The sequence below is a fragment of the Oreochromis niloticus genome, linkage group LG19, assembly GCF_001858045.2.
Source record: "Oreochromis niloticus isolate F11D_XX linkage group LG19, O_niloticus_UMD_NMBU, whole genome shotgun sequence".
Lineage (NCBI taxonomy): Eukaryota > Metazoa > Chordata > Actinopteri > Cichliformes > Cichlidae > Oreochromis > Oreochromis niloticus.
This window is the reverse complement of record NC_031983.2, coordinates 4,816,794-5,105,151: the sequence shown is the minus strand read 5'-3', so window position 1 is coordinate 5,105,151 and position 288,358 is coordinate 4,816,794. Positions and strand designations below refer to the sequence as shown.

Sequence of the window (288,358 nt, the reverse complement as noted above, 5' to 3'; positions counted from 1 at the left end):
GTTTTGTAGGAATGGGGTCTAAAAGACACGTTGATGGTTTGGAGGAAGTAATTAATGAAGTTAACTCAGAAAGATCAATTGGAGAAAAAGAGTCTAACTTAACATCAATGGTACTAAGAGTAGTTGTAGATAATATTACATCTGTGGGATGATTATTGGTAATTTTTTCTCTAATGATAAGAATTTTATTTGTGAAGAAGTTCATGAAGTCATTACTAATTAGCGTTAAAGGGATGGTTGGCTCAATAGAGCTCTGACTTTTTGTCAGCCTGGCTACAGTGCTAAAGAGAAACCTGGGTTTGTTCTTATTTTCTTCAATCAGTGACAAATAGTAAGTAATTTCTCCATGACACACCTGGTTCTCAACTGTCTGTTTTTGGCCAGTAGCTTTGGATCAGCTTCAGTTTGGTCTATAGAATCTATGCCAGATTGTCCTTAGAGTGGTAATCGGGCTTCTTCATGACTCCCCTGTGTTTTGTGGGTTTTCAAGTCAAATATCTGTGTTTCCTGTTTCTTAGCACTCCCTGTACAGCAGAGAAGCAGCCCCATACTCATCGTGATCTCGCTGTTTCTGTTGACCTGGTCCATTCCCTCTGGAACCTTCTGTCAAAGAACTTTCCACATCAGCTCACCTGTCTGCCCACTCTCCCATGGCTCAGTTCACCCACGCAAAACAAATAATCTCTCAGTTGAAGTAAACAGCCCGACTAACCTAATGCATAACCCTCTGGAACATTTCTGTGGAGCGCACATCTGATTTAGCTGGGCTAACCTAGCTCTCCTCTCTCACAGTGGCTCTGGTCCCTGTAACTTCAACAGTTCCCAGAATTCCCTTTAGCTGACATCTCCAGCTGTGTTTGCTTGCCACTATTCAATAAACCTTTTGAACTTTCAATTTGTCAGCGTTCAGTCCTCCTCAACACTCCACTTGGTTTTGTTGCCATTTTGGCTTATGACTTTATTATGAAAAGTTGTTTTGGGTTTTTTTTTGCTAATTTATTTGGATTTTGATTATCATAGGTCATAGTTCATTCAAATCAGAAAACCAGTACCTTGAATTATTAAAATATCTCCAAAGATCAGTAAAAAGGTATTTACAACTGAACCGAAATGTCAAACTTCTAGAAAATATGCTCATTTCTACCTTCAACACTTACTTGATGCTCCATCAGTGTGGTGTGTCATGGAGGCGATTAGCTTATGGGACTTCTAAAGTGTTATTGAAGCCCAGGTTGCTTTGATAGCCATCAGTTCATCTCTATTATTGGGTTGGGTGTTTTCAACCCAGTAATACCCTCCACATATTGTATGGGGTTCAGGCCAGGTGAGTTGACTCAAGCATAGTAATAACATGGTCAGCAAAACATTTTGGTAGTTTAGGCACCAAGTCCTCCTCGAAATGTGTTAGTATGTCCATAAATCTTGTCAACAGACAGACGTATGAAGTGCTCTGGTAGAAGTCTTCAATGACTGAATGACCAACCACCAACACCAGCAGATCACATGATGCTCCAAATCATCCAGTCACACTGTAAGTGCCTTGGCTTCTGTGGCGCTCCACTCTTCCTCAGATTCGTGGACCTTTATTTCCAAATGTATGCAAAATTGTCTTTTATATGAAAAGACTCTGGACCGCAGAGCTGCAGTCCAGTTCTGTTTCTCTTCAGCCCGTGCATGCTATTGATATTGTGTCTTAAACAAGAGACAAGGAGTGGCTCAATATTAGGAATACAACAGTTGCAGAAGCTTTCCTGAAGACATCTGTGGGTGGTGACTCTTGATGCACTGACACCAGCCTTAATCCACTCCTCGTGAATCACTTCTAGGTCCTTCAATCAACTTTTCTCAACAATCCTCTCAACAGGTCATCCCTGTTGCTTTTTTCTTCCACTCATTTTCCATTATTATGCTTAGATACAGCACTGTGTAAGCAGCCAGCCTTTTCCACATTGACCATCTGTGGCTTGCCACAGATGGTCAAAGCCACCATTTACCACTGTGCTTAAATAAGTGAAGGCCAGCAATAACGTTGCTGTGAGGCTGGGGAAACATTGCAGTTTTTTTTCACTAAACTACAATACAATAAGTGACTACTGGAAGGAACTGTCAGAAAGGCTGAATGGTAGCGATGTATATTCTTTCAGAGACTTGCAATTTTGTCCATCTTTATATACAGTCTATAGGTTGTGACCTCAGTAAATGTCGACTCTTGCTGGACTAATTCCAGCAGAAGGAAATATTAGAACTGTAATAAAACTGGTGTATGAAATTGCTGCTCCAAAACATTAAACTGTACTAGATTAATCAATATCGCTATAAATAAGACCCCCCCCCCAAAAGCTTATATAAGGATATTTCTCATATTACATCTACATTCATACTACAAATTATAGACCAGTAAAAGCGTGTCATCACTACACTTTGATTTCAGAGAATGAAACTGTCTTATGAAGGGAAAGGCAGCGGTGCTGCTGTATCACTATGTAATTTACAGTTCTGCTGTGTCGAGATGAAACTCACTGGCAGACTTTGACCTCTGAAAATGAAACACAGTCTACTCCACTCTTTGCTTTATAGGAGCAATTGCTCCCAGCCTGGCGGCATCTTCCTAACCTTTTTTGCATATTACTGCAGGGTTTGACATCAAAGAGAGGAAGTCATGAGGCAGGCAGAGGCAGGCTGTGTCTGATGAATTGCTCGTTGGCGCTACCACAAGCCCTGGGAGAGGTTTTACTGTACAGCTTGCACCCTTTGCATTTACACTTGAGACACCCAATAATGCACTGGTTAAAGGCTGGTAACGCAGGTGGGCGGGGTCGCTGTATTGCTCAAGGACTCGTTGATAGAAGTGGAGGGAGCTGATGAACTTACGCTGGTTCCAACCGGTGACCTTTCAGCCTGAGGAAAGGCACTTTAAAGCTGCAGTATGACACTGAATCAACTATCGCTTTGTTCACATCAATAAAAGACTTCATTCATTTTATCTCACAGACTTTGAGATAGAAAAGAGTGAATATTTTGCCTGTTTGGATCTCCTCAATTCAAATGTTCAGATCATTCTGTTTTGTGTACTATTTTTGGGCACCATACCCAAATTTAGAAAGACCTTTAACTGCTCAGATCTGTGGATTATAAAAGGACTCTATCAAATAAAATGTTTATTTAATAATTCGAGTGAGTAAGCAGGTGGATATACAGTTTTACATGTGTACGTCCCCCTGGTCCCACCAAGTTTTGAACAAGTCAAGATCATTTTCAAAAATAACTAATGAATGACTGAGTAATGAAAATAAGAGTTACATGCAGCCCTGCTCTGTCCATTCAGACACCAAATTTATGTGGAAGTTCCATCTAACTTTTACAATAAGAAGCAATATAAAACCATAATAAAGATAAAATCTTCTTGCTGGGATGGTTTTGGGGTGACTCAGTGCGAAATCCTGCTGGACTTGGCTCGTTCACAGCTTTGTATTGTTGGAGAAGAGGGAGATATAAATACTCAGACAGCTTCCTGCTTCTCCCTGCTGGGTTTCAGCATTACAGCTGTCCCAGCTGAGCACACACCCAGACACAATAGGCCAGCCCAGACCTTCATAAAGGATTATCAAACAAGTCTCCTTCATAGTTCTATTCAGAGCGTGACAGAACAGGCACAAAGACAGAGAGAGAGAGTGTTTTCAAGGTTTTAAAACGACTTCATGTGAGTCATGTGAAAATGTGTCGAGAAACAGAAAGTCATGTGAATATTTTTCTTTTTTTTTAACTTAAAATTAAGCCTAATGCACTTGTAATGAAACAGTGCTGCCACTTCTTACACTACAATAAGTAAATCATCAGTAACAAACAATAACTGCTACTTACTACTATTATAAGACTACTACTACTTATAAATAATAATGTTTGTTAATAGAATCTTGTACTAGATTATCGTTATTTGGAGACAAAGTTTCAAGGCCCTGACTGAACAGCCATGCTATATACACCAGTCAGTCACAGCATTATGATCACCTGGGTAAATTTATGTTGGTCCCCCTTTTCCTGCCAAAATAGTCCTGACCCATCAAGGTATGGACTCCTCCCCTGAAAGCGTGCTGTGGTATCTGGCATCAAGATGTTAGCAACAGATCCTTTACGTCATGTACAGTAACCTGCGAGGTGGGGCCTCCATTTATTGGACTTGTTGGTCCAGCATACCTGATGTGACATTTAAAAAAACCCTCATTTGTCAAACAAATGCTTGCAGGTAAAATTGCTGTGACTAGTCTTAGCTAACTTAGCTAAAACTAAAAGCAGCTACTGAATTCTCCATGTTTTTCTCTTTAATTATGGTTTCCATAATGATACAACGAAGTATTAGGGCCACAGAAGAAGAAAAAAGAGAATAAATTCCACATTTTGAGATTAAAGTTGAAAATGTATTTTGAGAAAAAAAAGTTGAAACATAATTTTTAGAAAACGTATTTCAACTTTTTTCTCTGAAAAATAGTTGTTGTTAAAAAACAAACTTAAACGAGTTGATTTGTACAAAATGACATGGCTGGTAAAGGACAGATGCAAAGATTACTCCAAACAGAATTACAACTTTCTTTTCAAAATTTCATTTCAACTTATTAGGTTTCAACTTATTCTTAATGTGGCCCTAATACTCATTCGTATAATGATGAGGTGACATTAGTGATGACGATTTTACAGTTTGTTGCACACCAGCAGCCAACAGCAGCTAAAACTGCTGGTGACAAACAAAACAAGCAGATAACTCCAGCTAAAAATAGCTAGCTTAGTTAACGCCAGTAAGACTTCGCTGCTGAAACTAAACTAAAGTTAAATTTAGCTGAATACCTGCAGATTACAGCACTACAGCAGCCAACCACTGCTTGCATAGTTATAGCCTTTTTTCTTACACAGTCCTTTTTGTGAGGAGGGTTATATTTATAATAGTGCTGTCAGCGTTAATCGCCTTAAAATGACGTTAACGCCGCATTAATGCAGCAAATCTCCGTTAACAAGCTAACCACACTAACGCGTTGATGCAGTGCAGCCCCATGCACGGGGCGATCTCTGATAACTCGCTAATGGAGATTTGCCGGGTTAATGTGGTTATGGTGTTAACGTCGTTTTAACAAGATTAACGCTGACAGCACTAATTTATAGGCATATGGAAATCAAAAATAATGAAAACATTTTAATATTCTAGCAAAAATGCAAGCATAGAAAATAACAAACTTAAAAATACATGTCTGATAATACCTTAAGAAAAAGGTATTATATTTTAGGTTAGATGTGTGCATTTGTACTTTACACAATATAATGCTACGAAGTACGCAAGAAATATGTTCACAGTTTACGAGTCGACCTGCTTAGCACCAGAGCTGCTGCACTGAGCTGTAGTGGAGGAGAGGGCGTCCTCTCAGCCGATCTGATGTCTCTTTCGCAGCTCTCACACCCTTGGGGCTTTACTTTCTGACTGGGTTTTAAGGAGATTTTCCCAAGGAAAAAAACAGTTTCATAAGCCCATGAGTGCTGCTTTTGAATGATGTGTGTGAGAGCAAGAAAGTTAGTCTGACTCTGAGCGAGCTGTGCTGTTTTATAATCTTTAAAGTGCTCTGAGCTCTAGTAAGAGAGATGCTGCAAAGTTCAGGGTGAGGATCAGGGCAGGATATCGGCTGATAAACCTTGCGTTTAAAAATACTGAGTATTTTTGTCAACATTAACTTTCCATTTTTGGTCATCTTTAAATATTTTAGCAGCATAAAGTAAAGTATTTAAAGTATCAAACTGTCATCGTGACTGACTGTGATTTTTCTTGTTATCATGAGGTCGATATTTTCTGACTGTGAAAGTTATCAACAACTAAACAGTGAATGTCCAGTGAATTTGACTCAGATAGTGATGTGAATTAATTGTGATAGCTTTGGTTACCTTATGTACAAAGAAATGTAAGGGCAGAAGGTCTTTCTTATGTAAAATGATCAAAATTTGCTGAATTTTGTAATAACTTTCAAGCTAACTAAACATGTTGTGGAATAAACTCCTGCGGGTTAACTGTCCTCCATATCATAAATTACAACAAAGACCCGCACTCATCCACCGACACCAACCACGAACCCAGACCTGCAACACTTCAGAGCAATTGTTGCACCAAACCTGCTGCTGACACCACAGCCGAGGAGCTCTTCACTAACAAGGATGAGTCACAGTGAGATTTGAAGCGGCACAGCTCCACATCTGATGTAAGGGTAACAATCTCTCGAAAAGTCAGCAAGCAACAGGAGACGGCTCTTGACTTGAGAAGGACCTCTTTATATCAGTGGTGGCACCGCTCGACCTCCAGTTCTTCCATTCAGAGTAGTGGCACCAGAGACACCGCATGCATTGTGAGCGCACATCACACAGTGACACACAAGCATCTCTGTTTCCCAGAGACTGTAAGCGGGCGAGCTGTGATTGCTCTTCCTGACCAGCTGTTACAGTTGTGATTCAGAGAGCATGACTTGCCAAGACAAGATTATGAGATAGAATGTAAATAATCTAATATATATATAATACTTAAAGCAGAACTTGCTCAGTGAAAATTATGAGAATTACAATTTTAAAAGATGTGAGATAAGGCAGTGCTCTGTCTGACTTAGTGATTTGCAGTGCAGGGACTGTGCTGTCTCCTCTTTATCTTGTGAACCTTAGACTTTCAGTACAATTTGAGGTCATGCCACTTAAAGAAATCCTCTGACAATCCTGCAGCAGTTGGAAGTGCTGGAGGAGTAGTACAAAGCACAAGTGAATGATTTGTATAGCAGTCTGGGTGAAACCATCTGTGAATAAGATCAGAGAGATGGTGATGATCAACTGCAGAAGGAAGAGGACAGCTATACGCTCCGTCTATCCTGGGACAAGATACTGATGTGGTGGAAGAGTACAAGTAGCCGGGCATCCACACTGACAACCGGCTGAGATGGAAGACCTACACAGAGGCAATATACAAGAGGGGGATGAGCAGGCTCGGTTTCCTAAGACAGCTGAAATCCTTCAATGTGTGGAGCAAAATCCTGGAGATTTTCTTTTACCCCAGTTATGTTGTGATGTACTTTGGGATCAACAAAGTGGATAAACTGATAAGCAAGGCTGGCTTTGTAATTGGCTGGACACTAAGTTGTGGTGGAGAGGAGGTCACTGATCAACCCAATGATCCATCCTGACCACTTACTGGACTGACTGACACCATGAAAAAATGGCTCAATTTTTTTCACCAGGGCAAAAATATAAACATTATGAAAAAAAAGTCCAGAATTACAGTTTTAACGTACACCTTTGCTGACTTTTTTTGGACTGTTTATCGTATTATTTTGATATAAGTTATGACTTAACATGAATAGCTAACTTGTCTTTTTATATTTGAAAAATTATATGTCCATGCACGAATGCCTTTATTTATTATTTAAAGGTCGGAACACGGGCTTCCATAAATGCCAGTTGTTGACAAAATGACATTTGGAGGGTACTTGTTATGTGTGAGAGGAAGGACTGCAAGATCTGAGGATATTCCTGAACCCTTTAACAATCAGCCATCAACAAAGTGCATATGAATTATTATATTTAATCATATATCATATCATATCCTAAAATCTGTGGACACCAAAAAAATAATCTTTATAAAAAGGTTTGAAATCCCATTTTAAACACAGCTAATATTCAAATCAGTTATTTCCCATAACTAATCATAATGATAAGGTTTAATGCAGATGTACCTCAGCTTCATTTATGAATCACCATGACTCTTTTGCTCCACACCCAGCAGATAGTTTTGCAATGCTAACGACTTCTACAGTATAAGATAGGAATCATTGCGAGTGTTGGACTGAAGATGCTTTACATTCTTGTCACTAGTAGAGGAAAATCACAAGCTCTGCAGCTGAAGAACTAAAAACACTGCAAGAAATCATCATATAATTTTTGAAACTTTAATGATACATTGAGATAATGTTTGCGTTTGAAAAGCTTGTATCAGCGGGCCAATTCGCTCACAAAAGTAGATGTTATCACTAATGTATTTGAACTACCAATTAAAACAAAACAACAACATCAACAAAAAAACAGGACAGAAAATATTTTTGATTAGGTTTTAAATTAAACATTGCAAACAGCTAAAAATCAACCTGAGAAAACTTGCTGTGGCTGTTACGATTGTACAATTGCCAAAATGATCGTGACCGCTTTAAGGACAGAGGTGACTTCTCCAGGCTTGGAAGTGATGATGTTGTGTTATGAAATAAAAAAGTGAAAAGGTTTGCAACAGTGAGGCTTCACATCATCTGGGCTCAAACTTAATTTAATTCTTGAAATATTTACACAAAGTCAATATTTCTATCAATAGGATGCTCTTTAGGCAGTTGTCCAGTGGTGATGTTGTGTGCAGTGAGAATCCAAATCCTCCAAGAAGCTGATAAACTGGAGAAACAACCCCGGTACAAACTGATATGTTCTTGCGCTGCCTTGTTAGAAATAATTCAGAACCATTTCCCCCCCAAAGAGCAGATGTATCTGCGGTCTCTTTTATGTGTAATGGTTGTGAAATTCAAAATGTTTACTCTTGTTGCAGGGGCAATCGATATTTTTATATTTTTTTCAGTTACTATGTAGCTACAATATAGAAGTTTTTGGATCAAATGTTTTGGATTTGAGTAATACAATATATAAAAAGCTATAGGATAATTGGACATGACATCACTACTCCCATAGACAGTAGATTACACTTAAAATTGAATATGTGAAGCAGCAAAATAACGCTGAGCTAAAAATCACAACTTGGAGTTAATGTTGTAAGTTGTATTTCCCCCCACTGTACAAGGAATGATATGTTAACCCATCAGCTCACACGCAGATCTCAGAAGGGATTTTGCTCCACTCCTTTTTACAGAAACTCTTTCTTCTGTTTCTTGGCTGCTATCTGGCAACTCAAAGCTTCAGTTCCCTCCACAGATTTTCTACAAGACTGAGGTCTGCAGACTGGTACATGCCCCCGTCAATTGGCCCCCTTAATGTGGTAAAGTTGTGATTTTCCCCTAGCAGAAAACCAACCCCAAAGCAAAATGTTTCCATCTCCGTACTTCACTGTGTGGATGGTGTTTGGGGTCATACTTAGCATTTCTCTTCCCCCAAACACAGCAGGCTAAGTTGTTGCCAAAGAGCTCAATTTTGGTTTCATCTGACTACAACACTTTCTCCCAAGCCTTCCCTGAATAATTTAGATGTCCCCTGGCAAACTTGAGATGGGCCTGTGCATGTGCCTTTTTGAGCAGGGGGACCTTGCAGGTGCTGCGAGATTTCAGTCCATTTCAGCGTAGTGTGTTACCAATGATGATCTCATTGACTGTGGTCCCCCCAACCTTCAGATCATTAACAAACTCCTCCTGTGTAGTTTTGGACTGCTCCTCCACTTTTCTCAGACCAGATCTTGCATAGACTGAGGGCGATTGATGGTCATTTTATATTTTGTCCATTTCTGATAATCACACCAACCATTGTCACCATCTCACAATGCTTCTTGACGATGGTCTTGCAGCCCATTCCAGCTTTTTGCATGTCTACAAACCTGTCCCTGATGTTATTTGACAGCTCTCTGGTCTTTCTCCTGGTGGTGGAGAAATTCATTCTGTGGACAGGTGCGTTTTACGCACATAACAACTTACGCTCACGGGTGCCTGTAATTGATTGATTGATTGAGCCACATGTGCACACTGCCAGTCTGTGATGCCAGAATTGGGTTGTAGGGGTTTAAATACTTACTTCATTCAATAACGTGCAAATAAATCTAGAACTCTGATGTAATGTGTTTTACTCAATTAAAATAAAACTACCATAAAAATCAGAGACTGTTCATTTCTTTGTAAGTGAGAAAACTTACAAATTCAGAAGGGGATCAGATAATTATTTCCCCACTTTAATGGTGAATCGGTAATGTTCCTTTTGAGCAGGAGTTGGTGGGTTTAAATGACAGGCACTCCAAGATATTCCTGATTACTGACCATACAAGAAGTTAGATTATTTAATAAATGAAGAGTTTGTGAGAACATGAGTAAATCAGAGTAGTTATGTTAGAATTTAATTTTATAATGCACTTTTATTGAATTTCTTTCTTAATCTGGCACATCATTCACTCTTCTTTTTTGTGGAACAGTGTGGTTTGCTGCTGTTTTACTTATTGTGTGTTGTCTTGTGCAGTCTCTTCCTCATAAAGTGGCTAGAGCAGTGGTTCTTAACCTTGTTGGAGGTACCGAACCCCACCAGTTTCATATGCGCTTTCACTGAACCCCTCTTTAGTGAAAAATAAAATATGATTTTTTTCAAATTCAAGACATAGATATGTTTTTTACTGGTGCACAAAATGAGCCATGCATGTCACGGCGGAGGCTCTGTCGAACCCCTGAGACCAACTCACCGAACCCCTAGGGTTCGATTGAACCCAGGTTAAGAACCACTGGGCTAGAGTAACTGCATTGTGAATAATGCTGCTGTAATATAAAAAATGAAAAACCTGCCTCTTTATATGCCGCTATATCCTGCCTGGATTACCCAAACCTCATCAGCAGGAGTCAAAAAGGAAGTACTTGTTCTTGTGTCCCACCCTCCCCCGACCCCCACCCCCAACACAGCCAATTACAGGCCTCTGTTGCTGAAGTCGAAACCTCATGCCAAGTTTGATGCTGTGTTATAGCAACACAAACTTTGCGACTGAAAGAAATGAAGGACAGTGATGCATGCTGAGGAAAAAAATGCCCTGTGAGGAGTTTTAAAAAAAACAGAAAAGTGTGAAACATGAAAGGCTCACAGAAAGTGTAAGAAAGTGAAAAAGCTGCACATTCTGTGTGAAGGTGCTGATCGAGCATCAGCACCTACAGCAGGGGTCGCCTGTGGGCAGCCACTGCAAACTTCTCAGAAAACACACACAAGTCAAATTTGCTTAGAAATTTGACTTTTCCTTATAATAAAACTACATTAAACTACATTCGTAGCGTACTCCCCCCCCAAAATTATTTCAGGGTGTATCACACTGCTTGCAGTTGTCCATGACAACCATAACCTAAAAGAACTTGGTGATTATATCCTATTTGTCATTAAAAGGGTGCAGAAATGTCTTGTTTATGTTCTGTTAAGTATGTAAGTGGAATAAACAGTGAAAGGGGACAGATAGCAATGAAAATAGGTGCACTGAAGTTTCCATCATATTTACATGAACATAAAATGCTTGTTTGCACACTGGTGGAGATTACAGGGCTCTCCAGCAGTGAAAATATTGTTTACTCAGTATTTTGTTTGTCATAATGGAAAAAAAAGGTCTTCCCCTTTGCGCGATCATAATTGCTACTAGAAGGTGCTTGAGCACAAATACAGTATTTTGGGGCTGAAATAAAGGCTAAAGGTTGTTTAACAATATAATATAACTATATTTTTGTAATAAGCTGCTGCACAAACAATATAGTATGTTTTTTCTTTATGCGAGGATGACCTCCATCCCCAAAGCTGAGCGTTCCACGTGTTGATGACTACTTTGTTAAGTTCTTGAAGTGGAAAAAAGATAATATATTTACAAGCCTGAGCTTGCAAAACATGGCCTACAATAAAAAATAATAAATACAGCCACAGAGCCTGCATAATGCCTTGCAGGTTGTCTATAACCGTAGACACTTAAAGCAAACCTTTCCACTGTAGCCACGTTTCACTCTGGCCTCTGGTGTCCCTTGGGTTTACAAATTGCTTTCAGTGTTTCTTCTTCTCTGATGGATTTGTCCCTGTGGCATTGTTACATCACTGGTGTGAAATGGGAACTCTGGAAAGGAAGCTTTCAAAATGGTGATGGACTGAACTCAAAACCAAGAGTGTTTGAGACAGAAACACTTTGAGTGGAAGATGAACAAACACCTGAACTGAATGCAGGCCACGATCAATGGCATTTTTTCCCTTTCAGGACAAAGGACAGCTTTCCCTGTATTGGTTATAATAAATTGAAATAACTTTGACGTCTGCTAGGCTTTTCTGACCCATCCCTGCTTAGTGTTCACTCCTGTCAGAGGGAGTGTAGTCTTTCTGAGCTCTGGGGCTCATTAACACACCATTTCACTCAAGGGAATTCACTGGAACCACAGCAGTCCATATTGATCCCAGTCCAGAACAACTGAAATATAAATGAAGGATTTTCATTGTGTGGACTCCTTTGTGCAACCGTGGCTCACCACTATCCAACAGTGTGAGCAGAGTTTCCTTTACTTACTGTCAGTATTTACACAGTAACACCACAGAAAGGACCTTTGAATTTACTTTGTTGTTTTAAGCACCTAGAGAGAAAACAGTGCTTAATTCATTGACTAACCTCAACTGCTTCCTGAGGACACGCTGCATCCACTCACTGTCTGAACCTGTATTCCCTGTTGGAATAATCCACAGGCACATTATACATGATTAAACAATTTTCACTGGAAAAAACAATCCCTAATTACATCACAGAGAGAGTGAGAGCCAGAGTGAAATTTGAATTTGTGTTGTTAGATGATTTGGCAACATTTATGCCAATAAAGAGGATTATTGAAATGAATCAGGGACGAGACAGAGGCACAAAGACAGAAGGTAAAAAATGGACAGGGTGAAAAAATCACAAAGAAGGGAGAATATATCTATGGATATTCTGTAACTACAGCTGCATGCGAGTCGTATAAACACTGCAGTTTTATGGGTTTGTCTAACATTCACTGCTCATAGCTTGTTTTTTTCCCCACTTAAGTGAAATTTAATTCATTGTCTTATTTTTTATTCTGCCAGCACACACGCTTTTATCTGCCAGCTGTGTGGAAACAATTATTTGATAAGTCCGACTGAACTTTTTCATTCATCTGAAAGCCAAATCACAATGAAAAAAGTAAACTCTAAAAACTCAGAAAAATAACTATAACATTACAGCAAATGTGTGGTAGATATTAATCATTTGGTTGTTTTGTACATTTGTAAATGCAAATTTGTCAACTTTCATTAGTACCAAACACCATGTAATGTCATAGAGTAGGTAGAGTAGGTACCCTATGCTAGATAGCCTTCAAAAACTTATATTCTAAGGTAAATAAGTACAATAGCAGGTTATATAAATAGATAATGTTTATACTGAATGAAAATTACATTGATGTAATCATGCAATCAAAATTAAAGTTTGCAATTTAGCTGCTTTGCTCTCAGTGTCCTGGTATTACTTATGTTGGTTCAAGCAGCAGCTGGTTGTTAAAGATTTTACATTGTTTGATCAGTTGCACTTGGGTCCGACTGATCGAACAATGTAATATATTTTACAGGGAAGGAAAAAACAAAACAAATCTAAAATCAGCACAAAAACTTTATGATTGAGTCTTTGATTCTAGACAGAATGTGGTGATTTCCTGTCACTTCTTCATTGTGCTTTTTTCTGCCAATTCGATAGCCTATATCCAGCTGTTCTACTATGCTAAGGCTGCCAAAAAGCTTTCATGCTATTGTCCAAGTGGCTGCAGCTACTCTTGTGTCTTTCACACTTTTCTTTCAAGTGCTTTAAGTACCATAAACCCATAGTGGTTGACACAGCAAACACAGAAAGCAAAGGATGCATTGTTTAGAAATTTAAAGATACTTTTTGTAATCACCCCCTATAGGTTTGAGCTACAACAATTACCACCAGGGGGCAGCATTTTACCAGTGGGTGTGTTAAAATATATTTTTGGATTGGTACTGCTGTTCTTATTTCTTTTTAGCCTTGTCACCTTTTCCTCAAGAAGATTAACCACCAATGTTAACACAAAGACTTACTGACTAGCCTGGTCGACCCATCTCATGGGACAATTTGGTACTAATAATATTATTATGGTATTATAATGTCATTTGATAAAATCCTAAACATTTATATAAATTAATTGTTAACACGAGATCATGGTGGTTGTTTCTTAAAATTCTGTTCATAATAATATAAAACTTAATGAATTAGAAATTCCAGTTTCCAATGGGTAGCTTTAACTTACTCTGTGCTCTTTTGCATGCCAGTGAAATTGATTTTACACCTTATGTTACATATTATTAATATGACATAAGAGAGAGAGAGAGAGAGAGAGTCAGGTGGATCAGTGGAGAGAGCAAGAGAGAGAATGGCAAGGTAGAGCGACATAGAGTCAGCAGAGGGAGTGGAAGAGAGAGAGAAAGTCGCCATTACTGCCTGGCTGTGCTGCTGAGAGGGGAGGGAGCATACAGAGCCAGGTTTCGGCTTTCAACGCATACCACACTAACAGCACCAAAATACACTAAAATACGGGCTAACCGGGCTTGTAGGACTACAGTGGACTACACCTTCAACTAAACCTGACTTCGGATTTTGGGGAAGCCGCCAGTGACCACGGATTGTGGATTGTGAAAAGAGTTTTGATTGCCTTTTAATGTGGGAATGCTTTCTCCTCTTCTCCGTGGTATGTGGATCTGGGAGCGACCATGTTATTAGGTGGGTAGGGGAATGTATTTGGACTGGGATTGGTACTTCATTAGCTAAACTAGCACTCCTTTTTTGTGGGTGAAGGGTGCCCGTACCACTGCGCCATCCCGAGTCAAAAGAACCTGGGATGGGGACGTGAGTCGGGCTTGTTAAATCAGCCAAGGTTGTAATTTTAACAAGTCTTCCCAATGAGGCTGTTGCTAACATTAGCCACTAGCTAACTCATCCTCCTGGCATGCTAGGCTAACAGTGTTCGGCTAATGCTAGCTTGTAGGATTGGGAAAGGTGGGTTTTTCCTCTCCTGGAGGAGTATCAGGGCCAAGGCAGGCCGAGCCGGGTATCGCCTTTTCTCTCTAGGGTAGATTCATAACCGCCCTATCAGTTCCCGGGGCTCCCAGCATTAGCCTCGAAGGATTGACGCATTAACTTAATATAAAGGTCTGCTGGTTTTAATTCCAGCATAACTAATTCACGTTAACTCCTCTAACTCACTCTCACTCCTCTTTTCTAGACTACTTTGATGTTTTATGTGATACCCACCCGTTTTCAGTTGGCTTTATAACACTGTTACACATATGTTAAAGCAGAAAATTTGAAGTAATCACGGAATAGGAAAAAAAATCGCAGCTGTCGTCTGAGTTTATAGCCTTCACGCCCGCCTCGCATTAATAGGTCGTTTAATTGTTTTTGAGTGCTTTTGGAAGTTGCTGGATTTTCTGCGTTAATATCCTGCTAACGTTAGCTCGGGGGGACGGAGGGCTGAGTGGAGGGTCACATCCAGGAGTGCCGCTGGGCAGATTATTGAATTTTCCCGACATTAACGAGGGTGTGTTTACACATACACACCCTTAACGTCTCAGCGGTGCTGAAGAGTTGTAACCACATATGTCATTAGGTGCTTTTTAACGCCTTTCCCCCCCTTCGGTGCCTCACAATACGCAGGCAGGTCAGTGGGTTTGTCCTGCTGCAGCAGCTCTGCATGCCATTTGCATCGACTCAGGCTGCTGCTGCTCCCTTTGCCCCTTTCCCAAACTCTCATTAAAGGGGTAGTCCGGCTTTTATCCAAGACCCCACCATAATGCTTCCTCCCGCGACCTTTTGCAGACCTCGCTGCAAAAAAACTGCCCTAATGCTGAGTTACAGAGATTTTTTTTTTTTAAAAAAAAGCATCAGTTATTAGTGGGACCCATTTGTGTTGAAAATGGCAATTAGGTTCTTTGTTGTTTCCACTTAGAATGTGCTATAAAACCATAAGGGTTCACTAAATGATGTGATGGGGCTCTTATGTCCATCATTGTCATCAGTGTTTAGGGCTTTTCTCTTCAGCTTTTTCTCCTAAATGGCCTGTTTGGAGAAAAGCTAACGATCCGGTTATTAACAATGGTCTGAAAAGTCGAATAAATCCTAGTCTTTCCTTATAGGATATCAAAATAATATATGCATTGTGTCATAGTGTAAAACCTGTAGGGATTTGGTAGAAAGAATGGTAAGGTGGAGTTCCCATCTTTATCATTTTAACATTTCTTTTTCTGTTAGAATTGATATTCATGGATAGGCAAGTCTGGAAGGGTTTGCAGTTTTGTCTGCATTGCTCCCAGAAAAAATGGATATTAGTATTGGCATTATGCTAATATACTGGCAAATATTCATAGCTAGCATTGGCTTCTACAGACTGCATAAAGGCACTGGCACTGACAAGCCCTGCGAGTGATGACGGGGGTGATTGTGTCAGTTGGCCTATAAACTGTTGTTCTTACATCATTCATACCCCCAGGGAGGGGGAAGTCAGATAAGTGACGCCCAGTTTCAGGTCTGGACCTGACTTTGGAAGAGGGTGACACAGTTTTTAAAAAATGAGTGTCTTACAAGGAAGGCACTTTACGGGAAACACCACTGCAAACTCTGACACTTGGAGTCAAATTTTTAAATTTTGATCAGTGTCACAGTAACGAGTTTCCTTTTGATAGTGATTATTTCTGGACGTGGTAGATCATTTGTAGCATTCTGTGGTGGATGTTATGCGCCTAATAAATTGGTGCTTTATATCAACTGTAGTTCTTCTGATGATGGCAGATGATGAATGGTTTTAAAAAGTTGAAATTCAGAAATTCTGGGAGTTAGGCCGTAGCAGTAAACTAGTCCTTAGTGTGGAGGACAAGATTTAATACTTGGGGGAGTCTGTTCCTCCTCTAACAGAGAGCTCACGCTACCTTTTAGGAAGTAGTTTCTGTTTTGCTTCTGAGTTCTGATTCTTGTGGGAGGAGAGCTGTCTGTACCCAAGTCAGTAGAAACCAGTTGTGCCTCATTTTAAATGATTGGCACACCCCTCTCTGGTATAGAACCACAGACTTAGGATGAAATAATAATACTAAATAAATAAATAAAGCAATAAAAAGTTTATTTCTACTGACAAATTCCAGCCAGTGTAGCTTGAAAAGGTTTATCATCATTGGCAGTGTGTTCCGCTGTGTTTCAGGGCTTAACAGCATTTAGTCATCTCTAAAACCAGCTTGCCAAGTGATACCTTAATCCCCCCCCTGCAGCCTCACAGTGAATGGACTAATCATGATGCACAAGGCTACTTTTAGCTATTAGTGCAGCATAAATGCAGTTTAGGCTCTAGTGTTGGCTGTTTGCAATAATAAAACCATCACCCGCCCTTCTGGTTGTCTTCAGTGTGAAGCTAATTGCCCATCACTGCCACTGTTCCTCGTGTGTGGCACTTATTCATTCATATTGACCTTGTGGATTGACAACTTTGATATCATCTGAAATTAATGCAAAGCAGATGCTGGAATTTGGGTGACAGATCTCAAACACTGAGGTTTGGATAAATATCGTGCCAGGAATGTAGCATTGCAGTGATTAATTTTCAAAACCATGTGAGTAGATTTTGCAGTTTGTAACTGATTGTTTAAGTTAGTAACCAGGTGAGGATTCCATATGTATTCCTGGGTGGAGTGTCATCAGTGAGTAGAGGGCCTTAGTTTGATGTTTATTGTCATTTCTATATTTAGGCTTGTTTTGGCTGCTGGCTGAAATAGGGAGGCAAACTGGATATAGTCTATTATCAGTCAGTTAATGTGGCACTAAAAGCAGGATCAGCAATCAGTCAGAAAGACAGGACAAAAATACGTATAATGCTTCTGCCTTCAAAATATCTCTAAGCTCATATATACTTCTATCTGACTGCTACTACAGTCAGGTGTGGCACAGTAGCTGTTTTAGCATATAGTACATAGGTTTGTAAACCTGACAGACCAGCTGGGTGGTTTTGAGATATATAGATCATGCAGTTTAAAGCACATTTTCTGTCAGTAAGCCAGTTTCTTCCTGCTTATGCTTAAGTTTGGTTTGTAAGTTAGGTTTGGTTTGTAGTCTATCCAGACAGGTTTCTTGGAAGGTGAGCCTTTTAAAAAAAATTTTATCATTCGACATGAGCCAGTTACAGCCATGTCCCCTCCTTATTTTTAAATCAAGTCCTTCTTTATGTCTTTGTTTCTACTGAGCCCTGTGTACACTCCCATCCCACAGGTGACATCATCACCTTGGTCTCTGTAAAGAGTCAGGGGAAACCTCATCATTTCATGTCAGCGAACCAGATTTCTGCTCTGGTGCAGTTTCTCAGGCTCAGCATGCCGTCGTTCTGCATGTAGAAATTCCAGCACACGCAGGCAGATTCACTGACTGATTGCAACTGTTCTGTAAAAACAACAGTGACTCAAATTGTCTCTGCAGCTATCACTTATCAGCCTCGGGTTAGGTCATGGAAGGTTTCAGCTGTATTTGACCGTGTTAATTTAGATAATATTTACAGAAAGATTGCCCAGTCAATCACATGTAGGCATTTTCTGTTTATTCAATCAGGAATTGCTGATTACCCTGATTGTTGAGAGTGAAATGTTTAGTTTCACTTGCTTGTTAATGCTACTAGTCAAATAGTCAACAGTGATAATCAGGATTAATAGTCAGAACCGGAATGTCAGGCAAAATCTATTATGACAACAGCAAGCAAAGTAATCAGGATTATACATTTACTCTTAATTAGGCAAGGCTGGTTTGTGCTGGTAATGGTAACAAATCTCAGAACTGATTTATTTTCTCTTTCTTTCTCAGAGTAAAGCAAATCATTTCTAGGTCAGTGGCTATCAAAGGGCTGGAGTTGCATGCCATTTTTATTCTGCCTCGACACAAATTGGTTGAAAGCGCTTATTTTTCTCAGCAACGGGAAGAGTGACATTGCTGAGCCCTCCGTGACTGTACTACTCTCCCTCTCTTATATAAATGTTACTGTCACACTTTGGTTGTTGTCTTCCTAGAATGCCGTTTTGATATTGCAGATGTGATAACAAAGTTTTCCCTTTTTCACTTTCAAAATTGTAGTAGGCCTTTGCATCACATTTTTACATTATAAACCTATTGTAGTAGGGTTTTAAAACCAGTGTAGTTTATTATTTATACATGAAAGGGCTGAGTAAAACCTCATCAAACCCACGAGTGAGCTTTTTTTCCCTATTCAGATATGATAAAGTGTATTTTACCTAATTTTTTGTTAACACAATCTAATTTTAGATTAACATGCATGAGTTTCTTTTATTGCGTCACAATTTACATGTGTCCATGTGTGTTCTAGAGCATGATGTAGACAAAAAGAAGCTGATTATATTATTTGTAATAAGTAAAACAAAAAACTGAAAATGTGGATTTGTTTGATTTGCTTGTATCTTTTCCTAATTTTGAATTCCATATCTTGCAGGCAGGTGATAAAAGGAGCCGTGGGCTGCTCTATCCCAGCTTGAATAAGATCCAGGATAGAAACGGAGATATATACGGAGAAGAGCATTCACTGGAACCAGGGAAAATGAAAATGAAGGCATCTCTGTATCACTGACAAGCAGACCTGGGATGATATCATGACCTTTTCTTCCTGAGAGTAACTAGTTTAGCAATGAGTGGGGGGATATAATGGCCAAGAACAAGGATGCACGCCCCCCGACATTCGCCGTCAGCGTCGTTGGCCTCTCGGGGACGGAGAAAGAGAAGGGAAATTGTGGCGTGGGGAAGTCCTGCCTATGCAACCGATATGTGCGTCCAGATGCAGACAACTACTACTCAGAGCACACCTCAGTGCTCAGCACAATAGACTTTGGTGGTCGTGTAGTTAACAATGACCACTTCTTGTACTGGGGAGAGGTGTCGCATCGAGGGGATGAGGGATTGGACTATAAAATCCAAGTCATTGAACAAACGGAGTTCATCGATGACCAGACATTTCTTCCGCATCGGAGTACGAACTTGCAGCCATACACAAAACGGGCAGCAGCAACCAAGCTCCAGTCAGCAGAGAAGCTTATGTACATCTGCACAGACCAGCTGGGCTTGGAGCAGGACTTTGATCAGAAGCAGATGCCTGATGGGAAGCTAAACATCGATGCCTTTGTGTTGTGCATTGATGTTAGTAAGGGTTGCAACAGGAAGTTTGATGACCAAATGAAATTTGTCAATAGCCTTTACTCTCAAATTGTCAAGTCAAAGAAGCCTATTGTTGTTGCTGCCACGAAATGTGATGAGTGTGTAGATCAGTACCTGAGGGACCTGCAGGGCTTTGTTGCCAGTAAGAAGAACTTGATGCTAATTGAAACGTCAGCACGCTCCAATGTCAACATAGAGCTTTGCTTCAACGCCCTAATCCAGCAGCTGGATAAAACAAGAGGGAAGCCAAAAACTGTGGCATACCTGGAGGCCTATAAAATCCAACGTCAGCTTGTTGCCTCAGCAACAGATAGATTTGAGAAATTGATGGTACACTCAGTGAGAGATTATCACACCACGTGGAAAACTGTGATGAATAATCTAAAGGGGCAATCTGACTATCATGAGTTCATTACCTTGGAGGGCACCAAGAAGGCCCGCAACATGTTCACAAAGCACATTGCACAACTGAAACAGGAGCACATTAAGAGGAGAAGGGAGGAGTACCTGACGACGCTACCGAAAACCCTTAACAACATCCTCAATAACCTGGACGAGATTGAACACCTTTCATGGCCCGAGGCACAGAGTGTGATCCGGAACAGGTCTGATTTCCAGTACTGGTTTGTGATACTGGAAAATACACCGTGGGACGAGACAGATCACATTGATAACAGTGACCGTAGGATACCTTTTGACCTTCTCGATACACCGGACGGTGAGAGAATTTACCATAATCACGTCCAGCACCTTCTGTCTGAGAAGAGGAGGGGGGAAATGAAAGAGAGGTTCAAGAAGACTTTGGAGAGGGTTCATTTTATCACTCCGGGGCAGCCTTGGGAGGAAGTCATGTGCTTTGTCATGGAGGATGAGGCCTACAAGTACATCACGGAATCAGATAGGAGGGATGTTTACTGTAGGCACCAGCAGGAAATAGTTGAAAGGGCTAAAGAGGATTTTCAGGAAATGCTTTTTGAGCACGCCGAGTTATTCTATGACTTGGACCTGAATGCAACCCCCAGCTGTGACAAGATGAGTGAAATTCACAGTGTGCTGAATGAGGAGCCCAGATACAGAGCACTGCAGAAACTTGCCCCAGATAGAGAGTCGCTCCTCCTCAAACACATTGGGTTTGTTTATCATCCCACTAAGGAGACATGCCTGAGCGGGCAGAACTGTGTGGATCTGAAAGTAGAACAAGTTTTAGCAAACAGGCTGGTACAGCTCGACCACGGACGCTCTAATCTTTACTATAACAGTGCCAACATCGATAAAATAAACCTCTGCCTCCTGGGAAAGGAGGGTCTCTCACAGGACCTAGCCAATGAGATCCGAGCTCAGTCTACAGACGATGAGTACACTCTAGATGGTAAAATCTATGAACTGGAGCTTCTTCCTGTGGACGTCAACTCCACTTTGCTCTTCAGCCACACTTGGGTCACCACTTTTAAGCCACACGGCTGCTTTTGTGTGTTCAACTCAATAGAGTCGCTTAACTCTATTGGCGATTGCATAGGCAGGATAAGGGCGGAGATAGCACAGAGTCGGCGAGATAGATTTGCTCAGCCACTCCCTTTTATTCTCATCCTGGCAAATCAGAGAGATAGTGTTTGTAAAAACATACCTATCTTAAGGCACCAGGGTCAGCAGCTGGCAAACAAATTGCAGTGCACCTTTGTTGACATCCCCTCCGGAGCCTTTCCTCGCAAATTCACTGAGTTCCAAATTAAGCAGGGTCTCAGAGCAGTGCTGGAGGGGCTAAAGCATAGCTTTGAGGTCTTGGCCCCACTGCCATGTATCAAAGACATGTCAGAGATGGACCTTAGAATAGTCATGTGCGCCATGTGCTGGGATCCCTTCAGCGTTGACCTCATCCTCTCGCCCTTTCTAGACTCACATTGCTGTAGCGCTGGACAGCCTGGTCAGAGCAATACACTGATACTGGATAAGATAATAGGGGACAGCAGGAGGAGGATCCAGGTCACCGTCCTCTCCTACCACTCTGCCATTGGTGTCCGTAAAGATGAACTAGTGCATGGCTACATTTTGGTCTACTCTGCCAAACGCAAAGCTTCTATGGCGACCCTGCGAGCCTTCCTGGCGGAAGTCCAGGATGTAATCCCCGTGCAGATGGTGGCAATCACAGACAGTCAGGCGGATTTCTTTGAGAATGATGCCATCAAGGAGTTGATGACCGAGGGGGAGCACATTGCCACAGAGATTGCTGCCAAGTTTACGGCCCTCTACTCGCTGTCTCAGTATCATCGGCAGACCGAGGTTTTCACCCCTTTTTTCAATGAAGTGCTGGAGAAGAAACCCAACATTGAGAGTTCTTTCCTGTTTGACAGCTCGTCACGTGAGTGCACCACAGGAGCCAGTGAAGATGTCTTCCCCACCTCTCCCCATAGCCACTCCCCAGCTTACAACACTTACTACCCAGAGTCCGACGATGATAATGAGGCCCCCCCACCTTATAGTCCAATAGGCGATGATGTTCAGCTTCTCCCCACACCCAGTGAGCGGGCTAAATACAGGATCGACCTCGAGGGGAATGAGTACCCAGTCCATAGCACACCTGTCGGAGACCATGAACGCAACCACAAAGTGCCTCCACCCGTCCGGCCCAAACCAGTTCTCCCCAGGCCTAATGTTAAAAAGCTGGACCCCAACCTGCTCAAAACCATTGAGGCTGGTATGCGAAGTAATCGAAGAATGCCACGTGCCCCAGTGATGCACGCTGAAGATGTGGAGCCATCAGACAACTATGCAGACCCTGTGGACACCCTGCTCAGACCCAGGGGCTTCCACAATGACGACATATATGCTGTGCCTGAAGACGCACACAACCGCCTGATCAAAATAAAGAACTCTTTTGGTGGGTTACACATTCTCCACGGAGGAGGAGAGGAAGAGAATGGGTTTGATCGGAAATCCCAGGCTGCAAGGCGGCCATCAAAATATAAAGATCGTTCAAAAATCCTTTTCAGCAAGACGAAAGCCTACCAAAGACGATTCCACTCGGACAGTGATGGGGAGGAGACTGGCCCAGCCACTCAGAAAAAGAAAAACAGAAGAGCCCATCGGGGCAGCGAGGAGGACCCGCTGCTCTCTCCCGTCGACCCTTGGAAAGGTGGGATTGATAATCCTGCAATCACCTCCGACCCAGAGCAGGAGGACAAGAAGTTGAAAAAGAAGAAGACGCCCAAGACGCCAAAAGAATCCAAGAAGGTGAGACTTGTTTGTCATGACAGATTGACTTTTGAAGAATCACATTTATTTATTTATGTTTTTAGAAAATAAGATGCTTTGAAAATGCTTTACAGAACAGAAAGGTCAAACAAAAGATTTTTTTTCTGTCTGAGAATGAGTGAAATAGCACTTTATTGCACTAAATATGGGAGCGAGCGAGAGACTGATATAGTGCATGGGTAAATGAGCACAGAAAAGACTGTATATAGTAGGGGGTGAGCAGATGTGTGTGGGTGTGAGCGAATTTTGTTGGCCTGAGACTCATCTGGAGAACAAACTAATTTGATAATTTATTGATTGGCCCCATTGGTAAAGTAGTTTATGAGCCTCTACACCTTGCAGGCCCTAGACAAGCAATAAAGGTGCTTGATAAAAGACACGCTGTTAAAGACAGTTGGTGTCTGTATAATTTCAGAGCAAAGACTGTGTCTTTGACAGCTCTTTAAAGGCTCGTCTGAAGCTTCTGACGACATCCAGACATGGTGTGTTTCATAGAGCCAAGAAGAAAATGCTTTGTGCACATTATTACTGTTAGAGCAACATTTTATTGTGGTGAAAAGCTGAAAAATTAAAAATCACGCATGCACAAATCAAACAGCCGTGTTTAAAATGAAGCTAAAAGCATGCATTAGTATGCAATGCATGCTCACGCCCACACATGAACATACTTCAGTATATAAATTCCTAGCTAATTACTTACAGGTATAGCGCTATTTGTGATATATTACAGACGGGAAATGGAGGTACTTGTTAATGTCATTTTCTGTTCCAAAGTAAATTTTAGGTGCTCAGAGTGGATACTTAATAATTATTCTGCAGACATGTTTGAGAACTGTTAAAACAAACATTGTCATTTAAAAAAAATTCTTAAGCAGGGACATCTGCTTTTGATTGAAGATGTTTGTAGTCTCGAAAAGAAGGCAACTGGACTTGTTTAGGGTTTTTTTGAAGATGTTTCGCCTCTCTTCCCAAGGGACTTCTTCATTTTTAGAACATCTAATGGAGAGTTCCAATAAACCCCTAGTGGGGGCTGTCCTCCACAAGTTAAACAGCATAGTGTATGTGGTGCAGTGCAGTGAGGAGTGCTCAGACAACTACATATGAGAGACCAAACAGCCACTCCACAAACACATAGCACATCATAGGAGAGCCACCTCAACAGAACAGCTGTACACGTGTGCTTAAAGGAGAAAGAACACACTTTTGAGGATGCCAGTGTTCACTTTTTGAATAGAGAAAACAGATGGTTTGAAAGAGGAGCAAAGGTGGAAATCTACACCTACTTTGAGCGACCATCACTGAACAGAGGTGGTGGCTATCAACCATCTACAGTGCAGTCCTGCGATGCCTTCCCCTGTGTTGCAACCCCCATTCACACCTTGCCCAGGTGACCTCAGTGACTCACTTGATTGTGGGGTAGGGCAATGTCTCACAGTGGTTTCACCTGTTGGCTGATAACTTGAATGACCCACACCTTTTTTTTTTACACCTTGGAAACAAAAACGTCTTGAAACATCTTCAAAAAAACCTAAAGAAGTTGAGTTTTTTTTTTTCAAGCTCTCAAGACTATTTGCACAGACAAAACACATAAAAATGCTTCAGAGCAAGTCAGCAACCATGGAAGCACAGATCAGATAATAAAGTGCAAATCAGTAGAGGAAGAGCCACCGGCGCTACATGGGCATCATAAAAGGGCATTGTTGGAATATTCAAACCACCTTAAATAATCAGAGAGGAGAGGGAAAGCCAGACCAGGAAGTACAAAACGGAAGGTGTTTAGTCGCCGTTCTGGCCAATTAGAGTGAATCTCGAACTGCTGTAGGCATGACAACACTTTGAAGAGCAGAAGAGTGTGGGAAATCAAAGCTAACGTTGCACCTTGTTACACATCCCAGCTTCAATCTGAATAACTTGTTTTGTCTGTTGTTTTCATCTTTGGTGTTCTTGTCTTCCTCTACATGCTTTCTCCCACTCGAATGCCCTTCATCCCACTAATTTTCTTTCTGATCTATTCCCCGATTACCCTCCTCCTCCTCCACCTTTTCTCCTGTGATAATGTTCTGCCTCCTCTTCACCCTCTCTCCTCCTCCATCTTTGTTCTCCCTGGTGTCTATTTCTCAATTGCCCCTTCATTCCTTTACTGTTTTTTTTATGTCATTCTCCCGTTTTTCTTCCTACTGTTTATCCATTTTACTCATATATATGTGTGTGTATATATATATATATGTGTTTCCATTTTGTTTTTTACCCCTTGTCTTCAATCTCTTTTTTAAACCTTTTGTTCACTTCTCCATGTTTTCATTTTCCTCTGCTTCCTCTTTTCCTTCCTCTTTTCTTCTGTTGAGTTCCTCCTCTTTTCTCAACTTGCTCTTATTTATTATCCTCTCTTCTCTCCCGTCATTCCTTCCTCACCCACTACTATTTTTTCTTATTTTATTTTTCATTCAATTATCTTCATACACCCTTTGCTCTTTGCCATCTCATGTCTGTTTTTCTTTTATTTGCTATCTTAGCCGAAATCTTCCAAGCCCCCCAAACCACTGTACCCACCAACTCGAAGAACTTGGGAGAGCAACTACTTTGGCATTCCCTTGCAGAACCTAGTAACCCCGGATCGCCCCATCCCACTTTTCATCGATAAATGTGTCGACTACATAGAGCGCACAGGTGAGTCATGCGTTTTCTCCATTTTTTCTTCCCTTATTCTCGCCTATAATTCCCTCTGTTCTTTCATTTTCTACCTCTTTTTTGTCATTTTGCAATCATATATTTTTTGGGGTGTTTTAGAACTCTTGCAAGGCGTGTGTGTGTTTTTCAGGCACTGATTTCAAATGAGTAATTGAGCAGGATGAAGGATGGAGAGAATAGGCAGAGGGGGAGGTGCAGTGATATATGGTGGGAGGTCAGCCAGCCTGCCAGTCAATACAAGTTAACTTAAATTGAATATGCTTTATTGGCGTGGCATTTGATTTCTTGCCAAAGCGCTGCTGGAATGATTACAAATAAGATGGTGAAAGATTACCGAGATCAAAAAACTGATTAGGGAATGGCAGTGGAGAAATGTACACAAGTACGTGCAATCCATTAATCAGCCTTGCTTAAGAAAGGAGAAAAGAAAATGAGATGTTACCGGTAAGAACATGCACGGATAATTGCAGATGTGAAAAATGTTTGATTGCACAGTGACTGGTAGAGTGTGTTTGGGTTATTAAATTTTTGTTGTGTCTCAAATAATTGGTGTAACAAAAACAAGGTTAAGTATTTGCCGCTGCTGTAATGTGCTGCTTTTCATTATATTTACATATCTTCGTTGAGATTAAGTTAGTTGATTAATAGGGAAATGGTTATACTCGTTCATCACTACTTAAAATGGTCATTAGGTTCAACTATAAATAGAAACACTCACTCACTGCAGTCAGTCAGCCTCACGGTCAAAGGTTCATTTTGTTCATTTTGAATCAGTGGAAAAGAACTTTTACAAGCCAACTGCTCTCAAAAGCCCCCTTAAAACCTGTCAACTAGCCAATCCCAAAAGTTTGTTGTTACATATGAAGCAGCAGCTTCTAGTGGTGGGCTGATCGATGCAAATATCAATAGTATCGATACCGAGGCTGATATTGTATTGGATCAATACTAGCAGGATAAAATCGATACTTTGTTTCTATCCTCTAAATTCAGTATGCAGATCACTGAATTGTGTTAAATTAATCATTTTTGGGGAAAAAATAAACCTCAAAACATGTTTTATAAAGAATGTGTAAACATCCTTGTATTTAATGTCACATGCGTCTTATTTGTAGCCTATAGCACATTTAAACAACAGGAGTTTCCCCAAAGTGCTTTAGAGACAGATACATTTCCATTCAAACTCTCCAGAAAACCCAGTTTCAAAATATATGAACAACTGAAAGGTGTGTTTTGTTGTATTAATTATTGTGGATAGAAAAGGTTACAGTGACTTAGTGGTCATTAAAATGTGTTTAGAATTTACAAACTGGTAATTATTTATTTCATAAGTCATGACACATGGCGCTCCCCTCTACAAGCTGCCTTAATAGGTTAAAAGTATTGGTGTCTGTATCAGCAATACTGGCCGTGTATTTAGTTGGTATTGGATTGATAATAGTATTTGAAGTATCGCGGAGCACTAGCAGCCACTCTTGTAGGAATCAGCCTGTATAAATGAAAGTGTAAAATAAGAAAGGCGACCTGTTTGGACATGTGTAGGTTCAGCTGGTGACACCAGCCCCAGTGCATGCTGTGTATGCGCCTGGCTTCCTTCCCAGCTGTCGGGAAGAAAGCCTCTCCCATAGTTTGGGAGATTCCTCTGTGAAGTCATGGACACATATTTATACAGTCCTTTAAACTCTCTGACCATTTTAAAGGTTTGTGTGCGCTGATTGATTACAGCCGGATTGTCCATATTTAGCCTCACAAGGAGTAAGATTTTTCCTGTGCTTTTAAAGCCCTCTTGCAGCTAGCCCAAGTGTGAATCTTCCTTCTGACCACTGAAATTAATATTTCAAACAAGTTTCATATTTTATAGGTTTGTTGCATTATGTATTTACACATGGGCTAGTACTTGTTTAGTGCTTTGAATGAACTCTAAGAAGTGAAAGAGTCTCTTGCTGAATGACCTCAAAAAAACTTTCCCCCAAGTAAAAGTCTCTAAATTACTGGGACATCTTCCCTGAAAATGTTTCATCCTAGTTGTTAACCTCAAGCATTCAAGGTCAGTTCTGTTATCAAACTTTGAAGTGTCCTTATCACTGTTATTTTTTCTAATTGCAACCACTTCAGCTAAATAAATGTGGAAACACTCTAGATGTTGACATTAAAGCGGCTTCAGTACATTAAACTGAGAGAACCTTCTTCCACATTTTTCTCCATCTGCAGTCATATGTGTAGCTAATCTATAGTATGTACATTGAAACGAGGTATTTTCCCGGAGGTATTTAACAGTAATCACTGTGTGTGAAAAAGCCTTTGGTCCTGTTTTGGAGGTAGTGTTTTTATCTGAGCTCTTTTAGGTTCTGCGGCTGTTAATTCCTGTCCTGAAAAATCCCTTCCGAATCTGTTTTGATATTCAGCTGGATCTACATGAGCCTGCCGGTGGATGCCAACCAAATGTAGGATTAATCCAAGGGCTGCTTGTGTGTGCGTGTGAGTGTGTGTGCGTGCAGACTCCTGCCAGCTGACAGTGGTGTGTTGGAGATTTCATGGCCAGTGCTGTGAAACCCTCTAAGTCCAGACGGTCTGTTGGGTGGATTTAACAGCTTTTCCCATCACTCCTTTTTCTGGAATATCGTTTCTTAGCACATACAGCCAGAACATCTTTGTGCCTTTCTTTCTTTCTTTATCTAGACAGTTTAAGAGCAATTTTGCAATTCGATGAGACCTTTCAGGTTCTCTCCTTGTTAGAGAGGAGTTTAGGGATTTAGTATGTAGCCTGTTTGCCTCATTAGATGCCTTGGGGTTAAAACATACTGTGTAACTGTTTAGTTTATAGTTGAGAGGGTGGAGTCGTTTGAGAATGACTGTGGGTGTTGGCGTAATAGTACAGAGTTAAAAAGACCCTCCTTTATTGCAAAAATGTTTTCATACCCCCTTGTCAGCAATGATCCACCCTGTGAATGTCTGCTTAAGTAAGATTCTGAATGTGTGCCAGCTCCAGAGCTGCTGCTCCATCTGACTCCTGACTCCTGAGCTGACAAGCTCCAAGTGGGAATCATTAAAATATCACTGTGATATTGTGTTATTGTTGGTTTTCCACCAGACACCAGCCACTTTTCACATTAATGGGGGTGAAAGTCTAAAAGTACTCCTCCTGTTTATGGTGGTCCTGTTTTAGTAGTGTTTCATCTACTGGAAAGGAACTTTATTAGGATATTCAGAGTACAAACTAAAGCTATCATACTTGTTTCCATTACACATGTCTCCAGTATATCTAAATTGATGTGTAGTCAGATTGGGCATCCTGTGTACATATTTTTTGATTAAATATTTAGTTATTAGTTACTTTCTTTCTTTTGAAGTCTGTCTAGCAAACATTTTAAAATGGTTAAATGGTTTTCAACTAATAGAGACGTTCAACAGTCTATATTAGTATGTTTCTGTTTGGATTAAAAAACAGTACTGTTTTCCCTCTTGTTTTTTCTTTTTCTCTCAAAAAACCCCCGGAAGTTCAGAATTTCAGAAAAAGAAGTATCTAGTTTTAGAACTAGCAATTTAAAGGTCTCACTGGGCTCTTGGATCTCATGATGGTAGTTTTTTTTTCCAGTTGTATTTCTAAATGACTAAATAATGAACCGACCAACCACAAAGTAGCACTGGTAACTATTATATACATTCTCTGTCATTATGCTTTAGTTATCTGAGACTTGGTTTCACGGTCCAAAATTTAAAGATATTTAATTTACCACCTTAGGAGATGTCTGTCATTAAAAAAAAACAAAACAAAATTTACTTTTGCTCATATACAAATGAACTCATGGCCTCTACAGAAAATTACTCAATCAATCAATCTAGACCCAACATGTTCATGGATAACAGTTGCACACCAAGGACAGTCACTTTCTGTTTTTGGGTTCTAGCATGGAGGATGGAGCTGTACTCTCTTTGGGGGTGGGGGGTGACTGCTGGATGGCTGAGTTTAACTACATGTAATAAGCTGCCAGGCAAGAGGCACAGAGGCAGAGAGGTGATGATGGCTATTTGTGGTGCCTGTGGTTTCAGACCAGAACGTGTGAGTGGAAAAGCTGTGACTTTGTGTGTCTGTGAAAGACAAAAAAAAAAAGTGTGTGTGAGACAGAGCGTGGCTGTAAATGTGACTGAAAGTGCGGAGATGTAATTCTGTGGGTGACATTTATTTGGTGGGTTTGTGTAAGCGTTAAGGCTGTATCGCGTGGTTCGTACACGCACTCTATCCGACCTGCTAGATTTAATGCGGATCCTTTTCTGAAGTTTCATGGCATCAGCTCTACATGCTTGTTTTGTAGAAATCATCTAATTAAGTGTGATGTGTCAAAAAGTTTTCTGTGGTAATGTGCAGTGCCAAAGAACTCTTAAAGGAACTCAGATAAAGTGCCTGCATTAAATAAGGATGATGTTTGCTCTGCATTTGCTGCCTCTGTTTCCTGCAAGGAGAGATCTGCTTGTTATCCCTTTTTTGTGTGCTACAGTCACCACATTCTAATAAGAATACAACTGAGAGGCATCCCAAGGGCCCCAGGAACCCATAAAGGTTTTTGGATTCAGAAATAATGAACCAAAGCCTTCAAGGTTTCTGACGCTTCCTGTATCAGTACGCCATAACGCTCTTAAAGTGAGAATTTAAGCGAAAAACCCTGAGAAGTTTTTACTGGCGTCTCATCCATAATATGTGACTTTATACTATCTATTAAAAGGACAATTTTAAGTATCCTTTACATGTAATTAAAAAAATGCCTAAAAAAAGCATTGTCCTTGGCTTAATAAGATCTTAACCAATCTATTGCAACAGATAGTTGACACAATTAGTTCCTGTTTCAGTGACAAATCCTTTTGTTGCTTGTCGCTATCCTATGGTTTTCAAGACTTGAGTTTTTTTACATGATTTTTCTTTAGCTCATAAACTTCAGGGACACATAAGCATGTACTGATGTTCTTCTGTGGGAGGTATGTAATTAAAAAAACAGCATAGAAAGATCTGAAGACAGAATTTATTATAAACATATCAGAACTGGTATATTTTCCTTTGTCTAATAAGAGCTTTATATTGGCACAGTTTGCTCCAGATAGTTAAGGATTTGGTGATTTTCATTGGTCTATTACAGGATTTGAAACTGTCACCACATGATGTCGCACAGCTGTGATGGCAGAGAGTCTAATCTGTCAACATCCTTAAGGTATAAATCTGCGGTGTTACAATTTTGTTGATGTTGAGACAGTTGTGTTAAATGGAAATGTCTAAAGCCCGTTAAAACATCTTTATAATAGATGTATGGGCTACTCTACACCCAATCCTTTGTCAGCTCTTTGTTTTGTTTGCCGTTAGCTGACAACAAGGCTGCATAATAACGGGAAATAATTAGAAGCAAATAGATGAAAAGTGTTAGTTTCCCACTTATAGCTTCACCGTTAACTCAACTGGAAACACTTTGCTGAGATTTTTCTTTATTAGTATTTAATTCATAATCCTTCGTTTTGCAGTTTACCAGCTGTCAGATTTGCCTTCTGAGACCATTCTGGACTCTTCGGCTGTTATCATGCGCATATATTTTTTTGCAAGGCCAACGATCCCAAATTTTGTGTTAGTGAAAATGAAGGAATATTTGTATATGAGAATTTAACTGAAGGCGGGTTTGTTTGTCTGTTTCCAGAAGTGTAAATGTGCTTCTGCCTGGCCGTTCTTTTTTGTGTGCAAGTGTGTGTAGCCTTTGCAGTGCACAAAAAGGTCCTGACCGTACATGTCTCCAAAATGCAGCAGTCAAGGGATCAGGCTTTCAGTTGGCTGCAGTCAGTACGGGGTTTTGCTTATATCTGTAGTCCGTACCCTTTTCAGCATTAAAGCTCTCACTGTTATCCAGAATGACGTACAGTGAGTCTGCAGCCCCCTGAGAAGTTCAGGTCCCGCTAGCATTCAGTAGGGAGGAGGCGTAGGGTCAGAGCTGCAGCGACCTGATAATACACCTGAGAGAAAAGTGCTGTGGAAAAGAAATGAAAGCTAAAACGTTTTAAAGAAGAATGCACAAAATGGGGCTTTTAAAGGAAGGTGAGAATGAATAGTAAGAGGAGAGAGCGTGAGGTACTTCTTAAAAAGTTTACACCCACGCACTCAACAACCCTTCACTGTGGAAGAAGTGAACTCACAGATATTCAGACAGCAGTAGTAGCTTTTGAAAAATGACTGCTTCAGCAACACATGCAGTGCGTCGGGTATCATTCAGCAGAGTCTCAGGCGGCCGAGCGTCTCAGCAGCTTACAGAAGACAGATCTGTTCAAAGAGAGTCACTCGGTCCAGCTGTCCTAGAGGATGACACGAGCACCGCCTTTGAGTTTGACGTCATTCCAGTTAAATTGCACTTTTTAGTGGCATTAAAATGAAGCCATTTTCAAACTTTAAAACAGCTCAATTAAAAGCTACTGCTACCATTTTAACCTCTCTTTTAATAAGCCACCCTGAAACCATTTTACCAATATATACCACAGCGGTCAATAATTAACTCTGAGTACTCGCTGATGCTGGACGCTGATGCAAATCCTTCATATTTTACATGACGACCATGTTGTTTTATAGTGGGCCAGTAAATGTGTAAGCCATACTTTTTTTTCTTCTAATAAACAACATCTCATCATTTGGAAAGTTGTTGTTTATCTACAACTAGAAATCTGTTAAAAGGGTTGGTGAAGGAGATTAAATGAAACACCAGCTTGCATATTTTCTTCTTCCAAAATGCTCTTTGTTCACCTAAAATGCTGACATCTTGGTATTTTAAGATGGCAAAAACACACATGCTCCAGGCTCCAGTGTGCACCAGTTCAAGATGCATGTATTTTCACGTGGTACCAATGAACTGCTGCTTAAATTCTACATTTGGTAAACTTTGCGTTGAATGAAATGGCAGTCAAATGAAATGATCAGGCTTTGTGTGTAGCCCTGAGCTGTTCCTGAAACTTTATATATTTTTTTGGGCTTGAAGCCAAAGCGTAAAAGGCACAATGAGGTCAATTTTTGTTAGGTCTGCTTACATAAAAAACCCCAAAACATCAGTTTGGCCTCGGAGAATAAAACCGTTTGACGAACTGGGTCTCGCAGAAGAAGTCTTTGAGAGATGACAAGCACAAAGTGAGGACACACAGCTCTTTGCCGCTGAACTCGATTAGAGAAGTTTTATTAAATGTTTCCTGCTCCCCAGAGACATGAAATGGTATTTGGCATGAGGGCTGGAGGAAGGAGAGAGAGAGGGAGGCAGAGCAATGATTAAATGGCTTTTTGATGCTGATGCATTTTGAAGTCCCATTGGTTGTTATTTTCCCCAGCACTTAGTATAATGTGAGGAGGGGAAGGATGGAGGAGGGGGCGATGGTTTCTCAGCGCTTCAAAAGAACTTCCATTGGCTATTTGACTTCTTAAAAATGTCACATTTTCTTGCATTTTTTTCGTTTTAGCTTTTCAAAATATATTTTGTTGAATTTTGATGTCATTTATTAAATCAGTCATTCAAATAAACTATTTCTCAATGAGGAACAGTCTTAATTAAGAATATGACATTCATCAACAGCACAATGAATGGGCTAAATTTGCTCTAATAAAAATCTGACAGCTTTTTGCCAATTTGACTTGACTATTATAAAAAATAGGTTTAGAGATCGTTGGCAGCGATTAACTGATAAAAAAGCATTGCTTAAAAAAATGTAACAACACATTGAGTATAATTATACAGCCAGAGCAATTTTGTTTCAACAAAAGAAATCCACAATACTTCCACTATAGCACATTTTTCACTTGGAAAGTACATTTTAATCTAACTTTATAACCTTTAATGGTCAGTTAATGACTGCAGACGTCAGCGTGAGCTTCGGTGCCTCATTTCTCGTTCCAGACATTGTTTTGCACAAGCACGTGTTCCTCAGTTCATTGCAACAATGCCAGTTTTTTTTTGCTAATAGCCAGCTGGAGCGACTCTGGAAGTGGCAGGAAACCCCAGTACACTGGTTCTTAACTTCTACTTTGAGCCCTGCTGGAGAATTATTCAGCAAGCATGTCAACCAGGCTTCACACAAAGCTGATTATTGGCTATTTTCAGCCTTGCTTTGAAGTCAGGTCTCCATTCCTGACTTTGCAGCGGAATGAAGGGATTTTCATTGGAGTGAAATAGATTTTATAAAAATAATTCATAGATTTTTGAGTACCTCCTTTGAGTATGTGCTTGAAAAATATAGTCATTCAAAAGAGCCAGGGGTTGCAGAAAGAGAGTTCAGAATGATATAAGAGGCTAAAAAACACAGCTGACAGGAGATGAAAAATAATTCTAATATAGCGTGTTCTTCTACCCTTTCCTGCCAATCATTCTCTCCACTTCTGTTTATTAGATATGCGCCTCCAGCTTTCTGTGCTCCAGTAGAAGAGTGAGGAAATCGGCCAAAGTGAGAGTTCAAGTTGAAAATTGATTGGCGGGTTGGCTTGCTTCCCATTCCCTGCACTGGGATTCTTTCTGTGGGCTGTGTTGTGTTGTGATCATGCGCGTGTTGTTTTCCTGCTGGCAGCTGGACTTACGTCATGTCCAATGGAAACACACAAAATGAGCTTCCTGTTCAATGGTCAGAGAGCCAGCACTCCCAGCTGCCTGGTCCCCGTTGAGACTAGTCTAACCGTCTGACCTGTGACCTTCTGGTATCACTGTCTGGGAAGAAAAAAGGCTTTCTGTTTAAAAAAAAATAATTTTTATTCTTTTATTTTTGTTTGAAGACTAGAAGAGAAACAATCTGCAGCTACAGACAGACAGAAAACAGCACTTTAAGATTAATCTGCACGGTATTGATTGTAATTTATACCACTTAAAGAAAAACAACAATTGTCCAATCAAAACAGCCAGTCTATTGATTTCTTGTTAATCAGCTGATTGACTCATTGTTCCAGTTCTAGTCTTTACATTCGCTGTACACATCACACCCTCACATTTGCACTTAAATCATGCAGGTAATTTTCTGAATACTGAGCTCTACAAAATTTGAAAGCAGGCTCAACAATAACAACATAAAACCCATAGATTTAATTTGGGATGTTGTTGCCTCAAGGGTCACGTCCTTTTGTACCTCTGCACTGCTTCCAGTGCTGTCGCTATTTTTAGATCGCTCTGGAAGTCCCGTTACGACCATTTGAAAGCAAAACATGAGCATGAAGTGTTCAAACCCGAAATTCAGATTTGGTTTTAGGTTTAACACAGTGGAGAAGCTTAAGTACATATCCCACAGAGCACTCTAAAAACAAGGAGCAAGTTTAAAAAAAAAATGGGTTGAGACATTAACATTTATGATCATACCTCATATGATCAGTGGAAAGCAGCGTAATCCAAACAGATCCTGGCATTTCATGTTTGGACTCCTTCTGCCACACAAACTCCTGAGTGAGAGTTTATGCTGGCTCTTGTCAACTGTCAGGCAACTCAATAGTTCACCATCGGTAATCAGTGAACAAGAGTCGTTTGCACTCATCTATAGATTCTCTTAAGCTTTTGTTAAATTACACCAAACACTTCCTGTTTCCCAGGATACACTGGAAGACTATAATTAGGCCACCAGAGGATGTAGTAGCCGTTCCCAACACAGTAGCTTGTGACGATGGTATTTTTGCCTGTGTCAACAGATAAGGTTTCAATATTGCAATCATAAAACGATCCAGTGACCCAAAGTATCAAAACAGGACCTGTCAGCAAGTTAGATAACAGACTCACACTGCTGGCTTCTGGTATAATTGTGGGATTATTTGTGTCCATTGATGTGTGGCCATTAACAAACTGTTAACCAGGAATAGCTGTAAGGCCACTAAACTATATTATTTTTGTGAGGCTAGGCGTTTAATTGGTTTTTAATTATGATTTTGCCTTACAGCGATTTATAAAAACAAAATAATTAGGATAAAACAAATCCTCTTTTGCATTAATTTCCCTAACAATGCTTTTGTTTTGTTTATCCTGGGTTTCTTTTCAGTTGTATTTTTTTTCTTTCTTCATATCTCTGAAAGCTTAAATTCACTGGCTGATTAATGCAGGTCAGGCCAAGATGATGGAAAAATAGCCTTTGGCCATCAAACCGACTGTTGTCGGGCTATCTGTAGCTTGCCCTGAGGCTGCCATGTAGGGTTCTTCAGGCATGCGAGTCCTCTGCCACCGGGGGCTCTCTTTGCTCCTGTCTGTACCCTCAGACAGCCGGCTGAGAGAGACTGACCCTAACCCTGGTGTCAAAAACTTCCCAGCGGATGAATATAACCCTCCACCACCCTCAACTCTTTTTAAAAAAAATTTATTTATTTAACCATTGTAATTGTTGTTGTGTTGTTCGCTAAAATTGAGCAGGCTTGCTTTTTTCCATGCATCCCAGAGTCAGTAGGAGACACTTGATTTTCCCATTGTATCATTACAAAATTATATTTATAAGTTCTTTGTTTACCAGTAACTACAAAGTCTTGACCTTTTACAGTTACATCTGGGTCGTTGGTTCGCCTTCTCACACGAATGCATTTAGTGAAACTCAGAGGTATGTGATATTTCAACCCCAGCAGCTATTTTCTTCAGTACTGTTCACATGACAACAGTCTGCAGTGACTGACTGATTAGCTTTGTGCTGTTCTGAGGGAAATTATTCTTTCTGATTAATCTACTGCAGTTACCTTTGACCTTCATTTGTTTAATTCATATTCTGCTGTTATAACCGAAGACCAGCGTCTCTTGTTTTTTCCCCTTCTCTGTCTAACTCAAAGCTTTAGCCCTGTTTCCCAAGCTTATGAGTCACTGGCTGGTGTTTGATTCCTTTCCCCAGTTAGAGCGAGGAGCTGTGGCACAGTAGCTTGTGGTTGGATGAGCTCTAACCACATGTAATAAACCACCAGCTGAGAGGCGGAGAGGTGATGGCAGCGATCTAGTGTTTCTGTGGTTTCTGAGTAGATAATGGGTGCGTGAAAAGCAGACGCCACAAAGGCTCGCTGTTCTTGTGACAGGTCGTGTTTGCGGTTACATGTGACTGCGCTCAAGTGAGGCTGGATCAGGCGGCTACAGAGCATTTTATTGCTTATGTTTGATTTGTTTGTGACACTTTACAACACCGTCATTTTAGGTTCTTATAACACAGCCTTACATCCTGCTATGTAGCCTCGAGTCCTAATCTCTTCCCTGTGGAGTTCCTGGTCAGTGACACACCAAGAGACAGGAAAATGTGGGTGTGGACCTGACTGTGGGTGTGTGCGTGCCTGTGGCTGAGTATCTAAGCAGCCGCTCCCTTCTCTCCTATCCACCCAGTTTATGATTTTTTTCAGTGAATAGGTGAAGCAGGGACTCTGACCTCATTCATCCGATCACCTTATCCCTCTGGGCAAGCTCTGCACTTTCTGCCCTTCTTCCTCTCTCTCTGTATATTTCTTCTCATTTATCTATTCTCTGTGTGCTGATCATCTCCAGTGAGAGACAGAGGATAGAGTAAAAAAGGACAGAGTTGTTTTTTGGGGTTTTTTTGGGGTTTTTTTTTTTAGCTTGGCTAATTGTATGTGATTACCTGTTTTGGGCTTCAGGAATGTTCAGACCTTGTCTCTGTCTGACTACGTCTACTGCTAAGAGCTTTTCTCTCTGTTTTGTTCTTTTCTCAACCCCAAATTTAGAGTTAATACTTTTTGTTGTTTTGTTGTCTGTTTAAAGTCAATACAATTTGATTTAGGCCAGGGTATAAACCATTAGTACCTAAGAGGCATGATTAAGTAATCATGCTATTTTTAGTGCTGTCACCGTTAATCTCGTTAAAATGATGTTAACACCATAACCGCATTAACGCGGCATGGGGTTGCATGGCGTCAACGTGTTAGCATGATTAGCTCGTTAACGTGTTAGCGCCATCCAGCTCTACACACTGGGCGATCCGCGCTAACTCACTAACGGAGATTTACCACGTTAATGCGGTTATGGTGTTAACGTCATTTTAACGAGATTAACACTGACAGCACTAACTATTTTACATACAGTTTTCTTTATTTCATTACTTGCTCCCTGGCAGCTAAAATGATGATAAATCGTGTGTCAACAGTTTATTTTCTGGTCAAACTCCATTTTTTTTAACACGGGTTGTAGCCTAATCTGTAGTGAGTTTTGTTATCTCAGGGTTTTGTGTCTTTATTAGACTCTTATATTGAGATAATGATCTAAGAGCTGTCTCTTTTTTGTTGCCATACACATGTTCGCATCCCTGACCTTTAGCTGCTTTTAGAGAAATGTGCTGCTTTCAGCGCTACGTGAAGGACTTGCTGTTTTCCTGGTAATTATAGAAGCAGTAAACTGACTTTCTTTGCATCTTTTTCCCTTCTCTTTGTCAACCAAAGCAAATCATTTGACAGTGTCTCCTCTGGCTCTTGAAAAATGATGAAGCACATGTTTCGGTGTTTTCTGACAGTCAGCTTTCCAGTCGAAAAGGATGGCTGGCCGTAGCAAACATTAAACAAAGTGGGCGTAGTCTTGTTTGAGAAGAAGCTGTGTCAGAAATTTCCCTGTTATTCCCACTTTTATAGTCCATCTGTAAACGACCTAAAGGACGCACAGATTGTCTTATTCAGTTTCTGATCATTTATTGTTGTTTCATCGAGAACAACGAGCTTCTTGCTCTTGTGAAAGTGGTATTTTCCTCTTTGATACACTGATATGGCATCAAAGTGCTTCTGGAAGCAAGTCTTGCAGCCATTTCGGTAACACCTCTAGAGATTTATTTAAAATTGCCAGTCTAAATGAGGGGAGATAAAACCATACTTTTACTGTGGTCACCGTGCTAATTTGCTTTATGGATACATTGAAAAATGCTACGTAAACTAAACTTTGGGATTTTGTCAGCAAAGCAAATCCGTTGGATTGGATTTCTCTTTTCAGATTTTTATTTGGCATTCTGTGATTGACACATTTCTTCCTTATAATGTCTGTAGACTGCATTACTGTTGCACAGCAGTTTATATTTCATTATAAATAAAGCTGCGTGGACATCTGCTTTCTGCACTGGACCCCATGAATTAGCCTCATGGCAGAATATTGGGTGAGGGAGTTCCTGCTTAATAATATTTTGGCTGGAATGAACATTTTTCTTTTTATCTTTTTTCGGGGGGGGGGGTGCTGAAAGAAGAGGATGAGAAGATTTATCGGTTTCCAGCTGTTCAGATCATCTGTGTGGATGTAGGGATTTGTGAAAACAATCTGAAAGACGATTGTGGTTGCAGAGCATTGTCAAATGTAGCTGTATATGATGGGCTCTCTTTCTGTTGCTTAAAGTGAGGCAGGCTATGCGTGGATTAGATTAGGGCGATTGGTTATGGCTCCTAGAATGTGTCTGCAGCACAGTATCAGGGCCCTGTCTAACCTGGAGGCAAGGACAGACGAGGCCAGCCTGAGCCGGGCCGGAGGCTGCTGCGTGTGTGCGGTAAAATAGCATACTGCAAACTGTGTTTTTGTCTTGGGGACAGACTGTGCAGATAGAGGGGAAAAAAGGGTGAGAAAGAGAGAGAGGCTAGTGCTATGCCACCTGGCTCCAAGGCAGTCATCTGGTCTAATGGGGCTTGTGTGCAAGTGTGTGTGTGTTAGAGCGAGAGTGTGTCCTGTGGCTGTAGTTGAGCAGTCCAGTCTTCCATTAGTTTGCCTTGAAAAGCCCTTATGTCGCCCTTCTCTCTCTTTTTGTAAATCTCTCTCGCTCCTCTTTCTTGCCAGGATGCCGCCAGCAAACATGTGAGGGAGCGGGGATGAAAAAACAAAGTGAGTGAGTGAGTGAGAGTAAAGTGAATATTAAACAAATGACAGAGAAAGGGTCAAGCAAGCTGGCATGGTGTCATTTTGAGCAGTTTAGTTTTAGTTTTTTTATTTAGCTCTGGTGGTTTCTTCTTTCCTCAAACTGCTTTGTTTGTCCAGATTCTGCTTCTGCACCCTTGTACAGCTGAACTAAATTTAGTTTTCTTACAGCACAGAGTAATTACATATAAGTCTAATAAGTATTCTGTATCATCCACAGAGCGCACAATGGGTTTATTAGTGCTATTTTCTAGAGAAGTGAGAGTTGCTCAGAAAAAAAACCATGTCCAGTTCTGGTGAGTTGCAGGTTCAGCATTCATAGGACCATATTTTGCTACAGTTTCAATTTACGAAGTAACTTTTAATTTGAAAGAATGACTGTGGCAAAAAACATCAACCGGCAGATCAGGTTTCACATTTAAGCACAGCACCTGTAGACTGTAGACATGAGTGTTAATAATTATGTCCCATAACCTGATGGATCATTGCATACCACTCTGAGTTATTAAATAAGAAGTTATATAACTAATGTAAGGCAAAAACTTTTGACATGTTCAGTCAGTTGTGTGAGCACCAAGACAGTAAACGTATCCGTTTTTGACATTCAGCAGAAATTGAAATATTAAAATAAACTGACGTCCTCGACTTCTCAGTGCTAACAAGGCAGCAGTGAAAATGTCCTAGCTCATTGGTATTGTCATCCTCGTCTGAGCCAATCACAAGTGAAATGTCACCTTGTTGTAGCTGTTACTGCATCCCAGTGTCATTTTGAATGCTTTGAGCGACCGTTTCCCCGAGCTTAGTGGAAATGGGATCAGCAGTTGGTGAGGTCTGCTGTAAGATGTTTTTTCCTTCTTTTTTTGCCTCAGTGTTGCTGGAGTTCCTGCTCATTGCTAATGGTGTTTACAGCTTCTGCTAGGGCTGTTCGATTATGGCAAAAATGATAATCACGATTATTTTCACTGAAATTGAGATCTCGATTATTTGACGATATTTATTTAACAATAACAATGTATTGAATAATGGCTTTAAAGATTGTCAAAAAATAATATAAAATAGCGTGCAAATACTGATTACAGTGCAAATGTTTGCAATATAAAAAATAAATGAAAAATGTAAACATCTGTGTTTAGTGAACTTCAAAATACTGCACAATATTTGATCCACGTCTCACTCCGCGAACCCATAATCTTTCCACACCACTGAAGTCGTTTTACCTCTCTTTTCAACCAACAGCATTCTTTCTTCAGCAGCCGTTATCCTCTCCTCTCCAAATAACTTCTGCTTAGCTTTCCGAGCTTCCCGAGCTTCCCTCGGGTCCTCTTAATTGTCGTGACGGGTGTTCGAATCGCAGAGAGGTGCGCTCGATTTGCCACACGGAGCAGCGCGAGAGTAAAGCACGAGGGAGGTGCTAATAATCGGCTCAGTCATTTTTAATGATCGTTGAAAGCCCAGATCGTAATCTAGATTAAAATTCGATTAATTGAGCAGCCCTAGCTTCTGCCACATCTTCTTTGTATTTCCCATCTCCAGTGAATGGATGATGATTTATGTGATGATTTAGATTCGTGAACAGCGCAGTAGCATCGTGTAAATATCAATTCTGGACATTGTGTCCCTGGAGGGTTCCATCAATACAAAATGCAAAAATACATGAACGGAGGAAGAAATCACGTACTTTCCCTCGTTCTCATTGAAAATTGTATAACTGATCAGCTCATAAATAAGTAATATGTAAAACTGATCAAGTTTGATCATTCTAGAAAATGTGAAAGCAGAAATTGTGAACTGAAAAAGCTGATTTTTGCTATAAAGAAGTGATTTTAATGTCTAGCTGCATCACACATCACAGCTCAACACTGACCTCATGGAGATCCACTGCCTCCTCCTTTATTCTGTCTTCATCCTCTAATCCCTCTCTTTCTCCATCCTCCTTTCCCTCCTTTCCTTCCATCTGAATATTTTTCCTCTCCCTCTTCCATTCCTCCCCTTCCTCCTCCAGTTGCCTTTCCTGTCACACATCCATCTTTTCCCTCTTCATCTATCCCTTCTACACCTACTGACTCCCCTCTTATTTTTCTCCATTTACTTTTTCCTCTACTACAGCTTAATTGTCCTGGATTGATTTCACCTTTTCCTCCCTTTTCTCCTCTTTTCTATTGCAATCTTCCATTTCTCCCATTCTTTTTTCTTTCCATTTCCTCGTCTTCTGTCCATCCATCTCTCGACCTTTATCCCCTTTCCTTTCATCCAGCCCTTGCTCTGCCCCTTCGTTCCTTTTCTCCTATCACTTCACCCTTTACATTCTCTTGACCTCTTTACCCTCCCCCTACCTCTCCCTTCTCCTCTTTTGTCTTCTCTCTGTCATCCATATCTCCTTTTATACCTTCAGCCCGTCTTTTCCACAGTCCCTTATCCTCACCCCATCACACCCTCTCTTTATCCTCTTATCTCTCTTTTTCTCTCCCCTATCTCTCCCTCACCTCTCACCCTCACATCTTTCTCCTCTGATTGCTCCCCCCTCTTCCCCTTATCATCATTATCTGTTCTCTCCATCCTCTCCTCTCCTCTCTGTCATCACTTACCTTCACTAAAAATAAATGCATGCTGTTAGTGTGTGTGTGTGTGTGTGTGTGTGTGTGTGTGTGTGTGTGTGTGAGTGTGTGAGTTTGTTGATATTTGTGTATCTAATAGAACGTGACAGATAAGAAGTGACGCATGTTGTGTTGTTGCGTGACTCATTAATGCTAGCATTGTCAAAGTGCCCCCACCCACAGTTGAAGTAGATGTTTGTATTTGTAGTAAAGCTTTAAATGTTTCTTTGAGCCTTTAAAATTTTAAAGGAATATTGCACAATGTTTCATTACCACTAAGCCCTTATTACCTTTTGTACAATTTCATATTTAAGTATTTTTCAAGGGCTTGAGGTCTTGTGGGCTGTTACTGTACATAATAACATATACATTATCTCTTCATATCCATTTTAACTGGCTACAGAGAAAAACATTCAGAAATTCTGAAGATTAATTGATTTTATTGTTTAATTAAATCTTAATTCAGCACCACAGGTTCATTTTTAATTATAAACCTGCAAATTTAGCCTTTTCAACCTAATGTTTTTCAAAACAGTTTTCTATTTCACATTAAAATTTTTTAGTAGGGCTTGAATGGTTTCTGTTAAAATATAATTTATTAGATGTGGTTATAATTGATCATATTCTTCTGCAAGATGAACAGATATTCAGAAAAAAAAGTATTATAAAAGGACAAACTGAATGTAAGTGTGTGTGTGTATAAACAGAGCAGTAACTACAGCTTGACAGCTCTATTTATAATACTGCCCATCTGTCTCTGTTACATTAGAAAATTAGTGTGCATGCATGTGTATTTGTGTGTGTGCACGCGCTGCTGTCTTGGCTTGCTGAAAGACGGACATCTGCCCTACTGTCACCATACCCAGTGACACACAGTTCAATACACACAAGAGTTCAGATCACGAGGTTGGACTCTGAGGACACTGTAGTAATTAGCGAAACTTTAAAATATCGAGCATAAATAGAGGCGCCTGGGAGACATCTGGTTGTAGATGTAAATTAACTTTATAATAATGTCACACTGGAGTAGTTGACATTCTTAAAGCCCCAAATGACTTTTTGACATCCCATAGTTATTGTTACGACTAATTCAAACCACCAGGCACCACAACCAACTACTTGAAGAGCAGCTCAGTCAGTGATGAAAAACAGCACTGAGGATTTTTACAGTTTCTTATGCCCTGATTCAGCTGTGTGTTCAATGTGAAAACCTACTTTTGACTCAAAAGCAACACTTTATTTACTTAGAAGGAATGCATTTTAATGTCAAGGTAGTTTTATACCTGTATTTTTTGTATTTTTTCCTAAAGTTTATTTAAAATTTAAAACCTTTAACAAATTTAAAGGAATGTTTTACCTCAAGACATTGTACCCAAATACATTGTAAGCGAGACAACAAATAAATCACCTAAAAAGAAAGTATAAGAAAACCTCTGATAAAATCAAGCCGTTTAAAAGTTTCAAGCTAGGCTTGTGCAGCTGGAGGGGAAAACCTGGATCCATTCAGAGGTCTCATGAGTGTTTTTGTTGTAAACGGTCTGCATGGTAGATAATATGGTACACTATTTGTGATTTACATAGATTCAGTTGTTTGCAGCTACTTATTCTGTCACCTTTGCTTTCTTTTCCATTACCTAAAATCTCTTCGATAAATTGTTATGGTGCTCGCTGCAGTGTTACATTTTGGCTACAGATGACTGTTTATTATAGAATCCAATTCCAATAAATCAAAGTGAAGATGATGCTTAACAGCTGAAGTAGCGGCAAGGAGCCAAAGGGGAGATAGGGCCCAAAGAAAGAAAGCATGAACAGAGAGCGACAAAGGAGGAGGAGAAGTTGAAGCCTCACCTCTTCAGTCCAGTACTAGTGAGGTGCAGTGAGAAAATGTGTTGTTGTTTGATTTGAATTGTGTTAGGAGCTGCAGTGTGAATGTGATCATGAATGGATGTCTGTCTCCCTGTGTTAACCCTGCCATAGATGTGCTGTCTGTCCAGGGGATCCATTGCCTCCTGTCCTATGACAGCTGCGATAAGCCCCATGTGACCCTGATCTTGATACATATTTAAGAGGATGGATGGATTTATTAAAATAAAATACTTTACTCTGGAGACTTAGTATTGCACTCCCATAGAGTTGTCATCAAAGGCAATACATCATTTCAAGTGAGATCCTGAATGGTACACTTCTTACGTCTTTAATAGTATGGGTCAAGCTATTAATGCTGAGTACTACAGTTGCCACAGTGTTGGTAGGTTCAGATTTCTGTATCCTCCTTATCTGATAAAGACCCATGGTTTTTAAACCCCATTGCCTCTTTAACAGGGTTTAGGTTATAATTTCATACCCTGTGTAACTGTATAACATTCTAATCTTCCATCCCTCATCTCACACTTTATTGGCTGATCTTGTAGTCTTGAGAATTTCATTCAGTCATTGAACAATAACTGGCTAATTTAAATGTTCCTTTTTTCCAGTGTATGTCTCTGTGTGCCATGTTAGCTTTGCATGTGCCTGTTATGACGAGGAGGGGAAACGGGGACTTAAAACATTGTGTGAACAGTGTTAATTGGGGTGTCTACTGCCAGCTCCCTGATGTTTTCCAAAAGCTAGGGTTTTTTTTTCTTTTTGAACATGAGTCATTTGTTACCCAGATGGACCAGGAGACTGGCGACTTGGAACGCTCATTTTGCTAACAGCCATGGGATATCCATCTGGGACAGAGAGCTGATTTATTTAATCAATCACAGCATTCAGTGTGGTATATTCATTTGTGTACAGCAGTCAGGAATGCCTTGAGGGATTTTCATTATATCTGGCACAAATGACCACTCGGATTCAAGGATGAAGCGATTAAAATTTGGTATTTAAAGGTGAAGGTCACTTTGACCTCATAAAACCACAAGTGAAGAATTCATTCAGTGTTATCACAGCATTTCAGGATAAGCTAAAATGATTAAGTGTTTTGGGAATTTTATATCCAAAAGGTCAAAGGTCAAGTCTGGATAGGCATGGATATGAAATGCGGCTTGAATGGTTGCTGTGGGCGTAAAACTGGGAGGTGGTATTTTTGTTACTATTTGGTCAGAGAAGTCTTGGTGTGTTGATTTGCTCCAGGATGATGGTGTTTATCACAAGTCCCAAAGCTGGGATTATCAGCTTCCATTGAAACATGGTCTGGTATTAGCGGATCCAGTTCTTTTCAGTAAAACACTTCCTTTTCAATCTGCACAGCAAAGCAACTATAAACAATGAAGAGAACATGTGCATGGAAGCAAAGTTGTCATATCATCCTCCAGGCTGATCATTTTTGTGGTTTCTTTCAGCCAGTCTCAAAAATGAACATCAGATTAATTCATGCAAAAATGACTTCAGTGATCATGTTCATCATTCCAGTATAACTATTATCCAGAATCAGTGTAAAGATAAAGAAGATGAACAACAAATGTAGAATTTAAGAAACAATCTTTTAGCTATAGTTACCTTTGTGTGTGTTAATATACTCTGCACTCTTTGATTGAAAGGAGACTACAGCTGTGGTTTTGTTTCCTGTTGAGACCGTGTGCATGTGTGGGGTATGGATCTCGTTACCTAAGGTGCCCAGATATTAAATCATACTCACATACGCGCTCCTCGCAGCCTTCATATTGATTTATATTGACCCATGGTTGTGTGGTGGGCCGGTCGTTAAATTAACACACCGTTGGAGAAACTGATGACTCCACCAGACCACAAACTCAGCTAAGAGTGTGTGTGTGTGTGTGAGAATAAAGGGTGAGGACAAAGAAAGTGCTCACCTGAGGTCATTACTTCCACACATAAAGCCATGCTCCTTTTCTGACACACACACCCTCCACCCTCTCTTTCTGGATGAGTGGATTGCCCACAGAATGACTTCCAGACCAGAAAGCTCAGCTCATTTCTTAGCTGGAGGATTGTGGGAAACGTTCCGGCTCCTCTGGGGAAAACTGAGCACTTTTACCTGCGCATTCATCTTCAGCACATGTTAGCATGCCACGTCCCATTTATACCGAGCAGGATAAGACCTAAGTGTCCTGGATATGAGAAAGTGGAACATGAGGGCTGGGATGTGCTGATAGGAAACAGCGTGTTTGCTGCTTAGTTTAACAAGCGCTCTATGTCTTTCTATAAGTTTAGGATTAGAGAAGCTTGGATGGGCTTGGGATTGGATAAGTAGAAGAACGTGTGTGTAGGATGGATGTTACTTACCTATAAACCTTAAATATGTGAAGCTAAGCAGCTGATTGGGTCTTTGTTTTGCTAAAATATTAAAACTTCCTCTAGATCAGTGTATGCTGACCGACCCCCCACAATTGGATATGAGTCGTCAACATAGAGGAATTTTTCCCATTAATTCTTTTAGATTATTTTATTTAAGCATCCATTCGAGTCCTGAAGAGGTAAAACACAGCAAATATTAGAGAGATGTCAAACTAACATTTTGCTTGCAGAATATTCTTTTTTTGTCCCGTTAATCTTTTCAAAACGCCTCAAATTTCTATTGCCACATCTTGAGGTTTACAACTCGAGGCTAGTAAATGTTAATGTAGAGTGCTGAATAAAACATTAGTGACTTGCAATTTAAAGACACAATCCCCAGAGCTTTATTTATCCCTCTTCTTGAGTGGACGACAGTCTGTGAAGAAAATATTCCTCATTTTCCCCAGCAGCAGACTGATAACGTGTTTAGCGCCTTTAATCTGATTTCCTCGATCCTGCCGATGCCGCCGCATCAGCACCTTAATTATCTTAATGGGAATAACATGTTTAACAGTGAACATTTGTACCAGTTTGGTTGCTTTTCAGGACAAGTGAACGCCCCATTCAGGGGTCTTTTTATTAAACTGCTCAGGCCAAGGATCTCCACACATATTTAGTTGCAGATTGCTGTGAATCAATCCTGAAAGAACAGCAGGAATATTTATTTATTTATTTTTTTGGTTGTGACTTTGGGTGTTTTACTCAGTGCAACAATCCTCATGTGTGTGTTGCACTAAGTGGAGGATTTATTGGGGTTTTTTTTCTTTCTTTCTCAGAGTTATTTATGTGTCTTTGTTCCATTATTGAACACACCAGCTTTGCAGAACTGGAACGCTTAATATTGTTTTTCACTGCAGCTTTTCACAGTAAGAAAATGCTTTTGATTTGGGATGTAGCAAAATAAATCTAAGCTTATGAAAGGGTAAAAAACAAAAAAACAAAAAACAAAATAACAAATCACCTCCATGATAACTGTTTAAATGGCTTTTATTGGATAGAAAAATGACCAAAACGCATTGTTAAACAGGCATGGAACACGAATCGTTCTGCCATTTATCATCGTCAGCTTCGACTTTCACAGGGGGCAGAAAGAAAATAACGCATGTCCCTGACTGGTAAAATAAGAGTTAAAAATAGCCAATGATTGACTTTCACTCATTGAACTAGCTTCCTGTCCCCCTCCCACAGCAGATGGTTATCGTGGCAATAAAATGACTGTGGCAGTTGGCCAGTGAGCAGAGAGACAGGTAGCAGGAGAAACTGTGAAATTGCTGTGATAGATAAGAAAAAGAGAGAGAGAGATCGAAATTGAGCAATGTGAGAGTTGAGCTATAGTAAGTGTGTGTGTGTGTGTGTGTGTGTGTGTGTGTGTGTGTGTGTGTCAGGATATTAGATCATATCACAGCAGGACGAGTCCTGTCTGATCTCAACATGCAAACATGAACTCCACTGTTAACTTCCTTTCCTTCAGGTCCTGTGTGTGTGTGTGTGTGTGTGTGTGTGTGTGTGTGTGTGTGTGTGTGTGTGTGTGTGTGTATTTTGTGTTCCATCCTGTTGAGAATCAAATGTCCTCACAAGGACGCACAGATGTACAGGGTGGTGGCATTTTTGTCAAAGGCCTTTGGGGGTTATTTTAAGGTCAGGTGATGAGAGATTCAGGGCACAGAAAAAAAGAGTAAATATGAGCTGCATCATCATCAGCTAGTAGAGGAGAAAAATGTCAGAATTATTTATTGGATTGGACTTCAAATTACTGTCCTAAAAGTTACAAAGCCCATCACTATGTTCTACATAGATCGATTTGGCAGTTTTACATTGTTACGGATGGCCTTCCTGACACAAACCCAAAGAGGATCTGTGTCTCCAGCTACACTCTGGAGCCATTACATATAAAGATCAAAACTACTTTTTAAAAAATGTATACTGCAAAATACTGGCAAATATCAAAATGTAATGAAAACAACCACATGAATTAAATTTTTACATGCATTTTTTCTATAACACTTTCCCCACTGGACAAATTGCCAGGCTTTTTAATGATATTTACTAATCTTTAAGACCCCTAAAATATTTGGTGTTATGAATATGAACACAGTGAATAGATCAAAAGAAAGGAGAGGATTTCTGCTTTCATACACAAAGTACCCCCCAAATATTTTATTGTATATTCATTCATTTGTTTTTAATCATCGCCTGATTGTTTCTCTTTCATTAAAAAAAGAACAAAACATCAACAGCAACAAAAAAAAAACCGCTTAAAAATGAGAAAAGAGCATTTTTGTCAAAGAAAAGCCAAGCTGCTCAGTGAACTCAGCTTAATTATGCCATTCTTTGAATCCACTGACATCTCTTTAGGTCTCATATTAGAAATAACAGAGAAAAACTACAAAATTCAGCAGTTTGAATCAACTTAAGATATTATATCTGCTTCATTTCTCATGAAATAACAAGGGAACAGGCACACCTGGCCATCAAACTGTTTGCCAATTGTCTGATTAATTGTGAGTCCAATTAAATGTGGGAATGTGTATAAAAATTGCTGTTATTCCTAACCAATTTGTTTAGTAAACTCCTCCTTGAATTAAACTGAAAGTCTGTACTTCAATCACATCTTGATTGTTGGATTTAAAATCCTCAGTGGTGATGTGCAGGTGTTGTTTTACAAGAAAGAACACATCCAGAGTAGAAATGCTTCATGCTGTCAATAAGAGACGTCAGTAATGGTAAATGCTAACAATGCTGATGCTAATTTGCTATTCATGATTAATTTTTTGGATTGCAGAATTTAAGAAGTATAACCCAAAACTTATGCTTCCATATCCAAGAGTGAAGGGAAAAACATGTAAAGTTGCGATCCTGTCAACCTTGACTAAAACCTCATTGACATAAATGGCTTCGGTAAATAGTCACATAGAACTTTGAGAGCTTTTTAGCTCATTTCATGTTCTGAACCATTAAAATTCCACTTCAGAAACCATCATCTTTCCAGTTTTGTGCTTTTTGGTCAGTGTTTCAATGTTCAGTTTTCTGTGAAACATGAAAGTCTGATGTGTCGCTGCCAAGTTAATGTGCGTTAAGTGCAGAGAAGCAGATCAGGAACACCCAGCGTCTGCATAGGAGTTATATGGCTGTGACTCAGAGAAACATTCGGACGAGGCGTTGCTCTACCATGTAATTTATTTCACAACAGTGTGTCATCATGCTGAAGGTCGAAGCTTTGAGTTGTAATGTGGAGGTCTAAGTGAGTCCTCACAAATATAGTAATTGGAGCACATTGAAGGTGCAGCAGCAGAACATATTTGAGCTTTTCCACCCACTCTATTTACTGAGCTTATACATCACGCTGTCTGTGTGAACACACACACACACACACACACACACACACACACACACACACACACACACACACACGTATACACTCATGCATGCACAAATTAGGTCGAGTGGGTTGCTGATTAGGCTGTGGTGATTTGGCACAATCACTACAATTTGTGTTATTAATTTAAGAGTTACCACATGTCACACACCTGAGTCAACACAAGCATGCATACATTTTTAACAAAAACGCTGAAAGGTGCAGATCAATGCATGCGTACAAGCGGACACACGCATGCACATCCACACTTGCTCACAGTTGACACGATTTACTTGAATCCATTAAAGCTGAATTTACATAATACTGTCTCTGCTTAACTGCCTCTGCAGGGACACAGCACACAGCACACACACACACACACGACAGTAGTTTTTGTGTAGTGGCTGCTGCAAGGTCATCCACACTGCAGTATACATGCATGTGTGTGTGTCTGTGTGTGTGTGTGTGTTCGTCCCTGCAGGCAGAACACACATTATTGCTCTAATTAAGACACTCTGTCTCCGTATGTGCTGGTCTGAGATCAGCTGTCAGGTGCCAGCTGGCTGCGATATTTATGGTCTGAGGTTTTAACAAAAGCTGCTCTCAGACCAGCTGAAGTCTGCAAGCAAAATTGTTGATCTAGCTGTTGCTGCTTTGGCTGACTGGTGCTCATGTTGCACTACGATTTTCTGTGATGTTATTCATCTCAAATTGGTCTCACACTGTTGAATTTGTCATTTCTGAAGACTACAGGTCATAATTTATACTTGCACACACATACATATACTTGCAGTATATGTGATGTATATTTTCTGATGCCTAATAATGAATAACATAGTGTGGGTGGGCCACAACTTGTCATATTTTTGACTAAATCTCGCTGTGTGTGTCATGTTCAGCTGACATTTAATGCAAATATCTAATTACCCAATCACATTGCAGCAGCAGTTTTATGTAGTTACACATGGATTGAGGAAGAAAGCTGATTTAATTTACGTCGAACATGGCATGGTTGTTGGTGCCAGACAAACTGGTATGAGTATTTCATAAACTACTGGTCTACTGGGAATTCTCCACACAGCCATCTCTAGGGTTTACAGAGGAAAAGAGAAAATATTCAGGGAGTGTGTTCAAAAATGCCTTTTTGATGTCAGAGGAGAGTAGCCAAACTGCTTCGAGCTGACAGGAAGGTAACAGTAACTCAAATATCCACTTGTTACAACCAGGTTATCAAACCTTGAAGCAGATGGACTACAGGAGCAGATGACCACACCTGGTCCTACTTGTATCAGCTAAGAACAGGAAATCTTGGCTACAGTTCTCACAGCCTCATCAAATCTGGACAACAGAGGATCAGAAAACCTCGCCTGGTTTGATGAATCATTCAGATGTTAAGATCTGCAGCAACTATGTGATGCTATCATGTCAACACAGACCGTAATCTCTGTGGAATGTTCCAGCACGCTGTTGAATGTATGCTGGCTGTAAAGGCAAGATACTAGCAGAGTGTAACTAATGAAGTCACTGGTGAGTGTATGTTTGACAAGAAATGGAGAAAGGTGTAAATGCCGCCTTTAACAAAATGCACTCCAACTAAAGTTTCTTTCCGTTTTCTCACTTTTCTCCTTTGATCTACCTTTTGTGGATTAACTACAGCTGTATAGTATTTGCTGCCTCTGGTTTCAGGAGATTGCGATGGAATATATGTCTCTGGTTGTTTCTGCAGCGCTGTTCTCCCCCATTGTTCAGAGCAAATGTTTCCTATGAAGTGAGACGTCTTTTTGTTTTTCTTTCTGCAGCTTGTGGCCTAATTACATCATAACCAACGTCATAACAAGCATTTACAAGCATTTTAAAAAAGAAATAAAAGAAAAGTTCTAATTAAATGTAACATGTCTAATGTGAATATTATTAGAGGCTTTGAAATCCTAGAAAGAGGACATAGTTTTTAGCTTTAAGTCCAAATACTCTCAGTATGTTTTAATGTGGAAAACCACATTAGATGAAACAGTGCTTCTGTTGGCCCATCTGTTTCAGCTCAGGCACTTTAACAGTTTTTTTGTGTGTTTAATGCTGCTTTAAGTCCACATGAATGAAGTCCATTAGAGCTGTTGCTGAAAATGGCTGTATGTGTTTCCAGGTCTGACGACAGAGGGCCTGTATCGCGTCAGTGGGAACAAGACAGACCAGGACAACATTCAGAAACAGTTCGATCAAGGTAAAACACTCATCTGCACAGACACATGCTTGTAGTAGTAGTAATAGACCTATGAATACATATTTAACTATTAAGAAATCTGAAGAAAGAGCATGCATAGCTGGATTTTCAAAGCATGGACGCAAACAGTCTTTATTAGTTTCACAGAATGTGTTTCAAAATTATTTTCCCATAAACTTAAATCTTGCCGTTTTAAGAACCTGGGAGTTCTTTGGAAAACATTTCCAGAATCAAGCAGCGCACGTGTGATGTGTGCAGTATATTTAACCCAAAGAGAAAACTCCAGAAGACCGATTCCAAACCTGACCACGCAGCAGAAGTGCTTAAAGAGAAACACATGCCCTGTGGAGTACAGTCGAAACTGCTCATGATGGTTGGGGAGCTGCCAAACGGGCTGTTAGTATAAATAAAGTCACCACAGGCAGAAATCACCAGCACATGGTCAGCAGCGTCAGGCATTTTATAGCCAGGTGCTGAAATATGGAGACTTGACTGAGATGAAGCATGCACTGATTATTGAATCATTTCAGCATTTCTTAATTTTTTTCTGCGCTATGTTTCTTCTGGTCCCCTGTTCAGGAGAAGAGCTCGAGCATATCCTTGGTTATTCTATGATTATTTCATATTAAAAAACATTAAAGTAACGTTAAAGTCCAGTGGTAATGTAAATAGTAATTGTATATAGCTGATATCCATTTAAGATGACGTGTATCTACTAGGAGGCTGAGGCTCTGGTGGTTGCCACCATCTTTTTGTTTTGAAATTCCTTCCTTTGCTCACCTCCTTCACTCGACTCCTCCTTTCCCACCCTGTCCTTCCTAAATTCATTTGTGCATTTCCTGTTGTTTATATCCCTCTGTTGCTCAATGCTCTCCATTTCCTTCAAGTGTTTCTAGCTCAACGTGTTTGTCAGCATGCGTTCAGATTCACTGTGACAGCTGTCGCGTTACCTTAGGGCTCTGTCCTTTTTCTCACCGTTTCCCCTCCTTCCAAACGTCATTTGGCTGTTGCTGAGTGTCATAACAGCAAGCAATACGCATTTTTCTTTCTCCACGTATCTCCTTTGAACTGTCATTACAGAGTATTTTTACCCTGGGTTAATGAGAAAGCTGGCATCGGTGTGTGGACCCAAGCCACTTTTTTTTTCTCCTCTGATTTGTGAATGAAACAGAAATTAAAAAGTGATGGAGCTGAAGCATCCATTCTCTCTCATCAGAAATAACAGAGCAAGAAAAAGCTTTCATGAGCTGGCCGTGTATTCTGTTCCAGTCCTGCTGCTCCATCAGAGAAACACTCGGCTCTCTGTGCCTCCAGACACACTCATGATAACCTCTGTTAGCTGTGATCAGAGAGGAGCTCTGTTCTCCTGCTCGGACACAAAAACTGAGCTGTGGGCCTCACTGCTGCATCACCACAACTGACAGGCTCTTTAATATCCTTTCAAACTGAAACATTGACCCAGCAAAATCCTGTTTGACTCGTATGTGAGGACACAAGCGCACGTTATTGGTCCCGGATCCACAAATCTGCTCCGCGCTCAGGCTTAACATGCATATAACAGGCTTAGTTTCAGAGACAGTTTACACATCTGTGTGGCTGAAAGTGTCTCTGGGATGTAATTTTGCCATCTGTTCCCCCTAACCATTGAATATGTAGCCATAGATGTCCAGATCACCTCCCTCCATTTCAAACGATGGTCATCTAGTCCAGAAAAGCAGTTCGTATGGAGTTTGTGTCATCGCTAAGCCCTGAGCTTAAAAGCTGAGTGTTCAAAGGAAGGATACTGTTGGTTAACTAATAACAAGCTGCTAGCACATCTTGTTTTTTAGCATTCTTTAACAGACGACGAAACATGAACCACAGCCAGCTCCTCTGAAATACCCAGATAAATGCCTCTCATTGTCTTCTACCCGCTAAAGCGCTATACAAATACAGGCCATTTTACCCGTTTGTCACATAACATGTTACATATTTATTTTCATGCTTTGCAGTGCAGAAGTGTGCTACATATTAATTTGTATTTGAATTGGCTTACTAAAATGTTATTGCACGAATAGTCTTTTGTTAAAGCAAGAAACACCAACACAGCTTTTTAGGTTCACATACGTACACTGGTAATGTTGTGGTGACCAGAGACTGTGGGATTGATCTTGAGCAGCTTGTAATGATGACAGGTGAAGTATCCGTTAGCAACGTCTGGCAGATGGGTACTAAGGTCAACTAATCTCAGGCGATTGAATCAACAACCAATTCCACTTGAAAAATAAAGTAATAACATTGACTGACAAATGACAGGGTGATAAATACAGGTTATCTAACCATAGTCTTACCTCAGCAATCAGTTGGTCGCTTCTATACATTCCATACAGACGCTACCATGCAGTCCCTAAATTACAATATTCTAATAGGTTATAATGGATTTTTACTCCAGTGATGCCAGATACTGTTGTTGTTTTTGCTTGTAATCATAAACAGTTTCCCTTCCAGAAAAACAACAAGTTGTGCCACACGTGAATAAATTTGAATGAGATTACACTCGAGGGAACTAGATCAGAATATCATAATAAGATAATGTCACACATGCATATTTAAATGACATAGCGTTGTATATGGGGGTGCTTTGCTGTTTCCCTTTATTGTGTAGAAAAGATCAAATGGGAAGGATGTGATTCATACTTTCTAAGAACAGGGCTGGAGAACTGGGTTGGCAGTCTTCTGTGCAGAAAAATGCCATTTGATGCTACAACAGCAAGGAAAAGAACAAATGTGCTGAGCACATCGACAAATGATTTAAGGAGAATGCTTTAAGTGTTTGTAAGGTCCTAAAGGGAGACTTTAGAGGACAGTGAGTTGAACGTATTAACCAGAAGCTGCGTGTGGGTGGAGTTGTTTTGCTGTTTTCCTGTTTGTGATGCAGAGGATGAAACGAATGCTACAGAACAAGCTTCAGAAACAGAGTGACCTTGCGAATGTGCTGTTGAGCCTCTTTTCTCTCTCTCCCTCCCTCTCCCTGTAGATCACAGTATTGACTTTGTGGCGATGGATGTGGCGGTGAATGCCGTTGCTGGAGCGCTGAAGGCTTTCTTTGCTGACCTGCCTGATCCGCTGATCCCCTACAGCCTGCACCCAGAGCTGGTGGAGGCCGCAAGTAAGAATGAACACACGCCCGAGTCATGAACTGTAATGTTGTAAGCCCTGATAGCAAAAACACCCAGACAAACATATTAAAAACTTCAGTTTTGATGCAACTTTTAAGTTAAAGGAATTGTTAAACACTTACGAAATTATGTAATGACGTTAAACAGAGACATCTGAGTTCATGTTTTGCTACAACCAAAAGACTTAAGGAGATGAAACTGTGGTTGTAAAAGTCAAAATAGTGAATGGAGGGTTATCTTCACTGGGCGGCAGCATGCTGGAATATTCCTTTACCCTCTTACAACTCAAATGTGATACGTTAGAGTAAAATGACACCATAGCCTCAAAATAAACAAGAAGCACTCTACCTACACCCCTAAAAAGTTTGATCAGAATTCCTTCAAACGTTTGAGTTATTGTGCTATTGCGAATAACATAAAGTCATACCACGCTAAAGGCACATGCATGCAGTTAAAAAATGAAAAAGTTGAGAGAAGACTGGAGAAACACCCTTTAACCATGTAATGAGTGTTGATGTTGCATAGTTTTCCCACCAGAGGCCTGCCATATTAAATTGCCAAATATCAGTATCGGCCTTAACAGTCCTCAGTCCAATCAGTCAGGCTCTACTTTTAACCTCTTGTCTGCTGTAGCAGCTGGCCTTAATGCTGCAGAAGTTGAGTTGTGTTTCCACATGCTTAGAGCTTTGAGTCACATCATTCACTTTTAAGAGGCTTTTTCAGGCCCAGGATGCTGTCAGACGTCCTGTGTGTGTGTGTGTGTGTGTGTGTGTGTGTGTGTCGCTTGTGTGTCTATAATACTGAAACAGAGTGCTGAAACCATCAGGCTGACTCCAGCAGATTAACGAGCCAAAATTAGACACAAGGAGAACTGTAAAAGTCTCATAGACTGACAGAAGAAGAAAGATGGAGGGTGGTGCTGGTTTTTCTTCTCTAGAAAATGACTGGTATAGAGCAGGAACCAGAGCTTCTGGTCAGCATCTTTAATGGGAAACTTCAGGATTTATATACAAATTATTGACCAGGAAAATAACTGATAGTTGGTAATCGTTTAAATCAGCTCTTCTTCTCTTACTTTCTCTTTCTTTTTTTTTTGCTCCTTACGTGACTAAGGTCTAGTTTGAGGTGCCTCCTTCCTGTCTGTTTCTTTAAACTTGGAGCAGTTAAACACGACAGTATATTTCCATCAGGAGGGTAACTAACTCGTCGAGCAGGTTTGACACCAGTGTACTTATCCTGGAGCCTGAATCAGGCTTTTGTTGTTGCTGGTTTCAGGTCATGTGAATAGGTGTGATAACAGAGTGAATCAAGACACATGGAAAAGTTCCAAACATTGTAATCAGAGAAGGAAATAAAAGACTGTGAACATAAACAATGCCATACAATACATATAACTGTAAATAAACACTTAGCCTTTGAAGCTGATCCAGGCAAAACTGCAAACTGCTGCACTAATTTCTCATGTAATGGAAACTGTGTTAGTTTTTTCTAGTCAGTTCTAAAGTTGATTTTGGCTTTCTGCCTTTTCTGTTCAGCATATTTTTAATAATCCTTTTATTTATTTTCATTCTGTAACAACAATAACAACGACAATAGCTTCCTGTAGCAGCAGGGTCTTTTCCCGATGGGGATCATCAAAGCTTCGGCTAAACACACGTGCACACTGAGCTTTATCGCCTTATTGAACCAAATACATTGTGAGATGCTGTCAGGCTGATATATATTTAATAAAAGCTGGAGTCGGTCGTTATATCGGTCCCGTGGTGTACTGTGTCGAGCTGTGACTGCATTCATTTAACGACCTTTAACCTCTTCCAGCCATTAGAGGGTCAAAGGCTCCCGTTGGCTCCTCGTTAGGATGATTGATGGCGTGCAGGATGAATAAATCTGTGCATTGGTACACGTTGGCCTTTACGTTTGTGTCTACAAATATAAATGGCGTCCTGCTGGTCCTGGAATGTCTGGAATATCCTGGAGAATATTCCAGATAGGAAAGGCAGGGGTTTTGTTGAAGCAGCCTTGTTATGACAATCCAAAGGTAGAAGCTCTTATTTCACATCTGCTCTTTAAATATTTAATAAGTAAGTGGAGCGTTTCAGCTCCATCGAGCATTCGCCGGCAGGAAAGTGATGCATTCCCTGGAGAGGCTGTGGAATACTGAAGAATTTGACAGACAAATTACCTTCTAGGAATATAGCAGGATCTTTCTTGTTACTTGTTAATTTTTAGTTTTTCCCCCAATCAAATTTAACATTTAACTAAACCAGATAAGGGTCTGATGCTAAATGATTGCCTTTTTTTTTGTTTTTAAAGTCACACTTTCCCAGACTGTTCTCTTTTAATGATGCAGTCAAGAATCCAAAGATATGCATCATGTAGTGAACAAACACAGTGTCTTTCCATTTAGGAATTTTGTGGGAAAACGCAAAGAAGCAGGGCATTCTGAAGCCTAATGTTTAAGGCATACAAATGTTCTGTGTAGTTGTGTGTTCCAGCTGAGGACCTGTGCTATACGTCATCCCCTTCTCTCTTCCTTTGTCTCACGTCTACACAAATGATTTATCAACATTTCCTCCTGCTGTGCAGAAAGGAAGTTCATTTGTAACCAGAGTTTCAGGTTCTTCCTTTTTGGCATCCTATCAAAGAGTTTTTAGAAAATCACCATCATCCTAATGAAACATTTTTTCAGCAGTCCCTTTAATTGCAGTTTAATTTACTCAATAATAATAAATACTTTTGTTTGACATATTGTCAGAAAAAAAAGAAGATAAACTTATTGCCTTACACTTTATGGTAATGATGCCTGATGATGAGTACAGTTGTACTCCAAAGGCATGTTGTGATCCAGGGGAAGCCTTACAGCCTCACTAACATACAGGCTTCATCATAGCACCGCCATTGGAGTCTCATCAGTCTCTAAACTGTCATACGTTTTCTCAACTGATTGGTCTCTGTTATACTTGGTTATATAATAGCAATAATAATTTGTCTCTGTTTCATTGAATTGCCATTGTTAATGACATGTCTTTGCAGACGAATCAGTTTGACAGCTCTGTGGCGTGAACTTATCGGGTATCAGACAAATTGCTGATATTTGATTTCCTGATACAAAATGAATCCGTAGATGCCCGTGTAGGTAATCACTCCACAGTGGCTGATCTTTTCAACTTTGCTGAAGTCAGAAAGACAAAATAAAAAATGAGGCGGAATCAAAAGAAGGAATTGATTGATACTGTGGAAAGTTCAGGAAATTCCTTCAAAAAGGAGGCTGTGGTTTGAAATCGCTTAAATTGCACATTGATCTAATAAATAACTGTGTGGTCCCTGCTGCATCTGATGATAAGCTTCTGTGACAGCTATGGTTAGTCATCAAACCTGTCTGGGTAATGAGACATAACATCTTGCAACAAATAATAGCTCAAGCAGGTGACAGTGAAGAATTATTGAACATATGGGAGGGAAACTGCTGCTGCCCAGTGTGTTTTTTGCCCAGCTCTGTGCCTCAATTATGATTACTGGGTCTTTAATCAGATGCTGTTTTTCTTTTTCTCTCTCCTGAAATCTGAACAGTTGAGAACAAATGTTTGTTTTCCTAATCTGCAAAATCTGATCTGTTTTGTCTTAACCAGTGCAGAGTCAGACCTTATACAGGGAAGGCTAGTTTTATTTCTGCCCACAAGGTTTAGTGTTGTTGTGTGTGTGGTTGTGTGTGTATTGTTTGTGCACAGCGTGGGAGCTGCTTTTGGCAGCGTTTCAGCCTTTTGTTTTCCATGGAGTATAATTTCCTTTCCCAAGAGAGACTGTGTGTAAAATGTAAAACGCTCTGTGTCTTTTCTCCCTCTGTGTGCGTGTGTCTGTGTGTGTGCGTGTGTGTGTGTTAGAAATCATGGACTACATGGAGCGTCTGCAGGCACTGCGGGAGATTGTGAAAAAGTTTCCTCCCGTCAACTACCAGGTCTTCAAATACATCATCACACACCTCAACAGGTAAAAATGAAAGGCAACACACACACACACACACGCACACAGAGTACATTCACTCGCGTGTGTGATGTTCTTTATGCATGGTTTTTTTTTTAGAGTTTTTAATGCTTGCAAGCTTCAAAGTCAAAATGCCTGTATACCTGTGGTGACAGTGAACGCATCGCTTAAACTTGAAAAGAGCCGCTTGCAGATATAATTTTGACTTACTTTGAGTTGAGACCACAGCTGTACTTTGTAACTGCTGCAGCGACTGAATGCTAATTATTTCTTAGCAAATGTCTACATACTTTGCAGATGTAGAATGAATATAAATCACTCTGAAACATCAAGCAAAGTTAAAGCCTGGTTTGATTTTGTGCCAAATATCGGCCATGACTGACAGGACATGGTCAGAGATGACATCTAGCGAATGGCAGCGCTACAGTCAACGGATAAAACACACAGGAGTAAAATGTTTGTCTTCTTCTCTGGTTCTGTGTTAGTTTTGTTGACATCCAGTGATCATTACTTAATTTGTTAGCTTTTACTTAAAGAGCAAGCCCTATTAATGTAGACACAGCAGCAACATTTCTCTCAGAGCTTTGAGGTTCATTGGTCGTCATGCAAGAGTATTTTTGTATTTTTAGAGCTTCTTCATGGTTTGGTGTTTGTGGGCAAGACTTAAAAAAATAGAAGCCAAAACACAAGTTTCACAGGGTCAGAGTCATATGAGAGGACCTGAACACATTAGAATTAAACAGCAGTGTTATCCTGTGACATAAATAAAGAGGGAAAATGTCTGACATGAAATGAAATTCTAAACAACACCCATGACTAATATAAGGGGCGGACAAGGTGACCTAACATTAAGCGAGACACGAGATGAGAGACTATTACAGCCTGTAGCTGCAACACAGGATGATGGTGAACAGACACAGACTGCAGAGCAGCTTTAAGAGGGACGGTTTTTCTACCAAGTGCTGAAATGAAGTCACTCTGAAGCTGGGCAACGACATGCAAATCCAAAAAATTAAGTTGGGGAGGACACGAGTTGTGATGAATTGACAGTTTCTGCGACACAGATGGTTGAAAATTAAAAAAGAGAAAATAAAGAGCAAGCAATGCATAACAAAGGATAACAATAAGCCCACAAAATTCATACAACATGAAGCAAAAGCTGGAAATAAGACATTAAAATAGGAATGCATCGATAAGTGCAGATATTCCTCATGCTGATTGATGTCGTCACTCCTTCACAGAATGTGGCTTTTATCCATGTCTCCAGCACCATTCGCTACACTGCACTAGTAAACCAGCAAATAATATCTTGAAGTTTAAAGGAACACTTCAGCTTAATGGAACAGCAGCTGTCAAAGTTTGAAACACAGTAAGAAAGAAGTCGTTCTCTTAATAAGCACCGAACTCCACTGACAAAAACAGTCCCTCAGAAAAGTGGGTTTTTTGCATTCGATGCTGTTCACAGCTGTACATTTCTCTGCTCCTGTGCCATTCGGTGCTCCTGTCAGCTTGGGAGCACGCCTGCTGCCATTTGCTGAAGATAGCACACTGACAGTGAACGTGTACCTCACATAACCCCACTTCAAAGGAACCAGACTATCCCCTAAATGAGTGAAAAGCAGTGAAACGGCATAAATCATGTTAGAATGGTCTTGCTAAATTTACTGAATATTGCAATAGCTCCTCACTAAGTAACTGAATACATTTAAATGTGATATAAGAGTCCCACATTGTTCCCACTTTATAGAGAATATAGCGAAGTATGTGTTAATATCATGGAGTGCTAAAATCCCAATGCATGGTTTTTGGTTCGTTGGTAATTTTGCACAAAGGTACAATGACCAAGCAGAGTATGACAAACCGTTATGCTACCCACTTATTGTTTAAACTTTCTGTTTATGAGCAGCAGTCAGTCGGAAGGAAGTTGGCTTTTTAATTAATAAGGATTATTTTGAACTGTGAATCATGCTAAGCCACTCCAGACTCCACGAATAAAAATATGGAGCCTGAAATGAACATCACGAATCCACTTTAACTGGCAAACTTTTATCTGCTTTCTTATGTTTTTAGCAGTTAAAGAATAAATAAAAGCTCAAGGTATTTTTCATTTCCTTACATGCTGTCACCTTAGACCACCTGTTTTCTGGAGCTGTTGTTTCCAGTGTTGATTTAACTTTGAACCTTTTTCTTCCCCTGCAGAGTGAGCCAGCACAGCAAAACAACCCTGATGACAGCCGACAATCTGTCCATCTGCTTCTGGCCCACGCTCATGCGGCCCGACTTCGAGAACAAGGACACGCTGTCGACCACCAAGCTGAACCAGGCCGTCATCGAGTCCTTCATTGTACAGAGTGACTACTTCTTCCACGGTGGCGAGGTGGCCGAGAGCTCCAGCAGCGAAGGGACACCGCCCCCGCACTGCCACAACATGGTGGAGGCCCTGCTGCCGCTGCAGCTGCCGCCCCCCTGCAGCCACAGCAGATCCAGCACACCCTGCCCCTGACCCACTCATATAAGAGCCAGAGGAGCATGCTGGGAAGTGAAGTGGGGGGTGGTTGTTTGCCCATGCTGCCAGCCGCTTACGGCTGACAATTGCAGGTCATCCTCTGCTCTACAAATAGCTGGCGGGCTCATAAAAATGGAAAATAAAACGACCTAGTCGCTGATTTTCGGGGGATTCATCAGCTGCTGTTTGCCATTGACTTGGAGCTGAATGAGCTTTGGGGGGTTTAGAGGCGCATCGACCATTTGTTGGATCAAACCTAATCTGTGAGACCTGCTCATCCTGTGAGGAAAATCCTGGATTAAAGAATTACAATCGCACGTCACCTTTTGGAACTAATTTTTGCATCTGACTGCCCCCCCTTCATGATACAGAAGCTGAAAACGGCGAATGAACTGCTTTGATTTGGCACATAGTGACAACACTAATCGTTCCGCAGGGTCAGACACAGACTCTCAGGATCCCGGGACACACTCCTACCTTTAACCCCGACGGAATAGCACATTGGGGGCCAGAAGTCCCTATTAAGCACCGCCCTCCTCGTTCCCGCTCCGAGATAAGAGAAAAGGGAAGTTGAATCCCTGCGACTGCAACTCAAATGTGAAACAATCTGATACGGACTGATTGGCGGACTCATTAGCTGACTTGACCGGCTACCTGACTAACACACATGCTGACTGTGAGGATTTCAGTCTTCCTGCAGGTTTCAGCACAGGAAAACATTTCTTCTTCTTTTGTTTGACCCCGTTCATAAGAGGGAAGGAGGGATCAACAAGACACTAAAGGTCAAACACACTCATGGGCGCGAGATGAAGTCAAAGCCTTGTAGAAGAGCTTTTCAGTTTCGGTGAGGTGAGAGATGGGTGCGCTCTCACTTTTAAATCCTGAATGACAAAAAAAAGAAAGAAAAAAGAAAGAACCCCCTTCCCACTACATGAACTTTGACCCTCGTCAAGGACAGCACATGCACGATTTGTGTCAAAGGTCCACATGCCAATTTCATGTCTGTTTGCTTAGCTTTTTTTCTTTCCATTATTTCCTTTTTTTTAAAAAAAATATTTTTTGTAACGTCAGATTTCGACCCAGCTTGTGTGTTTGTGTGTGATGATGCTGATGATGTGTGTGATGGTGCATCTGTGTGAACTGACCTGTGGTTTGTATCGCAGCCACTTTGTACCTTTCCATCATGGGGAAGGAGGGGATTCAGAAGGGAAAAAGAAACGGAGAATGTGGACTTGTGGATTTGTGATGCTCCGTGTGAGCGATTCTTCACACTAACTGTTCCCGAGTGTCTCCATAGAGCCTCAAACTGTTAATGCACCGCCTCTCAATCGGAAGGGACGGCAACCCCTCGACGATGGCACATGAATAAGGAAACCACTACGTTGCGATGCATTCTGTTTGGTTCAAGGAGGCGTCTTCCATGTTGGGCTTACTTCCTGGAGGATGCTTTACATCTTTTCATTTCCATTTTTTTTCATTCTCCCGTTTCTGTTGGTTTGTTGAAATCAAAAGTTTGCATGTCTCTGTTTTTGCCACTTAGTGAAAAAAAAGAGCTTTAACGTTAAAAAAAAGAAAGAAATGAAACTCTAAATGAGCTCCTGTTCAGATTTGCATTGTTTTATCTGAATCTCTTTGGGTTTAAGGGGAACGCTTCAGAAAACATTTTCGGGTTTTTTTTTTTTTTTTGGCATTTGTTCTTTTTCCGCCATGCAAGAAATCAACACTTAATATCATATTTTTGGTTATATAGTTTTCCCTAAATAGAGGAAAGAAGTATATATAAGTATATATAAATATATAAAAAAAAATATCAGCAGCAGAAGTTGCTGATTTAGTGAACTACCACGGGGTACTGGACTATAATCTGTCAGAAGCTATAATCATATTTCTTTGTGGTTTGGGTGGTGTGTGAGTGTGAATGAGAGAGTGAGCGTGTGTGTTTACGGAGGGGATGGGAGTGGGTTTGATAACAGATGGTTAGTTTTGAACTCCTCTTTGACCTGTCCAACACACACACACACACACACACACACAAAAATAAAAATCTCTCATCGCTTTCTTCGTCTGTGGCACACTGAGGGAGACGGAGGCACATAAATGAAGCCTCTCGTGCTGAACATAAAGCCCCGTGGAGGATATCTAACTCCTTATTTCTGGTCTTCTGTCCATCTGGATCCAAGTTCTCCTGTCTGCTGTGTAATAATCATTTTTAAGCTTTTCCATGAGTGGAAACGTACAAGTTGGTAACAATTTGGAAAAAAATTCTCATGAAGTGAACAATTACAATTTAAAGGTATATATTGCACTTTTTGTAATTAAAATATGCCAATAAAATAATGCTACGTACTACATAATAGTTACAGTATTTAATAAATAACTATTTTTGTAGTCGGGGGGATCACTGCTAAATCTGAATACATCCACTACTGTTGATGTGTTAGAGACAATAAAGAAAATAGCCACACTTTTAATCTGCACATGCCATGCCAGCAAAAGTCAAAAATATATGTGTGCAGGTCATTTAAATTTTTATAGAATATAGTTGTGTTTTATAAACAACAACTGAATATTAATTTGGTTTATTTGGAAATGTAATTGGCACCAAAAACAACATCTTTCCAGGTCGTGTCCTAAATCAGCCCCTAAAATGCTTCTGTATTCTGTAATTATAAAGTCTATATTAATGGTACTCTCAATTAGTTTATCTATTTATACACAATAATATGTAAATATTTGTTTTGTGTGTGTTTAAAAAGCTAGCCAGATGTGTTATTTGTGGTCGCTGTCTGTGAGGATGACAGCTACAGGTTTAAGGCAGGTTAAACTTCCTGTTAATGGTGGATTCAGATGGACAGAAACACATTTTAGGCAGCAGAAATAACCTCATTTTAAAAGCAGCAGCCAAAAACTGTCGGTGAGCTTGACGAGCAGGACACAGAGTGAATGTCGGTGTAGGTACTGAACTGAAAATGTCTATTTTTAAAGGGTTTTACTGTGGTGAACCTGAGACTTCCACTAAAATGTCCAACTCACGTGCAGCTGCTGCGCTCCTCGTCATTTTTAATTCACTTTTAATAAACTTTTTCTCTTTTTTTTGCCTTTTTGAAGAACCTTTTAAAAAGTACTTTCATTTATAATTTAACCCACTTTTATGAACTTCCTCTCTGCACTTTCTGCTGCCTTCTCCAGTGCTACAGCCCAGCATTATCCCTCAGTGAATGTCAGCATTGAGAGACGAATCAGTGATATAATGTAGTTTTGTCCCATTTTGGACGCCCGTCTCCTGTGTCCTCGTTGCACTCTTTTCAGACCTCATAATGGCTCACTGCTTTGTAAAGCAATTCTCAGTTGAGTGTGTTTTTTCTTCTTGAAATTCAGCCTTGTTATTTTTCAGTCGGTGCTCAAAAAACTGGTCTGTTAGACATTAAAAATGTCATGTTTTTAATTGTGGACGATTATGCAATTAACTGAACTTAGATGATTGGTTTCACATATGACCTTGAGATAAAACAAGTTTTACTGAGGGGAAAGGAGTGGAGCCAAACGCCTGTCTAACCTCATCACAAGTCTGATTGAGAGGGCACTTTGAAGGAGACCTGCATCTATAATGGGACAAATATTTTCTTTTGAGATGTGAGTGATGAGGTTAAAGGTGTGTTAGAGGAAGAAAATATTCAGAGCGGAAGCCAAACCCTTACTTTACAGATTTTATGATGTTGGACAGAGGAGCATTTTGAAGGGCACATTGAAGCAAGTGAATAAGTGAGGCTGGGAGAGAGTGTGAGAGTGTTTTTCCTGGGGGGCAGGGCTGAGGGAGGGTGGGGTTCAGCTGCTAGATGATATAAGACTAAGTTGTTCGTCTGTAGTTTTCCATCAATCAATCGACTCTTCTTTTAATTTACCTTTTTTTTCCCAATAAGATCTGCCTTTATCCAATCACACCGGTGTACAAACCAACTGACTTTTAACATCCGCTGTATTATAGTAAATAAAAATGATTTTCAGAAATGGAAAAACTCTAAAAGATCTTTTTTTTCTTTGTTTGCTCTCCATAATGTTTCCAAATAAAGATTCTTTTTTTCCAAAGTTGTCAATCTTTGTTTATATTTCTGTATATTTTTATAGTCTTATAATAAAAACCAAAACGTGACATGTAAGTGTTTTAATAAGGTTTCTTATCGTAGAAGCAAGTCCAGAAAGATGCTCCGAGACACTAAAGCAGAAACGAGATGGGTGATGGTAGTAGAAGCAGCATTAGCCGTTAGCAGCGATTGTGGCATTCAGCAAAAGTGTTCGCATTTCCAGCACCTTTTAAAAAATACCTTTTTTTAAAATAAGACAACGGCTTAAATGAAGTACAAGTCAATTAACCCTGTACTTCATAAAGTGTGTTTGTGTATTCACTTGCATCGTGACTGGTCACAACCATGCAGTGATGGTGTTTTGGTGAAGGTGCTTTAAAATTTAGCAAAAATAACAGTTTAATACCTGAAAATTAGCAGCAGTGCAACATAATGAGTAAATTACTCCTCACAATTTAACAGACGGGTTAAATTACAAAACATATCTTATAAAAAAAACTAGATATTTATTCTGTAATTCCATAACAAACTGTAGCTTAGCTTCAGCATGACTTATATGCAGGAAAAAATGATAGTAAAAGAGTTAGCTGATAGCAGTGATAAATGTTGAGCTTTTATCATTAATAATTGATAAAAAAAAAAGTTCTTATGGAATATAGAAATCTAATTATTGAAGTGTAATTTGAGTAGAATACTTTTCTTTCTTTATATTTTTGTTAACGTTTTTTTTTTTCCTTTCGGTCTTCATGCTAAGCTAGGCTAAACCTACACTGACCTAGCTCACAGATGAATATATAAGCTTTGAATAAACCTGTCAACTACAATGAAACTAATCAAGCTCAACTTGTCAGATTAGGATTATATATATAGTAAACGTGATGTCCCTTTAAAGTAAAACAAGCAGTTAAATATTAAACTTGTGGTTCCCAGGTATACAATAAACAAAGCAGATGTGACAAAAGGGGTATCTGTGCTCCAGGTGTTCAGAAAAAAGCAAACAAACAAAGGCCTAAAGAAGTGAATATAATTGTATCAGAATGGTCTAACTAACGACTAACCATTACTGGACCATCAAATAATAATAAAACTAATTAGTGTGTCTGAAGGCTGAGTGCTTTGTGTACTTTAAGTATGTTTTGCTGATATATATTTTTTGTATTTTCAGTAGAAATTTTGAATTCAGGTCCTTGACATGATGTTTTAACATGAATATACTAGTACTTAAGCAAAGAATTATTCTCCAACCTCTTAAGCATTAGTCCAAAACCGTCCCTCCAAACAATGTTCTTATTAGGCTGCAGGGTTACCCTTATTTACTGTTAGATTATCAAACAAAATTTGAACGTTGTACTTGACAAAGTTGGAACTTTTTATGAGACATCCTGGTCTGGAATTGAGTGAAAGAAACTTTCTTGAAATCTAATGGAGTTAAGGTAAAAAGTAGCACAAAATGAAAGCACATATAAAATTGTTACAGTCCTTAAATATGCCTTTAATCATTCCTGGGGTTTTGTTTTGTTTGGTCTTTATTCATTTTTTGTTTTTTTAAATTTTACAACATCAGTGATAAAACTCATGATATTTATTAGGTCACAAAAATGAAATTCGTTTCACTGGTTACAACTCTTGCTTCCGCCAACAGAATGTAAAGTGCTCCATCTGGTGGTATAAACCTTTACACATCAGCATCTTCCCTTACTGAAAACGCATGCATATAAGAAATTCATGTAAAACCTCAATAACTATCAGCATCGTGCATTAAATATCAGCAGCTATGCTTACTGACAAACAGAACGCGACTTAATGTGACTGAAGTGTGTAAATTATCATGACTAATAAATTATGGATCATATTTCTTTCTTCTTTTATATTCAGATTCAGTTCATAGGAAATGGGATTATTTTTTGTCATTAAAAAACAAAATTATATAAATTGTTCCATTAACTCATTACATCAATGTTGAATGCTTGATTTGCTGCAGCTATTAATCATATGATTAATACTGACTTATAATAATTAGCGTTAAGATAAGGGCAAAAAAACATTACTTCAGAAGCCCTTTACAAAGCACTTTGGTTATGCTTAATAAATCATGATTAGCAAAACATTTAAATACAAGGCAGTTTATCTGCCATACTATTAACCACTAAGCTTATTTAGATCTACAGTGTTTCTTTCTTTTACTTTATGATATGTCAGCATGAATCCCCCCACAACCCCATCGCGTCTCTCTATAGGAGGCCCTCTGGTGGCCGCGGGATGTTATGCAGGTGCTAGGGTCGCTTATTAGCTTCATATATAAACTAGCTTACAGGCTGGTAATGCATGGTGGATTAGCTATGATTTTTTTTTTTTTTTTTTTTTTTTTGATAGATTGTGTAAGCACAGGGAAGATACAAGTTTCCAGCACTTTACATTTAATTTCTGTTCAACAAAAAAGACGAAGAAGAGGAAGAAACAGCCATTTGACCAACATCTCCTGAAGTAAATTTAAACATTTTGCATGCAAGTGTCAGAGGCTAGTAATAGTGGACACACGTGCAGTTTATGTAAGATTTCTGACAGGTTAACATTGTTCCCTTTGGAAGTTTCTCCATACGACCACACAGGGTTTTTTTTGTTGATTTCTAGCAGTAAACGAAAAGGTGAAGTAAGAGAAAAAACTGCACATGCAGCCACTGAAAGAAATGAAATGCGGTGTGAATAACTGATGTAAAGCGGCATTTTGTCTCCAGTTTCCTACCTGAACTTACCTTCTTGGCAGCAGATGGTGCTGTAGTCTCAAAGACGGCAGACAAAGTCTGTTGTTGGCTGTTTGGGCATTTTAAATCGCACGTGATTAAAACACAAGACTAAACCTCATGTGAAATAAGTGCAAATTGTGTGGTGCAATGCGCATATGTGCATATGATCTGAATGATATAGCAGTGGGTTGAGTCACAGTGTGTATCAGAGTGACAGCCTGGGGAATAAACTGTCTCTGTGGCAGCAGGTTTTTGTAAACAGCGCTCTGTAGCGCCGACCTGTCTTAAGCAAACTTTCTTTAGTTTCTTTCTCCAGTTCTCCAGGTTTCTTGAAGGACCTTCTAAAGTTCTTCTTTGGATGTTGGATGCCTTTTGTTCTGTTCTCTGTCAACATGACCCCACACTGCTTCAGTAATGTTAAAAAAACAGGGTTTAGAGAGGCCTATCCATAAATGACGTTGTGTTTGGGCTCATTGTCACGCTGAAAAATAAAAGCCGCTGACAATCACACAATTGTCCAGATGTTAGTGCATGGTGGATCAAACTCTGACTGTGCTTTTCTGTTCATGTTTCCATCAGTTTTAGTTGATGGAATCACCAAAATAGAATCAACCAGCCCCCATGGTTTGGAGCTGAGACGAGTAGCTACAGCCATCTGTAAAACACAGTAGCATTGTTTTTCCTGTTTCTGTAGAAGATTACTGTCAGATACTGTTCATCTGCTGTAAATCATTTTCTAGACCGGCTACTTCTTCTTTTGTCCTCTGCTTGTTCAGTCTCTTCAAAACATTGTACACCATGGCAAGACATGTCAAGTCTTTGGAATCACCCTGGTGGTGCAAAAATATTATGCCTGTCAAACAAACAATTATCTAAAAATAGTCAGGTGCAAGAACTAGACTGACAATGAGTGAAAAAGCAGCCAGTGTCCAAAGACAATCTTTGAAAGACCTTCAGTAGCCTGGATGACCACTGACAAGAAAATCTGGCTCTTTGGAAGAAAAATATAAATAAAATACTGTGTTTTGCACATTATAGTGATTTCCTTACAGCAATCGGTAAAAAGTATTTGTCAGCAGATGTAGTGGCTCTCTTTCCATCCTGGCTAACTAAAAATTGCACTATTGATTTGGAAAAAAATGGATTTATCTGAGGTTTTTCAACATGTTTGTTACTATCTGGTGAATTACTTTTGTGATTTTTTAGTGATATGCTATTGCAGTAATATATATTGTGAATATAGTTTGTGATTTTATTAACCAATTTTTCTGCTTTAAATTATGTCCGCAAAGTTAAACTTTGTAAACTTTTGTTTCATCCAATAAGATAAACGGATTTTATCGGATCACTTGAACCTGCAAAAAACGTTGTAATGAGATGGCGTCAGTCTGTCATCAGTCCAATATCAGTCTGATATCAGAGTGATGGCAACATCTTATCAACACCTGCATTTATAAGTTACACAGCAATTATTTGCAAACCTTCAACAATCTCTGAGTGACTGCAGTCGGCCCAGGTCAGACTGTAACTGTTTGCAGAAAGCTGCCTCTGATCAGGAGAGTGTGCAACATCCTCAAGCTCATTTAGTCCCCACAAGTTGCAATAGGTCGCAGAATGTGATCAAAATTTCAGTCACCATGTAATCACCAAGTTTCTGTAAATCAATGACATTGCTGTCTCATTTCCCTCTTCTGACTGAGCCATTAGCTTGCTCTGAATAAGGAGGTAGCTGGTTGGGTGGTTGTTTTTTTGGTTGATCTAATTAAATTTAAATTTCCTCAGCTAAAGTTACCTCAGGATGGTGGTGCATGAGATGAGCCCTCTTGTTCATAGTATTCCCAGAATACTTGCATTTATTTTAAAAAATATTGATATACCGTCCCTGTTTCAATACATTATCACCCCCCAATAACTATAACTAGTGGTTTATATTTATGTATAAATGCTTACATTTAGGATTTGAATGCAGTTTAAAGAGTCTAACGCAAAGACTGCAACCAAAAGAAACACACAAAATACACACAATTTAAGCTTGTTACAATGCTGTATTGTTGGCAGTGTTATCAGACAATGAAACTACACCTCTTCTTTAAACCTGTGCTTTGAGCTGCTATTGCTACTATTTGTATATGCAGTGATGTACTGTGTATTAACCATGCTTTTAGTTAACACACACACACACACACACACACACACACACACACACACACACACAGACATTAAGCCCCTTTTATCTCTCATTCCATGTAAATATACTTTCTATTTATTTCCTCATGTTTTTATAATTGTAATGCATTTCTTGAAACAACCTTTAAAATATACAGCTTTATGTAAAAGAGTTTTTCTTTTGCTTTTTAAATTTCATTAAAAAAGCACTTTATTTATCCCAAAAGTTGGGAAATGTTTATGTTACAGAGATTTTCTGTGTAACATAGAATTTGGTGTTAGGGAATGTGAAGAAAACTAACAGTGTATAAATAAATAGCCAGTACTGTGCAGGCTTCCTTCATCTTCCTCTGCACTTCCAGGATTGTCCAGTGGGGGGCGTTGAGGACTTCCTGTGCTCCCTATGTCCTCTGGCATCAGAAAAAAAGAAAAGAGAGAGAGAGAGAGAGAGAGAGCAGCTGCTTCTCACAACCCAGCCTTTGCGCTGTCATCCTCCCCCCTCCTTTCTCTTCTCCCTCAGGAAGGGGAGCACCACACCCTGTCAGCCAATCAGAACTCAGCTCCACCCTCTCCATCACATCATCTCAGTTTCCAAGGTAACAGGGCGACCCCTCTCTCTCTCTCTTTCACTCCCTCTCTGTTTCCAAACTGAAAGGTGCCGCATCATCATCATCATCCCTCCCATCCGTCCTTTCACCCCACCGTCCCATACTGAGCTGGTGGCTAGTTTAGCTTTAGCCTCTCCTGTGTTAGCATCATCTCTGTCTCTCTCTCGCTCGCTCTCTTTCTGCAGTGGGATTGCCACAACATCACAGGCACCTCCCTTCTCCTCACTCTGCATCCTCTAACGGAAAAGCAGAGAAGAAAGAAATGAGATGGACTAAAGGATGAACAGAGATGTGGTATGTACTGCTAAACCTGCTCTCTGTTGCTCTGAGTATCCTTTCTTCTGTTTTGACTACATGAAAGGGTGTGTGTGTATGTGTGTGTGTGTGTGTGTCACTGTAATCCTTCCTGGAATGCTGATTTAATAAGTTGTGTGACGCTCTCGCTCCCAAACTGATCCAAATGAAAGAAAGAGAGAGAAAAGGAAATGGATAGAGGGAGACAGGAGCAGAGGGAGGTGACTCCCAATCTCTGCTTCTCTCTCTCTATCTTAGCTTTTGTTATGGAGGCCTGTTCTGCAGAAGCTCGCTTTGCCTGCTGCATACAGAAAGAGGGCAACACCTCTCCTTTCTGTTCCCAGGCTGCTCTTACTGCTCTCTTCCACCTCATATCAAAATCTGGTTTGCTACCTTGGCAGTTTTAGGACCTGGTGCCTGCTTTTGATGTTTTTGAACACTCAGAATGTTTTTAGGTTCTTAATGCAAAATGGAGCTCAAAGTTCTCATTCACTTCCACTTAACCCAGTCTAACAAACAAATTTAAGCATGGGGGGTTCCTGTCTCCTGTTTGGTCTGTCTCCCTGTCTGTGTTTGAAAATGAAGAGTTCATTGTTCACATGTTTGATCGCTATAGTTTGCACAGTGTCTCATTGCAAGACAGCAAAGTGCTGTGCATACAAAAGGCTTTAATTCCTGCAACAGAAATGTAACATTGTCCTTTTCAGGGGAAGAATAGCCAGTTTTTGGGGTTTTTTGCTGAAAGGAGCATAATGTAAGCAGATTTTTAGTACTCACAGTTTCTCAAAGTGATGGAAGTACAGTGCTTAAAAAAGTGTTTGTCTCCTTCCTGATGCCGGATCAAAAAAACTTTAGATAACCTGAATAATATAAAATGCAGTTTTAAAATGTTGATTTTATTAATTAAGGGAAAAAGTAATTGCTCCCCTTGTTAAATCAAGGGATGAATTAAGTGTGATTAACCACATTTGTTTTGGAAAGCTGAGGTTAATCTCAGTAGCCACACCCAGGCCTGATTACTGCCATACCTGTTTAATAAAAAAATCACGTAAATAGAAACTTTCTGACAAAGAGAAGGAGGCTAAATGATCTCATAAAGCAAAACATCATTCCACGATCTAAAGAAACTCAACAACAGATTAGAAACAAAGTCTCTGACATCTGTCAGTCTGGAAAGGGTTACAGAGAACCCAGTGAGAGCCATTATTCACAAGAGGAGAACTTTTTCCAAGAGCGTCTCAACATATCACCGAGGAGGTCATAGAAGAATCCAGAACAACATCTAAAGAACTGCAGACCTCACTTGTCTCAGTTATGGTCAGCAGTCATGATTCAACAGGAAAAAAGATACTGAGCCAAATGATATCCATGGGAAAACCAACACAGTCTCAAAGGCTCGTCCCACATTTGCCAAAAAACATCTTGATGATCCCCAAGACTTTTGGAAAATATTGACGAGAAAAGAAAAGTTGAACTGTTTGGAAAGTTCGAATCCCGTTACATCTGGCTTATATCTAATAAAGCATTTCATATAAAGAAGATCATACCAACAGTCAGGCATGGTGGTGGTAGTGTGATAGTGTGAGGCTGCTTTGCTTCTTCAGGACCTGGTTAATGTGTTGTAATTCAGAGAATCATCAATCTTCTCACTAAAACATCAAGTCTTTAGTACATGCTTAGAAGCTCAAGGACACTTGGTTTATGTAGCAGCACACTGAGCTGAAACACTCAAGCAAGGCCTCCTCTGAATGGCTCAAAATGTAATGTTTTTGAGTGGCTTAATCAAAATCTAGACTTAGATCTGATTGAGATGATGATGGTGATAGGTGTGCATTGCTTTTTTCCCTTAATAAATTCACTCATGATTTAAAATATGCTCTTTGCATTTATCGAATTTATCTTTGTCTATTATTACATTTATTTTTCATCATATGAAACATTTAAGTGTGACAAATATGCATTAAATAAGAAATCAGGAAGGACGAAAATACTTTTTTACAGCATTGTTTTATAGAAATTGTTGGATGCAAAACAAAAAGTGTGCCTTTCTTCTTTTTCTTTCTTCTGCTATCAGTTTAACTTGATAGGAGGGACATATGTTCACATTAACCAAATATATAGTGTTTATTTGGAGCATTTATTTGCCATGAGTTCCAGCACAGGGTGAATTCCAGTCCTGTGCTTAGTTTAGATTTCAAACATTATTTTCCATGTATTTAGATTTTATTGTGGATTCTCTGATGAATGGGATTCAGACACATATCCCATATTGGTCTATATTCTGACAAAGAGTGTTGTTCTTTTCCATTTTTCCTCAAATGAGTTCACTTATGCTTAATTGGATGATGTGTCTGCTTTTTTGTCGTTTTTCAACTGTGTTTAAGTCTGAAGTTGTTGTAGCTGTAGACCCAGACCGTAGACCGTAAGATTTCCCATGTGCCTGTCATTAGCATTGTTTTCTATTGGTTAGCTGTACAGTGTTCGTGGTCAGTACAATCCAGATCACCGCCTTTGTTTTCCACTCCACAGGATATGATGTAACTATCTCTTGAGCTGTAAAACTGGACTGAGAGAGAGAAACAGAGATGCACAGAAGCATAGACATCAGAAGAAAGGCGATGAAGGGTGAAGTGGGTGTAGGTCGCTCTTGTTAAAGATGGTTTATAGGATTAACTCCAGGCTTAAACAAAGAAGAGAGGGAAGAGAAGAAATATGCTCCTTTGCTTTCTTAAGGACTAAACTTGAACGAGCTTTAATCTTATGGGGTGATGACACTCAGAAACAGTAACCTTAAGAGTTTATGTTGGTCACCTAGTGACTTAGAGCTGGGTAGAAGGCAAAAGTCTCATTATCATGTTAAACTGTCCTTGAATAATACGTTTATACCCGATAATGTATTTTTACTAAAGGTCAGATTAAGTACTGGGACTTAATTTAAATGAAAATAAATGAATACACTACACTAGTAGATGCAAAGAAAGAGGACAGTTTTATCTTGGTGCAGTGAGTGTTTCAGCCTCTATGTGACTTTGATAATAGCAGTAAAACTCTGAATGTCACTGGAGACATTTTTTATTTTTCACAAACAGCATTAGGCACATTAGAAATACACTGTAGACCAGGTTTGCTTTACCAGTGTCGATAACCAAGATGGATGCAACTCGATTCCTCATTTGGCACATAGAGGTGCCTGTGGATTAGTATAAATTAGTTATTGTTAGTGTTATTATTATTCTGTGTAAAAGTAAAATAGTCTTATTTTGAACAGCAGGGTGGTTAAGACTGACAAAAACAATGATGTTTATACAACCAAACAACAAAGCTATAAAGCAGTGAGACTAATATACTATGCTATAAAATAATCCTGAAAGCAGACAGCCTGAAGATTTCCAAGTTTTGCAAAGTAAAATTTGAATTTGCAGAAATGTTCTATGCAGAAGAAAGCACTTATAGGAACAGATAGAATTGCTGTTTGCACAGTTTTGCTCTGTTTGCTTTGAAGTGCTGCAAGAATATCAGAGTATTGAGACTGCAACAAAGAATATTTTTCAAAAAGCAGCCATTTGCTTGGTGCTTACCAGGATAATTGACTAAAAATACAGACTTGGAGTGGTCCAAGGAGTCATCTGTATCTGTGAACTAATAAACACAATCAAAGCAGTAAAATACAACATGGTACAACAATAATGCATAAAAACATTGATAATTCAAAGTGTTTCATTTCTGCTTCATATAAGAAAGATTATTCTCTTAAAGGTTGTTACTTTACTGTTTGTAGCACATTGCACCAGTACTGAAAACGAAGTAGTTATCGTCACCATCTGGTCTGCTTCTTTCTCCTGGAGGTTGGCTGCTGCTGTTTCAGACAGCATCTGTCTACTCTGATGAAAGCACCTCCCCCATGTTGACTTAGAAACTTGACCGGGTGTTATTTCAGCCAATTAAATAGCATGAAGGCTTGGCTTTGGACACACTAGGAAGCCTGCTGCTCTGTGTCTTACTGTGCTGGTTACGACAGGATGATTGGCATTAATGCAGGAGACTCACTCCACACATCTTTGTTAGCACCAGCTCTCAGACTCCAGACATCAAACTGCAAAGTGTGAGAGCTTTTGCTGCTGTAGACATGTGCAAATGCAGCTGAAAGTCTGCATGATGTGATTTGCTCTGTTATTGTCTTGAGTATATATTAGATATGTATATGTGTACTTGTTTTCTAAGATGGCCATTTTCCTGTTATTTGCTGTTACTAACCTGCTCCCCTTACCTTCAACACCTGGCCTCCTGCCTGCAGTTTTTCTATGGTAACACAGTCACAGTGTAGAGGTGGCTAATGAGTGGATCTTTCACCAGAGGACCAGACTCTCCCGGGGTCATCTCTAATTAGCCAGCAGCCATCGCCTTGACCTGAATTGATTTTTGGTAAAGTTCACTTTCAAGGCATTTAACAAAACACATCTGGACAAAGCTTTAGGGATAACATGCATAAACCTTTAAAGAAGCAGTCTGCGTGTAAAGATAACTTTTCTGCATGAATGTCTGTTCAGATTTTACTTAGTCATGTACAAGGTTTCAAAGACAAATAAAGGTGCTTAAATAGTGTCATAAAGCATTTTCTTTTTAACCAACTTCATGAACCATTTTATCGATCAGGAATGTTTTGTTCATTTGTAGCTTTTGTGTGCCTCGCACTAATCCTGTAATAATGATGTCGTTATCAGGCTGCTATGAGGATAACAGGTCTGTTGCAGAAATCCTTATTCTTCTGTCAAAAGACAGCTGTTTGTGACTGGCTCTGTCTGTTTTATGTGAAATGCTGTTTATGATGGGTTTGTGGTGTGACACTGATTATATGTGAGTATCTATTCTTGAGCAAATGGTCTTATTTACTATATTTTGGAGCAGTTGGCACAAGACTTTATGACCATTATTACCTTATTATGAAAGATCTTTACAGACGGGTTGTGTTAGCAGGTGTGCTGCAGTTTACAGCTGCTAAAACATGTCAGAAACCAGGAGTCATTCTTTAATTGCTGACATGGTGAACTGCATGCTGGTTGGTTTGTCAGCTCCCTTTCCTCACAGTTTCTCTCTGCAGAGCTGATGCACTACAGCACCAGCAGGGAAAGAACAGTAAAGATAGAGGCTGGTGAGCTGCTCTGGCATTACGATGATCTAGCAGGAATCCTTTTTCACTGCATACTGTAATAGTTTAATCAGATGGTCATTCCTACATGTTTTTTGCTTTGTCCTTAGGAGCACCATAGTGCTTCCTTAAAAGTGGCTCTAAGAAGGACGCTTAAACCATTCAAGCTGTGATATGGTAATAAAGCTTTATAAAAGCTCAAAGAGAAAGAGAGAGACCAGAAGGTCTCGCTGCCCTTCTTTATAATACAATAGTGCTGTGTGTGTGTCTGTGGCACACACCACCCCCACATGTTTAACTAGAACAAATCAGCCATAGTGTATGTGTGTCTGAGGTTGGAGTGGCTATCACATGATCTGGGTTAGGGGTAAGGTTTATTCTGCTTCTGTTTCCACAAAAGCAGAATGTAGGAACACTTGAATGTTGGATGTTAGCTCTGTGCTCATATGTACCGCAGGTGAAGCAGTTCAAATATATTAATTTCAAGTGTTATTGGCTCTGAATATAAGATGAACCCATTTAATGTACAATACCCAATTGTTTTTGAGAAAAGAAAAATTCCTGGAGATGAGAAACACATGCTGAAAAAAAGCACTGGGCTACCAACACAGAAGCTGCTCAACCTTGGAAACCCATGCAATGAAGCTCCTGATAAACAGTTTTTGTGCTGATGTTAATGTCAGGGGAGGAGCATTACTTCGTTTATGCTCTGCCTTTTTGTGGGGTTCCAAACACATGTTGCAGAAAGGTTGTATAATGCAGTGTTAACAATCACAGCATGGTTGAAGGGTGTTTCTTCCATCACTTCTTTATGATTATAATTTTTATTTAGGAGCCAATGAATGCATTTGTGGATACAGTGACAAATTGTTATCACTAAGAACGGTTTTCCGAAATTTGAATAAACCTGTACATGAATTACCATTACAGAATTGTATTTGTAGCACATCAGAAATAAACCAAAAAAGAAGGGCCTCACATAGAATGAGTTGCACCTTTTTCATTACGTTATAAAACATCCTCACAGATGTTGAATTTATAACTTGATGTTATGACCAAATCCAAAGTTTTTGCAGTTTTATGCTGACAAAAATTATCCTTAAATTGTACTAATTACTCCACAAAGTGTAGAATTCCTTCCCAACTTTATTTCCAAGACACTTTTTTAACACTCATTTATGCTGCTAAATATCATAATTAGTTGTGAGAGGTGTCTTTTTTAATGCATAAAACATAAAAACCAAGCAGGTTATGGTGATTAAGTACAGACACAAGTACTAATGTACTAACACAGGGGTGCCCAATCCTAGTCCTCGAGAGCTACCGTCCTGCAGCTTTTAGATTCATCCTTGTTCCAACACACCTGAATCAAATGAATGTCTTGTTATCAGGCCTTTGCCAAACTTGATGACATGCTGAAGAGGTCATCAAACCATTTGATTCAGCTGTGTTGGAGTAGGGATGCATCTAAAAGCTGCAGGACAGTAGCTCTCGAGGACTAGGATTGGGCACCCCTGTACTAACAAGTGAAGAGAGTGTGCTGAGAAGGTGGAACAAGTACTATGAGGAGCAGATGAATGAAATGATGAATGAAAATGAGAGAGTGAGAAGAAAGGAGTGAGGGGAAAGTGAGGGCAACTATGAAGAGGATGAAGAGCGGAAACGTGGTTGGTCTACATGACAAACCTGTATAGAGATGTCTACTAGAGCGGGCAGTGGATTTTTTAACCAGACTGTTTAACGTGATCTTGGAGAGTGAGAGGACATCTGAGAAACGGAGAACTGTAGTGGTACTGGTTTTCAGTAACAAGGGAGCTGTAGTAACTACAAAGGGATAAACCTGATGAGACATACCATGTAGAGATGACTTCATGATGAGAAAATGCACTCCAGGTGAGACCTTTCTTTGACAGTGTTGATGGAGAAGCGGGTCAGAGAAGTTCCATATTGTCTTTTTGGATCTAGAGAAGGCAAAGTGGGTACCAAGAGAGGAACTGTGGTAAATACCTAGGTATGAGGAAGTTAGGAGTGGCAGAGAAGTACCAACAACGGTGGTGTATTATGAGGACAGTACGGCATTGGTGAGGTGTTTGAAGTTGGGGGTGGGATGGCATCAGAGATCTGCTCTGAGCCCTTTCTTGTTTGCAGTGGTGATGCTCAGGTTGGCAGATGAGGTCAGACAGGAGTCTCCATGGACTATGATGTTTGCACATGACATTGTTGTAGTGAGAGTGAGAGTACTGAGCAGATGGAAGAGATATTTGAGAGGTGGAGGTATGCTCTGGAGAAAAGAGGAATGAAAGTCAGTGAAAACAGGACAGAGTACATTTGTGAATGAGAGCGAGACAGGTGTAAGGAGAAGATGTAGTGAAGGTATATGAGTACAAATATCTGGAGAGTGCACAAGAGAAGTGAAGAAGATGGTGCAGGTAGGGTGGAGCAGGTGGAGATAAGTGTTATGGTTGATGTTGACAGAACAGAACTAAAGAGTGAAAGGCAAGGTTTACAAGATAGTATGGTATGATGGTATGGCAAAAACAGTGTCAAAGTTGAGGACATGAAGATTTCGATTGAGAGTTATGAGGAGGGGCATGATTAGAAATGAGTCACAGCTCAGGTTGAGCAGTCTGAAGATAAAGTTATAAGGTGCATGGATATAGTGTAGAAGGACATGGAGAGGGTTGGCATGACAGTAGGGGACAATAGGGATAAGGTAAGAGGTTGCTGTGGCAACCCCTCCAAAGGGGGACCATGACCTGGTCCAAATCACACGATGGATGACCTAGCAGCAACCTTCAGCCTCACAGTCTCTAATTCTGTTGAAAGTGCTTTTACTGTAAATAACACAGAAGCTTTTCAGATATTTTATAATGATGCTGTCAAACTATGTAAAATAATACATGCAAAAGCAAAAATGGTCTGAATCACATTTAGCGTCATATTTTCTGCTTCTGCTTGTAAGTCAAACACTTATTAAAAATCTCCTCAAGAAAATAATCATCTTTAATAAGACAATGTCCTTTGATTTGACCTCCCTCTTTTTCTCTGTCTGCCTTTTTACTTTCGATCAGCTCGGCCAGTTTGCAGAGAAAGCCGACTCAGAGTGAAACTGCTATCAGCTCCTGCAGAGAGACGTGGAACATTTATCATCCGTGAATGTATCAGATGATTGGAAGTGTTCTTCACATCGTGTGTGAGGGTCTGATTCCTGTGTGTGTGTGTGTGTGTGTAATATTATCCATAATTACTGGAGGAAAAAAACCTGGCTTGTGCCACTAATGCTTCTGTCCAGTCCCAGAAGGAAGCTGAACTGGAAAGTAAAGGGGGGAATGCATTATAATGTAATGTACAGTTAAACCCGTTCTGTGGAATTAATTTAATAAGACTTACTTAAGTCTTATTAAATCTTAATTAAGTCTTAATTACTTAATTGTATGAAGTGTGGCCTTTATAAAATATGTGGAGTGTCTTGATATTAATAGGTATTATTAGTTAGTCAGTACATGGTAAACATTTTGTGACGGTGCATTAACTTAAAAATGTTAAGATGATTCTAGCTGTTGAACAACTGCTAATATTCATAGCTACAATCCCCGTTGTGAGTGTGACTCCACCTTTGAATGCATAAAGTTTTAATTTTGACTGTTTTCAATTTTCTGTTGTAAGATAAATTTGACTAAAAGCTTTGCACACTTTTGGTCTTATGAGACAAAAATCCTGATTTCCACTGGTTTGTTTTCCGTGTTTCTTGGCTGGATCATTTCTCTCCATCTTAATGGTCACATTTAGTAGTGGCTTAAGTCTCCTCCAAATCACTGATGTTGAGATGTGTTGGAATGCTGGGACTCAGATCTGAGCTTAGTTAATTGGTAATTGTGTGTTATATGATAGTCTGATGTCTTCGGAATTGTTAAATAGAGAAAAAAACACTTTTTATTCATTTGCAAATAAATGATTACAGTTAGGCCTTTAAGTATTTGGCAAATGGCCCAACTGTGATAATTTTGTCTCTATACACCAACACAGCAGATTTAAATCAAACATTCAAGATGTGACTTCCAGCTTTAATTCAAAGGGTTTAACCAAAGTATTGCATGAACTGTTACAACTGTTTATATGTAAGGAAGCAGATATTGCCTGGTTGTAGATTTATTTAACGTCCCTCTGTCCTCATGAACTTAGTTTAGAGCAGCAGTTGAACATATTTGGGTGATACAATTTGATTGGAAAGGTCAGTATCACTCAATTTCAGTTACTTTTTTGGGCTAGCATTTATAGCCTTTAATTATGCTGTAATTAATCCTTAGGCCAAACACTCAGAAGAAATGCTAAACTGCACTTTCCTTTATAACCAGAGCTCATTCCTCGTGTGTTTGAACCTACATGTACTATAATACTTGACAAAAACGGTTTGATAGCTTCTTCGATCTAGCTTTTGAAATGATACTTTTCTGTTTTTAGGGATGTTGTAAATGTTTTCCATCAGTCTTGGTGGTGCAGGGAGGTTTTCTGCTGCCGATGCAGCCTTTCCTGCATTTCTTTGGTCAGAAACACGAGACAGAGAAGGAGGAAAGATTAATGATCAGGGACAGAAGATCCTCTAACACATCTTCTTCCCCTTTCCCCTATTATGCATTATTCATAGGCAGGGCTCGAGTACCTCTGGGACACACACACACACACACACACTCACGCCCTGTAAATATCTTTGTTGCTGCAGTTTGTCTAGTGGCTGGCTTTTCTTTCCATGTGTCCATCTCTGCTCCATATATTGTAAGTTCTGGTGTCACAGCAGCACACCCTCTTACTGCATTTCACAGAAACACACAATGTTTGGTTTAGTTTGAATGATTTATGACACACACACAGATGAGTTCACCCTGAATGCTCTGTCTGTGAGTGTACCACGTGGTCTGGGTGGGGCCAATAGATGGAGACCTAGTTATGTCTAAAGGTGATGCAAGGAAGGGTGGATGTTACACACCAGGAAGCATTGTGAATGATAGATTTTTTCTTCTCAAGACCCCTCAAACAATTTCACACATATTAGTATTTAAGGAATATAGTTCTGTTCATATTAATGATAGCAAAGAGAAACTTTACATTCCAAATATCAGAGAAAATGTTGAAAACATATAGTTATAAAAATATGTAATAATGTGCTCTAGCATAGTGTTTTGTGTTTATGGATTTTGTTCAGTAGTTTTTTTCTTTTAAAGCATTCCTTTCTTTAAATTGATTTATCATCTTTACACAAATCAGGGTTTCCCTGGGAAGAAAACATCAACACATGAAAAAAGATTAGGACTCTATAAAGAAAACTGAAGTCAAGCTTCAGTTTAGGAACATTTGGGGAACACTCAGTCTGTGATTTCAGCTGATAAAACAGCTACTGCCTTACATAAAAACCATTCCCAGCGTTGCTTTAATCTCAACTTTAATCTCACAAAAGACAGATGAGAGGGATCTCATGTAAGCACTCTCCCGTCAGACTGCAAACTGCTGATTCACAAACAGCTGTGGAACTTTGAATCATGAGATGAGCAGAGGGGATGTTTTACTTCCTGAAACATTTGCATGTTGAGAAACTAAAAGTATTTAGAAACCCTCAGCTGAGCTCACTCAGATCAAAGGATTGTGATATAAACACAGGACAGCAGTATAATTCTTAAAAAATGAAGCTATAGGAATTAGTATTGTTTGAATTGTTTTTATTCTAGCACTGATACAGTACATGACTAATGGTTTTTGATCTAAAACTAGTGTCTTTCCAGATCAGTTCATTCTGATGCAGCAAATGTTTGAGTTCCTGAGCAGTCTGAGACATTAGCTTTGTGTCAAAGGATCATTTTCACCCCTAGTTGGATGATATTTGGTCAGTTTTCCAGGATTCGAATTAGGACTTAACTTTATTGTCATTACACATGTATAAATACAGGGTAATGAACTACAGTTTGCATCTAATCAGAAGTGCAAGAGCAGTAAGTGCAGTAGGAGCAGATTGTATACAGATAAGGGGAAAAGGTGGGAATAGTTATGAACAGATTATGTACAAATAAGTTAAGTATACAGATGTTTATATTGCTGTACAGAGAGCAAATATATAGATGTACTATGGATAAATGTTCTGATGTATACATATGTACAGATATACAGATGATCTGTATAGCATACAGATGTTCTATATTGCTGTAGAGATGGGCAGACATACATATGCTACATACGGATTTATCAATGTGTGGTAAACAGATCTACAGTGGTATGCTTTTTTAAATGCTTTCTAACTAACACATTCGCAAACATTCATACTCTGATGGATGCATCGGAGAGCAACTTGGGGTTAATGTCTTGCCCAAGGATATTTGCCATGCAGACTAGGGGGAGCCAGGGATCAAACTACCAACCTTCCGATCAGTAGATGACCTGCTCTACCTCCTGAGCTATCCCAGGCTGGACATGTGTGTGATTCACATGTCCAGCCTGTATTCATATTTGTATATCCGTAAGCAAATGACCTATTTAGTCTATGCTGTCTGATTAGGCCTTTAACACATAGCTCTGGAGTTTCTTTAAAATAGCCCTTATAATTTTTTTTATATGAACAAACTAATAATATATTTTAGATTGACTGTTTTAGTATTGAGAGAATTTAGAGAATTTGGAGTAAGAATGGAGGCGATTTAGAGCAGGAACATGATGAGGAGAATAGCATTGCTATTGGAGATCAGCACAAAAAGTAAGGACATCTGTGTTTGGTCGATTATTCTTTTGTTGTAACAATGCTTCTTGGCAATAAATCGTATACTGTTGGAAAGCCTGTTTATTCCCCTTTAAATGGTGCCAGATTTGTAACAAAAATGCATTTGTGGGTTGAGCAGCAGAGTTGAGTGTGTGGGCTGTGCCCATAAAAAATTGCCAAATCTTCTCTGCCAAGGCCAAACAGCTTATTCTGCTATTATATCTTGTTTGGTGTCGTTTACTGAATTGACCTGAAGGAACAAGAAATACAGGCAAAGAATATATTCATTTAACAAACAGGGACCTCAGTAATCTGGAAGAAACATACACAACCACAACGGTCTGGCACCTCCTCCCCATGCTGATCACACGTTACTGTGGGATGGCATCCCATTCTTCAACTTGGTCACTCTGGCATGACGTGCATGCCTAAGCTGATACCACAAGTTTCCAGTGGGCTTGAAGTCAGAACTGCAGCCAGGACTTTTCATCTTCTCCACTCCCAAATACTGGAGTTATTCTGGAGGTGATAAACCCAGTCTGTGGGGGCGTTGTCATCCTGGAAGACAGAGTTCAGTCCCAGACTGTGGAGATATGGAATTGCCACTGGTTGCAGAATCTCATCTCGATATCTCTCTGCGTTGAGTTTGCTGCCGATTACGACAAACCTTGTTTTTCCAGTGAGGGTGATGCTGCACCGCACCATCACACTACCTCCAACGAAGCTGTTACACTAGCAGTGCAGCAATGCGCATAGCACGCTCCATGTCTTCTCCACACTTTGACCCTACAGTCCAATTGTAGTAGGAACAATCTGGACTCATTGTTCAACATAACGTTCCTCCACATATTCAGGCGCCACGGCACATGTTGCTGACATCAACTGGTCTGACGGTGAAGGGCAGGCATGGCAGACCTCTTGGCAGCCCTGTGAGACCAAAGATTGGCTGTGTTCAGTCTGCTCCAGATCGCCGGTGTAGAGAGGTGTTGGCCATATTGTTCCGCAAACCTTCACTAAAAATCTGTGGAAGAGTTGTAATTGCAGATCTCGTCATAGGTGATAAGATCTGTGTTTTTTTTAGTTGTGTGGTATCGTCCTTTCCTCACCATGACAACTATTAGCATCATTTTTGAGTCATTCTCTTTGTACCTCCCCACTCTGTCTCCATCATTGCAACTTACGTTTCTTCCTCTGTGGTCACTGGACTGATGAGGTCATAGTGACTGACATCATGTCTATTCCTGCCTGCTGAGCCCATCCTGAATCATGTTGGATACAGGAAGTGCTTCACTGGGTTTAATGTTACAAAGAAAGACAGAGGAAAGTGTTTGTACTTCATTCCCAAAGAGCTGCGGTATTTTGAGGGTTTCTAAATCCAAGGAATTGGGGACCCATGAGAAGTCATGAAATTTGATCAGAAATAAATGTAATGTAAAAAATTTGTAAAGAAAATACTGGACACAATGCTCAGGTCATACATGCAATAGTTTGCTTTGTATTAAATAGCTATTTTGAAAAATAGTATTTGGAGTATTTAGAGTATTTATCTTATGTCATGATATAAGATGGAATTAAAAATAATACAATAATGTTTATTTTGATCATTTTTCTCTAATCAATGCAGTTTTTTCTGAGTTACATGTTACTTTGTATTTAGAATGATCACTGCAACACGTCGAGAAAAGATCTCTGATGTCAGAAGTAAACATTTTGGTAAAAAGTTACATTTATATAATAGGAATAGACTGACTTTACATTATAGTGTCATACAGAGACACTGTAAAAATATAAAACCACACACTGCAGTGTGTCTGTAGTGAGATGGGAATTTTTCACCTGACGCAGTGTTATTAGCCAAGCTTCACCAACCTTGTGTGAACAGAGCACCTGTCATTGATATTAATGTTTGAAACCTGGGTGGCCTGAGCATCAATGAGCAGCTGAGCACAGAGTTTATGAACATTAATGATAATGTCTGAACAGTAGAGAATACAACATTCTAGCTCAGTCTGACTACTTACATTGTTGGTGTAACTAAAGGAAGTTGGCTTACTCTCACTTCTTTGATTAACACTTAAACGTTTATTAATCTCTGGTTCTCTTCCACAGCATGTCTTTATCCTGTCTTCCTTCTCTCTCCCCGCCCCTCCCTGAGCCTGGTTCTGCCGGAGGTTTCTTCCTGTTAAAAAGGAGTTTTTCCTTCCCACTGTTGCCAAAGTGCTTGCTCATAGGGGGTCATAATCTGCAGGCAGACATCACAGGTCACAAGTAAATATGTGAGCCCGCTTCCATCGGCGCTCTGCCTTTTTAATATGAGCTGTGCAAACCTGTGGTGTGCCACTCTTAAGTTAAAGCATCATTTTCCAAACAAGGAGAATTGGTTTGATTCATTTGCAAAAACAAGCAACAGCAGTTAAAAAACAGACATATGAGAAAGTCAGAATGAAGTTGCAGTGTCACTCTCAGCCGTGTCCTCACCTATCTAGGTCGCGCTGTATCACCAGCATTAATCATGTCAGGCAGGTTGAGTTTATCATTGACTGGTTTCTCTTCTGCTGCTCCACTGACATTGTTTCTCTGCTTCACTGCTGCCTCTAATCCTGATCAATATAGAGCCTGAATCATCCCAGCACAGCAAGCATGATGACCACTGCTGCTGGTTACTGGGTCACCCTGTGCCTTCACTGTGTGTGTCTATAATGAAAAAAGAAAATGATTTCACAGTTTTCACATTCCAGCATTATTTTTCTTTTAGTATAGTGAACATCTGCTACTTTTTAATCAATAACTTTAAAAGTGTATAAAAGTTTTCCCTGTTAATCCACTTTTGATTAAAGTACGAACTTACAGGTAATGAATTTTTACTGTCTTTAGTAAAACGCTCAGTTAAAATGGATCATTGTGGTGCAGTATTGAAACCACTAGTGCAATCATTCAGTCATTATATATTTGAGCCACTCTTTCTTCATTATTTACACACATGTGCCAGGTTGATCTTCCTGAAATATCAGGACTGAAATGATACAATTGATTAGTCAGTCAGAGAAATCCAGTGAATTCATGTAAAACACTTTTCCCAAATATGAAGATCTTCTGTTTCTCTTGTTGAAGTTTTAGGGGAAATAAAACAATGTACAGAGCTCAAGCTACCTTGATCTCTGAAATTTTCTACTGATAATTCAGTAGATTTATCATTATTAAGATTATTCAGTAAAGATTGGAGATTTGAAGTTGAAACCTGTTTTGCACAATAACTACTTAAATTGATCTTTTTGACATAGAAAATACTAAAAGATGCTTTTACTTTGCTTGCCCTGATATTTTTGCTACAGAAGTGCTTTATTTAAAAAAAAATATATATATATTAAAATCACAGTGAAACATACAGACAAAGTAAACTGGAAGCTGGATGGAAATTTTATTCAAAGAAAGGAGAAAATGAATAAAACATTCTATTTGTTCACTACGTCTGCTGGTGGTTAAAAGGATTTAGAGCTGCAGCTGTGATCAAGGGTAGGGCACACACACACACACACACACACACACACACACAGTCCCTGTCCCGTGCCATGCTGTGACAGGCTGAATGATGGGCAGAAAGAGAGAGTGAGAGACAAACTGTGAGTGGGAGAAAAAGAAAGAAGGGAGAGCTTTTATTTCCTTCAGAGAGACAGAAGGAAGAGTGGAGCAGATGACAGGAAGAGAGTTTGTTGTGACCACATGTCTGACCACATGTTTCATCTTTTGCCTCTGCATATGAAACAGGATTACTCCATCTGCTTTTAAAGAGAAGGGATTATTACGTCTTTAAATTCAGAGCAGACGGAGAGGTATGATGCAATAGTCTGTGTGTGTGTGTGTGTGTGTGTGTGTTTCTCCATTTTCAGGCTGGGATTAGTCATTGCAAATGGTAGTCAACCTGGCAATAAATCTTAAAATTTGACTAAGAATGACTAAGGATCTAATGATCTTTTTTTCTAGAAAAGTTTAACAAGTTTAAATAAGTCTTAAGTTACAGATTTACAGATTTACTACATTTTTTAAGAGATGCTCCTCCTTTGTAGTGTTTCACATGTATTAGCTGCTTGTATCAAATCAGTGGACGGGTTTAAAGTAAAATATAAGGGACTTATTCACCTCTCTTAGTTGCCTTTAACAGCCTATTGATTGGTTTCTATGTAAAAGACCTCTTGAATTTGCAGTGAAAATTCAAATGATGTGACATTAAGCTTGATCATGAGTATATGCATCATCTACATCAGGGATATAAAGCTAATTCTACACCGCAGGCTGAAAACAGCCCACTTCAATCTTAAGATGGTCCGGTGAAACGCCCCTTTCTGTCAGTGTAAAGACACAGACACAATTACACATTTAATACCTGAGATGTCTTAATATAAGAAAAAAAATGCAATTTCACAATTTTACATAAATAAAATAAATGTGTTAAATTACAGAAAAAGCTCCAGTAGCTCATAGCCCAGTGTCCTGTATTTATAATAATGTTTTTTTTTTAGCTTTGTCTCTCCCTCTGTCATTTGTTGTCATTAGTATTATTATTGTTGTTGTTGTTCAGTTGTAACTGAACAACTAAGAAGACTTTGCAGTGCTGAAAAAAAAAAGAAATCAAGTTTGACATAAAACATGTGAATAAAAATGTGAATCGAAATGTTCCCGCTGTTGTTTGCTGTCAGTGCTGCATAAACATTGTAAATCAGTGTGTTTGCAGAGCACACACCCTTTTCTATCACTAGGGTGCTCCAAATACTAGACCAAGAATTTAATGTAAAAGCACGACTGTCCTTCCCCAGCTCTCAGTCTGGACACACCGTCCTCAGCTCTTGCTGTTTCTCAGAGAGCTGATATTCCTTCTCAGTTCCTCACTTTTCTCACAGTCCGTCTAACACCAAACAGCTTCTTTGAGGGCTATGATTTGTTTCCTGTCTTGGGTGTTAATGGGGGAGCGACACATTTTTATTTGAAACAGTACTCAGTAATTACACATGGTGACAATCAAATACATCATCAATTTATTCTTGATTACAACAGGTTACAGAAGCTTTTTTCAAATTCTGCTTGCTTTCACATCTTGTCAGATTTAGTTCCTTTCACACAACACGTCAAAATCTAACACATAAACTTTACAAAAGTGACAACTGTTAATAAATAATTCTTTTCAAAGAAACACTCAATATGCCTCGGGTTGCCTGTTTATTAGTTTCACCCCTCTAAAAGTAAGATAGTCAACCTAATGTACTTTTAGACTTAACTTTACGGTCAGTGTGAGGGCCAACTGGCTGCTTTGAATTGTGCTGCGAGGCTTTGAAGAGGATTTAATTTACCCCACTGCGTAAATTGGGTACAATTTAAAAAACTAGCAAATGACACTGATTTATATATAATGACAAATATCAGAAATTCTAAATTACATCTTAACAAAACATAGCTGTCCTTTACTTTTTTGGCTTTAATATGGTGGGGAATATGAATTTCTTTCCACGCTTACTTTTTTCTTCATTGCACACTGAAGTTGCTGCAGGTCTCAAATCCCAACCTCCTACATTTCCAGGAACGTTACTACTGACGGAAGCCTGAGCAGGCTGCCGTGGGAATAATGGATTTGCGAGTGGTGGTGGGAAGACTTTGTTGTCAAGCATATGACTGAGTTCTCAAGCTTGACTCTCTGGCAGCGCAAGACTCATTGGCCTCGTGGTCTGAACTACTCTGTGGTTATCGTAGTAAGCAGGTGCCTGTAGATAGCCGGGACGGGAGGACTCAGGTTTAAAAGTAGAGAAAATCATATCTTTCATTCTGTCCAGGATGGCAAAAGAGAGGTTGCTCAGGTGTTTATCCGTGTCTATCAGAGCTCCTGGGGTTAGTTCTTCAACACCTGGCAGGGAATGCTGGACTCTTTGAGCTGCAGCGCTATAGTTCCGCAGGAAGGACATATTTTCTGCTTCTAGTGCCTCGTCTGTTTCTCTGATTGTCTCTGAAAGAGTTGCAATCTCTCTGCTCAGAACATTTGTCTTCCTCTTCAGCATTTGACTCTTACGCTGCTTTTCGTCTCTCAGACTACCAATTCTTGCTCTCTCTTCTTTTTGGAGAAATTCATGAAGTATCGAGAACACATCCTTAATCTGCCTCTCTATGTCTTGAGCCTGAACTTCAATATTTTCAGCTGTTTGGTCAAAGTCTTCTTTAATGGTGTTTAAGAGCTCACTTTTCTCTTGTAAAGGCTTTAGGAGTTTCCGGAGTCCCTCTTTCTAATCCTGAGCAACTTCATTGATGGGCTTGAATCTGTGGTTCTTGTGAGTTTCTGAGTGCAAGCACACAACACACACTGGCTCAAGATGGTCCACACAGAAGAGTGTCAGATTTTCCTTGTGCAGTTTGCAGTGAAATCTTCCAGTTCTCTCCAGTAAATATGCCTCACAAAGGTTCCTTAGAGCCAAGTTTTGTGGTGGATCGCCTTGTAAAAATGTTGTCCTGCAAATTGGACATGTAACAGAGGTCTCTGTCCACCATCTCTGAAGACACGCTCTACAGAAACTGTGGCTGCACCACAGGATTACAGGATCTTGAAAGATTTCAAGGCAGATTGGACATTTGAGATTGGCCTCAGGCTGAGATTCCATTTTCTCCTTGCCTCAAACCTCTCAGTCACGTTTCTGCTCCCGAGTCAAGCTTCTGAAAACAGGCCTAAAATACATCCAATACCTCCAAGTAAACAGTAGCAGTTCTCCAAAAACCAAAAGCTCCAGATAAGAAACTCTCAGTAGGGAAAAAATAAAGCACAAGGAATCTCTGGACAGACAGTTCAGTTCCTCCTTTTAAAGTGTCTTTAAAAAGTCTTTTTTAAATCTTCTGTAGTCATCAGATGGCCACAGTTGGAGTTTTCCACTATTAGCCTATTACTGCTGCATCCTCTGGCATGTGCCGTCAAATGAAAAGATACTTTTTTTTGCCTCAAGTGATTCCAGTAAAAGGTTGGCATTGCATACTTCACTCCATAACACGCTCACAACTGATCACAGATAATCGGCTCCTGTGTCACATTTACATGACCTGCGCTTTATTTTTCATGTGCTTCATCTGTATATAGTTAACAATATGAAGCTAACGGCTAGTTTTCTGTAATTTGCACTGCTTTCTCTGTCTTTTTCTTTTATTATCAACCCTACAAAGTATGAAGGAAATTCACCCTGGAGCCAAAGCAGGGCAGTGACAGTAACCAGCTTCCTGCATGTTAGATGACGTGTGCGCTGGAGCTGAACAGGAAATATTTTTCAGCAATCAATTGAAAATGACAGCTGGATTAGTAGTAGCCATTTCTTATATTTTATCAGGTATCTAACTATAGCCAAGGACACAAATGTAGTTGTTGATATAATATAGTCACTGGTACAAGTTTAGCAGTGTTTCATGTGCTCACCTTAAAACTCATCTGCTTTTTAGTCACTTACAGTAAAGCAGAGAGAATTCAGGAATAACAACATTCCCTCCGACTTTTCAAAATGAGCTCCTACTGTTGGAGGGATTATTTTCATTCCTATTAACCAAAACCAAGTTTAGCACTAACCGATATAGCCAGAGTCACTCTAAAGCAGTGGCGTGCGGTGACTTTTACAGAAAGGCAAGCCTTAAAAGCTCCACTAATTATTAATTTAACAAGATAAACTGGACCAGATTAAAATGTACTGCATGTCTGCACTCTACATGGACATCTTCACCTTTCTGCACTCATTCCTGGCTAAATAATTGTGAAATATTACTACTTTAGTTACATAAATGTCTGCTATATTACAAATATCTAATAAAAAATTATTTACTATTAACTGACAATGACAAGAGGTGGAGGAAATTATCAAACCATTTCATTAGGAAAAGAATAATAAAACACCTCAGTACAAATAAAACTGTATTATTGGAAAATGATTGTGCATAAAGAATAAAACCAAAATAACTATTCTGCAGAAAAATGACCCCTTTAGCGTTAAATGGTTTAATATAACTACTGCAAATTTTTAAGATTGAGCTCATTTTAAATAATTATATGTTTCAGGTCTAATGTTGGATTCTATAAACCACGTTTGCAGTGCGGTCCTGTGTCCTGTGTTGTTTTCGATGTGGAAGAGTCGAGAGTCGGGGATCTACTCTGTCTCTGCTGAATGACTGAGCTTCTCACCCTGTCTCTAAGGGTTGGGCCAGCCACCCTGTGAAGAAAGCTCATATCTGTGATCTCACTGATTTGGTCTCTACTCAGAGCTTGTGACCATACAGTAGATGAGGGTAAGGAATGGCAATTTCTTAATTTCACTTTTAATCTCGGCTCTCTCTTCATCACAACAGACTGGTATAGCATCTGCATCACTGCAGCCATGGCACCATTCCAGAGTGGTGGTGTTCCTGTCCCAATAGGTAGTCTCAACATTCAGGGATTGGACTGTCAACGTCTTTGCCACCTGACACACATCACATCCAACCTCAATGGCACCTCCTGTGAGCACATGAGGGTCCATGTGATCTTTTCAGGCTGTGACTTGCTGGGCCACATATAATTTTCTGTCATTAAATGACAATAAATGGCCAAAATGTTGGCTGTGTCTTATATAAAAGGCCTCACACTGGATCTTTACTTCCAAGTTAGTTTTCAGGTGGATTATACACAGAAGATCCTTCCTTATTGACCGGGCACAAAGATTTAATGGCAGAGAAGGCAGTCGAGATTGTCCTCTGACCAATAAGACATTTTCTAGACAGTGGAACAGCTGCACACCTGGGAGAAAGTTTGAAGTATTCAAACTACTCAGTCTTGTCCAGCCCACTGGTTCATCTGGAAAGTTTTCTGAAAGTCTTGTGCAGTTCTGTTAGAAGCTCATGGTCAAGACACAACTTCTTTCACATGAACTTTATGGAGGTGGAGTGTATTTCACTGCAAGACATGAGAACTGTACAGACTGAAAAATACACAATATATAGACTTTGCTCTCTCTTTCCCTTTGGGTCCACAACATTCCTGTACTTGTCGCCTTTTTTGAGATTTTCAGCTATGCAGAGGTGGCAAAAGCACAGACACTCTTTGCTTAAGTAGAAGTATAGATAATAGTGTTGAAAAATACTCCAGTAAAAGTTGAAGTACTGGTTCAACGTCTTTACTCAAGTAAAAGTGAAAATGTACTCAAAGTGAGGAAGTAGAAGTAGCTCCTTGAAGAACATTTCTACCACCTGTGCTACATTAACATAATAATAACATTATTATTAGTCTAATATTAGTCAATAGGAAGGCAAACCTTATTTCAGACTAAATTCTAATTCTGATAAAGGAATCACAACTCACAATAATTTCTATTGAGAGCTCCAGTAGATTTTCTTAGTGTACAGGCTGTGATCAGCTGACCTGCTGCTCTCTGTGGATGTACACAACTGAATTTAACCAGATGTCAGCAGATGTTTTATGAGTTGTCCTGGCAGATTTCCATCCTCTACACTGACAGTACACTGATTATGCTGTCTTTCTACTGTACACAAACAGTAATGACAGTACAGCAAGCTAACCTTTTTATCCTGCACTAATTTGCAGGGTATTTTCATGCAACCTTTAAGTAACACAGTTAGTCTAACTCAGTTTGTTTTGCAGTGCATTTCACAATATGAAAAAACCATAGTGTCACATGTACAGACCCAATATCTGATTTAAAAACACACAAAAACGTAATTGTTTGGGCCTTGCACTCAGCAAAGTCACCAACTAATGGTGCTGAAAGCCAAAGTCCTGGTAGTATACTAGTTTTTCCTTCACACTGTCACCAAGTTCTTGCTTGTGTTATTGCAGTCTTTACCTTACAGTATAAATACCTTCAAGCAACTGTTGTTGTGATTTGGTGCTATATAAATAAAATTGAATAGGATTGAACAGAATTAAAATTTACTCTAAGACTGAGAATATGAGCACCCAGTATAATGCAGAGGAGGGGCCCCTCCTACGTTGAGGTTCGTGGGGAATTGCCCCGGCTGTCTATGAACAGATCTGATAGTATATGGAAATTTAAACAGAAAACTACACAAGATTCGTGTATTTAGTGTTTTGATTGAATACTTTATGTCAGAAGGTGAATAGACTGGAAGTTGATGAAAAGGCTTTGTAGAGTTAAAGATGGAAAGAAGACAGAATAATTGAATAATAAGTGATGATGAAAAGGGAAAAGAGGGAGCACATATGTACTGCATCTTTGCTCAGTGTGTTGAAGCCAATAATTCTCTCCTGTTTATTATTTTATTTTGTAAAAAATAATTTGACATAGCTCTCATTTTTATACTTCTTTATACCTTAGTTTGCTTTGTATTGTTCTTTTCTGTTTATGTACCTTACATGGCTTTCCTAACTGTAACTGTGCAGGTCTGTGAGTGAACAGCTGCTTCATCGTTTTATCTACATGACGTTCGGAGGGCAGTTTATATCGATGTTTGTGTACTTCCACAGCTTGACAACAGAATCACCAGTGAAAAGGTCACTTCTCTAATTGACTCGTCACTCACTCCTGTACACGTCTTATTGGCTGAGACACTTCGACCTTTGATAAAACATTTACTACAATGAATGTTTAATTTTCTGTTAAATTGCTGGCTTTTTCAGTTTAATGATACATCTTGGGACTTTATTATACATAAACAGAGTTCGTCTACATACAGCTGAGACAATATTACTGTGTTGCCTTATTTTACAGAAATCTGTGTTTTCCTGTTACTTCTTGCTTTTGGGGATCAAATGTATAATATAAAGAATTGGTTAAAAAATATTCCATCACAGGCCTGAAGATTTTCCTTTGTGAGAAGGTCAAAACCTGTTTGCTAGACTACAACAGTTTTATATGCAATTTATATGCAAAAACCATTAAAGTGAATGGTAAACTTGGATGTTGCTATATAAAGCAAGAGTGATATTTATTTGATTGTCTGAAGATATTTTTCACTAAAAATGATTTGAAGAAAAAATGATTTGTTTTTAATATATATTCAGTCAAGAAAAGCATTTCTGCCTTTTAAATGTTTTTTCAATATAAATGTCCTATGACCACGGAATTTACTTTCGGTGGTGCACCCCTGTTAATTAACACCTGTCTTATTTGTTTTCAAATTTTTGAGTATTAATTTTCGTGTCCACTGCCATTTTAGTGTTTGTTGTAGATGCAGTGTTTGTATTTAGTTCCTTAGCCTTCATTTTTGTTCTTCCTTTGAATTCTTTGAAAAGTTTTTATTGACCTTCATATACTTTCTGTTCTTCTGTCTCCAGTGTTATTCAGTGAGTCCTGTGAACCCACATTAGGAATCGTGTACCTCCCCTCTCTCCAACACCATGAGTGTCGTAGCTCTCTCACCGGTGGCCCCTGAGCCAGCCTCGCCGATGCTCACCTCTGTCACTCCTGTCACCCCGAACCTGGACCCCAACACCTCGAGCGCACTTGCTGCTATCACTGTTCCCCCTCTCGGCCTGGAGCATCAGTCGAAGGATGGCTCTACCTCACCGGGCCCAGGCCCGAGCCAGGGAAGCCTCACTGACGGACCTCACATGGGACAAGACAACTCCCGGAGGTATAAAACTAGCCATAGTGATGATCATAACAATTAATGTGTTTTCTCTCTTGTTATACACTATTTCTTAAGGTCTAAGTAAGTCTGTGGAAAAGATCACAAGGTAATTCTGTAGCAGTGCTATAAGTCTGTCTTGTTGAGGTCGTTTGTCTTGTGTGGCGTGTGTTTTTCTTCAGGTCAACAAAACCTCCGCCTCTCCACACTGGAGCTGACTGGAAGGTCGTCCTCCACCTGCCAGAGATTGAGAAGTGGCTGAGAGCAACCAGTGACAGAGTGACGCAGCTCACACACTCTGTGGGGCAAGACAGCAACAACCGGCACGTGGACGTCCACTTAGTGCAGCTCAAGGTAGGAAGGGATAGCCTGTTTATTTCTGTTTGATGGAAACAGAAAAGGTTTTGACATCTGTTGAATTTAGAATCGCTCGAAGAGAATCAACATCGCTTTTGAGTCTGTAGCATCTTTTGTGATGCTGGAGATGACAGTTTGTGTGGTATGGGATTAAGATGAAATAAAATCCTTCATTGACTGCTACTTAGTAAGCTGATCTCCAACTAGCTTCAGTTTAAAATAAATGTTTAGATGTTAACTTGCAGCTGTTGTTTCATACATGCTGTCATCTGGACCTCATGCCCTTTCAGCTCCTTGATACTCCCTTTGCAGCTTTTACTGACATTTATATTTTAGTGGTAGGTTCTGATATTAGTGCCTCCACAGTGTACAGTAGTGGTTTACAAGTCTGCCTAACAAGTGAAAGATCTCAGATTTGATCCCGGAAAGAAGGATATATTTCTCACTGTCTTCTTTGGGGTTGTGCCAGGAAGTGCAATTGGCTTAAAGAGTCCAAATCAGACATGTTGAGCTACCTGCTGTGGAGAAACTGTGTGAATAAGTGAGCAGCCAAAAGTAACTTTGGTCCTGCTGCTGAGATGTTCGTACATAGAGTTGAGGCTTAATTTCAGTATAAACTTGAAAGTTCCTGAATATGTTGTTAAACTTTCTGAATGAAATAGAAATGTACATATTTGTGTCAGTGCAGGAACGTTAGAGCCAACATGTACAGTCTCTCTGTGTAACCGTGGTGCATTCAAAGGCAGGAGCATAGCAGTAACATGCATGCGCACGTGTAGAACCTCAGCTGATTCAGCTGTATGACTGCAGGTAGTGAATTTTCCATGATGCCCTTCCTTTCTTCATGGTCTGGATGTTATGTAATAGCTGGCTTTCACTCAGTTACTGACTGTTCATTTATTTATGTTCAGCCACTCCCCAGATTCTTCAGATTCTTCAGCACCAGCCGTCGGTCTTACTCTGTATTATACATCGATATTTATGTACGAAGAAGGAAATATGTTGTTTATCTTTGATTGCTTGAATTAATGACAGGCAGCTTATACTCAGTCTGTGAACATTTTAAATCCTTCCACAGCTTTGACAGAAACTGCACTTTTTGGGAAATGACTGTTGGCACTCTTTTTCTCTTGATTTTGACCAGATATTGCACAGATAGATCAGTGGAGAGGAGCAGCAACTGTAGTCCAAATTCCCTCTAGATGTTTGAGCTCTTGAACCCTGTAACCCTACAGAGGAAACTCATTTTAGCTGCCAGAATGTTTGAAGGTTAGATATAAACTGACTGGTAAATCGAAACCATTGCCTTCAGCCTTGGCTGCTCCTTCATAACAACTCCACACCCATGAGTAAACAATCCCCAGGTACACTAGAGCAGTTTCACTTTTCCCTCACAGTAATTTTTATTTTTTTAAATTTCCATCCATGCATTTTGTTAACCAGTGCTGGAGCCTAATTTCAGCTATCATAAAATGAAAGAATTTTCAATAAATGGAATAAATATTCATCTTTTTACAAAGTTACCAAAAAATCTGCAGGTTTTGAACTTTTGGTTAGGCCAAATTAGACATTTGACACATCAACTTAAGTGGTGGGAATTTTGTAATAATTTTAAAAATCATTTTGTGGTGTCAACAAGCTGAATAGATTGTATTTCCTCTATTTTTAAATAAACTCTTCATCCATCCCAGCACAGTTGAATCTCACTGAACATCTATTTGATAGTTCTGGTATTATGTAAGTGAGAGCCAGACATAGGCTGTTCAAGGAGCTCAACCTTCAAACATAGACACATGTTTGTCAGGGCATCCATTCACATTTATTCATTCATGTAGATGGAGTTTTATTCTGCGTAGATGTAGTTGAGGTGGATTATCTTTTATTGATGAGATTATGTTAAATTTCACTGACTCAGATGCTTCCTCTCCTTTAAGCCGCTGGTACTGCTTGCTCAGTCTTTGGTGTGTTGGCCTCCTGTCCTCTGCATCATTTTTGTTGTATGGGTTCTCTAAATAAAACATAGCAGTAGTGGCAGAAGCAGCGGCGATGTTTCCAGTAACAGCTGCAGGACTCAACCCAGAGTCGCTCTGAGGCTTCAGACTGGATGTGTGAGGGAGGGAGAGAGTGGGATATTTTCTGTTTCCTGCCAGAGAGCTTGGTCTGTAGCTGAGTCACTCCCTGCCATGACTGCACATTCACACACAACTATAGATACATGTTGTCTCTTAACATTTTCAACTGCGCACATTTTTCTGGAAGCTTCCGGATCCTTACTTTTATTGCACCGGAGGAACCAGTTTTTAGAATCCTATTAAACACACACACAGGGATGTTTGAAGCCAGCAATATAAAACAGGGAGTAACTAACACTAGCACTGAGAGATGGCAACAAGACAGAGGAGAGGCAGGATAAAGACACTCGGGGAATTAACTCTCATTTCAAATTACAGAACCAGGACTGACAATAACATCATGAAGAAAAATGAGCTAGAACCCAAAATGTCCAGACCAAAGAACAAACTATATAAATATATGTTTAATTGTGTGGTGTATATTTGTTTAATTTTTAATTTACATACATGAAAAACACTGATCTACATAAACCTCCCTCACCAAACACATGGATGTAATTTTGCTTAAGAAAAGCTCATCAAATAATCAGTTTTTTCTCTCTTCCCCTTTAAATGAATGTATACGTTATTAGTTATATAGCACCAGGCATAGCGGAATTAGCTTGGTTTGTCCCCAGTATACACTTTTTGCTTCTGACCACTACTCGTGCGAGGGCCTTCATGTTGGTAGGAATTTTCTCCAGGACCCAGGTCAGATTGACTACTTTTTCTTTTCAAATATTTATCTATTGCTATTTTTGTGTCACTCACAGCAAGACTATTATGTAATTTCTTCCTGTTCTGTTTTACTGGCAATTGGCAACCCATTTAATTAGAGCAGTGACTTGCACTGCCCTCTAGTGGAGGAGAATGTAATTGTTCTGCCCGTTACTCACACGGTCATTTAGATTTCTAATCAGGTGGAACCGGAAAATCTTCCACGGCACACCCGATCATTTCTCACGGCACACCTATGCACCTATGCACTGGTTGGGAAACACTGATCTAAACAACCCCACCTCAAAAATGCTGCATACATACCTCTGACTTCACACTAAACACACATGAAGCCTTAAACAACCCTCTTAAATAAGCAAGAACCAGAAGTTGTATTCTTTCCTTTTCACTTCTGCTTCTGTTTGTCGCCCTCCAGAAAGATAAAGGACACACAGAAGCACGGCACATCTGACAGCATGAGCCGAGTCTGTTTGTTTTAAAGATTACATCACTGTCAGCGCTGGGAAGTGACTCGGTCAGACCCACAGAGACGACTGTGTGTGTGTGACACAGTTACAAATCTGGCTTTGTTCTGTGGGTAAATGATGTCACTCTGACTGTATGTCATTTATTAGCTACTAATGAGTCTTGATTTCTCAACAGAGCCATAAACAACAAATCCTGCTATTTACATTATTTTAGAGTATCTTAGCATCAGGCTGAAAAGCTCTATTTTTGTTCATCTGTTTATCCCAGCATCACAGTGACGTGATATACCACTGGAGGTCAGCAAAGGCAAGATTTTCAAAGTCGGTCTTTAAAGTGCACACTCTGACTATACAACGACTGCAAAAATGTCTGAGAAATACGTGAGGAAAGTCATAAAGAAAGATAAATAGTAAAAATATTGTAAGTTGTTAGTGTTGCCATGAGTCTTCTGTCTGCAGTTTGTTGAGATTTGGCGTCCTTGTCAGGAGCTGTACTGACAAACAGCAAAGACAATAAAGAACAAAGAAAGCACGGAGAGATTAAAGCGCCGAACAAAAACAGCTGAGATGTTTCTGCGCAGTCAGAGCTGCAAAGGAAAAACAGATGCGGCTCCTTCTGTTTTTGTTGATGGTGTGTGCTTTCTGACGCCTCCGTCAGTTCATGTTTGTGTCAGGTCTGAGCTACAGCCTGCAGAAAAGCTCAGCAGCCTGAATCAGTCAGTGAGCAGCAGCTTTTAGTGAATCAAGTCAAAACAGTGCAGAGAAACACAGAAAACAGAAAACTTTTACCCTTTTCTATTTATTCTACAATGAGTCACCTTAAAGTTTTATTTCCCAAGCCCTCAGTTGTTGTTGATTTATTTTGATTCATTTCATGTTGCAGATGAAGGTAAAAAAAAGGAAATAAAGAGCAGAATTATTAGCATGACAGAGACATTGTACAGGACCTTGAAACTTTCAATCCTTCAGCATAAATTTAAATAAAATGAACATAAAGGAAATCTTTTGTCAAACAATAGCTACTTTTCCAGACACTTTATTTTGTCATCATCACATACTGCTGATCTCTTAGGGTGGCTGCTTTATAGTTCTAACTGCAGCACTGAAGCAGTAAACAGACGGTTGCCACCACCAGGGCTGGACTGGGACAAAAAATTAGCCCGGGCATTTTGACTAGAGACCGGCCCACCAGGTATTATGGGAAAAACTAGAGAGCCTTTGAATGAAAACAAACGTCGTTGTGACAGTGATGTACACTGTCTTGTTGGTATATATGTATCAATCTAGAACTTAAACCTACACCATCCTCCCTATTCTGGTATTCTAAACAGTACTTAGCCGAAACCCAAAGACTGCTTGGTTTACCTCCTGAACTTTCTACAACATATGGTGGAAACTTGAAATTAAGACAGAGAAGCCTAGAGGTGAGACATGACCATTACTGAATATTAAAAATAATAAATGACAGATTTAGTGATATTTTCATAAACTATTTATTTACCACATCAATAAACAGCATGGCAGGGCAAAATATTTTTGTAACATGGCAACCTTTAAAAAGTGAAAGGAGACAGAAAGAAAGGTGAGAAAGAATAAAACTTCCTCACTCAAAACTTACCATCAAAACTTAATTTTGATGGTATTTTACACACAGTACTGGTACAGTATCTAGAAAATGTGGGAAAATACTGGCATCATATACAGTACTTACTTCTGAAGAAATTATGTTGGGACCCTGAAAAAAATTACTATGTACAATAATGGATTTCTATACATTTGACATCAGATGAAAACTTTGGTTGTATGATTCAGATAATTATTTGTTAAAAGCTAGAAATTTCAAATGAGAATAAGAAAGAAACGTATTTTTTGTGCCCCCCTTTCCCTGTTAATGCCCTACCTGCCCCCCTGGCAAAACTTTGCTAGACCCGCCCCTGCACAGTTACCAGCTGTCAGCTAGAAAAGGATCCTGGTGTTATTTGTCTCCCAGAAACAGTTCATAACTTCCCTTCAACCCTTCATCCCTCCAGCAAACATCAGCTGATACTAGAAATTAATATTAAATAAATTCTAACAACAGCTCATCAAGTTTAAAGGTGCTTCTGTTGTTTAACGCGACCTCCGCTGGTTTGCTCTTTCTGACGCAGAGAGAAAAGCCGATCAGCTGATCATTGATCATTGATCAGCTGATCAGGACAAATCGCGTTGCTTTTCACCTCAACTTTAAAGTTCGACCTCCTCGGCTGTAATTGGTCCAGCCCAGAGTCGATCATGACCAACTGGCCAATACACCACTATTCATTTATACCGTTGAAAAAAATAAAAGAAATAAAACCCCATCGGCCCATAAAAACGAAAAATCACGAGCGGCCCACCGGGCAAATGCCCGGTATGCCCGATGGCCAGTCCAGCTATGGCCACCACTGAACAGGTTTACTGGCTCTCATTCCCTGGTTGTCAGCTCCATCTAGTGGTCATTTGTCTTTATTACAGCAAGAGACAGATCCAATCACACTGCTGATTCTGAAAGCATTTTAGTAAAATGGTTTCGTTGGGAAAGAAAGAAATGTATAAAATGCTGCTTAACCATACCTGACTTCAGATACGATTGCAGATGGTATCTAACAGTACAATATAATCAGCAATTACAATAATAATAAAAAAGTCCATACGAGTTATCGTTTTCTTTTTTATCTTATTTTTCTCCCTGATTTGTTCTACAGTCACATGTCCATATATGCTAATGGTCATGGAAACTACTTAGATGACAGGATTAAAGTATTTGGCAAGTTCCATCTAAATAAATAATACATACATGTACTCATCAGTACTTCCAAAACTAGTCACATGCTGTATCTGATTTATTTCATCAAGAGATGTAGATCTGTTTTTTAAGAAGAGTGATAGAAATCTTGAATTTGGACACGTAGCAAATAAACTGCTAGCTGTGTGTTTAAGTTATTATTAAGGCTTAAAAATTGCCTGCAGATGATTGTGTCTAATTTCTTTTGAACCCCTAAACTTTGAGTACTGTTTACAAAAGTTTTAAACAGCTTGTTTTTGTGACATAGTAATTCAATTAATATTGAATGTGCAAAACTCACAAAGAACCTGTTAATCGGTGAGCTTCAGTGGAAATAATTAGAACCAGGCTATGGTTGACCTTCCTTCCAGCTACGTTAGGCTAACTTCATCGTGACTCCTGCTTTTTACACAGGCCCAAATTTGCACACGAGAGTAATATTAATCTTCCTATTTAACTCTTTGAAGTGTAATTCTGAAATTCTCCAAATCTTACAATGCAGCTTGGCCACCGTAGCCTCACTCCAGGTTTGTATTAAGCGGTTTAGCTCACCTGCTAGCTGCTAGCCTGCCTGCAAATAATTGCACTTAAGGCTTTATATGCATATATTATCAGCTGCTGATATCTGTTTTTTGAGAATGAGCTCCTGCATTGTATCCCAATACTGAGCATCAGGCCGGAGTTGGTTGAACTTTGACTTAATTGCAGACATGGCGCTGGTGGGTGTCAGGCTCAGCGACAGAGCGGGAGATGGAGGTGGACAGATCGCCAGACTGCTGTTTGAAATTGTATTCATGCCTCTGGTGTTCTGTCTCCTTCTTCATCGTGTCCTCGCTGCTCTTTTCTCACTTTCTTTCTTTCTTTTATTCTCTCCTTCCTTTGCTCTCGCTCTCTGCCCCCCTCCCCTTGTCATATTTATAATGCGTTTGCCTGCAGGGCATTTTTCTATAACCTGACCTTGCAACAGAGCGACTGTAGGACACGATTATAGTGATGCAACCACTGTGTGTGTGTGTGTGTGTGTGTGTGTGTGGTGGTATGCCAGCCTCTCAGCCATTCTTAGCATCATGCTGCAGGCGCTGTGTAACAGCTGCATGGAGAATGTCCTGGACTGCTCTGAGAGGGAGAGGCTGCTGCACAGTACAACATACACACACCCAAGAATTTTTCATGTGCGCACATACTCAGTCACATGTTTGATTGTTAGAGACAGATGCATCAGTGCTTTTAGTGATTCGGTCATCTTTAGCAGACTATAATGTCCGGCTTTGCAGAGGAAAACTTTTATACAGGTCTTTACATTTTCTTTACATCGTCTTAGAAAAGCATGTTGAAATATGTTAGTTTCACTTACCCACTTCTTTTTCCGGTCAAACACAGTACTTACATTTGGCACTAACTGTTTCAAATTACACAAATCACATGAATATTTAACAGACATTGCAACATTACAGCCAAGTGATTTTAAAAACTGTACCTGCAATATGTGAGGCCTGAATCTGTCAGCAGGCTGTTATGTGTTTTTCTGAAAGTTGTGCAGACTGCTTCTGTGATCTGGTGACAGGTAGAAGGTGATAGAGTGACAAATTTTGCAGTTATCAAGACATATGTTTGTTTTTGCCGCCTGCTGCTTGTCTCACATTTCCTCTCACTTCTTCTGTGGTTTTGTGTTGTTGTTTCCGTCTCCTGCCGGCACTAGTAGCAAGGCTCACTTTGTGTGGGGTCTTACATTTGCTGGGGACGTGCTTGTTGTCTCCTTTATTTTTCTTCTCATTCCTTACCTTGTATTAACTCCACAATGCAGACGTTTTCGAGTTATCTTCACTACAGTGTGCAGATAAGGACAGTGCACAATGTGGGAGGAGTCTGTAATATTTCTGGGACATAATCTTCCTTCAGATACACTGGGGTAATGTTATCTGGTTTGTTTTCATGCACGGAAAACGCCCATGGCCGCTGTTTCATTGTGTGCACTCTTTTCTTAATTCATGTTGTTTACATGCCATTGATTGGCTGATTCACCTACTGTATGGGAGAAAATGTACCTCAAAGCTTGATGAACTATTACCTCTCCCTATTTGCTGTTTTTTTTTATGTTGGATTTGCTGATCATGTCCATATCCTAAATTGATCCTGAATCATAACAGCTCCCACTCTTCTGAGAAGGCTTTCCACATGACTTCACCATTCCCAAATAGTTATCTTCATATTTTTTGGTATGTTGGCTTTGTTGGCTGACCACTCCTGGCGAGGGTAACGTGCTAATGACTAAGCTTTACTCTACACAGTTTGTCTGACCTGGGATTGGTGGGGAGCAGACTCATTAGAAAATAAAAACATGTTGGGAGTTATTTCCGCATTAAACTTTCACTCCTTCTTCAGGAGAAAATACATTTTCTTTGAAAGAACAGCACCCACTTGTTAAAACTGTGCGCACTGTTGTCCAGCTCTGGAACATGATCAGGTTTGCTACAGTAAACGTGATCTGTGTGTCCCACAGAGCTTTATTTGAACACAGCCCAGAGGCAGCAGAGTCCAGCCTGCTGTCTCCCAGCTGTCGTGGTATTTCTGTCTGCTGATGTCACCGTCACAGCTACGCCAGGAATTTTGGAATCTCTTTTCAATATGTGTGGCTATTAAGGCAAAGGAGAAGAGGGAATAAGGAACGAAGAAAGGAGGCAGTAGAGGAATTAAGCCGCTCATCTTTTCTTAACGGCTCAAACTTAAATGTCATTCGTTCTAACCAAGACCTTTATATTTCCAGAATACCAGTTTAATGAGGGTGCATTTAAGATTGCAGTATTCAGAAATTTATCCTCATGCAAAAAACATAAACTTGAAACTTTCACATCCGAGCTTTCGCTGCAAGAAAATTACAGTGTGTTGGGTCAAATGACCTCAGCATCTTGGAGTACATTTACTTTTCTGAGACAAGGACCTCTTGACTTCTACCCCAGGAATCATATTTCACGTGGCTGAACTGTGACCCCTGCCTGTCAGTGGCCAGCTTTCATCACATAACATTACACTTTCAGGCTGGAGTGTGCAGGTAGAAATAATCAGTGGGCCAAATAGGTGGTTGGAAGTCTTGAGGTTGGAGCAATAAATTACAAATGCTGGTTTTCATCCTAAATGATAAACATATTCCCTCAAGAGGAGGTGGGCAGGGGGTAGTTTTAGAAGATATAGGCTGGCCACCAGTCAGAAGTTAAGAATTTTGCTGCTGTTTTGTGTCCTGTGTTCTGTTTTGCTGTGACAGAAAAGGATGGACATTTGGGGGGCTGACCTGACCCACGTCCAATGCCACCAGTCTTTCTGTTGGTTTTATTGAAGCAGATTCAAACAAAATTCATGAAACAGTTCAAAATAAAAGCCTCTGCAGTTGGACATCTATTATTAATTTAATAATGAGACACATTTTTTTTTGAAACAGCAGATCAGTTTAATCTTTACGTCTCCCTCATTCTCCCTCTCTCTGTCACCCTGTCTTTCCCCCTCTTCACAACGCAGGTGAAGAAAGTGTGTACCTGTGTGTGTATGTGTGTGTGTGTGTGTGTGTGTGTGAGAGAGAGAGAGAGAGAGACAAAGTTATGGTTTATGGGCTTTCTTTGTGAAAGGAAAAGCTTATAGAGGATATTGAGTTATGTGTTGCAGACAGCGTGCTATCCAGGAAGAATAGAGCAAAAATACAGTTTATTTAATGTACCAATATTTGCTCTTTACATTAAGATCTTAATTGCCTTCATGTTAAATTACCATTGTTGTATCAGGAGGAACCAGTGTGAATGGTAAGAGGTTTTACTAGCTACCTGGCACAACACTGCTGTCAAGGCTTAAGTGTAAAGTGACTGAGATTTATTGAAGCATGAGAGTGAATATTAAATTACCAATGAAAGGAGTTCATGTCTGAAACAAATGTTATGCTAAGATGGAAACCACTCAGTTGTTATTTACAGTCACACGTCTGCGTGTTTAGAAAGTGCTAAGCTAAAAATGAAGGTTTAGTGTGGAGTGAGAGCAGACAGACGAGGATTTAGAGAATATATAACCAAGAGGTGTGTGTTGGTATCCATGATCATATATGTGTGTCTGTCTGTTGTCTGTATGTTTGTATGTGTGTGTGTGTGTGTGTGTGTGAATGGGGTTAGGCCTAAAATAACCTCTGCAACTGTTGTCACCCCTCCTCTCCTCTCACCAACACTCCCACTCAAGAAGCAGGTCAGCACACAAACACACTCACACTGCTGGAGTGTCATACGCTCACCATTTCACATATTGGTGCTGCGGTGTGTTTTAGTGCTCTGTGCAGTTATATTTTGATTACTCTGCGTGTTTTTGGTATTTTTGGGGAATACCAAGGAATCAGAAAAAAAGAACCTGAAAAAAGACTGTAAGGTAAGGCACGGTGTTAACTGCTTTAAATTTGAAGTCATTCTTGCCCAAATGATAGCCATAAACCGAACGCAGTCTTGGCCTGTAATCCTAGTTTTATCTGATGATTTTTGTATTAAGTAAAACTCAAGTATGTCATTATTGGAAAGCTTCCTGCAGTTGTAGTTAACTTTAAATTCTTACATTATAAATAAGCAGCATTTCAAAAGTATTTATTTCTGCAGTTTGACAGACACAGGCATGTGCTGGTCAGTCCTTATTGACAGATTAGTAAATTGCCAGAATTCCACTCGCCAAAAACTGAAGCATTAAGTTCTTGGACTGTTTGTACAACAGAGCAGGTCATGCTGTTTGTCAGGTAATTCCACTAAACTGGTCCATAAAGGCACCAACAGCTCAAACGTGATGGAGCGGTCCAGTTCAATGACTTGAGTTGATGGTGATGTCAGACATGGCAGATGCCTGGCAGACAGATATTGGCCAAAGCTCTTTAGCGGTCGGTCATTATGCCATTATACCTGTAACTTTAAGCCTGACAAGTATCCATATCAATGAGTTAGAAATAAATGCGCACGCCATGCAGGGATTATGAAGGGACAAACTGTTAAAAGAGGCTAGAACTGTTATACCAGGCTGTAAACCTGCTTTTTAATGCTCTTATGGGAACTGACTCGTATTTGGAGCCAGCCTTAAGTGGCCAGCAGAGGAACCTTTAGTGCTGGCTTTCAGCCCTGTAGCTTGGCTCTTGTCTCTGGGATTACACCAGGGGTGTCAAACTTAAGGCCCGGGGGCCAAAATTGATCTGCCAAAGATTCCAATCTGGCCCCTGTACATCTTCAGGACAGTGAAGAAGGAAACAGACTTTATTTAGACTTTATTTTCATAAGTAAACAACAATAAATAATAAATAGAAATAAATAAGTAATAGATAGATATAGATAGCTAAACAAATACATAACAGAAAGTTCCTTGTTCCTTGATTTTTACAGTGGACTCACAGTAAGAGAAAAAAGAAAAGAATATTCTATCAATTTACAAAAAATTCCATAATAAAGTTAAAGGACAGTAATTTAAAATTATAAAATTTAAAACACGGCTGTTCTGTTGGCCAGTGTGCAACAAGCAAACACATTTTTCTGTAACATTACAGATTTAATTCTTATGATTTAATCCCAAAGCAGCATTTTTTTTAAATTGCGTAAAAAAATTGATAGATATGGTTGAAATTGCATTTCCTTTTCTTGTATTAAAATATCCCAGAGATTAAATGTGTGGTTAAATTTCCTTATACTGACAGAAAGAAGTATTTCACTGGACGTGGCCCGCGATGTAAAAAGACTTTGACATGCTTGAATTTTAAGGTTTTAAGGCAACACTACTTTTTGCCACATCTCACTATAATTATTACATCTTTATCAGTGGTTTTGATAATAAAGTCAGTTTTTGTTTTGTTTTTGCTTAAGTTTAAATCTGTGCTCATTGGAGAAAAGCATCACAGTAATGTCACGTGTACATTTGCTACTGACTGATGTGCCATTTGGCTCCTGTATAAACTTATTACTCACATACTTTGTTCGGTTACATTTTGCTAGTTTTTTTTTTCCTCCTTCACAAGACATTCATGTCAAATGAAGCATTTTTTGCAGAGGACTTTGATTGATGCTCTTCGCCTCCAGCAGAGTTCAAGTTTTTTAAATGTCCAGCAGCAGAGACACCGCTGCAGAGTTCCAGCCTCAGACAAAAAAAAAGGCAGAGTTTGGAGTCTTTCTGCAGAAGCTACCACTTTGAAAAAATTACTGTAACAAGTCTTTGTATCACAGCAGCGGGTCCAGGCCGTCTTTGAAGCGGCTTAATTTGAATACTCCAGGGGGAGAAGGAGCACACGGTATTTGATCTCCAAGGTAAAACATGCTGCGCTGATGGGCTGAAGTGAAGGAGTTGAAGGTTATTAGATCGAATGGGTGCGGATGAGGCCGAGCTGTCGCATGCAGTTTGAACGCGGCCAATCTGAAGCCCTTGATGTCTGTGGTGATGAGGATAAGCAAGGATTAGAGCTGAAGCCCAAGTCGACTTGCTTCAGATTGATTTTAGGCAATTAGAAACCCTGCTGGATGTATGGACTCTGTGATTGACAGGTCATGTCTTGACTCTACGTGACTCGAGTGCATGAAAAACTGTGCAGTGTGTGCGTGTTTCTGTGATCGAATGATTGTCTATTATACTGATGCAGGGGTTCTTTATAAATAAAGATGTTGTAAATGTATACTTTATAGACACGCAGAAAGTTAGCAGGCATACATTAATGTATTACTGTGAATCACACACACTCAAATGAAAGTTTATGTAGGCACTCGCAATGCGCAAACAAGCTGTTCAATGTTAATCACCTGTCAATCAAATGAAAAGTGAAACTTTCATCCAGTTTTCAGTGTTTTTGTACAGTTATGAGTTGTGAATCCTTCTGTTTCCTCTGTGTGGAACAATATGTCACATAACATAGATCTAGCCTAGAGCTGGGAAATGTGGCTAACACATATAATCGGAATCAATTTTCTATTTCTGCAAAACGCAAGGACATTAAAATTTGATTGAAACGCCATTTTTTGTTTAGGACTTGCTGTGCAAAGCTGTCATATGCATAGTTAAAAAAAATACATCTTCCCACTCAGCTATAAACTGTCAAAAAAACAGAGCATGGACATATGATTTCATAATTAGTTTCAGCGCAGGGCAGAAAAGCCTGCACACTAATTCAGCTGCTCCTGCTGTTTGTGCTCCTTTAGCTGTCATGACTTTCACCTCTGGGATTACATCTCATTGGCAGATACAAGCAGACTGTTTTTTTTCTTCCTATACATATGGGGACAGAATGATTAAATTTCATTTTTTTAAAAAGTGTTTCGCAAGTGCTGTTAAACAGAGCAAGGTCAGAATTATTAGCTAACTGATGTTAACAGTCGGTTTTGTGTAGTCATTTGTTGTAGTTTTCCAAGATAACCCCCAAATATTTAGACTCCTTCACCTTATTTTTTCTCTTTGCCATCAACATGGATGTTTGGCAGATCACATTGTGTTTATTCAGAAACAACATGGTGACTCTTTTATAGTAAGAAAATGATTAAGTATAGTTATAATGTTATATGTATATATTAACGTTTGGGACATGCAAGCAGAGAAGTGAATTATGCAAGGACTGATTTTAAAAGTATCCAAAGATGTTTTTTAGATGACCGAATTTGAATCAAAACTTTTACCACCAGGAGACAGTGAAGGTTTTAGTGTAGGACTCCCTGGCAATAAGAAACAAGAAAACGCCCGAACAGCTATCGCTCTAGATAGTTATGAAGCGATAACTGAGCTAATCGCAAACAGTAACTGTATCTATATCAGCAAAAAGTAAACTTAATGTGTGTCATGGCAAACATTAAGTTTACAGCGTCTTAACAATCTATAATAAAAGCTACTTAGTTAAGTGTCACAAGTCACTCTGTGACTCTCGAAGAGCCATCTCCAGCACAAGAAAGCTAATCAGAAGTTTGTTCTTGTTTACTCTTTGTAAGTGAGTGTGTCAGATACCTGTGGTGATAAGGGCCACTTTCCCAATGCTTCGTGCTTGCTTTACCCATGCAAATATTTTTAAACACATGAATTCGCAATAAGTAGCTTTAACCAATTTTCATTTTATTTTTACATTTAGGTTTTCATCCCACTTAATCTAAAAATATTATAAAATTTCAGCATATTTCAGAGATCCATCTGTAAACCTAGTCTTAGGCTGAGGAGACACTACGCAGTTTTTCTAGGCTTTCAATCTAGCTGAGAGTTTTTTGGCCAACGAGAATATCTTGCTTATAAATGTAGATGCATTTAAAAAAAAGAATAAAGTCAAACCATGCTGAGACAATGGCTAATGGTTTGGAAAAGGCATTTCAGAAAATACAGTTCCTCCGTTAGTCTTCGCACAGCTTGTTTGAAAGCATGCAAACAGAAGGTGCTTGGTCAACTCAGACTACAAAACTCCACCTCTATTCAAAATCTTGCATTTTGATATGCAGATTTCTGTTTACAGAGATCATTAAAGGATAGATATTATCATTTATTTATACATTTTTAATGGCAAGAGGTCACAGGACAGAAAAATATAGACTGATGTAGACACGCTGTCATTGTGAATATATCTGCACACCCTTGGCGGGGTCTCATTAGCTGCTAGTACACTGCCTGGACTCAGGATCTTCTAACAAATGACTTCAGATCCTAGTGGCAGACTCTGTGTTAATTTGGTATGATGGGCCCTCTGCTGAGCGCTGTGATGTGTGTGTATGTGTATTAGCATTTGAAAGCTATGGGTGAATTATTGAAGCTAGTGACATTTTCACCAATGTTTTAAAATGACATGACAGCGCTTTGATGACGAAACTTGCTGTGTGTGTGTTAACTAAGGGTTCAAGAACACTGTGTGTGCAGTGAGGGATTGTGGATGTTTTGAGGTTTTACATAGAGAATTAGTGTATACTGTATTGCATTTATGGAGTTTACTGCAGATTTCTTGCATCTGTGTATTTCTTGAACATATTTCAAGGTGGAATACATCTTATGCAGGTGCTGTGGAAATGAGATAGGAGGCTGCAAGGTGGTTGAAGGGGGGAATGTAGCTAGGCAGCATCAGTTGGTAGTCTGTAGGATGATTTTCAAGAATTGGATGTAAGTGAGGGCAGAGACAAGGTGGAAGGTGAAGAAGAACAATGTAATGTAGAGTTCAGGGAGGATAGGAAGAGTTACCAGATGATCGGGAAAGTACAGCTGTAGTGCTGACGGAAACTGCTAAGTAGGTGATTGGTGTAAAGAGAAAGAGGACAAGGAGACAAGGAAACAAGGCCAAGAAGTGATGGAATGAAGAGAAACAAGAAAGTATTCAAAGGAAGTGGCTAGCAAAGAAAAAGGGGAATAGTCAGGGAGATGAAGAAAGGCTAGGCTTACACCAAAGACAGAAGTGGTGAAGAAAAAGACTTGCATTGAGTCACTAGGCAGAGAGATCCAGCAGTAGCGTAGGCTTGGGAGGTTAGAGATGGAACATTTACTAACAAGTGGACGCCGTGTGTTGAGAAGGTGAGAAGGTGAAAAGAATACTATGAGGAGCTCATGGACGAAGAAAAATTGAGAAAACAGGTGAAGGAAGTAAGTGAATCAAAAAGTGCATAGGATTGGTAAGGAGGCGGTGAGGGAAGCTATGAAGAGCGTGAAGAGTGGAATCACAGTTGGTCCAGGAGACATTCCTGTGGAAATATGGAAATGTCTAGGAGAAAATGCAGGAGACAGATTGTTTAATCTTGCAGAATGAGAGGAGGAATGAAGAAGAAGTGTGCTCTTACCAATTTTCAAGAACAAGGATGATTTGCAGAACTGTTGTAACTACAGAGGGATAAAGTTGTTGATGATGATACTGGAAAGAATTGTTGAGGTTAAGAAGAGAGGTGACAACCAGCAAGTAAAGTTTCATGCCCAGAAAGAGCATTGCAGATGCAGTGTTTGCTTTCAGAGTGTTGGTGGAGAAGTACAGTCAAGGTCAGAAGGTGTTGCACTGTGTTTTTATGGAGCTAGAGAAAGCATATTTTAGGGTGCCAAGAGAGGAACTGTGGTATCGTAAGAGGAAGTCAAGAGTGGCAGAGAAGTGTGTGAGGACATACACACATTTGAATTCAGATGTATCTGTTGAGAAGGACGTGATTATCAATAAGATCGTCAGGGATACAGAAATACAGAGAACCGCACCTACATGTGTAAGAAAGCATTTTTTTTTATCTCTCAGCCATAAAAAGCTGATGGAATATTGTCATCACCCCAACCTGCAGGTGGACACCCAAGTTTGTGAATGCGATAAGTTTGAATCCCAGTGACCTCAAATGTCAAGGTCATATGTTGAGTTTTCTGAAAATCACCTAGGAGTTTTAAATCTATACCATAAGTGCATCTACTATGAGGCTGAGGTGCATCACTGGCAGTTGCCAGAATTTTATGTCTGCATTAGAAATCAAGAACCTAAGATCAGAATTGAGTTTTGAACCCCAGCATGCAAATGAACAATCAGCCCCACGGTCAGTAGAAGGCCTAGTTAGTGAAGTTTAGACTTACTGTACTATAAAACTAGTTGGCCAGTAAGATGTTAGATTTTTGTTTTTTTGATCAGTTATCCAAACAGCAACTGCTAACTACAGCCTGACTGGTTTCCAGACTCATGCTGGACTTGAATGATGCAAATGGACTGAAAGCTGGCTCATGTGCCACTCATGTCAGACTAAATCTGACAAACACATGTGGCCCAGAATCAGCTCACATTTGGTCACCTGGAGCCAGAAAACAGACAAGTTCACTAAAACGTCAGCCCTGTTCAACACCTGCATACTAAACTCTGCAACCATACAGGCCACATGAAAGTCTCTGTCCTCCGCACTCTGTGTTTGAGCATTCATGTTCACACTGACCACAAGCTGGAATCCTGATGCAGCGGCACTTCACCCCACATACAGTAGATACAGATTTATTTTGGAACACTGCTAAGCAGGTCACACGGTTAGCCAAACTAGCATGAGCCAAGCTGGCAGCGTGTGTGACCTACATTCTCACATGCCGAGCGGTGTCCTAATCCAGGCTGTAGCCGAGCAGGAGGTGTTGTGTTGTTCAGACAGGTCACCATGGAGCAACACGGTGACTCAGCGGCCAGAGGTGGATGTAAAGTAGCCGCAGTGGGTTCAAAACAAGGTCACCTGCTTTCTAAAAAGGTCATCTAATTTTAGTGTGCACTAGTTTCCTTTCCGCAAAGCAGTAACAACAGAGTTGGATGACAAGAAAATATAAAACATTAATAAAAGTACGAAAAACTGCTTGCACATGCTGTCAGGAGGCAGTTTGGAAAGGTGCTAAAGATAGTCACAGACACAGTTTAAAAGTCATGATACTTAATGTGCATTTAAAACACTAGTGCAGTACAGGCTGAGCTGGCTCATGTGCCAGCTATGAAAGTGCAAACTTTCTCAAGTTCAACAACTGTGAGGAAAGTTTTGCACTTTCAGAAGGGATAAATAGAAACATTTTACAGTTAAAAGTTAAAAAAATAACAAGACTTCACAAGTTGCTGAATCAGTACATCTTTGTATGTAGCTTAATAAAAGGTCTTAAGATCTCTATACAGCGGACATGGATATTTTTCAGACCTGTTCTCACTCACCGATCGTGTAATTTTGCTGGATAAATTTGTGGCAATTCTTTTCTAGAATGAAGCTTGAATTTCTGATTTTTGCATTTGAATAAACAGATCAGACCAGCTCATTTGGCAACAAGGGGATTGTAGTTCAAAACACACACCAGTTCTGAACATATAATGAGATGGAAATAGTAAAATAATAGTATCCTACCTCAGGCACACAGCTAGATGCTGTTCCAGGTCAGTCGGTTCTCTGAAATAAATTCTCTGGCTCCTTAGAAGTTGTCCCAAATCTGCCCACAAGAGCTCAAACTGCCCCACTGACATCCTGACATATGTACTAAAGCAGCCGTGATACAGCTTCAACTCAAGGATCGAACCTTGAAATTCTCCCTGCTGCTATCGTCTCATAAGTTTTGGATGAACCCAAAATCTCCTTTTATTCCTTTTCTTGTTTAGGAATTCATCATTGCTTGATGTCAACTTCATTTTTTCACGGTTTGTTTTGTGAGGATACATTTTCAGAAAAAACGCAACACACTTAGTGTATATAAACGTTACACGACAAGTTTGGAGCTGAAAAATTTGGAATTTCATGCCGCTTTTTCACAACGTGCTCAGTATGTAATGGTCTTAAACAGTGCTTTAATTAGATCAGGTTGTTTTTTGTCATTACAACGATTCTCCCAATGAAACACCACCTCTAACTACAAACACACACATTTTACAAAAACTGAAGTCTTTATGCTTTTGAGGCAGAATTTAGGAAGCACTGCATTGTTGAGATACACGAGTGGGTAATTTGCATGTTCATCACATCACTAAACTTCAGTTATAAAAGTTTGTGACAGCTGATGTTATTTTAGCCCGGAGTCCGTCTGTCTGTCTTTGTGCATCTAAGCGGGTTTACAGCTTCTGAATTTAGTTCACCAATCTCTGTCAACAACAAGTGTGATACAGAGCCAATGTTACTCCCCGAAACACAAGTTTTCCATGTTTTTGCACACAAACATGGAACTGGTCCCTTGTGGAACTGACTCATGGTTAAAAGTGGAAATATGACATCACACATCCTTACCAGTTCTGCTTTTTCAGCTGTAGTACTCAGCAGATTTTTTGTTCTATAGTGCCTCTAGATTTATAGATAGTAGACTAACTGGGGTCAGGTATGGCTTGTATATGTGTTTGTATGCTTATTATTTGATCACTTTTCTGATGTTTCATGATTTTTTCTCTTGTTTGTGTGACTATAGGACATCTGTGAGGACATCTCAGATCATGTGGAGCAGATTCACGCCCTGCTGGAGACGGAGTTCTCCCTGAAACTACTGTCCTACTCTGTTAACATCATTGTTGACATCAGGTTGGTCTCCACAAGATGAGACATACTTTAAATTTCAGCACACAGTATACAGCATAATTGTATGAGTTACACTGAAATAACTATATTATGTAGGTACTGGGTTAAAAAGAGTAGAGTAATGGATATAGCTGTTTTTAACGCCCAGTTGCTCGTTGTGTTCATATATCTAAGACCTACTATTAATTAATAATGGGTGCCTTTTTATTACAACAGCTCACAATCTGCCCACAAATCTAAGCAAAAATCTGAGAAAGATGAAGTGGTGGGAAAGTATTAAATATCTATGTATGTACAGTATACTGTTACTACAAAATGTTACATTGTAACCATGGAGGAATGACATTGTATGTTTTGAGAAATGGTCTAAAACACTAATGATGTGCTTTTTGAACAACGCTTCTCATGTTAAAACGCTTTAATTGTGTTCCGTGTTACATGTATATAATTCTCCCTTCAAAAACAACTCTGAAATATCAATAAATGCTTAAGCTAACAAATTGCAAAGCAGAAATGTAAGAATGTTAAAAACAGCTTCTTTCATAATCATAGGGTTTCATAAGAAATACATAACGATGCACATTAGCTATCGTTAAACGTTGTACCTCGTGTGGTTTAGGACGGTGCAGCTGCTGTGGCACCAGCTGAGAGTCTCGGTTCTGGTCCTGAAGGAACGTCTGTTGCAGAGCCTGCAGGACTCCAACGGAAACTACACCCGCCAGACTGACATCCTGCAGGCCTTCAGCCAGGACCAGCACCAGGTATATCAGACACACAGACGAACAAATCTCATGTTTTAGACGCTCCTCTATTTTTAAATCAAGTATTTCTCAGCTCCAAAAGTCGCCCCTATTACGAGATCTCAGTGAATTCAATCAAACAGACTGACTGTGTTTGGAATCACACTGAGAAGTAATCAAACACTTTCGTTAAATTTCCTTGTTCTTTGACAGTGATAGTGTCTGATACATTAAAGTGATTATTTCTTCATCTAGACCCGTCTGGACGCTCTGACAGAGGTAGACGATTGTGGTCAGCTGACTATCCGCTGCAGCCAAGACTACTTCTCTCTGGACTGTGGTATCACTGCTTTTGAGTTAAGTGACTACAGTCCCAGTGATGAACCTGAGGTCCGGGTAGCAGAGTCTAATAGTGAGGACACCCAAAAGGAGATCAACCAAACCCAAGACCCAAACCAGGAACCAGGATCTGAGGAAAGTGGAGATCCCCAACTGTCAAACCACAAAATCCATAACAGTTTACCGGAGCTCTCTTCTCCCAGTGACTCAACAAACCATAACCCTTCTCCATCTATTTTGCCCACAATGCAATGTGGCATGCCTAACCACAATGAAAGTGCGAAGCGCCCCCTGCAGGGCGAGTTCCACAGCACTGAAGTGTCACCCACACAACCATCACTTCCCAAGAAAGCTGCTATGTTCCCAGATGGAGCAGCCAGAGCGGAGGACTCAGTGGGAGGTTCGGAGAAGGTTAGCCCAGTCTCAGGGATCCAGTTCCAGTCTGAGCTGAGCCGGAGCACCCCGTCTCTCATCTCCGTCTCTCCTCCAGACCGCTCCAAGTTCTGGTTGGAACTAGACTCTGTTTATCCGGAAAATGTTTCACAGTCCTGCGAGAGCCTGCAGGTTTGTCCTTCTTTGTCCTTTGTTTTTTCACTTCAGTAACAACATTTATAAATGAAATGAGCATAAACCCCAAATTGCAACAGAGACATTTTTACCTATTATGAAAATTACATGTACTGAAGATTTACCAAAGAAAACCATTTGTTCAATTTCTGAAAAATAAAAACAAAACAGTAAAAACACATTTATTCGACTTCAGGCAGGACGCTTAACTTTCGTAAGAAAATATTGCACCAATAAGCAATAAATAGTTAATGTAACTAATCTTTACACAGATACAGCTGGATATAGATTTGCATTTAAGGAACACACAACTAATTTAAAACTTATTTATTAGTTGAAGTAATACTGGCTAATAGCAGAACATAAAGAGCATATATTTTAATAACTCAGGAGACGTGTGTGTTTCTTGGGGAACATTGAGAATGTCACAAATATAGTATACCTGCTGCAAAATACAAAAAACCCACCGCCTACACAGCGGTAGGCATCCTTGTTTGCTGCCTCAGCGGTAAACTGTAGGATGTAAGTGAGTTGCAGTGAGCTGATGATGGCTGCATCCACAGATGGGTCTTGTAATAAAACAATGGACTCCAGCTGGTGTCACGACTATCACCGTGATCACGGTGACAATCTGTTTTCTGACACAGAGGTAGCCTCATAACCTGAAGAGACAGAAGGATTGGCAAACTCTTGTTAAACCCACACATTCTTCTGTTTTATCTTGCATTTCTTCCCATTAAGACAGATATGGCTTTTTATTGATGTTAATTCTCTTCCACTATATGTACCCAGTAAACATGAAGAGCTTCAGAAACGTCATCTTTAACTCAAATTTCCATTACCTAAACAGGTGATGAATGGGTGCAACATACGTAGAAACCATGCAAGCTCCAGATACGGAGGGCGCTCAGGTGGGAGTGCACAGAGGCTTCTGCCTGACCAGAGGAACTCATCTGGGGCCAGACCAACCGCTGATGCCCCCCTGCCTTTGCAGGACCTGAAATCTCAGAATGAAACATCAAATCAAATGGAGAGGATGCAGAAGGAGACACATACACATAGTGAGGGGGACTCTGATTCCTCCTTGCCTTCTCCCATGAGGGAGCAAGCTCTCTCTTCAGACTTGGAAGCATCAGGAGAGGAGTCGGACCCCCGACCGCGTCATAGCAAGGCGGCGGTCTGGATTGTAAAGCGCCAGGGTCAGAGGGTGAGAGATTATTTCCTTTGTTTAGGAGAAAAGTTTGTGTTTTGTGCAGACAGAGAAGGACAGAGGCGTATTACAGAGCATTTGTGTGTGTGGTAGCATTTTTCTCAGATTAATTGGAATTATTTGCCATCTGAAGTCAGTCTAAATCGACATCTATTGGTTTTCATTTTTTTCATTTTGATTAATTTATCATGTTTTAAAGTAGTGGAAACTTTTGTAGTTGATGTCTTCTCAAATCACAAGCATGCAGTAGTATACTAATCACAATTTCACAGCTACATCAGAAATACTTGTGTTATGTTTGTAGACTGTAGTAAGTAAGTAAGTATACAAGTATTCAGTTTAAATAAAAGCTGAGATCAGGAACTATGTGGTCAAAAACAGAAGACGAGGTTAGCAAGTACAGAAGTTTGACAATTGCACATACTCGATGTTCCACTGTATGTTTATTTCCTTCTTTCTTGTCTGATAGGGTCCCCAAGTCTCATCCAAAGGCAGCCCAGACAGGGAGCACTGGTATGGGTCAGAAGAGTTCCTGGCTCTCCCTGCTCAGCTCCGCAAAACAGAAATGCTTGCTATGAAACTAGAAAGTCTGACACAGGCCGTCCCCTTGGTTAGTTAACAACTAGGATCCTGAATACTGTGTCTGACTGTCCATCATTGTAATCTAAACTGTAACCACTATTGTTCTTTTTACATCTAACTGCAGAGGCCAGGTGGTTCTACGCAGGATGTGGATGATTGGGATTTGACTGAGCTCAACCCGGACTGGGATGTAGGAGAGAGCGGGGACAATGTGAGCAGTGTAGTGGATAGTGGGGAAGACATTCCTTCTCCTCTGCCATCGCTGGTATGAAATTAGTTTCTTTGTGTGTTTTAACTCCAAAACTCCAAAAAAATACTTGTTGAAGCTGAACGAAAGTTCCAATGATGTCAACTTGTGCATCCTCCTTCAGGTTACTCGCAGGCGAAACCTGCTCGGCCGCTTTAGCCCCAGTTCCTCGAGCGATGTTGCACCCTCCCTGGACGAAAGCATCGAGTCAGGCCCGTTAAGTGATCTGCAGTCCGAAGAGGATGAGGGGCGAAGGTCTGCAGAGCATCAGCTTCCACTGACCGTGCCCCCGTTGATAGGGCGTGAATGCACATCTCTGGTGCAGCAGCTGCTGGAGGACATTCAGAGTCACGACAAAGACCCTGATATCTGGAAGAAGATTGAGGTATTTCTATCTAGTCTTCACGTTATCTGTCTGTGTTCAGGCTTTCATACATATGTAGCTCATTCCCTCTACTGTCATTTACAAGTTTGGGGGCATTTCTCATTCCAAGAAAATGAGCTTTCCTAGAAGCTTCATTTCATTTTTGTTCTACTGCAAACATCCAGCTTCAAACTGAGCACCAGCTTGGTATTTTTTACCTTCCTAAGTATCCTCTGATGCTCAATCCAATACATTTTTACACCTCTGACTGTATTAAAACAGTAATATTCCTTATTAAAAATTACTACCTGTAATTACTTTTAAGCCTGGGGTGGTAATTCATGCCAGCACAGTTACATTGCAGTGGAATTTCTGCTGCTACTTAAGGAGAAATCCTTCTTTGTCTTCATTTTTATGATGACGCCATGCAGTTTTCTATTTTTCCAAAGATACTGTAAGCAAAACAACAACTCTTAGGAATGTTGACTGATTTCTGTTTGAGATCATTTTCTCTATGATTGTGTGGGCACTTTACTCTTTAACATTTCGTCATCATCGCGATTATTGGATCAAATTATTCTGACTTATTAACCAGTCCACACAGACAATGTTTTTAACCTCCATCACTGAACGTACAGAGACTCGCCCACACATTACTTTAAATGTAGTCATATTTTAAGTCATCCACAGCAAACTGTGCAGATGACAAAAATTAACTGTTGATCTTATTACACGCATGAACATTTCTGAACTCAGTTTATCCCTTTAAACCCTAACCCGTCGCCAGCGATGGGTTTGAAGGTCAACTCCAGGCCTCGAGGGCCGGTGTCCTGCAGGTTTTAGATACCACCCTGGGTCAACACACCTGAATCAAATGATTAGTTCATTACCAGGCCTCTGGAGAAGACATGTTGAGGAGGTTTAACCATTTAAATCAGTTGTGTTGGATCAAGGAAACATTTAAAAACCTGCAGGACACCGGCCCTTGAGGCTTGGAGTTGCCCACTCCTGGTTTAAAGGGTAAATTAGGCTAGGGTTTAAAGGGTTAAAAGCTGTGTAAAAGCACCTGTGATAGTAGGAAGGGTATTTGAGCACAAGGCATATGCAACTTGCACATTTGTGAGGGCGCCTTTAATGCTAAACGATATTTACAGATTTTTGCATAACATATGCCAACATCCAGTTAACATGTTTTTTAGGGTCTTGCTTTTTTCAGCAATGCCATAAACAGGCTCAAGGTGTCTGACAGGGAGGCAGCCTGCATAAGATGTTCACTTAAATAAAGTATAATTAAAAAAAAAAAACTAAAATAAATAAAGTTAAAAAGAGTGAACAGGTCATGTGGGCCAGCCTTTACAATCTGAAAGGCCACGGTGAGCTCAGGACCCTACCACTTCAGCCAGTTATCAGTAAGAATAGGCCAGGACCTCCTTGTGATGTGGGCGGGGCATAACACAACAACTCCAAAGTAGATTTTGCCTGTACCTCAATAGAATGTTTTAAGGGTGCTAAACTAACCTGCCAAAAATAAAACTTGGAATGTTTGTGTTTCACTGCTGTAGCTGGTTTTTACTGCCAGTCTGTGAGATGGATCTCTGCACTTTCATTTAGACAAAAGATGACAAGTTGAAACAAAATCAGCCCAACATCCACTTTTGCCCCTCCAATGAAGCTACCTTGATGGATTGGAAGGCTAGTATCGGATTGTCCACTGGCCCTGCTAATTCATCACCTCACTTCAAAAGGTCACGTTTGATTGGCAGGCAGATTATTGATGAGGTTTGCCTGGTGAACTAATCAGTCATATCTGTCATATTGAATATCGTGAAATGCCAATAGCTCTGGGGATAAGTTCCTATCATGGCTGCTTGTTTAATTAGTGCTATAAAGTGGCTCTGTCGCCTTTAATATTTCTTTATTGTTTTATTTTACTCAGGTTTATTTCACTCTCTCACCTTTATTGCCTTAATATTACAATTCTTAATACCCTCGACTCCCCAGGCAACATTTTACTTTGCTGCTGTAACATCTCAGTTTCCCCTCAGGGATCAATGAAGTTCAGCGTGCCCATCTTATCTGGTGTTAGCCGGGTCAGAAGCCCACCTACAGAATTGGACAGCTGTAATAAGATTAACAGTGAGAATGGTCAGGGTCCTTTTGAATCAGTCTGAGAGTTAAAGTGTCAGCTGTGTGAGGGGATGTCCTTGGAAATGGGGATCAGTGACCCGCAGGGTTATAAATTCATTCCCCACATTAAATTCTGTCCTCCATGTTACCAAATTGGCCAGATTGGCCATAATAGTGACTATTAATGATGATTTGACTGTTGAAATGTCAAAGTTGCCCTTTTTTTGCTTTTCCTTTTTTGATGTCAGTCTTTGGTAGAACGCTGGTGATGTAGTGAACCTCCTGGTCTGCAGCGGCCTTTCTGCATCCACTTTGCATGGTCTTTGCATCTGCCACTGTGGGTTTCCTCTGGGTTTGCATGCATGCTATATTAATTGGTGATTCAAAATAGGGTTTTTTTTAATAGACTGGTGAGTCTGTGTCTCACCTTATGACAGCTGGGAGATGCTCCATCCTTTTAATGGCCCTAAGCTGGTCAAGCGATCAAGAAAATGAATGAATGGATGATCAATATCAAGCTCAATCTCATCTGTTAACTTAAAGGAAGACAAATGGGAATCAAGTCATAGTGTCCTGGTAATTATAAAGTGTCCCACGATGGTGTAATGTTCCCCACATCCCTGAGTATGTGAGGATCTGCTTGGGTCTGAAGAATGTAAATTTCATGATCAGAGGGTGAACTATGTTTGATGCCTTGACATTAGAACACATTGTTTTAGCTCGTGATGCATTCAGGCTTTCCATGAATGTTACTAGCAGGAAGGAATAATTAAAAAAACCCAAACCCTTTCCTTTTTGTAAAATCACATTCAGACCACACCCGGTGCAGAGCATTGAGTAAAAAACATGTAACTCCAGAGAGTTACAAAAATAAACACAGATTCATAATTTTGGATTAAAACATAATAAACAAACACAAAAAAATCCTCCCAGAATCAGGAATTATACCCTGCTGTCTTGCAGAACACCTTGTGTTAACCACACACACATAAGCACACACACACACTCCTCATTCCTCTCTGCTCCTGGGTAATTAGCTGATTAGCTGCTTAATTAGCAGCATGTAATCATGGCAATGGATGAGCTGCCTAATTGAGGAAGTGAAGAGAGGAGAAGGAGCGTCTCAGTGTGGAGGGTGACATTCTGTCTCTCTGCAAAGAGTCTCTACTGAATACAACCGAGCAGATTAACATAGAATGAAAAATCATCCGTCCAGGGAAGAGAAACTGTGGAAAGATCACTGTTGGAGCAGAAATGAGTCAAATCCAGGAGCAGAACACGAATATAATACGTCCGGCACCTCTCGTCTTCTCGGGGGAGAAGCTCTTGGTTGTGTTTGCCGGTGGAGTTGAGGAAATCTGATTAGAGCAGAGACGAACTGAGTAGAAACTCTGAAATGTCAGTAAAATATAACAGGAAGGGGTCAGACATCTATCTTTATCCTCATGGATTTGGTTTTTTTAATCATAGAGGAACCATAAAAAACACTTGCAACTGTTGCTCGAAGAAAATTCAAAGTTGATTGTTCTGATAATTGAGTATGATCTGAATACTAGTAGATTAGATCAGTTTAAGTAAGTATATTCATTTTGAAGCTTCCGCCTCAGAGGTTTGGACGTCACTGTGTTGGGTTTCTTGGATGATCAGGACAATGGAGCATTAAGTGATCAGCTAAGGTTAGCATGCTTGATTAACAGCTTTCATTCATTAACTGTGTGGTTGCAACAGATCCCCATCTGATCTGCTACTGACTCAGTGTAATAAAATGCTATAATTTCACTCACAAAAATGAGAAGCATAAAATTCTTTAGAAGGCTGCACATCACAGCGGGCCATTTTACTTTTCTTAGCAATTCTACTAACACTGGTCTAGGAGGCAGCAACAACGGAGACAAGGGGGAGAGATTTCTGACTACTGACCCCTCCACCACCTCCAGTTAGAGGAAAACGTGTATTGCCAAATCTTTTGGCAAGTTGTTGCTGGAGGTTGGTGACTGTCGCTAGGTGAAATTTGTTACAAGAAGGTTGCTCCACCAGAAGCATTACACCTGACCAACTTCTGGAGACACAGCTAGATTTAAATTACGACTATTTTAAAGGTAAAACAAAACAGTAATCATTAATTAACCTGTTTTTGAAAGCTAAGCTGTTGAAGTGTGTATGACCAGGCTGTATTTATTACAGAAGCCCATGTTATGCCTCTGCACACAATGGGTTTTGTACTAGTGAAGTAACATAAAAACTTTGTAAATTATTTGTTTTGACTAGACTGTAAGTCCATTGAGTCAAAATTTTTCCTTTCTCCTCCCCACGTCAGAGCTTCACTCCTTGTTTCTGTTCTCTCCGTACTGTTGGACATGCATATTTTATCCTCCCGCCTTTGACCGTCTAGACATTGTTGTCTCAACCTTGACCTCCTCAACATTTGTAATGTCGGAACCGATCCTCTCATAATTTGTGTCCGCATCACGTAAATGTGCGGCTTGTTTCCTGAAAGTTTATGAGACCAACGCAGGAGAGAAATCCAAAGTTCCTAATTGCGCTATGTGGGACATGACACGTGAAGTGGATTTAAATTCTTTAGAAAAACGAAAAACTATAGAAAAGCTGATGGAGAAACAGCCCATCGGTTAGATAAGTGTCCTATACATCATGTGATCACATCGTGTGCACCGCCTGGGCCAGCGTCAGCGTCCTCAGTGTGAGGTGTCTGTGTGTTTGGAGGCTCTGCGGCACGCCAGCCTATCTGCGAGCAGTGGGAGACAGACAGACAACAGACTCACATCAACAATCGTCTGATTGGCCCAGCAGGGGGGTCAGGGACGCCCACCGACAGCAGAGAGGATAGGAAAATAAGAGAGAGGTGGAGGATGATGAGGCGGAGGGGTGTTATTCTCTTCTTTTGTGCTTCTTTAGATAAACAGGGTAAGGAGGAGGTAAAGGAAAAAGTGGCAGAAGTAAATTTGTTTGCAGCCTGGTAATGTCGATTCTGAACACTTTATCACACGGTCACTGATTAAAAGCTGATAGAAAATACACATTCAGCACATACTAATTAGGGTTGTAGGAGGAACATAAAGATAATTTTGTGTGTAGCTGATCTGTACTGTGACCTTTTCTCGTGTAAAAGCAATCAGTGCAGATTCCTCCGTAAAAGAGTTTATGACACAAGGTAGTAAAATTTGCCACAGAAGCCAGCTTATTGCTAGAAAGCCATGTTCTCATTTTCATTATTGGAGACAATGCAGTATATTACAGGCTGACAGAGTATCCCACGAGCTCTCACTTTTGTTCGATTTAAACCCATGAAATGTGCACAGTGTCATTAATATGAGCAGCAGGGCTGTCGTTGTTGGTCTTGAGTGTTTTTTTCTTGAATGAAAATTAAGTTAAGCCGTATATAATAAAAGTTTTTGTTATGAGAGTTAAAAGTAATTACTCTATGAAGCTGATATGGCAGATGTTTAGCTTTTAGTCAGCAGTGACAGAGTGGAAGATAAATATTAAACATAAATAAGAGCCAATAAATATTTTAGAGATTCAATTCACACATTGGTCAACTACTCCCATGATGTGATTTGTTCCTTATGATTTGTGACAATGCTTTGTAATGCAACCAACAGCACGGTACAGAAAATTATTCCCTCTGATGCAGTTTTCATACTTTATGAATTCATCCAGTGGAGCAGATTGGACACTTTGATGGGCCAGTTTGGTCCTGTAATGCCTCTGCTCTAAAGGAGTGTTTGACTGGTTATAACACATATAACACCACTGTTGACTAGATAACCATTTCCACAGCAGCAGAGAGCTGGATAACTGGCAGTGGCGGAGCTTTAGATATTAGAGATGCAGTCAGGTGTGAGAGTCGTGTTTTTACTCTCTGTTAATTTGGACATCTTTCTTTCTTTCTTTCCTTTCCTTTCCTTTCCTCCTTCCTTCCTTCCTTCCTTCCTTCCTTCCAGGCACACTACAGATAGACAAATTCCTAATAATTAAAACGGCAAAATGAAATTCCACCCTAATGTACCGTGGAGACAGCTGCAGTCCTGTCCTGTCCAAATATTCCTCAGAAATCAGCTGCGCAGGTTCCATGTTTTATATGACAAATAATTTTAATGAAACTCTAATCAAAATTTCCCCCCCTCGAGTTCTTTAATTTCGGCACAGCGGTGGAAAAGCGTTTGGTGTTCGAGTTAGTCAATCTAATAACGTAGCCTGCTGTGGAAATTATCCATCTCACCTCAATCCCCCAAAATGTTTTTGGAACCCTGCTCAGAAAAGTCATCATTTCATATTTTGTTCTGGTTTTTACCTTCACCAGGTGCTGAAATTTTGTTAAGCTAGGGTGCCAGTCATCCAAATTCATTAGCTTATAGCTAAGAGCTACCATGATAACAAGGTTAGCATGTCTGTTTTCTTCAAGTATGTGGTGCAGGACCCAGAAAGCCTTGAGTCCCGGCATTCGTGTGGATTTTAACCAGGTACGTGGATGCACTTGCAAACCGTGCAGCCCAGGGCCATGTAGAGAAGAGAAGTTGAATATGTGTTCAAGTTTCAACAACACCTGGCCTTCAAGACAAATACAAGCAATGCTTGGCTTGTTAAAACGTCAATTATTCAGTTAAGTCATTTGAGCTTAGTCTGTAGTCTTCTAAGCCTAATGACCAGACAGTATACAGTAGGTCATCTGTTTCTATAAGTACAATTCCATTATAGAAAAGTCATAACATTTATAAAATGTGATTGGCATAGATGGTGGGTTTGTTGACCCATCCATCCACCCCAACCTCCACCTTAAGCAGCCATTGTTGTTATGAAGCACTGTCTGAAGTTACTGTTGCTGTTTTACATGACTGCTAGAAGTTGTTTAATATTTCCACAGCAGTAAATCCTTTAACCCTTTAACACAACAACTGAATTGTGTTTCTCTGTTGCTCTAACATTTTGCTTTTGGAGAATGTTTTTTATTTCTCCTTGCTTACTTTAAAGATCATAAAAATTAGAACACTGGTATCGAATCTTAATTTCTGTGGACTAGCATCAGTTGTATCTTGATTTTTGTTTGCTTTGTGCTCCTGGTGGAAAATCAGAGCTATTGCTTCTAACATATTAATCAGCGAAGCCAAATATCATCTGTCGGGAGTTTGAGTCCAAATCTATCAGCGTCGTCCTTCAGAAAGCCTCGTCAGCTGAGCGGTAATTATCCAGCGGTGAAGAGCTGAACCACAGGAGGAAGAGATGAAGCATAATATCAGAGCAGTTATCCAGGCGGCAGAGGATCAGATCAGGCGTTTCAGCTCCCAGCAGGCCTTTCTGCCCCTCAGGAGCCTCACTGGTTTAGAGACATCAAAGAAGCTGTAAGCAGCCCAGTGCATGCTGGTCGATATCCAAACCAGCAATACTCGCTCTGCCGCTGTTCGCGCCTTCCTCCTCTGTCCTTTTCACTCTTTTTCTCTTCAGTTCACCTCATTTCTTCTCATGGTTTACCTCTCTTCGCATCTCATGTTCTCATGCTTCTTTTCTTCTCATCTTTTCCTCTTCTCAATTCTCTCATTGATCTTTACTTCTGTTCTTCTTATCCTCTGATGCCCTCCTTCTTTCTTGCCCTTTTCCTTTTTCTCATTTACCTTTCCATCCCTTTCCTCTAACCTTTGCTTTGTTCTCTTCTTTTAATACTCTTGAATCTTACTTTGCACTCCATGCAACCCCTTTCCTTTCCTTAAACTATCCGCTTCTTCCTACTTCTTCCATTCTTCCTCTCCTCCTCTCCTCTCATCAATACTTTTGATTTCCATATCTCCTCAATAACGAGCGGTGGAGAGATGGACAGAATCATATTGATGTGTGTGCTTTTTTAAAGGGTCACGGTTGTAATTAACATACTGCTGCTCATTCGGTCAAGGTTTGCATCTCATACAGACTCACATGCAGACACGCACTCTCTCACACTAACAAACACACTATACATATCTATAACGGTAAACCAACACACAGACATCACTGTGGAATAGAACATGTTTGCAAATGCACATTTTATCATCACAGTAAGCAGACACACCTATCTCCATATGAGGACACACACATGTATAGATTTGCTACACCGATTTGTAGGCGAGGTGAAAGCGTGGGTGCACAGATGTGGCAGCTCAAGTAATTTCCATCAGATTTACCTTCTCCCCACAGCCTCCTTCACTCTGCCATTAGTTTTCCAGATAGCTCTCAGTGAAAGATATGAAAACAGCGCTCAATGTATAAAATATTAGAATTGTCTTCTTGATGATCCGCAGTCACAATTAAACCTGTTTTTCCAGATGTAATGTTTAAGGTCTGAGTGGAAAGAATGAATTTTCTGGAGTTGCTGTATGTCTTCAGTTTTATGTAAATCACTTTCCAGCTCGCTCTCTCTTTGCTTGATGTAGCTCGCACGCTCTGTGTAGTTCGATTGGATCCAGGCTACATAAAATTCAGGTCGCAGCTCCAGTTTGACCTGTGCGGGGTTGTGTTCGTAGTGGATTTCTCTGTGGAAGCAACTATGCCTGTGGTGGTCGGGCTAAAGCTACAGACTGCTGAAATATAGATACATCAGACATGAATGTCAAATCAGTTACTTACAAATGCGTTCACCCGTTACATGAGGTTATAAGAGCTGGCCGAGTGGTGGAGTTAACACACTTGTGGTTACAGGCAGGTGCAGTGTTCTCCCCCCACGAGCTCACGAGACAAAATAAGGCAGTTCGGGGTGGTCCTTCATCTGAAATAAACTTGATCTAAAGAGTAGAAGAAAACTTAGCGATCAATCATAAAGAAAACCTAGCGTAGCCCCATGGCTAGCACTGATTCCTCCTGAGGGACCGGCTATGCTAAAACTATACACCTGGAGCTCCTACTGGAGGAGTAAACAATACATGTCCATGCTTATTTAAACCACATGCATAACTTGCTGGCTTGATTCTTTAAAATTGTCGAGTTGAATGTGCAGCCTGGTCTTTCTATGTTACTCTTGAAGTATTTTCCCATTCTTTTTGTCGGTCTCCCTTCCAAGCGTCGCAAGTCCTGGACAGCGAGTGTGAGATTTAGCTGGGCAGAATTGTGCGGACGCAAAATTTGTATCAAACACCCTTAATGCTTCCCTTTAGTTTTTGTCTCTAAAAGAGGTTTAAACACTTTCCTTTCTTCTGTCTGATCCTCACTTCGCAACCCAAAGTGTTTACTCCCCCTTTCACCTCCCTTTGAAGACTCTTTCTTCTTCTTTTAAGCTGTCTCTTCTGTTCCTCTTCAGGAGTGAAGTGGATTTAAAGGGAGAAATCGATACTGGATCAGGTGCTATTTCACATGGATTCTGTGGATTTTCCTGCTGATACATTTCACATCATATGGAAGAAAAAATTATGTTTATGCAATTTAAAAAAACAACAGAATTTTTGTGTGTGTCACTTTTTAGTTAGATTAGTACATTTCTGGCGTGGATCATCAAGTTTTAGGCTTCCGCGCATCATAAATCTCCCTGTTGGCCAGTAGATGGCAGTAGCTCTCCACTGAGTAACAAGCTGCTGCCTTCTTTTTTTCCCCCTATCTTCTGTCAGTGTGTACATCTATCTGTGTACTCCCATGAAGGGCAACGTGCCAGTGATGGAGACATACATGTTCAGCTCACTAGAGTCATTCATACCACTTCATCTCTTTTGATCTCTTTTCCTTCTGTTCGTTCTGGCTCTATTCCCCTTTTCTTTCCCTAACGCTCAGCTTTTTGCTTTTGCAGTCTTGTTTCCTCTTGTCTCTTCATCAGTCTCTTCATCACTTATTACTTTTCACCCGTCTGCCGTGCACGTGTCATTTTTTCCTCCCCACACTTTCTTTTAAATTTTCTTTCCTCGCACTTCTTCCTCTATGCCATCTGTGTTTTGATTTCTCTTCTGCCTTTGTATGTGTATTTTTAAAAATCTTTTCTTGTCTTCCTCACCTGCTTCTTTTTGGTCTTCCTCTTTTGTCTCTTTTCTCTTTCCATGCCTTCACTCTCCTCAGTGCATTTTTGCACATCTTTAAGTCCTTTGTTTGTATTTTCCTCCCTATATCTTCCTCTCTCTTTCCATTCTCCTCTCCTCTGTATTTGTCCAAACGTGTGTTTACTTGTTTCATCGTCTCGTTTTTGTTCTCTCTCTGTCCTTGAATTAATTCATCTGGAATCAGTTCTTAAACACCAGCCGGGTGCTCCCTCGCTCCCCCCCTTTTGTTTTTTTTATCCTTCTCTGTACTCTAATCCTGTTTTCTTCCAATCTGTTGCTTTTTCTCCCTTTTCTGCCTTCCTTCTCCCTGTTGCATGCCATTACCTGTTGGACTTCTTCCTTTCTTGGTGTGTTTTGATGTGTTTCTCTGCCATTTTCTGTTCAAACTGTTTGCTGCTTTGTTTTGCTCCTCTCTTCCTTCCTCTTTTCACACATTATCGTTCTGTCATCTCTCAATCCTCTGAAGTGTTTAGTGTGTGTTGTGTTGTTTTGATGCCTTTCCAGCAGGCCCTGGACATCAGCATTTATACATATTATTATTTTTTTTGTTTTTTTGTTTTTAAATCATAAACTGAATTCTCTCTCTCCTCCCTTGTCCCCAGTATTTTGTGCAGCAGTTGGACGGGTTCATCTCGTGGCTTCAGGAGGCGCTGGACAGCACAGAGAACTGGATTCAGCCCAGACAGGACCTGGATAGCCTGAGGGTATACCTCGACACACACCTGGTGAGAGCACAAACACTCACACACTTGCCTTTTTTTCTTTTTTTTTGTTAAACGTATGTGAACCCTCATTAATACAAAGCAACCTCTGCCTCATCCCTTAAAATGAGTCTAAGCCCTCAAATAGAAGTGATAACACCAAAGGGTCCTCATCGGCGTTGAGTCATTGTGTTCCTCGCAAAAATTCAAGCGCACGCACCCGCTGTCAAGGCTCGCACACATTTGAAGAATAAACGTACACGACTGCTACGTGCAAGCACATCTGTGCACACATTCCACACACGCGGTTGCATAAACACATATTTGCATACATGCATATGGATGTGCCCACATGACACGCACGCACACAGACACACACACCTGTCTTATTTTCAGAAACGGTTACTTCTAGCTGCAGCTATTGGAACCCACTACTTCACAATCAAGCAACCAAAGCTGGTAAAGCGATGATAGGACTGTTCTGTACTTTGTCATGTGTTATTTCAGTAGCCCTACTTAAGCTGTCAAAACATATCAGTGACATCAGTGACAGAGATGGGAGTCAGCACAGCAAACAGAGCAAACACATGCTGCTGAGAAAAGAAAAGACAAGACAATGAGCACTGTCCAAGCTGTGTCATCAACACTCAACCATCTCACTTTTTAAAAAAACCTTTGTCTTAAATGGAATGTTTCTAAAAAAAATAGTGCGTTAAATACTTTAGTGTTTCCTTTTTTGTGTCATTTATGAACTGTTACAATAGTGGATTCTCATAAAACATGGTAAACATTAAAATGATGAGGTCAGTATATATAAACCTTCCCAAGTTTCTGTTCAGACCTTTTGTTTGTGAGGGAGAAGAAAGCTAACTTTAAAGCCTCTTCCTTTAACTTGTTTTTGGATACGGGATGAATTAAAGTGCTGCACCAATGCCCAGTAGATCATAAATAAAGTTCATTGTAAAATATTGAACCCCCACACAAAGGTGCTCTAGTAGAATCCAAAAAATAAAAATAGTGAGCATAATAGACTTTAAAACAAAGTGCGGTTTGGGGATTGGCATTCATGTCGTGATTTTACTGTGAGCCTGGGTGCAGCCGCTCAGTTTATTCACTGTCTGCAGACAAGTTTTAAGCTTGTTGCTGAGTGGCTGCCCCTCACAAACCATAGGTAGGCGGGGCTTCTCCAGAAAAAAAATATATTTAGCATATGAATTTATTTATTTTTTTCAATTCATTATTTCATGATAATGTAACAAAAAACAGGAAAAATGAATAACAGATGGGAGATAACGGGATAAACAGACAAATTCAAATCCATTCACCCATTCATCATTATAGGAAAAGCATAGGAAGAAAATTAAACTTGTTACAACTAAGGCAGTGAGTCATCTAAGAAAGGCTGATTTATTTCCTTCAAAACAACTATTCTTGAGCTGATGTTGACCAGTGCTCAGTTCAACAGTTATACTTACTGGCTAAGGGGGTAGAGGTCAAAGCTTAGGATTTTCTGCCACCTGTAAACACACAGAAAAGGTTTTAGAAAGGGATAATTGGAAAATAACAAACCCTGGAATGAATGCAAGCTCTCATTTCATTGTCACAGCTTTTATTCTGGCTTCTTTTTTTGTGCTCCAGTTTGTTTTCATCCACATCTCTTTTTTCTTCCTCCTTCTGGCAAAGCCTTTCCTTTATTCCTCTTCCCACTTTATTGTTTTATTTTCTGATCATCTGCCCCTCCTATTTCTCTCCCATTTTGTCTTTTTTGTCCTTTGTCTCTCTTCTTTTAAAAAACAAAAATCTCTCTCTTTATCTCCTTGTCTTCTTTTGTTTACTCAAACAAATAGGAAACAAAAAGGCTCAAATAACTCTGCCTGTGTTTTGGTAATTTACTCTCACACATGCTCTGAGATAGATCAGTAAGTGCTGCAACGTGTACATGAGCACACTCGCACATACACAGACACACAGATGAGGAGCACTTTGGCAATTACTCACGGTCTTTATGGCAAACATATGGGCTGCACATGCACACACAAACACAGAGGAGCACTCGTTCAAGACTACAAGACATGAACATGCATATCACATCAATGTAAAAATCCCGGTGTTGCTCAGTGCTGAGCATGTGCGCGCACACACACACACACACACACACACACACACACACACCACCTTCACCGGCAGATTGTGTTTGCATTAAGGTATATAAACCTAAATACATATACAAAACAACAGGCATGTGTTTTAGCACACGCACACACATAGAGATACTATTTGCATAGATTTGCATGTTCCTAGACAGATTTCCAAATCAGCATCTCCATATCCGTCCCTGCAGAACAGCATCCTGCACGCAGATCAACACACACAGTATTTTCTTATCTAGATGCACTTATTTGTGCTGTATCTGTGGGTGTGTGCGCGTGTTTATTTGTTGGTTTGTTTACACGTGTCGACTTTGTTGTGGTTGCCAGCAGCGCTAATGTTAGTGGCGGTTAGCTTCAATTAGAATTCCCGGCTCTTAATTGGCGCGTCTTGTTAAATAAAGCAAAAGAGGATGAAAAGGCATCGCTAATAGGACTTTGAAATGCTACACTGTTGATAGCATGTTAGCTAACTGACTCTGTGTTTGTGTGTGCGTGCTGGGGTTGATAGTCACACTTGCACTTTGTAGTTATTCGTGTGTGTTTGGGTGTATAATTGTCTGTGTTTGTGTCTTTTGTTGATTACTGCCGAGTAGAGCCAGGTTCTGTCTCGCTTCCCTTTGTCTTTATATCTCTCCAGTCTTTCTCTGACAAAATGTGTTTACATTTACAAGACCTTTAAGACATTTTAGAGGAAATGGAGCTGCTGACTAGATTAGGATTGATGGCGGCGTTCTACACTCCTTTAAAGTCACAGGCAGAGAGTCTGTAAGAAGACTTAGGTGCTTGAATCCTTTGGCCAATAGTTTTTTTTGTTTTAAAATATATAAAAACTCCATAAAGTCATGAATTAAAATTCCAAAGAGGCAATAAGGAAGGCCCATTCAACAGCACTTCCTCACGAAACTCTACAACAGAGATGTCAAACTTATTTTACATCCTGGGCCATGTACTTCCCACTTTAATCCCAAGTGGGCCAAACCAGTAAAACTGCCCTTTTTCTCAGTCTAAAAATGTATAACTACACATTTAACCCTGTTTAATGTAAGAAAAGACGTTTTATTTCAGTAATATGACAGTTAAAAGTCCAAAATCGATGCCCTCTTTTTCCAAAGCCGTCCAGTGGACCAGATCGAAGTCTTCCCCAGCTCATTCTGGCTCCTGACCTTATGTTTAACACACGTGCTCTAGAAGGACCACGACAAAGTGTGTGAAGTAGCAGCAGAGTTGGTATCTTTACATCTAATTACCCTTATAATGTAAAATTACTACTTAAAAATATTCCATGAATATCCTGGGATGTCTTAAACATCCTTCAGGTGCATCCTACTTAGATTCCTATGACATAATGTGTGACCTGCCTAGCTACTTAACATAGTCACATCCCAAGAAAATTAGAAATTAAAATGCAAACTCAAGAGAACTATAATGACCTTTACAGTATAACTATAAAATAATATTTTTGTGAGTGTGTTTTAATCAGTAGCTTGGAAAGCTGAAACTATGAATAGTTGACTTTTATAGTTTTATCCAAACATGGATAATTTGATGAGCAGTTCATGTTTTTAGTCTTTTTCTAAAGGCTCAATAATTTCTCAAAGCAGCCAGCTGACTGCTGGGGACTACTTTCAGTGGCAGATTATTTCACGTTTGACATTCTAGCGAATATCTGGCCCTGGGGCAGCATGGTGGTACTAAATAAACTGCAGTCTGTGTACCTGTGGCAATAAAGGAACTGCTCATCCAGTGCAACAGTGGAGCTCACTTCATTGGTGTTTTAAAAAAATCATTTTTGCACAAAACAGTTCAATTGCAAAGATGAATAATAAGACATATCAGGCTTTGTATGCAGTATCTTGTTTTTCTTTTTCATGCTATTTTATGACAATCAACAACATCGAATATCTACTTTCATTATGCTTTACTTGACCAAAGTAGGTCATGTGAATATAGCTTTCAGGCGACAGGATTGGTCTTTTTTCTCTTTCTGTTTTTCCATTTCTCTGTCTCACACACATACTCACACACTCTCTCTCTCTTTCACTATATTGCTTTCTGTGCCACACATAAACACACACACAAACACACACAGCTCCAGGGCAGCAGTGGGTGGAGTGGAGTTGCTTTCCCAATTGAATATTTGGTCCAGCTGGCGTGTCTGTGTGTGTGTGTGTGTGTGTGTGTGTGACTATATGTGTGTTTTAGGGCGTGTGGAGCGAATAAGCACAGGTCTTTCCGGAACCCCGGGGAGATCAGTGAGGCAAGAGGACACTAACGCACACTCATGCACATGCACACACACAGACACACACACACAAAAACACACATACGCACACACAGGCTGCTCTTTGTAAGGCGCTAAGAGATGGCGGCCAATGAAAGGCCTATTGATTGGGTCTGATGGGCGATCCAGGCCTTTGAATCCCATTACCAGAAGTAACACACTACTGGTGGCAACATAAGGGGAGGATATATATATATATATGTAGAGAGAGAGAGAGGGAGAGAAAGAGGAGAGTGAGAAATGTCTGAGATTGTGTTCAAGTATAATGTGCGAAATTAACAGACCACCACTTCAGAACATATTCATTTAGCTTGCCATCATCACTGAAGCATTGAAATAACAGCAAAACATCTGAAATCTTTCAGATAACAAACAACAAAAATATCAACTACAGTTGACTTTGAGACTACTAAAATACCCCTATGTCTTCATCCACTTCAGCAGGAAAACGAGGATTAGCTGCTTGTAGTAAATGAAAAAAGAAGCAAACACCAATGAAAAAACGAATCTAAGACCACAGATTTCTTTGGCTGGACTGACATTAGGGTGTTACTAATCATAATCATGGTGGTAAACAAAATAACCTGGAAGTAGTTGCACAGCAAATATGGGGACATGGCTCTGACAATGTCCCCATATGTCTCTCTGACCAACAATCAGAGGACACCCTATGATCAGGCACTTGGTGACCATAGGATGGGAAAACTCCAGCAGAACCAGGATCAGGGAGGCTGAACCATCTTCTGCGACCAGCTGGGGTGAGGGGAGGGAGCTGGGACAAAAACACACTTTGAAGGCAGATCTAAAAAATGTACTGTAGCCATGTAGGCTTTGTATTCTCAGTGTGGGAAGGTACTACAGATGTGTAAACCAACTAGCCATGAATATATCTGTGAAGGTTCTCAGTCATCCAGGTCATCGTAGTCTAAGGAGCTCTTGACCTCTACATTGGAGAAACCAAACAGCCACTTCACAAACGCATGGCACAACATAGAAGAGCCACCTCCAAGGGACAAGAGTCGGTGGTCCATCTGCATCTAAAGGACAAAGGTCACTCTTTCGAGGTTGCCAATGTTCACATTTTGGACAGAGAAGACAGATGGTTTGAAAGAGGAGTGAAAGAAGGAGTTAAAGAAGCCATTTATGTCCACTTAGAATGACCATCTTTGAATGGAGGCGCGGTGGCTTACGACACCAACTGTCTGCCATCTATAATCCAGTCCTGAGATCCTTTCCCAGACGCCTTAACGCCCACTCACAACCTGGGCCTTCTGACCTCAGGAAATCACATGACAGGGTGGGGCTAGGTTTCACAATGAGCTCACCCGAAACCTCGCTGATTGTGACCTAAACCCATTTTCACACCTTGACTTGTATGATTAGGTAGAGGATCATTAGGGGGTCCATCATCCTCTTGGGGGGACATTCCCACAGGGCTTAAATCTGGGACTCGCCATCATTTGACCCTAGAACTGAAGAAGCTTCTCGGATGAGAGGTGAAACGTCTTCAAGCAACTTAAAGAAGTCCAGACGCTTTTCTTTCCAAGCTCCTTAGAGAACTAGCCATAAAATTAACATAAATTCTGTGTTTCCCAATAATCCAGAATACACTCTTTCTGTATTTACTTTTGTTGCTCCTGCTGCAGACACATCTTGCCGCTGACTGGACTGAACATTCTCAGGTGGTTTGTAGGGACGCATTTTGGTTCACTTGGAGTTCAGTTCGATACAGCATATTTCTATATGTATCCAGTATCTTGTAGGTGTAGTATGAGAGTATGAAGAGAGGGAAGTAGAAGAAGGAGAAAGAGAGTTGGTAAAGAAAACCAGTGAGGGGCAAGAGGAGGGTATAGAGTGGGCTCAAGAAGAGACAACGATTGAGGGAGACTGAAGGCGGACAGGAGAGTGAGAAGAAGAGAAGAGAAAAGAGAAAAAGAAATATAGAGATTGAGATGAAGACGGGAAGAGGAAGAAGCCGTATGAGGGAGGTAGGGACAATAAACTAAAGGGAAATAGCAAAGAAAGAAATGTAAGACAGAACTGCATTTCATTGCTTAACATAAAAGAAGTGTGCAAGAAAATTCATATCTACAGAAAACAAAGGAGATTGTAGGCCTGGGTGAAGAAACACACACCCCTAGGGGATCCAGTCATACTGCTATAGTTTCTGTCGGCTCAGTATGAATGGAGACAATTTGATCATCATTATTAAAAAGACTCTTTGATCAGATCTTGTCTCATCAACCCAAGCCTGTCTGCTGTATGTATGTGTGTGTGTGTGTGTGTGTGTGTGTGTCTGATCAGTGCAGCTCAATACACAGTCTCAATGTCAAACCTCAATGTCATCTCAGCATTAGCGCTGCACACCTCTTAGCGCCTCACTAATACGCCAGTGCTAAAAGCTAAATGATATTAGGTAGGCTTCTGAGGCCATCCTACTCTGTGCTTCAGGCTAATATGCTAATGCTAACAGGTAATCTGATCATCCAGGCTTTGAAGCAGCTCACCTCTCAACTGCACAATGTGTATGTTAATCAGAGTGGGGAGTCATAACATATGAGGCCAACAGCCACAGCAGCCGAGAAGTCTCCAGATTCACCTTCTAACTTTTAAATTACGATGCTGCTGATTTTGTATTGGTGTTATTCATTTTCTTATTTATTTTACTCTGTTTTGTTGTCTGTGACACGCACTTTATCAATAAACTTTACTTACTTATTTTCCTCACTCAACATAGATTATCAGATGTTATTAACCAAAGATGCTTTTGTAAAAGCTGAACATGTGTTTGTGTGGTCTAAATATCCTTAAACAAAGAAGAAAGATTTTTAAAGCCATAATATAAAATAATATGTGTGACAAGAAGTTAAATTCAAGTTAAATTGAAGTATTTATCAGCATCTGGGTCCACTTTCTGCACCAGCTTGATATTTTGTTTGTTAGCTTACACTGCTTTATCTCAACCTTCATTGCTGCTGGTGTGCAGTTATTAATTCCTGCTAATTTACTAAAACGACACAAAGAAAAGAGAGAAGTAACAGATGGGAATTTACCATAGACAGTACCATAATATCACCGATTGGTTTCTTAAGTCCCATTTCCAAACCTCAACATTTTCATTGCTACAATCTTGGTTTCAAACAAACTGTGACTAACTGTGAAACTGCTTGATTACTGGCTAATGACTTGTCAATCACCAGTCATTAGCCAAAGAACATCCTATGGATAATTTGTTCTGAGAGAATGACGAAGAATTACAAAACAGATTTAATTTTTTATTCAGTATGATCCAGAGTCAGAGACTGAGGACATTAAATTCTTCAGGAAAATTTTACAGAGGTGAAGACAGAAAGTTTTTTTCCCATAGACTTAGCAGGATACCAAGAGAAGGAAAGTTAAACTCAGTAGAAGGCATAGGTGACGAAACTGCCAAAGTAAAACAGGAAGTAAGTAACAAAAGAACACCTTACACAGAGATGGAGACTTAACGGGGGAAGCAGGATTGAACTGAAGCTCAAAATAATACTACAAACAGGAACAAAACTAAAACTAACATATGAGAATATAAACACAGCAAAACTATTATGAGAATATCAACCCAAAAGAAAACTCAAAGTATTACAAGCAATAAACCCACCAAATATATTCTATACAGGATTCATCAATAAATGTGGATATAACACCACATCTGTTTTTATACTGTATATAGCAGTTACAAAAGTCCCCATCTATAGTAGTTTTTAGTAAAATATCACCGTTTCTTGATGGCTACCTCCTGCTGATAAAAGTTGAGGTTGAGATTTTCTGAGTAGACAATCCTAGACATTGAGGTAGCTTTGATTTCTTTGAGGCTCAACACTCTTATCCCTCCTGACAATACACATTCCTGAAAATAAATAAATAAAATGAAACCTTTGAAAGAGTTATCTCATGAAATTTGTCACAGCTAATGGGTCTTTTATTTTGTAATCCATAACTTTTACACACTGTCTCTTCTTTCTGTCAAAAAAATAAGTCTTTATTTTCTTTACACTACTTCTCTCCTTTTCTCTGTCTGTTCCTCTCTGTCTCTCTCTCTCTCTCTCTCTCTCTCTCTCTCAGACACACACACACACACACACACACACACATAAATACATACACACAGCCTCTTATTAAATCCCGCTGTCTGACATGCATAAAAGCAGAGCTGCTCTGCATGCCTTATCATGGTGTGATTGATGGTTGGCTGTTCTACTCTTATCGATTCTATGCTCTCCATATATTAAACGGAGGAAACTGAGCCGAATCGCTCGTGGAATAAGGCGCTGAAATACGATCGCGCTCTGATAGCCTGGCTAATCTGCACAACCTAATTCATTCCTAACATCAGCCCGGCCCTATCCCAGAGACGCAGACAGTCACGCTGTGTTTTCTGTAGCGCTGATAGATGTATTTTATGTTTATTAGCTGTGAGGTATTTCACCAGCTTATCTGGAAATTAAGTGGGGCAGAGTGGCCGCTGAGTCTGTAAAATTACTCAATCAGCCGTGAGATTTGGAGTAATTTACAACGTTTGCAAGGCAGTAATGATTGCAGAAAGCAGACAGTCATGTTTTGTTTGGATAATGCTGATATATGAATGTGTTTTTGGGAGCACAGTGAGGAGATAGTATAGTTGATGGTTTGGGTTTTCCAAGAGATACTTTATTGTTTATCTGTGAAACGTAATATGTGCAGGACAGCTTCACCGCTATCTGCTCACATCCTTTTAAAGCCGGAGATGTTTGGTTTTTATACGACAGAAAGAACTACACTAGTGTAAACCTGTGGCTAAAGCAAGGAGCTAACACCTCCTGGGTTGAGGGTTCGGTTTTTGGCATATGATGATCCAACATTCACATCAAGATATTTGGGAAACATTTGCATCAATCAAGGAGTTGGTTATTGAAGTGACACTGAATGATTTTATGATGAAGCTAATCCTCTTTTCCACATACATTATTATAATCCTGTGAGAGGGTTAAAACACTTTATCCCATTTGTCTCAACTGTGTATATCCTACTCCATAAATATTGGTGGTGTGGCGGTCTGACCTTGTCATGTGTTGACTGATGCCGTCACCCGCCCATCCCTCATGGCAGGACTGTCACAGGCTGAGTTCGCACTGTCTGCTATTTAGCAGGGTTTGCAATACAGTGTTTCCCACAGAACTAGATAATATTTGTGGCAACAGCGGGGGTTCACTCTTATTTTCTTAAATGAATGTTACCTCTCATACTATAGCTTATTATTTGTGATAATAAATAACTGATCAGATGTATCTTCAGTAAGTCTCCCAGTCTCAGAATGAACTCTGATTCTGGACTGCAGCCCTGCTGAGTGGCACATGAACTCACTGCACATGAGTAGCCTTCCAGTTCGCAGCAGAGCTCTAGAGCAGACTAAGGACCAGTGTTAGCTGCAGTGAAAACTGTTGGAGTCCTCTGGACTGTGAGACCGAACACTTTCTGGAGAAACAGTTGAAGGATAGCAAGTCCCACCAAAGTAACAAATTGCATTGCATATGCAAAAACTGGGTTTTGCTGTCGGTATTTACAAAGAGAGTGCACTGACAAGACTGCCTGTAAGAGGTGGGACGTTTTGCGAGTTTTGGAACCGATCCTGTTATACATTTATTTCTGGGAGTTCCTTTTTCAAGGTGCAAAACAGCCCTCCATCCATTCACTCATGCTTATCTATTGAGGGTTGTGAGGGTTGGAGCCTGTTCAACCTAACACAGAGACACAGAAAACCATTCACATTCACTTCTATGGGCAATTTAGAATCACTTATTAACCAAACCCACTAACTGCATGCCTTTTTGGACTTTGTCAATTAAACATGACACTTAATTGTATCTCAACCAATTACTACTGCCATAACTTTTCTTTAAAGGGTTTTACACTCTTATCCTACAATTTCAGAGGACTGAAAGAAAACACCACACAGTCTGTCAGGCCTCTTTCTCTCACCATCTCTCTTTTTTGCTATGATTTAAAACTTCTGAGATAGATTTGCAAGACCTTTGTCATCTTGTGTCTTTTGTCCCAGTTTTATCCTATTTTAGCAACGCGTCTTTACCACAACCTGGAGAAGCAGCTTTAATGCACTGATCTTTCGGGATTTTTTCCCCCAATATATTGATGAGTATTGTTTCCATTTAATGCACACTACACTTGTTACTGTTATTTTTATGTTGTATGAAAATGGTACTTTCATTTTTGCACAGCATGTGCAGTGTACAAATTTCTCTTGAGATCAGGCTGATCAGACTGCATCACAAACACACACATACAAACATTTACACCGTGGATGTGTGTCTCTTGAAAGCACTGAGTGTGTGTGTGTGTGCAAGAGTATGCACACGCGGCATTTCCCACTGCAGCACAGCAGGATGTCAGAAGTGGTTAAATTGTGAGGCCTCGGCACCTTGAGGCTGTCTCACACACACGCACACATGCACACACACACCATGTTTTCATATCTTTGTGGGGACATCTAATTGACATAATGCTTTCCCTAGCCGCTTACCCTAACCCTAACCCTAACCATCAAAAATGAATGCCTAACCCTAACCATAACCTAGTTGTAACCGTGACACTAAAACCACATTTTGAGTCTGAAAAATGCCTTCAAACTCGTGGGGACCGTGTTTTTGTCCCCATATGGGCGGTTGGTCCCCACAAGCATGGTAAACTTCTAATTTTTGGTCCCCGCAAAGATATGTAAACACACACACACACACAAGCTGGTCTTTATCACTTCAAAAGACATTGACTTGCATCCTCTTCCTAAAAAGACAACTAACCGTCACCTTAGCTTGTACCTCACTGTGTCCTATTATTAAACCAAGATTTCATACAAAAATCTCACAGTTTACCTCATGTCAATGTCTTTCCAACTTCCAAAAATGTGACAGTGTAAACAGATTTATGAGTAACAAAATATGAGTAATACAACAGCACATATCCACACACACACACGCACACACACACACACACACACACACACATCAGATCAAAAAAAGGCTATAATGGTGTTCAGAGACCTGACTGGAGTGTTTCCCAACACCGCCTCAGGCAGCTCTGTGCCTCCATCCATCCATCTATCCATCCATCCTTCTGTCCACCCATATCATAGCTTATTTTTTGCTTCTCTTTTATCCTCCCTTCTCTTTGTGTGTTTCCTGCTTACATTACCACAATTATGCTTTTTTTTCTTGTCTTTGTTAGCCTGCTACCCTTCTCTTGTTTACATAGACCCGTGTAAGTGGACAGAGAGAAAATGATTTTCACCGTCAAGTCTTGTTTTTAAACCATGTTAATAAGAAAATGAAGTTTACTGCACAGTAGTAACCTGTCAATCACAAGGTAGCCACACCCAAAATTCTCTCCTATGTTGTTTGTTTTACTCAAAATAGCATCAGACATTGTAAAATGAACATCATGCCCTATTAGGTGATACTTAAAGCTAGCATTTAGACTACAAACGCAGCAGAAACCTGAGGTGATATATTTAGTGAGGATTAGATCCATTTTGTCTTAAAAACATTAAGCACTTCTTTTTTCAATCAGTGGAGTCGCCGCCCTGCTGGCCTTTATAAAGAATGCAGGTTTGTTTTCATCTTGTCTGATGAACTCTCTGGATTCTGGTGATGATCTGCATCTGTTTCTCTATGTGTGTTTTAGAGTTTCAAACTAAACGTGGACAGTCGCGCCGCTCTGAAGGAAAGCATAATGGAGGAAGGCAAAGCGCTGCTCACCATCATCACCTTCCACCAGTCTGGTATTTTCTTGCACGTATTCATATTCTTTCACATATCAAATATGCACACACACACAATAACAGGATACACATTGAAACACACACACACACAGGTGGCCATAATGGAGCCCCGACCCTATTCCATTCATTATTAATATTTGGATTAACAGAGCGACCTTCAGAGAGGAGACCTCATATGAATGTAGCCGAAAGAGAGACTGGGAGAGATAAAGACAAAGAATGAGATGAGTCGGGAGAAAAGAAGAAGGAAAGAGAAAAAGAAAAACAGCAGGCAGGGGAAAGAAACATTGAGTATACAGTAACAGCATATTTTTTCAGAATCTTTGAAGCTAGAGATGGAAAAGAGAGAATCGAGAAAGAGAGAAAGCTGTGTTGTTTTCAAATATCTGAGCAGTAATAGTGTGTTGGGATTTGGGAATATTTGTTGCTTACCAACTTGATAACATAACAGACTCACTAAGATGAATAATTACAAACTAAACAACTTGAACTACAGATTTCTGAAGCGGTTTTGATGAAAATGGTCCGATGATGGGGATTGTTCTGCCACTCATGCATCAGATTTCTAGAAAATCAAAATGTGCAGAGATAATTGATCTTTAATGAACATCCCAGCAGAACTCAGTTATACAGGGCCAGATTTCCAGTGAAGACAGAGAAGATGGAGGAAGGTGCTGCACCTTCTAAAAGCTCCTAAACCTTTTTAGCTTTTTCACGAAGCAGAAACGCTTTAGAGGCGTATACTCTGTGGAATAACCAGACTACAGTCACCACGAGCACATGGCTGTAATGAGTGATAAATTTGACTGATTATGGTTTGGTCATTCGCATCACTTTTTGATGTTATTATGCAACCGTGTATCTGGAGACTTTCCTGAGGGACTTCTGGTTTGTAGCAAAATTAGAGACTTGAATCATCGTTCAGCCAAGACATTAAAACCCACAATTTGAATGCCATTTGTCGCCTCATTAGCATTCAGCCTATCTGCAGCCTACAACACAGAAAAAAAAGCTTAAAGAATAAGGATACCAACAGGCCTGTGGGTGGAAACTGGGATTTAGCCCAAGGGAAGTGAAACCTATCACTATATACACTAGAAAAATATTCATGACTTCCAGGAATTAAAACTTGTATACGTTTATAAAATGTGAATAATGGTAAAAACCTGCTTTTTCGTCACTTTCCTTGTCACTATGCTTGTTCTTATACTTTCTGAAAAGCGTAAATGAATGTAGTCACTAATGACCTATGTTTTGTAGGGGTGTTTCAAAGGTAACCCATCCATTTAATGGATAATTAGCGTTTATTTCAACCTGGCTTGGTTCCCATTATCATGCACACTTTGCACTCTGCAACTCTGTTGTAGAGATTCGTATCAGAGCAGCTGTTGCAAGCTACCTGCAGCACTCAAAAAATGTCATTTTCTGAGCCACAAAAGCCACATTAAAAGGGAAACGCTCCAGGTCGAAATAAGCCGGAATTATCCTTTAAGGATGAAAATAAAAGTATGACGTTACTTTCACTTAACATAATGTGGATTTAAAACTTTTTAAAAGATATTGTGGTCTTAGAAAAGCTCGTCTGAAACTAGTCAGATAAAGGAATGGAATTATGTGTATCATTTTTCTCACCCTAACTATCGTAAGTCTCTCTTTCTCCCTTTCATTATTATCCTCTCTCTGTTTGTCTTTCTCTGTGTTATCCGTGGCTCTCTCTCATTTTTTCAATTTTATCCCTATGTCTGTCACCCTCCAGGTCTGAAGGATATCCTCCATATGGTTTCCAGCCAATGGGATCAGCTCCAGCGGCAGATCCGGCGCCAGCATAGCTGGATGCTCCGCGCCCTCCGCTGCATCCAGGCCCGCCTCCTCTATACCAACCAGTTACACGAGCCCTTCACAGCCCCAGGGGACCCGTCAGCCAATTGGCTGCCTTCTTGCCCAGCAGACGGCCTCAAGGTAAAAATAGCAGCGGTGGTTTTTATTTTCTGTTTAGCTTCGAAGCTTTCGGTTATTCTGCTCATCTGCTTTTTGTTTGTTTTTTATTCCTTGATTCATATCCCTCCATTTCCTCCCTGGTTGATCCCTATTATCCCTCTGTCTTACTGTCTCTCTCTCTCACACACACACACACACACACACACACACTCTTGGACTCAGTTGCTCAGTGTCTAAATTTCATTTTTATTTCCTGGCAGTCCCAAAATTTGGATCTTAACTGTGCAAAAAAAAGCTGCCTGAAGCCTACATCAGTGTCTTGTCGAATACTGAAAACTTTTTTTTTTTACATTTTACACTTCACACTCTTTATCTGACCTTTAGTACCTTCATTCTTGTCCATCTGTTCAGACTTTAACTTTCTTCTACCTTTTATCACATTTTTCATTGTTTTTCTTTCCTCCTGTACGTGTCTACCTTCAGCTGTTTTATCCCATTTTCTTGCTGTGGTTATAGAAAATATTTTCCTTCATTTTCCTTGATTAAGTTTATTACTCATTTCTGTTCTGGATATATCCTTTTGTAAACAGGTCCTTCCTTTCTTCCCTCTTTCCAACCTGTTGGGCTTTCATTTCCCTTCCTTTGATCCATTTTCATTCTTTCCTCATTCTCATTTAATCACTTTCATCTTGTTTTCTTTTCTGTATTTCTCTTCCGTATTGCTCTGCTCCCCTCCTCCTTCTCCTGCAAACCTGACTCTGGTTGTTTTCAGATTGTTTAGTTGCAATTAGAGCTGCAGCAGGCTGATCACTGTGATCAGTCAACAGTGACAGCCATTAGCCAGCTACCACCTCTGTGTGCGTGCGTGATTTGTGTACATCTTATAGTGAAAGTGTAATTTTGTATGTGTGCGTATCAGTGTTTTCCTGTGTATGTGTGTGTGTCCATTAGCTGCTTGGCCACAGCACATTAACAGTCCATTCATTATCTGTGTGAATCTCTCTCTGCACTTAAAGCTTTGATCCGTAAAACCCCCAAACAACAAACTAAGGTGTGAACCCACTGAATTATTACTGTTCGCTGCTTCAGAGCACAGACACACACAAGGCATGTCAACATCACAGGTTTCCCATACTTCTGTGATATTTTAAATTATTCAGTGCGTGTCTGTTCTGGGCAGGTGAACAATGAACCCAAACTAACCGATGTACAAATCCTGCAAGATCCTCCATCTGTAGGAGACAATCTGACTTCCAGTGTTGTAACCAGAGGTGCTTTTAAGTCTTTCTGGTCGACTGTCCGCCCACAAAACAACATTTGGGCCAGTGTAGAACCTATAGTTATGTGCTAATGTGTCTAGCAGCTACATAGAGAGGTGTACGTACTTTGGATTGGGCAAAACCATAAACTGTATATAAAAGAAAAAAGTTGTCAGAGTGATGTCACTCTTTGTTTTGTTTTTAAGCCTTGATTTTAGCAGTTTGTCCATAAGGATTTCATCATATTTAGCAAGAGAGTGAAGTGCTACCTTATCAGCTGATGCTAGGGGCTTGTTGTTTTGCTCTAAAAATATACAGGCAAATCAACCAGGCACACACAAATTCTAATTAATATAAACATGCAAATAAGTTTGAATTGCACTCATGGAATGGACAGCTATAATAATTAGCAATTTTTATTATTTGTCACATAGTAGCATTAAAATGATGACGTAAGCCTCAATAATGTTTAAATAGATAAATTATCAAACTTAAAGCAAGACACAAAAAATAGAAAGTGGATTCTGTATTTGTATTTTTAAAAAGTCAAATGAGAGTTCTGGATACAAAGAGGTGAATACAGAGCTAACAAGAACATTTGTTACAAACACAAATGAAGATAAAATAGCAAACTGACAAACAAGCTGAAACAAAACCGAATTCAGCCTCAGCAAAGGGGAGCCTAAAAGACAAAGTGGGAACAAACATTAATTAAATTAACTAAAAGCTAAAGAAACAGCAACTAGTGACTTCTACGGCTTAAAATTCATTATATTTCACAATTTTTTTTAGGAAAAAAAAAACTTAAATCATATGGCGAGCATTTTAAGGCAAGTAAAAGCCAAGTTTAAAGTGAACCTTATCTACTGGTACAAAGGATGAAAGCTGGACCTGAGCCCAAGTCAGGAACAAAGTTATTCAATGCAAGTTGGAGTCGAGTTTAAGATAATTCAAACCCCTTCTTATTCAGGAGAAGTCCCGCTTACAAGTTTTTTGACTAAGTTGCAGTTCATTGAAACCAGGCCTAAGTTCATTCTCAGAACATTCAACTCAAGTCTAGACTAGGCTCAAGTTAACAGCGAAAACAGTGAACTCTTCCCAAGTCAAACATGAATGAGGACTCGTTAAAATAATGAAGTAAATTTTATGGAATCCTCAAGACCTAACAGCCGGAATTTCAACCAGTATATTCATGGTATACAGATGTATTTTTTAGTCCTGTTAGGTAAATCTCATATAAAGTCTGTGTATCTAAGACAGCTCCAGGTAATATCTTAAGACGTCAGAGACAGAGTTTTGTCTGTTGGTCCTCAAAATAACTCAGTAGCAAGCCTCATATCTGGTGATACCTAAAAGGAAAACGATGATTCTTGCAAGATTGATGAGTTTGTGTAGTGCATTCAGCAGATACTTTCCTCAAAGCTATGAGATCTATCAAACATGTTCAGTTCTGAGCAAACAGCACACGCGAGTGGATATTGCACTTTAAGATTGTATTGTATTTTGATGTAGATTTTAACAAGAAAATGAGACCATCATAGATAACACCTGAGCTCTTTCCGGTGCGTTCCAGTGTGTTGCTGTTCTTGTTGACTGGCTTTCGGGAATGTTTAAGTCACATTGTAGTAGAGTGGATATCTCCAAAGTTAGCTACAAGTAGATCTGAAAGTTAATGCACACATATTTTTAATGTTATGCTGTGCATACCTGTGATCAGGAAGCACAGCAATGTGAGCGCAGAGGGATTCAGTATCTTGCTCAGTGCATTTAATGTTACGGATAATTGGTAACATTTCACTTTTTTTATTATCACAAGTCACGTGAATTCAGCACCATAAGACAGCTTGATAATGTGCAGGAAATAAGAAATAATCTAGCTTTACTGTGTGTTCATTATCTGCCAGTGCTCTTTAATGACAATCAGATGCATGGCCTAATTACTGCTACACACACACACACACACACACGTGCATGTGTGTGCATGTGTGTGTGTTTTGAGGGAACAAGGTCAACCAAGGGCATTGTGTTTATGTGCTTGCATGCATCTGTGTTTATGGGCCTTGGTAAAAAAGAATGATACAATGACCAAGGGCAGAGGGTAGGTAGATGCACTGCAGTTCATTTGTTGTGCATGTTTTCAGAGCACTAGTGGCCATGAGTATTTATTAGTGTCTACATATATGTGTGTGTGTGTGTGCGTGTGTGTGTGTGTGAGAGAGAGGGAGTTTAAATGAACGTAACCTTGACTAAAGGGCAAAATAAAGGGCAAATTGGAATAAATTTATCAAATTATGAAGCCTTGTACAATATTTATAACCAGCGGATTCACTATTCATTACAAAAGATTAAATACCAACTTGTATCAATAATTCATCCTCTTAATCTTCATTTTTAGTGCAATTAAGAGCAGAGGCAAATGACATATTTCACACCCGGCTCGAGATGGTTAGCATGCAATTTAGTGAATGTGACTGCTTCTCTGTGGGCTGCTGGTGCCTCTGCAGCTGGATATATCATATAATTAGACACATTTATCTAAATGCATTAGCATCTGCAGCAAATAATGATAGCACTCATAACATTACTTAACTTTTTGTAACAGTTTTTCTAAAAGAAGAAATACAGAAATCTGGTCATGAGCCAACAACTTAAAAGTAAAAATAACCTGTAACATAATTTGAGGGTGAAATACTACTCCCTACTATTCCCTGGATGTGTGAGCTTTGGTTTTGCACTTCGTTTCACTTTGTTTTCACTGTGCTGCTTAGTTTTAATTTCTTAGTTGGTATTTCATGAGGTTTGAGGAACAAACATGGGTTAAAATATTCCCCTTCACAGAATTAACATTGCATGTTGACAAATTGTGGTAAAGGGTACAGAGTGACAAGTGACCCCATCAAATGCCTGTATAATGAGCTATTATACATTATGTACAATACTGTGTGATAATGACTTCATAGTGGCTATATAGGATCAAACCAAGTCAATAAGCAGTGCATTAACAAAAGGTAACTGGTTTTGTTTCCAGTGTACAAATGCTGGTGCTTTCCAATGCTGAACTTATATTATTAACATTCAACCATTTATATTAACATAGGAGCATTTCATATGAACACAGTTTGCCTTTTTGTGGCAAATATTAAAGTGGCTTTGGTGCCATTTCATTTTTAGTTGTAAGTTCAAAAAATAATCGACTAAATGCTGAAAAAGTCAGATATGATCTCTGCCATGTAATCAAAACACAAACAGAAAAATCAGCTCTAGATTTCACCATGTTTACCATGCTCTGTTGAAATAAAAAAAACAACAACATCAGATTCATGGCAACTTTACCATTTTTCTCAAGTCAGTCTTAAGCTCACTTAAGACTGACTTGCTTATTAGGCAGCTGATATAAGTTGCATTGCACTTTTGGAAACTTGAAGGTTTATATTTTTGCTTTAGTGTCGTTCATTCTGTCAAATTTCAATTTCTGACTCAGAGCATTTTGTCCTTGTTCGCTCCCCCTCTATTAATTCTTAGCTGATATGGTCGCCGTAGCAACTACAGGTGTGGTGTGAGGTCATAAAATTAGGCTGAGCCTTAACAAGCCTCCAAAGACTAATAGCGTATGTGTGTGTGTCTCTTGGTGCTCATAAGAGCTTGTTGTTATTGATGGAAACATATGTCGCTGACAAGGTTGAAGACTTTTTTGTCTTTCCGTGGTGTGATTTTTATTTATTCTGCTTTTGACTTTCATGCTCTTTCTTTTCATCAATGAAAGATAGAAGATAATGACTTTCCCCCCAATTTTCCATCCCTTCATTATCCCTTACCATTCCATTGTCCGTGTGTCCTTCCATCCATAACTCTCGATATCTGTCTCTCCTCTGATTTCCTCTCAGTTTAAATCCCCGTAGACCTTTACATTGACACAACCTTCTCTGACTCACGATGTCTTTCCTTGTACCATTCTTTCACTCAAGCTCCATCTTTGCCTTCATCATCTAGCTCTATCCCTTCCCTCACCTCCCTCTCTCTGTCCGTTCATCTAGAGAGGGGTGATTCATATAAATGTCAGGAAATATCAGAGCCAGGGTGGTTGGATTAGGCAGCAAGTGGAAGATACACTGATACCAGCAAATATAACGCCGCGACAGGACGACCAACACCGGGGATTAGGACTCACACACAAGCAGAGACACCTCGCAGCGAAAGGGTTGTGTGTGTGTCGTATGACAGTATTACGTTATGTGACTTTGTCAGTGTGTCGCTGCATTTTAAAGATTTGTTGTACATGTGCGAAGAGTATTTTGTTGCATATTGAAGACAAAGGCAAGGGTTGAGTGTGTGTTTTGGCAGGGGTGGGTGAACATGGAAAAGGAGAGCACGCACGCACGAGAGACATAGAAAGGTGTTTAATACGAGTGTGAAAGCAGTGTAATATTTAACAGCTTAGCAGGATTTGTCTGTCACATTACAGGGGATTGTACCGAGTCTGCTAACACACACACTTACACACACACAAACGCGCGCGTGTTGAAAAGGTGAATGGATGTTTTCGGTGACAGCTGCTGAATCTGGATCTTTTTCTCTGGAGTTTCATCACTCAAATATTATAAAACTGCCACCATGTTTAGACAGTGTATTACAAATGTGGGGGGATATTTGACAAGAACAAAGTATGAACATGATGGAGGAGAAGATGGAGGAACTTTCTCTCAGTAAATCTAAAGTCTGAAATGAAATTTCTCAAAAACAAAACATTTTAATATTAATCTGTTTAATTAATTTTAATGAAATAAATCAAGATTTATGTCGCTCTTTATAGAAATTCACAGAAATCCACAAGTAAATGGAATATATAATCAAATAAAACAGGTGAGGATATTTAGTCACACTAACTCTAATGTGTTATATTACCATCAGTTTACCACAATCCTAAAAGCACCCCATAGTATAGTGACTAACATTAACCATCTCATTATAATGCAGTGTTCTGCTGTGAAAAGCTTTGGTCCTGGTGAATGTTAATTTGAAATGTTCCATCCACCCTGTTACTGTTGCACACTAAGTTCACCCCAAGGAATAAAAACACCACTCTCCCATTTGTAGGGCAGTGAAGAGTTTGTGAACCACTACAAAAAGACTGGAATTGATCCGCTAACGTTCTTTTGACACACAAAGTCAACTGTATAGGATACATGCAGTGAATTAGATATATGCAAATAGAGGTATAATAAATAGTACACTGGCTGTTTGAGCAATAAATATTACAATTTTTAAAGCAGGTCAGTGCCTAACTGTGTGAAACAGCCATACATCTAACAGCCTACTAACCCTAACCCTAGAGGGGCAGACTTAAAATTAATTTGAATAAAAATTTGTCTTAATTGCAATAACACTTAAATTTCATCCTTATTTCCCCATATTTTTCATCTGCTCCAGGTGTTTTGGTGTGCATACTTAAAATCTACAACTTTGCCAAGTGATGCTCAAATGCTGCATATACATCAAATTCATCTTTCACGTGTGGGAAACATGCCAATTTCTCCCGAGGGGTTCGGAGGGGTTGGTGTGAGTTTGAGGTGTGTCATGGATGGTGCGTTGTAAGGAAGTTGATTTGTTGACATTAGACCAGCCCACATGTCCAAAGGCTGGTCCCTTTGGACATGGGGGGAAACAAATCCTATTAGAGAGCTGAACCTAACACCTGGCCATCCACCTATGCCCCCCGTTCCCCAAGGACACACATTTTTTTCTCATGTTTCAGTTTTAAACACAAATATACTGTAGAACCATTTATTAAAGTTTGTGTAAGAGTGAGAAATTTACAGGTAAAACTGCTAAGTGGCCTCCATAGGTGGCTCCTCACAGAGTATGAGCTGTGTAAAAAAACGTGTGTGTGTGTGTGTAAAGCACTTGTACATTTGTGATTGTGACTGTTGGCACTTGTATGGTGACTCTGACTATGTGCGTATGTGTGTGTGTGTGTGTCTTATCAGTGTGGCTGGTGGAGACAGCTTGTTGGCCCCAGGCCTCCATTTCACCCTACAGACCACACAGAGAAGGACGGGGGGGGGGGGGGGAGGAGAGGAGGGGAGAGAGTGAGAGAAGGGGGGAGGGGAATACAGCGAGTAGGTAGTGAAAGAAGAATGAAACAAGGTGGGGTCAGATAAAGAGCCAGTCTGTTGCCTTACAGACTGGTAGCAGATGAAAGACAGGGAAAAAAAACAACCAAACTCAGACTTTGAAGAGGTGAAATATTCAGTAGAGGTTTAGCATCCACTATTTCTAACTCTGTCGTTTGCAACACACCTTACAACATAAAATGACTTTACCAAGCACAAATTTGTTACCATGAAAATGTATCTGAAGGATAAAAGGCCTCAGTTAAACGTGCCCATATGAAACATGAGTCAAAGTCAAAGCAAGTGAAAAACGAATGGGTGAAGAGTGTCACGGATGTCACAAGCAAGCGGTGATATGCTCGAGAGCAGAGCTCCACCTCAAATGAAAAATGGTGGTGATTTATTGTAGGGCTCAAATTCCTATAAATATCATGATTCAAAATTCAGCTATAATTTAGTCGTTTTAGCAAATGCAAGAAAGCAGGAGGAGCTGAAACAGAGAAATGGAACTGCTCCTTTTGTTTAAGTTACTTCTGATATCAGAGCATTGAACACCGCTGAGTATTTTTGAAACTGAGGAGTGAAGAAGTCACATGGAGAGGAAAGGGGGCTAAAGTAAGGGTAAGAAGAAGCAGAAGAAAAGAGCCCGGGCAGTGGAGGAGGTGTTGGAGGAGTGGAGGTGATAGAGATCCAGGTTTGGTTGACTCTGAGCATGGAGACCGAAGCATCCTGAACATGCAGAGTGGCTCATCTCCCCCTCTGAGTGATTTAAATATTGACCTCAGGTTATTACGAGCTTTTTAAATCAAATTACCGAGTGTTGGACTCCTGCCTGATACCTGATATAGCCAATCAGACGGCTTGTCCCGCTCCCGGAGCTCCACCACACAGCACTTTGCATAAATTAAGATTAAAGTTAGGAAGTTTGGGAGTTAGTTTAACCACGCAGTGACACTATATCAAGATAGTTTGTGTTAAAAAAAAAATCTGTGTTGGTGTTAATCCCTGGTTTAAGATCTGCAAGCTGCATTTCCAGGTCATTTGAAAGCGATAAAACTTGGTGCTTACACCTGGAGGGTTTTCATGTGACGCAGCAAGCAAGTTTCACACCAACAACACTGTAGGTTGTTAAAAATGAATAAAAAGATGAAAGTGTGCTGGATTAGGGATACAGTGTCCTCCATAATGTTTGAGACGCAGACACATTTTTTGTAGTTTCACCTCTGTACATGGCCACAGAGGGCTGTAAACCAAACAATCAAAATGTGACTGAAGTGCAGGGTTTCAGCTTTAATTCAATGGGTTTTCCCAAAAAATAGCATGAACTGTGTAAAAATTGCAGCCATGTTTATACACACTCTCCTATTTTCAGAGTTTCATAATCGATGGGACAACCTAACATAAATTTAAATATAAAGACTTTGATGCTTACAAATCCTGGACATCACAAAATGTTGTGTTTTCTCCCTTGAGTTGCTAAACCGTCACTGAAGCCACCTTCAGTTGCTGCAGTTGTTTGTGGGTTTTTCTGCATTCAGTTTTGTCTTCAGTAGCCAAAAACATGCTCTTTGGGGTTGAAATCATGTGACTGATTGGTCATTGAAGATGATCCCATTTTTTTTCCTTGTTACACTTTTGGGTTGCATTATGCTTTGGGTCATTATCCATCTGCCCCCATGACAGCTGGGACAGGCTCCAGCCGGATGAGGATAGATATCACAGAATTATACCAGACAACAAAAGTATTACTAAAGGAAAGTATACCTACTCTAAATACAGCAACTTAAATTTCATAACATATAAGACACCAAATATCCTTTTAAATGTAAAAATAAAAACTGAAAAACATTATTGATGAATTTTAATTAGTTACATTTAAAAAGTTTCCTGATGTTTTGACCAAATGGTTGACCTTCATGTATAAGTTAAAGCTGATCGTCGGCCAGAGCGAAACTTTCTGTTCGTGTTGATACAACGTGCTATGGACGTTTTCCGGTTTTGTAATCCCTCATTAAGTGCGTATGTATTCACGATGAATTCATGATGATGTTTTGTATAAATGACACGTCTGTTTTCCAGTTCTTAAACTCTTAGAAACTTTGACTTTCCCCTGCTGTCGTCCTCACATAGAGCCGCTCGTGAAGCCAATTGAGTATAAATGATGTTATAATTGATGCTTTAGTCGAATAAAGTTCAGCACGCTGAAGTTCTTAAAACTGTTTTCTGACCTTTTTGCATCAAAGCCTGCGTGATATTGAAAGCTAATTTTGTTAATTATCACCAATAATCTGCCGCAGCTCATGGAAATGACTGAAATCAGCCTAAATTAATGCTCCTCCAAACACATACGGTCAGTGAATCCACCGTTTTTTTCTTTTTTAATCCAAAAGTTGTTGAGACACAAAGTAAAAAGTGTCTCACACGCCCCTGCTCTCCTCCCTCCCACCTGCAACGTCTATAACAGCTAAATGAAATATGCAAATAATCGCCGCCGATCCCAATAAGAAATAATTAACGCTGTCTGCTCTCCGTGGCAGCAGGTATTAGCATGCCAAAGCACTCCAAAATGTAATTTATAAAGTGAGCTTAAAAAAACCACCAAGCTCTTTCTGTGTCTTTGCCAACGGCAATCTGACGTTTCTAATGCACTCTGAGAGAGGGAATAAATTGATAGTGGTGGCACAGGGCTTTTTCTGTTTTAATTTTCCATTCCTGATATTTCTCAAATATTTAATTATGGGGATGGTAAAAGTGAATATGTAAAGTGGGTGTTATTTTTTTCCTTTTTTTTTTGAAGCTACAGATGGTTTGTGTCATATTACCTTGTTAAACACAGATATGGCGGTGGTGATTATTAGAGGAAGTAGTTGAGTTTGATGAAAGTTGAAGGAAAAGCGGTGGCAGCGTTGGGCAGAGCAGTTGGTTAACGAGCCAACGCCTGGAGAGCGGAGAAATGAGTTTGCTTCCTTCAGCTCGACTCTGGTTGGTGGAAAATTAAAAAGAAGAAGAAGAAGAAGTTTGGGCTTTTCACCTCCAGCTTTCTCTTAGTGGTGGGATGCAGAGGGGAATTTTTTCACCATACATGTGTGCGTTTTTTTTATGTAAAAGTTTAGTTATTTAGAAAAAAATAAAGTTGATCCACTCATCCAGAGTGAAGGAGCAGCATTAAAACAAACTGTCTTACATCAGTGAGTTTGCATACTCGTAATAAAGAGTGGAACCCGGGGCTTTATTCATCTATTTGTAGAAATAACTGTGGAATTTTTTTTTTCAGTGAGCAAAAAAGGACAACGTTATGAACACAAAGTAACCTGACTTGAAAAAAAAAGGTGGAGGCTAGTGCGGAGGAAGCATTTAAAACTAGGAACTAGGAGTTTGAGTCTTATGTACATATTCAACAGAATGAACTGTATGGTGTATTTTAGCAGATGGCAGGTAAATAAGCAGAGATTGGGAAACCGGGCCAGCCAACCAAGGCCCTCCTCGGTCAGGCCCAGAAAGACCCGTAAAACAGAATTAGGAAGTAGCTGTTACGAATGTTCAGGTGAGTGAATGAGACACTTACTGTGAGTCCAGATTATTCATTGTCATGTTTTTTGAATACAAAGGTATCATTTTTAATAGTTTCTACTAATTTACAAAACTTTGTTGACGGAAAAATGAATGAAGACCAGACAGAAACACATTGTTTTCCAAACTAAGAGCCCTAAAATGTTTTTTTCTTTGAGTAAAATTGGATGGTGATTTGATCTCTACTGAGCAGTTGAGACGTAAAAACCTCCTGTCTCTTACTGCTTTGGGTATTTTCCAGCTGATTGAAAAGATGCTCTGAAACAGTGGACGCTATTTATTTTTCATTAAGGAACGTTGGCAGAGGAATTCTGCTCTGATGAAAAACCAGACACATGTTTTCAAACACCCACACTCCACTCGCACACACACAGACACACAGACACACAGACACACAAACACACATTTCACGGACACGTGAACTTACACATGAATATAAATTGACGCATCTATTGCAGATACACGCAAAATAGACACATAAAACACAAACACTTATGAACAGACGGACTCTCCAGCTCTATTTCTCTCTCTCTCTCTGTTTTACACAATCACACACACACTCACACACACACACACAACTAGATACTGGCCTCCTGGTGACTTAATTACCCCCTCCCCATTTCTCCTCTCAAATCCACAATCAAAACCACATTTTGATATCATTTCAGTCATTTGTATTCATACATCAAGGCGGACACACTTTGTGCAAGAGCACACACACACACACACACACACCCTCTCTGTCTCAGTTTCTGATCAAAGATCCTCCATCTTGTTCTTAAATAAAAGACAACAAGGACCACTGTAGGCTGTAATTACTGTCAGAGCCTCTGATGCCGAATTTATGTGAGTGTGTGTCTAGATGTGTGTCTTTTGCACCATTTAAAACTATTTTAGAAATTGTGTTTGTGTACGTCATTTGTGACGGGTACCTCCAAAAAGATTTTTCTTTTTGTTTATGTCGGTGAAGAGCCGAACAGCAGGGCAGGCAGAGCTGTTTTCTTTTTTTTTTTTACAATGAAAAGGAGGCAAAAGAGAGCGGAAAGAAAAGTGATGAACAGAATAATGGATGGTAAGAAAAAGAAAAGAGAAGTAGCCATGTGAGAAGCCGAAGGAGGGAAGAAGGGGATGTAATGTTGAAAGGAAGAAAAAAGAAAAGCAGGATGAATGGAAGGACAGATTAGAAAAGGATGTGTGGGGGGACAAACAACAAGATAAATGTTAAGATGACTGGGACAAGATGAGAGCACGAGGGGGAATAGATAGAAAGCGATTGGACTAAAATAGAGAGGTGATGGAATGAAAACGGGCCGAAGAAATTGTGTGGGGGCGACTGAGTAAAAAAAATAGTTAGAGGAAGGGAGGAAGGAGAGAACGCTTAAGAAGACAAGGAGGATGAGAAAAATGGAAAATAGTAAAGGAAGACATGAAAAAAATAGGTAAGCGGTAGAGAAATGAGAAGAAATGGGGCGATGAAGGGATAGAGAAACTGACATTAAAAAGACTAAAAAAGCTAAAATAAATGCATTGACGTTTAGCATTGAAAGCAGAAGAAGTGAAAGGTGGACAGAATGGTAAGAACCGGGCTCACCCAATTAAGAGATGAAGCAAAATGTGGATTAGAAAAAGACAGATGAAAACAGACGGTGAGAAGGAGTGAGAAGAGATGGATAGAATAAGGTTTACTAGTGGAAAAAAACTAGAGGAGAATGATGGCGGTACAGAGCGACACAAATGAAGAAATGAAGAACAAAAGATGAGAGGAAGGCAGGAGGAATTGATAGAAGAGTGATAAAAGCAAGGTTGAAGAGTGGAAAAGGGGGGATGCAGGATGTACGAGGGGATGGGGGGTGAAGGGATGGATGGATGGATGTGACAGAGGTGTGGAGGCTGTTTTTGTCTCTCTACCTGTGAGGCACAGTAAATCAGAGGCAGATAAGGTAATTCTGTGAGCTGTACATCATCAGGCTGCAGACAGTTTTATGGCCAGCAGATTGGCTGTAAGGGCTGCTGATTACAATGAGAGAGGGAGAAAGAGAGAGAGAGGAATTCAAGTGTTTTGTATTAAAGCTGCATCTATAAAAGTTTGATAAATAATAGAAGTTGATTCTGTGATAGTATACCATACTGCCATATATTTGTGTTTTCTGGAAAACAGATGTAGTTTTTTTTAAATTACTTTGTTTATTTGTCTGCTTTCATGTATCTACTTTCATGCTAAGTTATAAAAAGACATGATACAAAACGCCTCCATTAATACTTTAGTTTTAGCTGAAGCCTAGTGTTTTAATAATTGGCATTCAAAAATGAGACTGAAATATTGTTTCATTTTATTGACCGAGATGGTTGGAACATTGTTTAAATGGCTCAAATATTAAAATCTTAGCATTAAAAATATATTTTAAGTGTTCATAACTGAGAAGGTGAAAGTACTAGCTGATTCCAACCACATCATTAAAGTTGGATAAGATCAACATTATAAAAATTTGAATGGGTTCATAAAGAGATAAAAAGGTCTGTTTGCTGACATTAATGAGCTTTGTACTTACAGAGCCTTAAACTCCTCAAAAATGCCTACATAATAGTTCTGTATTGATAAGTGAACTCACATGCAACACCAGTGAGACGATCAAATTCTTTGTGTGCCTGATATTGAAATTTGCAGCTATTTGCTAAAGAGGTTACAATGTCAACTTAAAATTCTTTTGCTTCTTTTGTACTTACTTTAATTAGCCACTTGAACACAACATTTTTAACTATTTGCTGCAATCATGCCTTGTCATGGTATTAGCGGCCATCTTTGGGAATGTGCTATAAACCCAGTTTGATACCCAGTGTATGCTACTCTACTTCTTTGTTAGCCTTTAAATAGCCAAAATACCTCACAATTACCAAATTCCTGCAGTAACCCAAACATTAGCACAGCATTACCATTAACCCAGCCTAACGTTGCTGTAGCTCTACTCTTGCCACATTATTGGGTCATGATCCTCATTATCATTGGCCTTTTGTGTTGTTTGTCAGAGACAACACGAAATCCTTGACGCATGGAACGAGTTCTACTGACTTTATATTAACCATGTCTCAAGGAAAGTTATTTCACAACATTTATTTTTGTTGTTTTATCACCTGGCCCTAAACCTGTATTGATCATAATACTTTGTCCATCTTTATGGACAGTCAAGACACTGTACAACATGCATTTGTTTTCAAGGCTGCTGTTTTTACATGTTTCCTTGATGTCCTTGAGGACCTCAGGGCTCAAGGGTACCTCACTGCCTCTTAATGTCATGGTTAAACCTGCAACCTCTCAGACACATCTGGACTCTCCAGACTAGGCAAACGGTGAATATTTCAAACACTCCACACAGCAGATCCGCACCGGACTAGAAATTACAAATGCCGCTGGTGGTTAATTACGATTTCATGATCTCCTCCAGTAAAAGGAGTCCAGTCGGCGAAGGGGGGTCGAGAAGGACACAAAATGGCTGCTGAGAAATGGCTGCTGGCGCTGAGCTGCGTTACTGTATGTGGAGCGAAAGCAGAGGGTGTTTATTTAGTACTTATTCTGCCCTTCATCATCTCTGCTCCGCTAATCCACTGGCTGCTGTACGCACCACTGACCACGCCGTATCGCTAACCTCTGCCTGGATCACAGAGAACCGTGTGTGTATGTGTGTGTGTGAAAGAGAGAGAGAGGATGATGTCTATCCCACCATCTGAAACCTTGTTAAATATTCATTGACAATTATTCCACTTTGACCAAGGAGTTGGATGATGCCGCTGCAGAGGGAGAGCGAGGGAGTGGGAGAGAGAAACTGAGAGGGAAAGTGTGTGTCTGAAAGAAAGAGAGTGAGTGTGAGAGATGAAAGCAAAGAATAATAGAAGATTGTCTTGGAAAAATTATGATAAATCACTTGAGTGTAAAATCATTAAATAACCTGCAGACAAGCCACAAATGCTGACTGACAGAGAGACAACGCCCACTTAGACTCACCCGCTCCCTCTATGCACACACACACACACACACACTCCCAAACCCACCCACCCCACACACACACCAAGGCTGAGCATGATTAGGTGAGCATATTAAATATTAAATATGAAATAGTGCCCTTGGTTGACTTTCCTGCCATCTGACAGGCTGACTCTTGCTAAGAGACAAAAGTAAAACACTCAGCTAATCCAGGTGCAATAACTCCTTTCTGCTCTGTGTTAGACTCATGATGTATTTGCTTTGCTGTCTAATAGAAACCCCGTTTATATGTCTGCTTTTTAAGAACACACATTTTGACAGTCATGCAGCTAGTAAGGTGTGTAAGATTCTGGTTTTCTTAAATCTTCAGACGTAAAGCACAAATATGTGCTGTTATTGACGTGTATTCATCATACCCGAATTTTCTGTGAAGCTATATAGAACAGTTAAATACATGAGAGCTTCATGCAAAGATAATAGATATAACAGATATAAATTTGGACTTGCAAAAAAACAGGAGCAAAGCTAAACAGTGAGTAGGAAAAAACAATGTAGTAGAAATATGAATAAAAACACAGTACTTAGCGACACATTTATTAGGAATCTGAACTGTGTTTGGTTTCCCTTTGCTCTCCAACAGCCTTAGTTCTTGGATGGATGTTGGAAACCTTCCAGTAAGGCTTTTCTATGTTCTATGTTCTATGCTTCACTTTCCTGCTGTCAGCCTGCTCCTCTGCCACGTCCTGGGAATGGCACTGAAGTCCACTGAATTCACTGTTGAGTTCAAAAAACCTTTTTGGGATAACTTTTGCTTCATTGAATGTTTAAAGTAATTGTCCTGGAATTAACCATAAAGCCAAGCACTTGGTCAGCAACAACACTCAACAACACGCAATATCTGGTCATTCGCTTCTGAGTTCTTTCTGAGTTTCCCTTTTTAGAATAATTTTTGGTCGACCCAGCTGTGTTAATAATCCAAGAAGATCGGCAATTTCAATTACTGTGATCACATTTTTCCGTACTTTGACATTTGAGATATATATCAATTGACTGTGCTTTAGGCCTGTGGAATTTGCAGGCCTTTTTTAGCGTTGAGTTTCACAGAAACTGCCAGCAACCACTCATATCTAGTTGAGGAGTACTCTTTTTCTTCCTTTGAATTGATGGTCACCAGACAGTTAACATCCAGTCTTTATGCTTGTGGGACTGTGGCCTTAGTCACATTCTATATACATATGAAAATAGCCTTCAGCTTTCATGTCCTCATCTATGGAACCAGCTCCCAGTTTCTAACCTTCTACTTTTAGAATTAGGCCTAAAACTTTCCTCTTTGATAAAATTATAGTTTGGGCTTATTCGAGTCAGTCACAGAAGATGGCTGTCCCTCCCCTGCCTGGTCCTGCTGGAGGTTTCTTCGTGTTAAAATGGAGTTTTTCTTTCCCACTATTGCCAAAGTCCTTGCTCATAAGGGGTCGTCTCATTGTTGGGGTTTTCTCTCTATTATTGCAGGGTTGTTGCCTTACAATATAAAGCACCTTGAGTCAACTATTGTAGTGATTTGGTGCTATTTAAATAAAACTGAATTGAAAACTCAATAGAATTGGCCAACCTTACTAAACTGCAACAACAGGCGATTGCTTATTTGTGCATATATGCTTGCTTGTTGCCATAAAGAATACAAAATCATTGACATTGCAGTTTTTGTTTAACCAGCAAGCTGAAAATTGAAAACAGCACACAAAGAATAACGAATTTAAATCTATGGGAGAATTCCACCGCAGCTAACAACTGCTTTAGATGGAAGTCTTTGTAGAGCCATAACCTACTTAAGTGATCGATGTCACTCCCAGCATTTATAGTTGTGTGTGATGCATTATGTCTTCATTTGGCATCGTGTCCTGGTGTTTTACATGCGGTGCCAGCCATGAAAGAAAAGCTGGGACTTTTTTCCCTCCCAGGTCCCCTACTCTTTGTTTTTTTTGTTTTTTTACAAAGCCAAATATATATTTGACCACATTTTATTCCACTTTGTACATTCTCTCACATCCATTTCAGTAGTTCCTCAATCTCCCAATCATATTAGGTTGCGTCAGCGTGACACATGGTTACATTTCTGAGAAGGTGATGTCAGGCTACTGGTGAATCTATACATGCAGTTTTTATGTCCTAGTGACAAATGAATTTGAGGTTTATTTGCTTAATTACTGCCCACATAGGCGTAAGAGATTTTTCGACATGGCGCAGAGTGTTGAGACTTTCTTTGAATTGACTTTGAATGAAATTAAGCAAACTGATAACATCAACAAAATGCTGTGATCAGAATCCCAGCCAAACCTAGGATTATTTCTAAGAGTCAGTCAAATATATTTTGTCACAGTCAAATTTTATTGCTGATTTACTGATTTTTTAAATTTAATATAAAAAATTCAGAATGGTCCGTGTTCCAATGTCTTCATACTGCCCCTGAAGACACTGCTGTTTCCTGGGGTTATTGGGACACTGTGGTAGTGACAAACGCCCTCACAGGCATTGTTACAGCAGCTGCTGATTTAAGACAACTGATCCTACTGGTTGAACTGGGTCTTTCTGCCACGGCTAATGAGGCTGGAAAAAATATCCAGATAAAGTCTCAGCTAAGGAGTGGGTTAACTTTCTCCCTTGCTAATTTGAGGCTTTAAAAAAATAAATACGTTTTTTTTTTTTTGTCTCATTGGAGCTAGTGTGTGGCATTGTCACCCTGGCAACCATAATAATCCAGTAAAGAAAGCCCTCGGGGGCGATTTAAAGCATATTGTGGCAGATGCCAACAGCCGTAAAGCACTTTGCTGTCAGAAAGACCAAGGCCAAGCTGTTCTTTCTTTCTTTCTTTCTTTCTTTCTTTCTAAGAAGTCCCTTTATTTCGTATTTTCTACCTCCCCCATGTTGTTCTCCTTCTCCTCCTCCCCCTTCCGTCCATCCCTCATCTCACTTTGTATCAGTCAGTAGTGTTTGAGGATTGTAGCCACTGTGTCACATGCGTTAGTTTTGATTTATGTTGATATTGAAAACAACTGGATTGGTGTCCTTGAACAAAACGAAAAGCCCGGGCAGATGGAAGGAGAAGAAGAGGAGGTAGCGGTGGGCTGGAGGTGGAGTAAAAGGAGGTGAATCTAGACAAAGAAGTAAAATAAATGAAAAGGTGAACCATGCACTCACTCTCCTCTCTCTGTCACGTCACACATTAATTTCAGTCCCAGACGATCGCCGTCAAATTACTTCTAATAGCTGAGAATTACACAGAATGGACCTTAATTACCTGTAATTTACCCCCCAAAATCTTAATTCCCCCTCTGCCACCCGTCACGTAAATAAATGCCACATCTAATTTGCTTGTTTTGGGGACCACACAGTGCATGGTGATGGATATGAGAAGCCTTTGAATCAGTTCAAGGTAATTTGATTCTGGAGGAGCCCGCTGCATTTTTAATGTCCTGAACTCAGCCAGGCATGAAATAATGCTTTTTTTCCCCATAGAAATCAGAAGTGCCATATTTGATATGGCCACAGCACTTAAGCTTTGAAAAATTTTGTCCTTTTTTTGCAAAATAAGTTGTGTTTATGTAAAGAGCATCTCAATACCGGCAGAAAAAAAATACTGACCTCAGGTGATTAAGCTTCTCCACTTCCTGAATGACTCTGTACTACATGTGTACAAGCACACAAAGGAAAGGGGGTGAATCCATGCTCTCTTGAAAGGATTAATAAATAATACTGCATAAAAGCTTCTCACTGAATATAAGTAGACCTGCTTGGTAACAAATGCACAACAGTAGCTTCTAGTAAGTTTCTCCACCCACGGTTGGACTCTGACTCTACTGTTTGAGAGTTGCTGATCTTCTCTGCAGCCTTGGTAAGTTTGGAAAAGGAGTGCACTAATCAACCTGCTAGTTCTAGTAGCCCTCCAAAGAACCCTCTCTCTCTACAATCCAACATAGTAGAGCTGGAGTCCAACCCACTGTGGAACAAGAGACTCTGGAGGACCACACCAGCTTCTGTTGGTAGAAGCAGCACAGATAGGCAGAGCCAGGGTTAGCTGGTTGGAAAATTAAAATAAGTAATACTAGAATGAGTTGGCAGATACTCTGAGCAATTAATCCTACCAGAATGCACCCAAGCAACACAAGTGTAGAATGCCTCTGTAGGATTATTGTCATGATCCATTAGCAGCACTGTGTCATTGGAGGTGGCAGAGCTTTACTGCTTATGATACAGTACCTTTGCATTTAATGTATAACAATGTTTCATATTTCATTAAGTGATCAAGCTGCTATATATGCTTTTTTATGCTCTTTTGCATGACTTTGTTAAGTCTTTACAATGGAGTTGATGTGGGCAAAGGTAGCAGGACCCATGGAATTACAGTAGGCTTGTCAGTTTCAAATACTGTAGGTTGAAACAAACTGTAATTATTCCTTAATGGATTTTATTAAAAAGGAAAAAGATACATAATAGTAACAGTTGCCATTCAAATAAAACAAGTGGGAATATGATTCCACAGAGCTCATCTTTTGTTGCTGCACTTTTCCGTCTTCCTTCTACGCACACGGGAGACAAAAGCACACACTCACTCATCACCATCATCTGCCTCTCTCTCCTGCTGAGTCTGTGTGTGTGTGTGTCTGTGTGCATGTGTGAGAGATGGCATTGTAGCAGGAGTTTCTTGTGAAGTTGTTTTTTAAATCATATTTGATTTCATGCATAATTAGCTTGGCCATCAGCAGCCGCCAGGCCACATGCTGGGTGTTTACACATACACACGTACACACACACACACATATACACACACATACTATACAGCTCAGGTTGGTCTGAATGTGTCGATGCTAAAGGAGAATTCACATTTCTGCCTTAGTAGCAACTGAAAGTAACACTGCTCACTCTACCTTGTGTGTGTGTTTGTGCGTGTGGTTGTGTATGAAGCCCGCAGGCAGCCTCCAATTTGCCGACAGGGTGAGAGAGAGAGAAAAAAGGGAGAGAGGAGTCCTCTTTGCTTTGCTGGAGACTCACTCGCAGTCGGATTAAAAACTTAATTATGTTTTAAAATGATATTTTAATTAAATATGGAGGGAAGCTGAAATGGATTGGCACCAAAATAATTAATCAAACATCAAAAAAGAAAAAAAAACTGAGCGGCGTCTTTCTGCTTTGGCCAGCAGAAAATAAAGTCAGCAGGCCTGTTAGCTCGGCTGAACATTCATTTAATTTTGCTCTCTCTGTTTTCTTTTTTCCCCTCCCTGCCCCATACACAACAGTAGATTCTTTGCATTCCCACATTGCATTTATGATCATAACTTACAGATATAATTAACTATCAAATTGCTAATGAATAATCATTTGAGTCCATGTGATCGCACGCCTTCAGTGTCTAATACCAACACACAAACTGAGCTGGTAGTGAATAGGCTTGTTGCTACTGGTTAAATTTGCAGCTTCTGTAATTCAACTTCTGGACGTATGATCAACTTTTAAATCCGATGTGGTCAATTTGTTAGTGCATTACTGTCCTAATTGAATCAAGTCCATCTAAAGAAGTCCATTATTCTTTTAGCATGGTGTTTCTGTGCTGTTTGGTAACAATCTTTAGCACAGAGAATGACTGAGGTAGGAAATATGTCTCAAACATTTAACTGACTATATAACAGAAAAACTATTAACACTGTATTGAGTACAACTGTAGTGTCACAGCAGCGTATTCTTAAAATATTTGGTTTGATAGTGGCGATGCTCCTAAGGGAGATCAGAAACAGTCTGTGTATTGGCTGAGGCTGGTCCTTGTCTGTACAAATACTGTGTGTGTGTTTAAGAGAATTTTCAAACTGTGAATCTAATTTGTCAGTAACCAAATCACATTTTAAATGTTTCTGAAATGTGTGGCATTTTATATGTTCTCAAGCAGGGTTTGCGTGGCTATCATCAATCATACCTTGCTTATTTAGAACTTCCTGACTCAGAAAGAGAGGGGTTCTGTCTGCAGCCCCAGCTAGTGGTGGGTGGATGCGTAACACCTTGAACCACCAGTTAACTCTAGTTGTACACTGCTAGAATCTGAACAGTTTGTCTAATTGTGTAGGCCATTTTTGAGGTAGGTCCCTTGTTTGTGGTGTGATATTTGAAGTTTTAACAAAAAGTTAAAACAAGTCATCATCAGTCACTCACGACAGTATTTGCCTGCTTTTGGAGTAAATGTGTTTTGATTAAAAACCCTGTGTTTACAAAAATTACAAAAAATACACCTAATTACAAAATAGTAATAACATGTATTTAAATATGAAAAAATGAGACATGCATTTCAATAAAAAAGGATAATTACTAATTTAACTTTAACTTTACAACCAGCATAATTTATTTTTCTTATAATCTATTTTTCTCTCTGTACTACGAAATCACAAAAACAGTTGCATCAAGGCGTTTTATTTGTGTTTAGCATACCCGCAAAAAGAGTAAAGCACAACTGTATTCTGCTCACATGTGCCATATTTCCTTCATTTATCACCACATCCCTCTTTTCTTTCCTTTGCTTTCCCCGTTTTTCTTTCTCCCTTCTCTCTCCTTTTTATCATAGTACTTTGCTTCTTCCTCATTCTCAAGCAGTTTGGGTGCCGATGCAGGATGGGATGGATGGATGGAGGGATAGAGTGAAGGTGCAATGTGTGGATGAGAGGAGAGAGGGAGATGATAGAGGCAATCAATATTTCTAGCATTCTAATTAAAGCCTCTCGGTGGAATAAATCCATGTAATTATCAGTAAATGAAATACAAGGTCACTCTACCTGATGGAGGGATGGATGGAGGATGATGGAGGGATGGACAGAGCAAAATATAACAAGAGGCAATGCATGTTTGGATGTGTGGATTCTGCTGACACTGGGTTATAATTTCATATTTCCATTCTTTGTATGGAGATTTGTAGACTCAACAACACCTTATAATACAAGGGCATAATTCACTCTAATTAAATGAATTTCAGTGTAGTTTATTTGAAATTACAATGTAATTATGTTTTCATACACATATTTAAAGGGAGTTACACTAAATAAGGGGGTAACAAGTCAGGTTATAACAAGAAACAAAGAAATAATTTAGCTGAAAGTAAATTTCAGTAATGCACAAATTTCATCAAAATCAGAATTTTTTCAAAATCATAAATACACGGTACTTTTCTGCGTGCAGGCCTACTATGGAATAACTTGCCTTTTCACAGCTTTATTCTCTTACATTGCTTTTTAATTATGTTAATTAAGTTGCATGATGGATTTCTGTTGTTCAGTTTTCATTTTTGTACTTAAGCTGTACTTAAAATTACTTGCAGTATAATGTATAATGTATAATCTCCTTTCCTATAAAATACCTCAAAGTTGGGCAAGATTCAGCCGCTTTATAATACGGCCTGCACCTTGAACAGTACAGCACATATATGATGTAATATGGGGTAATATTGTTTGTTTTTCTGCTAAATTGTCAGGAAATTTTGCAGTACCTAAAATTAATTTACAGTATAATTTTTTCTTTGTGTCCTCTAAAATCCGGACTTGTTACTGTCACGGCTGAGTAGCTGGTGTGTTAAAGGTGTGGACCCAAATGCAGACACGGGAGAGAAGAACTGAAGCTTAACAAAAGGCGAGCCGTTTATTTTAGGCTGACGTCCAAAAACAGAAAAACAAGGCAAGCCGAAACAAGGGCAAACTAAACTGAAACCTAAAATGAGAAAGAACTAAACTAACTATGAAAACAATGACGCGAGACATAACATGAAAATTGAACAAGAACAAGAACGAGAAAAAGTCAAAACTTGAGCATGAACATGAACCTGAGCAGTAGCAAGAAAAACTCTGTGACGTGGAAGTGGAAACACCTGAGGAAACACAACTGACACAAATGAACATGACGCCACAGGGGAAGTGAAACTAAACACACTGAACATGGAAACATGAGACCTTTCAAAATAAAGCAGAAAACATGGAGAGTCATAGACATGACAACACAAGCTTGACAACAGAACGTGAAACACACAGACATGAAATACATGACAGACTGGGGGGATGGAAGGGAACACAGGGAGAAACACGTGGGAACAAATAAGGGAGACGAGAGGGAAACACAAGGGGAACCTACATAGCCAAGGAGATCACACATGCCAAACAGGAAAAGACTCATGAGCACAGACACATTGATGAAACATAAACTAGAATAACAGTCAACTAAACCCTAACTGTAATATAAAGTTTTGCAGTCAATACTAAGAAATAAATTATTATCTTATATTAATCAAAAACTATGCTTCACCTCACGTCAGAACAAACTCTGACTCTTTATGTTTCTCTTTACTTAAGTAAAAATATACCTGCTGGTCAAAATGCTCTACTTTCCAACACTGTCTCTAATTTCTGATTGTTCTTACATTTAAATGGCTTCTCTCTATCTACAAATGTTATCATTTCCAAAAACAAGTTTCTTAATTTTTCTAAAATGTTCCCACTTATCAAAAAACTCCAACAAAGATTATTATCTTGTCCTCACCTTTCCCACTTTCTGAAAGTTTCTTTGAAGTGTGGGACATTTTGAGTTGTCACTGTATGTGTGTGTGTGTGTGTGTGTGTGTGTGTGTGTGTGTGTGTGTGTGGAGTATGCACAATTTAAAAACAAATTTGTATTTTAAAAGAAAATCATCCACCCTCCCACCTTCTCTGTGGTGTTACGATGATACTCGCATGAATTAACAGAGATGAAGATAAACACAAAATAAACACTAAATAAATGACTAAATAAACACACTGCTGGAGACTTTAGATGTTTTCTGTCCCCCTCTCCACCACCCTCCACCCTTCTTTTGCTTTGCTCACTCATCCCTCCCAGCCCTGTCTAACAGCTACCTTTACCTTTACGTTTTTTTAAAATTCATTTTACAAATCCTCCACATTGTTCATCTAATTTAAATGATCTCCTCTTGCAGAAATGCGTGACTCAGTTTGGGTGTGTGTGTGTGTGTGTGTGTGTGTGTGTGTGCGTGTACATGTACATGTTCTGGTGTCAACATTAATTTTAAACAGTCACAACTTTGAAGGGAACAAAACAAATCTTTGTCAAGTAAATGTTGAATGTATGATTGAAAGCATTGCTGCTGAACACGCAGTGGTTATGGTTAGCTCAGGAAGGGACTGTTAATCGGTGCAGTGTCCTCTAAAGTGATAAAAGCGTGCAGAAGTGTGTATGTGTGTGTGTGTGTGTGTGTGTGTGTGTGTGTGTGTCTGAGAGAGAGAGCGCAGGGATTGGAGAGATGTTATTGATTTTTTTTTTCTTTTAGATGACCATGATTTTTTTTCTCACTTCTCTGTTTCGAGTGGTTGACATGTTTTTCTTAATGCTGTTTTAGGTCTGCATCACTAGAGCATGCTGGGACCTCAGTGTTTGTGTGTTTAAAATTCTAAACTGATTTATGAAAAAAGGCAGCAGTGTTGCATAAAAAACGTTCAGTATGCAACTTCATGAATAGAGACACAATGTTAAAGTCCCTTGAGCACAGTCGTTGAACCACATCAGACTAGAAACAACTGTAACTTTGAGAGGCTAAGATACCTGCCAATTATGAGGTGATCCTTGGAACAAAGAGTCCAAATTTAAATCAATATATATATCACTAGTACAGTCTAATGTATGTGACCCTGGTGAGGTTTTTAACACCCCAGTCATGAAAAGCTGAGTATTGTCGTCACCTTGCCAGGTGGGTAGGCAGGTAGCGTAGACACTCAACTTTGTGTTGACTTGTTGGGAGTTAGCTAACAAGGTCCAAATACTAAGTGAACAACAACTACTATTCAAGAAAGATAAACCAGCCTTTTTCAGGTCAAATGCAACTTCAAAATGTTTGAAAATGACCTTCAGATCTATAGAATTTCTGCTCTAATATCTAATATGTTGGAAAATCTTGAGTCCTTTTTTCTTTCATCTTGCAATAAAAACAAGGGATGACATTTTGGAGCTTTGAGGTAGGAAGCTGTTTTGAGATGAAGATATTTGGCAGGCGGTGGAGCCGGGGGCAGGTGTTACAGCAGCTCCTATTAATACAGCTAATTAACATTAGTGAATATTCTAATTAACACGCAAACTAATTAGGAAATAATTAACCAACATAAAAAAAATCAGATCTTAATCAGAAAGAGTGTGAGATGAGTTCGAGGTGGCACGACAGAAACAAAAGACAGAGTTCTTGGTGGGGATTAAAGGGTGTGCAGGTGTTGCAGTGGATCAGTGAGGTTCGCCATCTGTGATGCTCACTGAAAGCTGGCAAGATTTTTGTCACACATGAGGTTTTTTTCTAACTAAAATTCTAAATGTAATAAAAACCCCAAGCCTAACCTTTACCTTTTTTGAAAATATTGATCAGAACTCAGTGTTAAGCAAAGGCTTGCTAGTGAATATTCACTTAACCCCTTAAGATTTAAAGTGGTCTTAAGTTAATACATGAATAAAATAAAACACAAATGATGTCATAACCATTCATAACAGAATTATAACAGACCAAGAAAAAAGTGGCAGAGAGACATTATTAGTAACAGGATTTTCTGTTGGTTAAACACAGGCTAAGAACTGCTAAGATGGTTTTTAGTAACCAGCTACTAGTTATCAGCTAGTTTGAGCCTAACAGGTTAAAATCCTTTATGAAGCTGACGAATAGATAGGCTACTTAGGAATAGAGCTATTTATTTAAATGTTTAGCACCAAAAGTCTCAGTGTTACCCAACCATAAACACTTCCTTTTGACAGGGCATAGTTGCACGAGACGTGTTTTTCCTGCGATTCATTTTGGATTATTTTTGGAGTTTGACATGTCTTTTGATGTCACTCACTCTTCATACACTCATTAGCCACTTTGTTAGTCATAAACTCTTGTCACTTGAGTTTATGCTCAATATGTTATATTATTTTTTGCCAGCAATAGAACCATTAGCTTAAGAATTAGCTTTGACTAGCTTTCAGAATGCATAGTTGAAGCTAAAGGTTTGTTTAGTTGATTTCAGCCTCAGATGAAATCTTTATCAGAAACATCTGGACAGAACAGGCAGCCTGGAGACAACACACACCAACACACATGCACTTCCCCTGCAGCTCTGTTTGGCAGATGTAGCCTGCTGTGGAGTCACATACCCAACTTCACTATTTTTTGCATTTATTTAGTAGAAGCACATCACTCATTTTATTTATAATATTATTTATGGTGGTTTTTTATTTAGAAGACATTTTGATCAGTTTACACAGAGGCAGGATGAATATTCTGATTATAATTTGTACTTTATGAGTTGCTGCTCGTAGATCAATGTTCATAGATAATACAACAGCATTATCTGTATTACTGATTCTGATGTTAGTAGTCTGAATTTATATATAGTTTCTGTAGGTTCAAGACAAGTTATCTTAACATTTTTCTATGTTTTAACAAACCTGCTGCCCCCACTTGCTCACTGTTCTTGTGGTCTGATAAACTATTGCTGTTAGCCATTGGTGCTATGGACTGTGTAGCTTGATCGCTTATGAACATGCATGTGTCCAAAGATGCTTCTGTTTGTGTGTTAGATGTGTGTGTGTGTGTGTGTGTGTGTGTGTGTATATGCAGGCCCTACCAGCTGGATGCAGTTGTCTCATATCCATTATTGATCCTGTATCATTACCCACTCCTTTGCTCTATCAAGACAAAAACACCCTGTTAGTGGAATATCTCACCTCAGATATTGACCTGCAACACACACATGCACACCAACAAGCTGCAAGAAATTATCATCGAGTGTGGATTTAAAGGACAGATCCATGAAATCTCCTGGATTAAATTCCTCCTTTTTCCCACTTACCACTTTTATTTCATTTGACCTTTAGTGTTATTAGTATGTCATAATAATAAGAATAAAGACAGTGACAGTTTGTTGATAACGATAAAGTCAGTTACTTTATACAAAACTACACAAAGTTGCAACCAATGTGTGTGTAGTTTTCATCTAACCATGCACAAAATCTAAAATGTCTTGCTACTGACCTTTTTCATATATAAAATCAAGAAAATTTTTTATTTAAGACACTTTAGGATGGAATAAGAACGTGCACAAATGACCCATAGAGTCATTTTCTTGTAGAGAATAGTGTCTGTAAAAATATGAAAAGTTTTCATCTGCCATGACACAGTGTAACTGTGCTTTGGAAGTTTATTGACCACTCATAGTGCTTTTTGCAGTGAACCTCCTTTCGGAAGGTTAGTGGTTCGATTCCTGGCTCCTCCAGTCTGCATGTCAAGTATCCTTGGGCAAGATACTAACTCTAAGTTGTTCTCCGATGCATCCATCGGAGTGTGAATGTGTGCAAATGTAGTTAGAAAGCACTAAGTATAGAAAGAAAGTGCTTGTGTGAATAGGTGTGATTGGGTGAATGTGGCATGTTGTATAGAGTGCTTTGAGTACTCCGGGAGAGTAGAAAAGCGCTATATAACAATCAGTCCATTTACCTATTCACCAAAATTCATTCAGCTTGTCTGTTTCACACACTCAAACATTATGAGTAGTAAAATAATCATAGTCACCAGATCTCAATCTGGATGGACACATGATATGCAGTTAATCAATCTGGAGCAACTGCATGATGCTATCATGTCAATATGGACCAAAATGTCCTAGGATGCTTCTGCACCTTGCTGCCAAGAAGAATTAGGGCTGTTCTGAGCTCAGTGCTAGACAGGTGTACCTTATAAATTGTCTGGGTAGTGTATCGTGTAGCCATAGATCAGCTTTTCATTGTAACCTCCTTTGTGAACTTCCTAGTATTTGCTTACATATGCTCATGCTTGAATGCTGGAGCTCCAATATATTTCATGAAAAGGTAACAGGCTTCCTTTCAGTTCAGCTGTTTTTATGTATATTTTCATTTTGCACATTAAAAAAGCAAAACAAAACACAAAAAATGAAATCGAGAAAGACTTTTAAGTTTCCTGAACCCAACTTAAAGCAACATGAAGTCCTATCCTTTTTAAACAGCAAATGTGACCAGATCGTATGTTGTCGAATCAATCCTGAAGCTACTGAGACACAGAGGTTTTAAGCAAAGCAATTGACAGAGTTGTGGGGAAACGGTAAAACGGCAGCTGAAAGACAGAAGGTGCACTGTGGGAAACTTGCTTTAAATTTGCTGTGCGCTTGCACGGTGACAAAACCTGCAGATTCTCAGAACAATGTTTCTGGGCACAGCTCCAGGCAACAATCAACATAGCTGCCAAAGAGCCAGAACTCATTCACATGACTTCTGGCATTAAGATGTTCCTGGCAGATTAAAGGAACAGTGCTGATGTGACACTGCAGGCACTCCTGGACACTCAGCTGCACAAAACTTGCTCTTGTTTGTCACTGTTGGTTCACATGTGTCTAACAAAAGGTAAAAATGAGACAGATAATCTTTTCTGGAGTACAAATACAACACAAAATTTGGAATGAGTGAACATTATTTACCTTTTTATCTCCATATTTCCCTCTGTTTCTCTAATGAAGTGTTATTCTGTGATGTGACTGATTAGTTGATTGATTTGTTTATTGATTTATTATCTGATATTTATTTTTAATGAACCATGTGTAAGAGCAGACAGCATGTTGTGGATCCTGCAGTGTGTTTATATGCTGCTGTTGCTGCTCAGCTCTCAGTCCAACACTGCTGTTTGATTGGCAGTTATGGCCCCAGGAAAACCCCAGGAGACACACACACACACACACACACTCCCAAACAGAAACATCTTTGGACACATGCACATTCATAAGGGATCAAGCCACAATTCCACAGCAGCAAATCAACACACAATTGCCAGAAAACACACATGCATACATATATTTTTAAGACATGAAAACAAAAAAACCCACATAAACACACTCACACAGCTAGTGGTGAGGTTTTCCGAGGATGCGGGATAAATTGGCCCTGACATGTAAACAAAAAGCCCTAAAATGACTTGATTCAGCACATCGAAGTGCAATACACACGCATCTACAAGAGGCTGTGTGCAATTCTGTGTGTGTGTGTTTCAGAGGAGAGTCTACGTATTCATCAAATGAGGCAGATTCTTATTGATTTGTGTGTCTATTAGCGGCGTTAACGACAGGACTGGAAACACCGGACTCAGCCTTTCCATTTGAAATCGCTCACAATATCTTATCAGCAATGATAGGAATAAAATAAATATTTGATTCTGTTTATATTCACTCTAGGTTTTATCTTTAAGAGCTGATAGCGTAGCAGCAGAAACAGATGAGATTATCACAAATGCAGCAAACAAACCTCCACCGTATTTACTGTAGCTACAGACGCACACAATATAATAACAATGATAATAGTAGCAAGTCAGAGGAGCACCGTTGTTACAGTTCAGTCTAAGAGGATGTGAATTTATAGATAAAATGTTATTCCAAGTCATCCAGAAACATATGTCTCAAAACCACAAATTTATCCTCATGGTGGCGCTAGAGGAGAAGCCCGTGGCTCATCCTTACCATGAATGTGCCTGCCTAGAGCCACGCCAGCAGCACTATTAAAAATGGAAGAGAGGTTATTTTTTGTGTAACTCTTTGTATCAGATATCACGTAACTCAGCGGTCCCCAACCTTTTTTGCCTCACGGACCGGTTTATGCCCGATAATATTTTCACGGACCGGCCTTTAAGGTGTCGTGGATAAATACAACAAAATAAAACTAGTACCAGTACCGAAAAAAAGAAGATTTATTCATAACACACGTGAAAAGATCCAGGAAAACCATGTTAACGATAAAAACGATAAAAACGATAACAAAATAACGCTGAAAACCGATAAAAATCCTGAAAACCATACATTTCAAACCTGAGCCTCAACTCTCGCGGCCCGGTACCAAACGACTCACGGACCGGTACCGGTCCAAGGCCCGGGGGTTGGGGACCGCTGACGTAACTGACACGGCATAAATCCAACATAGTCCATAATATCCCCATCAGGTGTTTTTTAATAGTCCTCCTTCATAAAGTTCCCTTCATTCAGCGTGTAACATTAGACAAGTTATATTCGAGAGCATATTTCAGAACAGTACCACGGACAGTTCTTCACACATCGATGGGGACTTTTTTTTGCTTATTTTAAACTCCCGATTTTTATTCTTGGAGTCGACTAGAGTAGCTTTGCACAATTTTCAGGAACATATTATTCATATCCCCTCTCAAGAACAAAACATACAGAGCCAAGAGTAGAAAAAAACCCCAGTTTGAAACAGAGCATTTAGCCTGAAACAAGAACTTTTGCTTTTCTTCCCTTTAAGCCAGACAAAACAAAAGTTTGAATAGCAGGTAGAAGGCAGTCTGATATGACCATATGAGGATATCCCCTCTCACTGACATAATACTGAGCTTTTTTGCTTTAGAGCCTGAGCTTTTGGCTTATTGTACGCTACCCCATTATTTGAAACATTTTTATATTACGCATCAGAAATATGAGGAAAAAACATAATAGATCCACTTTAAATAACGGTTTGGGTAAACTGAAGGTTTGTGCAATCATTTGACCAATAATTATAATTATTTTAATAATGCTGCAGTTTTGGTCAGTGGGTTGTGATAATGATAAGGTCACGGTCTCCTTCATAGTGGAATGTTTAGGAAATCAGCTTTTTTTCTGCATTGTGCAATGCGTTCGGGAGCCTGAAAATGCACACTGCTAGGCTGTTTACTTATCTCTGGCTGCATGGTAGATAAATATGAGAAGTTCATAGACATACATATATGCTTGCTTTTCTTTTGCTCCTTCTTACAAGAGGCAGTTAGGCAAAATGAGCAATTCACACATGCGCATGCAAACTAACAGATGGAGGCATGGGTGTAGTTTGAAGAGAAATAATTTTTGACAGAAATCCTTGAAGATCCTTCAGACTGGGAAGCAGCCCAACTCATCACTGTGTGTGTGTGTGTGTGTGTGTGTTTGTGTGTGTGTGTGTGTGTGTGTGTGTGTATGTGTCTTTAGTCACTGTGTCCTCAAGGCGGGCATCCAGGAGAAATTGCTTCAGTGTGCTTCAGTGTGTACACATACAGTATAAGTGTGTGTGCGTGTTTCATTATGGCTTTAGTCAGCTGTTATGGATGTAATTTGCTTTTTCATACCTTAGCTTGTGTTGGCTCGGTTGTTGTCAACGTCAGAAAAAATGATTAAATAAATAACTGAGCGAGTATGTAGCTGCGGGACTGAATCAGTTAGTGACCTCCTTACTGATTGACTGACATCATGACCATGTAGGACTGACAAAAACATCACATTATCACTTCAAAGTTTTTGTCAGCAATGAACTTCTTTCAAAAGTTGTTTCCACAAAACACTAAATATGTATTTATGATTTACTTAGCTCATGATTTACTTCCTATGGCAGCAGCAGACTTCCCTTGGTCCTGGGCCATCTTCCTTGGCCAACTTATATAAATGTTTCTTGTGTGACTGACAATAGCTTTACATGATTCAGAGTTCAGAATAATCTTTAGTCTTATAGTGGGAATTGTTGGAGTTCCTCAGTTCATCTAATGCAGGGATCTCCAGCCCCAGTGCTTGAGAGCTACTCTCCTACAGCTTTTAGATGCATCCCACTCCAACACAGCTGAATCAAATGGTTGAATTAAGTTAGCATTTGACACAGTTGATCATAACATCTTAAAACCAGGACTTGTCATTGAAACGTTGTCAGAAAAAGTTGGATGGTTTCAGAGTTATACATCAATCAGGCCTCAGTGACTTCTAGCTTGCTTTATGTGATCACTCCTCATTTTTATGCTGATGATATGATGATATACTCCTCTTATAGCCAGGCTCTCTGTCAGCTCCAGTGCAGTACAGCATAGCCTGTGTGATTTAAAAGTTAAAAATTCAAAATCTAAACCCCTGAACCTCTCATGTATTACTATACTTCAGGGCTCAGAGATTGAGTGAGCATCTCAATATAAGTACTTAGGAAAAACAATTGACGACTCACCCTCGTCTACACCTCACATTCAGCAACCGGTGAAAAAATTGAAATTGAAACTTGGTGTTTACTTTCCTGTCTATCTGTTTCTGGCCAGAAAAAGACTTTTATGTCTCTGTTTGGTTATGGTGATGTGATTTATATACATGGGTCCCCAGAATGCTTACATATCCTGCATTCTGTTTATTCTGGAACAATGGGATTTATTGCAAACTTTAATGCTCTTACTCACCCTTGTGCAGTGTATGCTCAGCTTGGGTGGTCTGCTTTGTCATGTTGTAGATTCATCCACTATGTATATTTATATGTAGATTTTTTATTTATAAGGCTATTCTTGGTTTGCTCAAATCTTATGTGCTGACTTATATTAATAAAAAATTGTGGGAAATTGTTGTCCTGGGTCCCATATTTCGCCACTTTGTCTGTCCCAAAAGTTCAAATGGAATTTGGAAAAGGAGAATTCAAATTTATAGCTCCTAAATTAAAACTTAAGACACTGGTCTCACTTAATTAATGTCACAGTTTGTGGGGGCAGACCATGTGTGGGTGTGTGAGGACCCAGGTGCAGACACAGGCGAGGAGACTGCAATTAACTTGAACAAAACGCGAGCCTTTTATTACGGCTGATAATTAGGTCAACAAAACAAGGCAGTAAGCACAGAGGTAAAACAAAACTGGAACCTAAACTGGGAAAACTGAGAAAACAGACTTAACTATGACAACTAGGAAGCCAATGACCAGGAGACTGCAATGACTATGAACAGGACTTTTTGCAGGAACATGAAGGAACAATGAACTCATACATGGATAGGCAACATGAGCATGACCTGCACAGAGTCCTGAAACCTGACATGACATGATGGGTGGAACAAGGACGATGGGACACTGAACACAGGAAGACAGAGGACTTAAATACACACATGAGGTGATCAGGGGAAGTGGAGACACATGAGGAAACAGCTGACTAGAACAAACCAAATGACACCACAGTGAAACTAAAGCGATGTTCTAAGTAAAACAAGAACCCTAAATAAGACACAGAAGTGACATGAGCTAGTCAACATGAACTACACAGACAGGAGACATGACAGATAAGACTCGCTAACCTCTAAGGGAGAATTAACACAGGAATGAGACACAAGGGGAACCCAATAAACCATGAAATATAAATGCAAGTAGGTATGACAGAATGTAACTAGATAAGCTGAAAAGAAGCTAGAATACAGATGAATAACAAAATATCATGAAACTTAGAAACCCTGGGTCGCATGACTCAGGACCATGACAATTAATTTAAGTTCATTTTAGATAATGTGAATGACTAGTTTTGCCTGAATGTTATTACTTTTATTTCTGCCATTAGACAGTTATTTTTACTAAGGTATGCATTCTTTATTGACACTGAATTTTCTATATTTTTGTTGTTTCTGTGTTTTATTTTATTTTATTTTTTCGCTTGTACCTAAGTAATGTATGGGTTTAGGTGTGTGTGTGTATGCTAATAGTTCATACAGCTCTATTGATTGTACTGCACTTTTTCTAGAGACATTTTTTAATCTCAAGAGACTTCTTTTTCTTTGTGGTTAATAAAGGTTAAATAAAAAAGAAACACATTTTTTGAAACATTAGCCATGTTTAATATGAGCATCCAACTGTCACGGCTGCGCAGCCTGAGTGTTGACATGAGGACCCAAGTACAGACAGGGAAGGAGATGGAACTAAGGTTAAACAAAAAGCGAGCCGTTTATTATGGCTGATACACGAGTCGAAAATAAAGCAAAAGGTGAATGGGCAAAAACGAAACTAAAAACTAAATGGGGAAAACTAAAATGTGGTAACTATGACAACAGGCATGAACAAGATTGTGAACAGGAACATGTGAGAAACTATGATGGGAAAAAACATGAACATGAAACATGAACACGACCTGAGCAGAATCATGAAGTACATGGAACGGGAAAGAAAACAGTCAACCGGACAAAGACTGAATCAAAACACACAGAAGGGTAATGAGGGAAGTGGAAACACCTGGGGAGACACAGCTGACACAAATGAACATAATAACTCCACAGGGGAAGAGTAAAACTAAACACATTGAACATAGAACCACAAGACTTTCAAAATAAAACTGGAAACACGGAGAGATGTAGACATAAAAACACCGACTACATGACACACACAGACAACAAATACATGACATATTAACACTGAAGACAAGAAAAGACTTTTAAATCAGGAGTTATAGAAGACCTACAAACTCAGCTAAATCCTAAGTAACAATAGCAACCAAAGAACTTAACACATTCCCAATATAATAAGAAATTAAAATACAAAATAAAACTGAAAATGCTGGGTCACAGACCCAGCTCCTGACACCTAACATTGTATCAGTATATAAATTACAGAAAAATAGTAAAACCACAACAGTCCCTTTCAATGTTAATTCAATTTTATTGGATTAGCTGTCCTGCTGTGGTTATTTTGATCAAGGTCGCTTCTGCTTTGCTGTAAGTACAGTAATTTACTTGACAAATGTGCAAAAAGCTTACATAAATTAGGGGATTTTTAAATGTAGTTCTTGGCTTGGATTCAAAGTTATAGACTGTGTGAGGGCACATATTAGCACAGAAAAGAACAGTCTAACCAGCTAATGAACAACTTGACTGATTTACTGATTCACTGACTGACTAACTAGCCAGCAAACAGTCTGCAAACGCAACCAAGACAGAAATAGAGAGAAGTAATGAAGGAAAGTGGAGAGACATTTAGATAAACTCTGTTTTTTTTTCCTCCGAGAGGCTCCAGTTAGTTTCATTTCTATAACAGCAGCACATACACAAACAGAATATTCTCTCGTTCAAACACACCTCAACACAGACAGTGCTGTTGATTGTGTATTGCCGGTTTGTTTATTAGCTCGCTGATTGAGCAGCTCTGCCTTCTACAGATTGGATGACCTTTCCAGATCCTTCCGTCGAGTCTGCTAAGTAGATCGGACGGCGAACGCAACTCGACGCGACAACACTTTATTCAGATTGTTACTGAATGAGGAAAAAGCAGGCGGTCATATGTGTGTATGTGTGCACATTGGGCTGTTTGTACACACTCACTCTGCCTTCATTGGTTCAATTGAGGCCTCATCTCCATATAGTTTGTATGCAATTACATCTGAGCGGCGCTCTGAGTGCCTCTATATGATTGTGTCTGGATACCGAGTGCAACTAGCTGTGATGTGTGTGTGTGCGTGCGAGAGAGAAGGATAATTTGTGAGAAAGAGCAGCGAATCATGCTCCATGTGTGAATATGTTTGTTTTTGTGTGTGAAGCAATTGATGGTCAATTTGTGTGCGTGTGTGGCTTTATGGGAACATTTGTGCGAGCTTGATGGGAGCGTGTGTATGAGGGGTAATTTGTGCCAGAGAAAAGCAATTCGTATTAAATGTGTGCGTCAGGTTTTATGGGTGATCTGTGTTAGTGAAATGTTTGTGTGTGTATGTACATTTATATGCATACACATGTACGTGCCGTTCCATAGATGCGTGTGTATGTTGTCACCTGACGCGGAGGATAAGTATGGAGAGTGTTTCTAGTGGCTTGCTGAATGCTCGCAGGGCTTTAAAGGGCACGTCCGTCAAAACGCAGCACGTCCGAATCTCCTTCATCTGCAATAAACAGCTAATCACACTCAGTGGAAGATGATCCCACTCAAACCCGTGACTTCATCATGCACACACGCTCTGTTCGCTTTCAAGAAGGCTCACTGTGTTACCTTGATTCTGGTCATCTTGGTCTTTATATAAGACAGGGTATTTGTACGTTGTAAGAAGCTCTGATTTAAGTTCGGCTTAGAATGTATTAAAAAGTCTTACTCTCGAGGGGTCTTTGCAGAAGTCCTAAACCAGAGAAAGGCAGGAATTCTTCATGGAAAACCTGCAATTCAGCAAGCTGAGAACATGACATATATAGACATAGTGTTAATTTGTAGCATGACAGATTATTTTACATTAGGCTGTTTGCCAGCATAGGGTGCCAGGGTCTACTTTTATTTATTTATTTTTAAATATTATAGATGGTTTTATTCATTTATTTATTTAATCGACTAAAACATAAAAAACTCTTTTCTGTGTAGCATTAAAAGTCTTCATTTTATACTGCAGAAACCTATTAACAGTGCATTGAATGACATCTTAAGGGAATTTTATAATAAATATAAAACAACATCTTCTCAAGGTTAAGCAGTAGTGCAAAATATTCTTTAAATGTTGCAAATTATTCTCAAATTATTCTCTCAAAACAGTTAAAAACATTTCAAAAGAAGCTGCTAATCAAGCCTGTAAGTTGCATTTTTCATTGCATTGTATTGTAGTTTCTTTTCTTCCATTAATATTGTTATATTGATTGTTATGAATCCCTCTGAACTATCATCAGCATCCACAGCATATCGTGGAAACAGCATAACAGTCCTCATTGGTGATAGCAAGGTACAACTAACAAACATAACAGAGAATATGCTGATGTGAACGCAATCGCAGAATGAACCAAAGAAGTGTAAGAAATAATTCCATCTGGGTAATATATACCCCTGTGTTCTGTTTTGTTTTCTCCAGGCGGAGCAGACCACCAGTCAGTGCGAAGCCCAGCGAATGGCCTTAGAGCAGATGGCTATCAAACTAAGCAGCCTGCAGTACCCGTCACCCACCAACAGGAGGCACTGCAGTCACCTGGCCAGGAACAACAGGTAACTGCACGACAGGAAACAACAGAATAAGTGATTAGTAATTTTCTGTTAGCTTCCGTAATTGCTTTACAGTGCTCTATATTTTGTAAAACAAATGCATGTCTCATGGGAGGACCTGTTAAAATGTCCCCACATCCCCCACACATTCATGTAATGCTAATTATGACGCATACACTCAGAATCTAATTGGTAGATGATTCATTGACCTCCTGGGCCACAGTTCATCCACCATTAGGCTACCATATTTTTCGGACTGTAAAGCGCAATATTAATCAACAGGTCTATTTTCATACATAAGGCTCATTAAGCGAAAACAAAATGTGACTGAAAGCCTTGAGTTTGAAATCTGTTTCCTAAGCATGTCTCTTATTAGATGCCATTTTGGGGTCCTTATACACACACAATAATATTATGTTGAAGCACAGTAACTCCGCGAGGCTCCTGACTACAGTAGCCGTAATGCTCCGACAATCCATCAAGCGGTGCAGCTTTGTAGCTTACCAAAGCCGTACTAAAACATTTTCACAGATTTTTGAGCGCCGTGTAACACTTAAATTCCGTTTGAGGTCAGTAAGCACAACCAGAATTAATACATAAGGCGAACCGGATTATAAGGCGCACTGATGATTTTTGAGAAAATTAAAGGATTTTATGTGTGCCTTATAGTCTGAAAACAACGGTAATTTAGCAAACTGGTTAACAAACCTCAAACCTGCCGCATGACTAGGCTCAGGGTCTTCATTCTTGGGGTTATGAGAATCAGACAGTCTCTCTATATAGAATTTAAAAGTTATCAAGCCAGGATAACAACAGCTCCCTACTTTAGAGGTGATCACTGAGATTTTAAGGGAGGTCACAGGGATCAATGCAAGTACTACAGAACCGTAAGACACTAAGCGACCACTTTAAACCATCAGTTTAATGTGCTAATTTAGTGTAATATAGGCTCGAGCTTATCCCAGCTAGGGCCAAAGGTGCAGTACATCCTGGACAGGACGCCACTTTGTTACATGGCTAAATTCTGAGTAGAGATGTGTGAAATCATGTTATTCTAACTTAAATTCACAGAAATAAAATGACCATCTCTTATGAAGGAAAGAAGCAATATGATACAGGGATGTATGAATTTCACGTGGTTGCCAGTAGTTCGAGCGTTCCTTAACAACGAGCTTCCTCATTGATGGATCAGTCATAATTTTGCTGATTTGGCATTTTATCACTGGGATTAAGGTTGACTCCAATTCCAGCCATCATGGATTAACTGTACAGTAAAATAGCACAACAACAGCAGTGGCTGCAGACATGCTGGCCAAAGTGTGGAACGATTGTGTGTCTGTGGGGCGACTCATTGAGCATTTGTGAACAGTGAAAGTTTTGCATGTAAAACTTTATATTCAGCCATGTATTTTAAAATTTACCCCAAGCTTCTGTGTCTATTACTTATAATAATAATATATCCTATAGGAGACAGATGATGCTTTTGATACACCCTGTAGAAATTCTAAGCACTCATAAAACTGAATTTCCCTCCTGTGGTCAACTGAGGGACAGAGCCTGTGAGCCCAGAAGTGCCAACCATTGTTCAAACCTTCTGTTTGCAATGTGCAGCCAATAAGAAGAAAACTGTCTCAAAGGGAACAGGAAGTGAGCTAAAACAATGAACTAAGGCCCAATAGGAGACAAATGAGGACTTCTTTCTTGCTGCTCCTGTGTATTCCAAGAATAAAATACAGGGAGCTGTAAATGATCATAATAGGTCCACTTTAAAGTCATTTGTTCTGACTTTTAGAAGTTCCAGCATCTCATCGGACCTGTTAAACGAGGTGTTCGAGTTTGTGTGTTGAACGTGCAGAGGACAGAAGCTGCAGAGTGTAATGGAAGTGCAAAATAATAAGAGTGAAAACTAGCAGGTCAGTGTTGTCTGTTGTGATAGAAGAGACACAGGCAAACATAACAGACAACACACACATGCAGCTAAATACAGTCACACACACACACACACACACACACACACACACAGAGTGTGAGCGTTAACAGCAGTAATCTGGTGTGGCCAGGCTCGGCTCGGCGAGCACCGTCTTTGGTCATGCTGCCTGTCGGCGTTTCATCCCCGGCTTTGAGGAGCTTCTCGCTGCACTTATCACTCACACACAGGGCACACACACACACACACACACACAAAGAAAATGACAACATACACTGAGTAGTGTGTATGCAAATAAAAAAACAGAGGCTTAAATTACTCCCTTTGAGTCTGTAGCATGTTGTGTTCTGCAGACTTTGCGGGTGTTGTCAGTGTGACTTCACGGTGGCTTCTGCAAAGAGTGCGGTGCGTGCGTTGTCTGTGCAAGTGTCCACATATACGAATCAAACCCACTGTAGTGCCACTGGACAGTCTTCTATTTGAATTAAATAACAGTTGTTACAAGCGCAAGTTGTTTGTGCGCAAAGAGCGAAAACCCACAGCACAAATGTAAATGAAAGCCTCATCTTGTTTGTGTTTTTCAGCCCTCTGAGGCTGCGGCGTAATATTTCAGTAATTTACATTGAATGTGTCGGACTCTAATTGGTTATTCATATGTTAGCTGCTGCCTTTCACATTTACATTTGGGTATGTGCAAGCGGGTGTGTGTGTGTGTCTGTCTGTCCAGTGCAGTGGTGTGTGTGATGAGTTTTGTATTAATTGGATGTTACATGTTTTTCTTTGTGAGTTTCATTCAGTTGAGATTTTTGGTTTTGGTTCAGTTGTGAAGAAAATGAAGGTCAGACTTCTTAGAATTATTCACTAATCTCAAGCAAAATATCTCAATTCTAAATTATTAGCAGAATGAAAGTTAGTTAGGGTGGAAGATATAGATTTTTGTAGTAACGAAAGTAACTAAAAAGTCCATTTTTATTTTTCATATTTCTTATTGTTATGTTCAAAATAATCTAAATGCTTATGTAGGAAAGATGAGGCATGTCCAAGCTCCTTCACCTGTTACCTTATTTAACATTTTTATATCTTAAAAAAGTCCAACATGAATACATGAAGGACAAACATTAAAATTGAAAGCAAATGCATGTTTAACTGAATGACTGAGTGACTTGACTTTGCAGGAATTAATGACTTTGTGATAAAAGAGAAACAAGGAGGATTTAGACTTTGTAAATATATGGATGAATAAACTTAATGTAAGAATGAGAAGGACCCTACACAGGTTTGAATCCAGAACCCTCTGACTGTGAGGCAACAGTGATACCACCTTAAAACGCTGCTATCCAGTTCTACTTTAACCACAGACTTTTGATGGCTGTCTACAACCATTTGGTAGCTGAAGATGACATTTTAGATCTTTTTCAGGACTAATTATTGTAAAGTGCTTCACCATAACTTGTCCAGTAGTTTTAGACAGATGATCTAGAGACATTTCCCAATTTTTCAGAGTTCTCCACTCCTCCTTCCACTCAGAGTTATTATAGTTTTCTATTTTCTAATTAGTTTTTATTTTTGATTTCATTTTGACTTTTTGTTATTAATTCAGTTTAGTTACTGTTATTTTCCAGAGGGGTTTTCTTGTTTCTGTTCAGTTTTTACAATTTGAAACTTTTCTTTTCTTTTAGTTTTTATTAGCTTCAGTGTTAGTTTTAATCTTGGAGGGCATACTGTATGTCAGAGGCACGATTTAGGAAAATCAGTACTGCTATTACACTGAAATGAGTTGACTCACAGTCTCAATAAACTCGTCCATCAATGCCTCGTCAGGCAAACAGGACTAAGGACATTTCATCTATAGTATTATTTTATTTTATTTAGTTTTGTTGACGAAATCATTTCAGTTTGTTTATTTTAGTTAACTTAAAGTGTTTTTTCACATTTAGTTTTAGTTTTTTAGTTTAGTTTTAGGGAACTTTCCTATACTACGACGTGTTAGTCAGTGTTTTTAGTCCACAAAACTCTAAATAAATTAAACTTGTGCACCATGCTCTTTTCCAAGATCTAATAATAAAATAATAAATTAGTGAGTGAATGACTGATTAAGCACCAGGGTATTTTTGGTTGTGGACAACTTGATTTGAGTGTTTCTGTAGGAAGAACGCGTTAGCATGGATGAATGAAGAAGTGTGTGAATATCAGCAGGGGCCTCTGTGCTGCTCTTCATTGACAGTTCGATTTTAATGTCTCTGTAGGATGAATCCATTAGACTGGGCGAGTGTCAGTGAATCACCTCATAAATCCAGCAGAGTCTCTGACTGAAAGGTGACGGCTGCCAATATGACTCATTCAACCTTTCATTCTATCGCTTTATCCTCCTCTCTTGTCATCCTTTCTTCCTTCACTCCATCTCTCCCTGCGTTCCTCCTCACCCTCTGTTCCTGCTCTTTCCCGGTTGCTCTTCCTTGACCTCTGCTTTGTCTCCTCTTTCTTGGCCTTCTGCTGCCTCTTCGTTTCTCTGCGTGTTTTTCTCCTGCTCACCTTGCTTTATTTTGCATTCTTTCTCTCAGTGCAACTACTTTGTTGCCTTCCTCTATGCATCACTCCTATCCTCTTCTTTTCTTTTATTTATTTAGAATATCTGTCTTCTCATCTTATTGTTACCTTCTCCACAGTTTCCTCTTTCTCCATTCCTCTCCTCTTTCCCGTTCTCTCTCTCTCTGAGAGCCTTGCTTTCCCTCCTCTTGCCTTCTGTCCTTTGCTCTCTTCTTTCTGCTGTATGGAGGATGATGAATTAGAGACAGCAGTTACAGCCGCTATCGGCGTTGCAGCAGCAGGCAGCAGGGAGAGAGAGAAAGGGAAGTAGAAAGTGAAGTATGATAACAAATCTGTCCATTTAAGCCTGAAAGACACTGCCAGTGTTTTAACCAAAGGTTTTTAGTTAGCAACAAGTTATCTATCCTGAATCCTGTTTAAAATACAATACTAGTTAAAGAACTTCTCAAAATACTGACACCACGGATCATTAAAAAAATAAATAAATACATAAAGGAGTAAATCAGTAAGAAAGTATGATAAAGTATTTAAAAATGAAAGATCCCAATATATTTTTTAGGCCCCTCATGAAGACATTTTAAGTTTCAGTTGGGTGGACTATCACCTGACACTAACAGTGTTACAGCAGTTATTTTGAAAAGCATACATTTGACATCATTCATATAAAACTCAACACTGACTGAAAGACATAGGGAAGGAATTTGGAGCTGGGAGACAAAGAACTACAGAACTTCAACATCTATCATAGCGTCACACTGGAAATTGTCATAGTGCAGGGGTGTCCAACTCCGGGCATCAAGGGCTGGTGTCCTGCAGGTTTTAGATATCACCCTGGGTCAACACACCTGAATTAAATGATTAGTTAAATACCAGGCCTCTGGAGGACTTCAAGACATGTTGAGGAGGTAATTTATCCATTTAAATCAGCTGTGTTGGATCAAGGACACATCTAAAACCTGCAGGACACCGGGACTCGAGGCCTGGAGTTGGACACCCCTGTCATAGTCCCTTCATTGCAGATTGAAGCTGGGCCCAACAAATACCTTTGCTTAGTGTTTGTGTGCCATTCTCTGTTGTGTTTGGGTAGAAAATAGAAAATACAGACAGGATGTATAGAGTTCAGTGTTACACTGAAACACATGGCATTTACCTACTTAATCTCAGCAGATGCACATTTATTATGTCATTGCAAAATAATGCATTGAAAACTGTCTGAATACCTAGTGTAGATATCAATATGTTTTTCCATGTAGGTTTGCACACTTTCTATCCACATTATTTTTTATATCCAGTGTTGACTGGAATTATGTCGAGGTAGAAATGAATAATAGATCCTTATAATTCAAATTTCCTCAGGTGACTGAATGTCAGAAAGGCTCTCTATAATACTCCTGTGCACTCCGTCAGCGCAGTGTGACAGAAAGCGAACTTGACACTTCAAACACTCTGTAACCATCCCGGTGTTGAACGCAGCCCCACAGTGGCGCCTCGTCGATCCTTCCTCTCCGATTTGTCTGTTTTCTCGTCTTCCACCCCCCGTGAGATTCTGTTTTACAAAGCATTTAGTTAACATTAGTGTGAGAACAAGACGGAAATGGAGGAGAGGAGGGGAGGTGGAAAAACGACAAGAGAAAACAATCTGTACGAGTGTTGTATCTGCTTCATCTGTCTTAGTCAGTAAAGGGCCGCTCTGCTCAGCGCATAATGAGGAACACCGCCTCTGGGGGAAGGAAGCAGCGTTTGCTTGCTTTGCTTTTTTCTCCTCGGTTTAGCTTTTATTTTACGGAGAATCACTTTCAGTGGAGGACAGGAGGTGTGGGGAAAGGATAGGACGAGAATAACAGAAGATCAAGGCGGGGGGAGTTAGGTGAACAGGTGGAAAAATGTTGGCAAATCTTGTTTTAGTTCTCTGTAGCCGAGAGCAGGAAAATGGAGTTATAAAAAAAGCCACAGAAGATGAAGAAAACAATTTTTAGAAAGTAAAAGCAGAAAATGGGGACAAGTTCGAAATTGTGATGGATATAAAAACCACAGAATAAACTAAGGTCATTTCTGAAAAGTGGGGAACAGGATAAGAACAGAGAGCTTTGGGAATGAGTTTGTGCAAAATAACACAAAATTATTACATGCAAAACTCTCAGTCACGAGGAAAGGTTAAAGTGGTTATTAATCATAAGTATTCTTGAGATGACAGAAGCAATTAACATTATAAATATTTCAGAAAATGCCATAGTTACAAGTTCCTTATGTGCGGGAGCAGAAGTAAACTTTTCCAAGATGCAGGAAGTATAATTTTATTAAGGTTTTCAAAACACATGACCAATAACCATGTGACCATTGTGACCAATAACCACGTGATGCTAACTTGTCCTCCGGTTTGTACATGTGAACATCATGGTGACAGTGTAGCATCAAATGAATAATGCCCAGTCATGCAGGCCTAGAGACTGGTCTGCAACCATATGGCCGGTCTTGAAGGAACAACGAGTATTCTCTGACTGGTTGCGAGTGGTTGCTGGAGTTTGATGCCAGACAGTGCGAAAATGATTGCTAATGCCCCAGTCATGCAGGGCTGGTTAGAGAACCCCTGGCAAGAACCTGTCCCTGTTCAGGGAAAAAATCTGTATTGCCCAACCAGTTGGAAAAAACTTCTTGTGATATGTTTGGTTGCAAGGATATTGCTGTGGTGGTAGTTTAAATGGAAGTGACTGACTTGTCTACAGACACTGTTCAGGTACTCTCCGAGCTGCAGTGAAACAGGTGTCCCAGTCAGGTATTGCGACCACGCCCCCAACTCCAGTACTCAGGTCAATGATGATTTAAAAAACACTTCACTCCATTCGTTATTCAAGTTATGAAGAGGGAGCCTATCCTAAATCCATTTTTGTGCCAGGCTGTAAACATACATTTAAGGTTGTAAAGTTGGGCATTTTAATTTGAAATTGTCACTTTAAGCCATTTGAGGCTGGCCCCAAAAGTGAGTAGAACTGCAGTTTTGTGTGCACGTAGCATTGGCTTAATTTTTCAGCTCCAGAGATTGCCAGTTGATTAAGATTCACTTATTGGGTCTATATTGCAAAACAACAGGCACAGATGTAAAAATATTTACATGTATATAATTTCCTCAGGGATTAATAAAGTATTGTGATTCTGATTCAGGCCCATAAATGCATGTTTTCACTCCAAAGATATTAATAGTTTGAATTTTGTAGCTTGTAGGAGACAATGGGAGAGAGTTGAGTATTTTTTGTTCCATTTGTTGTTGTTTTTTCGTAATTTCATTCATAGTTTACTCTCCCTACTTTGATGGAACATCAAATTGTAGTGTGTTTCCTTTTTTAGTGATGAATATGTATGCGGCTTTCTGGGTAACTGTGATTTTCAGTAAGTGTGTGTTTGTGTATTTGAGTGATTTTCATGCGTGTGCTTCAGAGAGCACCTCTTAATGTGTGGTCGTCTTGCCTGGCATGTACGTGCAGTGTGTGTGTTTGTGTGCGAGTCACCGTGGAAATACTGTGGGTCTGACAGAGCTGTCAAACTGTCGTCGTCAGCGACCGGAGAATTCCAAACAATTTCACCGCTAATGTTGAGAAACATGTTGGCGATCCCCGCCGAGACCGAAAGCCAGCGAATATATAAATAATAAACACACACGCACCTTAACAAAACGGCTGACAGTAATGCGCGTGTTTGAGCAATCGGCCCCTGTTCCAGCAGCATAAATATTTGATGTGATCCTTTGTCGGGAAGGGGGAGGTGAGAGGATGAGGGAGGAAGGGGAAGAGGGAGGTGATAGTGGGAGGAGTGAGCTGAAAAAGGGGAGGGAGAATAAGGGAGTAGGGGAGAGGAAAGATGTTAAGAGAAAGAAGGGAGGTAGAAAGGTTTAGAGAAAGTGCTAGGAAATAAGAAAAGGAGGAGGAAACAGAAAAAAGAGAGGTGGAGGAGAAAATCTGGGCAAGAGTAGAATGTGGGAGGCAAAGCCATGACATTGAGAGGTTGGAAAAGTGGGGTGAAATGGAGAAAGGTGGGGGTGAAATCTGGGATAAGGAGAATGGGGAAGGAAGTGGGATGAAGCAGCAAGAGGTGGGGGGATGACAGAAGACGTGAGAGTATAAGACTATTTATCGTACTACACTTTCAATTCAGTTTAATTCAGTTTTATTTACGTAGCGCCAAGGCGCCTCGAGGCATTGTATATGTAAGCTAAAGACCCTACAATATTAACCACGTCTGAATACAGTTTTACAAAATTAAAATTAAAACAGTTTAGAAATTTAAACAGCCTAGGTGCTGATTGTATAAACTGTCATGAACACAATATCTAAATATCTTAGAAAACACATAGTGAATTTTTTGTGTTAACTCACTTATTAAAGGCAACTTAAACATTTTGACATTACTGCTCATGGAATTTATAAGTTTTAAAAAGGTCCACATGTCCAGGCCTGTCTTAAGTTTGCCACTGAACATCTAAAGGATTCAGAGAGGGCTTGGGAGAAAGTGTTGTGGTCAGATGAAAATAAAATCAACCTCTTTGGCATCAATTTGCCGTCGTTGGAGGAAGAGAATTCCTGGGTGTGACCCAAAGAACATCATCCCTACAGTCGAGCACAGAGGTGGAAACATTATGCTTTGGGGTTGGTTTTCTGCTAAGGGTACAGGACGACTTCCCCGCGTTGAGGGGCCAGTGTATCGTAAAGTCTTGAATGAGAACCGCCTATCCTCAGTCTCACTGAAGATCGGTTGTGGATGGGTCTTCCAGCATGACAGCAATCCAAAACATACTGCCAACAAAGGAGTGGCGAAAGAAGAAGCATATTAAGGTCATGTATTGGCCAAGCCAGTCTAGAGACCTCAGTCCTTTAGATAATCTGTGGAGAAGCTGAAGCTTGAAGTTGCTAGGTGGCAGTCAAGAACCAAAAAATATTTAGAGGGTTTCTTTAAAGAGGAGAGGACCAAAACCCTGCTGACATGTGTGCAAACCTGGAGACCAACAACAGTTTCTCCAACAAGTACTAAGTCATGTTTTGCTTGGTAATCAAATACTTATTTACTCTGTGACATGCAAATCAATCTATAACTATTATGTCATGTGTTTTTTTCTGAATTTGTGTTTGATATTCTGTATCTCTCCATTAAAATTAAACTAGCATTAAATTACAGGCTGTTCATTTCTTTGGAAGTGAGCAAACTTGCAAATTCAGCAGGTATCATATAATTGTTTCTATAATAATCTCACAAGCCAACTAATTTAAATGAACTGTCAGCTTTGCCACACAGAGTGGTCCAATGTTCAGTCGTTTGTTGGTGGCTACCAAAAGCATCTGACTGAGGTGCAAGTTGGTAAAGGACATTTAACCAAATATTAGTGGGGGTGTATATATACGTATTTCTGACCCTGTGTGGATTTGAGAAAGTTCAAAATAAATGCAACTTAAGAACCAACTCTATAAAATCCCAAATTTACCATGACATTCAAGCACATGATTTGTAAACTTATGACCACAACTATAAAATGTAACAAAATACTCCCTGGAACGACATTTTAGTTTTGCTTTTTGACAGACTTTTTTCTTTCTGCCTTCTGCTTTCTCTTTCTGTACAACAAACTTTATCTGTCAGTCAGTTTTTAGCCATGTGCTTTATCAATATAACAAGATCCGCGTTTCCCTTTGCCGCAGGACAAAAAAATGTTACAATAATAAAGGAAATAATAAAATAGACGAGATGAATCACAGCAAAACAAACATTTAACTATAACAGTTTAACTCTTTCTTCTCTCTCTCTTCCTTTTGTCAGTCTGCAGGAGTTTGAGGCTGAATACCAGGAGCTGTGGGATTGGCTGATGGACATGGACGCCATGGTAACAGACAGTCATCAGCTGATGTTGTCAGAAGAGCAGAGACATCACCTCTTCAAGGTAAATAGTGTTACTTTCACCAACTCACAGTACATGTGAATAGTATAGAATAGACATGACACTTCTGCATCCAGTGTGACCGATGCTTCTTCCAAATATCCAGCCTGTGGGCGCTGGGCCATGAAGGGTAAAACTGTGCTTTGTGATGAAATGTACCATGGTTATTTCTGTGTATCAAACTACTGCCATGATCTAAACTATGCTTCCCTTAACACTACAGTGTCCATAATAGTGTAACTAGGGGTAATCCTTTCAGAGAACGTATTGAAGTCTGCACCTGCTGTGGACTCTTTTGAGGTCTGCACCAATTCTATTTGATATTCTTAAGCAGGCTGTGCACATAAAACCTGCAAGTCTGGACTTCAGTTTGCATCGAAGGGACATGGCAACAAGTGTGTGACTTACTCTTCATAATCTGGTTGGAAGAAACAAGTAATCAAGTTACTGGATAGCTTTTTGTCAGCTCTCACAGTGTACACATTTTTACCCAATTGATGCGTGATTGTGCTAGCAGTGTAAAAAAACAGCCTAAGAAATAGACTGCAGCCATATACTGAAAGATCAGCGTAGCTTCCAGGTCTGAAAAGCCAATGTACAAGTGCTTGGACTCTTTCATATGGCCAGCAGGGGTGACTTCTCTGGTTCCAGAAGAAACTCTAATGATATAGACCTCTATGGTCCTTCAGAGTCTTTGTTTAAGACCTCAGTAAACTAAAGTCTTTCAAGTTTTTCTGAATGCGACATGATGTTCAGTTTGTAAATGACGGTCCCATTAGTGTCAAAAAGGAGGATGAGTTAGGGCATGCTGGAGGGCATGCCTGGCATGTGATTGACAAGTTGCTGCTATATGACTGTGCATTGTTCTTCTGTTTTACAGTCAGATCCACCTCATTCTCCTGACATTTGGATTCAAAAAGCTAAGATCCCAAAAGCAAAAACTTTCAGGTCAAGGCATCACAAAACCTGATCTCACTAACTAATAGGCTATGTTCATTTTAAGCTGATGCATTCAGAGACGTGCAAAAATTTTGTACATTTTGTATAGTATGATGTTTCCAAACATTCACAAAGGGCCCATCAGCTGCTCTGCTTCCATCATGGACGTGCAGCACTGACTTCAGTCTCAAAATAAAAAGAAAACATGTAACTGTGTAGAAAATATAAGTGTTTGATGCAAATATTGCCCGCCCACTTTGGCTGGCTTCCTCTTTCCTGCCCTAATTCCTCCCTCCACCTCAGATCTCCTTTTTCTAGTCAGACACACACACAAACATACACCCTGTCTTCATCCTCACCAAGGAGAATAGGATTACAAGGCATAGCCTCCCTCATAACCATATCATAGAGAAGGGTGTGTGTGTGTGAGAGAGAGAGAGAGATTGTGTGTTTGTGTAATGACATCACTGCAACCAGATGAGTAACGCAGAAGAACAGGATGTGTTACGATTAGAGATTTCTGAATTGTCCTCTTCTGTCCTTTATATTCTTACAAACACACACAGGCATGCACACAAAAAGGGGAATCTAATGAAAAATATACTTGTTCCTACACTTTGTAACAGTTTAAAAAGTAGAAGTAAGTCATATTTTGACAGACAGCAAATGAAATAATGACGTATGTGTGAGCTGGTGTCACGTGTGTACAATTCAGATTCACTCAGTTGGCAGATGTTCATGAATCAATGTATTAATTTCACTAGTGTCAGGTTGGAAATATTAAAAATGGTTGGGTGGATTAAAAATCGAGACAAAAACTTTTGGTGGGTTTTTCCAAGTAATGGAACCTTTTGGACCTAAATCCACTCACAGTTCCAGTTTAATGCACTTCACAGTCTTTCCTGGGCTAGGCTCTACATTATCAGGCTTGACTAAATTTTTAACTTCACAGTCTCAGCTGTACAATATTCATGTCACAGTGCTTGCAGTGATTAATTATTTCATTTTAGTTCTCAGTTGGAGGTTTGGGGTATTTCTAACGACAGTAATATTTCTCATTTGTGAAATACTGCCTATTGTCAAAAGAGCTTCTGTCACTGGGAGCTGCAACTAAATAAAGTAATGAAATGGATCTAAACTGGTTTCTTTTATTTACAAACCACGGTAAAAAAAAACAGCGTATTCTGGCTAGATGCTAAATATTTGATCACAGTAGCATGATTGGTTACATTAAAAACAGGTACATGAATTCATCTCACAGTTGTCAGATATTTCACATTGGACATAAAAGACCAATAACCATAACAAATCAGTGTTACTGATGCTGGACATTTTAACATTTTGGAGTTAACGTGTGTGTCAACCATGCAACTGTATGCATGTATATTCATTAATGGTAATAGATCACTTGCGTGCACATACTCTGGTTTTGGAGATCAAACTGCTGACATCTCTTTCTCTTCTTACCCACAAGGCACTGCTGCGAACCAGCAGACATGTAACTTTGTGTTGTTTTCCACTCTTTTTCCCATCCTTCAAACGTCTGTGTGCGTGCGTGCAGACATGACTTATTTAGTGGCCGATGAGACTCACCTGGCCTGCAAATTATTGATAAGTGTAAAGATGAACCTAATTTCTCCATAGGAGTTGCACTTAAATATTCATCTCCATATGAATATTCATGGCAGCGATGATGCGTGCATGAATATTGGATGACTCTGGAATCGCTGGGCATTCTCTTCTTCTCCTTTCTCCCTCGTTCTTTCTTTTCTCTTTCTCTCTTTTTTTTTCTTTTTTTTTGATGTGTCAACTCTACTGCTAAAATATTGATGTGGAGCTCAACAGCGTCTCCTCGCCCGGTCCAAGGTCGCTTTCTTATACTGTTTCTCTTCCTCTCCACCGCTGAGACTTACGGAGACAGGTCTACAGGCCTGTATACTGTAAGCTGCTCATATAGGGCTTTTTTGTATCTTATATAGGTTGTTGTGTCTGCTTCTTTATTTCAAACCATGGCAGATAAGCACTCACATCCTTCACTTGAGGAAAAAAATCTCAAACTGTAAAAACACCATAACAGTGAATCCATTGCATTCATGTAGCAGCTATAAAATGTGCTTGAAGCCCCACCAACTTTGTATCCTTGTACTTTCCTTGTATATTTACGGCTGTAGATAGCACTTTGTCTTTCATTTACCTGTATTTCTGCATTTAAACAAAGCATTTTCCCATTAAAGTGTTCAATTAAAATCATTACTGGTGTAATCAAACCTCTACCGAAGGGATTAGTCATTCATTTGAGTAATATATGGGTATTAATGGCAAAAATTTCAGTGTTTTCTGCTTTCCAACCTGGGGATTTGTTGCTTATGACTGTTTTATAGTACTCCTATTTGCTGTCTTTGGGTGCTGAAATACTGATCAAATAAATAAATGATGAATTGAAAAGAAATACAAGATGATAAAGGCAATTTGAAAATATTAATTAACTGAAACTTTCTAAAGATATAACAAAACTATATGTATAACATTTCCATTCAATTTTAATTATACAGCATCAAATCACAACAACAGTCGCCTCAAGGCGCTTTATATTATAAGGTAGACCCTACAATAATACATAAAGAGAAAAACCCAACAATCTGACCCCCCTATGAGCAAGCACTTTGGCAACAGTGGGAAGGAAAAACTCCCTTTTAACAGGAAGAAACCTCCGGCAGAACCAGGCTCAGGGAGGGGCGGGGCCATCTGCTGCGACTGGTCGGGGTGAGAGAAGGAAGACAGGATAGAAGACATGCTGTGGAAGAGAGCCAGAGATTAATAACAAGTATGATTCAGTGCAGAGAGGTCTATTAACACATAGTGAGTTAGAAAGGTGACTGAAGAAGAAACACTCAATGCATCATGGGAATCCCCGGCAGCCTACTCCTATTGCAGCACAACTAAGGGAGGATTCAGGATCACCTGATCCAGCCCAAACTGTGTGCTTTAACAAAAATAAAAGTTTTAACCCTAATCTTAAAAGTAGAGATAGTGAGAACAGCATAACCAATTGTCTAGTTTTGTTTAGGCTAAAGCTGCATGCTGTAATCCAAACCAATAGGAACAACACACTGTGACTGCTGATTTTCTAAGAATTAAGTTTAAACCAGTGGCTAGTTGGAAAATTAGTGAAGACTAGTGTAAAACTGTGATTTCTGACTTGCTTTAAGCAGAGACATTAAAAGAGAGGGACACGGCACTCCAAGAATCCTAAATTGAAATCTATGGGAGCATTCTTTAAACACAAACATGACAATTTCTCTGCTCAGCCCAACAGGGACACATCCACTTGTGCTGCTGCACTGACGAATGTGCACAGCTGAGTGTCACCACAGTTTCAGTTATCTGATTACAGGCTGATCTCTTTGTTATCAGAGTGTTAGCAGATGTACTTTTCATTTTCCTTGGCTTAATGTATCCATTACGTGAATTAGCATGGCATTAGTTCAGCCTGCTGGTAGGCGCAGGAAAAATAGTTTATTTAAACCTTTTTTTTGGCAGAAAGTCGCCAAAAGTTTGAATGTCTCTTCTCCAGAATTGTTCTCAGGAGCAGAATATATAAAAAGAAGATAAATAAGGTACAGTAAGTAATGCAGTGTTATATTTAGACATGATTTCAAAGATAGACTTAACAACATGTGGGAATAAATAAAGCAATCGTACTAATAAAATAAAACTAGCGTATTGAAGAAAGGACATGATGTACTCTTTCCAACTCACTCATAACAAGTAATGTTATACCAGTCCTCTAAGGCTGGAATATCCTGCTTAAGCCATTTCTTTACCGTTTCTTTCCTGTTCACTAAACTCTAGATTCCACATTTTGTTTTAAAGTTTGCAGATGGAGAATTTAGAAATCTAAAAAGAAATCCTTATTCCTGGAACTAAACAAATATTTTTCCCCACTATACTGACTAATTCTGCAACATTTTTTTTCGCTACAATGTATTATAAATATTTGGTAACTGATGGTTGTTTGGAAGCCACAGTTTCTCCAGCAGCTACAAGAGCTTGAGTGATGTGACCTCTGGATCGGAGTAATGAAATATCCACGAAGACTCTTCCAGCCAAACAACCCCAGCGAGCCTTAAATGTTATTCTCAGTCCTCCATTGGAAAGCACAGTTTTGCAAACAGATTTCTGTTTGTTCATCTGATTGTTGGGTTTTCTCTATATTATTTTAGTGTCTTTACTTAGTGTCTTTAAAAGATGTAGTGTCTTTAAAGCACCTTGAGGCAACTGTTGTTGTGGTGCTATATAAACTAAACTGAATTCAACTAGCTTCCCTCTGCCATTTTTGCTTTATGTAGGTACTGATTCCCTTTTATATTCTTTAGATCACGTTTAGATCAGAGTCTGCCTAATAGGCACTGAAAAGCACTTTTATTAAGCTGTTGAGTGCTATTTGAATCTCTTCCTTAAAACTATTAATGTGGTGGCACACCTGCAGGAATCTGAAGAGGAATCAGTTTTTTAACTTCTTTTTAACATTTTTCAGTTGAAAGCCACACTTTGCACAGTGTCACTTTATTTAAAAAAGGTACAATATGAGGAGAGACACTTAATGTTCCATTGCTTATGGTTTGCATATAATTTATTAGGTACAAAATCAATATCGTGTCAGCACCTTCTTTATCTCTTCTATCAAACTAACCTTGATGATAATATTTTGCCATGTTTTCACAGATAAATTAATCCATTTATTACCCAGGTCCATTAGTTTTTGGATCAGTCTTTTATCACCCAGTCATGCTTGAATTGGAATATACCCAGAAAAGTGTTCTTCACTTTCCTTCCATCTTGCTTTGCACGGTAGTTTCAGAATAAGTCTGAAATATATTCATTTTTTAAGCAGGGCAATGCAAGTCCTCCCTTGTTCTTTTCCAGTATGCAGGTTTAAAGTCTTATTCTCATTTTTTCCCTTGCCAAATATACTGTGATACTAATTTGTCCCATTTGATTGAATTGCTTATCATTTATTTCAATTGAGAGTGCTTGGAATAGTATAATAACCTGGGTAAGATGGTCATGCAGATATCCTCAGACCTCCCATCGGTATCTTTCTTCACACTTACGTAATTCAAAGCTCACTTAACTGAAAATTTAAACACTTACGCCTCTTTTGGAATCCTGGGTACAGGAATATGAAAACTAATTGAACCTCCATTTTTTTTAGTTTTTCATGTTCCAATTCCACCAAATGAGTCTTTCAAGGAAACGTTACTTCTGTTTCTTCCTTCTTAAGTTTAGCCATAAATTTATCCCCTTAATTGGGTTTCCTAGAGCGTTTAGATTATAGCTTGCTACTTCAATTTTACATGGTGCTTATATACACACCACTGCTGGTGCAATAACAGTATGTATAACAGTCAGCTTCCATTTTAAGGGCTTTGATGGCTTCATGGCTCTAGTAGAGTATGAGTGCAGAGAACTTAGAGGGCCCTCTTCAGCTTTCAGGCTGATGCTCAGATCCAGAGGTTTAGAAGGTACCCAACAACATCATTACAAGCTCATAACATTATCCCACACATAGTTTAGAATAGAATGTATTTAAAAGTTTTGTAGAATTAATATAATTAAAGAGTCTTGTAAGATATTTTGACAGAGATCACTCGATATTAAAGGTAGCCTACTTTTCCAGCCCATTCTCACTCCCAAGGTGTAATATAGTGAGGATTTGTCAAGTCCCGAGGCATTCCTGAGGAACTTATGCTATGCGCCAGGTTATGGATGAAATCCAGTAATACACGTTCCAGCCATGTATTCCAGCCATAACCCTAACCTTATCCCTAACCTTAACCAGCACTATAATGACGTTAGATAGTGTTTTCCAAAGCGATTTAAGTAAAACGAACGTACAGGTGTAGTTTTATTCCAAACGGTTCTCATGTTTCCTCATCTTTCCGATCTCGTAATATAGGGCTGTGTTGGGTGCCCGGAAGCGTAATATACTGACGATTTGTCACCTAGCGTAAAATGTTGCGCTTTGGGGGTGAGAACGTGTTGACTTTTCAGGCATCTCGATGGTACAATACTTGGAGCTGTTCTTTAAAGCTTTGTTTCAATCCATTTCCATTATGACTGATTCAGTCCAGGAAGGATGTTGGGTTTTTGAAAACTTTAACTGGGATGCCCCCTGATATGTATAGTGTCGCCTGCTGCTGAGCTGTAGGTCACCATGCTGCCTTTGTAAAACATTGTTTTTTGTTTTTTTTTTACTATTGGGAGCCTCTGTTTATCCTCCGTGCTGTCTAAGGTGGTCTGAAATGAAGTTTTAATTCATACAAAAATGTTTTTTCTCTTTTCCTTATGTCTCTAAACAGAGCTGGATGTAATGTAAACTACCACTGCAATCCATATTTATTATGGGAGCACTTCATCCAACCTTCTTATGACTGTGTTAGATAAACATTCAGTCATAACAGGCACACTATTATTAACAAGAACACAACACATAATATGTGGGAGCTATGTTAGCAAGTGTTATATATGCTCATGCAGTACAAATGAATGCTTGAACATTTCACTACTCCTGCCTCTCTCAGTTTGTGTGTATCCTGCAGAAAAGCAGCTCTAACCCTCTTGTTTTTGCAGTGATTTTTTTTCACTCCATGTGACCGTTAAAGAACCTCGCTGTGCTCCCCTAAAATACTGGGGGGACTCGACCTTGTAACCATAGCAACAGCAGGGCCCAACAAAAGTTGGGTTTTTTTTGGGAGGTGTGAGTGTGTGAGTGTTTGCCTTTGCATGGTGTGGAACTGAAAAAGCAGTGTGTATGTGGGCATTTTTGTGTTGTTTTTGTGTGTGTGTGTCCTCCGGAAAAGGATAGCTGGGCTGACAGTTGTTCTGCGAGTAGCCTTGGCAGGCCGAGGCTCTACTGTTTATTGTGATGTTAGAGTGAGGCACTTATCAACCTTGGAAAGCAGGGAGGAAGGAGGAGAGGCGTGTTTGTGTGCTCTTTGATACAGATATGTGTAGTGTTCCAGACACATAAGTGAATCTGGAGAAGAAAAAAAACTTTTATGTAAAATCCTTCTAGTTTGTGGTCAACATCTGGAAAGTGCTTATTAAGTTTCTAAGGGGAGTGAAGGCTCACTTTTGCTGTCCTGAGATCTTCATCTACTGCCAAGTATTAAAAAGTACTACAATATATAGTATACAGCATACAGTCATATATTTACATTTATAAAAATGCCCTACATACTATCATGTGAAAAATAAAGTTTCCACCAAACTCCATGCAGTGCAATTAAAAACTAAGTACACCCCGTGAGTCAGTGGCTTGTAGAACCATCTTTAACATCAGTTTCTTGATGTAATCATTAATCAGTTTCTCACTTCATTATGCAGTTATTTTGGCCCACTCTCTTTGAAACTGTTGCATCAGTTCATTGAGATTTGCAGGCATTCATTTATGTGCAGCTCTCTTCAGGTCCTGCCATAGCATCTTTAATGGGTTGAGGTCTGAACTTTGATCTTTTTTTCTTTTTTAGTCATTTTGTTATAGATTTGCCGGTGCATTTGGGATTGCTGTCATGTTGCCTGATCAGTTTTGAGTCAAGTTTTAGTTGTCAGACAGATGACCTCACATTTGACTCAACAATACTTTGTTATCAAGAGAGGTTATCAAGAGGGGTGGACTCAATGACTGCAAGGTGCCTAGGTCCTGTGGCTTCAAAACAAGCCCAAATCATCACTTCTCCATTATCATGCTTTACAGTTGGTATGAGTTGTTTGTGCTGATATGGTGTGGTTTTCACCAAACAGGATGATTGGATCAGATCAGATTAGAAAATTTGCTGTGCATTATGGCCAAATTTGGGTCTCATTGCTTCAAAGGACATTGTTCAGATGTGGTTTGTTCAGATGAATCTCCGCAAACCTAAGCTTTGCTGCCATGTTCGTTTCAGAGTTAAGAGACTTTCTTTTGGGAATCCCATACTTTTTTAATCATTTAGATTAAACTGTAGAGTGTGAGATGTAGCTCTTGCTTTTTTTATATATATCTCTGAGCCTTTACCTTGGGGTGAATTTGATACGAAGTCCACATCTGGAAAGATTGGCACCTGTCTATAATATTCTCAACTTGTGAATAATCTTTTTCACTGTACAAAAATGTTACTTAAAGTTAAAACTTTCTGGAAAAGACCTCATAAGCCTTCCCAAATTCATGGACAGTAACATTTGCTTCTGTAAGATCATTGCTCATGTCTTTCCTCATTGGCATTTTGTGAACATATAATATTGTCAGTTAATTAAGTGCATTTGATTAGCAACATGTGGCTGCTCCTCACCTTCTCTAGGGGTGTATTTAGTTTTTCACAGAATTTTACATCTTCCATCCTTCCATCACTTGTGTCCAAATACTTAAACTCCACCCTTTTCCAACCAAAAATCATGGTCTTTGATTATCAGCTGCTAAATCTCATGCCAGCTACTATATTCTGGTGCAAGCGTTTTGCAGATGATGTGGTTTTGTTGGTCAATGAAGCCAGTGAAACCACATCATCTGCAAAAAGCAGAGATTCTGAGGCTACTGAATCAGACAATATCCTTTATGGAAATTCTGTTGTGAGCTGTCTTTGGAATTCTGTTGAAGTTCTGCCAGAGATGAGAGTTGACAATCTCTGTCAGACATGCTCACTGCTCCCTCACTACACATTTGGGTATGCAATGCCATCATCTAGCATGTGCCCCACCACCTGATTCAGCTCACCACCAGGTGGTGATCAGTTGACAGCTCTGCTCCTCTAGAGTGCATAGAGCATACGGCTATGGATCTGCCAAGATGATTCCAAAATTGCTCATCGACTTGTGTCCTAGGGTGTTACATGCTCAAACACAGTGTTTGTTATAGACAAACAGTTGTTACCATGGAAGTCCAATTCAATTCAATTCAATTCAATTCAATTCAATTCAATTCAATTCAATTTTATTTATATAGCGCCAAATCACAACAAAAGTCGCCTCAAGGCGCTTTATATTGTACAGTAGATAGCACAATAATAAATACAGAGAAAAACCCAACAATCATATGACCCCCTATGAGCAAGCACTTTGGCGACAGTGGGAAGGAAAAACTCCCTTTTAACAGGAAGAAACCTCCGGCAGAACCAGGCTCAGGGAGGGGCGGCCATCTGCTGCGACCAGTTGGGGTGAAAGAAGGAAAACAGGATGAAAGACATGCTGTGGAAGAAAGACAGAGATTAATAACAGATATGATTCGATGTAGAGAGGTCTATTAACACATAGTGAGTGAGAAAGGTGACTGGAAGGGAAAAACTTAATGCATCATGGGAATCCCCGGCAGCCTACGTCTATTGCAGCATAACTAAGGGAGGATTCAGGGTCACCTGGTCCAGCCCTAACTATATGCTTTAGCAAAAAGGAAAGTTTTAAGCCTAATCTTGAAAGTAGAGATAGTGTCTGTCTCCCGAATCCAAACTGGAAGCTGGTTCCACAGAAGAGGGGCCTGAAAACTGAAGGCTCTCTTCTACTTTTAAATACTCTAGGAACAACAAGTAAGCCTGCAGTGCGAGAGCGAAGTGCTCTAATAGGGTGATGTGGTACTACAAGGTGATTAAGATAAGATGGGGCCTGATTATTTAAGACCTTGTATGTGAGGAGCAGGATTTTGAATTAAATTCTGGATTTAACAGGAAGCCAATGAAGGGAAGCCAAAACAGGAGGAATATGCTCTCTTTCTAGTCCCTGTCAGTACTCTTGCTGCAGCATTTTGGATCAGCTGAAGGCTTTTCAGCGAGTTTTTAGGACATCCTGATAATAAAGAATTACAGTAGTCCAGCCTGGAAGTAATAAATGCATGAACTAGTTTTTCAGCATCACTCTGAGACAGGATATTTCTAACTTTAGAGATGTTGCGCAAATGGAAGAAAGCAGTCTTACATATTTGTTTAATATGTGCATTGAAGGACATGTCCTGGTCAAAAATGACTCCAAGGTTCCTCACAGCATTACTGGAGGCCAAGGTAATGCCATCCAGAGTAAGAATCTGCTTAGATACCATATTTCTAAGATTTTCAGGGCCGAGTACAATAACCTCAGTTTGATCTGAATTAAGAAGCAGAAAGTTAGCGGCCATCCAGGTCTTTATGTCTTTAAGACATTCCTGCAGTTTAACTAATTGGTCTGTGATACCTGGCTTCATGGATAGATAGAGCTGCGTGTCATCTGCATAGCAGTGAAAATTTATGCTATGTCTTCTAATGATGCTGCCTAAGGGAAGCATGTATAATGTAAATAGAATTGGTCCTAGCACTGAACCCTGTGGAACTCCATAATTGACCTTAGTGTGTGAAGAGGACTCTCCATTTACATGTACAAATTGGAGTCAGTTAGATAGATATGATACAAACCACTGCAGTGCAGTACCTGTAATACCTACAGCATGTTCTAATCGCTCTAATAGGATATTATGGTCAACAGTATCGAACGCTGCACTGAGGTCTAGCAGGACAAGCACAGAGATGAGTCCACTGTCAGAGGCCATAAGAAGATCATTTGTAACCTTCACTAAAGCTGTTTCTGTGCTGTGCTGAGCTCTGAAACCTGACTGAAACTCTTCAAATAAGCCATTCCTCTGCAGATGATCTGTTAGCTGTTTTACATCTACTCTTTCAAGGATTTTTGATATGAAAGGAAGGTTGGAGACTGGCCTATAATTAGCTAAGACAGCTGGGTCTAGAGATGGCTTTTTAAGTAAAGGTTTAACTACAGCCACCTTGAAGGCCTGTGGTACATAGCCGATTATTAGAGATAGGTTGATCATATTTAAGATTGAAGAATTAATTAATGGCAGGACTTCTTTGAGCAGTTTTGTAGGAATGGGGTCTAAAAGACACGTTGATGGTTTGGAGGAATTAATTATTGAAGTTAACTCAGAAAGATCAATTGGAGAAAAAGAGTCTAACTTAACCAAGTCCAATATCAAAACACTGCTTGGGTTCAAATCAGGCAAGCCATTTCTCCCAGTCTCATATAATTTGGTCACACTGTCATTTGCTGTTTGAATGTTAAATTCCCTCAGTAGGTCAGTCTAGTTCCCAGATGGGGCGCCTTCAAGGATCTGACTTCAGGGACCCCAAGAAGCCAGGTACTCTGAGTGCAAAAGTGCAAATGACAGTCAGGACTTATTCCCTGATCCAAAGGCACAAGGAGGCAACCCTCTAGGCAGAGTTCGATCCCTGACTCCCCAGTCTGCATGCCAAGTATCCTTGGGCAAGATACTAACCCCAAGTTGCTCTCCAGTATGCATCCAGTATGAATGTGTGTGAATGTTAGCCCCTCCCCTTCGTCAAAATAGAAATATTTTGTGAAATGAAGATCAAAAGAAATTCTGATAGTAGCTTTAGTTACAGTGGAATGTGATCAAGTTTTTCACTGTAAACTTTTATCCATGTCTTCTCCTCTCCGTTCTGTCTTCTGTCTCCTGTTATTTGTCCAAGTGATTATTTTTCTGTGTGTGTTTTTTCTTCATCTTTCCGTGCAGGCCCCTGTGTGTGTTCATGATGTTATGTGTACTCTGTTTATTCTCACTTTTTAAACTGCATGTTTCAGCTGTGTGTCCCTGACTGTTTGTGTGGATCCAGCTGGTGTGTGTGCCTTGTTTTGTGTTGGTGTGTACACTGGGGGCCCACAGCGAGATGAAACAAGCATCAGACCTTGTAGAGAGTGTCAACCAATCACACATCAAGGCCCATGAAACTCAGCCAGTAGATGATCAAGGTTCTGTCCCCAAGTCCACAGGAGGCGGCGCTAGTGGTCTTTTCCTAGAAGCACGTGTGCGTTTGTGACATTTCACAGACCATGATAATATTTAATTGAAACACAGAAATAACTTCACTCACCGCACACACACGCATGCACACAGCTAATAAAAATACACAGGGAAACATTAAAGCATGGAGTTAATGTGCAAGCACACACATAAAGTGAAAGCACATCCCACACATTTGATGTCTCTTTATCATATATAAACACATTGGGTATCAGTAAAAGTTTAAATTACTAATGAAAAACAGCTGGAGGTAGGACTGCAGCAGAAAATAATAGAATACAAAAGCACTGGAGATGCTGTGATTGTTAAAACGCAGTTCAGAATCAGTTGATACTTGTTTCAGCCAGTTGGATCTAATTCTTTGTATTCATCCAGCAAAAACATCTATCTTGGTTACTTGAACCTACATAGTACTGGGCAGTTTTTAGCTAATACTTGTGATAGGTAGCTTTCTGGTTTGTCAATATTTTCAAGGAATATGAAATAAATACTTCACAAATGTAGTATTTAGCATGTGTTTTTGCATTGTGTTGTTGAAATATGCAAGGCCTTCCCTGAAAGAAACACTATCTATATGGAAGCATTTGTTCCTCCTAAACCTATATATTCTTTTCAGCATTTATGGTGCCTTTCTAGGTGTGCCAATTCCATAGACACCCAAACATACATACCAATAGAAAAGAGACAAAGAGAGACCAGAAGTGGGAGAAAAAGATAGAAAAGGCAGGTCACACAGGAGGACAAGGAGACCATGAAAATACAAAGAGATGGTCTTGAATTTGGCATTTTCATGCATTATTGAGCCCTGATAACAATAGTTAAACAATATTGTTTCTGTCTATGCGATGGAGGCCTTACATGATGAGATAAAAGGAAAGCAAGAAGGTGAAGGAATGGTTACAGAAAGTGTAAGTGGAGGCATACTTAACACTCAGGGTCTTTGGTAAAAATCAGAAATTTCAGTTCAAGATTTTATGTGAAACTGTTTCATTGCATTAAGTCATCACACATGTCCCCCACCCCTCTCTCTCTTTCTTTGTCTCTTTTCCTCTCTCTCCCTGTGGCGAGTTCCAGTGGAGTCCAACTAATTACAGTGGCTATCAGGACTGTGTGTGTGTGTGTGTGTGTGTGTGTGTGTGTGTGCATCCCTGCCGCTAAATTCTCATTTCAAATAGCCCATGGTGCTCTGATGGAATGCTGGGCTGCAGACACACACTTATACACTCACACGCTCGCACACACACCTGCTCATTAACTGGGTTCCAAAACCAATCAGTGTGGGTGCGACAGAGTGCGAGCTCTGTCTGAGGCTGTACACACAAGCAGTGTGTTTTCGCTGGTCGTCTGGTTATCTCTGCTTTAAAGCAGAAGGAGAAACACAGAAATGATTAACACAGACTGATACAGGGAGAGAACAGACTGTAAAACGTCTTTATTTTTCTAAACAAAAGCAGTTTAACCCTTTGAGTAAGGCCCATGACTTCTTTTCAGAGTTATTACAAGGGCTCGTCACTATAACTGATTCAATTCCGGTTCACAAGGTCCCGATTTGATTCAAGTTTGACTCAGACAGTAAGAAATATTATAATTCTGATCATTTATCAGTATATATCCATATTTTTATATCTATGTATAAAAACATAGCTGACACTTGTGAGATTCCATCAGAGGTGTGAGGATCACAGCAGATATCTTTGTGTCAAAGTAGGAGATTTTCCTGGCCTGGCTTTTTATAGAAGATAACCGCCTTAAAAATATTCTGCAGTAGAAAAAAAACTGAAGAAAACCATGAATCACTATATAAACATTACCTGATGCTGCTGAAGTGAAGCAGAGCAAAGTTACAGAGGGTTTATTAGAGACAAGCGTTTTGCAGCTTGGCATAATTTGTAAAAGTTTACATTTCTTCGGTATTGAACAGCAGAAATGAGACTTTCTGGTTGGAGGTCATTTAAAAAAAGAAAAACAGAAGCTGACAGCACTGCACATGAAACTGTACACAACGATAAACTGGTGCGTAGTAAGCACGAAAGCACAATAAGCAAACAAATAATGCAGAAAATTGAGATTTGTGATGGTAAATTGGTCTCTGAGTACACTGGGAGGGAGCTGTGCAGGAAGTAAAAGCAAAAGTGACAATGTTTATCAAATGTGAAGCATAGTTTTGACCTTCTTTTGCTGCTGGTTCAATGAATTTTGGTCAGAGAGTGACAAAACCTGCAGCTTCAGAAACTGACGGCATGTCCACGTACGTGCTGTCAGGTGAACGTCGTGTTGTTCAAGCTAAAATCGATTTGAATCGGGAAATCAATTTTTTAAACCAACCCCTAGTTACTAAATCCCCTTATTACACCATCATCCACTACAAAACACAATTCCTGATCTATTTTGAAAAATAATTCACATTACGTAATTCAAGTTTGCTCACTTAAAAAATACTAATAAAAATATTCACGCATGTACAGTTTTTTTTCACATATTGGTTTATTTGTGTGCATTGTAGTTCAGCTTCTCATAGGTGTTTTCTAACTGGACAGAGTGACCGATTTGCACAGATGCAAAGTAATTTCCATTATACGCTAAGCAAAACATTTTATATAGGCTTTTGAGCTGTCATTGTACAACCTCCGCTCATCTAGCTTACAACACATCGCACCCAAAAGGCCTTAATGCAACAGACAAAGTCATCATCCTGGGGCAACAAGAACAAGGCAACTCAGCCGCTTCATTTGGCAGATCTAAATCTCAAGTCATCTTACTCTGGCTGAGTGAGCAACTGAGGGACAGATGAACTACTAGAAGACTGATCTCAAGACTGGAAATGTGTATTTAACCTGTTAAGCCCCACGCACCTGGTACTGGGGGCAAAAGGGAGGAGATCACGTTTAATCGGTTATAACATGGGGTCAGAAATATAAGTCCCGACATGTGTGATGTCCACAGAAACTTCTGAATCTCAGCTAAAATCTTATATAACCCATTTCTACAACCACTAAACACAACAAAAACAAGCCATGATTAAAAGAGCAGTTACGTAAATGCGCAAAAGTCTGCTAAACAAACCAAACCAAACCAGAAATTCTTCAGGCTTCATGTAACCGGCTAAAGAAAGGCTAGTTATCTTCCAGAGCTATCACCGATTCCAAACGCCAAGTTTCACCACGCTCTGACCAAAATTCACTGAAAGAGCCGCAAAAGAAGACCACAAAAATACAAAGTGGTGCAAATGCGCTAAGACAGAAATTGGCTTACCGTCCCAATTTCCTCCGTTACTTTCACCGGTAGCCGATAGCCTCATGATTATCAGCAGTTACCACGGCTAACTAGCTGCATCAGAGCCATTTCCGTCAACAACCCGCATTTTAGACCCTCCTACAGACACATGACTGGACAGACGCTACATGCAGTAAATGTGGGCCCACGTGGGGTTTGCCTTTGCAACTTTTGATTTGTTGAAGTGACGTGAACGTGGCATCATTACGGTGATCCTATTGGCTCAAACGATTAAAAAGAGGTGTCAATCATGCAAATTGACCAAAAGAAACCAAGGTTACAGCCCCTCAAAGTTTAAAGGGCCAGAGGCCAATTAAACGCTCCATGGCCACGGCAGAAAAGGCCCATTGCCATGTAAATGTAGTTCAATTCTTCAAAAAGATTCAAAAACAAGCATTTTCAGGGCTGTTAATAAAATTAAATCATTTTTGCTCTTTAATACCTAAGAAATTCAACTGACATGGTTTCCAGTGTGTGCCAAAATTGGACATTTTTATACAACTTCTGGATATTTATGTACTGACAGTAGTGGTGCAACGGATCACAGTTGATCCATAATCCGAACCGATCCCACTCCACAGTTCGGGACGCACGTGATCTGAAGATTCGAAAAAGAAGGAAAAAAAGTATGTGTATGGTGCGCGTGGTCAGTCTGTCAAGCGATAGTTATGGCCAGCGCTAGCGGTCCAAGTGGAGGAGCAGAGGAGTTTGCGGCATTTAAGCAGCCCTTTGCTCCCCAATCCGATCGGGCTAAAGCTATTACAAAAGCTACTGGGGTGTTTAGCTGCAGACGGGAGGCCGTATTCCCTTGTGCAAAACAAGGGGTTTAAACTATGATGAACGTGCTTGAGCCAAGCTATGATATCCCGTTGCACGTCCACTTCAGTGACAAGATCGTACCCAGGCATGTATGAGCAGGAAAAGTTTAAAGTTATGGCTGAACTGTCCCAGGCATCTTCTGTTGCCCAACTACAAATGGGTGGAGCTCCAGGTCAACGGAAAGCTACGTGACCGTGACCACTCATTATATCACAGCGGAGTGGTAGATACAAAGCCCTGTACTGCCCTATACTGCATTTGTTTTTAAATAATAATAATATATATATATATATATATATGATAATGAGTCTAGAGTTGAATGTTTTTAATAGGCAAAAAATACTTAAATAAGTTAATAAGTAAATGTTAAAATTTTGTCTTTTTTTCTTTTTGTGCTGATCCGAAAATTGATCCGATCCGTGACTTAAAACCGTGATCCGATCCGAACCGTGAGATTTTTGATCCGTTGCACCACTAATTGACAGTGCTGTAATTTTTCACAGTTTCACTTTAGAAACATAAATCTTTGCAAAGATGATGGTTATATGTTGGTTACTGAATTTTTGGGATGAAATGTGAACTGAAGCATATTTTTAAATATGAATATATATGTTAAATATATGCTAAAAATAAATTTAAAAAAGTAGGCAAAGATAAAATCTACTTACTTTTTCTGTGTTCCAGTCTCAGTAACTTTGACAAAGTAATATCTGCTGCAATATTTACACCTCTGATGAAATTTCACACGTGTTAGCTTTATTTTGATACCAAAATTGTATACATAGAGTTTTTAATTGCAGTCAAATACTCAATTAATTTTAGGCATTTGATTTTCGAGCAGGAAGCTCAGAAAACTTAAAAATATATTTCATCTGAACAGGTCTCATTATTGATGAGAGGTCAGGGTAACTGATACGTGATTTAGTTTTGGAATTTTAAGAAATATTGACTAGACAGAAGTGTCAGTCATCAAAGTTATTCTGTGGCTCTCGCCATACTATTGGAATACCAAAGCTGTTTCTCTTCACACATGCCTGGCAAACTGAATAAGGTGCCCATGGCTTGGCTTGGTCGCCAGCTTCCTTCCAAAATGATCAAAGTGTACCTTTTTCATACAGTCTGTTATGTTTATTCACTGTTGGATGTAGTGAAGCATCCAGAGATATAGCAATAAGCATCTAAATCATGTTTACAGTGACGTGATAGAGAAAAATGATCTGGTTCTGATACAGCAGATTTCTTCTCTACCTTTCAAAATGCTTCATGCGACGTCTCATTCACGCAGATTCATACAAGCGCTTTTTTTTTCTACATCCGAGTGCTCTAAGTGTAACATTCACACACACTGATGAAAGCCACTCAGTGTTTGTGGTTCAGTGTCTTGTCTGAAGCCTATCATGTCCTTACACTGAAGCAGCCACTAACCTTAAGATTAGGTAGATGACTTGCATTACCTCCTGAGCTACAGCCATCCCGTGGATGTTCATTTGAAATCAGCAAAAGTGTGGTGTTTTCTAAAATTGCCACTTTAAGAATGTTACTTGGTTAACACAAGTTGGTATAGTTGCGGATCAAAAACGTGGATAAATGCAAGCAAAATGTAAACATAACCAACTTTTAAGCGTTTGAAGAAACAACTTGTAATCCTGTCTGTCTGGAGAGGAAAGCCTCCTGTAGAAACACGATGGAAACACAGAAGCTTCACTTTCTCTTTCTGTCCTCGGTGTCTCTCCTCTCTCGCTCTCTCTGTCTCTTCATCTTGAGCCCTGAGGGCAACAGTGAGAGTACACAACCTCACCGGGAGGCTGAGCACACCGACACACACGGTCTAGGTTATATTCCAGTAGAGAGTCATGCCTGAGAAACATACAGAAGGCTTAAGTCCTATATCCTCTCAGCTCTGTCTGTTTTTCTGTCTCCTCTTTCTGCTGTCGCTTTATCTGTCAGTGCATCTGTCTTATTCTGTTTCATTGTGGAATATCGAGTCAGGTTTCAAAGAAAAACACAAACGTATGCATCTTTCATCAACGCAGACAGACGGCCAAACACAATGAACAACGAAAATAGAAAGTAAAGTATCCAAAGCAAATATTATATGCATGTATGTGAGACATAGTTGGAAATTATTAGTTTTAACTGCTAAAAATTCTAACCTGCAATAATTTAGGTTTTACCCAAATCTTCTCAGATTCAGAGAGAGAGAGAGGGAGGGAGGAATGAAGATGAATGTTAACCCGAGAGGGAGAGAGAGGGAGGCTGAGAGAGGGAGGTAGAGAGAAAGAAAATCTTTAATTAGAGACAGATGACTTTGCCACGCCTCAGAAGGCTGGAATTACACTGCAGGCTATGAGGCGAGGCTAATTTCACATGTAATTGTTGCTGCAATCCTCGCTGTGCTCCTAACGCTCCCAACCTCCCTCCGTACAGGAGGAGAGAAGGAGGATGAGAAGGGGACGGGAGGGGAAAAAAGAATAAACAACTGGAAGAATAAGCAAAAGTATTTTGTTCCTGCAAACATCTGTATAGTGACGTTTTCCAACCCTCTTACTGTAATAACTAAGACGGAGGAAGAAAGAAGTAAATGGGAAAAAAGAGATGAAAAGTAGAAAATAAAGAAAGACCAAATGTTAAATATGGAACAAGAGGAAGCAAAAGTAAGAATAATAATAAATTGTATACTCTGAAATGGATGGAAAGAAATCAGTGGTTAAAAAAGAAGAACTGATGAAACTCTAAGAAGAGAAAGAAGAAAGGAAGGTGAAAACAAGAAGAATGAAAATGATGCTTCACTTAATGAAAGAAAGAAGTAAAACGAAGGAAAGAATTGAAAGCTAAAGGATTTAATAAGGAAAGAGGAAAAAAGAAGGGTACAAAGGAGCGAGCATAAAGTTATAAAGAAAAGATGGAAAGAGAAAAGCAAAATGTGAAACAAATACTGCATCTTGAAAATCTGAATGTGCTGACATGTGACTAAAAGTTCACGATTGAAAAAGAACAATTAAAGAAGGAACAAGAAGAAAGGGACTAAAAGATCCTCCACATCTGACCTCTGTATCTTTAAAATGACACACGCAGAAAGAAAGCCTGACTGTAAATACAAGGTGGAGAGAGAAAAAAAAGAAAAAGGATGCGGGCGAGAAATGAAGGAGAGAATCGTTTAAAAAAAACACTTTGAAACAGCAAAAATCTCTCCTTATCCTACAAAAGAAACTTCCTGCAGCTCAGGAAAATCTCTCTGTCACACACTCACACACGCGCTCCTCTTTCTTTCTTTGTAGACTGATACTCCCCTTTCTTCTCTCCAGAGACCTGCAGAGCTCTGCTGCTGCCGTGGTGTGTGTCTGCCGTGTGTTCACCGTGTGTGTGTGTGTGTGTATCCGCGTGTTGGGAAACGATGTGTTGAGTCGAACGTTTCTCGGCTCATACATCCTGATGTCGCGTTTTGTCGTTTGTCGCTGCTTGTTATATGAGCAGAGAACTGAAGTCCTCTGGGACTGTGTCTCTTTGTGGAGGTGTGTGTGTGCGCGCGCGTGTGTGTGTGTGTGTGTTTTTCCTCACTTATCTCCGTATATTTCCAATCCCTCAGTCAACTCAGTCAACTTTTGTCTGTCTTCATGAGTTTTTTATGTGTGTATGTGTACCAGATGTTATTTGGGCATAAACAATGAAGACTCAAAGGACTGTGTGAGGATATGTGTCCTACACATCTTCCACCATGAGAAGAAAAATAACAGCATTTTCTCATTGGAATGTCACTTACAAGTATTGCAGAAAATGTAGACCAATCAACCACAGCATTAAAGTAAGCTAATGCTGTTAATTCACAAGGACACTGGGTTAGGGTCCTCGTAGTTTGGAGGCTCGTTCAAGAATCTGGGCTCTTGCTCCTGTGAGATTGCAATCTTTAAACAGGTACCAGGTGTCAAAATAATATCCAAAAGAATGCCAGGACCCCAGGCTTCCTAGCAGAGCATTACATCAGTGTTAAAGTCATTACCTGTCCCTATTGTGTGGCTATATAGTGTAATATCAATCAGAACAACACAAAACAAAAGAAAGAACCTAAGTAGTAGTAATAGTTAACATTATGCATGAACTCGTACAATAATACGTCCATGTATAAAGAATAACCAGCTAAATGTCTCAACAGCAGCACTGACAGCAACAGAATCTCCAATGAGTCAATAAGAATATGATATGAAGGCAAAAGTTCAAAAACGCAACATTTCAAAACAATGAAAAATTCAAGTGTGGGTTTTTACTCATTGAAGTATGACAATTTTGTGTCTGGCCTTCTGACTTTTATAGTCCCCAAGCGGTCTGCTTCAGACATGCAGACTACACAGTGTTTGTGCACCAGACCGCTGTGAGGACAGTGTGAGGGCACACAAACTACAGGCAAGGCTCGAAGAGCCGAAAATTTCAGCAGCAGGTGCTGCATAAAGACAAACAAGCGCTAATATGGTCACCCTGGGACACACTACAAAGAACACTTGAAATCACTAATGGAGTAAATAATCATGACATGAAAAGTAAGTATTTTTGAAGCCAACAACCAGGCATGATTAAAATGGCCTGTATTTGTATAGCGCTTTACTAGTCCCTAAGGACCCCAAAGTGCTTTACACATCCAGTCATCCACCCATTGGTGATGGCAAGCTACATGTAGCCACAGCCACCCTGGGGCGCACTGACAGAGGCGAGGCTGCCGAACACTGGCGCCACCGGGCCCTCTGGCCACCACCAGTAGGCAACGGGTGAAGTGTCTTGCCCAAGGACACAACGACCGAGACTGTCTAAGCCGGGGCTCGAACCGGCAACCTTCCGAGTACAAGGCGAACTCCCAACTTTTGAGCCACGATCGCCCCGCGATCCCCACGATGATTACTGCCTGACCTGTTGAATCAAGAAGTCACTGCATTAGAAGCTGTTTGTCAAAGTAAAGTAAGCTACAAGATCGCACAAGCAACACATCTAAGAAACAAAGTTACTGATATCTGTCTCTCGTAGTTGTGGGAAATCTTCCGCGATCAAAATCCTAGTTCAAACTCAAATCCGATGCTTTGCCATGACCTTAAACAGGCCGTCCATGTGAAAACTCATTGCCAGTTCTATCAAACTAACAAAACAACACAGCTGCTGGGCCTGCAACACTTTTTCAAATTCTTCATTGCATATTTATTGGTAAGTCAAACAAACTTCCATCATGGATACTAATTTCGGAATGTAACGTTGCATTTGCAAGGAAATAATAAATACCCAGCGAATTGGAATTTATTACAAATGCTTCTGTAAAAATTATATAGATTTCAATAATCCTTGTATACGTGAGGAAGTTTGTAAAAAAGTTTCATTCAGATTGGCCCACCCATTAACCATGAGATAGGGTATCTTCTAGTAAATTGTAAATGGACTGATTGTTATATAATGCTTTTCTACTCTCCTAGAGTACTCAAAGTGCCCTCTCTGTTTGAGGGGCAGCCAATCAGAAGAAAGCTAGCTTCACTGGGTTGGGACAAGAATTTATACGTGCCTGTTTTGCCCAGTATGAAGTAAATAAGGATTATTTTGAACTGGGTGTTATGCAGAGGTGCAGAGTCCAAGAATATGTGCTAGCAAAATGTAAACATGGTCAGGTGTAATGTAATAAAAATCTGGTCTGTTTAGTGGCTGATAGGGAATAGAAGGGATAACATGCACTTGGTTCCTTTTTTATATGTGTGTGTGTGTATATGTGTTGGTTGGCCTTGTGTACCTTTCATTTAGACCCTTCCATAAATTCCTTGAGGTTATTGTTGAGTCTTTCTTGTCTGTGTGAGAGCACATGTGTGCACATTGTTGTCATATGCTTTCCTTGGCAGCATGTTTGTGTTTTCTTTTCACAGTGCGTACAGTGTATGAGCTTAACCACTCATGTGTTTGCAGCTCCACGCGTGTAAACAGTGCGTGTTTTTGCCGTCTAAATGTGCACACATGCAAAGTGTGTGTTTGTATCTCCACTAGCTCGTGCTGTGTGTCTTTGTGTCAATGTGCGCATGTGTGTCTCCGCACTTTCTCACATTTTCTCATATATGTTTCAGTGTGTGTGTGTGTGTTCACATCAGACCTCTGTGTGTCTTTGTGTGCTCGTACTCTTTCTCATCTGTGTGTGTGTGTGTGTGTGTGGATTATGTGTCCTGTGGGAGGCTGTTTCCTGTGCGTTTGTTCTGTCAGTCTTGATAAAGTCGGGGATATATCTGCTTTAGAACAAAGAGACACGACTCAGCAGCATCTCGCCAACTTTCCTCCTCTCTCTCTCTCTCTCTCTCTCTACCTCTCTCTCTCGCTCTCTCCCTCGCTTGCTGTATCTCATCTCTCTTGAGACTCCCTCAGCTTCCCAGGAACACTTTCTGACTGAAACCTGACACTAACTCTCTCTCTCTCACACACACACAGAAATGAGCAGGAATCTAATACAGAACTAAAAGTAGTTTGACGTTGAGCATCGAGCCAATGTCAGGCCAAGGTTGGCTATAAACATGTTTGCAGAGTTTCCCTCCAAAGCAACAAAAGCAAAGACTAAAGCGATCAGCAGTAACAGAATCCAAAGCAGACCCGCTTCTATTGGAGAAGTTTTCTTCCTGAGATGAAACGGGAATCATTTTGTGAACTAAATGCTGAAACAAAAAATAGTAACAGTTCTCACCATTTCAATATTTGATTTTGTCACTTAAACACTGCTAAGTGTTTCTTAGCGGCACCTTTTTTACGACCCTTGATTTGCGCATTTCCAGCTACTGCTTCTGTGGTTCTACTCGCTCACGCCTTTAAATGTTATTCTCCAATCCACAGGTCTGCATAGGTGGGTGTGGGAAACCTATTACTGATTCGCAGGAGAAACACATACACTGACATTTCCTATTTTTCCCAATTCCTCTCCTACAGTAACCCCACCTAGAACTGCACGCCAAAGAACAAAGAGGCAACAAAGCAGTTTGATTTAAGATCTTTTGCAGCAGAAAGAAATAAAGAAACTCTGTTTATTGAGTTTTGGTGGCGGTTTGTCTCAAAGTGGTCAGACAGCAGATCACACATGCTGCAGTTTGCCTTTTACCTGCCAACAAATTTTATTTCCATTGACAGTTTGTTTAAGTGTATGTCATGAGAATAATGCGTAAAGTCATCTCAAGGGGAAAGCCTCCTTTTTAACCTGTTTGTGTGTGTGAGAGGGAGAGAGAGTGTGAAAGAGAACACAGAGTATTACAGTTGCAGATCGACTGGAAGCTCCAGTACACAATTAATGTGTCGGATGCATGGTTTGTGTGTGGGTGTATGTCTTCTCCATTCATCACACTGCTCTCTTTGTGACCTTGGCACCTTCTTCATTAGAATAAAGATTGTCTGTCGTTTAGGCTACATGGTCGGTGTGCTGGACGCACACACACACACACACACACACACACACACACACACACACACAGAGCTATGCTATTACACTTCTGTCATTGTGTTGGAATAGAAAAGAAAGAGGAGGGGTAGGAGTGTGTGTTTGGATGAAAGAGGTAAAGGTGGAGGAGAAGGTAAAAAAAAAGAGCAAAGAAAAGGCATCGAGAATCAAACGAGAGAGTACCCTTAATAAATGTTCCAAGGTAAAAGTACTCAATTACTCCAACCCAAACAGCCACTGTGATAGGCTGCTTTTGCCTTCATGTACAACCCCGAGGAGCATACAGGGACCAGAAGACATGCCTTAAAAACTGTACCTTCACAGATCCACAATACAAAATATCATCTTTTACACAAAAACAGACTTAAAATCTGAAAGAAGACCCACTTTTGTGTAGGAGCTAAGAGTTATTGTAGGGGTAGGACTATGTCAACTCCAGTAAAAAGGAAAATGCAGCTTTGTGACTTGATTAATGTGGTAAAAGTGTTTATTTCTTCCCACACCAAAAAACCTTTTCTTAAACCTGGCCAAGTGGTTTTGGTGCATAAACCTAAATAAAGAGCAACAACTGAAAATGACACAATATGAAAAATTCAATTGCAAATATTTTAAAGTAAAATTGTAACTACATCTAAAAAATATCATAGAAACATGAAGCTCAATCTCCTGAAGGGGGATTTTGACTATTTGCGCACCAGTATTACATTTGCTGTAAAACAAGATGGCTTGGTTTTCTCTTGGTGGAAATGTTCGGGAGACTGAATTCATCAAAACCAGCAGGGTGAGTGTACTGTGGAACAGCGAATCAAAACAGGATGAGAGTAAAAAACAGGAAGTCTTTTCTAAGACATGGTAATGCATGTTTATTAAAGAATACCATAAATTTAGAGATAAAAGCCTGTCAGATAAAAGCCTGGTTCTCTCTGCAGTGTAGGTGAAGACCACGGCATCAGCCCACTCTGACTTTCTGTTTCTCTAATTAACTCCGGTTACACACAAACAAACACACACATACACAAACACACACAGTGGCGGAAGCCGAAAACAGAGGAAGCGTTGTCCATCAGCACCTGCTGTCCTCAGTAAGACTGTAAGTCAGCGGTGAACACTTCAGCACAAAAACACCACTGATATGATTAGCACATTGACTCTGTGATTAAGCACAGAGAATGTCATTAGTTCTGTTCTGGTTTAGTAAGGCTTTATTGGTGTCCTTTTTTATAGAAACAAATGAATTCAATATGCATATGGAAAGGCAAAGGATACATAACATATACAACAAAAACTAATACAGTCACCACTGTGCAGGATCCCATGTCACAGAAATGTTCTTACTCCAGTTTACTTCTCTGGAATAAGAGTAAAGACTAAATTTTGAAAGAACAAACCTACAGACAACACAGAAACAACACAATCATTCCTGTACCAACCAATTCTCTCTCTCTTTGCCCTCCCCACCCCTCGTCAGTATAAAGACTCTTTGTTTATAAGCTGAATAGTGTGATCTATCCAGCTTCCTGTAGAGTTAGAAGCACACACATTTACTTGTAAAGTCATAAGAGCTCCATCATGGGTGAAGTCTGACTACAGGCCAGAAAGTAGAATCTAATCAAAGCTAATTCTGGCCTTAATCTTCAAAACCAAGTTATACTCTTTAACAGAAACTGACCTTCATTTTTGAAAATGTTTGGGCCTCACACAGAAAGACAAAAAAGGGACACGCACATTGACACTGACAGAGACACATTTGTTGTGACTTTTGTGTTCAGCATTAGTGTATTTTATGTTGCTGTGCAGGTGTAGCATTAGTGTGCATGCTTTTCTCACATTTTCTGGAATTCTGCAAACTTTTTTCATGTAATGTATTGGAATGAGCGAATTCCCAGGGTTCTTAGGGTGTCATAGGTCACCTGGCATGAAGTAGTGACATCCCATTGTCACTCAACCTTCCCACAGCCAACACACTCTTTTTCTTTTCACTCGTCTGTTAGAAGAATGGGCTAAAAAAGTAAAAATACAAACTCAAAGAATATTTTGTTGACACCTTTTACAGATGAATTTAATTGATGATGTCTGCAGAAAGTGTTGACTTTTTTTTCCCTTTTTTGTAAAATATTGTGATATAAATCACACATTGAAACACCTGAAGCAGCAACTTTTGGTGAATTAGGAAATCTGTAAAAAGCTGAAGGGATTGTTTATTGGTTCTTCTCGTCTCAGTTATTAGTATGTGCATGTGTTTAACTGCCTGCTATGCTGCAAACATAACAGGCAGTTGTTGTCTCTGTTCTCGCACCGTATTTTTTCTGTCCCAGCAGACATGTAGATATGTTGCCCTCCCTGCTTTGTACAAATGACCTCCCAGCTAAACACACACACTTGAAACACACGCGCACACAAACTCACGCGTGACTCGCTGCAAGGCTGAATGGCGAGCCGTCATTACCGGCCAGTCAAACGGCTCATTCATCTGGTTTCCATGGTGACAATTAAAACATGTTGCCGGGCCTTTTGTTGTTTCCTCGTTTGAAAACAGAGAAAGTCTCTTTGCTTTTTTTTCCCTCTTTGCTTTTTTTCTTTTGCATCTTTTTGTCCAAACAGAAGGGTTTTAATTCAGCGCAAGAGAAACTTCCAGAATCTCAGCTACTCAGAAAGCAGAGAGTATAATTTTAAATTTCAAATCACATTTACACTAATTACCTCATCATGACAGAGGAAAAATATATTACTTTATGTATGATGATTGTAACATATAATTTTTTGCACACAACTGGGGCTACTTGAAGATTGACGCTTTATTTTTTCCATCTTTCCAGTTGAGTAAAATTGTTTGTGGTATTTTGGCGATGGTTAAAGCTATTAAGAGTTTGGAGGTGTTTGGGTCTGATCAATTTGCCTAGAGGTAAAACAGAGGGGATTTGTGGGATACTGAGGCTGACGATCCTGGACAGCAGATTAGCTTTTCAATTGTAGCTGATGTTAGCAGTGCTATCTAGCTTGTGCAGAATGTGTGTATGCATTACTCTGGTCCACTAGCTAAATGGTCACTTTACTCTGACACTGTCTGCATACAACCATTCGTTTTCTACATCGAGGTACTGCGCTGGTGTGCAGGGCTGTCCTCATTACTTTCCACCTTGTTTGTCTGCAGCTCTCTGATAACTTAATAAAATATGAATAATTAGCTTAACCAAGCGCTGCTTCTGGTGACAGCAAGCAGTTGTAATTGTACACGTCCCTCCTGGAGAGACCACAAAAGGTTTACTATAGAAACTACAATGCATTATTCTGTTGTGATTACTTTTAATGTAAATGGGGCACTGGTAAAAAATAAACACATACCAAAAGTTAAATAAAAATGCATTTTTTTGTACCATACAGTATTTTTTAGTGAAATTTACTTTTTGGAAATCAATATGCTAAAAGTAAAGTAACAATTAAATAGTGTAATAATGGTTATTTGGAAGGGGAAGTGTTGCATAAAGATTTTTTATGGCTGTGTTGTCTTCCTTCCTCACACACACACAGACACACACAGGTTGAAGTGTCTAGCAGTATAAATGGGGTGTCACAGAGCCACTTCCTCCTCTTTCAGAGCCGGTGGAACATCCATCTCAGTCAGAGACACAGTGTCACACACACAAACACACTGAAATGTAAGCAAGCATAGAGTGTTTTCCCCACTTTTCTCTATCATTGTGTATATCCAGCACACATACACACTCTTTGCTTAGGAAGGAGAATTTTAGAGGATGAAGTGAATGCAACAGAGTAGGAGTTAAGTGGGGGAAGGCTGGGGTATGAAGCAGAACGGTTAATAATGAGCTGGAGTTATAATAGACATTTGATGACTCTTAATAGTGAGACAGGGTCAGGGTAGTTGGATTGGTCAGTAAATATCTGTGTTAGTTACAGGAAGCTGCTGTCAGTTTCAACCATGACTGCAAGCCTTCCCTCGCCTTTGCAGACCCAAACAAACATTTATCATAGACATGCCACATCTGAAAACAACAGTTCAGGAGATTTAGGGTTTTAGCAATCCAAAGAGTAAACTGTGTTGCACAGTTACAGGATATACTCTGTAGCTCAAAAGATATTTCGTTTTACTCACTACATTTAAAAATATCATTTTTTCCAGGATGTTGCCTTTTTTTTCTTGTTAATGACAAGAAACCTTTGTTTAATGTAACCAGAACCCTAAAGACACACATTTAATAATGGTCACAACTGGAAGGGCCAGACATATATGCTTTACTGGTGTACTTTAAAAAATGCATGTCCTACGTCTTATGCACCTGCAACAAGTAAACCAAAAAGAAGCTTTAGTACAGTTCTTTGAATCCTAATCAAAAGAAATTTATACTCTCACTCATAATATCTCTGATTAAACTCAGCTTAAAAGTCCGTTCAAGCTTGCAACGATGTGGCATAATGTGAGTGTTATGGTTACAGGTGTAAGAAAACCCACGCAGCCATTCCCCAGTAATACTGTATAATCACAGCCTAAATCATTGCTTTTCATTTTTATATTTAGGCTACGTCCACACGTACCCGGGTATTTTTGAAAACGCAGATTTTTCTATGCGTTTGCACCTTTCGTCCACACGTAAACGACGTTTTCAGTCACTGAAAACGGAGATTTCTAAAAACGCCTGCCAGGGTGGATATTTTCGAAAACTCCGTTTTTTCATTTACGTGTGGACGAGAAAAACGGAGAAAACGCAGCGTCAAAGGTGTGCGCCTTTTTTGACGTCACACTGTGCGCCACGTTATTGTTTCGGTGAAATGAATTTCTACAATACTGTCACTGTTAATTGTACTCTCTGCAGTGTTTAAATGCTTACATATACACACACAGTTACTGTCCCTCCACACATACAACTCGGTTCTGTTTCTATGCCCCATCTTTGTTTACTATTTCCCACCGAGGCTTCTAGACTTCTGATTGGCCAACATTTCTACACGGTTAGGAATATATCGCCACCTGTTGTTTTGGCATGTTCCTTGCAGCGTTTTCCTTCATTTCTGCGTTTACGTGTGGACGGGATTATTTTTTTAAACGAAAACGGAAAATCTCCGTTTTCAAAAATACCCGTGTACGTGTGGACGTAGCCTTAGATATCCTTCATGGTTTTCTTTCAAGTTTTCTTCCTCATTCTCTTCTTTTTGTGGTCCATTGATGTATGTCTTGGCTTGATATTGCCACCTGCAGGTCAATGGATTAAACTTGTATGTGTTGTTACGTGTGTCCCTTTATAAGTCCATGGAGATAAACAAACCAGACAGAGTTATTAGCTATTATTATAAGTCCAGTCTTCATTTGACTGTCATCCATCCACTTTATTAACCACTTTTCCAGTTCAGGGTTGGTGGATGCTTGAGCATATCCCAGATTCCAAGAGGCGGTGTACCACCTGGAGTGGTCACATGTCTATCCCATCCTGATAATTCTGTAGTTTGATTGCTATTTTTGACCCTTGCAATAGACTTAAGTAAGCAAGAAAGTGGAAGAAAATAAGAAGCAACAGGACTTAAAGAGAAAAAAGGTGAAATAGTTTTCTGAAGATTAGAACAGCAACAGGAGCTGAGGAACAGTGTTGCAGAAGAGAAACTGTATAGACAGAAAAAGAAAGAGAGAGGAAGAATTAAGAGGATGGAGACACAAAGACAGAGGAAAAAAAAACCACGATCGCGAGGCGGAGGATAGAGACGCGTCCTTATCACTTCCCACAAACTTTAGTTGCCGCGACGACAAAATCGTTCCGTTACGCAGCCTCCGACAAACTTCTCTCATTTGGCGGATAAGATGAATCTGCGAGAAGAGCGAAGGAGAAAAAAACCTAATGTTCAAAATGCATTAAATGTTTTTCATGTATGACTGCATTTTTGCTGACATTTCAGCTCCGTGCTCATTAATATGGAGACCAAATTAAACTTATGATTGCTTGTTGATTTTCTCCCCCTCTTCCTTTCCCCCTTCCCTCCTCTCTCCTACACTCCCCCTGTTTCCCTCTCATCTGTTTTGTGAAGCGTTTATCCACCATTTCTCTCTTTGTGTGTTTTGGGAAAGCTCTGTCATTTTACTGTTTTCTGATGTGGGATTCATTAATCTATTTGCACAGAGCTTTACTTCAACAATGGACAGAAGTATTTTCTAAAAATATATTTGCAGTAGCAAAGATTCATTGTCTGTAGGGAGCAGAATTTAGTGTGTCAGAATATTAAAAATAAGTGATGAATTGTTCCCAACTTACACCATAAATATATGCATTTATTGCCTATACAACAATAGTGACATCCTAGGTAACCAACGTAGATTGAACAAATTGAAAATAATTCTTGCTATTGCACAATTTTCTCCTTTGTAGTAAGTAACATCTGTTTTATCTTGTCAGAGATGACCTCTTATGATACCACAGTGGGATGTGGTGAACCCAAACTCAGAGCACTGAGGCAGGATTAAAAAACAAAAAGCGAGCCTCTAGTGGCTGATTCAATCAGAACATGAGCTAGCTAAAACAAAACAGAAATCAAAGAAGGAACCAGAGGAAGACAAACTCACAAACTGACAGCTGGCAGGGGGAGAGACAAGACTACTGAAAACAACTGAACACACCGGTGAAACTAATGAGGGTGGGGCAGACAATCACAAAGGAGCAAACATAACGAAGCACACAAAGAGTTTTGGGACCGAAAAGAGGCAAAAGCATGACACGGACAGTTTCAAAAATAGTGGGCTGCATGATTTTCTGGTATACCTTTCTTCCATTTGTGACATTCCTATTTAGGAGTATATGAATATTTGCTTTTCATGAAATTCCTGCACTGTTTTATGTTGACTTTTTTGTTACTTGTTAGACAGTCCATAACCAACCAACCACTAGGACCATTACATCCCATTACACCTGCAATGGCAGTCATTTGGGATGAGAGGGTGTTGCCTTTGGGGGTTAACAGTTTTTATCGAATAGCTTGGAAAAGACTGAATAAATTCAGTGTAGAAATGTACACCCAGACTTTGACATAGTATATCCATTAGTTTTACTAAACTACATACATCAATTTTTGCATAAATGAGAACAAATGCATGCTGTCTTTCTTTTTCACAGCTGCATCACATATTGTTCTTGCGTTCATCTATATTTCAAACTGAGCAAAGAAATGTGAATAAACATTTTTTTAGAGTCACATATGTAACATATGGGACTGAAGCAACAAGTAATTAGTTTAAATTTAGTAACAAATTATGTTTAATGTTTTCTGTACAGACACTGGGATCTGTGCCAGAGAAACTTTTAATGGCCTCAGCAGCAAAATGCTAAGTTTGTTGATTGCCACATTTTAACCCAGCTTTGGGGGGGCAGAGGGGCAGAAGCCAGTGTACTCCTAGTGCCAGCCCCGAGATTAAAAGGAGAGGAGACAGTTGCATCAGGGACGGCGTCTGTGTAAAATCTTGGTCAAATCAAGCAGATCATAAAGAATGGGATTTCCATACTGGAGCGGTTAACAACAACCTCCTATGGTGCTGTTGGCCAGCAGAGTGCCAGTGGAACCTGTGCTACTGTTGGCCAAAGACAACTAAAGAAGATGGGGGGAAGGTGTGTTCGGAGGCAGCGAGAGACAAGAAACAGCAGGAGTGTTGAGGTGAGTTTACAGGCTTTAAATATAGAGAGAGATGGCTGATGTGATGGACAGAAGGAAGGTAGATGTGTTGTGTGTTGAACCAAGTGGAAGGGAAGGTGATTGGAGTAGATTTCATGGACATGTAAGGGAAGGAAACAAAGGCGGTGAGAAGGTTTTAGGTAGGTATGGTGTTAAGGAGAGAAATGACTGTGGTGAGCACTTCCATCAAAAAGATGTTGGAACATAGGATTACATACAAGAATGGAAGCAAGCTGCACACTGGCGGACTACATCCTATGCAAAAGGTGCAATCTGAACGATATGGGAGAATGTAGCTCGACAGCATCAGATGGTAGCCTGTATGATGATTTGGACAACAAGAAGAGGAAGTGCATTAGGGTAAGTAAATGTTGAAAGTTGAAGACTGATGCTGGACTAATGTTGGACGGAGGTCAGGAACGTGTTGAAACAGGCTGTAGGTGATAGGGAAGAGTTACCAGATGACTGGGAAGGTGAGGTACTAAGGAAGGAGAAAAGTCCTTTTATTAATTGTTCAGACAGAATACTGAGCTGGAAGTATGCTAAGGAGTTATTTGGAGAAGAGAGGAGGATGGATGGATGGATGGATGGATGGATGACAGTTTGTTAATCAGGAAGTGCAGAGGATGAGTAAGCTGCCAGGCAAAAGAAGAGGAAAAGAAGAAGACCTTAGAAGAGGTTCATGGACGTCATGAAAGAGGACATTCAGAGGGGTTGGTGTGATAGAGGAGGATGCTAGGGATAGAGTGAGATGAAGGCAGATGGGCCGCCATGCCAACCCCTAATAGAAGCAAGCAAAAAGAAGAAGAAGAAGATGAAGAGGTGGATTACCAGATTTCAAAGAATACAGCAGGCAAAATGTCACAGGTCACATTCTCTTGTGAACTCTAGAAGTATTATATGAAGAAAGAGAATAAAAAAAAGGAAGTGGCAAAAGTAGAAGAAGACATTTCAGTTAGACATAATCAAATAGTCACAGACTAAAGGCACTCTCTGTCACCAAAAGTGAAAACTGCTTTTTAAAACTAGTGCTGATGCATCATTTCTAATCTTTGGCAGCTTTACTTTTAAAAGTTTGAAACTGAAACTATGAGCAAAACACTCACACACACGCACTCTGTAATGTTTGTTGCAAGTATCACACCAAAGCACAGATTTCTAGCCCAGCATCTCCATGTAAATTAAGTTAGACTTTAGAAAAAGAATTGTATCCCACTGAAATAAACACCCAGCTTTTGCTCGCCATTTTCACCTCTGTGAATAGTGGCACACACCAAACGTGCTGGAGTGCATCACACCTTCATGTTTCAGCTGGCCACTTCTAATGTTTCTTTTATTGTGAAATATTTGCAGAAACATCTTTCTTTATATATAATAATATCTTGTGTCCTGACCTAGCAAAGTTTTAAATATCACAAAAAATATTGAAACTGTTCACTAACAATTACAGTGGATTACAAAAATGTAACATGCTCAGTTGTCAGAAGTGGAATGGTAATATTTGCTGTCACCAGTTTGCAGCCTGCTTTAAGCTTTGGATATTTTTGAAAAGTTGAACCCTTCTCAACTGGCCAACTTTTGAGGCTTTGAGTCGTGGTGTGTGTTGCCGGTATTTATTTGAGCTTCAATTCCCATCGTACAGCAAGAGTCTCTTACTGCGAACATGGTGTCAGTGTCATTGACACTTCACTTTTCTTCACTTTTCCATCTATTTATTGTAGTTTTCTCTATTTCTTTCCTCTGCACATGATCTCTTTATCTCAGTCCTTGTCTTTTTTACTTCGTTCTTTGTCTCTCTCCATCCTTAGGCCTGTGTATCTTAGTCCATCCTTGCATGGAGATTGACTGGAGGCATGAATACATCACAGCTAGCCATCCATGTAACCCTCCCTCCCACCCCCACCTTCACCCATCATCCTCCCCTCCACCCTCCCATTTCTCCAAGATCCCTCTCTCAGCACTTATCTCAAAGTTCGGATCTCATGCATTTTAATCGGCGTGTCTATCTTCCTTTCTCCCTCTCTCCCCCTTTTCTTTGACTTTGGATCAGTGGCATCCTTCAAACAAACAACAACAACAAAACAACCCCCCTGCCTCCTCCCCACTGGCTCCCTATCCCCTTTTTAAATCAATATTTGCCATCAGCAAATAAATCGTATAATTTCCTGGCTGTTAGAAGAGTGCGACGCCGACATATTTACCTTCCACTCGTCTATTTTTTTGCCTTCGATCCCTCGTTCTCGCGGCGTGGCTATTAGCTAAGTGAAGGGGATGGATGGCCATGAAGCACCGAGCGATAGCATCTCCATCAGAATCGTCGACGTTGAAAAATGGCCGCCGCCTCTCTGATGACAGCACAGCAAAAACACACACACACACACACACACACACACACAAACATGCATGCATACATACATCCACACACACACATAGAGTCACAGAAGAGACATTTAAATATTCAAATAGGGCCGGGTGGTAATGATAAACGACAAGGGAAAAGTAGAACTGAGTAGCTATCGATGCAGAAAATGAAAAGAGGAGAAAGAGAAAAGAGGAGAGGAGGAGGGAAATTAAGCCAAAAATATGGAGGCATGGAGGGAGAGGAGAGTTATGCTAACAAGCGAAAACAGGGAAGACAAGAGATGGATGGAAAAAAGGATGGATGAATTAGGCAAATAAGTGCAAGTGGTGTTTTACAGTAGATAAAATAAATAAATGTGGAGATTTAAAAAGATGGATGGAAAGAAGAGAAAGGGGCAAGTGGAACAAGAACTACGAAACTAAACCTTGGACTTCATAAAATAAAGGGGACATAATGGCTGGAAGGGAATGCAGAACCCTGCAAGTACTTGCTAAAGACAGGACATTTAGTCAGTGTAGAAACCAGAAAGTGAAGCTATAAGTGGAAGAATTGAAGTTGTCAAAAAAAAAGACAACACACAGAGTAAACAAAGATCAGGCCACAAAAAAAAAGGAGCTGGAGAGAAAACTTGAGAAACAAGCAAAAACAGTGATGGTTGGAACCGCAATATCCAGAGAGAAGAACAAAAGGGAGAAAGGAAATTAAATTAACCCAAAATGATGTAGTTTAGCATCAAAGAACTTCTGAGCTGAAATAAAAGTAAGAAAAAAATCAATATAAAAGCACAAAAGACATAAAAATGAAGTTAAAGAAAGAGCTTTGACAATTAAGGTGCACTTTACTGCCATTCTCTCCATGAAGTCCGTGTACTATAGAAGACAATTGTTGCTGTGCACAACAAAAGTGAAGAGGTAAAAATACGATTGGTGCCATTCCTGTTTGGGCGTAAATATAAATCTGATCCACACAAAATTATTTGAACTTGATTCCTTCTTATGGACTCTTATGGACTTAAAGGTAGGATTTAACTGTTGGCGCCTACTTGGCAACGTTAAATGAAACAAAGTGACACAAGGTATAAGATCAGTCTGTTTTTCATTGTCAGTGTCATAAAAGACACAAATAGGAAATTGCCTGGTCGATTGCTGTCAATCAGTTGTGTCAAAAACTTCCAACTTTGGGGAAAAATGGTGATATTTCTAGAAAACTGCAGCAGTCGTTTTAAATGTTTTTTCTTCATATTCCTGAAAGTGTGACTTTTAGATTCAAAAATAGAAAAACCTGCAGCTCCTTCACTCCCCAGCTACAGAACTCAAACACAAAAGGGAAGGAAAATATTCAGCAACACTTGCTGGTACAAAATGGAGCATTTTTAAAATCTCTCCATAAAGGACTCCGCAGTCTACCGTCAAGTGCCGCTGCGGTGTTTGATTCCTGCGCGACTGCGGAGCTGCAGAGGTGCGACAGAGTTTTTATCTTTAAAGCGGTCAAAGCAGGTGAAGCAGTGAGTGAAATCTGCTGAAAACTCCTGCGACACCCTCAAACGCTTCATCATGAGATGAGCTGCAAACAATAACAATAAAAAATGTGCTCCCGTTTGAAAGACCAAGGAATATTCCGCTGAAAATCTGTCTTTTGAGCATGAAATACTCACCCCCTGTAGATGGATTCACAGCAAGTACAATGGATTCAAGTGGAGATCCAGTTTCATGGTGTCAACATGTCAAAACATAGAAACACTGACACTACAAATTTCCTTTGTCAAGCGTGTTTTGGAGGGGAAAAAATTACCGGCAACCACTGCCTTTCGTTTATCCTAAGCAAGAGCTTTAAGTTTCCAGTACAGAACCATAAATAAATTCTTACCATTTACACCTGTTAACTGTAGTATATGCTGATGTTTTAATGATTTTAAATTAAACTGGACAGGATAGCTTTCTATTGGGTTATATATGGAAATGTGGAATGTGATTTTGAACATACTGATCAACAGCGGTGAATTACACAGCCATATTGCCTTATAAAATGTTGGTGCTGGACAAGTCAAGCTGGTTAAGCACATTATCAATTATTTCAACACTTTAAACATTAAAGGTGTGGTTGAAGCTATGCAAGTTAACACCCATATTTAAAGTGGCTTTTTATTTGCTAGGTTAAAGTTATCATATGTGCAAGTAATCTGTATGAGTCAATAACTTAGATTTACTCTTAATGTCTTGTTTCAGATTGCAAATAAGATCAGGTATTCCTAATATAATTATCTCAGGCACACACAGACCCACCGACCTGATGAACAAACCTTATTTTTACAAGGGGCAGCCAATAAAAAGAAAGCTGGCTTAAAAGGAGGGTGACCTCAAAGGGAAAGGAGCTAAAACAGCTTGTTGCTGACAGCAAATTAATGAGGGCCGGCACAAAGATCGAGTAGGAGATAAACAAGGATTACTTTGAATGCAGTATCGAGCAAGGTAACTCTAATAGAGTTCAAGAATAAAAATATGGACCAAGTCTCCTTCAAAGGGAAGGAAAATTGGTGGCCACAGTTTAAAGGTTAACATGTAGGAGTGGGACGAACATAAATGTCCAGTCAGTGTGGCACCATTAATTAAGGCTATATTAATCAATCCCGACTTTTTTTAAGGAAAGATCTGAAAAAAAAATTAACTAGTGTGCTTCATGCAGCTGCCAATAAAGAGTTAAATGTCAAGTTGGATTGTATCTGTTCATACGTGTGTCCTCCTTATCCAGAGCAGCCACACTGAGCTGATGATGATGGAGAGCAGGAAGACCAACCTGCTGGGCCGAGCCGAGTCTCTGAAGAGGAGTGGCACTGAACTACCGAGCAGCTTCCACTGCAAAATACACAACCTGACACACACATGGAGACAACTGGAGGTAACACACACACACACAGAAAGACACAGTAGAGCCGAGTTTTAGAAGATACAGGAGTGCAACTGCGGCACAATGACCATGGTCACAGAGATAGTATATCACAGTAATAGTCTGTTGAGACTGTGCTTATAAGTCTGTGTTTCTATGTGTGTGTGTCTGTGTGTCTAATTTTAGGCTAATCAGCACTGATCTAATCTAGAACATGAAGATGATAATTAGTGTCGTCTCAATTAGGGAGCCCTGCTGCCACCATGGCCTTTAACTGTGCAGTGGAATGCACAGACAGCTAGATAGATAGATAGATACATACATAGATAGATACATACATAGATAGATAGATAGATAGATACATACATACATACATACATACATACATACAGTGGTCAGTTAGAAAATAGAAAACAGATTCGCCATAAAGTATACTATGCTTTATTTCTTTCTAATACACATTGGACACAGTAACAGCTCTGAAGACATGCACGCACACTAAAGAAAACCAGTGTAGGAATAACACTTTTTATTTTTCTGGAGATCCCAAAAATCTAAAGATAAAGTTTGAGTTAATATTTTGGTCCATATCAACCAGAAAACCTCTTCTGAGGAATTAAACTTTTTTGGCAAGTTACCAGTGTGTGCTTTTGATGAAAGGCACACAATGAGTCACAAATTATGTACTTTGATACATAGACCAAGTCCCTCTGGCTATCCTGTATGGGGTGCTTTGGGACTACGGTGGGTATGCCATTGGATCACTTTATGACCGTTGCAGGAGCTTTGTCCTCATTGCCAGCAATAAGTCGGACTCGATCCTAGTGTTTCACTCTTCCACAGCTACCCTTTGTCACTGATTCCGTTCATAGTTTTTATGGACTCCAGCCAAGTGACAGGAGGTTTTCACTTTGTTGCTCTTAGAATCTCATCTCTGCTTTTTGCAGATGATGTGGTTCTGTTTGCTTCATCAGGTGATGGTCTCCAGCTCAGACTGGAGCAGCTGGCAGCCAAGTTTAAAGTGGCGGGAATAAGAATCAGCACCTCCAAGTCTGAGGCCATGGTCCTTAGCCGGAAAAGGATGGAGTGTCTACTATGGGTCAGGGACGAGTTACTGCCCCAAGTGGAGGGTTTTAACTATCTCGGGGTCCCATTCTTGAGTGGGGTCAAGGCTGCAATGGTGCGGACAGTGCGTTGGTCTGTTGTGCTAAACAAACAGCTGGGAAGGAAAGCAAAGCTTGGAGATAGGATGAGGAGTTGAGCAATCTGAGCGGGGCTCAGAGTAGTACTGCTACTCCTTCACATCGAAAGGTGTGAGTTGAGGTTGAGTTGGGCATCCTCAAGGATCACTCCTGGGTAACTCCTGGGCTGGAGAAGTTAAGATTACATCTCTTGGCTGGCCTTTTTAATGCCTTGGTGTTCCCCTGGATAAGATAGAGAAGAGTGCAGTTCTGTACTGTGAGGTCGTGACTCGTGATCTCTCTGGTGATATTTCTGCTGTTGGTTGTTGAACATTAATGACTCCTGAAGATGAAGTGCTGCATTTGTCAGTAGAACCTTAAACTTCTATTGATGATAATGTAATAATACATCTACTTATCTATGATTGTATATATAATATCTTTGTAATTTCCTAAATTACCGTACCTACACTAATAATCCCTAAAAACATTAGCTATGCTGCCTTTTGCATTGTTGCCAAGATGAAGAATTTATTATTCATTCTTTGAAATAAACATCACAGAGTAAAAAAAAACTATTTTTAACATTGCTATAATGGTCTTCAGTTCACTTTTTTAAACTTAACCTCACTTACTGTAGCAATTTGTACTGAAATCTATCTTTGTAATTAGCAGTTTTATTTAGTTTTTTTCTTCAAAGTGTCCGTGGCCAACTGGAGGTCACCTGATATTCATTATGAAAAAGTTAAATAGATTTGAACCACCTGAAACAACTTTCATCTGTATGTCTTGTACTGTATTTGGGTCATTCCAAGGACTGAAGTGAGCTCCGTGTGCCTTGCTAATGGGTACGTTGGTGGCAGTTGTTTGTCTGTACCTCGGCGTGGTGATTAATTCCAGGTCTGCGGTGGGGTGACAGCTGGCGACGGCTCGTCAGGAGGCTGAAATTGCAGCGATGTGACTTTGTTCCTCCGAAGAAACAAACCGTCTCCTGTCGACCGAGTGGCACGTCACACAAACAGAGAGAAGCAACAGAGGAGCAAACACCATCTGCGTGTGTGCGCGTCATTTCCTTGTAGTCCCTAATGATGACACACACACGCACGCACACACATACACATTATTGCCTCACTCATAAAAGTTATTGGAAGTGTGTGTGTGTGCATTAACATATGTATCAACCTTGCTGAAATGGATTCAATTTATAAAATTAAACAACAGCAACAGATGAGTCTTTCTCTCTCCCTCTCTCTCTGCATCGTGTGTATTTCCGCCACAGTAACCAGGCTGTGATTAAACTTCTGTTACTGACGGGGAGGCATTTGGACTCTGAATGCCGTTTCCCACGCATGCATTAAAGTTTGTGTGTGTGTCATCAGGTTGGGGGCTCTTAATCTCACATTCTCACTCGCTCTCCTGGTTTTCCTTCATCCGTCACCTCTTCTAATTCTGCAAGTATGTGGACACCCCATTAGCATGTCACAGTTACCAGAACTGAAACCAAATAGCTTTTGAAAAAGCAAATGTCCCAAAAAACACCACAGCCGTCCCTTCCTACAGGTTCTTAGTGTTTAGCTTAAATCATCACTAATGAGTAAAGAGACTAGAGGTTGGCATCTTGAGTAATTAGATGACAGAAGCAAGCACAAGTTGTAAACATGGGAATCTTTCCCATCATTGCCTTCCCACCCACATGATGAAAATGCTTCCCTTACGCCGTTAAGCTCTATCTTATTCAGGTCCTGTCATCCCCATATATGATTGTGGCTAACTGACATCATTGCCATTGGAGCAGGGACTCAACATACACTCCATAAGACAAAACTGTCTGCTTGCCATAACACATACTGTGCAGCACTGGCTCAGACAACTATGCACATATAAATATGTAGTGGCGCAGATTATATTTAATACATATCTAATAATAATCCTACTATTGATTTAATGCATATAATATTTATAAGTTAACATCGATCCCCAAGATAATTGTCCATAGCCATAGCCATACTGTGTTAACCAACTTTAAACATATGCTGAGGCAGCTCACTCTCTTGGCAATATTCACTTTTAAGGGGATAGTATTGTATTTGTATATAAACAATAAGTAGGTAATGAGTATAATAATATTATAAATGTATTTCTAGGTAATTAGGCTCTCATTCTCTTTCTCTTGACAATCCTTTCTTTAAAGATATAACGCATTTTGCGGGCAGACATGAAATATAAAAGTGAGATCAGAGGTCAAATATGACATGATATATGGATGCAGACTATAATGTGTTGTTTATAATTCCCATACACATGCATCATTTCCTAAATGCTGCCAATACAAACAAAGGGAGTAAAATGTTCAGCATAGTTTTAAAGATAAAAGACATTGTATGAAAATTTGGCCTTAGTTGACCTTGAAGAAAAGGTCAGAGGTGCAAAGTAATGTGATATTTAGAACCCTCATATAGCATTCCCTCTATACCCATATGTTGTTAGTTGGTTAGTTAGTCGGTTTTAAACAGCTCTGTAAAGCATTGTTATCACTTTGACCTTCAGATCAGTCTATTGATCTTGAAGGAAAGGTCAAAGGTCAGTTGTGACATATTTAAAATCTTTCTACGATATACACCACAATTTTTAAGAATCATGGTTTCTAAGTAATATGACTTTTTCGATTTCCTGTCAATAAATCATTAAGTTGACCTTTTTTGATGTTAACATGACCCCACTCTGCACCCCTACAAACTTTTATCAAAATTAAGTGACAACTTTCTGAGCTCTGGTGTTTACAAAGAATAACACGCTACCGAAAACAACCTATAACAAAGTCTTAATTAATGGCAGTGCTGAGGACTGTAAACCAGGGAACAAAGTTTTCTTTTGCTTGGGAAATTTTTTTGTTACTTTTTCATTTTCCGTTTATGTTATGTGATGAGCTATGTTCGTTATGTACTACCTTTGTTGAACACGATTGGACTGAAGCCTAAAGAATTCTTTCTTGATTAAAAAAAAGTTTCATTTTTTTCCAAGGTTCCATGTCCTCCCAAAACATAACCTGTTGTATCGACACTATTAAGAAGAATGTGCACTCTTAATAATAATGCCAGGTGAGCAGGCTGAACAGGGACCTCTTCTGTCTTCACTCTTTACCTCCCCAAACTTTCAGTCTTTCTGTTTCTTCCATTTCTATCTCCTCCCAATCACATTTATTTCTCGCCCTTTACCTCTGTCATTTGTTTCCCTGTTTTCTTTTCATTTTAGATTTCATCACTCTATTTCTTGCAGTGTTAAATTTTAGCTTATGTTAAATATGTCAGAGGTCTCACTTGTTTCTGTCTTTCTGTCTTATTCTCCTTCCATCCTTTGCTCTCTCCTCACCCTTCCAACCTGGCGGCTCAGTGGCGTATTAACGGGCCTATTGGTGCTCGCGTCGGCATCTGGTGCTCTGACACAAATTGGGAATTAACTGGAATTGATGTCCTGTGTCTCGCCTCTGAACTATCCTGGCCTTATGAAGAATTTATGACATAGCAAACACACGCACACACACAACCTGAATGATGAAGAAATAAAGAGGTTGTAAATTAGCTTTCATCTTTTCTGTCGTGCTTTTTGGCAGCAAGTTTTTTGTTTTTTTTTTGCAGCTGTTCAAGGTCAAACTGTATGTGTATGGATATTTACAGTACATACACTGGATACTATACACATAATGTGGAGGCAGAGCTGACAGGAATGAAATGAGCTTGAGCTTAAGCTTGAGAATCAAGCTTCACAGCTCTTTAGCAAACAAACAAATATTTGGAGATCTGCTGGTCGTCTTGCCTTGTGATATGAATATGTTCACCATTGTATGTTTTAGGAAAAAATGTTTTTGCCTGCTGTCTTGGGAAAATGTTCTTTATGTCTCTTAAATTACATCCTTTATGACAGCTGATCCTCCTTGGATATGAGCTATCTTGCTCTCGTTTCTCTTTCTGTTTCTTGTTCTCTCCGTGAAAGTAAGAAGACATTCAGGATCTTAGCACAAAGCTAACTGCGCACTTGACTGTTTGGGGTCCTATTGTTGCAGTTGTTCATTGTCTAATGGGTTCGTTTTACCTGCCAGAGTTCAGCTAAAGTGGTTCCTCCTATACTAACGACTCAGTACCTTTTGTATCAACACATATATATGCAAATTAACGACAGGAACCCACGTTGGGCTTGTTTAGGAGCAGCTCTGTGTTCTGTTATTCCTGCCATGGCTGCTTGTTACAGGCATAGTGGAAACTTCAAGATAACAGCTATCTGATCCTTGAAATTTTTCCAAACAATGCATTATGAACCCTGAAGAAGACAAGAATCAGAGTACAGCTTCCACTGCAGAAACCAAAAGGTATGAAAAGAGAATTGCTTCTGGTTTGCCAGCTATTTGGAAACATGGAAGCATGTAGCAGTTTTGTTAGTAGTATTTTACACGCCGAGAATGATGTAGTATAAAACCAAACCTTTTGTATTGTATGTAGTCTTCCTGCCATCTAGGACTCAACTTTTTTTGCTTCCTGTTAGTTTAAAATTACTCCAATCCACCTTTATTTATAGAGCACTTTAAAAACAACATGATTGACCAAAGTATTTTCCAGTAAAAAACAGTAATAAAATTTAAAAACCATACATTAAACAGAGAAAGAAAATGAGATAACAATAAAATAAATAAATGAGAAAAGATCAAAATGAATAAGTAAATATTAAAACATGAATAAAATAGACGATTAACAAAATAACTAACTCTGGAAAAAAAAAATCAAATGTTGGTGCCAGCCTAATATGGAGGGGCAACTTATTCCATACATGGGGGCCACAACAGCGAAAGCCCCGGTGTGTCAGTCTCGACATGGGGACAGCAAGGAGTGATCTGAGACACCTTTGTGAATTGTATAAGTGTATAAATTGTTTGTTTGTTTGTTTGTTTGTTTTCAAAGTGAAAATGCCACATTGTTGAGTGTATGGATGTTTTGTGACATTGGTGACATCTTAAGACACAAACTGTTCCTAGCGTATATTAAAGAATGATCACTGTTATTATATCTTCTTCTAGTAAAGTTAAGTAAACACAGCAGTATGATATCTGCTAATCCTGACAACCTGCTCATGTATTACTGTTCTCTATTTGCCCACTGCTAGTAGCAAAGTGTTTTTGTGGTTTTTCTGAACGTGGCTTATGTAACGGAGTTGGTTCTGGTAGCGATGTCATTTTTCAGCGGTTTTCACTGAACATTTTAACTAGAATATGTGTCGTTATGCAGTGAGGTCAGCCTTACTGAGTTGCTGCAAGAAAAAATTCAAAGAGAAAATATTAGGTATTAGATAATTAGTAATCGCAAAATGAAGATAGCCTAACAAAAGCATTAGCGCTATGTCTTTATCAATTGTGCTCTATGTATGAGATTAAATAAACTGGAGTGTGTCCAAATTGGAGAAATTTAGAAGGACAACTTAGGAAGATTCAGATTTGACGAGACTGCTCTGTTGGAGTCATACCCCTTAGAGCTGTATAGTAAATCTTACTTTCCTACATGCAAATTGAAGCTAAAGCTAAAAAATGAAGAACGTATTTTTTATTTTCCTTTGGCATGTTGCACTCCAGATGTTACTGCTGATATCATGGCCTGGTCTCTTTCCTGAGCCTGTGATTGGTGGCCATCACAAGTTTGTTTGTTTTGTATTTTTAAGAAACACACACACACACACACACACACACACACACACACACACGCACACACACACACACACACACACATTAACACACACTTGTTGAAATCCAACTGGAGAATAGTCTCTCTCAGCGGCTTACTGTGTCTTACTGTGTGATCAACAGGGGTTTGAAAATTACTCTGCAGTGCTTATTATACACACACAGACACACAGACACACACACTTTGAGTCGGGCTCTTGTTGTTTTCAGTTGTTCCTATTTGAAACAGTGATTGCTCCGCGCCAAACCCTCTTTCAGTTTGTATTGTGTCTAAATGATGTTTTGTTTTGGGTGTGAATATCACAACTCTGTAGGAGAAGCTGCTAGAAGCTCTGAATTAGCAGCTGATCTGTTTGCACCTGGAAAAACACCAGACATATTCCCAGAGTTTTATTCATTCCTAACAGAAGGCTTGTGATGACAACAAGCTAATTGATAGTTTTGATAACACCATTAGAAACTTTGTCTAAACGTGTTATTATATCAAAATGAAACTTTAAAGATTTTTTTCTTACACCAAGAAGTGCAGAAATGTGAGAAATATTATAATTACAGGTTACTGATATCAGATTGATGTTTCTCTCCAAATATATGTTTTGGGTTTTTTTTTTTAGTTTCAAGGATAAGTGTGACAGTAAGGATCTCTTCATAAAAGCTGCAGAGAGACAGATATAACAGTACAGCATTTTTTTACTCAACCAGCCAACATTTTGTCCTCTTACGGTTTAAACTCTTCTTTTCATTTTGAAAACTGGTTTTATTTTATAACAACTCTACAGTGTTTAGAAAAGAACATAGCATCAGCGATAACTGATATAATGCTAATAGAAAAACTGGAGCTGGGGTGGAGGTGGGTTGCAAAGTGGCATGCAGGTGAGAAGCAACTGTGTTCAGGGGAAAAGAACTTGCTGGCCAGATATGTAGAGGGTGATCATCTCAGACAGTCGACCGATGTGAAGATTCTGGCTCAGCTTGACTTTGTGGTCTTACTGCAGTAAAACAGCCAAGAGAGAGACATACAGCAAAGTAATGTTACCTTTCTACAAGACATTTTATGCAAGAATTAGGACATACAATGACCTACAATGCAAGTTTGAAGTCAACTTAACTCTGAAACTAACGATTGAAACAATTCCCAATGGGACTGTAGCATATCACTGAATAATCAAATGAAATTACTTCTAATTCCCAGTTAACTTGTACAGTATTGTATGTGAGAGCAAACCCCCCCAATGTAAACAAGATCTCATGTCAACAAGAACATTATGATTATATTATTAAATCTTGAACAGCAGCACTGACATGAATGGCATTACTTAAAATGTAATCTTCACACTTGCTTCAGCAGCTAGGCCCTGAATACATGACATCCCTTTTATTGATCTGCACATTTGTAAAGGTAGATGATTAATGGCTGTGTGAGTATTGATTGATATGCTACTTTACATGATGGAGTATTGACATAACAAGGAGTCCTCAATGTAATTGCCTGACTTTTTCCTTTTTTTCCCCCGACTCTTCTCTCTTATTTCAGAAAATCCTCTCCAAGCATTCAGGACCCGGTAGGTCTGAGCAAAACCAGTTGTCCAACATAAAAGCTCAGCTGGCTGGAGGTCGAGGTGTCACTGTTGAAAACCCTCGATCAGCCCTGTCCCCACTTACCAACTCACTTCTGGAGCAGCTGGAGGCCCGTATCAAGGAGCTGAAGGCGTGGCTGCGAGACACTGAACTCCTCATCTTTAACTCCTGCCTCCGACAGGACAAGGATGCTTCAGAGCAGCTCCAGAGCTTCAAGGTAGGAGGAAAAGTGTCTCAGTTTGTCTCTTCTGATGTTTGCCTCAATATCAGTTAAATTAGCATTATAGTAGCCTAATAGTAGAAACCTACAGCTGTCAGTTATTACATATCAAGCTCTTTTATTTCATCACGGGAAACTTTCTTCTCAGTACACCTTCATTTAGTAAAGTACTCCCTTGATTTGTTTTGTGGCAAAATGTAATCCTACAGAGAACTACTGTAGTTAGACCACCAACTTTACAGATGTGTAAACTTACTAAACAGGGCAAAGAGCATGTGAGCATAATCCCCAAAAAATGCTCATTGGTTTGAACGTTTTAAGGGTTTTTTACCAAAACTCTGCTGTTTTTTAAACACAAGTGCAGCCACTTCATTTCAATATCAAGCACAAAAAATAAGACACGAGTAACGTTTTTCTCCTCTCTATATATTGCACATTAAGAAAGGGCCTCTTATGCAACAAAGGTCACTCAGAAAAAAATGTCTGAATTGTCACCTTTTACACGTAATCTTGTCACTTTGCTGTCACTGTACTTTTTTAACACCAAAACCCAGTTTGCGTTGGCACATCCGTTGATTAATATGACCATTATGTTGATGGTATTAATGCTCCAATTGAATAAGAACAGATAGCAGGTGACACAGCATGGCTTTTTATGCAGTATCATCTGCTGCTGAATACTATGAATACCTTTTCAATGTTGGAACTTTTATAAAGTCTACTTTTGGGTAATAAAACTTCTATTTCAGGTGTATAGTTGGCCAAGATGGACAGATGAGTAGTAATCATATGATCCAGTACAGTCTCCAGTTTAGTTTGACCACCTGTCTCCATTTATAAATTACTGCAGATGGAAACATCACTCGTCTCTGCCTGAACTACTACTATATTTGTATATATTTTTATATTATTAATGTGTATATCTAGTTAAATGACTAAAGAAAAAGCCAATCAGTTGAGTTTATTCCAAAAGGTTACCAAGTTCACTGTTCAAAATAACATTTCTTGCCTTTGGTAAGCCAGTTTCTGTATTTAATGGCACAAAAACAGCAACAAAATAATTCAGCTACTTGACGTTGTATACAAATATGAATGTAGATGAAGTAAATTACATGTAGTTCCCTTCTGTCCACCAGTGTTAGATAGTAACCACAGGAAGTTTTCAAACACAAATCATCAGAAACAAAGAGACAAGATAACAAAATGACAGCAAATAGATCCATACTGTGTGTGTGTGTGTGTGTGTGTGTGTGTGTGTGTGTGTGTGTGTGTGTGTGTGTGTGTGTGTGAGTAAAGCATTCAGACACTGTCTGAGGTCCACTGTCACTTTTCTTCATTAACTTTTGCAAATATGTGACAAAGCTTTGGCAAATCAACACCGAGCATTAACAAAAAACATTGTGACTGTGTGTGTGTGTGTGTGTGTCTTTGTGTTGTTGCTAAGTATAGTAATACATCGTCTTAATGAGGCCAAATGAAAGCAGGGCTGTTTTGAAGCGATGGATGTATAGAGGAAACAGCAGTTAACCTTAAAAGCCACGGGACACTAACAGGATATTAATCAGCCTACATCACACAGCGAACAGCTAGCTGCGCTGATTAGCCTAGCCCTGCCGTGTGACTGACAACCAGAGACACACACGCAAATGCACACAATCACCGTGTAAGTGTACCCACTGATATAGAACTGCATGCACACAGAAGTACATTAATTCATGTACGTTTGAATTATGCTCACAAATGCTGCACAGTTAAATTACACACACTTTTCCACACACAGATGCACTGAAATATGCAAATAAAGAGACTCAGGCAGAGGCATGCATTAAAAATGAATGCATAAAAACATATAGCTGACTGTAGTAACACAAAGAAATGAAAGCACGACTAGACAAACTGCACTGCTGGAAAAACAAAGTTGCATTTGTGTGATTAAGAATGTAGAACTTTGATCTTTTTTGTAACCTTTCAGATTCTTTGGTTGTGACAGCTTTTAGGCAGAAGAATCAGCACTCCCATTCTGAGCGTTTGTATGCACATAATCTTTATTTGATTGAGCTTAGACCTGAAAAGTTTGTAAAGTGAGCATATTTTTGCACCTTGCATGTATGCATGTAACTGTGCATCTCATGCCTCTGGATGAGTGTACAAAGGGAATACATAAGAGCGCGATAGAACCTTGGAATGACACACCTAGTCATACCTCATGAAGTAGATCTGAGTGGTAAGATAGCCTGAATATTTCTAGTAAACAGAAATAAATGTGGTTTCTAAAGTGTCCAAAACTAGTTATGAAATGCCCTGTAAGGGCTTATTTTCAATCATCATCATTTTTGGCTTCACAATTTGTAATGTAAGTAGTCTTTTTTATCAACACCTATTATAAGAGGAGGTAGCATGTCTATAGCATCTAACTGAAAAGAACATACATCGTTACTAGCTCTATTGTGGTGTACGACCACTACACAAGGGAATCTTTTTTCAAGTCTAGGAATGTATAAATACTGGGCAGGTTTTAAACATAAATAGAAATAACTATTAAGCATATTTTTAAAGGAGTATACTACTGAAGGATCACTGGATAAAACATGCCATGAATATAACTTGTTTATCTCATTAGAAAAACAGAAAAACATAGAAGCAAACACAGTTTTTACTCCCAGCATCCCTCTGTGTGCGTGGCTATTCTTCGAAGACAGAGGATGGAAGTTAATAAAGTATAAAACTCTATTTCTGTTTGCTTACTTTAGATGTCAGCTATCAGGTGTCCACTCCTGTTTATGGGCCACAAAAAGGAAGAATACCCATATTCGCAATCCTCCATTAACATTTTTATAGTTTGCATGATGGAATTTAGCCTCCAAGTTATCAATAGGAGCCCCAAAATAAACTAATATCTAAAACACATTTGCCCCAAAGTAAACAAGATGACTTTTATTTTCTATCAGCGGACGTCAGGATGCTGTGCATTTGTGTTTTTTCTTTTGAATGAATGATGTAATATTTTGGTGGTGTTGTCAAAAAAAAAGAAGTATAGGTAAAGCCTGATGTGCCTTCTGAAAAAGCCATCCTGCTAATGTTTATTAGATTGCCAATGTTTAAAGAAAAATCTCCAAAAAGCACAAACTGTCTTTGCTTCTCATCACAAAAAAAGAAGCAAATAACGCCATTTGGGTCAATTTTTTGTAAAGTTGATGTGAATGCAAAACACAAACTGGCTGCTTAAATGATGAAACTGTACAGAAACGAGAGTTTATCTGAAGCAAGTGAGCCTCTCACTTTTGATCCTTGTCACAGCTCTCAGTGGGAAGCCATTGATTTTTGGCAGAAAGAGGCTGTGAGCTTCTGGAGAAATGAAGATTGGAAATATTGATAGCAGTCATTTGTATGGAGAGAGAGAGTGAGAGAGAAAGAGAGAAAGAAAAGGGGGCTCAATTTTAAGAGAAGTCGACTCCATTTTAGCGATCATTTGTCTGTTTTTGGTGTTGGGACGCGTAAATGGGTTCGATTTCTGCACTGCAACCTATTACTGTAGGGCTATATGAGAAAGCAGTGGGGGTCGGCAGGGGTCGCACGGGCACACACACACACAAATGCAAAAAACAAAAGCATACAAAAAAATACATATGCATCCTCACAGGTAAATGTACAGTTCAGAAAGACACATTTCTGCATTATAGAAGTGTTATATAGTCTATTATAGTGGCCAGCACAGTGGTTCCAGAGTTCAAGAACAACTGTCTGCAGATGAAGCTGTCCACAAAAAGTTTTCACAACACCTTCATCACTTGCTTTGCTGCTAATAGATTTGATTGGGCAATCCACCTTCAGTAATGAAAATATATGCTATCGGTGCTTGTACAGCCGGTGCGCCCATTGGCCAAAATTGCATCGGCCCACCGGGAGAATGCCAGAGGTGCCCAGCCCTGGATGCTGTCTTTAAACTGTAGATGCCACAGCTGTAATGTTTCAGGGTTTTGGTGTAGATTACTGCTAAGGGAGAATTTAAGTAACCAAGTGAAGGGCTCTACTAACAAGGTGAAGGAGAAACCGCCGTATTTTGCAGTCTTTGGTATCATCCGCGCTTCCTAAATATCAGCTGTCTTTCTCTGTCCCTTTCTCTCTCTCTTTTTCTTTTTTCTTTTTTTGCACTGAGCTGCCACCCCTCCTCCTCCACCTGGCTGTCTATAACCTGGCTCTTAATTGAATTAATGCTCCTTAAAGATACGGCGTCAGCCAGACGTTCCTCCGGCAGGCCCTGGGCCTCCGATGACTCTCTATTGTAGTAGAAACGCTGTGGGGCCTGGACACACCAAGAATTAATAGACTGAACCCATACACACACATGTACACACACACACACTTGGTCTCACATATGCACAGTGGAAAGCACTCACAGCTACAAATACACACCTGCTCTCCAGTGTGTACAGGTATGCGGGCTAAAAATGAATCTCAGACACTAACAGCTTTTTCTTGAAAGTTAAATGTTGCCTGCCAGTGGGTTTCATGCAGCTTCTTGCTCATCTAATTGGCTACATTTAGTATCATCAGTGCAGTCAGATCAAAAGTCCTAACACAAACCAAAAGAAAGTGGTTGTTTTTTCTGGTACATTAATCTGTAAAAAGACTAGAAAATACCAGATATTTTTTTAAATCACTCCTATTTACAGGAATTCAAAACAAACATGAAAAAACAAATCAATAAAACTTGATAAACATAAAAAAAGAAATAGTCAGTTTTCACTGCACAGTACTGATTCAATATGTGTGCATTGCTTTTAAAATCTGTTAAATGATTGTTCACTAATTTCTTTTCAGGGGATCAGTTTTTCTGTTGATTGACAAGTTGTTTCAGCCTCAAGGGAAGACAGGATTTTATTCAGATTAAGAAAGAATTGTTTCCTTTAAAAAAGGATTGGAAATGTCAATATTGTAGGAAAAACATATTTGTTCTTCCATACTATAAAGACAATAATGCAGTAGACGCATCTGTCTATAAGTCGAGCTGACTTTCGTTCCGTCTGTCTCGGAAACGGATAAGTATCCATGTTCAAAGTCAGTTTCTTTTGTCAGACAGACACACACTGTTAGGAGGCGACCTCTCGACACACACATTCACACACAGATGCTCGCACAGATAGGTGGATACGAGTGTGAGTGTTTAACTCGTTCCTCTGAAGTGAACCTCCTCTGTGTCTTATCTCCCTACCTGTCTCTATTTCCATTTACATCTCTTTTTTCCTTATCTCTTTCTCGACTGTCCTTTTTTCGGGCTTTTCCTGTCTCCCCTTGTTCCTTGTGTCTGCCTGTCATTTTCTCTTTTTCTGTCGTCCTTAGTGCATCACTTTCTTTCTCCTGGTGCTGCTATCTGTTCAGCTGCTCCCTCTCTCCCCTGCCGTCGATAGTAGATGAACCTGTCCTCCCCTACTGTTACCCATGGACCTCTCGTCCCCCCACAGACCCTTCTAATCATGCTCTTTGGCCTCCGGCCCTCCCACCCTCCTCGTTGGGCCATTTCTATTTTCAGCTTTCTTTCCTCTTGCCAATTTAACCCCCCACCACACTCACACACACACACACACGCACACACACACACACACACACACACACACACACACACACACACACACCAAATCACAAGTCCATCCTTTCTCTCCCTTTCAAAGACTTATGACCCATACCCCCTTTATGTCCACACATACCCACCTATATCCCGACTTATTCTAAACCCGCACACAATTCTGTATTACAACGATTCTCTGTGATATACTTTATTATTTATTATTCCAAAACGACTCACATGTGCCTGTCTCTGTCTCTATGCATGTATACATGAATCCCATTCTTTCTTTTCAAAAAATAAAAAAATGGAGTCGTTATGCATTTCCACTTAATGCACCTCCAAACACTGTGACATGATCTGCTGTGGCTTGGACGGGGCCTTTTTTAGACAAAAAGAGCCAAATGAAGAGCTGTAAACCGTCTTTACGTAAAACTCCCCTTATTCAACATATCATTGTTATTTTCAACACCGTGCTCCTTACATGTTTTCGAACCACCTCACGTGTATTTAAACAATTATATAGAAATAATTAAATGACAACTCCATACAAGACTGGATTACAAACTTGGCAAATCTGGCAACTTACCCAGGACTCCAGACCGTCACGGATCTCTGGAGCAGAACACAGTTCAGTTTTGCCCCGGGTACCCAGTTTGGGTTTATCAAGTCCTGATATTTTGTGGCAGTCGCAAGTAGTCTCACTGCCAGAGCAAAAAACTGGCAGTAAACCTATACATGGCAGCCAGGGTGAAGATTCCAACTCCATCTGAAAACCTCACACTGCTGAATTTTAGAATTTTTGCACACAATGTGAACTTCGTTTTTTTTTCCCCTGTATCTCTTACAAAATTCCGACTTTACAGGTTTTACAGGCACATGATCAGTAACTCTTTCAACAAGTATACAGTTCGAAAAGAACTTTCTGCAGTTCTGTGGATTTAGGCTGTCTTCTGAATCCCAGGATGATTCCATGATGTTGAGGTCAGGCCTCTGTCGGGCTCGTACCATCTGTTATGCGACTTCTGTGGCTAGTTCTGTCTGACTGTTTCAGCTTTTTGTCAAGTTTTGAGGCATTTAGATGCCTGACAGCACTGAATTGTCTTAACAAGCTAAAATGTCTGCAGATTGCTGCACAGAAATACTTTAGTACCTACATGTTTACTGCATTCTAGCTTTTTTGCTGTGTCTTATTTAGACTGATTGTTTTCTGTTTGCAACGACTTGGGTGAATTATTTAATTACAAAAAAATATATATTCTGATTGCCTTGGGTTAGAGATAGTGTTGACAACTTAGACCTCAGAGGGTTAATGAGACATTGCTTCACATTAAAAATTACTCTTGCTGGCTACGATGCTGGGAAATGCTTCAAAGGCAGGCAGAGATTTTGTTCGCAAACAGAGGACCAATGATCACGTGAATGACCGTTCTTGAAAGATCTCGCAAAGTTTTCTCTTATAATTTGTCTTGCCCGGATGCCTTTTTTATCCCTCAAACATTTGCTTCTTTGCTCGATTAGATGAGGTTTTGAGGCCTGAATTAATTACTCACTGAATCACTTGAATATATCCATCCTTTGGTTGTATATTTTTGTGAACACCTCTCTCCATAACATGCATAGCCCACCTCCTCTCCCTTAGTGTCTCTCAGGCAGCTAATAGAAGGTGACAGCAAGGCTCTGATATCGATACCTGCTGCATGATGAGGATTAAAGATCCACCGACTCCCTGCCAAGAACACAAGCTGCTGTGTGTTTGTGTGTCTTTTGATTATGCCCGTCTCTGTGTGTTTCTTAGTTGTAGTTCTGTTTGTGTTTATGCCTCGGTTCGGTACGTGTGTGTTTGATTCGTGCGCTTGTTGATGTTTTGAAGAGGTGTTTTCTCGTTAAGAGTTGCTCGTTAGGGGTTGAAGGCGAGCAAACAGGTGAGACGTTACCACGGTAACAGCATCAACAAACAGATCAGACTTTCATCTTCATCTGCTCAGGAGGAGAAGAAAACACTCGGCTCTTTCATCAGCTAAAGGAATCGAGACAGAGGGAGAATCAAAAACCAGCATAGAGACAGAAGCAGAAGAAAGCTCTGAAGACAAAAGGATGCAGAGAGACACCAGAAAAGTGAGGAAAGCAAGAGCGCGAGAGAGAGACAAGAGCGGTCAGCGACAAAAGGAAGAAGGATGGAAGAGAAAATCACGGCCACGACAAAGGAGAAGACAATTATCATTTAGTCTCTGTGAAAACCATCAAGAAACAAACTGAAAAAGAGGCGATCATGGCCATAGAGAGGAAGAGCCGGTGAAGAGTAATGATGACAGAGGAAGAAAAGAACATTTTATTTTGAAACATTGAAACATTTTATTGTCATTTAGAGTTTGAACTTTTCATAACCAACCAGTTTGATCATATTTATTTAAGGATGCCGCAGTCTGATATTATTCCTACATTATACAGCCGAAGAGACCTTGAAAAGCAGGGTGTATTTAAAATAAGGTACTCAGTTATTACCACATATTAAAAAACGTATATGTGTCGGATCGCTGAATGACAGAGACACTTTCTGACACTAGTAGTGTTCATCACATCGCTGCTGTCGAACAATTAAAACATGACAGATCAACACTGACTGCTTAATAAATAAATACCAACTTGTATTTTTGCTTAAAGCACAAATGAAGAAATATAAGAACCTTGCAACAGTTTATGTTCTGATCTGTTCTGCTCGTTCCTTCAGTTCATGGTATACACTACTGTTTGTGAGGCATCGTGGGATACTTTGAGTCCAGTCTGCAGGGTTTACTGGAGACAATAAAGTGACAGAAAAAAAACAACGCTTAAATATGGGAAAGGTACTGAACCCCAAGTTGAAAGCAGCTATATAAGAATCAGTCCCATGACCATTTAAGCCTAACATGCCTTCCAATATTCAGATGTTTGACTGACTCCATCCCTCAACATTTATTTCACTCATCCGTGACAAAAAGCTGAAAGGGCTCCAGAGACACAAGTAAGGTGATCGAGAAAGAGAAAGAGACACGAGGCAAACCAATTTAAATCTGCTAAAACAGCAACAAATAAAAGTGCATGAAGACAAGAAAGGGTGAAAGGAAAAGGTGGGAAAGATAACAGTTCAGGATGAGGAAGAAAAGAGAACACTGGAACACCTCAGTGGTCAGGTGGAGGAAAATAGAAAGTGTTTGCAACACTAGCACAGAGCGACAGAACAGCATCTAAAGAGAGATGCAGAAAGAAAGAAAGAAAAGGCGAAAAGAGAGAAAGCTGAATAGATGAATATACAGGGAAATACAGAGAGACAGAAGCAGATTGGATTTTATTGATAGAAACGTTTTAACTGGCCGCGGTGCATTCTCCCTGCTGCATTAGTGAGAACAGTAAATGCTTTCACTCACAAAGACTTCATATATCCTCCATTTGTTTACTGCTGCTGAATATTTTAAGAGTAAAGCTTTCATCCCTAAAATGTCGCCGCATGTCGAGCGGGCAAAGGGACTTCAGATAATAACTTACAATAATAATACCTGATGATGTCAGCAGTAATCCATTTTGACTTTCACATGAAGGCTCCAGAGCTTTCTGTCACAGAGGTGTTTTTTAAAACTTTCCTTTAATCAAACACTTATCTTCAGCCTTATGTCAGGGTTACTGCATGTTGTAGGTAGGCTTGTCATATATTGGGACTTTCAGAATTAGACTGCATATCATTTTTATCATCATGTTTTTAGCTTGCAAACATATCTTTATGTATGGATAGAGAAGACTGCCTGCACTCAGAATAATAAAAACATGTTGATTTGAGCATGTGAGCATGAATACTGCCAAACAATTACGGATTATTTAAAGTCTCTATTTGTGATCCAGCCAATTAAAATAAAGGCTTCATTTATAATCCGATATTCTGTCTAGCAGACCAATCTAACCCAATTACTAATTACAGGTTTTAAACTAGCGACTTTCTTGTGATGGATGAAATCTGTCCACAGACAGACAAACATCTGTCAGCCTATGAATGTGACTTGTTCATTTCACAGCCTCAATGCTAGTCTTTTGGCTGCTTCCATGTTGGAGTTCTTCAAAGCCCTGAATGACCATGTATGTTGGAAGAGAAGGTGGAAAACCAGTGCTAGCTAGGTTAGAACACACAAACATCTAATGGGTTGAGTTGTTTGTCACTGGCTGATTACAGCACTAACGCACTGTGGTAGTGTCATCCACCATTACCACAGGTGAGTGTCAAGCTTTGTTTACTCTGTGTACTAATGACTGTGGGACTAATTCATCTGGTGTCTTTAATGATGCCTTTGTTAAATTTCCTTTCAGAGATTGTTGGTTTGATCACAGAAGATGAGACAAAGTATCCTGCATATCTGGATGAGTTTATTACTTGGTGTGATGCTAGTTTTCTTAAATTAAACACCAAGGTAACCAAAGAAACATATTCTGATGTAGCATTGGTAGTGTTGGGTTGTAAATCCATATAAATATTTAGATACAGTCTAGATACAACTGAAAACCTGACTTGGGACTCAAACACCACTGTCATTTATGAAAAAGGATTGCAATGTTAATACTTAATGCAGAAGCCGAGACAGTTTGATGTGGATAAGCGTACAGTATACAGTGTTTTATTTAATGTTCATTTGTAGAAAGTATCCCAACTTTTTGTTTTATTGCTTGGTGTGGTTCACTTTCAGTAGTCAGTAAGAACAAACTCAGTAGGATTGTTAACATGGACGGTAAGATTGCAGGTCAGCAATAATGCAGTATGACCCAACTTTGAAAGTCACAAGTGGTGGAAAAAGGGTGAGATATCTTCAGTGATATAGTACACCTTCATGGTGAATACATCTGACCTTCCTTGGGATGGAGGGAACAACCCACCTTGTGCCCAGAGGTCTTCTTTCTCTTGTTGTAGAACTCTGCTGAACAAATCCAGCTGTAAATGATATGATGTAGTATGATAGTGGAGTTTTATTTGAGTTTTGGTCATGTTACTGTGGCACTTTCTTCTTGTTAGTATCACTAAAGTGTGTAATTGAGATATCTTTATTGTGGTTATATTTGTCAGACCATCGCCACAAAGCTCCATAAACTATACAGGTACAATGTACAGATACAGATCTGCTAAAAAATGCTGAAAAATGCTGATAAAAAATACAGAAAATACTAGAAGTTCTGTCATCTGGATGACGTGTAGCTCCCAGCTTGTCATATTGTTTGTCAGATAATTCCATGAAAATTGCTTCAAAGGTCACCAGGAAAACGCTGTAGAGAATTCCAGTTGATTCAGATGTTTTAATTTTTTGTTTTAACAGGATCAAATTAGATTGAATTGATGGAAAAAAATCCCCCCATGCAGTTGTTATGTTATGTATGGATGAATTAGCTACAGTGCTAGTTTATATCAGGCTGTAAAGATGTTATTTTAATGGCTAAATATGAGCATTTTAATGGATTCATTTTTGAAGAAAGCATTAGAGGAGCTGCAGTTTACATCAACTGTGCAATGCTTTCACTTTTTTAGCCACGTAGCCCCGCTGCGTGAGCACTTCCAACCTTGGCTAGCATCTTTAGGATCATTTTAACACGTTAAGATCTGATAAGACTCATCCTGCTGTGATGGGGTCCAACATCCTGACAAACACACACACACACACACACACACACACACACACACACACACACACAGGCAAATAGATTTGCACTTTCAGGGGAAACAGTACCAGCCATACAGTTGAACTCTTGTTAAACTGTTATTTTTAATATGTTTTCTATTCATTGTAGTGGTTTTGGTTATCATAAACAGTGATGGACACTGATGAACTGTAAGCAGTAATCTCTGCAAAGCTAATCGCTCTTCTTGGATATGAGCAATATGCAATCATACAACTATCTGACCTTTGATCTCTGTCCTTATCATGAGAGATGTCAGAGTAAAAACCCAAACTTTGGAGTCAAGCTCTCACATTGTCAGTGAGTATTAATTTAATATTTTAATGCACATGGGTTTCCAGGTTTTGCCATAAATTTGACAAACACAGCGGTAAAGTGAGTGGGAGAGGTACGTTTTACTTTATTGTCTGCTTCCATTTTCAGTGAATTGCTCTAAAAGCCCTTAATGAATCCTGCTGTCTTTCAGAGCCCATTTATATGTGCTGTTAAAAAATAGCGAGCCTGAAACAGATGGCTTCTGGGTCACTGGAAGTATTACATCGAGTTTCATTCCATAATGTGGTGTGACCCATTTGGAGAAATCTTATAAGGTGATACAGTGCATATTAGTTAAGCAACTTCACGTGTGTTTTATAGGAAAGACAATCACAGAGTTCACTGAGGAGTAGTTGGAAACACAAGTTAGGATCCTGTAAACCTTTAATTCAGGTTAAAAAGCCCTCCCAGTAACCAGACACAGCATGTTTCTCCATACAGAAATGATGTGAAGGACAATAATGTCTAACCTGGTTTTAACAGTCATAAATCAATCCTCAGATCAACTGTATTACCTGCTACAAATACAGCCAATCAAAATTGCCACTTTCAGCCAGAGGACAGCCGGCTGACTGTTAACTGACAATCAGATGTCAGCTGAATGTCAGCCACTGGGAGTCCCCCCTTCTTCTCTTGGGGCGTATCGACTTTTCACCATAAATACGCCCTGTTCACTCAATTAAAGAGTGTAACCAGGAGATGGCGTTTTCTTCAAAAAAAACCCTCTGACTTGGATAGTTAGCTACAGATGATTTTCTCAGTATTCTTGTCAGGACAGTGCCTTATAATATAAAGCGCAGCGCAGCGAGTTTGGCGCTATATAAATAAAGCTGAAACAGCTATTCTTTTGATAGCTTTCATTGTGAACCTATTCACCCATTAAAACATGAAAACTTACATTTTGAAAATGTAAAATGAATGGATAAAGCTTTACAGTCAGTTTGATCATTCAGACATTTTACTCTGCAAATCACCAAATCTATTTCCAGCAAACATCATTTTAAATCTAATATAATAAATAGATATAATTCACAAAACCCATAATTTCCTTATATTTTGCATAAGAGAGGCCAGACTTTTACCTAGAAGGTGTTTCAAAGTTGTTCTTTGGACATTGGCTACTTTATCAAACATTTCCTCAAACCTTAGAGGGGAAAGCTTTTTCAAGTGAAATTAAAGTGCATTAGACCAGTGTTAACTTGATAGATATTTGTGTGTGTGTGTGTGTGTGTGTGTGTGTATGTGTGTGTGTGTGTGTGTGTGTGTGTAACTCCTGTCAGTTGTTTGGGCTGCGTTTTATGGGGGTTGGGCTGGTCTTTGGAAATGTGAGCAAACAAACGAAGCAACCTCATGGTGCCTTTCTGAAAATGGAACATTAGAAGACTACCAAAAAATGGTGTCTATACCATGGACTATACTATACTATGTGAATTCTATAAATGTAAGTTTTTCCTACTTGATATTCAGTTTTTGTGTTTTCTGTTGAAACCTTCAATTTGTTTCAAGGAGCAGAGTACATGCTCTCACAGTTACATCATAACATCCCTTTGGTTACATCAGCTCTAGGGGTCATATGATGATGACAAAGCTTTGATTGCACAATCCCAAAAAACGCTATAGAAAATGTACGAAATCGGTAATATTAATATTATATTAATATTATGTTAATAAAAAAGTATTTTGTGGGAGCAGAGTTCGCCTTTTGCATAAGTGCTCATAAAGACCAGGTTGAATAACTGTTAAGTCTCTGCTACCTGTTTGTACATGGAGTTTTTTCACCTATAACTAAATAAATATATAAATAAATACTGCAGGTTGGACACTTATTTGTGGGACATGTATCAGTTGGATTTCGAGTGTCCTTTTCACAGCGCAAAAATTTCCAAGTGTTAAAATAAATGTTAAAGGTGATAGACAAAGATTAGCAGCAGACAACTTGAGAAAGCAGGCATGACTCTGATCGTTGCTGCTATGACTGTTAATTTATTTTAAAGTGTAAATGCTGAGAGTTACCAAAAGTTTTAATACTGCGCTAGAGTTTCATGGTCCACTTCTACAGCAGCTTTTCACTGACGTTATTAATCATCAGAAATATTTAGAACAAAGCACCAAATATTTCTGGCACGAATAAACGCACACATGCACACACACATCTTGTGGGTACATCTAATTGACATAATGCTTTCCCTAACCCTAACCCTAACCCAATCGTATCCCTGTCACTAAAACCACATTTTGAGTCTCAAAAATGCCTTCAAACTTGTGGGACCAGGATTTTTGACCCCACAAGTATAGTAAACTTCCAATTTTTGGTCCCTACAAAGATATGAATACACACACACACACACATATTGTTGCGCAATCAAAGCGTGTTCAAATATACGATTTTATATGACAACATTAGCAGTGCAATGAATGAATCATTTTAAGCTTTTATGTTCAGATACACAAGTCAGCAATAATTACCACTGTCTGGCTGGCTTGTTTGATGTACACAACCTGGATTGTATTTGCTGCAAACATGTATCGATACCAATATTTTATAGACAGGCTGATTCTGTCATAATTATAGAATTGCTGAACAAATTTTAAAAGTATAATTATATATTGAGGCAAACTTGTAAATAAATAAATTCGCCTCCACACTGCTCCCCCTGGTGGATACACAAGACATTACTACTGGTTTCTCAATGACGCTTAGCGGTGTTACTACTCATGGTTGCATCATCCTCGTCACAAGCGGGGGACATCATTAAGGCCACCCATCAGCCAGCAATCGATCAGAATTCATTCGGGAATCCGTCATGATCCTGTCACTGATGAGCCGCCCATTTTAAGTGGCTGCATGTGTAGTTATTACTACGTTCATTGCAGTCAATACACAGTGAGCATCAGAAATCTATCCAGTAATCTAATCTTGGCAAATAATCCTCATGTCTATTCATATGAAAGTAGATGAACGTAATCTAGGCAGCTTTCTCTTTTCATGGTTTCAGTACAGCTCTGCTGTTAGCTGCACACCCAACAAATTGTCTCAGGTGTGACAAATTTATACTGAAGTGTTTTGTGTATTATAAAGTCAGATATGTTTACCATTTATGTAAACATCTAGAATGATACTTTTTCTGTCAAAAGTAAAACTCAAAAGGTCTCAAACATTGTTGTCATTGTCTTACAGTAATAAACGGAGATACTATGGAGACTACTGAGACTATTTATTCAGATCAAGGTTATTAAAGCCTACAACTAAACTAAAAACTCAAACTAGGTTTGAAAAAGAAAACCATTTGAATTGTCTAAAACAAAAAATTAAAAATGACCATTATTTATTGTAATGCCTATACTGATTTTCCTAATCTTAGCTCTGAAACAATTTCCCTCAGGATAAATAAAGTATTATCAATCAATAAATACATGAAAGTAAAAAATTGCAAACTAAAAGTAACACTGACGGTAATACAAGGTAAACTTAATTAAACATTTTGAAACAAGAAACGTCACCCTGTAAACTAACAGAAACTAAACTGAATTAAATACAAAATGTCAAAATGAACTAATTAGAAAACACAAAAACAAAAAACGATGACTGTGGTCGCCTCATAGCTGCATAGTTGTATTAAAAAATAATTCTTTACTTTTTAACATTTTGTGACAATTTTGACATCTTGTACTTCGGGAGGTAAGAGACGATGGAGCTGATCGAACAAAACTGAAACACTGCCCACTCTAAACAAATAAATGATCCAAGATGTTTTCACCCTACTACTTCTTTATGATGTCCAAACCAACCAAAACTCAAGAACAATAATCTAACTTCTGGTAAAAAAAAATCTAACAAGGTTGTGGATTTGTTCTGCAACCATGTACACCGATTCTCCAGTCCCGAGTAACACACCAGGATAGATGTTCCCTATCCTTGAGTTTAGAGGACAAGGTTGGGTAAGGAGCATTTCAGCCTCCAAACCCTGAAGGACGGGCTTTCTGCATAATGACGTCTGTCAAGGTGCTCTTGAACGAACCGACAGTGCCGAGGGTGCTTGTACTGTAACTTTAGTCTTTGTATGAATTCAATTAGACATATAGATGAAATGAAACTGTAATAAAGATGAAGAGAGACAAAGAAGATGATGAGAAAGAGGGATGAGAAAGAAGAAGACAAATGTCAGATGAGGAGAGAGAGTTGAAGAGAAAAGAGGAGAAAGATGGGAAAGAGTATGCAAACAACAAAGTTTGGGTAGCTTTAGGCGGTATTAGCAGCAGCAGAGGGAATATGTGTGTGGGAACAAATTGTCCACAGGAATTCATTAGGCTCGTTGTGCGATAACGAGTGCTTGTGGTTTTAATTGACTTAATCAACAAATAGAATTAATCAGAGATTTCTAATTAATGGTAATTGATTGAAATATCCGCTGGGTCACCACGCGAGCAGCCAAAATTCTCCTTCCCTCTCTCTGTGCATCGCTCTCTTCATTTCTGTCTCAGAATCCTTTACAGTTTGCCCTTGTCTGCTTTCCGCGTTGTCAGGTCTCTCATTTGTTTTTCTTGTTCGTTATGCCTTTATGTAGTTGTCTTTCTTTTTTTTATTACATTTTCTTTTTGTTCTTTCTATTTCTGGTTACCCTCTCCCTGGCTATCGGACTTTGTTTTCTTTTTCACAACATTTACTTTGAATTAGATCGGGTCAGCATGGTGGTTAGCACTGTTGCCTCACAGCAAGAAGGTCCGGAGAGTCTCTGGGTACTCCGGCTTGCTCCCACAGTCTAAAGACATGCAGTTAGTGGGGATAGGTTAATAGGAAACTCTAAAATGCCCATAGGTGTGAATGTGAGTGCGACTGGCTGTCTGTGTCTATGTGTTAGCCCTGCGACAGACTGGCGACCTGTCCAGGGTGTACCCTGCCTCTCGCCCTAAGACAGCTGGATGGATGGACAGAATGGATGGATGGATAGACTGCATCACCAACAGTTTGAACACTTGTGGTAAACGGTGCTTGTTTCTTCGGGTGCTGATGAGAAATGATCCAGGAAGTTTGAGAAGTCCACAAGTTTGAGTTTTATTAATGTTTCTCTGTGTTCACATCACAGTTTATCTCAACTGTCCCTCCGTGTTTGTCAGGCTGTAGTACTTTTGTGGCAGAGAGCAAAATACAAAAAAAGCTCAGGTACTGAGAGGCACTGTTAAATATGTCATTAGATTTACTGTCTAGTATTCAAAACAGGTTTTCTTATAGACAGTGTATGAATTGGCTTATATAGGTTCAATTCTGTTGCTGATTGTTTTGAAGTGATTTTTTTTAGGTGTAACCTTCATTTGTGAAGTACCAGAAAAGGATTTAGTGGAAAAGCAGCCCCAACTCTAATGAATCCTGTTTATTTTAATCCAAGAATTATGGCTTTTTAAAGACACTATAATCAGAAAATGACACATCTTACCCACTTCTATTCTTATGTCTCTGTCTCACCTCTTTTTCAAAGTGCTTTCCACTCGTGAAAAAACACTGACATAGCAACCACAGTAACAACCTCCACTCTCCTCTCTCTGTCTTTTGCTTTTTCTCCCTCTCTCACACCTCCCTGCATCCCTCTCCTCACGGCAGGTCTTGGTAATTAGATTGTGGAGATGAGGAGGTGGCGGAGAGTTAAGAGGATTTTGTTTTTAGGAGAAGGAGATTTAAAGAATGAGAGAGATAGAGAAGGATGGAGTAGGGAAGAGTGAGAGATCAAGCTTGAGAAAGCCAAGGAGTGAGAGAGGAAGAGGGTGAAGGGGGAATTATAGAAAGAGGAGAGCAGATCCTTTTCCTTTTGTTTATCGTGAGCCGGTCACTCTTCCTGAAAGAAAATGTTGAGTGACAGAGATACATGAAGGGAGGGAGAGAGAGACAGAGAGAAAGCAAATGAGGAGATAGTGAAATCATTTGTCTTTTGAGTGTCTCTTCTGCTGGCCAGCTTTGAATATGACAATCTGGAGAGAGATCTACTCAAGCCATTAACAGCTTCTCTTGGTCTGACACTGGAAAAGGCTGTGAAATGGACAATTCCCGATCAGATGCTGAAGGAGCACAACCTGTTCAACACGAAGGACTTAGAGGTTCCTCTGAAACCTCCTTTCAAATTCTTCTCTTTGGCAACATGGACGAGCCAGAAGCTTCGCCAAGGACGCTAATTTTGTCCACTTATTTTCTAAATCTCTGTTTTCTCATTTCTAATTAGGTCTTGTGTTGGTGAAGTACTCATTAAATCAAGAGTGTCTCTTTTGCTCCATTGGTGTTGACACAGTGCTAGTTTACTTCAGTAGATCTCTCACTTCATCTTGTGCTCACCCACAAGTAAGATTTCCTGATACCTGAAATGCTTTTACACCCAACATGTTTGGTGTATGTTAAACAAACTCTAGTATATATTCTTATATAGGACAAATAACTCAACTGGAAGAGATTTCTTTAGCTAGTTTTACATTGCCAGAATTGCCGGGCCAATTCTGCCCCCAGGGCCTTATGTTTGACACCCTTGATCTATGTCCTTCAACTTGTATCGGTAAACTGATTAAAGGCGTATGTTTTGAATATAAGTGTGTTGTGAAAGTTTAAAGCTTTAGCACCAGTTTAGGTAAACTGGTTTACCTTTCTGTGCCGTAAAGTGGAGAAATGTTTTAGGAGGCCAGCACTGCTGTGAACAATCAGCGGTGCTGACTCACATCCGAGCAGCTTCACACTTGGCCACAAATTGTCATTAAAAGTCCCATTTAAAAAAAAAGAGGCAAAAAAACAGGGCAACAACTGGACACACTCAACACTGATTTCCTGATCTAACTTGTGACAGTTATGGAAAAGCAGATCAACAGAATCACAAAGTTTTTATGCAAATGGAACAACTGGAGACCGAGGCAATGTAGGAGCTTCAAGTTGATATCATAGGTGTATCTACTATAATCTCAATGACTTCAACCACAAGACTGAGGCCAAATTTTCTGTAAGTCTTGTGACTGCAATCACTGAAGGAAGTCACGTAGGATTTTCAAATTAGTGCCATAGGTTCATCTGCTAAAAATCTTGGACAAATTCAAATCTCACTGACCTTGACTTAAAGGTCAGAGGTCCACGATCAGGTTTTCTGAAAATCATGTCAATGCGAAAACTCAAGGTGGTGATGTAGGATTTTTAAATTGATACCATAGGTGCATCTACCAAAAATCTTAGATGAGCTCAAATCTCAGTGACCTTGACCTCAAGGTCAGAGTAAGTTTTCTGAAAATCTTGTGAATGTGATAACTTGAGAAAAAGGCAAAGTAGGATTTTGAAATTGATACCATAGGCGTGTTTACTAAAAGGCTGAGAGGTATCACTGTAGAGTCATCACTTCCCAAATGAGCAAATTTCCTGCCTTTGTTTACGATTACCTTTGTTTTGTCTTTTCTATTCCCTCACTAGTCTCACTAGTCTTTTCTCTGTCTTCACGCTTTTGCACATTACCCTCGTTTTCGCCTTCTCCTCTTTATCGACCTATCTCACACTTGCTTTTGGCTTTTCTGTCCATCTCAACCTCCCCTCTACATTCTCCATCTCTTTCTCCGCAGCCACTCTACGGCTTCCCATGTATTTTCGAAGAAAAGCTTTTTAGCAAATATTTGTCCAACTGTGTCTGTAGAGCCCTCTGAGTCAATACGGGCCCAGCCAGGCTAGACCGGTCCAGAGAAAAAGAGAGTGAGAGAGGGGGGATCAGTGCATAAAAACCAGCAGTGCAGAAACAATAGAAACTTAGGAATCCCTCTTTTTTTCCTTTCTGTATGGAAATGAATTCACAAAGAACATAGAGTTTTGCTCTGTAAAGCTTACCAATCTGCAAGCATAACACTTGTGACTTTCACAAGTAATGCAACTGTTGGTATACCGCTCATATCCATGTTAATGTGTTTTTAAAGGTGTTTTTAATGTAGACAAAAAGAGCAAACTCCATTTGCATTTTGCAGTTAAAAATGAACACACATAACCTTTATCATAAATTCTCCCAAAGAGAAGTTTGTTGCACTTGCACTGACAAACAGTGAAGTTGCGTCTATTTTTCCTGGTACCCACATATAGTTTTCCTCTACATGTTTTTCTTGAGACGTGAATCTGAATCTGTTTACTTAATTTCATGTCATGGTGGGAGGAAAGTGTTTATTTTTGTTAGTTTTTTTTCTTAGTTTTTGGATCATTATATTGTTGCTTTTAACACAAGCAGATAGCACTCACATTAGTCCTGCCTACAAGGCTCTTCATCAATTAATTAACAAGGCAAATATTCATAAAGTATTATAGCACCAAGCACCTCACACTGTTGGAGGCGGCATCAGTCCTCTGTTGGTAAGTACACCAACGTTCCCCCAATTTTTTCAAACAGATTTTTAGTTATCTCTTTTTTAGTTATCTCAATTAACATACACTTTAACAGCTATTCATTTCTTTATGCTTAGCAACTGTTAGCTAACAGTTTATCTATACCGTGAGCTAGCAACACTAATAATAAACAGGTCATTTCATCTCAGATTATCATGTTTTTAGAACATTTTCTGCTCAGCACCCTCCAGTTGCCCATTTTTGAGACGTACTCTATCTACCATTTCCAGACTGATATTTCAGGTTAAGTTTAAATAATACTAAGAGGCATTGAAAACTCAAGAAATACTGAAGTGGGCCCTTGAAATGAGGGGGACAAGGTATAAAAAGGGTTCTAACTTCTACACTGAAATGTATGCAAATGAAATTTGAAGTTTTGAAAGTCTTTTGAAGTTTAATCATTTCTGATTTTTTTATTTAGAATTTTACACTATGAAGCAGAGGGGGAACAACGTGTGTCTTTTCCCAAACATTTTGGGGGCGTTATATATGAAAATGCTACATTGTTCCATTTTTATGACCTCCAGGACAATTTGCATGGTTATAATAAGATAAGATAAGATAACCTTTATTAGTCCCACACGTGGGAAATTTGTTTTGTCACAGCAGGAAGTGGACAGTGCAAAAGTTATGAAGCAAAAACTAGAATACAATAAGAATAAATACAGTACACAACTGTACAGAATAGAATAAAATAAAATACTATATACAGTAGAATAAAATAGAATAAAATATACAATAAGATAAAAATAGAATACAAATGCTATATACAACTGAGTAAAAATACAATGATGCCAGAAGAGATTATTGCACATTAGTGTTATTGCACATGTGTGGATGTGTGCGTTTGATCAGTTAAGGTCTTTGTTGTGGAGTCTGACAGCAGTGGGGAGGAAAGACCTGCGAAATCTCTCCGTCCCACACCGTGGGTGCCGCAGTCTCCCACTGAAGGAGCTGCTCAGTGCTGTCACAGTCTCCTGCATGGGGTGGGAGATGTTGTCCAACAGGGATGAAAGCTTTGCCGCCATTCTCCTGTCACTCACCACCTCCACCGGGTCCAGAGGGCATCCTAGAACAGAGCTGGCCCTTCGGATCAGCCTGTTCAGTCTCTTCCTGTCCCCAGCAGAGATGCTGCCGCCCCAGCAGACCACACCATAGAAGATGGCTGAGGCCACCAGAGAGTCATAGAAGGTCTTCAGGAGTGGGCCCTCCACTCCAAACCACCTGAGTCTCCGCAGCAGGTACAGCCTGCTCTGCCCTTTCCTGTAGAGGGCGTCTGAGTTATGAGTCCAGTCCAGTTTGTTGTTCAGATGAACACCAAGGTACCTGTAGCTGTCCACAGCCTCAATGTCCATACCTTGGATGTTCAGTGGTTGCAGTGGAGGATGCTTGTGCCTGCGGAAGTGGTTCTCGAAAACGAAAAACGTTTGTTTGGATTAAACAGTCCACTGATATTTTTGGTTTTGGGTTACAACTTGACATATTTGCTCAATCCAGCATAAAAGTTGAATCAAAATAGTATAGTAGAATTTCATGTTAAGAAGTATTCTACATATTTAGTTTTTCATCTGGACTGTGAAAGTTTTAGTCAGATATGAGATGACAAAGCAGAACGCCCACTGTGATTTGAAATGTTGCTTTTACAAAAATTATTTACAATTTCCAATTCATAATTTAAGCTAGCAGCTATATTTCAACTGTTAATCGGTTATGTTTGGCTTTACTGAGTTTTACTCCTGGCCTGATATGTCAGCAGTTAATCGTATTTAATATCAATTTATTTAATTTAATAATGAATTCACACTTTTCCCATACCGCTATTCTTCTGTAGCGGTACCCCCACGAGACATTTGTTTCCCTAGTTGAAAATCCCTGGTCTGTACTATAACAGTTTATCCATTGTTCTGCTGTGCACTAGACACTTATCAGAAGCCTAATAAAAGAAACTATATTTAAACTCTATTATTAAACCTTAGGGCACAGTTATATTGGGATATAGAGTGAATCATTACACAGTCTTTCTACATGACTGTATTGATTAAGTATTGAAGCAAATGAGTTTGCAAGACATGGTTGAGTAGACAGCTCAAAAGTGGGTCTGTTAGCCTGTTAAATTTGTTTGTGGATGGCAATAAATTGTACACCTGTGGTAATCCATCAGGGAGCAAACTGCTGGTTTTCTGTGGAGCAGAAAGATCTCCGATCACAACTGAAACAAACGGACGGACTGGTCTTCACTGCCCAACGAGTGATATAGAGAAGTTTTTCACATGCTAAAAAGCTCATTTTGAAAACATTTCTCAATCAGCGTATTTGGTTTTCAAAGTGTTGTTCCAGCCCCAATCTAGTTTAATACGTCTTCCTGTGCTTCCTCCGTGCTGTCTGCTGCACTTATTTGGCACGGAACGAGTATCACTCAGTCGTTTCATTGTTTAGAGCCTCCTCCCTCAATGTAATACACACCTCCTGTTTGGTATAAATTTATCTGCCACCCCACAAACACACACGCGAACACACACTTGGCTTGTCCTCTTGATCCTGTCTGCTGTATTCTGCATCCCCATCTTCTGTTTAGACAACCAGGCAAGCCACAAATATGCTAAACTGAAGAGAGCGGGAAAGAGGAGATGAAAGACGGGAGAAGAAGTGTTGAGTGTGTGTGAGAAAGAGGCAAAGTGTGAATGTGTGCGCACGCAAGACAGAGAGCGAGAGAGAGTTAGAGGGAGAGAGAGAATCCCATTTCATTGTAATAGTGTTTAATATTTATTGGAAAAATGTAAAGAAAATGTAAAGGAAGTGCTTTTCAGCGAGCAGGCAGGATTAGCATAAATAGTTTGGGGCTTGGACGTGCTTGGTCCCTGCCGCAGAGGAGTAAGGCTGTCCCCTCTATTCTCTGTCTCACACACACAGAAATATATGCATATGTTTGCACATACACCCACTGCTACACAAACTTTATGCACAAGCCTGCATGAGTAAACACTGAAACATGCAAACACACACACACACACACTGACCTTTGAGTGTGAAAACTCATCAGCATATAGTGATTTATAATAGGCACTGCCAATCCTTGTTTCTTTTTTTCTCTTTTTTTGCATTTATTAGACAGAAGCCGGGAGGGAAGCAGAGAGGGGGAATATTGGCTGTTGTCATTTATTTTATGCACTGTTGCTGATGATCAAGGATCTGTGTGCTGAATTTGACTTTATGCTAATAAACTGTAATGAATGACCAGAATTTAACTACAGTGAAGTGCAGCGAATGTAGGTCTTCTTGTTTGATCTTTTATTGTTAGAGAAATGAATAATTCTGGTTTATTTAACGTTTGGGGTGTTATTTTCATAATCGTGTCCATAATTTCTCCCTGTGTTATTAATAATGAAAATGCACTTTACGTGCTTCTTGACATACTTTTAAGCATAAACACATATTACAGTAAAGTAAGAAGAACTAACAAAAAATGTAAATAGTGTTAAATCCGATAAATAATTAAGAGAGCATAGTGTTGCATGAAAGAGGACGCATATGATTTGTCTTTTCCTTTTGGCAGGAATCTTTAGGGGTTGTCAGAGCAACTCGTCTTTTTTTTTATCTAAAAAAGTAGCAGGAAAAAAACGGAATATTTTAGACCTTAAATAAACAACTACTGCAATAAAAAATGTTGGTATGGGACTTTTTTGTATCCAAAAACTGAACCAATTTAAGGTTTGAAGTTGGAATTTACATTTTTTTAAAGGAAATGGGGAGCTTAGCTAATGTGAAACAAACCACAATATCTTTTTAATTCTGACGAATCAAACTGGTCATCTAAAAATAGAAAGCGTGCAGATCTGTATGGTGGGAAAGAGATCTAAGAGGTAAGTGAGTTCTCTCATGCACATTGTTCTTTACTTGGTCAAACACAGTGTTAAGCAGAGCAAGGCATTTCAAAATTATCAGCTCCCCTGATGCTCACAGTCAAGTCCTTTTTGCTGGACCTAAGCACCTCTAGACTTCATGGTGTTCTGGCACAGACCTTGGTCTTCAAAACACCCGAAAAAAGTCAAATGGCAGTTAAGTCTTGGCTTTCTGCAGGCCAGTTAAGAAAGTTCACTTTGGGCTTCTGGAAGTAGTTCTTCACCAGGAGCGGTATATGTTTTGGGTCGTTGTCTGTTTGGAAGACAAAACAAACACTCAGACCCAGTTTTCTGCTTTTCTTTCAAAATCTCTTCCTTCCACCTTGACAACATTCACAGATTAATCATGACACTGATTAGCAGTTTTTACACTTACTTCTTGTACCTTCGTGTGATTTTCCAACCTCTACAAGAAGTGTGAACTAATGAGCTGACGCTCAGCATTTCTTGTTGTTGTGCAAATGAATTGCTTTTTCTGACCTCCCTTCCCTCTCCTCGTCTTTCTCTTCCATGTTGACATCCAGCCCCTGTGTTCGGACATTCAAACCCGACGGCGTGGGGTCTCCTCTGTTCTGAAACTGTGCCAGAAGCTGCTACAACAGAGCCAGGTGGGTAAAGGAAAACACAACTTAGATGACGCCAAAGTAAAAGAACTGTGAATTCACCTCACCAGCAAAAGACACAAGTTATATACTGTCTTACTCACAAAATATACTTTAGAAATGTTAAATTTTATATTTATAATTTTTATACTTTTGAAACCCTGAGAACAATAAATGCTATTGTCAATTCTTACAACAAGAATTGTTGTAAGAACTAAATCGATCTAATCCCCACCCTAAAACAGTCGGGCCCCATGGCTGAGGTGGGCCCCGATGCGGAGCAGCACAGAGAGGCCCTGCAGCTGCTGTCTATCAACCTGGAGAGAAGGTGGGAAGCGATCGTGATGCAGGCGCTGCAGTGGCAGAACAGACTGAAGAGAGAGCTGGGAGAGCAGCAGGTTAGAGCGCTCTGACATTTACACTTTACATCCTTCATTCTACACTGCAGGCAGTCAGCTGACGCGCTGTTACACTCAGTGAGCATGTCAGCGTTTGATTTGATGCTAAAATGTGCCGTGAAAGACAGATGGTGCCGTGATTGAAGCCGCGGTGTTTTGGTTATGGAATAATCTCTATAACCCGAGACAGTGTCATAATATTTTGTGAAATAAGCATCAACTCCTGAACAAAGCTGTATTTATTTTTTCCTTAGGTAACGCCCCCCCCCCCCCCCCCCCCCCCCCCACACACACACACACACACACACACTCCTCCTCCTCCCGTGTCAAACATACACACACACCAACCCCCCCAGGCAAAATTGTGGAACAAAATGAATGTTATTAAGGTGTCTGTAACAGTTTGGCTGTGGTTAGATAACATTTTCTCTAAGGCTCTGTGTAGCAGTAAAAGAAAGATGCACTAAGGAGGATTTCAGTGCCTGGACTGGAGTTTGTGATCAACTTTTAAAAATAAAATAAGGCACAATTTCTGATGGCTTCCACAGATCCCGTGGTAGTTTTTAAAAAAAATATAGATTATTTTAACCTTTTTTTTAAAATTTCATACTCTATGACGATTCTGGCAAACATCTGTTTGTGCTTCTTTGACTGGTGGATTTCCCTCAAGGTTCGAGCCATGGTTTTTTTTTGCTATGCTGATAACTCACTGCTATTAAATTGCAACAAAACTGAATTTTTCCGAATTTTCTCATTTTCTTTTTTCAGTTCTGTATTTCTCTTGTTCTACTTAAGATAATTTGAATTGTGCATAACCAAAACACAAGATGATTTGAATTGACACATATTTTAGTTACGTTACAGTAACTCACATTGATGGTGAGCTGTTACTGTCGCATGTGTCTGATGCCCACCTACCACTTCAGGGTATTTTGAGTAGGCAGTCAAACGAAGTTACTTTCTCTTATAGCTCACAACTGCTTGTTCCTTGTTTAGCTTAATACTAAATTAAGCTACCAAGGTCTGTAAATAAGGAGGGCATGAAGCCAAGCAGCTGGAGAGTATTTGGACCATTCCTTATGCACATTCTTTTTTGGCTGTAGCTCAGGAGGTAGAGCAGGTCATCTAAACGGTAAATGGACTCAGGAATTTGGGGTTAGTGGTTCGATCCCTGGCTCCTCCAGTCTGCATGTCAAGTATCCTTGGGCAAGATCCTAACCCCAAGTTGCTCTCCGATGCTCTAGGAAGCACTGGATGTGCTCGCGTGAATGGGTGTGATTAGGTGAATGTGGCATGTTGTATAGAGCGCTTTGAGTGCTCCGGGAAAGTAGAAAAGCGCTACATAGAATCAGTCCACATCTTGGCTTACAGCTTCAACGTGCTCTCTTGCAGTGTATATTTGAAATTCACCTCACTCGCAACCGGTTGCAGTGAGATGGCTGCCCCTCCCTGAGCCTGGTTCTGCCAAACTTATCTTCCTGTTAAAAGGTGGTTTTTCTGTCCCACTGTTGCCAATTGTTTGCTTACAGGTGGTCTTATTGTTGGGGTTTTCTCTGTATTATTGAGGCAACTGCTGATGTGATTAGGTGCTTTGTAAATAAAATCTAATTGAGTCTAAGTAACAAATCATTTTGGTTGAAAATATAGTTTTTTTTTCACTGTAGTCAAACAAAATTTAAGATTTGGGACGTAGTTTAATGAAAGTGGTAGTTTTGGTGGCTACTAACTCAGCTTGTTAGTAGCCAGCTCAAGTTGTTTTCAAAATCTTAGAATCTTTAAAACTTTTTTATGCCCAGGAAAACTTGTTGTGAATTATTAAACGTATAACAGATTATACACAACTTTTTCAGTCAGTATATCATTAGTAAAAGGTTTCTTAAGATGTAAAGATGCCCATGGTGTCTGCAGAGGGTTTATTCTCAGGCCTTGTAATTTTACTCTGAAAATAGCATTTTATTTGTGTTTTTTAGTAATTAATGTCTAAACAAGGAAAGTTAAGTCTCATCAGAGCCTGACTAGAGGAAAGGTCAGAGGATTACTAAATCATTAGGAATATAGGTGGTGGAGATATGTTATCCCAGAAACTACCCCACCAAATTTCATGAAACTGGAGTGAAGAAGTGGAGCACAGGCAACGAAGACTTTGTTGACTTTTTTTTAACATGTTAAGCTAGATCACTTTTTGAAATCCCCTCTAGTCTACAGGATGTAACAATGGTCTATATTGAACCAGACTATCACCACCCTGAAGCCGAGCCACTATGAGAGGCAAAAGTCTCTGTGGATATCCTGCATTTTAAAAGTCTGTCTATGCTGAACCTTTATGTGCCAAGTCCATTCTATATCAGCGAAGCCTTCCTGAAGCTTCCAGTTGATAAAAGTTAATCTGTTAGTTTTCCAGTGCGATCAGTGTCATGGAAGCAATGTTTCATCTGACACCTGCTCGACAAACAAAAGAAACAAATGAGATTTTAACACTTTGACAGTTTGCATATTAGAAAACCACGCATGTCTGGCACCATGACGGCACATCGGCAAAAAGAAATCTGTAGCTGATGATGCGTTTCAGGTTCCACGTTTCAAGTGCTCACTTATCACAGCGATGGTTTAACGCTACAGTATGACAGCTCAGCACATGGGCATCTTGTCTGAGGAAGCAGCTTGTGCCATTGGTGTTCAGCGAAAATTCATTCACGAAGGAGCCGTCCACAGCTGAGCTGCTTGGGCAGATCAAAAAGCTGAGTGCTTTCTTCAGCTGTAGGCAGGGAGCTACAGCAGAATGGAAGTGTTATGGATCTCTAATAGTGATGAATATAGAGGCAGAAGGAGGGGGGCATTTGGATACAAGGTGAAGGGTTTGGCACGGAGACACATGCACAGTCACACTTACGTAAGCATAAAAAGCTGTTAAGCTTCAAGCACTATTGTGTTAGACTAGTGCTTGCAAGCAGAAACTCAAAGTGTCATGCCAATGTGAAGGGGAACGTACAGTGGGGAAATTACTGACAGATATTCATGTGTTAACAGCTAAGAAAAAATAGAAAGAGAAGGAAGGTGAAAGGTAAAGGAGGGGAGGGGAAAAGGAGAGGAGGTCAGGGACGGTGTGTAGGAGGACAGAGAGACCACACCGTGTCACACCTTTCGTTTAGAAAAACATTAAAAAGCGTGCAGAAAACAACCATTTGGTTCTCTATGGATGTTTTTACCCCCTTCATAGTAACTGAATCCTCACAATCAGCCAGGTATGCCTGGAGGTTTCTTCCTCCTGCAGAACAGGGAGTTTTTCCTTCTCACTGTCACCAAGTGCTTGCTCATAGGGAGTGCTGTGGTTGTTGGGGTTTTCTCTCTATAAGGTTGTGATTTGGCACAATATAAACAAAATTGAATCAAACTGAGCTGAACAAAAACAAGCAAACTTCCATGTGGATACTATAAAGACTTAGCACTAGACCTGCTGTTTTAGCGGCACAGTGGTTAGCACTGTTGGCTCACAGCAAGAAGGTCCTGAGTTCAATTCCACCATCAGGCCGGGGTGTTTCTGTGTAGAGTTTGCATGTTCTGCCTATGTTTGCGTGGGTTCTCTCTGGATACTCCAGCTTCCTCCTAATAGAGGCGTGCAATTAATGGGGTTAGGTTAATTGACACTAGGTGTCAGTGCGAATGGTTATCTATGTGTTAGCCCTGCGACACACTTTTGACCTGTCCAGGGTGTACCCTGCCTCTTAGACAGCTGGGATAGGCTCCACCGACCCTGAAAAGGATACACAGAATCAAATGGATGGAATTTTTAAATCATTTAACTCTTTCTTAAAATTGGCTTATTCATCATTTATTAAGTGTGGTATAAAAACAAATAAAGAATAAATAAATAAATACCATTCCAAAAAATCAGTGTAAAAATGTGATTTGCCTCCACATTTTACTCTCTTTCTACAGAAACAAAAATATGCATCATTAAACACCAGTGACCATTTAATAAGGTCACTCTTTCAAAGATATTCTGACCTTTAATGATAAATATGCCAAAAATCCGAGAGATGTATTGATTGGAGCTGACTTTACCTGACCAGGTGGGAATTTCCCACGTTTAAACTGTACCCAGTGCAGCGCTCTGCTCTGTGGGGATGCTGTGTGTTTTTGCATCCCAGTACTAGAAAGAAGTTCAGAGTTCAAAACAAAATCTCTTGCAGAACCATCATGTCTGTATCAATCTATAGAACATATATTTTTCTTGTCACTTTTAAAGATCTTACAATTTATCTAATAGATTGTGTATGCATTATTCTTGTAGAATTTTCCTATGACTGTTGTCAGTTACATGTTGTAGTTCCTTATAAATATGTTGTTATTTGTCAATGCTTTTTCTCGAGTTGCATGGATAACAGTTTATAGTTGAATTGTATTTATTTAGCCCTTTCATACTCATCAGTGAGCGGCAGTATTGTGTTTGTATTAAGACCACACTCTCTAATCGTGTTGAAGAGTCAGAGTTGAGCACACTCTTACTTTGTATCACTTGCAAAGAAAATATGGAGAATCTGTCTAATTCTGCTGTACATGTGCTGCTGGAGGTCACACTCTCCCTTTCTCTTTCTCTCTCTCACTTTTGTAAATTCACACACAAAGGACACACACACACATTTTGTAGAGGAGGAGAAGACAAATAACGGAGGCCAGACACTCTGACCTCGCTGCTGGCTGGAGAGTAATTTCACTTCTAGTGGAGATGAGAGAAGAATAAAGAGAAAGAGAGAAGCAAAAAAAAGGGAAGGGGAGGAAAGCCGAGAATGAACCAGAGAAGCATATATGCGGGTGGTATAGTTTATAAATGAACACTTCTGCCCCATGATAAAACGATTGTCCGCTTCTGGTTTCCGTGTGCGCGCATCCCTGTGTGGATTTTTGAGAGAGGGTTTGTGTAAATGAGTCAGCTCGCCTGCCTGCAAATGACTGCTGGACTGTGTGGCTCAGATTTTAAGTACAGTGTAATGACTGAGATAGGAACTCAGCCTGTGCAAGTTATTGTACCAACACACAAATGACAAAGAGAAACTTGTGTTTGGTACATAGAGTTTCTTTTAACAGGTGAAGTTAACTGAAAAATCTACCCCGGTGTATTTTTATTACTAAAGCTATTAATTGATGTTAGTGCTTTACAACCAAACATTGTTATTTATCAAAGAAAACATCAAAACAGTCGTTACTTCCTGAGAAAAGTCACTATTTCTGTTTTACTAATCATCTTTTCACACATATTTCTGTATTAAACTTTTTTCTAGGTGTTTTTCTAGCTGTTTCTTACATTTCTAACATTTATAGTGTATGAATCTCATCTTATTTTTTATTCTTCTTTAACTTAACCTCATATTTATTTTTTTCTTTCTTGGTTACATCTGGTTAGATGTAAAATTATAGAATTTCTGTATGCCAGCTTCCCACTTACATTTTTCACAAGCTATATTTTATCAATTAAATTTGAAAAGTTTTTCATTTATTATTGGAAGTTAAACTAAAATATTCCACATTCCTTGCCAATAAATAATGATAAAACCTTTATAACATTCCATAAGAAATGAACTTCATCAGTGTTTCTCTGTCTTAGCACAACACAGAAAATGCAAGTTGTATAACAGAGTGTTAGTGGACGCTAGGGGGAAAGCTTGGGGAAATTAGACTTCCTTCTTTGAGGACCGTGAAATGAAAATACAAGGTGGATTTCTTGGCAATCTGGCTTGGTCTGCACATTCTACAAGTGATGAGTGGATTAGCATACAGCAGACCGACATGCACCCAAAACAACATGCTTTCACAGTTGCTAGCAGCTCTTGTGAGGCAGTATAAAAGACTATGAAACAGACTGATGTAAATGTCACCTGCAAAACACTTACGTATAATACTACAACAGCCACATGTTAGAAGGCAAACTTCTCCCATTGAGCTTCTCCAGCATTTAGTTTACTGTGGTGAAGGCATCACCACTGTTTGGAAAAGGTTGGACATTGTACATGTGGTTACTCACATGATGGCAAGACAAACCAAGAGACATAACCAACATAAGTCTGATACGATTGTAACACGTCAGATCAGTCTGTAGTCAAAAAATGAATTTCTCAGTGCTTTTTAGACAAACATAATTGGCTAGCATGAAGATATGTTTGACCCATTCGGTGTCATCTAAAACCACTTTGCCAAAATTAGTTAAAACCATGTCATTTGGATTTTGAGAGATACTTGGAAGATTTTCTTCCCTGTGTAAAGAGCCTCAAAGACATTGGAACCGCTGGCCTCGATAAACATCTTGTAACCTTTAACCCTCTTCAGAAATGACCACTGTTGTCATTTTTCTTTGGAGGTTGGACTGTATTTTATGCCTCTTCCCTCAGAACATGTGATTTTGTTCTAACAGGGTTTTTGTTGTTGAAGTATGAGTCATATTTTCTTCTTTGCATGTTCCATGAGTAGATGTGTGTGTACTGCCGTTCAGAAAGCACATGAAAGATGCTGTTTTATCTCTGATTTAATGTAAATGAGTCTAAATTAAAGCTGCAGGGTGTTTTGGGGATGAGATTTCACAAAGTATACCTGTGCATCTAATGTGATATATGGAAATTATATTTCCGCACAGTTTTCTCACAATTATGAAATATTTTCGAGCAGAGTTATGAGCAACATATGGAGGTTTTCACTCACTGTTTGCAATTACATTCAAAGCAGCCTGTCAGCTCCTCCACTCTGCATGGAGAGGTGATTTATCTGTGCGCTTCTATTCATTTTGAATCAGACCGGTGACGCCGGGCTCCCTGAGTGCTTTGACAACCGGTACAGCAGAGAGCCAGCAGAGACTCGAGCAGCAGCAGCAGCTCCAGGAGGAGCGCAGGCACATGAATAATCACCCAGACACTCCTAGATAGCTCTACTCTCCTTGGGCCTTCCAGCAGATGCTATGCTAACAAATGGGAGCAGTCAAACTAGAGCTAATGGGAAAAAGTTTGCTGTTTTCACCCCGAAAAACACAACACAACACAGCACACACACACACATATTGAACACTGGCAACAATTAAGTCAGTAAACAGTTTGATCGTGTTCATGTAAATATAATCAAAGGAAGGAATGCTGAAAAACTGGCCAGTTTGTATTTACTAGTTTTTATTTTATTTATTATTTTCTTTATTTTATTGATGTCAGAATTTCAAGTCGTATTTTTTATTCATACAGGTAGAAAAAATAATGGTCGGTATGATGTTTGTCATATTTGGCCTTTAGACTGAATGTAAGCACATCTTAATTTATGTGATTATACAGCTTCAAAGTTTTGTGGTGTGGTAGTATATTGATCTTGTTTTGGCTTAAGCTTAGTGTTGCCTGGATGTATTTGCATCCATTTCATTGGGTTTGTTTACAAGTCTGTCATTTTTTTCACCTCTGAATATGCTTCATGTCATTTCATTTTGGACATTATCAAGTGTTATTTTTATTTGTTTTACCCTTATACATTTTTAAAGCTAAAATGACCTTGATGAATATAAGAGGAGAATATTTCCTGTGAAAATGAGCCATTGTGTGAATAATTCAAATACAGCTTGACAAATACTAATATCAGAAGAAAGATGAGGAAATAAATACATTTTGAATGGATAAATTTGTGAATTTAAGATTCAGTCTGACACACATGTGTAGCATAAAATTAAAATCTTTTTAAATAAATAATAACAAACAGAACTTACTTTTTTTTACTTCCAAAAGTACTAAAAATAAAATAGAAATGTACAGAAAATGTCTTCAGTTTTAGCCTCTGGCAACTTGGTGTCTTGGCTTTGTTGTAGATGGGACGGTGTTTTTATTGTAATACAGTTTCTGAACTTACATTTTGCTCCTGATAAACAGCACATATATAGTATTAAAACAGACAAGTAGCCAAAAACTAAACATTGAAACTAAATCTGAACTGAGCTGAAAATACAAGTCTTGAGAAATAGGAGCGATTAAAGAGGACAACCCTGGCATGTTGCTCAAGTATTTATGTAAATAACCACCAATGTTTGACTGGTTATTGATGCTTGGTTTGCAATCTCTCACTCTGCCAGGTTCCCAGCAACACTTTAGTCATTTCCTGGTTTAAGAAATATGTTTTTAAGGATACTGTGAGTGCTCGACACCGATAGTCCCCACGCTCCTCTGTCTGTGGTCATATAAATACCCACAATCCAGCTATAAACTGTTGTAAAATTATAGAAATGAGATGAATTACAGATATAAATTATGTACAAGGTTTTCGTGGGTCATCAAATCCCCGATTTGATTGGATTAGGCTGATTGATAGCCTTTCCTCTCAGCGCTGAATGTGTTTTTGAATGCGTCTGCAGTGGCAAAACCCAGTTCAGTCATTACCCCCATCTCCCTTATCAGCACAAAGGGAATAAACACAAATCTAATAGAAATTCATTATACAGAGACATATCCACACACACTCACTCGCACACGCACGCAGAGCCAACTAGTTTATTAGATTAATAGGCTATGAATGGCTAATACGAATTACCCCCCTCTCTTGTTAACGAGACGCGGAGCAATTTGTATAATTATGTCTGTGGAAGAGAAGAATTCCTGTGTCTAAGCATATTTTTAGACAGCCGAGCTTTCTGAAGGCTTTTGATTACGTATTTACTTTGGGGTTTTCAGCCTGGTGCTCTTTCTCTCAGAAGTCGTTTTTGAATAATTCATCGCTTTGTTCCAGAGTGGAATAATTTGTGTTGAGATTTATGAGCAATTGCTTTGGGGTGGGCTGATTTCACTCTTTTTTTTTAAATGATCACAGAACATGTTCTGTCAGAGTGTCAGTGTGTCTCTTTCAAGCAGAGGCCTGAGTCGAGACGGCGTTCTCAGGAGGGACGCGGGATTAGCGACGCGTCTTTTTAAAGAGTTTTGTGCCAAAACAAGATACAACATCCAAAATGACACGACTTATATTCCCATCGTGTTTGATAGCACAACTTAAAACATTTATGTGCTTTGAATGATAACTGAGAACCCCTTTTCTTTAACGAAAAGCAACACTGTATGTCTTTAAGCTCTCTTTGAAGAATTTCCTAGGTGCTATTCAAACAACATGTAATCGGGGCGAGTGCTCCACAGGTTAAATGACATTTGCGCCTAGTTCATGGATTTAGGACTCAGTAATTACAAAAAAACCCAACATTCTGAAGATGGAGTTCACAGCAGTTGTTTGCTGTTAACAGCGAACACTCAAACGATTAATGAAACAGCAATAAGTCTTTTATTCATTTTTATGTGTTAAGATTTATTTAACCTTTTAACACCAACAAGGTCACTGGAGAACCACTTATGGTATTTTAGCTATGCGTATTTTCAGAAACTAGGAAATTCTACCTTTAAAATTACATTTTTATCTAATATTTATGCATGCCAAGTAGATAAAATGTCCATGTAAGGGAGTAAATGTATAAAACATCACATTTTAAGCCTTCCTTTTAAGCCACATTTCTTCTGATTGGTTGCATCTTGTAAATAAGCTTTGAACAGCAGGTGAGTGCAGCTGCTGTGCTCACAGCCAAAGCTGTGTGCTTGAGATGCCCGTCTTCGGGGTACCCTTCTCTGTGTCATCACACAGAGCAAAGAGTTGTCTGAAATTGAGTGTTAAGGGCAGCATGAGTTTTCAGAAGTTCAAAATGGATTTGTTGCCTTCCTGCATTTGAGCTGTGAAAACATTGATGCAATGATATATTTGGCATAAATAAAATTCTATAATTCGAAATATTTTCCCCTCCATTGTTTGGGGGTCTAATTGAGTACACGTGTTTCTTATTTTCCTTATTTGCCTGGCTTTTTGGTTGTTGTCTTTGGACTAAGTTACTTGTTTGTTTCATGTTGTATGTTGTGTCTGATTGAGAACTTTATTAAGAAACATAACACAGCTTCTTGATTTCTGCATCTGAGTGAGTTTCTCTAAAACCTCACTGACCAGTTACAAATGTTGTCTTGTGTTTTCTTTCATTTTGTGTGCAGGTTCCTGGGAACTTTTTGGAACCAGGTTTGGTGGACCTTCACCAAATCAGCCCAGTGTCAGCTGGTCCAGTAGCACCAGTGCAGGATGATTCATGGGAGTGGGATGAAACAGATATGACAATCACAGAAACAGAGCCACAAGCTATACCAGAACCTGACCTTACACAAAACCTCCCCACAGAACCAAATCTGCCTTCTGAAGCTGTTCTGCCCAATGAAAACCCCCCTGACACGAATAGAACACCCGTCCCCGCTACTGAGTGTACTGAGATTATGTCGAATATTAGAGGTGGATCATCAGTGGAGGTTCAGCACAATATGACCTCCCAAACTTCACCCCCTAACAACAATAATGTCTACCAAGTATATAGCCTCCACAATATTGAATTATACAGACAGCCTCAGTTTCCTCACACTTCATCCTTATTGCAAAAAACCAAGTCAGGAAAAAGGAAACAGCAAGTTCTGCAGAAGAGCTTGAGTAAGGATTCCTCCTTCTCTTCCATCGAATCCCTCCCAGACCTCCTGGGAGGTTTGATGTCAAGAAGATGCCGAGATGGAGAGAGCGAGGGTGGAAGAGGAAGCGGCCAGTCCTCAAACAGTCGTCGGTCGGAGTGCGAAAGCGGGATCGTTAGTGACACAGGAGACACAGAGACAACAATAGCCAACTTTGAAATCCCAGGAGAGGAAAAAGGTGTGGGTAAAGAAGAGGAGGAGGAAAGTGAGCAGGAGAAGGGGTGGAGGAGGGGCGAAACTAAAAGAAACAGAAAGGAGGAGAAGAAGAGGAGACACAGGAGGGGAGGTGGAGAGGCTGTTGAAATCCTAATTAACGGACGTGGCATCCTGACACCTGCGGATTCTGACTCTGATTTTGAGGTGGGGGGACTTGCTGTTGACTCCTCAAAGTCTTTCTTGTCCCACAGTGATCTCACTGACTTCACCACTCAGCAGTACCATGGTTTGGAAACTCCTCCTGTCCTCAGCCGCCGGGCATCAAGTCCAGTTTTATCTCAGGGCTCCTCTCTAGAGTCCCTTCTGGCTCCAGGTGTGGAGTTATTCCCCTCCAAAGACCCACTGCATCGTAGCGCCTCTCTGGAGACCGGCCTAGTCCCATTTCACAGTACTGATGAAGGAACTGGAGGTAGCCTTGCCAGTCTCATAGAGCTGGAGAAGGAACAGAGAAGTGGATATGATGGAGGCCAACAAAGAAAAGAAAACAACACTGAAACTGTGCAAGGGGAACCGTCCTCTGGAGAGCTGAGCCGAAGAACCCTTGATCTCTTGAAACGTCTGGAGAACATCCAGAGTCCTCTGGGGGCAAAAATGACCCGGAGTGTTTCTGACATGACGCTTCGGGGCAGCTCCCCGCAGAGGAGCCCCCTCCCTGCCTCCCCCTCTCTTGGGGGTCGACACGCCCCACTATCTGGGATTTCATGCTCTTTGTGGAAAGGACCTCCATCGCTGATCAATGAGAGTTCAGCAACAGCATCCCTAACAGAGCTGAGTAGCACTGAGGACTCATCGCTAGGCTCTGAAGATTTTGTCATGCTCAGAAATCAGAGGCACCTCTTGCTGGATCCCACAGCAGCACCTAACGCAAACTCTTCTAGGAAGCGCTGCCACGGTAGGAGCAGAGGAGCGCAAGGCCTGGATGAAGCCGACGCAACTAGTTTGAGCATGGTCGTGAACGTCTCTTGCACATCAGCCTGCACGGATGAAGATGAGGATGACAGCGACCTCCTGTCTTCCTCCACGCTCACCCTCACAGAGGAGGAGCTAGGCGTTCGGGACGAAGAGGATGAGGAAGGAGAGCGGCTGAGTGGCGCATCCTCAGGTCATGAGGATGTTGAGGATGATGATGAAGAAGAAATGGAGGGTTCTTATGTGCTGGGGCTTGAGTACATGAAAAGAGAGCTCCAAAATTGGATCCGATCTCCTCGTGCCTCCACTTCCTCTTTCTCTAAAACAGAAACAGGCCTCCGGGATGAGCTTCAGTGTGGAGCCAACCTGTCCCCTCAGATTAAGGAGTGTTTTTTAAACCGCTCAGCTGCAAAATTATTAGATGCCAATAGTGATGGTAGCAACAATAAAGTAAAAACAGGCAAAAGGGGAATGGAGGAAGAGGAGGAGAATAGGAGGAACGCAACAAGAAGCTACATTAGCCAGTTTGTGGATGATGTGGAGAATGGAAATGTGGACCAGAGCTGTTTAAAAGGGAAGGATGAAGATGATGAGCTCCTTCGAGAGGAGTCCAGCATGTTCACCAAGAATGGAGAGTCTCTAAGGGATTCGTACGTGTTTGCCAAAACAGGAGAGCTGGTTCAAGATATTAGCAACTTGGTAGTGATAACAGAATCAAGCGAGACAAAGGACTCCCCATCCTGTGAGCTGCTCCCTTTCCCATCCAAGCGTGCTTCCTCTTTGGTGGGACAGCTTCGGGGAGAGTTGCCCTGCCACAGCTCCTCCCTCCCTTCTCCTCCGTCCCTCTCCCCAGTGGAGGACTGCAAATCCCACGATGCTTTGCACAACAGCAGGTCGGCAGCCAGCAGAAGGAAGGCCATCACTATTCAGGAAAAGTTCAGATTCTCATCTTTTGTTACAGAGGAGACGAGGAGGGAAGTCAGAGACAAAGATTCGTCCCTGCTCCCCAAAAAAGGGCACAACTCTCACTCCTCCTGCTGCAAGCACCTTCCCTGCCCCTCTTCCCTCCATCCACGCTGTGTAGAAGAAAGCAAGAAGGAGAACGTGCATGATTTTGTGATGGAGATTATTGACATGACCTCACTGGCCCTGAAAAGCAAAGAGAACCAAACCGAGGAACCGAGCCAGACTGAGACCAATGGGTCCATTCCAGACCAAGGTTCTGCATCATTAGCACAGATCAGAGACAAGGTAGAGTATTAATGATCCAAAATATAATTAGGCATATGCACATATTGCACTGCAACATGAAAATAAAAATGATTTCAAACAAAACAAAAAAATTATTTGGTGTGGCCGAAAACTTTAACACTAAACAAATCAAATTATTTCTGAGATGGAGCATTGGAGGTCCTGCTTGACTTTGTATATTCTGTATATTTGTTGGACAAATTAATCCAAAAGTAGCAAAAGTTATCTCAGTCGATTGGTTCACTGAATTGGACTAATTCAATAAATCGCATCACAGATCATAACTTTTCAGATTTAATGACTAATTTCTTTGGTATCTTTTGCAAGTGAAGTAATCTAAAAGCTAATCAGTTTTCAGTCTTCATGTTATTTCTGAAAGGAAAAAAGAAATCAGGCAGAAAAGTTTTACTTCCCCCCATGCAAAAAGTGCCTGAGTGTAAAATATGAATATGTAAATCAAGATTTGATGGTTTAGTAATTATGGTAGGTATCTTAAATTAGAAATAATACAAAATAACATTACGAAAAAGTCATTTCAAAACAAATAAGATGCTATTGATAAAAGCGCTAAAGGTTAGTCTTATTTCTATCCTTCGTGTTCAGAATCGAAATGAATATTCAGCAGTTGATTCTATTTGTTATCATTTTTGCCCACAATCAAATAAAACTTTAAACCAAGTCAGCATCATTTAAACAAATGGAACTCACACAGTCAGCTGACAGAGCTCTACTATAAGTGAAGCACATTTTATCCTTAATTCCTAACCTTACTTATGAGCAGACAACCAAAAGGCAACACAAAAACTTCTCCTTCCTCTCCCTTCAGGTGCTCGAGCACTCCCACAGGCCCCTCCACCTTAAGAAGGGAGACTTCTACTCCTACCTGTCTCTCTCTTCCCATGACAGCGACTGCGGAGAGGTCAGTCAGTGCACAGAGGACAAGAGCTCCACCCCAGCACCCTACAGCATCCCGTCATACGTAACGCCAACGCAAGGCCTCCACAGCCCGAGCCCTGAGCTGTTCACAAGCACCAGACAGCAAATTTCAGCGTCTCCCGGCTTCGGAACCAAAAACAAAGTCTGCGCTCTTGATCTAAAGACTGCCGACAGCGAAACTTACTGTGCCGCTGATGGTACCCATGAAGAGCAAACTAGCCCCTGTCTGTCTCTGCCTCCCAGCCCTGACATCAGGGAAGAGGTGACTCTGTTTGAAGCCTGTACAGAGGAGGTTTACCTAGGCCCGCCCCTCTGCTACAGCATGGTTCTCACCAAGAAACCACGGCACTTCTTTCTGAAGGAGAATTTTGAGTCCCCCCTGTCATTTGGCTATGAAATGAATGACAGCGTACCTTCGCTGTCTTGCTTAAACAACAATCTTCAGTCTACGTCTGACGATGGGCCTAATTCTCCAGCAGATGACAGTCTGGGTTACCTGTCTCTCTCAAAGCAGACAGTGTTGGCGAAAAACCAGGATCAACTATATTTCCAAAGAACAAGTCCAGCAGAGGACACACAGAGCTCTTCCTCTACTTTCCTGGAGCCTTGTTACAGCTCATTTTCCACCTCCCCACCCTCAACAAGCAACGCCACCTCCCTCCAGGGGCCTGGCTCCAAACCAAAAGACTACCTTTCCTCTCTTCTTCCTCTTCCTGTATCCTCCGGCACAGAGGAAGAGAAACGAGGTGAGCACCCGTACCTCCTCTGTGATGTTGCTGGAGGAGAAGTCGCGGCCGCTGCGAGTGTCAGCACGCCGCAGGAGGAGAGAAGTCGTAATGAGGGGCCTCCTTATCTTAATCCCCGGGCGCGTGTCGCCCCGATAGACTCCTCCGCAGCCGAATGTTTGGCAGATACTAAAACGCTTGAATCCAATATGGGCGCCGTAATGACCAAGATAAGTGTCTGCAGCTCCGCTACAAATCCCTCAAAAGAGCCAGCCACCACCGCCACGCGTATTAATCCCAAAATTAACTGCTTGGCGATGAGAGAAGCAGATAGGGGAGAGGGGGAGAGGCAAGGGGAGGTGGATACTCAGTGGGTGAAGTCAGAGGAGAAGGGGAGGAGAGGACGGAGCAGCTCGCAGCAGGAAGCAAAGACTGCGACAGCGAAGCAGGTTAGTGCTCCATGTATTAGCCTGATGTGCTATCTCAGGACATTATACAGGGCCTTGATATTTGACTTTACCTCTCTACTCCAAGTATTAGTCCAAGCCCCTCAGTGGGCATGAATGTAATGAGGCCGGTATGTGTTTCTTTCATTTCCATTTCTGAGGCTGGACAGACATGCCAGGTGTTGATATGTGTGACCTGCCCTCTCCTCCTCCCTTTTCCCTTCATCCTCCTTATCCTTCCTCTTACTTTTCTTCACTACACACTCGTACTTGCATTCTTTTCCCTTTTTTTATCGCTTTTTTTGCTAAACTTCTTTCCACACTTTTCTTTTAGTTTTTTTTCACTTAATCTTTCTGTATTCTATTTCTATTTGTTATTTCTCATCCAATGCTCATCTCCTCTCCAGTGCACTTCATTTCTCCCTCTCCTTTTTCCACCTATCTTATCCTCCCCCATTCTCTTGTGTTTTCTTCTTACATCTTCCCTCTCTCCCAGTTATCCTTTTCTCGCCATCTTCCTCACCTTCTCACCTGCCGTCCATCGCCCGTTCTCCTTTCTCTCTTCATTTGTTCTTCCTTTCCTCCTGCAAATATCTTTCCTGTCTTCCCCTCCTCTATGCCTTCTGCTCTTAGCACTTCTTCTTATCCTCCCTGCTCCTCTGCTTCATCCCTCTCTCTTCCCTCTGGTGTTAATGGAAGGGGGATTTGCAGACTTCTCAGTTTTTTAGTTAAAAGGTTAAGGTCCACAGAACAACATCAGCATAATTACTATCAGTCAGATTTCATTAGGATTCATCAGCTAAGAGCTTTCCCTTCCCGCAGTGATCGTTCAATTCATTTCATCGCTGAATTAGCGTGTTTGTGCTCTTTTTAAGTCTTCTATTTCTTTATGCAAATGAGTCAGGGATTTTTTTTACCATCTCTGCAACCCTGCTAGTTCCCCTCTTTTTCAGTGTTGTCGCTTTTTAAAAGAACAACAGCCAGCTGAAGAGTTTGTTTCATTTTTAAACTAGTTTCTAGTTGGTTTTCATGTAGTCTTTTCTATGTCCTGCACATAGTCACCACTACTGGTGCCTAGAGGCACCAGTAGTCCTGCACATAGTCACCACTACTGGTGCCTAGAGGCACCAGTGAACACCCAGTATACTGGTGCACACACCATACACCACACACACACCCAGTACTAGTCCTGTTTGAGAAAATCTTCCATTATCACTTGTTCTTCTAAGGAAGCAGGACAGTTGGTGTAAGTCGCAAATCTGTTAAGCAAAAGATCACGGGTTCCTAGGTTTGGGTTTTTCACTTCACTGCCTTTTTGGTCTTGCTTTTACGCACGCACTCTTTAGATTTAGACATCAGCGCTACTTGTTTAGAACTGGAAAATGTTGTGGTTTAGGGGAAAATACACACTGTGACTAAATTAATTTTGTCTAGTGAGAAATGATGCTTGAAGTTATTCAGTGCATTAAACTATGATACCAAGAGGCTTTAACCAAACTTCCGCATGTGATGAGTTCGGAAAGAGATCAATGTGTCACAGTATTGAAACCAAGGGAAACCTCGAGTGTATATCTCTTTAGCATGAATTCCAGTTAGCTAGCTTTTTAACTTGTAGGTGAACTGACTGGGAGCAGGACAGAATAAAACACTGGCATTGCTTCTTGGTTGTAAAAATAAATCCAATGTGGAAATGCCTAAAAAAACTGTATTTTATCTAAAGGCTTCCAGATGGAGATGGTTGTGGTTACAAGAACAGTTCTGATCCTAAAGAAGTAGGAAGAAGGAAGGAAAACAGCTTTCATACATGGTTTCTGTGAACGCTTTCTTTCTGAATTCATGCATTCTCTCATGGTACATCATACTGAGTAAAAAATTAAGTCTTAGTCATACAGTGTGTCAAAACAGAGGATTATCTCTCATTGGCTAATGACTGGTTAACCAATAGTCATTAGCAAATGAGCGTGCAGATTCACAGTCAGGCCCCATCCTTCTCATTACATCCGTTTTTTTTAGTTTAGTCTGGTTTAGTTTTGGCAACTAATATGGCAATGGTAGAAATAACAGTAGCTATGTTAAGCTTTTATACTCTCTGTAACTGGTAGCAAACAAATTAGCTTAACAGCACCACAGGCTAGGTCACCAGCTAACCTTCCCAATAGTCCATATTGCTTCTAGCTTCCAGCACCACCATATTTAACCGAGTATCAACATTCTTCCAAACATTAGCATGCTTTGTTAGCATTAAGTTTAAATCTCTGTAACAATGAGTTTAAGTTTTGTCTTTTACAGCTTTCCTGACAATAATGGCTGGAAAATCACCCTTTAGGAGATCAGACACAGAGGCGTTTACTTGTTTGTGTCAGATCCCTATACTAATTAGTCAACTTTCTTCTTTTTATTATGGAAATGTGACTTAATTAAGAGCTGAAACGAAAGTGAAGCAGGGCTTTGGGCATGGCGGCCATTACAGTGGGAATTTGACATGCAAATTTGGCAGTACTGTGACCTTTACCAAATCAAATGCACAAAAATCTAAAGGAGATGTAGCACAGCAGGCCAACTACTATGAAAAAGGTACTTAAAGAAGAACAAAAGACTAAGGAATTTTTTTAAAGTAAAAAAACATTTGTTGTCAGAAATATTACATTAAAATGATTTATATTAGTTTTTCATGGATATAATTATTAGTTTGTGAGATTTATTCTCAGTATTTTTCATTATTTAACTTTTGCTTTCTTAAGATTTTGTTGATTATAAAACTACTTGGTTGTATTTTTTGACATTTAGATTCTCTTTGTCCCTTTTTTGAAATGTTTTTTAGGAGCTTTCCTTTTGTGTTTTTGAATATTTATTTTTCTCAGTTGTTAACAGAATCACCAGACCTGCAGCAGCAGTTTTGCCCTGGTTTAGCGTTCTCATTAGCTTTTAATTTATTAAAATAGCAGCAAACAGATGAAGGAAAGAAAAAGCAAAAGTGGGGGTAGATGCGCCTCTGCTAGCTTATGTAAGCAGAACTGTATGCATATGTGTCTGTGTTTGTGTGCATGACTTCCTGGTATTGGTATAAGTATGTGGAGGGATAATAGCTACCCAAGTATTACAAAGCGATTAGTTGCGAACCAATTAAGAGAGCGTAGTGAAGTGGGGGAGAGAATTGTTTTCGGCCTGATGCTCATTGTTTTAATTTGTAACTTTTCATCAGTTTGGGCTCAAAGAAAGAGCAAGCCGATTAGGAAACAAAGACAAACAACATTTCAGGCTGATAATGCTGTTTTGATTTATTCTTCTCTCCCTTCTCGTTTGTCTCTCTCCTTTACTCACTTTTTAGCCATAAATTGCAAGTCCCTACCGTCTCTTTCTCACTGTTGAAACAATGAAACAAAAATGACCGAGCAAGTTTTCCAATTTTTTCTTCCTCTCTTTCTCTGCTTTGTTCTTTAATTTGATTTAGGTATTTGTTTCAATGTTCCTAATTTTTCCTCAAGCTCTGTTTCTCTTTTTCTCTATTAGGGGAGCTCTCAGTTAAGTGCCAGGACAGCCCAGGGGCAGAGCCAAGCTTCAGTGAGACAGCCCACCTACAGGACGGGTACCATCAGGGTAGGTTAAGACACGGGAAAAGAAGTCACATATGGTGTTACAGCATTTTCACCATCATTTATCTATCCATCACTGGACACATTTAGACTAGGGATATTGTGTGATTACTGTATTGGATTTGGTGGTGCTCTACTCTGGTATTATGTATTGCTGTCACTGCCTACTGAATCAATCACAGAAAGGCAGAAGCCAAAACAAAGCTGTTATGATAATGTCTTGTATGGTGAATTTTTGTATACCTGATTTAAATTATAATCAAATGTGCTATATAAATAAAATTGCCATTTCCAATTGTATTAGGGCTTAAAATTATGTGTTATTACCCAGCAAACACTGAATAACCATTGTCTTGTTATGACATATAGTCATTGAATCGTACTGAATAGATATAAAATGAAAGATGAACCAACACCAGAATTATTTTCTGCTATCTCTTTATTTATTAGAATAAAATGAAATCAACAAAAAAAAGAGTTTCTTAACTGGAAGAATCAGAAGAAGACAAACATCTCACCTCATGTGACTTAACCTTAACCTCTAATGGCTTTCTTCCACTTATCCTGAGTTAACTCGCTACACATTAAAAAAAGACTTTGCAGCCAGCCGATGTCTGCAGCGTCAGAACATGCCACAAATGAAATAGAATTTACATGTGCAAAACGAACAAGTGTTGTTTATCTTGGTTTATATTTTATGTGATTATTTGTCAAATGTAAAAATTTTCTCAAATGTGGAGACAACTTGAATGACCAAGTTGTCTCCACATTACTCATCTCAGTTAGAGCTCATTCGTTTGCGTTTTGTGAATTCAGGCTCAGACTGTAACCCTAATGATGGGAGTTTTAATGGCTTTCACATAAATGATGCAAATTGATATACTGTAATAGTCACCTCACATGTGTCATAATGTCTCGTTAATAACTATATATTTTATAAACTAACTGTGGCTATTCTGCATTATGCTGGGTCCACACAAACAGTGAATTTATTTTGCTTTCATCTTCTTTTTAAAATCAAATCAAACCAGGAAGCTGCAGAACAAGAACAAAAGCCATCACTGACACAATCTGTGTGTGTGTGTTGGAGCGTGTGTATGTCTGTGACTGTGTATGTGTGTGTGCGCCTGTGTGTGTAAGAGAGAAGAGATGTGGCCGCCCTATGGGTGCCTCCAGGGCTAAGCAAACCCTACTGCCCCCATACTCTAAACACACAAACATGCACATGCACACACCCCTGAGGGCAGGGCATAAGAGTCCAGGTAGAAGCTCTGACAGCCCAACAGCTGCAGGTTAGACAGACATGTTGTACACGCACACACGCACACACACAAATGTGCATGCACAGACTTATCAAGAGGGCAAACCCACATACACAACAAAATGAAAGAGCAAAATCAAGCTCAGTGAGCACACACACTGCATGTAACACCATGACAAAAGGACACACAAACACTTACATACACACATCATACCAGCGATGTGTACAGCTGGTCCTGACCCCCATGGCGTGGCCCAGTCTGGCCCACCTGTTCACACACATACACACACACACACACACTGTACACACAGACACAGGTGCAATTAAAGCAATCCTGAATGCGGCTCATGATGTGCTCTGTGACCCAGACAGCAGAAGGTCTGCAGCAAAACACACAGGAGCGAGAGTGTGTGTGTGTGTGTGTGTGTGTGTGTGTGTGTGCGTGTTTGAAAGTGTGTTCAGGCTTCATCGCTTACTCATGTTTGGAAAGTTTCATCACAAAGAAGACTGGACGAAGCTGAATATCGATACACACCTTATGTACTGTCTGTGAGCAAGGAATAGAGAAGGCTGCTGAATGTATAAAACATCAAATTATTCAATACAATTCATGCTGTAAAAGAACAACTGAAAAAACGTAATATATTCAGCATTTAATAGATTCACAACAAAAAATAAATAAGAGGGAAAAATTATCTGATGTGGAAAAGCAAATCTTCAGAAAGAGCGTAGATTCTAAAGGTTTCACTTCGAATGCTTATTACAGCTTTAAAATGCACAGTAACACTTGTGTCTCAGCTGGCTGAATTCATCTTGAGTAATCAAAAAAAACACATATATTGAACTTTTTTATAACCGTGGATTAATCTACATTAACTACAGTGAATATTTTGTTGGCTGGACAGTGTATGTCAGACTGAGTACAGGTTTTGTTTGGTTTTGTTTTATTCATTAGACTTTTTTTTTAATTGTAACAAACTCACCAGATTCCCGTATGCTGACAAAGTAAAATCCAAAGTTCAAGATGGCCTGGTCAGGATAATCTTGCTTTAAAAAAGGGGGTCATTTGGACTGCTTTCAGCAGTACCATAGATGCTATTTTGAGATCTTTCAGTACAAGTCTTGCTCTGGCTTCCAACTTTTGTGTTCATGTTCACAAAATTGGCAAAGTGTGTCAAGTCAGGCAAATGGAAAGAGTCTGGGTGTGGTGAAAAAAACTCCAGTTCAATGCGCACCGTAGGTGAATGGTGGCACACGGTTTGTTTGAGGTCCAAGTTGATTGTCTCAACTAGTGACAAAGTCACCGTAAGCAAAGAAACCAAAGCAGTGATGAAGCAGAAGTTGATGCTTCCTCTCAAAGGTTTGTTGACGTGCCCAAAAAGGTGACATGATCAGCCAAATTGATTGGCAGTGTGGGGCAGCATAAACGGTATAAACACTATAAACTGCTTAAAGGGAGTGACTAATATGTTATGTTTTCATCAGCTTTGCTCTAATAAACCTACTCTTTCTTTCCATCCATTCATCCAGAGACCAGCCGTGTTGGGAGCAGGAACCTCCAGGATCCAGCAGTAAGCGAGCGCCTTTCGTCTTCTTCATCGGTGAAGTGATCTCTCTTCTGGGCCTCATCACTCTGGATGGCCCCTCTCTGTTCCTGGAGCTTTTCACATTTATCATCTCTCAGTTCTCACTGTTGTTATTCAAGACTGACTCATCTAATCATTTCAGGGTGACCTTCAAATTGATTGTCAACTGATTCTTAGTCAGAGTCTTTATGTCTTATTTCAGGGTTGAGCTTGTGATTATGCTGCAGCTTTGGGGTTTGGCTGAGCATATTTATGAGTTAATCTGGGGACAGTATATAGAATATGAAAATACAGTCATTAGGAGAAAGATGTTAAGAATTATAAAGAAAGTATTGTAGCAGAATTATGTCCAGCAACAATTTGCAAACTGTTTCAAGGTGACCAAGGGCAAAGAGATATTATATATGGGCCATGACTCATATAATTTAATGTCGTGTCCGTTACATAACACTGGGCTAAAGAGGAAAATACACTGAACAACACAGACTAGCTTTACTGTTTAAATGCCGGCAATGCAAAATCAGCCTCATTTTCATTTTGCTATGTTTTGTAGCTTGTGTTAATCCTATTTAAAACAATTTAACAGTGCTACCTGAGCTTTTAAACTTTCAATAAGCAGTAAATTTAACTAATGTGAGTTGTTCAGAAATCAGGTGGAATTTACTGTACTTGTTTGAATTTCTTTTCTTGGGGTCAGTTTGTTTTATTTCCCGTAGGCCGGTTTTTCCACAATGTTACATTAATACACAGAGGTAATCTGGTTCAATTGTTACTGCTAAATTCATGCAATTAATCTAACTGACTCAACATAAAATGGAAAAGGTTAGATATAAAAAAAAGTTGAAATGATATATAAAACAAAAAAGATATCAAAAGGGCCTTTCAGATTTTTTGGAGAGTTTGAGAATCAACGCTATAAGAATAGCAGCAGAAAAACAACCATGATGTGGTGATGAGCATAAATGAAATCAGTGTGCCACTGTGTAGAGCACTCCACAGAAACATGAATAATAAGTTCAACTTCAAGTCATACAAGTCGTCTATCAGAGGCTCTGGACAGCTGCCCGTTTTCTGTTCCTGGAAATTATTTGCTACTGGTCAGTTATGACAAAAGAAGACAAAATTATCATTATTTCCAAACAGAAATCACCTAACATGAGCAAAACCCGAGGTTGAGTGAATAAAACAAAATAACAGCTCAGTGAAACCTGCATCCTGTCAGGTGTTTTCTGGACATCTATGGAAGCTCTGTCCACTGGGCGATGGGTTTGTTTCTTTGGCAGGTATGGCTATGGAAACTTTATTTGACCAATAAGGGGCATAAAGACTGAAAACAAGGGGGCTGAGGGAAACATCTGACTTTTATACAACTGCCTAATCAATTTTTTTGCCTCACTTTTTTAATTTCTAAGCAAAAGACCTAAATTCAGTTGACCTGAAGTCAAACAAACTGGAGCTCTGATTTTTTCAGATTTTTCATTTTCTGTTTCTGTTTTCTCACATCACTCCTCAAAAGCCTCTGGTTCTATAATATTCTGGAGCTACCTCAGTATTGGTTGTCACACTGTACATCTTATCTTTACCAAGTCTGCGTCTTACTGTATCTAAGTTGGTGTTTTTACACTGCAGTTGTAAACACTCTTTTCTTACAGCACACTGCTTAAAGTTACATAGCCCAGTGTTTCAGCATGTCACTTCCTAAAAATAACACTTGCTAGATTGTGTAAGTTTTCATAATCTGCTACTGTCACGTGGTCAGTTTCATTAGGTCTGCTCACAGTGGTTGTGGTAGAAGCCCGTCATTGTAGTAGAAACAGCACTAAAATTGAGTTGTGGTGTAAGTTAGTGGATCGCTAAGCCCTGGTTCTATAATCAAATAAATTAAACTAAATTTATTTAAGATATCAGAAAAAAAGATTTGGAGGGTGGGAAGAGCTTAATGCTAACAGACATGAAAACACAAGTGATGATAAGAGGAAAAAAAATCAAGGGTATGTTAAAAAATATTACAAATATTAACCTCACTAAAACAGCTTTGCTGGCATTAATCTGTTTTGTTAAACTCTTATGATTAAGGTACAAAGAGCACACAAAGTCGTCTTATACTGCATAGAAAAACATAAAAGTGTATTTCGACTAAACAAAGCAATTACTAAGGATGTGTGTGACTAATTGAATATTAAATGTTACCTTTGCTGGTCAGCTTCAGAAATGCCAGTCATTTGAAGTAGTTAAGTAAACTGTTAGTTCTAAGATCCACCACATCCACCAACTGGGGCTACAGTCCCAAAAGACAGCAGCACCCTGCTCTCTGAGCAGTTGTATGCTAGCTGTGTCAGTGTAAACTGGCATATAACCATCAAACAGAGCAATACTTAACCACATTCTGCGTTATGCTGGTTCTCTGTGGATGTTACACTAACAGAAAATAAAGCTCTTGGTCCCAGCTGTAGTCTTTAGTGCTAGCACTACTCATGCTAGCATTGTTAAGGTTAGCTGCACTTGGCAAATGAACCAGACTGGGTGCTTGTTTTGCACAAATTTCAGCAACATTTTCAATACAGTCTGTTAAGAACTGCGGTTAACTGTTTAAATGACTCTAAAATACATGTTTGTATCAGAAAAATTAGACAGGTCTTCTAGTATAACTAATTTTCTCCTTTGACGATTACAATAGTCCCCAGGAACATCGCTATTTACTACCTAGAACACAGACTGAAGGAATCTAACACAGTTGAATCCTTCTCATCCATTTGTAGAGGTCATTCGGATCTGTCTTTATCTAACACTGCTAAATCTTAAGACGTGTCTCCACAAGTTCAGAAATGGACAGTATTATTACTTTGGTCAAATCCCTGATACTGTTACACTTGTGACAATTTCACTGAATATGAAGTGCTTACTCCTCATTTGATGTACTGACCAGTTAGTTCTTGGTGAAACTTAGGAAAAGACATAGAAGAGTTGTCCTTGTTTTAATTCCAGCTAGCTGGTTATGTCATAGCTCTCAAGCTTTTTGCAATTGAGGATTCAAAGATTAATGTACAAACACTGGCCTTTTTGGGAGGTAGGTTGTCTGCTTTTGCAGTTAAATGCTGCGACTCTTTTTCTCCAGTTTCCCCAAATCAATTCTAAAGTATATACCTGTCCAAAGGCGAGTGTATCATAAGTAATGCCTAATTTGGACAGAATTTTGAGAAAGTTCCTTGAGAACCGTCCTGCTTTGCAGACTCATTGAACATACCCTTAGCCGTGTCCTGTAGGGTAAATTTGTGACGATACTATAGTGAATCCTCTGTAGATCATTCAGTTTGAGTTGAGCCTGTCTCTTTCAGAACCAATATAACCTTTCAAAGTGCTGCTTGATAGTCAAACCAAATATGAAAAAAGACAAAATTCTCTGCTGGCATTTATCTATTCAGTGACAGTTGTTTACCACTTTATTAGCTATTCGAGAGTAGCTACATGGTGGTGAAGAAGTCCATTGAATTACATGTGGAATAAAACCTTTCCCCTGTAAACCAGGAACAGCATTTGCAAACTGAACTAAACCAGGTGTCCAAAAACAAAAGGAACAAAAAAAACCCAACACAAAAACAAAATGGTATTCTATCTATGCAACACGACCAAAGTTGGTGAGAGCTGAAGTGGTGTTGTGTAGACATTACGCTTTGATCACTGTTGATGGGACGTGTGTTGTATTAATACTGCTGTATGTATTTACACAAATATTGTATCATGTATCATTTTCTTTCTTTTTTTTACCTTCTGGACGACTCCTGAGATGACGATTAGCAGTGACGCTAGAGTTTGGGATTGGTGCCGAGACAAGTGTGTGTAGGACAATATAGGATTTGAAATCTTTAAAGTATAATTGTGTGCCTTGCTCCACTGTTACTTCTCCTACCTTTTTTTTTTCAAATAAATACACTGCTTTCCCAGGTAGAAAACATGCAACATGCAAGAAAAAAATGTTAAAAAAAAGAAAAGAAAAAACAGCAAGGTTCATGTTGAGCTTGTGTATATATGTAAAGGTGTAAACCTTGATGTAAAATGCAAGAGGGGGGAATGCTTGGAGTCTGTGTTTTTCTCTTTATGTGGTCTGTGATGTGAAATATCTTTATTATTAGTACTGCCATAAAGAGCTTGAGTGCATGGTTCCTGCTAACTAAAGCCAACTGAAATAAACTTAATTTATTGGAAAACAATTCTGTGATTTTGTGTTGTGCTTTGTTTATTTTGTTCTATCTCTCATTTTGATTAGAGCAGAAATCATGCTGGATCTAATACACAGAGGAGACAAGTTACTGGTGATCATCTGATTTGATCTAAGTGCTTCAGAAAAGCAACAAAAGTTCAAAAAAGCTCATTCTTGAGAGAGTTGGGAAAATAACCTTGAAGATGTAAAGTTGGTTGGATGAGTGGGGCATTTATGATGCATATTTTCCAATTATTATATAATAGATATATCTAATTTCCCATTTCTTTCTTCATTACATTCTGACACGCTGTTGTCTACCATTTACTACTACTTTCAATACATGGGATAGCCCAGTAGACCCTAACCCTAACTCTACGAGACTGCAAGCAAATGTGGTCTGCTAGTGTCACCAACTGTGGATCCCTATTTTAAAGAACTTCTTTTTCTTTTTTTGTCTTATTCCTTTTAGAGGTCACCATAGCATCTCTCTATCCTTAGCATCCTCCTCTGTCACACCAACTCTCTGCATGTCCTTCATCTATAAACCTTCTCTGAGATCTTCCTCTTTTCCTCCTGCTCCATATTCAACATTCATCCATCCTCTGCACACGTCCAAACCATCTCAGCCTTGCCTCTCTAACATTGTCTGTTGACAACTAACCTGAACTGTCCCTCTGATCTACTTATTTCTAAGCCTTTCCATTCTGGTCCCTCCCAATGAAAAATGTCCTTTCTTCAGCTGTGCCACCTCCAGTTCTACTTCTTGTCTTCTTTACTTGATTCTACATCCAAACCTGAATAAATACTGATCATTTACACACAATTTATTAAATTCAGCATCACAAATCTGGTCATCTTCCTTTTCGAAAACCTTTCTGTGCGTACAAATGTCTAAAACTACACGCAACATCGTCCTTGCTCACTCACCAAACCTTAAATGTGTGTGCACTAATCACACCCATTCAGGTGCACCAATAACCTGATACTTGATCACATTGCATGCCCACTTGGGATTTTGAGACAAATTTAACGCTGTCAGGTGTTCGCAGATAGACAAATTTAAGATGGATTCAAGTCACAGTGAGTAATTCTTAAGATTACCTGCCCACACTGGGCTGGTTTGCGGTTGTTGTTTGGTACACTGAAATCAGAAGTGGAGTTCTGATATTTTCCTATGGCAAAAGCAGTGTGTCAGGCCCTCAATCATCTAAAATGCATCATTAACATTTTTTTCATCTTCCAA

The 288,358-nt window shown here is 39.7% G+C and overlaps 2 protein-coding genes across 7 annotated transcripts; both read left to right on the top strand.

Annotated features, from left to right (window-relative positions):
* Window positions 1-14,167: 14,167 nt before the first annotated feature.
* arhgap5 (Rho GTPase activating protein 5) lies at window positions 14,168-65,884 on the top strand. Of its 2 annotated transcripts, none has more exons than XM_005455938.4 (7): window positions 14,168-14,462; window positions 19,242-23,185; window positions 25,720-25,873; window positions 52,076-52,153; window positions 55,170-55,301; window positions 59,193-59,298; window positions 61,492-65,884. In XM_005455938.4, exons 2-7 carry the CDS (start codon window positions 19,451-19,453, stop codon window positions 61,793-61,795), a joined length of 4,509 nt encoding a protein of 1,502 aa, XP_005455995.2. In that variant the 5' UTR covers window positions 14,168-14,462; window positions 19,242-19,450; the 3' UTR covers window positions 61,796-65,884. The 2 variants fall into 2 exon arrangements, with proteins under 2 accessions (XP_005455995.2, XP_003451249.2); XM_003451201.5 differs by having other exon boundaries at window positions 14,168-14,494.
* Window positions 65,885-68,268: 2,384 nt separating this feature from the next.
* Window positions 68,269-287,122, top strand: akap6 (A kinase (PRKA) anchor protein 6). Of its 5 annotated transcripts, XM_025901263.1 has the most exons (26): window positions 68,269-68,364; window positions 71,153-71,386; window positions 71,584-71,692; window positions 91,640-91,866; window positions 94,868-95,166; window positions 95,343-95,514; window positions 114,483-114,592; window positions 115,209-115,350; window positions 115,585-116,232; window positions 117,086-117,442; window positions 117,915-118,055; window positions 118,152-118,292; window positions 118,399-118,659; window positions 129,374-129,496; window positions 141,614-141,710; window positions 143,467-143,669; window positions 180,192-180,322; window positions 190,593-190,713; window positions 227,776-227,922; window positions 236,348-236,608; window positions 260,975-261,058; window positions 261,298-261,450; window positions 271,476-274,367; window positions 275,194-276,477; window positions 279,985-280,071; window positions 282,859-287,122. In XM_025901263.1, the coding sequence occupies exons 5-26, from the start codon at window positions 94,931-94,933 to the stop codon at window positions 282,901-282,903; spliced, it is 7,836 nt and encodes a 2,611-aa protein (XP_025757048.1). In that variant the 5' UTR covers window positions 68,269-68,364; window positions 71,153-71,386; window positions 71,584-71,692; window positions 91,640-91,866; window positions 94,868-94,930; the 3' UTR covers window positions 282,904-287,122. The 5 variants fall into 5 exon arrangements, with proteins under 5 accessions (XP_025757048.1, XP_025757047.1, XP_025757049.1 ...); XM_025901262.1 differs by lacking the exons at window positions 68,269-68,364; window positions 71,153-71,386 and adding an exon at window positions 79,910-80,031 and having other exon boundaries at window positions 71,420-71,692; XM_025901264.1 differs by lacking the exons at window positions 68,269-68,364; window positions 71,153-71,386; window positions 91,640-91,866 and adding an exon at window positions 79,910-80,031 and having other exon boundaries at window positions 71,420-71,692.
* Window positions 287,123-288,358: the final 1,236 nt, after the last annotated feature.

Coding starts and splice junctions, on each gene's coding strand:
- arhgap5 (XM_005455938.4), top strand. CDS start 19,451: ATGGCCAAGAACAAGGATGCACGCCCCCCGACATTCGCCGTCAGCGTC. Junction 23,186..25,719: donor CGCCAAAAGAATCCAAGAAG/GTGAGACTTGTT, acceptor TTGCTATCTTAG/CCGAAATCTTCCAAGCCCCC. Junction 55,302..59,192: donor AGAGCTGGTGGAGGCCGCAA/GTAAGAATGAAC, acceptor TGTGTGTGTTAG/AAATCATGGACTACATGGAG.
- akap6 (XM_025901263.1), top strand. CDS start 94,931: ATGAGTGTCGTAGCTCTCTCACCGGTGGCCCCTGAGCCAGCCTCGCCG. Junction 141,711..143,466: donor CATCACCTTCCACCAGTCTG/GTATTTTCTTGC, acceptor GTCACCCTCCAG/GTCTGAAGGATATCCTCCAT. Junction 236,609..260,974: donor AGCAGCTCCAGAGCTTCAAG/GTAGGAGGAAAA, acceptor GTTGACATCCAG/CCCCTGTGTTCGGACATTCA.